The sequence below is a fragment of the Mirounga angustirostris genome, unplaced genomic scaffold (assembly GCF_029215605.1).
Source record: "Mirounga angustirostris isolate CCGP_5_RB_7025 unplaced genomic scaffold, mMirAng1.0.hap1 SCAF_16, whole genome shotgun sequence".
Lineage (NCBI taxonomy): Eukaryota > Metazoa > Chordata > Mammalia > Carnivora > Phocidae > Mirounga > Mirounga angustirostris.
In genome coordinates, this window is record NW_026991724.1 from 50,514,859 (window position 1) to 50,719,214 (window position 204,356).

The following is a 204,356-nucleotide window of genomic DNA, read 5'->3' on the forward strand; positions in this document are numbered from 1 at the left end:
CTCCTGAGCATTCCCCCACCCTCAGCCCTTTTGCCCAGAGATCAACCCTGGCTTCTCCTTCTCCCCTCCCTTCCACCTCCTTCACCTCCTGCTCCCCTCATCTAGGCCTGACACTCACAGTGGTCCTTTGGGTAGAAGGAAGGGGTGTTTAGGAAGAAGGGATGAGTCCTAATGGGTAGGAGTGGTGGGGCCTGAGGATTTGGGGGTACAGTGGAGGCTAAATCCTCTGGTCATCCTACCTGCTCCCACACCCAGCCCACAAGCCTACACCAAATCCCACCTCCCCCTAATCTGTCAGTCCCTCTGCCAGGGAGAAGGGGGAGGGTCCCAGAGGATTGAGGGGGGGAAGGGCAGAGTTCCAGACCTCCAGGCCTATCCTCTCCGACCCCAAGCTCCTGAAGGTTCTGCCCCATCCTCTTCATCCAGTCACTTCGGGAGAAGGGGAGAGTCGAGGCAAGTGGGGGACTGGGATCAGGGCTTTGGGGATCAGGGACCTTGCTCTGGGGTCAGGGTCCTCCGGGGGGGGGGCGGGGCAGAGAAGGGAGGATCTTCAGCAAGGGGCGAGGATGGGGACTTGGAAGGAGGAGGTTGGGGCAGGAGGAAATGGGTCCAGCCTGGGCGGAGTCAGGGTCGGAACTGAGGAGGGGTCTCACCGTTGCAGTATTGAAGCAACGAGGACGTGTCGTAGAGGCCGCAGAAGGCCGGGCCGCGCTCCGCCATCGCCCCGCCACAGCCACCGCCGGCCCCCCCGGCCCCAGCCTGGGCTCGGTCCCCCCCTCCAGGCCCTGCCTCCCGTTGCCATAGCAACGCCCTTCGTTCCAGCATCCCCGGCTCGGCCCGCCCGGCATCAGGCGGCCGGCGCCGGGCCTGGCACCGGGGTCATCCCCCAGGATGGCGAGAAAGGGGGTAGGGACACCCCCTGCCAGGCCCCCCAACGCAATCCTTGAACCGGGATTGGTTGAGCCTAGATCCCCCTAGGTACCGTCTGGTCCCGCCCACAACCGGCGCGAATTCTCCCTAGACCCCCTCCTCGCCAGTTCGGGACCAATAAGAGCCTGTCGCCCAGGCCCCTCAGCCAATAGGGATGCAGAAGGATTGGAAGGGGCCGGGCTTTCCCTGCTTTTCAGCCTGAAGCGTAGCCCGGGGCTCTGAGAGGAAGAGAGGGTAGAGGAAGACACTCCCCCAAACCCCCAAACCTTCTCCTCAATCTTTTACTGAATTTCCCAAAAGCCCCCTCGCAGGACCAGGGCCCGACCCTAGAGCCCCAAATCTGCCTAGATATCCACTAGCTCCGCCCTCGAACTCTAATTCTTAGAGTCCTTGTTTATTAGATGGCGGCCCGCCCCCAGGCCCTTAGCTCCACCTCCAGAATCCTGCTGGAGCTAAAGTTCTATTCCTGCCCGCAGAGCCTCTGACACCGCCCGCGAGGTATCCGAGAACTATGGTACTTCGCCCAGGGCCCTTGACCCTGCCTTCTTTTAGGGTTAACCCCACCCCCGGGTTTAAGTCTGATATCGCTCCCCAGCCTTTCCTTCCTCTTTTTTATCCGCGGTCCCTTGGTTCCTCTCCGACAGCCCTCATCTCCCGCAACTTCATTATCCAGTCCGGGTTTTGACATAGGCCCAGCTGTGACGCCGGGAAGGCTGGCAGTGTCAGTCGGAGCTGGCTCTGATGTTGGGGGAGGAGGGGAGGAGAGAAAACCTGACAATGGATTTAAAGAATAGTGGATCACCTCCCCCCAGTCCCCACTGAGGGTCAGCACCTAGTCTTGACCAGACCATGTTGTATAGGAAGGACAAGAGAGCCCAAAGCGGGAAGAGATTTACAGGACACACAAGTAGACCGTGAAAGCCCTGGGCTTTGGAAACGGATGGACCTGAGTTTAAATCTTGACTCCACCAGTTTCTGGTTGTGACCCTGAGCCTCAGTTTCCACGTTTGAAACGTGGGCGGTCATATTGTGCCTATGTCTCTCCTTCATTCAAAAATGTTTACTGGGGCGCCAGGGCGGCTCAGTTGTTAAGCACCTGCCTTCGGCTGAGGTCATGATTCCAGGGTCCTGGGATCGAGTCCTGTACATCGGGCTCCCTGCTCAGTGGGGAGCCTGCTTCTCCTTCTCCCTCCACCTGCCGGTCCCCCTGCTTGTGCTTTCCTGCTCTCTCTCTGTCCAATAAATAAGTAAAAGCTTTAAAAAAATGTTTACTGATTTAAAAAGGAGTAACAAAAATGTTTCCTGAACATCTAGAGTGTGTCAAGCTCTGTGCTAGGTGCTGGAGTTTCAGTAGTAACCAAGTCAGTGCCAGAGTTTGTTCTCATTGATCTTGCAGGGTGACGGAAGAGGTAAGCCACCATACACAAAACAATTAACTAATAATAACTAACATTTATTGAGCACCTACTACATGTCAAACACCCAGTTATCTTCACCACGAGCCCTATTTTCACCACGGTTTTACAGATGAAGAAACAGGCACGGAGCTGGTAAGGGAAGGCCTCTCTGAGGAGGTGACATTTGAGCAGAAATGTGAATGACAAGGAAGCAATCACGCATGAAGTTGGCGGGGGAAGCTTTCTAGGCAGAGAAATCAGTAGGTGCAAAGATCCTGAGATAGATATGAGTGTGGCATATTCCTGGGGCAACAAGAAGCCTGATGAGGCAGAGGAGAGCAGGAGGTAGATGAGGTCAGGGAGGTGACGGACCCACCAGATCCTGTAGGGCCTCGAAGATGTGGGGAGATGCTTGTAGTTTGTTACTGTATCCTCCGTGAGCCCCAGTGAGGCCACAGATGTAAATCACACATGAGTACAGTAGCAGGCACACATAGGCACCTGTAAATGCTAGCTCCCATCCATTTCTCAGGGAACACCTACTGTGAAAGGCACCAAGGTCAATAATGAGTTCAAAGTGATGGGCAAAGTAGATGTGGGCCATTATCATTCTTTGATCACAGCTGGCTGTGTTATTGATAGAAACAAAGAGTTCAGATCCTGCAAGGTCTGTGTGTTGGGGGAGGGGTGTGGAGCCACAGGGAGAGGAGGTCAGCCAGGTGAGTTGTGTGCTTGTGTGTGTGTATGTGTGTGTGTATTTGGGGGGTGGGAGGGGGTGACACACAAAGATGAGTCGGTCCTTGCCCTCCAGGGGTCAGGATCCATGTGAGATGGGTGACCTTGGCCCAACAGCTTGCTTCTCTGCAAAATGAGAGCCATTCCAGCACCCACTTCCCAGGGGAGAAGAGCAGGTTCAGTGAGCTCAGGCCTGTCAAGTGCTCAGCACAGTGGCTTTTGGGTACAGCTAATGGAGCTAGTTGTTTTTTTTTTTTAAGATTTTATTTATTTATTCATGAGAGACAGAGAGAGAGAGACAGAGGCAGAGGGAGAAGCAGGCTCCCCGCAGAACAGGGAGCCCGATGCGGGACTCGATCCCAGGACCCTGGGATCATGATCTGAGCCGAAGGCAGACGCTTAACCGACTGAGCCACCCAGGCGTCCCTGGAACTAGTTTTATTACAAGTGCTTTTGCAGGGAGATGTCAAAAGCCTGGAAGTGGGGCGGAGGGGAATGGGGAAGAGGGAGCTCTGCGCTGGGGGGACAGGGCAGGACTCCCAGTCTGGCTTCCTCTTTTCTCTCTGCCTCTAGGTTTCCTTCTCTGGGCCACTTCTCTCTCTTCTCTCTGTCTCCCTTTATGTCTCTGGAAATGGGTTACATCACTTATGAGCTATGTTGCCTTGAGCAAGTGACCTCCCTTCTCTGCTACTCCTACTTCTGATCCTACATTCTGTTTTTCCATCAGCTTTATTTCCCATCTTCCTGATTCTTTCTTCTTTCTTTGTGTTTCTCTTTCTCCCTCTCCTTCTGTTAGTCTGTCTCTCTATTTGGGTCTATGACTGGGCTGGGCAGGAGGGCTGGGGCCCTGGGACCCCCAGCATTGCTGAGTCCAGGGCCTGATACATAATAAGTGCCAGTAAAATGAATAGAACCCTGCTCTGGGCCGAACCCTGCTCTGGGCGATGCTGGGGTCCCACAAGCCACTGAGAGAGCCGGGATCCTGTCCTCACAGAGCTCAGAGTCCGGGAGAGGAAGTAGTTATTGGTTGAATGGATGAATGAGTGAGTGAGCTAACTTTGAGGCAGGTTTGGGAAACAAAACAAAAATTCGGTGGAGGCACTTGAGGCAGAGAATATTGCTAGAACAAAGGACGAGGGCCCAGGAAGGGTCTGAAGAGCTGGGACTTCTCAGAGAGAAGGCTGGGGAGCTCAGCAAGCACCTTGGAGGCCATGGAGGGGAGCCCAAGCTTTCTCCTGAGGGCACTGGGGAGCCATGGCAGGTTCTAAGCTAGAGAGGGATGGGGGCAGTTTGTGCTTTAGCATCATCACTCTGGCTGCCTAACTGTCCTATGGGAGGGGGGTTGCAGGTGGGAAAAAAAAGGGGGGTATGACTGGGGACAGAGGGGCCCTGGACCAGAGCAGGAGCTGTGGGGGAAGATTCTAGAAATCTGGAGGAAAATGCCCAGACCAGCCTACTCTTCTTGATGCTAGGAAAGGAGCTTCAGGGCTGGCCCGCCACCACCAGGGGGCAGCGAGGGCTGCAGTTTTGAAACTCTCAGCTCCTTTTCCCAGGGCTGTGAGGTTTACACCTTGCTTTGGGGAGGTGGGGGGGAAGTTGGAGCTATCTGCAGGGCCCTGGCTGAAAGCCCCTCTGCTCTCCTGCCCCCCAGCCCGGCCTCTTGGGCCCCTGGAGCCCCCACCCCACCAGCAGGAGATTATGTCAACACAGCCCCACTGCTTCTAGCCAGGACAATATTTGCCCTCAGGATCTGGGGAGGTCGCTATGGAAACGAGCTGCAGGGTGTGGGGGGAGCACCCCCTCCCTCCCGGAAGAGGGCGAGGGGGCTGGGCATCTCTGCCTCATCTCTGTGTCTTTGGGAGAGTTTACCCCCATCCCCATCTATCTGCATTCCAAATCTCTCTCTCTGGACCATCTCTTCATCCCTGTGTCTGTCTCTTTCTCTGGATACCTGTCTCTGGGTCTCTGTCTCTGTTCTTTCCTGTTTCCCGGCTCTATGCTTCTCCATGTCTCTGTCTCTCTCTGGGTTTCACGTCTTTACGTCTTGGTCTCTCTTTGGGTCTTTGTCTCTGTCTCTCGCTTGGATCCCATGTTTGTGTTTGTCTCTTGAGGCCCCTGTCTCCGGATCTCTGCCTCTTTTCTGTCTCTGGGTTCCTGCTTTCTCTGGATCCTATTTGTGTGTGCGCGCGAAGTGTATGTCTCTGTGGGTCTCTGTCTTTCAGGCCTCATCTATCTTCAGTCCTGAATCTCAGGGGGCCACCTCAGCCTTCCATTTCTGGCCTCGGTCCCCATGGGGTGCCCCCTCTCCCCATCTCTCTCTGCCTCATTTCTCCTGTACCATCTGCTGGCACTCCGGGCCCCCTGCCTGCTCCCCACAGGCTCGGCTTGGCCACAGCCCCAGTGGGGCAGGCACAGGCCTTCCAGCTCCTTCCCTTGGGGGGCACTGCCTGCTCCTTGCTGGGGGGTGGGGCGACAACAGCGTCCCGCAAAGATCCAGGACCCGAGGCAATGGAGAGAGAGAAACAGAGACAGACACCCTGAGCGCTGACAGATGACAAGGGGAAGAGAAAGGGGAAAGGTTAAAGATGGGAAAGAGAGGGGCGCCTGGGTGGCTCAGTCGTTAAGTGTCTGCCTTCAGCTCAGGTCATGATCCCAGGATCCTGGGATCGAGCGCCGCCACCCCCCTCCCCCCACCCCCTGCATCGGGCTCCCTGCTCGGCGGGAAGCCTGCTTCTCCCTCCCCCGCTCCCCCTGCTTGTGTTCCCTCTCTCGCTGTCTCTCTCTCTCTGTCAAATAAATAAATAAAAACTTTAAAAAAAATAAAAGATGGGAAAGAGAGAGAGAGACCCGGAGAACTGAGGTCTGGAATTCAGAGAGGGCTGTGTGCTTGTGTGTGTGTGTGTGTGTGTGCGCGCGCGCGCGCATGTGTCCCTGCTGCCCCCCTCCCCAGACCCTGGGAGACTGCAGAGGACCCAGGAGAGGGCTTCGGTGTGCAGAGGGCCATGAGGGACCCAGGCACCACCCTCCTGTGCACCTTGTGCTGGGTTCTGACCCGGGGGTCCCCCCGCAGGGATGGGTGAGGACCTCTGAGCCACAGCGGAGTCCTGGCTAGCTCGCCTCTCCTCAGCGCCCATCGTTCAGGCTTTCTCTCCCTCCATCCCCCCTGTCTTCCTCTCAACGTGGACTGTGCTCTGTCCCTACCCTCCTCCCCTATCTCTCTGTCTCTCTCTCATTGTCTCTGTGTCTCTCTCTCTGTCTTTCTCTGTCTCTCTGTGTATCTTTCTCTGTTTGTCTCTTTCGATCTCTTCCTCTCTCTGTCTCTGTCTGTGTGTGTGTTCTTCTTCTTCTTTTTTTTTTTTTAAAGATTTTATTTATTACTTACTTGACAGAGAGAGACACAGTGAGAGAGGGATCACAAGGAGGGGGAGTGGGAGAGGGAGAAGCAGGCTTCCCGCAGAGCAGGGAGCCCGATGCAGGGCTCGATCCCAGGACCCTGGGATCATGACCTGAGCCAAAGGCAGACACTTAACGACTGAGCCACCCAGGCGCCCCTCTGTGTGTGTACTTCTATGTCTCTGTCTCTTTTGGTCTCTTCCTCTCTGTCTGTCTCTCTTGGGCTCTCTCGTCTCCATCTCTTCCTGTCTGTCTCTGGTCTCTCTGGGCCCTTGGTTTCTCTTCCTGTCTCTCTCACCACCTCAATTCCTCTCCACCGCTTCCCCCTTCCCCAGTCTCTCCCTCCCCCTTCCCGGCCTCCCCCCACCTTCCCAGTCCTAGCTGAGTGGCCCCCCCCAGGCTCTCTTGAGGCCAAGGAGAGACTCCCTCCCAAGCCCAGCCTCTCCCCGAGGTGCTGGGCTATCTCAGACCCCTCTCCCTCTCCACTCCATGAACCGAGCCTTTCCCAGGACCCAGAGAGCGCCAGGAATTTGGGGCAGAGAGCAGGGAGGCCAGCTGGAGGCCAGGGAGCCAGGACCCCCCCCCGTTACCCCCCTCCCAGACTTGTCTCCTTCCAGCTCCTGGTGCTGGACCTTGCATCCCCCAGTCTCCCTGCCCCTGCTGGGGCCTCAGGGCCTCAGTTTCTCGTCTGCCAAGTGGGCACATTCACCTCTGCCCCACTTATCCCCTAGGTCCCAGGGGAGTATATGCTCCTGAGTGTTACAAGTTGACTAATGTGCATGAATCCGTGGTTTGGTTTGTATTACTGGGGATGTGAACATTGAGAACCGGGACTCGGTTGCTAAGGCTTCCCCCTCATGTACAGACGCTCCCCGTTCCCCATATTTTAGAGCAAAGAAAGAGACTAGAAGTGGAGACTGCGGGAAGGTGTGTGACTCAGTGGTGCCCGTGACCGCGAGACCCGGTGAGGCTGCGGGTTCGTGCGTGATTGCGGCATGATGGTGTGTGATCCTCTCTGCATCCGTGGGGCGTGCGGGACCCCATGGTGGTGGCACGGTGGCACGCAATGTGTGTGTGACTCTGTGGGACTTGTGAGTGTGGGTGAGGACGAGGAGCAGAGTCGTGTGTCCCTACCACCATGGCACTGGGTGTGACCGTGTAAGGGTGACGGCATGACGACATGACACCCTGAGAGCGTGTGCCTTATTGACAGTTGGGGAAGGTGTGCTGTCGGGGCGTGACTGTGGGCTCAGGCGACCGTGTGAACTGCGAGAGTGTGGATGGGTATGGTTGCGTGACCTTGTGTGTGGCCCCCCCGCAGGTGGTGGTGGGCCAAGGGTTACGTGACTGCGTGAGGGACTGCATATCGACGTGTGCATGTCATTGACGGTCATTCTTCCAGCCTCTGCTTGATGCCCAAGCTGGTGCTGAGTGATGCTGGGGACCCAGGGGTGACCGCAGGCCAGTGGGGAGACGAGACCTAGTGACTGGGCGGCTGACACGGCATCACGAGAACTGTGGGAAGCCGTGATTGTGTTGCTCTGTGAGTGGAGTTGCCTGAAGTCCGGGCCCACGGCTGTGTCACTGTGGATGACTGTGTGGGGAGTGTGACCACGGCTGGGTGCCACGGCTGGGTGGGATGGGTGGGACCGTGTGAGAGCCTGTGACCCCGGCTCCGTGACTGCTCTTCCACGTGACCCTGGGTGACTCTGATCCTTGCGCGCCACTGGCCGCCACCCCCCGCCGGGTCTCTGCCCCAGAGCTCCCCCTTCTGCTCCCTGGCCCCGCCCTCTCCCACCACCCCAGGCCGTCACCTCTTCCAGAGCTCAGGCGGAGGCTGTGGAGGCGACAGCCGCTGGAGTGAGTGATCGAGAGCAGATCTGGGGACAGGTGAGGGCTTTCCCAATCCCAGCCCATTCGCCCGCCCCCATGTCCCACTCAAGCCTCTGGGTCCCTCTTTCTCTGTTTCTTAGCTCATGCCTTTGTCTCTTTGTCTCTCTGTGCCCTCGCTCTCTATCTTCCTGTCCGCCTCTCTCTCTGTAGCTCTGTCTCCATGTCTCCCGATCTCTGTTTAGCCTCTGGATGGCTCTGTTTCTGTCCCTTTATCTCTCCTTGCCCCATTCTCTGTGTCTCTCTCCATGTCTCTGTCCCCTCTTTGTCTCCTAGCCCACATTTTTATCTGTCTTTTCCTCTCTGGTCTCTTGCTGTGTGTCTCATTCTGCTTAGTCTGTATGTCTCTCAGTCTCTATATTTCTGTTTCGCCCATTTCTGGGGCTCCATCTGAGATCTTCCCTGCTTCCCCCTTTCCCCACACGGAGCTGTGGGGGGGGGGGGAGGATTGGGGTTAGACCCATTTTCAGGCATCTGGGCCCCTGCAAACCTAAGCCCAGGATCTGACTCCTCTCTGGTCCCTAGGGAGAGGGTTGTTCCATTGACTCTGGGCTTCATCTACAGCGGGCAAGTTTTTTAAGGTCGGGATCCTATTTGCCATTTGAAGACCCTCTGGGCGGGTAAAGCGGGAACTCTGAGGGTCATTTCAAGCTCCATGCCCGACGCTTACCTCTCCAAGGCAGTCCCCAGATTCCCCAGAATCTCTAGGTCTAGACTCCGGGTGACATTAGCGCTTCCGCCCAAAGCAGCTCTAAGGGCAACCGCGCCCTCAGCAAACACCCCCCTTCCACCGCCGCTGCCCCAGCAACAGTTGGGGGCGGGCCTGGGAATCACGTGCTGGATCTCGGCCTCGCCCACTCTTCCCCCACCCCACAAGTCCTCACTGGTGGGGGCGGAGGGGGGCCACTGCCTACTAGTCCGCCTGTTTGAATCTCAGAGCGGGTGGCGCCGGGGGCCGGAGGCGGAGGGCCGAGGCTCCTGACTCTGCGCCCTGACCCTCCAGGCCGGACTGCCCCTACTAGACCAGACCCTTCGCCCCCCATGCCCCGCCGCCCTCACGATGCCGAACCGTCCGCCTTGGCGGCTGCTACTGCTACTCTCGTGGTGGGGGCCGCTGCTCCGGAGGGCGGAGGTGAGGACCCCAGGAGCCACAGGGGTTCAAGGCTAGGAGGGAGGTCTGGGGACAGTTTTAAGGCTTCCCCCGCTGCAGAGAGAGTTTTAAGACTGCCCCGCCTGTCCAGATTCGAGTTGTTTCCAGTCTCGCTTCTTTCCCTCTCAAATCCTCCTGATGATTTCCAGCCACTCCTTCCCCTAATTTTCCTGAAGGTTTTCAGCCCCACACAGCAACTCCCCTGGTCTAGGCACCCCTAGAGACCTAGAAGAGGTTTCTAAGTTACCCAAGACTCCCGGACAAAACAGGGCAGCCTCTTCAAGTCTCTGTAGGGTGTTTCTACACGAACCGTGCTGCCTGGGAGCGGGGATCGGTCGAGGTGTGTGTGTGTGGGGGGGGGTCCTCCCTCCTCTCTTTCCGTAGACAGGCTCTGTCGGGCAGACGGCGGAGGAGCTGTACCAGCGCTGGGAACGGTACCGCAGAGAGTGCCAAGAGACACTGGAAGCCTTGGACCCCCCGGCAGGTGTGACTGGGGAGCTGGGCCTGGGGGCACGGGAAGGACTAGGGTTGAGAGGGGTGTGCTTGAGGGGGGGCTCGGACTGACAGACGGGGCCTGAGGAAGTCTGGGGTAGAGGTGGGCTGGGTCGGGAGAGGCCTGGGTGATGCTTGGCCTCGGTGGGACGGACCTAGACCTGAGTGCGCGGGGCCGGGGGCGGGGGGGGGCGGTGGGAACTGGGACCTAACTTGGATTAGTGGGAGAGGCCCGGGCAGAAGCTCGAAAGGGCGGGGCTGCATCAGGTGGGTGGAGCCTGAAGTGGATGGCGGGTGGGGCGGGGCCTGGGGTCTGGTGGGAGGGGCTGTGGCAGAGCCAGGGACTGGACCACCCCCCGGTGGGCGGGGCCAGAGCAGCGCTTGCGGAGAAGCCTTGGGCTGTGTGCGGTCTGTCCACCCGACGTCTGGCCCCCACGCCCATCCCAGGCCTCGCCTGTAACGCGTCCTTCGATATGTACGTCTGCTGGGACTACGCTGCCCCCAACGACACTGCCCGTGCGTCCTGCCCCTGGTACCTGCCCTGGCACCGTCATGGTGAGGTGCCCCCTGGACCCCGGGCCCTCCCTTGACAAAAATAGCTCCTAGCCCTGCCCCAGACAACACTCCCAGAGTTCGCTTGATCTTGATCTCACACTTGATCTCCTGCTCCTCTCTGTCCGGCTGAGTGTCTCCTCCTGCCTGACCAACCCTGGTTCTGTCACTTAATGCCCCTTCTCTGTATCTGTATCTCTCTGAGGACCACAGGGTTCTTATTTCCTCCGGGCGTCTTGGTCTTCCTGTCCTAACTAGCTATTTGGCCTAGAGCAACTTATTTAACTTCTTTATGCCTCAGCTTCCTCTTCTGTAAGATGGGGTTGATAATAATACCATTTTTTTTTTAAGATTTTATTTATTTATTTGAGAGAGAGAGAATGAGAGACAGAGAGCATGAGAGGGAGGAAGGTCAGAGGGAGAAGCAGACTCCCTGCCGAGCAGGGAGCCCCACGCGGGACTCGATCCTGGGACTCCAGGATCATGACCTGAGCCGAAGGCAGTCGCCTAACCAACTGAGCCACCCAGGCGCCCAATAGTACCATTTTTATAGGCTTGTTATGAATATTAATTTAATTAATACACAAGGGTTTATTATCATCACATCACTTTGGCTATCTCTGCCTTTGTCTTATTTTTTTTTTTTAAGATTTCATTTATTGGGGCGCCTGGGTGGCTCAGTCGTTAAGCATCTGCCTTCGGCTCAGGTCATGATCCCAGGGTCCTGGGATCGAGTCCTGGATCGGGCTCCCTGCTCCTCGGGAAGCCTGCTTCTCCCTCTCCCGCTCCCCCTGCTTGTGTTCCCTCTTTCGCTGTGTCTGTCACATAAATAAATAAAATCTTTAAAAAAATTTTATTTATTTGACAGAGAAAGAGTTAGCGAGAGCAGGAACACAAGCAGGGGGAGTGGGAGAGGGAGAAGCAGGCTTCCCGCAGAGCAGGGAGCCCAATCCAGGACTTGATCCCAGGGCTCGATCCCAGGATTCTGGGATCATGACCTGGGCCGAAGGCAGACGCTTAACGACTGAGCCACCCAGGTGCCCCTGCCTTTGTCTTACTTTTGTCTTTCTGTTTTATTCTCTGTGCCTCTGACCCCCTCCTTTGTTTCCCCCACAGTGGCTACAGGCTTTGTCCTCCGCCAGTGTGGCAGTGATGGCCAATGGGGATCTTGGAGAGATCATTCGCAGTGTGAGAACCCAGAAAAGAATGGGGTCTTTCAGGTAAGAAGCAGTGAGGGATTCAGGTCAGGATGTGCAGGGAGAGATGAAAAGGCAGCCGCCTCAGGCTGAGCCTGAAACCCCTTGTACTATTCAAGACTCTAGGTTCCAAGTGATAAAACCCAACTTAAACTTGTTGGGTGGAGGAAAAAAGAGAAATGTATTGACTTCTGTGATTGAAAAGTATAAGGTAACAGCTTCAGGCACAGCTGGATCTAGGTGCTCAAATGATGTTGTTGGGAGTCTTTTTGTCTCTCACCACACCATGACTTTGTTTTTCTCTGTGCTGGGCTCATCTTTTCTGTGGGATGGAAAGTGTGGTCCTCATTAATTAGCACCAGGCTCACATCCTACCAACCAAGCAAGACTGTGGGGAGACTGAACTGTGTTCTTAATAGCTCTAATGTAATGTCCCAGGACTGATACCTTGGGCCATGCCTCCACCCTGCACTAATCACTGTGTATGTGTGTGTCTCTGTGTGTGTAGGGGGTTATATAGAATGCTCTGATTGGCTGGTTACATGCTCGGCCCTGGACTCAGGGGTGGAATCAGCCAGTCAGCCCCAGTCAAGCAAGGGTAGTTGGATCCCCAAGAGAAAACTGGGATGCTGGGCAGGAACAAAAAGCAGGGTCCCTTTCTGGTCCTGGGGGGGGGGAAAGCATTGAACTGTGTTCCTGTGTCCTCCTACCTTCCTGCACCCCCCTACCCCGACCTAGGATCAAAAGCTGATTTTGGAGCGGATGCAGGTCATGTACACCGTGGGCTACTCCCTGTCCCTGGCCACACTGCTGCTAGCCCTGCTCATCTTAAGTTTCTTCAGGTGAGACCTCCAGCCTTGAGTCACAGCTGCAGAGCCTGGGCCTCAGTTTGCCCAGTAAGATGGGGTGGTCAGGCTTCACTAGTGACAAGCATCTAATGGTGGTTCTGTGGGAAGGGCGGGGAGGTGACTTAAGGGGATCTGTGTGGCCAAGGACAGGTAGGTATCCAGGGGTCCCCAGACTGCATCCCCAATCCCCTAGGAGGCTGCGCTGCACTCGCAACTACATCCACATCAACCTGTTCACATCTTCCATGCTGCGGGCGGCGGCCATCCTCACCCGAGACCGTTTGCTACCTCCACCTGGCCCCTACCCTGGGGACCAGGCCCCTGTCCTGTGGAACCTGGTGAGCAGCATCCTTCTCTTTCTCAAATTGGGATTCTGCCTCCTCTGGTGGGGCCAAGAAGTTCCCAGTCCATTTACTACTTTCTACACTATCAACAGTTTATCTCTCTTGACCTCTCCAAACACATTTGGAGAGGGGCCCTCCCAACTCAGCCTCCTCCATCACCCACCCCATCACCTCCTATGTGAGATTTTCCCCTTGCTTAGCTCTCATTATCTCACCCGTCCCTGGACTTCTCCACCAATGAGAGAGTCCCCTACTGGAGGTGGGGCGTGGCAGGATGGGAGGGGATTTGGTAGATACCAATTTGTTGTTACTGCCAAACTAAGGTGGGGGAGGCTAGAGGCTGGGGGCCCAGGTGAGAAAAACTTTCAGGTAGCCAGTTGGGCCATGTCGATTGTGAAGAAGCTATGGGGTGGGGGAGTCCCTGTGCTGGCTGGACAAGGGTGACGGGGTGGGAGAAACTTTTTGACAGGTGAAGTAGTTGAGTTCAATTTTTAGAAGGCGATGGGGTGGGAGAGGCCATATTTGGGGGCCATGGGGTGGGGGAAACTGATAGCAAGATGGAAGATACCAATTGTTAAAGAGGTAAAAGCGGGACAGCTCACAAAGGGAAGAGAACAGAAGAGAGAAATCAATCACAGACACCATCCTCTAGTGATGCAGAGCGGGAAGTGAATAGTGGACGGCAGGAAATGGAGGTGGAAGGACGGCTTGGGGACACCCTGAAGGCCTTGACTGCCCCCTCCCCCTGTCCGGCCACCCCCTAGGACCTAGCTGCCTGCCGCATGGCCCAGATCGTGACCCAGTACTGTGTGGGTGCCAACTACACTTGGCTGCTGGTGGAGGGTGTCTACCTACACAGTCTCTTGGTGCTTGTGGGAGGTTCCGAGGGGGGCCACTTCCGCTGCTACCTGCTTCTCGGCTGGGGTGAGCCCCGACCCTGTCCCCTGCCCAATCCGGCGCGCCTCCACTCCCTCGACTCCCCAGCTGGTCTATCTCAGGGGGTCTCCTCCCCTCTCTGGGCTTCTGCCTCCCCACCCCGGCGGCGGGGGAAATTCCGCGGGTCTTGGGCCTGGCGGGGCCCGTGCGCGCGCTGACAGCTGCGGCGGGGTGGGGGGCGGGGTCGGGGTCTGCACAGGGGCCCCCGCGTTTTTCGTCATTCCCTGGGTGATCGTCAGGTACCTGTACGAGAACACGCAGTGAGTCTTGGGGTCTGGGGTGGGGCCTGGGAGGCGGGCGGAGCTTTGAGGGACTCGGGCGGGTTGTGATGGAAAGGTGGGGAGGTTCGGAGGGTACATAGGGACTGGAACGGGGTGGGTGGGATCTAAAGGAATGGGGAGCTAAGAAAGAGTGTGCTCTGGAAGGGGGCGAGATGGGGGCGGGGCCTGGATAGTAGCGGGGCGGGGCTTTAAAGGAACGTGAGTGTGGCATTAAGGAGAGTGGGCGGAGCTGGCGAGAGAGGGTGCGTGATCCTCTGAATCCAGGGGTTTTTCTCTTAGCTCTACTCCCCCTCTCCCCAGGTGCTGGGAGCGGAATGATGTCAAGGCCATTTGGTGGATCATACGCACCCCTATCCTCATGACCATCTTGGTACGGCCAACCCTGAGTCCTCCAGGCCACCCTCTGGAATTTCCCACCCTGGGAAACGGGGCGCCACCCTCTGTCCCCCAGGACAGGATGGGGCTGGCTCAGCCTCTATCTCTCCCTGCAGATTAATTTTCTCATCTTTATTCGCATTCTTGGCATCCTTGTGTCCAAGCTGAGGACGCGACAGCTGCGCTGCCCGGACTACCGCCTGAGGTGAGGGAGCCGGGCCGGGATGGAGGGAAAGGGGCAGGGTGCAAAATGGAGGACCTGGGGCTGCGGGACCACTGCCACCCTCTACCCTCAGGCTGGCTCGCTCCACGCTGACGCTGGTGCCCCTGCTGGGCGTCCACGAGGTGGTGTTTGCTCCGGTAACAGAGGAACAGGCCCGGGGTGCCCTGCGCTTCATCAAGCTCGGCTTTGAGATCTTCCTCAGCTCATTCCAGGTGCTAAGGCACTAAGGCGGGGTGTAAGGGCTACACCCTTCGTCCTGGGGCCGTCTTCCCCAGAGGGGCAGGGGGTCTGCAATTGTCCACTGATGCGGGCACTGAATGGGGTGTGAACATGTTCACATGTTCATTCGTACATTTCTGCGCAAAACACTGAGCTAGCTCTGTCCTGAGCTGGGGAGGCAGCAGGGAGCAAGGGAACAGACCAGGCAGCCTCAGCAGACTGCCACCTAGTGAAGATGGAGGGCTTTGCAGCCCGGGTAGGGCTAGGGCCAAGTTCAGGTTCTGCCACTTCGCAGCTCTGTGGCCTTCACCTAGGGTGAGGTAAATGAGGTGCTTACAGTGCAAAATGTAAGGGGGCACTCCAAAATTTAAGGCCAACCCTGCACTTGCCTGCCAGACCCTAGTCGCCATACTGCTTTTCCTTGTCGGGCCTCAGTTTCCTCATCTCTAAGTTGGAACAATACTAATCTCACCTCACAAGGCTGTTCATTCATTAAATTCAGCAGAAATGTACTGAGCTCTTACTGTGTACCAAGCACTATTCTGGGCCAAGAACCAAATGGTCCCTACTCTCTAGTGGGAGAGACAGATGCTAAACATGCTATGTAAATAAAATGAACAGAGTGTCAGATGGAGAGATGTGCCTAGAAGCTGGAGGTTGGGGGAAAGAGAGCAGACAAGATATAGAGCTGTAGACAGGGGGTAAAGGCCTCACTGAGAACACACTGGAGCAGAGACCTGGAGGTGAGGGAACAAGCCAGGCAGATAATTGGGGAAAATGTTCCAGGAAGAGAAATATCAAGTGCAAGATCCCTGATATCCAACATGCTTTAGGCGGTGGGAGCCAGAGGGAGCAAGGGGGAGATAGGACAGAGAGGTGAGGTACCTGGGCAGATCCTTGGGCCAAGTAAGTACCTTGGCTTTTCCCTGAGGGAGCTGGGAGCCACGGGAGCAGAGGGATGTGATCAGAGTTAGATTTTTTTTTAAAGATTTAATTTATTTATTTGACAGAGAGAGACACAGCGAGAGAGGGAACACAAGCAGGGGGAGTGGGAGAGGGAGAAGCAGGCTTCCCGCGGAGCAGGGAGCCCGATGCGGGGCTTGATCCCAGGACCCTGGGATCATGACCCGAGCCAAAGGCAGACGCTTAATGACTGAGCCACCCAGGCGCCCCCAGAGTTAGATTTTTAACAGGATCATGGAAATTAATAATAAGATTTGTAAGATTTTAACATAAATAACTGATCTGTATTATCAAGTAATTTATTAGTAATTATATTTTATAGAAGTTTATATGTAAAATGTATACTTAAAGATAATTCTTAAAATTAATTTATTAATAATATGTAATATATATAACAAACTTATAACAAGCTTAAGAATAAAGTTTAACGCGGGGCGCCTGGGTGGCTCAGTCGTTAAGTGTCTGCCTTCGGCTCAGGTCGTGATCCCAGGGTCCTGGGATCGAGCCCCACCTCGGGCTCCCTGCTCCTCGGGGAAGCCTGCTTCTCCCTCTCCCACTCCCCCTGCTTGTGTTACCTCTCTCGCTATGTCTCTCTCTGTCAAATAAATAAATAAAATCTTAAAAAAAAAAAAAAGAATAGTTTAACGCTACGTGCCAGGCATTCCAGCTTCTTGCATATTACCTCAATTCTCACAACCACCACTCTATTATGACCCCATTTTCCAGATGAAGAAACTGAGGCACAGAGGGGATAAGCCCTTGCCCAAGTGGGTCAGGAAGTGGGGAAGCGGTTCTCATATCTAGGCAGCCCACCTCCAGGGTTCCCTGTTAACTCTCTTATTGCTCAGCAAACCTGAGAGGGCAAAGGGGGGGCCAGGGAGAGGGTGATTGAAATGGTCTCGGACCAGGGTGGCGGCAGCCGAGGTGGTCTGGGACCTGCTAAGGGCCCAAGCTCACTCAGGGGGTGTCTGCGATCCTGCCCCCACTCTCGATTTAACCCTCGCGCCTCCTCCCGGCAGGGCTTCCTGGTCAGCGTCCTGTATTGCTTCATCAACAAGGAGGTAGGGACAGCGCCGGCTCGCCGCCCGCGCCCTCTGGCGGCCGCGCAGGGAACGGCCGGGAGCGCAGGGAACGTTCTGAGCCCCATCGCATTGCAGGTGCAGTCGGAGATCCGTCGCTGCTGGCACCGCCGTCGCCTGCGCCACAGCCTCGGGGAAGAGCAGCGCCAGCCGCCCGAGCGCGCCTCCGGGACCCTGCCCTCGAGCTCAGGCCCCTGCCGGGTCGCCCCTGACCGCGGCCTGTCCTTGGGGACCCTCCCAGGGCCTGGGGACGAGGCCAGCCGGGTCTCGGAAAGTTACTGCTAGGCAGCGGGGATCCTGTGTCCATTCGAGATCGCACGTATTTATTGAGAGCCTACTGTGTACCAGGCCCAGTGTGGAGGGCGCTGGAGAAACTGGGGTGCGGTGGGAGGGGGGAAACAAGGTCCCCGTTCTCCTAGAGTTCACAGTTCACAATTGGGGGGGGGGCAGCAAAGACAGAACATCACGTTAGACACACACTGTGGAATGGCTAATGAGGAAAAATTAGAAGGGAGCCTAGGGTGGTCCAGGAGGGCATCTCTGAGGAGGTGACACTTAAGCCCATGCCTGCAAGGGGTGAAGGAGACCGCTTTGGGAAGAAGATTCTAGGCAGAAGGAACAGCATCTGCAAGGGCAGAAAAGCTTGGTGCTGCCTGAGGAAAAGACAGGAACAGACGGTGCCGTGTGATGGAACAGATTACTGGGGGGGCAGGAGAGGCAGCTGCGGAGGGGTGTGAAGTGGTCGGACTCTGGCGCTGCTCTTCTAAAGGTAGAACTGAGGATTTGCCACCGTTTCGCACGAGGGAAGTGCAGCAAGAGAAGTCAAGGAAGACTCCTAGGTTTGGGATGATGGCAAGAGAGGGAGATGGGGTTCAGGGTGGGGAGAGCCAGGAGTGCTCTTGGGACATGTCAGGCTGGGGAAAAGGCCCTGGAGCTCACAGGAGAGGTGAGAGCTGGAAAGAGAAATATGGGGCAGCACTGCAGGGGGTGGGGGGGCAGAAAGGAGGACTTGGTGTGTAGACTAAACAGGAGCCATTCAGGGCAGGACTCAGAGGAACTGGGAGAATTGGGGAGAAGCTGACAGCCTGGATCTGGACCACCTGTACACACACAAGACTCTCACTCCTAAATCCATCCCTGACTCAGATCTACACTTAGATTCAGTTAGTACCTGGGTGTTGTTTTCCTTAGGGTCCCCAGCCCCCTGGACAGATGTGCCCCATAGCCCCTGAGGAGAGTCCTTCAAGCATGGGGTTGTGCTGGGCCCCCCTCATGGGTTTGGGGGGGTGCTCTAAGGCACGGGCCTTGTAAATCAAGCATGTATTTTTGTGTATGGGAGGTGGGTGGGAGGACCATCTTGGCCAGGCCATCAGGAGAAATGAGAGGTGGGCTGCCTGCCCGTGGTGGCCTTGCAATCTCTTCAGCCATGTGTTGCCACAAGAACACGGGACGCTATGCCGCCACTGTCCCCCATGCCTAAGAGAAACCCCTATTGGGATTGTTCATGTGATCTCCCGATACTTAACTATTTACAGTGTATGCAATTAAAATTATGTGTATGTGCCAAACATTTTCTGAGGGTTGCTTCTCTAAAAGGTAGTGTAGGAATAGTAAGACTGCAGACACCAGCCTGGTCCAAACTTAGTTTGGGTACTTATTAGCTGTGTGACTTGGGAGAAATTCCCAACTTCTCTGTGCCTCAGTTCCCACTTCTGGAAAAATGGGTATAATGATGGTGTCTACATCCTATGGTTGCAAGATTCCGGTGAGTTATTCTTAGGGTAGTTCCTGGTGCACGGTGCATGCTTTTCCTGCAATCTCTGCTTTCGCTTTCACGCAATGAAGGAAGAGGTGATTAGAAACCATTTAGGCAGGGGTGGGCGAAGACGGGAGGAAATTCAGACTGATGCCAAGCAAGGTCCCTGAGGCTGGAATTTCTGCTGCCAGCCCGCAGGGCAGGGAAAACCAATTCCCACTTCTTGGGGAGGCTAGGTCAACAAGAAGGGGGAGGCAGGGCAGGGATCTGAAGCCAGGACTGATTCCAGCGCTTGTGCTGTCCCAGCTCCTGCACAAGAACTGAATCCTTGCAGGGGCGGGGACCGGGGCAGGAGGGTCTCCTGCAGCGGCACCATTGCCCCCCACATTACAGATAACTTGGCTCCATTATTTCCTGAGTGACCCTGGGCAAGTCACTTACCCTCTCTGGGCCTCAGCTGTCTCATCTGTAAGATGGATGACTCTGGTATCTACCCACCAGATAACTGTTCCCATTAGATGTGGGCCACTCAGTAAACGTGCACCTTTATAACCTCACAGCTGTCGCCCTGTGTCAAGCCTTCTCCTCCTACAGGGTCCCTTGCTCTGTCACTAATGGACTCACGGAATAACTCAGGATGTGCCTTCCGCAACTCAGTGTATCAAACATCTCATTTTATCTTGATCTGAGGCCTGCAAACTCCTGCACCCACCTGGTGTTTGGTCTTATCTGGAGAACAGAGTAAGAGATCCAAGCAGAGATAGGACACAGAGACATGGGTGGGGGAGAGCACAATGTGTGGGCATCAGAGCAAGACCAGGATCTTCCTTATCCCCCCCCAATAAGCCAGCCTCCTCCTTTCCCACCTCTATCTCCCCACATTTGTCAGAGAATTTCTCCCAGGGGTAATGAAGCTGTAATTTGAGGCCAGTGGAGCTCAGGGTTAAGCCCCAGGCTCTGGCGCAGGGTGGAGTTGAATTATACCATCACCACTTCCTGGCTGGGTAGCCCCAGGGAAGTGCTTGCCCCTCTTTGTACCTCAGTTCCCTCCTCTGGAAATGGAGGTCATCATTAACAGTGTCTGCTCACGGTGGCTGAGAGGAAGTCTGATCAGCACAGAGGCTGGGGCCTGGCACCCTAACAGCTCGGCAGGTGTTAGCCACAATCGCTACCAGTATTTGGGTACTGGCCGCTCCAACTAGATCCTCCTCCTCCTCTCAGTGAGGGCTGGTCAGGGCTCTCCTGGGTGCTGCCGGGCCCCCAGCAACACTGCAACACAGACCTGGCAGAGAGGAGGCACTTGGGGGGCTGTTTCCTGACTGAACAAATGGAGAAAAAGACTGCAAGAAGTTCTGAGCTAGACCTCAACTTACTGAGAGAGGGACAGAGGGAGGGAAGAGAGAGAGATGCAAGAGAGAGACACAGTGATGAAGAGAAGATAGAAAAGATTAGGAAAGGAAAGGGAGCTCTCTGTATCCACCCCATTCGCTTCACAGATGGGGAAAGTGAGGCTTGGGAGGGGCAGAGAGGTCCTGACCCCAGCACCCGGCCCCACACCCAGTTGCCTCCCTTCCCCAAGTCTGCCCTGCTCGCAAGGCTCTGGGAACAGATGCGAGTAGAAAAAACACAGGACTTTATTATTCCCATTACAAAGGGCAGGTCTTCGCAGGATGAGGGCGGGAATTCTGATGGTGGAGAGGAGGCCCCTACTTGCCGGCGATGAGCGGGTTCCGCAGGACCACGATGACCGAGTCCCCGCGCAGGAACATCTTGGAGATGTAGCGGTCCTTGTTGACTGGCTTGGACTTCTTCTTGCCCTTGCCGCTCTTGGGGACCTCGGTCCACATCTCCTTCACATTCTCCAGCACCATGTTGCAGTGCCTGGGGCGGGGGGAGGCACCGGGAGTGAGGGGGGAGGCTTCCGTCCGCCCCTCTTCCAGCAGCACCCACAGACCCAGGACCAGGACAGTTGGGGCTCCCATAGCACCTCCGCCAGTCCTCAGGTTGAGGCTTGGGCAAAGAACTTCACCCCTCTGGGCCCCAATATCCTGCTCTCTAAAATGGAGCCATTCCCAGTGCCCCCATAGGGCTGCTGTGAAGCTCAATCAACACGGCATTCTTGTAAAGACTTAGAACAGGGCCCTGGTCCAAGGTAAAGGTAAGCAAAATGCGTCTGCTTGTGTTTCTTAATTCCAAGTACTTCTGAAGGCATCAGCAGGGGAGCTGCTTCTCTCTGCGGAACCAGAGGCCCCTGGGGCCTATGCGGGTACACGACGCCTCCACTACAGTCCTGCTTGGTCCCTGTCTCCTCAGGGTGCCAGGTGGACGCATGTGAGGACAGGATGGATTAACTCACTCCACAAGCACTTGCAATGAATACAGCAAAGAAGCAAACAGAGGATAACCCTGCCCTGATGGGGTCTGCATTCTAGTGAGGAGAGAAGAATGCTAAGCAAGTCAACAGACTGACCTGAAACATTTGTCAAATTACGTTACCTGCTATGAAGAAAAATTAAAGCCAGGAGAAAGGACAGAAGGATAGAAGGAAACGTTACCGAGTAGCAAGAAAAACAAAATAGTTAAGAGCAGGGAAGCTCTGTGCCTTGCTATGGAGTAATATCCACAAGAAGCTACTGAGTGACAAATGCCAAGTATTCGAGGAAAGTGATTCTCTTGAGGGGAAGAAGGCGGGTAGGAGAAGCATCGATACCCCCCACTTGCTTGTACAATACAGAATCCTGGAAGACATGCAGAGATAGGGGGCGGTGGGGTGACCTGGGTAGACTGGGGACAGGCTGGATGAAAGTTTTCATCAGACTGCTATTACTGTTTTTGGAATCCTGTGAATACATTAGCAATTCAGAGAAAAATAAGTTAAAAAAAAAAATAGCGTACCAGTATAGAAACATTTCCAAGATATACTGTTAAGTGAAAAAGCCGAGGTCTAAAACTGTGTGATGTGCCCTTAGCAGTGATTTAAAAATAAAGAAAAGCACCCTCCTCCGTCTGTTGGTCTGATGTCACGTAAGGAGACAGACCTAAGGAATTCGCCATGGAGGGATTCCTGGGGAGGGCCACTGGTGGGCAGGGAGCAAAGACTTGCTCTTCATTGGGTGCTTTTGTTTCTTTTGAATTTTGTCTCAATTGCATGCACTGCTCACCCAAGAAAGTAACATAATTAACACAGTAAGTAAGGGGGTTAAGAATGCTTTAGCGGACCTGCAGGGATGTTCTCAGACCACTGACACACTGTGAAAAACAAAATGCAGAAGAGCAGCACATGAAAGATTCAATCTTAAAAACAATTAAATTGGGGGTGCCTGGGTGGCTCAGTTGGTTAAGCGACTGCCTTCGGCTCAGGTCATGATCCTGGAGTCCCTGGATCGAGTCCCGCATCGGGCTCCCTGCTCGGCGGGGAGTCTGCTTCTCCTTCTGACCCTCCCCCCTCTCATGTGCTCTCTCTCATTCTCTCTCTCAAATAAATAAATAAAAAAATAAAAAATAAAAAAATAAATTAAAAAAAATTAAATTTATGATATGATGACATGTCAATTAGACCTCAAAAAAGCTGTTAGCTAACACCACAGAGGAGCCCCTGGATATGTGTGAGAGTCAAATGTGGCAGGATACATATTAGGGTGGGAGGCTGGGTAGGGTGGAGAGGTGGGAGGCTGATGTGGGGGCAAGAAGCAGCAGCTAGGGGAAAAGGAAAGAATCACCTTAAAAAAGAGTGTGTGTGTGTGTGTGGTGGGGGGGGGCACCTGGGTGGCGCAGTTGGTTGAGCGGCTGACTCTTGGTTTCAGCTTGGGTCATGATCTCAGATCATGAGATGGAGCCCCGCCTCCGGCTCCGTGCTCAGTGCAGAGTCGGCCTGAAGCTCTCTCCCTTTGCCCCTCCTCCCCAAATTAAATACAATAAATCTTACAAAAAATGTGTACACACACACACACACACACACGCGAATAAACCACCACTTAACTGTGCTCTTACTAAGTGCCCCTCTCCTAAGCACGAAGCCAGCAATCCTCACTGCATCTCACCCCCAGGAGGTAAACACTGGTGTCACCTCCAGCTTCCAGAGCAGGACACCGGGTACAGTGGGATGACATTTTGGAAGTGGCAAATCCCGTGTTCAAATCCAGGTCTATCTGCCTCCGTGGCTCAGCACTTTCTGTTCTCGTTCTCATTCTTGAGAAGAAACTGAGCCTCAGAGTGCAAAGACTTATTCCTGGTCACATAACAGCTTGTGGCAAAAACACTGTAGACTTACGCTTCGCCACACTATTTCCCAAATGCTAACTGAAGGCTGCAGGTTATATGTTTACTGAGCACTTATGATCTTAGCTACTGAGCCAAGTACTCTTCCTACAGAAATACTTAACCCTCACAACTGTCCTACGAAGGGTATTTTCTTTTTTTTTTTTTTAAGATTTTACTTATTTATTTGACAGATAGTGAGAGCAGGAACACAAGCAGGGTGAGTGGAAGAGGGAGAAGCGGGCTTCCGGCAGAGCAGGGAGCCCAATGTGGGACTCGATCCCAGGACCCTGGGATCATGACCTGAGCCAAAGGCAGAGGCTTAATGACTGAGCCACCCAGGCGCCCTACGAGGGGTATTTTCATGATGCCCGTTTTGCAGACAAGGAAACTGAGGCCCAGAGAGGAATAACCACTTGTTGTTCCCTCTGGCCAAAACACTTGGACCCTAGCTTGCTCCTTCATCGTATTTAGGTCTGTTCATCATTGCCTCTTCCTATGGGGCCTCTTGCATTCCAGTTTAGGACAGCATCTCCTTCCCAGCACTCCATACTCCTACTTGGCTTTTCTTTCCTTTTTTTTTTTAAAGATTTTATTCACTCAAGATAGAGAGCGAGCAAGAGAGAGCACGAACTGGGTCCGGGCAGAGGGAGAGGGAGAAGCAGACTCCCCACTGAGCAGAGAACGTGACATGGGGCTCAATCCCAGGACCCCAGGATCGAAAGCAGATGCCCACCAACTGAGTCACCCAGGCGCCCTTGGCTTTACATTTCTTATAACAAGTTATGTATGTTGCTTGCTGTCAGCTTCCCTACCTACGGCATAAGCTCTCTTAAGTATAGGACTTGTTTTAGTCACTGCTGTGTCTCTGGAGCCTAAAAAAAAGTACTGGGCATGGGTACTCTATGTTGTAACTGCAAAAAGTGATTAAGAGCTTCCTGTGTGCCAGATGCTGTACTTCTAATGACTTTATTACACGTCAAATGTATTAAGTCACTGAATCTCAGCAACCACCAGAACTAGTGCCACTGTATGGAAGAGATAAAGTTACCTGCTGAAGGTCGCCTGGCTGCTAAGAGGCAGAGCTGGAAAATGAATCCAGGAAGCCTGGCTCCCAAGTACATGCCCAGCACTACCAGCTGCACAGCTGGAGGGACCACAAGATACTGTCACACCTTGAGGTTTGAAGGCGCTTATGCCCCAGGACTCTGAAAACCTTGTATTCAGGCTCCTCACACTGGAGCTAGGACCTCATCTCCAGGCTTGGACAGAACACGTTCCAGGACCCAGGCACTCACCTGTCGAAGGCCTTCACGCGGCCCAGGAGCTTCTTGTTGTTGCGGCAGTTGATGAGCACCTGGGTGTTGTTCTTGACTGACTGCGTGAGCACAGAGAGCGGACCTGTGTTGAACTCTTCTTCTTCCCGCTTCTGCAGCTCCTCTGGGGTCATCTCACTCTTGGGCTTGTTGAGGAGGCTCCTGAGTGGGCAAGCATGGAACCCACAGGTGAGAGGGCCCAGCGCTGGAGCGTGTGTGGTCACATGGCCTTGCACTTGGGTGTCTCCCCAACCCTTCCCCAACACATCCACCCTCCTGCTCAGGCCCTCTCGCTTGGCATCACCACTTGGATGCTTAATACATGTTTCCAACCTTACACATCCTCAGTTGAGCTCCAGCTCTCCCAACCACCCCAACCTACTCCATCCACAGCCTTCCTCATCTCCATCCTTCTAGTTCCTTGAGCAAAAATTCTGATACCAACTTGACTCCTCTCTCTCACATCCTGCATTCCATCTGTCAGCAAATCCTGTCATCTGCCTCTAAAATATACCCAGAATCTCACCATTTATCATGGCCTAAACCTCCATCACCTCTCTCCTAAGAGGCTTATTTGTCTCCCTGCCTCTGCCCATGCTCTCCGACGGGTCTATTCTCCAGAGGAGTCCCAGAGGTTGTATCAAACCTAAGTCATATCTTCTCATGCTCTGAAACCCTCCCATGGCTCCCATCTCTGTGTAAAAAGTAAAATCCAAAGTTTTTACAATGCCCTGCATCTGTCCATCCCTCTGTTCCAGCCAGTGGCCTCCTAGGTGGTCCTTTAAGATATTAGGCAAACTTTCACCTTGGGCCTCTCCATTTGCTTTCCCTCTGTCTGGATACCTCCCCAGTCATCTTTGTGGTTCTCCCGCTCTTCAGGTCTTTGCTCAACTGTTGCCTTCTCAGTGTGTCCTGCACTGGTTATTAAGTTACTCTCTCTCAAAACTGGCATTCCCCATTATTTTTACCCTGCTCTATTGTTTCCTTACTCACAGCTCTGGTCACCTAACATTATGTTTTACATGTTTATTATCAGTGTATTCATTGCCTGCCTTTTCCCACCCCATAAGCTGCAGCAGGGGAGTTTTTTTTCTTATGGGGCGGGGGTGGTATTCACTGATGTATCCCACGTGTCTAAAGCAGTGCCCCATACGGGAGCGATAAATAAATACTTGCTGAGTGAATACATAAATCAGGAAAATCATTTCGATGACTCGTGAGCCGAAAAAGTCGCGAATGAGGTGGAAAGCCAACCGTCTCCAGCTCAAATGGTCCGGGTAAGTCCCGTACCTCAAACCGTTATTTCTAAAACTCCGCATTCCCCTTTCCCAGGTTCTTTCCTTCCCCTTAAAATCCATTTCAGTAAGACTATTTATCTGGGAAATCCCAGCCCATTAACTGGTAAAACTGCCTTCTCACTCGAACTCAGGACCCGTCAAAGGCCCCATGCCCGTCCTCAAACTCGTCAGGAGAAAGATGCGTACTTTACCCCTACAATCTCTGCCCTCGCCCCGCCTCTGCGCACCACCGGTAAACGGCCACATTTACGCCCTCAACCCCACTCCCGCAGCCAAAGCCTAGCCCGGCCTCACATGGTGATAGTGCCTGCGGTCCCAGATCAGCGCCGTCTCCTCCGCGTTGCTGCCGCCTCTGAAGACAGCGCGACAGGCGGGACTTCCGTTTCCTGCGGCCCACTTCCGTCGGCGCCTGCGCAAGCCCAACCTGTGGGGGGCGTGGCCTGTTACCATAGCGACCCGCCCAGCCCAGCGCAGAGGTGGGGTAGAAGCGTTGCGTAGTAGTTCAAGGTCTTTCAGGACCATACGGGGCAGATATTCACGATTATGGAGAGAAGAAGAAAACGGATTCGACTCAAATCACTTCGTTGTAGAGCGGCACAGGCTGAAAGAGGGAAAGGACACCCCATTCCAAATGCCCGCCGGCCCTGCCTTCGGGGGCGCGGCCTCCGCGAAGCCAATCGGCTCCTCGGTTCAGGGACGGACACCGCCCCTTTTCCTTCAGGGTCTGTTCTATTACGTGTCTATTGATCTTTCCGACTCCGAGTAACCAATCCTTTGCCTTTACACGGAGAGGCGTGGACCTGTGCCTAGGTCCAATGTTTTCCACGATCAAACATTTCTCACTGGCTTCCTTTCCTCCGCTGAGACGGAGCCTACCCTTTTCGCGCTCCCTTTTGGGGTTGTGCAACCCTCAGGGGAACCAACCCTAAAAGCCCTAGGGAGACAAGAAGGCGTGTTCTCGGAACGAGAGTCCCCATTGGCTTTACTGATCGAGGAAGGGTGGGATGGTGCAGCCTCTCTTATTGTTCATTGGTCCGGTGATTCCATGGGGTGGGATTTGGCTGGGCCTAAACTATCCGCGGTCCGGGACCGGTTTCTGGGCGAAGCTGCCATGCCTTCCGGGGGCCGCGGGCGGTCCCGGCTGCGGCTCGGGGAACGTGGCCTCTTAGAGCCACCCTCACCGCCCAAGCGCCGCCTGCTCCCGCGGGCGCACTTCTTGCCCCTGCTTCTGCTGTCCCTGGCCGTGGCCTCGGGGTTCTACACCATCTGGAGCGCCTGGCACCGCCAGACTGAGGAGCTGCCACGGGGCCGGGAGCTGCGGGTGAGGCCGGGCAGGGGCACGGGCACCGCGGGAGCCCTCATTCCCCGCCTCGCCGTCCCTGAGGTCTCAGGTTGACGTGGCTGTATCGTATGGCTCTAGCCGCAGGTGCTGCGGTCTCCATCGTTAGAGCGCATGCTCGTTGCTAACGAACTGAGGCTTCGGGCTTGTTCTGCAATAGGTGGTTCTCCCTAAGAGGAAGGGTCTGGAGTAGTAAGACTTGGGAGTTCTGGGTTCCAATCTGAAAGTCAGCTATTTGGAAGAGTCCTTCCTCTGTCTCGGCCTTGATTTCCCCATCAGGATTGGGGTGGGCTGGAGTTGATGGGCTTAGAGGGACTTTTCCTGAGTCCCTCGGCTGGAGGCTCGAATTAGGAAGAAGAACCGGGGTTTCTTAGGGGCGATGGCGTCTGGGTTAGGGTCGGAATGGGGGTTGCTCTCACACTCGGCTCTTCTCTTCCCTATCCTACCCCCTCCCAAGGGCCGGTTGATCGGAAGCCTCCCCGAAGCTCGGCTGCGGAGGGTGGTGGGGCAACTGGACCCACACCGTCTCTGGAACACTTATCTGCGCCCCCTGCTGGTTGTGCGGACCCCGGGCAGCCCTGGCAATCTCCAAGTCAGAAAGGTAAAGGGCCCCACCTCCAACCCCTGACCCGCAGCCTGCCAGGGAATAGGAAATAGGCATTCTGCCCAAGATACCCCAAGCAGCTAAAACGCAGAACTGGGGCTCTGACTGGAGCTAATCTGAATCTAGAATCCCACGCTGGTAACCACTAGGCTGTATTGCCCTTCATACTCCCCCCAAAAGCTTACTGTGTGCTAGGCAACAGCTCTATGAGGTGAGCACTGATGTAATCCTCACTATGCAGATGGAAATTGAGGACCGGAGCAGTTAGGCATTTTGCCTGAATCCCACAGCTAATAAATGGTATACCTAGGGTTTCAACCCAAATTTCAGATTGGTTCCAGAGCTGGCACAATGACATCTCTATATCGCTTCCCAGAAAGCATCCAGTCATTTGAAGACTTACCCCCTGAGTTCAGATCCCACCTCAGCCACTTGGAGTGTGACCCTGGATTAGTTTCTTAACCTCTCTGTGCCTCAGTTTCCTCATCTATGAAATGGAGCCATCGACAGTGCCTATTCCTACAGGGTTCCTAGAACAGGGCTTGGCACACAATGAGTGCTATCGATGAGTGAGCTGGGATTAGTCTTGGCATCGAGAGGCGGGGTCACGACACACCTGGCACTCAGTAGGCCCTCAGCAAAAGCGTGTCAAGGGAATGATTTAAACCAAAGTGGGGATTATGAGTCAGCCCAACTGCTCTGCATGGCTCAGGTCACATGGCCCTTCTCCCAACCTCCTCCCCAGTCCCCACCCACCCTCCCACCTCTCTCCTGCCACTAGTTTCTGGAGGCTACACTGCGGACCCTGACTGCAGGCTGGCATGTGGAACTGGACCCCTTCACGGCCTCGACACCCCTGGGGCCACTGGACTTTGGCAACGTGGTGGCCACGTTGGACCCAGGGGCTGCCCGTCACCTCACCCTTGCCTGCCATTATGACTCCAAGCTCTTCCCATCTGGTTCAACTCCCTTTGTGGGGGCCACAGATTCGGCTGTGCCTTGTGCCCTGCTCCTAGAGCTGGCCCAGGCCCTCGACAGGGAGTTGAGTAGAGCCAAAAAGCAGGTGAGGAGTGGGTAGAGGGGTGGGAGTCTGGGGCTGCCTCGACCCTAGTCTAAACCCCCCATCCTTCCCTGCCTGGACTTATCTTCCTGCCTCCGTTCCACACACTCAGTCACAGGGATCTTTCCCTCCTCCCCTGAATGTCCGATCCTGTCTCTCCTCCGCCCAAAGCCCTCCCAGAGCTCCTACCCCATTGCAGGCATAAGCTAGAGTCCTTATAGGGGCCTCTGAGTTGTGCCCTGTTACCTCTCAAGTCTCCTCTCCCACCCCTGTCCCTCCTCACTCCACTCTAGCCACCCACCTCCTCAGCGTTCCTCAGACTCACAAGGCTCACTCCCGCCTGAGAGCATTTGCACCTGCCGTTTGCTCTGGCTAGAATGTGCTTTTTGCAGATACCTTCCTAGCTGGCTCGCACCCTTCATTCAAGTGTCCACTCCGATGTCACCCCCTCAGAGATGGTTTCCCAGCCACCCTGGAAGAGCTCCCTGTCACTATCCCAGGCATTTCTGGTGCTTTATGTAGATGTGTTTGTCTGTCTCCCCAGCTAGAACAAGCTCCCTATAGGCAGGGATTTGGCTGCTTTTGTTTTCTGCTGTATTCCCTGGGCCCACAAGATTACCTGGTGTAAATTAGGATGTCAAGAGAAATGTGTGGAATGTATAAATGAAAGAAAGCACAAATCCCCTCCTGCTTCTCCCTTGCTCAGGCCCCTTCCGTGGCTCAAACCCTCTGTAACAAAGCCCAAGTCCCTGGTATCTGCTCATCCCTCGGGCCTCTTCACAAAGCTCTCTAGCTCTGGTGCCAACCCTTGGCCATATTGGTTCTTGCCTGGGAACATTCTCCCTGCTGCCCCATTTTGCCAGGCCAGCTCCCACTCACCTCCATGCAAACGTCCCTTCCCAGCAGACCCAACATGCTCTGCAGGCCAGGTTACCCCCAACTCCCTTCCCATGCTCTTTTAGAACCCCAGAGTTCTTGGAAGTATTCGTCCAAGTGCAGTTCACTGCATAATGATTCGTTTGTGGGTCTGTCCCTTCTGCTAAAGGAACCTAAAGAATAACAGTAATAATCAGAGCTGCCCCTTCTTAGTTACTGCATACCAGGTGCTATTCCAGGACCTGGATTCGCATCCTACCATATGATTAGAATTGTTATTAACCCCATTTTGTCATCTGATGCCTTGAGAAGTTAGTAACTTACCCGTAACTGCCCGGCTACAAAGTGGCTGAGCCAGGATTTGAACCCAGGCGGTCTGGCTTAGAGTCTGCACTTCTGGCCCCCACCCCCTACAAGTGAGGAGACCTAGTTTGTGCTATTCAGCAGTGCAGGCGGGCAGGAAATGTGGATGGGTTGAGGCCGAGGGCTGGAACCAAGCCGGCTCTGACCCCCGGCTCCCACAGGAAGCCCCAGTGACTCTGCAGCTGCTCTTCTTGGACGGTGAAGAGGCACTGAAGGAGTGGGGGCCCCAGGACTCCCTCTATGGCTCCCGGCACCTGGCCCAGCTCATGGAGTCTGCACCCCACAGCCCAGGCCCCACCAGGATCCAGGCTATCGTAAGACCAGGGCCCCACTGGGTTCCGGCGAGGGAGGGAGAGGGCAACGCAAGGTTGGCGAGATCCCACCTGGCCTCTCTCCCTAGGAGCTCTTCATGCTTCTTGATCTCCTGGGCGCCCCTAATCCGAACTTCTACAGTCATTTCCCTCACACGGCCCGCTGGTTCCATCGGCTGCGGACCATCGGTAAGGGTGAAGGTGGGGGCAGGCACCAGCCTGGGATGTAGGAGGGAAAGCCTGGTGGGTTGGGTCCCTGTTCTCTGAGGGGTCATCCAGCCTGCCCTCCACCTCCCTACTCTCTCTCTAAGGCATTAGGGCAGAAACACACAAAGATCCCACAGCAGTCAAGTGCAGTGATTCCACATAGTCTCTGGGGTCCAGTAGCCCTGGCTTTGAATTTGGGCTCTGCCTCTTCCCAGCTGGGTGAACCTGGGCAAGTGGTTTCATCTCTCTGAGCCTCCATTTCCTATCTGTAAAATGGGCACAATAGTAACAATAATAGGGGTATCTACCTCCTAGGCTCAGAGAGAATAGAGGAGACTGGGAACACAGTGAGCCTGTGGAAAGGGCTAGCTAATTACATCCTTGTGGGGATGTGAAGATTAGTTCTTTACCCCCAGGCCTCCTGCCCTGCCCTGATCTGTGTGCAGGAGAAACTTTGACCCTGAGGGGGCTGACCCTTGCTCTCTAATCCCCACCACCTCCAGAGAAGCGCCTGCACCGCATGAATCTGCTACAGTCTCATCCCCAGGAAGTGATGTACTTCCAGCCTGGGGAGCCCCCTGGCTCTGTGGAAGATGACCACATCCCCTTCCTCCACCGAGGTACTTCCTGGGCTGGGGGTGGGGAGGGGGGGCGGGGAGGGGGCTCACGGCGTCCAAGGGAGGACAGGTGGGACCTGGCCCTGGCCCCTTCCTAGGGTCGGGGACTGGTGGCAAGTTGCTGAACTTCTTTGTGCCTCAACTTTCTCATCTGTAGAATGGGAACACTAAGAGCCCCTATCTCAGAGTTGTTGAGGGGACTGAATGAGCTCTTATAGTAAAGACGTTACTTGCATAGTGCCTGGCACACAGTAAGCCTCCAGAGAACATTAGCTAGTACTGTTGGTGCCTCAGTGATCAGATTCCAGTACTTGTCTTTCAAGGCCCTGGGAGTCCCGCAGAATCACCAGAGGAGCTTCGAAAAATGCCCAGTTGCATTTCAGGTGTTTTTCATTTCACTGAACCACAATCTTGGGTGTCTGCATTATTTTTACAAAACTCCCAGATGAATCTGTCGCACAGCCAGGGCTGAAGACATCTGGTAGAGGGGTTCAGAACATAGGTTTTAGAATCGGACAGGCTGGGGCGCCTGCATAGCTCAGTCGGTTAAGCGTCTGCCTTCGGCTCAAGTCATGATCCCGGGGTCCTGGGATCGAGCCCCGCATCGGGCTCCCTGCTCAGTGGGGAGTCTGCTTCTCCCTCTGCCTCTCCCCTCCAGCTTGTGCTCCCTCTCCCTCTCTCTCTCAAATAAATAAATAAAATCTTAAAAAAAAAAAAAAGAAAGAATCGGACAGGCTTGGGTTCTAGTGTCTACCACTTACCATTGGTCAACCAAAGGCAGATTACTCAGGCTCTCTGAGCCTGTCTCCTGCATTTCTTCTGGAAAACAAAAAGACACATACATACATACGAACACACCTGTTTGTGTATATTCGTAATCACAGGGTTGGGAGGATTGAATGAGATTAGGTAAAATGCCTTCTCATGCAGTGCATGGCATATTATATTAAGTGCTAAAAACTGCTTTTAAAGTTTTTACTCTCTAATTTACTCACTCCATAAATATGCCATTCCTGACAGTGCCTTTAGTGATTCTTTCAGTGATTATTTCCCAACGCAGGTCCTGGGCTGTCCGGGATACTGTGATGGCCCATAACCTGCCTGGGTCCTGTCCAGTGGGGGGAGGGGACAGATATTTAGCGAATCTTGACAAACACAGAGGGAAGCGCTCGGAGGATGGGAACCCATCGTAATGCAGGGATTAGGAACACAGACTTGGAAGACAGGTGGCCCAGCTTCAAATTCTCACCGTGCTGTTTACTTGAGGCAGGACCTTAGGCAAATCACTCTGCCTGCCTCTGTGCCTCGGCGTCCTCCTCTATAAAATAGGGGTAAATATAGGATTATTGTAAAGGATTACCGTAAGGGTAAAATGGTGTGTGTGGCCTTAGCTGAGGGCCTGGACTAGAAGGGTGCCTGGCTGGCTTAGTTGGTAGAGCATCCGACTCTTGATCTTGGGGTAGTGGGTTTGAGCCCCACATTGGGCATAGAAATGACTTAAAAAAAATTTTTTTTTAAAGATGCAAGCTATGGGGCACCTTGGTGGCTCAGCTGGTGAAGTGTTTGCCTTCTGCTCGGGTCATGATCCCAGGATCCTGGCATGGAGCCCCACATGGAGCTCCTTGCTCAGTGGGGAGTCTGCTTCTCCCTCTGCCTCTGCTTCGCCCCCTGCTTGTGCACTCTCTCTCTCTCTGTCAAATAAATAAATAAAATCTTTGGGAAAAAAAAGTGCAAGCTATCAATAAAGAGAAAAAGAACCTAATAATAAACCTGGCAATATGAGGTCAGACATCTTTCCCTTCTTCTGGCCTTTGCATAATCCATTAGGTTTTGAGTTTCTCTAGTTTGTGTGTGAGAACAATAGATATTCTGTATATATATATTTAAACTAACATGTTGCCCTCACACGCTTAAAATCATCATTCAGAGTTCTTCAAGTGCTAGGACAGAGTATCTTCTGGGTGGGGTGAGGCAGGTTTCCCCAGGCCCAGGGCTGGGCTTCTGGGTCAGCCATCGGCCTGACCGAGCTTCCCCTCTCTCCTGCCAGGGGTCCCGGTGCTCCACCTCATCTCCATGCCCTTCCCCGACGTCTGGCACACACCCCATGACTCTGAGGCCAACCTGCACCCCCCCACGGTACACAACCTGAGCCGCATCCTCGCCGTGTTCCTGGCTGAATATCTGGGGCTCTAGCCTCCATGGCTGACTCTGAAGTGCCTGGCCAGGACATGCCAAGGACACATGGAACCAGCTCAGGCCAGGCTTCCCCGGGGTATGCTGGCTTATCCTTTTCTTTGGTATGGATTCTACTTGCGCTATGATTGGAAGACCCTCTTTCCTTTGACTATCTCAGGCTGCCACTCTTTAAAGACATGGAAGAGACGAGAAGACTGTGGGGGTGGCAGCCGAAGAAATAAGAGCTTGGACCCCGTCCTGGAGGAAGCACTTGGTCTGAAGATTTGCGGGGGCCAAAGGCTGTTCTCAGTTTTATAGTCGGCACACCTTGGACTGGCATCTGGACCAGCAACACCACCGCACCAAATGAATTCTCTGTGGCTTATGTTTTTAGGTCCATGGATTGCTGTGTGGGGTCCACAGGGGATGTGTTTAGAAGCAGGAACAGAGGAGGTGGAAGCCAGTATTTGGGAACTCGAGTCAGCCAGACCCAAGTGCAATGAACCAGTGTTTCTGTGAAACATATTCTACAGAATTAGCCTAACTAGATGTTGCATGAAAAAGGCGATCTAAGATGCGGGGTGAGAAATTAAGTGAGTTTCTTCATTGCACAATGTGAACTTTGAAGAGTAAGGCAGAATGCAGTGTTGTTTCCCCAAAGTATTTCAATGTGGAACCCCTTTATTGGGGAGCTCCTGAACTAGGGTACCTCAGAAGACACCTTGGGAAATGCTAGGTTTTGACAGTTGGAGTGTATTTGTGGGAGGAATGAGTAAGACGGAGTCACTGCTGATGAGTTCTACCAAACAATCCCTTCCCTTTCACTTGTGGGTAGAGGAGTGTGAGATGGTGGGTGTCACCGCAAGTCTAAGTGATGGCTTGAGGAAGTACTTCCCAACCCAGCTACGGTTCAGACTCAAGAAGGGGTGCTTATTAAAAAATGCAGACTCCCAGGTTCTACCCCAGACCTGCTGAATCAGTACTCCAGGGAGGGGCTGGGACTCTGTAATGAGCACCCGAGGGAGTCTCCTGATCAGCGAAGTTGGGGACCTGCTGTCCTTAAGGATACAGTGTGGTGCGTTCCCTGCAGCTTAGCAAACCTCAAAAAAACCCCACCAAACCCATAAAATAGGGGGCGTCTACAAAGGGAGACCTCTGCTGGACTCCGTGCCTGCCGGTTTTGTGACATCGATGGAGTCCTGGTAGGCAGGGGGGAGGCCAGGCGAGGATGGAGAGTGTGCAAAGGTGAGCACTGGCCTTCCAAGCCAGCTCGGGGCTGGAGAAGACTCTCTTGAGTCTTCACTCAGAGGCTGAAGCTCAGGATCTCAAACGAGGGAGGATAAACAGAAGGTCCTCGTTTGTAGTTTTCCATTGTAGCTGACATGTATTGGGCCCCTACTGTGTGCACTTGACACATATCAGCTCATAGTCTCCGACCAAGTCCTGAGGAGGGTACAATTTCCGTTCCCCTTTTGCAAAGGAGGAGGGCGAGGGCTGAGGGTTATGACCCGGGTGTTTACAGAGCCATGTGCTCCCCCCCAGCTGCAACTCCTAACCTAATGTCCCATCTCCCAGAGATCACCTGTGCTGGACCAACAGATGGTTGGCAGCGAGTAGCGCCTCCTGAGGCTTAAATGACTACAAGCTAGAGCGAGCAGCGTTGGTGGGGGAGGGGGGAGACTAATGACCTCTAAGAGGTGGAGGTGGCATGAGTCCCGCGTTCAGAACCGGAAATTGACAGACATCAACAGCCAGGGTGGCAAGGCTCCCCAACCACAGGGATGGCTCCTGTTTGTTCATTTCTTGTGTGGCAGGCACAGTGCCAGGCACGTGAGAGCACCCCATCTCCCCTTCAACTCACAGCCACCCCAAAAGTAGGTGACACCATCATTTCTGTGTTCAGAGACCAGGAGCCATGTGCTGTTACGCCCCAGGCTCTCCATGGGTCCCTGAAAGACCTCCCGCTTGAGTACTGCACACCAGGCACTGGGCAAGGGGGCCTGATGCCCACTTTCCCTCTGGAATCTGGGGCAGGGATCGTTAGCCCATCTCACAGATGAGGCTGCTGCTTGGCAGGATGCTTTCCCCAGCTCCCGTCTGTCCCCCAAACTTCACACTCTGATGGGCCCCCTAGGTTTATCTGACAAGCACAACGCTTGAGCACTCTAGGTGCTGATGTCTCACAAATCGATCTTTTTGGAGGACTGTCAGGATTCTCATTTTTCACCTGAAACAGCTTTGGAGAAATCAATAGCTGCAGATCATGTGTCTAGGTGCACTTTTCTTTAAAATTCATCCTGCTTTGGGGCACCTGGGTGGCTCAGTCGTTAAGTGTCTGCCTTCGGCTCAGGTCATGATCCCAGAGTCCTGGGATCGAGCCCCGCATTGGGCTCCCTGCTCAGCGGGAAGCCCGCTTCTCCCTCTCCCACTTCCCCTGCTTGTGTTCCCTCTCTCGCTGTCTGTCAAATAAATAAATAAAAATCTTAAAAAAACAAATTGCAAGAAAAAAAAAATAAAATTCATCCTGCTTACAATGCATTGGGCTTATCGGTGTCACTCATCAGTCTGGAATTCACAACCATCCTGTCTTAAAACATTATCTTTGCACCATTGTCTCTTCTGATTCTAGAAGGTCAACTGAATGTGTTATAGATATTCTCACTCTATCTTCCATTAACATTTTTTCTTTTTTTTTTTTTTGTTTCTGCCTCTGTGCTACTTTTTGGACCTAGCTCTAGTTCAATCAATCTTTTTTTTCACTTGTGCCTGATTTGCTGTTGAGCCCAGCCACTGAGTTTTTACTTTGGGTTCTTGTGTCCGAGGCTTTCCCCGTTCCCATCTGCTAGGCCATTACTTAGTTCTGGGCTGCCTGCAGAGATTTCCAAGCTCTTCTACACATTTGCCCTGCTTGCTGAAAGCAGAGTGATCCTGCAGAACCTTTCATAAGCCATAAGCGCAGAGTATCCCCCACTTTCCAAAAGTTTGTGTCCCGCCACTGCACCTTCACAAAAGACCTACCTTAGGTTGGTAAAGCGTCTGCCTTTAGTTCAGGTCATGATCCCAGGGTCCTGGGATCGAGTTCCACATCGTGCTCCTTGCTCAGCAAGGAGCCTGCTTCTCCCTCTGCCTGCCTCTCTCCCTGCTCGTGCTCTGTAACAAACAAAATCTTAAAAAAAAAAAAAAAAAAAAAAAAAAGACCTACCTTAGTACCTGTTATCGCTAACAGAAAGAGATCCAAAGAGGATTTTCACTTTTTTGAAAAAAGCCGTATCGTACTAAGGCAGATCTTTTGTAAAAAGCAAAGTGGTGTAATTTGAGCTTTCGGAAAGTGGGGGAGACCCGTATTCTAATCCGTGACTGGCGGGTTCACTGTCCAAAGCCCTTGTGAGTCTGCTTTTGCTCTGTTGTCTCTTCTGGTTCTTGTTCGTGGTGCTTTATTTCCACGCATGTTGGGTGACTTGACTGTGGGCTGCTCATTGTCTGGGGATTGCGGGGATTCTAGATGACAGTTCTTTACCCCGGAGGATTTATCTTTGTTCCTGCCAGACAGCTCAGCTCAGAAGTACCCTGAACACATGGATGATGCCACAAACCTGAGCTGAGGGCCAGCCTGTGTCTGCAGTCTCAGGGGCCACTTTCTTCTCTCCTTTGGTCTTGTGCCCCCCTCAGTATTTAGAACATCTCTGCAGTCTTCTGGGCCATCATCCTTACCTGAGCTTGTAGAGCTCCTATTAGATTGCCCACCTTGGTCTTGACTTCCGCCTGCTTGTCCCAATAAGACTACAAATTGGAAACCCAAGTTTGTCGCACAAGCAAATGCCCTCAGAGCAAAAGTGGCTTCAGGGTCCCATGTCCTTTCCCCTGAAATTCTTGGCGTGGTGTATCCTTTAACTGTATTATATTGGCTAGTTGATGCTTTTATGATTTTTTTACACCTCTCCCTCTTTTTCAGCAGGAGTCCAAATAATCTGGCCCCTCCCTCCAGATAAAACTGAAATCCCACAAAGCCAAGCCAAGGGTCAAACCCAGGTCTCTCTGATTCTGAAGTCTAAGTATTCAATAACTACTATGATACATCCTAGTCTCTATAGTCATTTTTTTTTAAGGTTTTATTTATTTGACAGAGAGAGGGAACACAAGCAGGGGGTGTGGGAGAGGGAGAAGCAGGCTTCCTGCTGAGCAGGGAGCCCGATGTGAGGCTCGATCCCAGGACCCTGGGATCATGACCTGAGCCCCGTCTCTGGTCATTTTTATTCCCTGATAACAATGTCAGAGACTGTGGGGGCGCCTGGGTGGCTCAGGTGGTTAAGCGTCCCACTCTTGATTTTGGCTCGGGTCATAGGATTGAGCCCTGTCTCCGGCTCCATGCTGTGTGTGGGGCCTGCTTGGGATTCTCTCTCTCCCTCTGCCCCTCTAATAAATCTTAAAAAAAAAAAGTCAGAGACTGTTAATTATCTCTCACTACCCATGCTTTCCTCTTCCTTTATACTTGAATTTTTTAAAATGACTTAATTCCCTTTTTATTTAGTAAATAATTGACTGTTTTGAAGCTTTAATTACAGGGATCTTTAGTAGTTTTTTTTGTTGGGCATATGTACCCAAGCTGAAAAACTCCATGTCCCAGTCTCCCTTGCAGCCCTTCCATATGGCTAAAGCTTGGACCAGTGAGATGTACATATAAGTATAGTGTAGTACTTCTTGGAGGAAGGAGCCTTCTCTTCCTGCAAATTGGTGATGGTCAGAGTTCTAGCAGATCCACGGCCAAAGGACAGTGAGTCAGAAGCAGCCTGGGTTCCTGATGACTTCAGAGCCACCATTATCTGCCCACTCGGGATTTCTGAAGAAATGAAAACTATCTTGTTTAAGCTACTACTATTTTGAGATTTTTGAATCCAAACCGACACAGATGAAGAGTCAAAAATAATCTCGAGCTAAGGGACTTGGCGAAGGATCCTTCTCCCAATCTTTCCCAGCTCACCATGCAGTGCTCCGTGGCTCCCTTCTCTCCCCAACCCCCCCCCTGAACAACACACAAACCAGTCTGGGCCCAGCCTTATAAATATTGATTTTATAGAAAGGACCAATTCAAAACTGGTCAGATGCCACACACCAGAAGCTTCCAGAACCACAAGGGTGAAAAAACAAAAAAAACAAAAAACCCCAAATGGAACAAACGAAAATACCCCAGACCAACCTGCTTGAAAATCAAGGTCTCTGTTGACCAAAGGATTCTAAAGAAACACATATGGCTGGGGCTAGACAGGCCCCAACGCCTGAACGATTACCCAGAGTGGAAGGAAAAACAATCCAGAAATTCAAAGCCACAGTCCCTGCCCACCGGCCCCCCACGCTGTCAAGAGCGAGGCAAAGGGCTTCACAGCTTTTTTTTTTTTTGGGGGGGGGGAGAAGTGATGGCAATAGCTTCAATAATGGGAGGAGGGGAATCTTTATACTTCAACTTTTTTTTTCTCTTCCCCTTTGGGGGAAGTGAAAAGACCGGTAGCTTTAGGTTACGGAGAAAACAGTGATTTTTATTGTTTTAATGGGGGAAAACGTCTAGAAATGGCAGGCTGCCACGAAAAGTGCCACATCTGATCTGTGATCTCACTGGCTGACAATTCCTTAAGAGGAGGTGAGCCCCGGTGTGGTAGGTCAGAAGAGGTACCAACCTTGTGCCCTGCAGCCTCTCAGGAGAACACAGCTCTAGAGACAAAAAACTGGGGGGGGGGGCGCCAGAATGGGGGAACCCTTGTGGAGTACCAAAATTAGCTGCCTTCTGCTCCCTGCTGGTGGGTCCCTGGGGTGTAGAGTGGCAGGGAGGGGGTTGGGACTGAACGGAGAAGTTGAGATGCTGATAAAAAACACCCTACTTGAGGGTCCACGGCCCTGGGTCTGAAGAGTAGAAAACCAATAGGTGTCAGTCGATCAGAGTGCTTTCTCAATCATCCCCCTGAGCCCCATCTCAGTTCTGGAGGGGGATCAACGCCGCCTGGACTGGGGGTACGGGCTGGTGACCCAGTCCTGGCCCTCGGCTCCCGGGGGGAGGGGGGAGGGGTGGGCATGGTGGGCTCTCCCCACCCCTCCCCCGGCTTCACCTCCCTTCCTCCCGGCCAGCCCGGCCCCCGCCGCCCCCGCCGCCGCCGCCGCCGCCGCCGCCGCCGCCCGGCCCATTGCAGGGCAGCACCCAGTTGTTATCGTGCAGACCCAGGCGGCAGCCGGGCGTCTCGCGGTCGGCCCGGCGGCAGCACATCCAGTAGGAACGTCCGTAAGGCAGGTCGTGGTGGTAGGGCTTGGGGTGCCAGCGGCAGAGCGACACGTCCCCCTTCTCGTACCTCTTGCGGCACTGCTTGCAAGGGTCATCGCGGTACAGCGGGTCGCGGCTCCAGCGCGAGTCCGTGGCCCGCACGCCGAACGCCTCGATGATGCCCTTGAAGTGGTGGCAGGTGCACTTGAGGGCCGCCAGGGCCCGCGTGGGCAGGAAGCTGAAGATCTTCACCAGCACGTGCTCGGGCAGCAGCAGCATGTACTGTCGCGGCTCCAGCAGCCGCTGGATCTTGAAGCGGATCTCCAGGAAGTCGTGGGACACGTGCCGGTAGAGGCGGCACAGGGACGTGTCCGCGGCGCCCTCGGCATCGTCCGGGCCTGGCGCGGCGGCCGGGGAGTCGGCCGGGGCTGGCTCGGGGGGCCCGTCTGGGCCGCGGGGCTGGAGGAAGAAGAGCTGGCCCGGTGGGGGCGGCTCCTCGGGGCTGACCGTCAGGCACACCGTCTCCTCTTTCACGTTCTTGGTGCCGTCCTTGCCGAAGAAGACGCACTCGTCCACCACCCCCGTCACCACCACATCCACGTGGAAGCCCGATGCTCCGCAGTCCCGGGCGGGGGGCGGAGGGGGGGCCGGGGGGGTGTCCTCAGGCCTGGCAGGGACCTGCGTCTCCCCCTCGCTGGCCTCATCCGCCCGAGCCAGAAGGAACTCCACGTTGCTGGGGAGGGCGTCCCGGGAGGGGCTGATGAGCTGGTACAGGTCGCAGGTGATCTTGTCCTTGGCCCGGGCCCCGGGGCCTGGGCTGCCCGGGTAGGCACAACCCAGCCGGCCCCCGCCCCCGTTGGGCAAGCTGCCGTCGGGGGCGCGGGGCTCTCGGCCATTGGAGATACGGAAGGCGATGCGTACCTCCCCGGGGCCTGGCCCTGGCCGCTCCTCTTTGCGGAGGCCTTTGGCTGGAGGGCTGTCCCGCTGGGCCTCGAAGTGGGCCACCGCCTCGGCTACCCGGCTGCAGTCGCCGCCACCGGACCGCCGTTCGGACCCCAGCCCCTTGGCAGGCCCGCCCTGCTCGGCTGACACGAAGACCACAGGCGCTGGGGTGCCGGGGCGTGGGTAGTTCTGCAGGGCCAGGGCGGCCCGCTGTTCCACCAGCGCCACCATCTCAGCCACAGAGAGCAGGTCTACGTCCTCACCAGCTGAGGATGGGGCCCCCTCAGAGGCAGGGGGCGCCTCTGGGCCTCCTGGGTCCGGGGGAGCCTTTGTAGGCTCAAGACAGCGCCTCCTCCGCTTGGCCTTGGAGCTGTCACTGCCCCAGTGCCCCTTGACCTTCATGGAGCTGGCCCGGCTGCCCCCACCACACTGGTGGGCCACAAAGAAGGCCACCTTCTCCTTTGTATTCCCGGGCTTGATGACGTACCACGTGTCCAACAGGACTCGCCCCTCATCACCAGCAGCTGCTGCTGAGAGGAGCGGGGCCGGCTGGGAGGCAGGGGCCTCCGTGGCCAAGGTGGGCGGGGTGTTCTCGGAGTGGGCAGGCCCGTGGTCTGGCTCAGCCCCGCTGCCGGGCTCTGGGCAGGCCGCCGGCTTGAGGGCTGCAGTAGGCGGGCGAGGCTGGTTCTGTGAGTAGGTGCCGAAGGGCCGGGGGCACCACAGCTGGAAGGGCAGGAGGCTGCCTCGGTCCATCCTGGGGAATGGTAGCAGACAGGCAGGGCTTCACCGCATTTCAGGACCTGGATGGTCAGGGGAGGTTCCAAGGGCCACCTGGAGACAGGGAAGAGGAGGTTGGGGAGCTGGGGGGGCGGATAGCCTGCCCTTCTCTGACCACCCCAACCTCAACTCCTGAGGGGACAGACCAAATTAGATCTCTATTCCTGCCCCACTGCACAGGTGAGCAAATGGAGGGTTGCAGAGGGAATGAGAGCTGGTCTTTAAACACCCAGAATGGGGGCGTCTGGGTGGCGCAGTCAGCTGATGGTCTGACTCTTGGTTTCCCCTCAGGTCATGATCTCAGGGTCGTGAGATTGAGCCCCAGCACGGAGTCCGCCTGAGGTTCTCTCCCTCTCCCTCTGCTTCTCCCCTGCTGGCTTGAGCCTAGGCTCACTCGCTCTCTCTTTCTAAATAAATAAAATCTTTAAATAAATAAATAAAACACCCAGAATGTAACTAAAGCTGGCAGCTTGTTCCAACCCCGCAGGTCATATTCCATGGCCCAACTGCTTTCACTCACAATCCAGAGGCCTCCTGCTGCCATAACCCTGAACTTAAGTGAAAGTACCCACTGACAGCTCCTCCTTCTTCCATTTGCTCACCCAGTAGCCAGTTCCTGAAAAGACAAGAAATTCCCAGCCCTGCCCACAGCTACAGTACTTGAGCCCATGGAGGAAGGAATGAGGCAGGCTGGGCAGGGGAAGAAAATTTGAGGTCAGAGCCAGCCAGGCCCTTAAGAAATAAGCTCTTTGGGGCGCCTGGGTGGCTCAGTCGGTTGAGCGTCTGACTCTTGGTTTTGGCTCAGGTCGTGATCTCAGGGTCGTGGGATCGAGCCCCGCGTTGGGCTCCACACTCAGCATGGAGTCTGCTTGTCCCTCTCCCTCTGCTCCTCTCCCCCACTCATGTGCTCTCTAAAATAAATAAATAAATAAAAATCTTAAAAAAAAAAAATCAGCTCTTCACTTTGTTCGAGTCCCCAGGATCCCTGAGAATCTCTCAAAGCTGTGTATCCTCACCCAGAAAAATGCACCCACTTGCACAAGACGGTGTAGGTAATGAATGCCCTTAAGCTCAGGCACAGACCTCTGGGATAAGGCCTGTTCTTGTCTAGTTTCCTCTTCAAGTTGCCCACAGGTAGACCGAGTGGGGAAGGGTTACTTATCATAAAACCAGGCCCTCAAACTTGGCTTCAGGACTTTTTAATTCAGGGCTCTCTTAACAATGACCATTTTAGGGGCACCTGGGTGGCTCAGTCATTGGGCATCTGCCTTCGGCTCAGGTCGTGGTCCCGGGATCCTGGGATCGAGCCCCGCATTGGGTTCCCTGCTCGGCGGGAGGCCTGCTTCTCCCTCTCCCACTCCCCCTGCTTGTGTTCCCTCTCTCTCTCTGTCAAATAAATAAATAAAATCTTAAAAAAAAAAAAAAAAGACCATTTTATTTTGCAACGACTTTGTGCATGACCTAATCTGGAAGCCATTCTGCTAATGAGTCTGACATGACCACTCTCCACTGTAGGCCCAACAGGTAGCATATTCTTCCGTCTCGATCATTCCCTGGGCCCATCTCCCTCCAGTCATCTTGAAACCAAAATACTCTCCAAACCTCAAATCTTCCACATGCCCATAGACCAGGGGTAAGCAAACCATGGCCCACGGCTTGTTTTTGCCAATAAAGCTTTATTAAAACATGCTCATCTATGTATGGCTGCTTTCACGCTACAATGGCAGAGTAGTTGCAACAAAGGACATATGGCCTTGCAAAGCCTAAAATACTCATTTTCTGGCCCTTTATAGTAAAAGTCTGCTGACCCCTGCAGTATAGACTGACCCCACCTATAGATGGCTAAGTTTACCATCCACCAATACATCTAAATGCCCAGGCACAGACACGAACACAGCAAAAGCCATTTTCTATAGATACTATCTCTCTACAACTTGGCTACCCCCTGAAATCCTCCAATCAGTTCCTACCCTTATCTCCAGAAGATAAATGCCCTCCTCCAAATATCCAGACCCTTTCAAATCCTAATTTAAACTTCCAAACCTATAAATATCCCCTCCAGCACAGAAGGACCCAATCTCAAGGAACGCCTCCCAAATCCCATGTCCACCAAGAACTCCAACATACACAGCAATCGCCCAAACTCACACATGCCCCAAAAGACCAGTTTCCTGAAATCCTATACTCCCCTTCAAACACTTTCTAAATCTCCACATGTATTTCCTAATTCCTAACAGAAGCCCCCCTAACTGCAAAAAAAAAAAAAAAAAAAAAAAAAAGGGCTATTTTTGTGAGGACAAAAACATAAAAGCTCCCTAACACATAAGACTAATCCCAAACCATATATTTCTCAAAGCCCAAAAAACTCCCAAACACTCCCAAAGAATCCTCACCAATGACACGTGCTTACTGCAGGGCTCACTGGAGTTTATTAGGTACTGTTCTAACCATTCCCGCTAATCCTTCCCAGTCCCTTTGAAGCAGGTAGTCTATTAGTCCCAGCGTCCAGATGAGGCACAGAAAGGTTTAACCCCACATCGCGGGTCAGACAGGTAGGAAGGACTCGAGAAAGGCGAAAGCCCAGGCATTCTGGCTCCAGACTTGGCACCCCTGGATTCTTTACTTTGCTTTTAAGTCTCCCCATGAGCTTCCCAAATCACATACCCACCAAACACCCCCAACCGCAAAGGAGACCCCTACAATACAACGGAAACTTCAACATTACATAAAAGAACCCAAACCCAAGCTCCAAGGCTCCCCCTAAGCTCAAGGGAACCCCAAGTATCCCCCACACCCACGCAAACACTTCAGGCCCCAAAATACCGCTTAACTGCAAAGGGAGCCCCCCAATTTTGTAACCGCCCCCCCAACCCGCCAACCCACTCAGACGACCCTCGAAACCTAGACACGCCCCTAAAGTACCCTCACCGGTGAGCCCCGCCCCCCCAGCGGCGGGAGAGGGTCGCAGCACACACGCATGCGCACAAGAGAAGAGGGCCCGCCCCCTCGCTCTTTCCCTCCAGACTTCGCGCGGACAGCCGCGCGACTAGTTTCTCTCCGCCCCTTTGTTGACAGACCCGCGCGTGACGCCCCCAGCCAATGAGCGGCTGCCGTTCGGGGCCGTGCCCATATAAGGAATGCCTTGGCGAAGGGGCCTAACTTCGAAAGAGGGAGGAGTAGGCGAGAGGTGAAGGGGGTGTGGAAACAGTGGAGTGTAAGAGAGCGAGGAACAATTCCCAACTCCTTGCTAAAACGGAGGAACAAGACCAGGAGAGAGGCCAAGGTATTCAAGGAGAGGTTTATTACACGACGTTCCCTCTAGACAGGAGCCCTGATTGACAGTTGAGATTTAAAGGACCAAGCAGCTCCGGGATTGAGACTCGAGGGCGGAAGGAAACCGGCAGAAAGATAAGCGCCCAGGTTTGGCTGGAAACCCTGAAGACCGAGATTCCCTGCGGGAGAAACTGGGCAGCAGAATCACTTCATCCTTGAAGAACAAATGGCCGAACCCTGCGACGACTCCCTGGGCACTGAGTTCAGCCTCGGGGCTTGGCATCAAGGATCAGGCTGTGTGGCCAAACGCACCTTTCCGTTCAACCTGTCCAACCAAGCGCCCCAAATCTGACTCAGACTTAGTACAAGAAAAGAATATCAAATACCCCGATAATGCTTTTTAAATATTAATTACCTGTTAAAATGATAATACTTAGGATATAATTTAGTTAAATAAAGTACTTAAAATTAACTTCATCTCTTGATTTAAGATTGGCTACTATAAAATTTTAAACTATACATACGGCTCGCATTATATTTCTATTGAACAGCGCTGGTCTAGATCCTTTCAATGCCAGGCCCATTCAAGAGACACCCAAAGGGGGCTCCACTGTAGGCGGTCACCTGTCCCCCCACCACCCTGCCCCAGCCTTGCCTGCTTCCAACCATCCTGCAAGTCACGGCCAGAAGGGTCTTCTTATAGCACAAACCTGACCCCGTCCCTACCCTGTTCAAAAACTACCATGACTCCCCAGTGCCCCTGGGAAAAAGCCCAGGTACCCAGCAGGACAGGTTGCCCACACAGAACTGGTGTGAGTTGGAGCAGGGATGTGAATCCAGGAATCTGATTCAAGACTGCTGTGCTCTATTATTGCTTTGCTATATTCTCTGGTGTCCTAGCTCAGCCATTCCCTCCAAGAAGCTGAAACCCCTAGGCTGGGTCAGACTCCACCTCTGGGCTCTCACCCACATTGGCCTCCTGGCTTTTTATTCCTCTAGAGTCACCAAGCTCTTCCCTTCTGTGGTCTTTGCATTTGCTGTTCCCACTAACTGGAATGCTTTCCCCCCAGATCTCCACATGGCTCAGTGCCTTATTTCATTTGCGTCTTTGCTCAAATGTAACTTTAACAGAAAGGGCTTGGCCAAGCTTCCTTCTTGGAAACCTGCCACCTGACCAGAGGAGGACCTCTGTCTGGGTTCCCAAGTCCCAGCCCTGCCCACTCCAGTTATCACTGTTCTAGGGATGGATCTGGTCTCCTCTATGGGACAGTGGACCCAGTAGGGCCAGAACAATCAGGGTCATCATGGTGCCCCCAGCCACACTGCCCAGCATGGGACTGAATGGATGAATCAAAGCTCCCTCCCCTGGAACAACAAGTCCTAAACTTTATGAGGCCTGGGTGTGAAACTCTGTTTCACACCCAGGTTCTGTCTGGGTCCTAGGTCACCGGGGCAGAATTTTCTAACTTCCCCCACACTGAGCCCTCCACGAGGCCCTCCATTAGGTCAGCTTTCAGAGAATGCTCCATGAAGATCCGTTTATTGTAAAACATCATGACCCAGAAAGACTGAAAATTTTTTTTAAAAATGGAAAAAGACCAGACAAATATGAACCAAAAGATAAATAGAAGAGAGACAATATCATTTAAAAAAACAATAAGGGGGGGTGCTTGGCTGGCTCAGTCGGTAGAGGATGCAACTCTTGACCTCGGGGTTGTCGGTTCAAGCCCCACGTTGGGTATGAAGATAACTCAAAATAAATTTTTTTTTTTAAGATTTTATTTATTTGTCAGGGGGAGAGAGAGAGAGAACAAGCACAAGTAGGGGGAGTGGCAGGCTTCCTGCTGGCAAGGAGCCCAATGTGGGGCTCGATCCCAGGATGCTGGGATCATGACCTGAGCCGAAGGCAGACGCTTAACCGACTGAGCCACCCAGGCGTCCCTTAAAAAATATTTTATTTATTCATTTGTCAGAGAGGGAGTGCGCACAAGCAGGGGGAGAGGCAGAGGGAGAAGCAGGCTACCTGCTGAGCAAGGAGCCTGACGTGGGACTCGATCCCAGGACCCTGGATCATGACTGGAGCCAAAGGCAGACTCTTAACTGACTGAGCCACCCAGGTATCCCTCAAAATAAAATCTTAAAAAAAAAAAGTAACAGCTGACAAAAGCAAAAGGTATTAGTAGGCACAAAGATGGTAACGAAATAAACTGACCCATTATATACAAAAGTTCTCAACATACGTGCTAACACAATGGCCTCAAAATGTATAAAGGAAAAAACAAGAGAATGGCAAGCACTTTGGCAAATCCACAACCGTGATGGGAAACTGCAATGTATCTCTCCGTAAGAGGTGGGCTGAACAGATAAAATTAGTAAGGAACTGAACCCCATGATCGACAATCGGTGGGATGCCCCCAACCATTCGAGAATCCAGTTTACACCCCTTATCTGACAGTCTGAGGTCCTCCTGCTTGCTGGCTCGGAGCTGGTCGCCTGGCACACAGAGATGACACTGAGCTCACCAGGAGGAGCTCGTGAGAAACGGGGCAGACATCCAAATAAACCATCATGACCCGCATGAATATATTAAGAGAGAAACTGATCACAAAGGCAGTTCACACCCGAGCATCATGGTTGGGAGCCAGGCTTTGCTCGAGGCATTTTACAAATATTAACTCACTGAATTGTCACATCATCTCGCTAATCTTAACCTCATTTCAAGGACGTGGAGGCATGGAATGGCGAAGCGATTGCCCTCAGACCCAGCTTTGTGGCAGGAGTTCCTGAAGTGGCTGGCAGCTTTAGTCACTGAGCGGCACTTTTGTGCAGATCATCTTACTCGGTCCTCAAACAGGAGCAGTCCCCCTCACCAAGAGCCACAGACAATGGCCTTTCTCTTCCCGATTTATTTTTTTCCTTAGCACATATCCCTATCTAATGTACTAGAAACTTTGTTGATAAAGTTTCTTGTCAGTTTCCCCTCCCAGGACCAGTATTTTTGCCTATTTCACTTCGCTGCAGGATCCCCAGCTTTTAGAACAGCACCAGGCACTTGGCTCCTGTAACTGAGCTGCCTGGAACAGGAGACCCCGGCAGTGTGTTAGGAATGAAGTCTCTTGTGCGGAACGGACACTTCCACAGCTCTCAAGGGGATTTGTATGCACATTTGAGAAGGAATGCCCTAACCCATCAGAGGTGTGCAACGCATGTTTATTTGAACAGACTCCTAAGACCGCCACGCCGTCCGTCTTTACATGTGCTACTGGGGACCTCTTGGGAAAAGCCGGCTGGTTCCAGCCAAGTCCATGTGTGGAAATCCTGCTCCCAGGACGGAGGCAGATTGGCACCCCTTCCAGGAGCTAGTCCAGCATCCTCCCAAGCTATTTGGGATCTCTTCCTCCTGAGGCCTCCTCTGGCTGCCCCTGTCACCTGTCATTGCCGAATGACAATGACCTGGGTGAGGGCCTCTCTCCCCTCCATGCTGTGGGTTTCTGGAAGGCTGGGACCTCTCCTCAAAGGCACAGCTGCTCCAGCCTCCGCACTTGGCTCACTGGCCTAGTTTAGCTCTTCCGGCTCCATCCTTTCCACGGTAGCTGGGGAGATTGCTCCAAACATAAATCAGACCATATCAACTCCCCTGCTTAAAACCTTTCTGTTGAGAGGCGCAAGTTTGCAAAAACAAAAATACATGTCCGGGAACCCTTCTCAGGAAGCTACCGGAGGATTTGCTTCACCAAAATAAAGCGGTGAACAAAGAGAAAGGGAGCTATCAGATCAAAGACAAAAGTCTAGCCCAGAAGAGAGGCAAAAGGGCATCCCCAGATGAAGGTAAAGGGAGAGCCTGGGAGCACAGCTTGCAGTAGGTCTAGGGAGAACTTGTTTCCACAAATGCACAAAGAAAAGAGAGAACAAGCTAAGCATGCACCCTAAGAAGTTGGAACCAAGGGGCGCCTGGGTGGCTCAGTCGGTTGAGCTTCTGACTCTTGATTTTGGCTCGGGATCTCAGGGTGGTGAGATCGAGCCTGCTTGGGATTCTCTCTCTCCCTCTGTCCCTCCCCCCGCTGCCGAACGTACTCTCTCTCAAATAAATCTTAAAAAAAAAAAAAAAAAAAGTTGGAAGTTGGAAACAATGTCAGCTATAGCAGAATAAAGCAAAGAAAGAAGATAGGAAATAAAAAGTGGATGCCTGGCTCCCCTCACTCTGACTCAGGTGAGGCCCGCCCCCAACGCTGGGGCACCTCCATCCCACAGTCAGGGTCATGCCAGCACAGGGCTGGGCACGGAGCAGGTGCTCAGGGAATGCACTGGTCCATGGTCATGGTCACAGGAATCGGTGGCAGGATACCAGGGCTCTGTTCCTGGCCCTGCTCCTTCTATCCCCCACCCACTTGACCCCCCCCCCATCCCCACTCAGTCCACAATCTTGATTCATCTCTCCCTTGGCTTTTTGGCCTCAGGGTCAGCCGCCCTCTCTCTCCCTCTCAAACCTTCCTTTCCAACAGCTCTTGCTGACAGCAGGAATCATCCAAATCCTCAGGATCTAGAGATCCAGGATGCAGACAGAATCCAGGCAGGGCCTGCAGACACCCCAGCTGTCCCACTTTTGGGGGTGTGTCTGTAGGTTAGGGTGCTTAACCCTTGGTGCCTCAGTTTCCTCCACTGTAAAATGCAGATAATAACAGTACCCCCACCCACAGGCTGCCTGATGATTCACGGAGATCAACCCAGCAGAGTGCTCAGTGTCAGCTAGGTACTAAGGAGAGGCTCAATATTCCGGCTCTGGGCTTATCAAGGGAAGGAGAGACTCGGTACCTAGGAGTTTGGAAATCACTGAGTAAATCAAAGACTTCGTCCCTCTTTACTTCATATTCTTTTTTTTTTTTGAGAGAGAGAGAGAATGAGAGACAGAGAGCATGAGAGGGAGGAGGGTCAGAGGGAGAAGCAGACTCCCCGCCGAGCAGGGAGCCCGATGTGGGACTCGATCCCGGGACTCCAGGATCATGACCTGAGCCGAAGGCAGTCGCCCAACCAACTGAGCCACCCAGGCGCCCTACTTCATATTCTGAAAGGAAACTGACCCTGGTTCCTCCAGGTAGTCAAAATATGGTCATTCCTTTGTTACTGTTGCGTATTGGGTCTCAACTATTAAACGGATATTTACAGAGCAGCTACTGTATGCCAGGAACCTGTTCTGGGCACGGGGGGTGAGGCGGGGAGGAGACAGAAATCCTCGCCTTCGCAGGGCTGACATACTAACTGGAGACAGGGACAGTAAAAATAGAGTAAGTTCTAAGGTGGCAAGTGCTATGGGGAAACAAATATAGCAAGTTAAGAGGACTGGGAGTGGAAGTGGGGGTTCTGATCTTAATCGAGGGGTCAGGATGGCATCATGGAGCAGGTGACGAGCCAAGCCTTTCAGAAAACTTGTAGTTTTAGGAATCATACGGCGTTGCCAGAGCTGCTAGAAATACCCCATTAGAAATGGTAAAAATATCATGTTGTATGAGTAAGCTTCGGACAAGCACAGGCTGAAAACACATTGAAGATTTTAAGAAGAGGCAAAATGACTTGGAAGCGGACACATTTTCTAAGACAGACAAATAAAGGAGAGGGGGGGGAAAAGTGTCACATGACCTCGGGGGCCCAGATGTGACATTCAGGCACAGGGATGAGTGAGAGGCTGGCCAACTTTCCCCCAAACCAAGAGGTTTTCAGAGGATTCGTGGAGAGCTGAAGACAAAGTGTTAAAGACCCCTGAAGTTAATGACACAATGACAAGCAGGCAAAGCTAGCATAAGGAGCTGCAAATGAATCAGGGAGAGAAAAACCCAAACCCGAAAAATGAGCCCGAGTGCCACCAACGTTGGGATAACAACGAACTCCCCAAGGGCAGGGTGTCAGTCTGCACACAATAGGTGCTCTATCAACACTGTGGCCCCACTCAGGGAATGAACCCCCATTTTCCAGAAGAGGAAACTGAGGTCCAGAGGGGTTGAGTGACTTGCCTAGAGTCACACGGCTAGTGTGTGATGGAGCCAGGATTCAAATCTGGGTGTTCTGGTTCCAAAGCGCATGAGCCAGGGTTTTTTCTTAAAAGAATAAAAACCATAAAGAGACCCCAGACTTACTGAGAGCTTCATATGAACTACACATTTTATACAAGTTACCTCATCAACTCTTTACAAAAGCCCCATGGCTGGAATGTGGCCCCATTTTGCCCGAGAAAACTCAAGGGCCAGAGTGGGAACGCAGTGTGGCCAAGGACACACAGCAGCAGAGGTAGAGAGCTGAACCTGGGCCTATCTGAGGCCAGTGCTTTTAACCACAAGCTTTCCTATCAGGGACAAAGAATTTATGTGATAAACTCAGGAAGCCTCACAACAAATGAACCAAACTGTTTCAAGATGAATTACACAGTTACCAAACTGCCCAGTGAGGCTGGAATAACCAAAAGGTTGGAGAGAGAAAACACAGTTGTCAGAAATAGTCCCTATTCACTAAAATACCTGGAGTTGGGCCAGGCTGGGCATTGGCAAGTGAATTATTTATATCTGGCTAGGAATCAGGATGGGAATGGGGACAGATTGAGTTTCTGAGCACCCCTTCGGGGGTCGCCCTTGGACTTGGAAGCCCAGGGGTGTAGAGGGTGGGAAACAAGAAGAGACAGATACGGGGGCAGCCTGCGGGAGAAGGAAAAGGAGGCAGCCTGGCTGATGTCTCCCTCACTGGTCCCTGTCTTCTGTGTTCTTTCTCAAGTCTGTTTCCCACTCTCTGTTCAAAAAATGACAACTCATGTGTATTGAGCACTTACTCCAAGAACTTTACGTGCTTACCTCCCTGAACCCTCTAACCTTCTTAAAGTTACTGATCCCAATTTATAGTTAAGGAGAGACCCAAAGACTTGCCCAAGGTCACACGACAAATGAATGGCAGGGCTAAAATTCGAATTGAGGACTGCTTCTGTTCTGGAGTCTCTGCCCTAACTCATAACACTGTATTTCAGTACAAGGAGAGGGGGCGAAATCACAGTGGTGAAAGCAGATTCTGAGCCAGTATGCCTAGTTTGGAATCCTGAGTCTACCGCTTAATGCTGGATGACCTTGGGAAAGTTGCTTAAGTTCTCTGTGCCTCTGCTTCCTTTGGGGAGAATGGAGATAACCCCACCTATAGACCTTAGGGGTGCTGTCAGAATTAAATTAGTTAATATGCACGAGGAGTTAAGAAAAGGGCCAGGCACTTCCTAAACTCTAAGTGTTAGCTGTAATCCACTGTGGAGAGCCCCTGCCTGCTTCTTAGCTGTGGTGTGCCCTGATCAGTGCCAGGTTTTGAGAAAAACGCCTCTAGGGTTGGACTGATAAGAAGGGAACCCATTAGCACCTGTGACCAGTCACATTCCTCGGGTGGGGAACTTCCCACCAACAGCTCCCAGACCGAGGAATTATTGCAAGGGAGGGTAACAATCTTAAGGAGTCTCCCCTCTTCTCAGTGGCAAGTTGTTCCCACAACACAGATAAGGGCACCGAGTTTCAGAGAGGGGAGACTTACCCAGGTCTCAAAGGAGTGACAGATTAAGAGATCAGAATGCTGGACTGCCAAAGCACAGAAGGCACTACACTTTTCGAGATCCCTCTGGAGAAATGAGAGTGCAAAAGGTTCTAAGGCTCCTTCTGGCCATCTTATCTACAGTTCTGTGACTGTCCAGTTTCTCGGGAGTCTCTGGCTGGTCTAGGCAAACTATCGTTGCATCCAGGCGCCTAAAGCCATGCTCCCCACCCCACCCCCACAGTACGGCAGCCTCACCAACACACCACTCTACCATTGATTTCTCTCTCCCACCACCTCAGCTTGCCCTCCTGCCCCCAATCTGATCTAGAGGCCCTAACCCACCGCATCCACGGCTGGTCTCTCCTTCGGAGTCTACAGTCCCCCTCATTCATCTAGCTCTGACCCCCATGCCTTTCCGCATCCCCCAGGCTACCCGCCTCGAAACTGCTCCCTTCAGGGCCTCTGCCGGGACGCCCAGCCCCTTCTCCAACTCGGGACTCCCTTCCCCAGCTCTGAGCTCCCTTACAATCAATCCCAAAGCTCGACTCCTTCCCCACCTCCAAGACCCCTCCCCAGCCCCCATTCTTCTACTACTCCCTCGGGCTCCCATTCCTCCCGCACCCCTCCCCAAAGCGATCTCTCGTCGTCCAGCCCCTTCTTTAGCCCCAGCTTCTTCCTTCTTGCCACCTGGCCCCGAACCCCCGCCCCAGCTTTCAAGAGCCCCCGGCCCCGACTCGGGGTTCTCACCATCTCCCCGCGCCGCAGCTCTCTCGGCTACGCGGGTTTCCCCCACTCGCTCCTCTCCAACCTCCCCTTCCGGGTTCCCGCCCCGAAGCCCGCTGGGAATTGGAGTCCGAGCGGCCACGGACTACACCTCCCAGAAGGCAGCGTGACCACGCTTGGAGGTGGGGAAAGGAAGCAAACTGGGCGGGCTGAGGACAAGAACGACTCTAACTCCCAGGAGGCAGAGAGGGCGCTTTGTAGCGCAGGCGCAGAGAGCGCCCCCGCCAGGAGGACTGGGAGATGGAGTCCAGTCTCCTCCATTTTGGCCCGGGGCCCCTGGAAAGAGATTGAGCAAATTTCAAAGAGACGTTTGTGAGGGGTGAAGAGTTGGGAAGGAGCAAGTTTATCGATTTCCTTATGCTTATTAACATAATAATTAACAGTGCCTTGTACTTTCTCAAACATTTTTCCATCTCTTCCCCCCCATTTTCTTACCATCACCTCCTCTAATTTACAAATGAGAAAATTAAGCCTTAGGAGGGAGGAAAGCCCCATGAACTAGGAACTATCCAATATCCTAGAAGCTTCACGAGGACAGGCACCTTTGTGTATCTCATTCAAGCACCCAGAACAGTGTAAATAAGTGTTGTGCAATATTTACTACATACCAACCATATGCCAGACACCCTGCAGACAACCCAAGTATTACCCCAAATTTGGAGAAGTTAAGGCAAAAAGAGATGAAACCTCTTCTCCATGGCAACTCAGCAAGAAAGTGATTTGAACTGAAGTGTGTTGGACATCAGGGCCTCTACTCTCCACTCGGTCTTTAGATCGCTTCCCCTTAAGCTATATTTCCCAGTCTATCCTCATCGGCCATGAGAAAGAGCTTTGGAAAATAGAGCATTTGCTCTGTCAAGGAACGTACATCTTCGTGAAAGGAACTGCTACTAAGGGCCAGTTCCCATGGCCCTCCTCTTTGAATCTTTTCTCAATTTATGGCTCTTTAATGCAGCCCGTGCTTCCCTAGGTTCTCAAGGTCTGTGAGCCTTCCCGATTGCACTGGGAACACCGCGGTGAAATTCCCAACTTCCGGCAGGATCCTTGGCACACGGTAGGCCCTTATTAAGATATTGCACTGAAGGGGAAAGGTGGAAAGGGGGCCAGAAAGGAAACTGACGAGATCTCTTTTCTCCTGAGAGATGGCAGTTGGGGAGACCCCGCCTCCTCATCAGGATCCCCAGGCTCTGGTCGGCAGGAGTCGGGTGGGGCGGGGGTGGGGCCAGGCGGGGGCGTGGCCGGCCGAAAAGGCGGGCAGCTGACTGAGCGCTGATTGGTCGGCACTTTGGCGCGCTCCAGCAAAGGCTTTGTCGCGAGGCGCGAGGCCAAGCTCGTGCTGAGCTAGAAGCCAGGGCCCTTCCCCAGGCGCGCCTGCGCACGGCCACTTGGACTCTGCCGTTTCCCCTCTCCAGTCTCGCGCCCAGCACACCTTGGCGGGAACTGGTGGGGGCGTGGCCTGGCCTCAGGAGCTCACTTTTGCTCCCTTCCACAGGCCTCCCGCAGGAGCCTCGTTCCAAGGGGATTCGCGCCCACCCCACGGCCGGGTGGGGAACGCAGTGGCCGGGGCCCGCCTGGGGCTCGCGCGCGTGGCCAGCCTCCCGGGACAGGCGCGAGACACTGTCTGATCAGGCTCCCGAGTGTGGGACTGGCGTGAAACCAGAAGGGGGGCCTCACGCCATTTTGCACGTCCTGAGGCGCGTGCTGGAGGCCGACGGGGAACGGGGCAGGGGACAGCCCGCTGGAGGGGAGCGTGAGGTCCGCTCAGGAGCAGCACTCTGTGGTCGTGGCCTTCCTCCGGGAGTTTCAGGGGGACAGGAAGGCGGGCGTGCCCAGGTGCTCGGAGTGAGGCAGGCCAGGCGCGGAGCTGGAGTTTGGGTTTGAGGCTGGGCCTAGGTTTTGGGATCCAGGCTCAAGTTTGAGACAGGGAAGGCTCTGTCTGAATAGTGTTGGGGCTTTGGGGTCACAAGCTAGGATCTGGGATCTCCGGCTTCATATCTGGCTGTGACTAGTATTGGAATCTGAAGGTGTTGGGTTTTGTGACTGGAAGTTTTCCTGTTGGAATCTGGAGAACCTAATTTTAGGATGTGGGTGTCTTAGTTTTGAATTCTGGAGTGTCATTTGGGAGTCTGGGGTCTGATTTGGGAGGTTTGAAGCTTCAGTATAGATTCAGGGTCTAGAATCTCAGTGTAGAGTATGAGGTATGAGATTTAGGGTCTGGAATCACGGTTTGGGATTTTGAGGATTAAATTTGGGGGCCTGGAGTCCCCACGTTGAGTATGGGGCTTCAATTTTGGGACTCACATGTGAGATCTCAGCTTTAGGGTTGGGGGTCACAATTTGAAGGTCTGAAGTGACAGTTTGGGGGTCTAGAGGTCTTTATTTTTGGATCCGAGGTCAATTTGGGAGACTGTTGTTTGCTATGGGGCTTGGGTTTCTTACTTGAGGGTTTGGGTTCTCTATTAAGGTTTGTGGTCTGTGATCTTAATGGGATTGGGTTGTCTTTGGAGATCAGAAATGGACAGTTTGGGGGTCTAGAGTATCTCAGTATTAGAGTTTAGGGTTTTGGGGTTTGGGAGGGCACCTTTTTGGTTTTTGTTTTTTTTTTTTAAAGATTTTATTTATTTATTTGACAGAGAGAGACAGAGTGAGAGAGGAACACAAGCAGGAGGAGGGGAGAGGGAGAAGCAGGCTTCCCGCAGAGCAGGGAGCCCGATGCGGGGCTCGATCCCAGGACACCGGGATCATGACCTGAGCCCAAGGCAAACGCTTAACGACTGAGCCACCCAGGCGCTCCCCTTTTTGGGTTTTAGATCCTCACTTTGGGAGTTTAAAATCCTAGTTTTGGTGTCCTAACATTGCAGTTTAGAGATCTCAAACCACAGTTTTCAGGCCTGGTGGTAGGACATCTCACTATTAAGACCAAAGCTCTGAAGTTAAAGTTTGGGAATTTGCTGCTTTTAGTTTTAGGTGTTGATCACGACTTGGCCCAAATTTACAACTTGGGATTCATGGACTTCAGTTTAGAGTTTGGGGGTTTGAATTTGGTCTCTGGGCCCATATTTGTGGGGGGTCGGGGACTCTTGGGATCTCTGAGTGCTCAAAGGAACAACATGGGGAAAATGAAGGTTGCCCACCATGTGGCCCATTCCTCTTGGAATCCCAGAGGTCACTTAATAATTCTTTCTTTTTCCCTCTTTGCAGATGTGGGGCTCCAGCAGACACCTGTGTTCCCTTGGATGGCCCAGAGCCTGTTCCCTGGGTTCCAGTGACAGGTAAGGGCTCTCCCCTGTCTATCTCTGTTCCAGCTTTGGCCACTCTGGTTGAATAATAACAATAATGTTTACTGAGCATTTACTGTTTGTCAGACTCTTTGCTAAGCCCTTTTGTTTGTATGATATGCTTTAATCCTTACACCTCCACAAGGAAATAGATGCGAATATTACCGCCATTTTCAAGATGAGAGAACTCTGAGGTGGTTGCCAAAGATCATCTCAGAGGCCCTGCAGGCTTTGACATTTGGAGTTTTGTAAATGCCCTGCCTTCCTCTTTTATGCATGTATACATTCATCCATCAAGCACCTACCAAGTGTCAGGAATCTCATAAGAAGGGATGTTCACAGGATATTGAGGGTTGTATCGGATTCCCCTCCCCCAGCCTGGATAAAGAAAAGGGAGCCAGAGTTCATCTTATCTTCACTATCTCCCCAAATGACTTACTGTCCATCCATCTCTTCATTCATTAATTAACTCCAAAATTAAGCATCTGCTTTGTTCAGGTTCTCTACTTAAGTACTGTGCTCAGAAGGAGCACCATGAAGAAAATGAAGAATGCCCATCCCACTGCCCATTCCTCCTGGAATCCCAGAGGTCCCCAACAATGTTGGGGGGCAGTCTTTTCCCCCTTTATAGATGTGGGGTGGGGGGGGTCATTGTATTAATAAAGACTCTTAGTTGCCATGAACAGAAACCTAGCTAAAACCAGCTTAGGCATAAAAGGAGATTCATTGGGTCCTTTAAGCCAAAAATTCAGGGGCATCAGTGTTGGCTGGTTCCATGTGAGGATTAAATGATGTTGCCAGGAACCTGCCTCTCTGGGCTCTGCTGTTGCCCTGTGTTGGCTTCCTTCTCAAGCAGACTCTCCCTTTGTGAGGGCAAGATGGCTCCCAGCAGCTCCAGGGCCACATCCTGCCAGCCTGACAACCCCAGCCGAGAGCCTCTGTCTGGGAGCCATTGATTCTGATTGGCCAAACCTGGGTTATGACCCCAATCCTGAGCCAATCACTGTGACTCTTCTTAGCTGGACCTTAGTTCTTTTTTTTTTTTTTTTTTAAGATTTTATTTATTTATTTGACAGAGAGAGAGACAGCGAGAGAGGAAACACAAGCAGGGGGAGAGGGAGAGGGAGAAGCAGGCGTCCCGCCGAGCAGGGAGCCCGATGTGGGGCTCGATTCCAGGACCCTGGGATCATGACCTGAGCCAAAGGCAGATGCTTAACTACTGAGCCACCCAGGCACCCCGCTGGACCTTAGTTCTGTGCTGCTAGTGGAAGGGGTGGTTGGGGCCCACCTCTCTGAACCACATAGAGCCAGTGGGGGAGAGGGGTGGTCCCAAAGGAAAGTATTACCAGGCAAGGGGGGTTAAATGTCAGTCCAAAGACAACAGCCTTATCAACTGTAGTTATCCAATACAATACTTCCACCCCATTCTTCAACATCCCTTATCCCTAAAAAATTCTGACAAATGACTGTCCACTTTCTGTCTGTAACATTTTTTGAGCACTCTCAATGTGCCAGGTGTTATGCTCAAGATCTTTCCAGACAAGATCAGACTTTCTAGCCACTTCCATTTTATCAATGAGTTAAAAACAGCATCAGAAAGAGGAAAACGTGTCCAAAGTCACACAGCAAATGGCAGAGCTGGGATTCCGATCTAGGTCTGTCCTATTCAAAAGCTGGAACTTATAACCAACTATGAGGCTGCCTGTTGGGATTGCCCCCCGCTTTGTCCTACTTTGGGGCAGCTCTTATTCTTAAATCTCTGCACATGTTAAAGCAAATTAGGGTCTGGGCCTTGGTTTTCCTGTATCTAATATGAGAAATTTGGACCAGCTCTTCTAGCTCCTGTAAAATAAAAGAACTAGGGAGGGTTTAGGCTGATTGGCTCAGGGAAGAGGAAACCCAGGAATTAGGTCATTTGCCATTTCAAAGGCTGAGACGATCAGAAGACCGGAGCATTCATAAAGTCAACAATTTTTTGTTGAACACTTACTAAGTGCTGGTCATTATTCTAGGAGCTAGGGATATAACTAGGGCCACATAAGACTTGCTTGGGCCCTAGGCAATTTTGCCTTCTCGGGCTGTTCCTCCATTTTTTAAAAAGCTTTCTTTCTTTCTTCCTTTTTTTTTTTTTTAAGATTTTATTTATTTATTTGACAGAGAGAGACACAGCGAGAGAGGGAACACAAGCAGGGGGAGTGGGAGAGGGAGGAGCAGGCTTCCCACTGAGCAGGGAGCCCAATGCAGGGCTCGATCCCAAGACCCTGAGCCGAAGGCAGACGCTTAACGACTGAGCCACCCAGGCGCCCCCTTTCTTCCTTTCTTTTTTAAGGTTTTATTTATTTGAGAGACAGAGCATAAGCGGGGAGGAGGGGCAGAGGAAGAGGGAGAAGCAGGCTCCCGGCTGAGCAGGGAGCCTGAGCAGGGCTCAATCCCAGGACCCAGAGATCATCACCTGAGCTGAAGGCAGACACTTAACCGACTGAGTCACCCAGGCGCCCAGGCCCCTTCCTCCATTAAAAACGTATTTAAAGGGGCGCCTGGGTGGCTCAGTTGGTTAAGCGTCTGCCTTCGGCTCAGGTCGTGATCCCAGGGTCCTGGGATCGAGTCCCACATCGGGCTCCCTGCTCCACGGGAAGCCTGCTTCTCCCTCTCCCACTCCCCCTGCTTGTGTTCCCTCTCTCGCTGTCTCTCTCACTGTCAAATAAATACAATCTTTAAAAAAAAAAAAAAAGTATTTAAAATTATAGTTTACAACAACACTGGCATAGAATTTAAAAGAAATTAAAACATTTTTAGGGCACCTGGCTAGCTCAGGTGGTGGAGCACGTGACTCTTGATCTCTGGATTGTGAGTTCAAGCCCCACGCTGGGTGTAGAGATGACTTAAAAATAAAATCTTAAAAAAAAAGAAATTAAGACGTTTTCATGAGCCCTTAAAAGTGGCACCAGATTTCGACTCTGTGCTTACTGGGCCTAATGAGTAAGTCAGTCCGGGATATAAACATTAATAAAATAGACAAAAATCCCTGCCCTTTGGTGTTGATAATAAAGAAAGAAGATTTCAGATTCTGATAAATGATACGGGGATGTGACCAAGAATGTGCTTAGCTAGATTGGTTGGTCAGGAAAGGTCTCTCTGAGGTTACATTTAAGCTCCGTGCTGAATGGCAAAGTAAAACCAGCCATACAACAATCAGGGCAAAAGAACATTCCAGGTGGAGGGGGGCGCCTGAGTGGCTCAGTCGTTAACCGTCTGCCTTCGGCTCAGGTCATGATCCCAGGGTCCTGGGATCGAGTCCCACATTGGGCTTCCTGCTCAGCGGGAAGCCAGCTTCTCCCTCTCCCACTCCCCCTGTTCGTGTTCCCTCTCTCGCTGTGTCTCTCTCTGTCAAATAAATAAATAAAATCTTAAAAAAAAAAAAATTCTAGGTGGAGGGAATAGGAAAGGCCCTAAGGCAGAAAGAAACTTGTTTAGAGAAACGGAAAAAGGACCTGTGTGGCTGGAGCTGGCCTGTTCCCTGAAGACCCAGAGGGCAGAGCTGGGATTAGTGGGTGAAAATTACAGAGAAGAACTTGTCTGAAACCAGAACCATCCAGCAAGGAAAGGGGCAGACTTGGGAGGAAGTGCCTGGCTTGCAGAGGCCCCCAGGGAGCACACCCCAAGTCACACCTATTCAGGACTCCTGCCCAGGAGATGTCAAGATTTTGTGATGCCTCATCGTCACCCTTTTCCTCCCGCCAAATTTTTTCCCAGGAACTGCTGTGTTTGCACATAGAAGGCTCTCAGTGCTTTGCAAAACCCAGAGTAAACACCCAGGGACTATAGTTGATACGAAATTCTTTTTCTCAGCCTTGGTCAGGTCACACCTTGAACTTAAATAGGCCTGGACACTTTTTTTCTTCCTTGCTTTCTATGTTGTTTCTCGCTGGGGCTTCCAGGAGGTCCTTCTAGAACAGAAGGAAAGTGATATGCAAAAAGTAAATATCAGGGCTAAACAGGACTTTAGAGGTCAGCCTACCCAGTTTTCCTCCAAAGATAGAACCCCAACGCCCTTGCCCCTCAAAGTTATGGTTTCTAGCAGGAGGTAACTAAAGACGAGAGATTTTTTTTTTCTTTCATTCCTTCATTCAGCTGACATATATGTGTGTCTTCTGTATTCATAGCGGTTTTGAGAGGGTGCACTAATGATATCCTCCCCTGCGTAAAGTCCTTTTATGGCTTCCTGTTGGTCTTCAGATAAAGGCAAAACTCTTCTGTACTACGAGCCTTTGAGACCCTGCCTCATCTGGCCCCTATCTTCTTCTCCAGCCTTGTCTCACCCCACAAGACTCCTTGCCTTCTGTGCACCAGACAGGGCAGCTTTGGTTCCTTTGAGTTCTCCCTGCTTCCTTGTGCCACAGGGCCTTTGCGCATGTCCCCTCTATCTGAAATGTGCTTGTTCCCTCTTCGCCTATACATCTCCACTCATCCTTCAGAACCAGTTCTGACCAGGTTTACTTCCTCAGGGAAAACGTTGTAGATTAGATCAAAGCCACCTGTTTCAAGCAGCCTTCTTCTTTGTCCCCATCAGGGCCAACTCCCTGGGTGTGCAAACTCATATGCAGTTACAGAGCCCGGTGTTTAGAAGAGCCTGACGTTTGGTTTAATGCCCTGCTCTCGCCACCTTGAAAACCTTAATTTTTAAAAAGGGGGCCCCACGTTTTCATTTGTAAGGCTCCCCTCCCCAGCAAGTTATATAGCTGGTTCTGGTCCTAATTGGAATTTTATGCTTGTCTGTGTGTGACAATCTGATTAATGACTTTATCCCTGATGGTCCTGTGGGCTCTAGAAGGGGCTGTATTTTGGGTTTTATACTTTTATCCCTATCACCTAACACCATTCCTGGCCCATCGTAGGTGCTCAATAAGTAATTGCTGAATGAGTGAGGGAGGATGATTCTTTTAGGACTTCAGGGTTTGGTTAGGGAGGTAAGTGCGTCTCCCACCCTGCTCCCCCATCTCCTCGAGAGCAGTGACAGTGTCTTCCCTCTCCTTCTGTGGTGTCCAGCGCAGGGTCAGTGTGTGGGTTTGAGTAGGAACTGAACACCCATCTGTAATCAAGGGAGTGTTTGGGGGCCTGGCCAGGCTGCAGGTGACAAAGTATTGTGGACATTCAGAGCAGGGGAGGAAGGCAAGGGAGGTTTCCGGAGGCTTTCTGGGCAGGTGGCAATGGTACTGAGCCCTGAGGGGAGGCAAGAAAGGATTGGGTGGAGACAGGGTGGTGTCCGGGCATTCCCAAAGGAGTTGTGTGTGAGTCTGGCAACAGCACATAATTTGGGAGAGACACTCCAATGTCTTTGTGTCCCCATCTGTCGAGAGAGAGAGATGGAGGTGTGTGTGTGCAGGGTTATATTATGAATTATGAATGCAGGGATTAGATCCTGGAAGTTCTGCATCCCCAGGAGTCAGCTTCTGTCATGCCCTCATTTATTTATTTAGCAAATATGCAGTGAGTTCCCACGGTGTGCCAGACCCTCTTCTGGATGCTAGAGATACAGTGCCCGCCCCCTCCCCCCCAGCTCTCAGCTCAGAGCAGGGCTCAGAGAAATGCATGAGCACGGGGTTGAGGGCCCTTAGCAGGGGTACCTCACCTGTCCTGTAAGAGATGAGACCAGAATGGTCAGCCGGGCCAGGTCTTGAGGGCCATTATAAGCCGGATTAAGGCTTTCAACTGGGTCCTTAATAATGGATGGCATCGAGAGTTCTGAAGCACTTACTAGACAACTAGAGTATCAGGCTCCGTTCTGGACGATTTCACACACACAGGTGAATCTCCTCAGTGAATCTCCTCAGTGAATATCCTCATTCCCATTGCCCAGATAAGAAAACCATGGCCAGATCTGTGTTGCAGAAAGCTCACCCTGATGCTAGTAGACAGGATGAACTGGAGGAGGCCGGGGGGAGGCTGGGAGGGCTAGGGGGACAGCCACACGTGGACTAGGGCAGGGCCTGGGGCTGGAGAGAAAGGATTGGAAGGGGAATGGGTGAGATTTGATGAGACCTACGATGCCTAGGATTCTGTCTGGGGGTGCTGGGGTGGACAGCCTCTCTGAGATGGGGAGCACGGAGACAGGTGGTTTGGGGGGGTCAGGTGCCAATGTCCTAACCAATACCAGCTCTCGGCCCCAAACAGGAGGCAGAGGAAGAACCACACCAGCAAACTTCATGAGTTGGCGCTGCTGTTGCCTGTGGCCCTGAAGACAGGCACCAAGAAGCTCACCAAGGTATGGGGGTGGAGGGAGAGGAGGCGGATGTGGGGGGCAGGTCTGAAAATCTCAGTAACCGGGTTACTGTCTCTCGTCCTGGGGCCCCAACACAGACCCTCTCGGCGACAGCACCAAGATGGGCATGGTCCCGCCCTGAGTGGGCCTTTCTGTGATCCCATCACTAGAAGCCTGGGGGATCCTTTCTTGCAAAGGGGCAGGGGCAGCTGGGAGGGAAAGATCGGCAAGGAGCCAGATAAAAGTCATCACTTTGGGGAGTCAAACAGCCATGGGTTCGAGCCTGTCAGCCCTGAAGCGGCAGGACTCTGGGCAGGGCCCTCAGCTTCTCAGCCTCTCAAGCATCCTGTTTCCCAGCCATAAAACGAGGGAACATAATGTCTACTACCCAGAGATATTGTGAGGCCCAAACGGCACACTAGCCGTGACCGTCCTCGAAGAAATGTCACTTCCCTCTCTGAGTCCCTTGTCCTGGGTCCTGGGGGCGGCATCTCCATCTCCCGAGGTAGCAGGACTTAAAGCTGCTCTGCGCGTCCCCCAAGTGGCTACTCGATAAATACATACGGGGCTGAGCTGCCTCCTCACTCCGCCAGTGGCGACAACTTACTAAGGGTCTCAGAGATCTTGAAGGCGTGGTGGGATGTTTTCTTGCTATAGTTCCTCTCATTCCATCACGTATCCACTTATTCATCAGCCAGTTATGGAAAGACTGTTGGATGGCAGAAGCTGTTCTGGTCGCAACGAGGGGAGGCAAAGGAACTTGAGACCCGCCCCTCATCTGCTGGGAACTCAGAATGTGGTCAAGACAATAAAGATTCCAACCCAGGAATCACCGATCCCCAGCTAGAACGTGCTTCTTGCCTTCTGAGAGGCTCAGAAGAGTGGGCGTTTGGGGCAAGATCCAGATCTTTGGGTGCCAGATCCTAACCCTCACCTCCTGGGTGCCTACCACCTTCCATCGATCACCGGTTCATGTGGACTCTCCCTCCTAAGCCTCTTGCAGCCGTTGGCACTGTGTCCTAGCTTCCTGTGGCCGCTCTAGCTTCCTGTGGCCTCACAACTCTGTGTCTGCAAACAATGCGGATTTTTTCTCGAACAGTGTAGAGGGCTGAGGTCCAAAATCGGCCTCGCGGGTCTAAGAGTCGGTTCTTCTCCAAGGCTCCCGGGGAGAATCTGTTTCCTTTCCCTTTGCCAACTTCTAGAAGCCGCCTGTGTTCTTTGGCTCATGGCCCCTTCAAAGCCAGCAGTGTAGCATCTCCCAGTGTCTCTCTTTCTCTTCCTCTGCTCCCATCCTCACCTCGCCTTCTCTGCCTTCGACCCTCCTGCCTCCCTCCCACTTGTAAGGACCCCTGGGACCACAGTGGGCCCACTCAGTTAATCCAGAACAATCTCTGCATCTCAGGATCCTCCACTCAGTCACATCTGCTGAGTCCCCTTTGTCATATTAGGCAACATATTCACAGGCTCCGAGGACTAGGACATGGACGTCCTTAGGGAGAGGCATTAAGCAGACCACCACGGTGCTCAGAAATACCTGAGGAATTTTGCCCTCTGTCCTCAAGCATCTGTGTATGCAATGTGCACAGGTATTGCGATCAACTCTTGGGAGGTGGGGGGGGGGGCAGAGACGACTGGGGGACAGTCCTGGCCCCGAAGGAATGACAGTCAAGTCAGGCGACAGGCAACATTTCATCACTGACCGCATGACCACATCTCATGGAATTCTCCCCAGGCCTCAGCCTGCTTTCGTGACCATTGATCCTCTAATGTCTTTTTTTTTTTTTTTTTAAGATTTTATTTATTTATTTGACAGAGAGAACGAGAGAGCACAAGCAGGGGGAGCAGTAGAAGAAGAGGGAGAAGCGCAGGCTTCCCGCTGAGCAAGGAGCCCGATGCGGGGCCCCATCCCAGGACCCTGGGATCATGCACTGAGCCGAAGGCAGACGCTTAACCATCTGAGCCACCCAGGCACCCTGATCCTCTGATGTCTTAAGGATCCCTCTTCCTCCCCACCTTCATCCTTCCTTGGGTTCAGTCCTGGGTCTCCTGCTCCATGGACAACCTGCGTCCCTGCCAGTCCCCAGCCTCCCCCTCGACTTGTGTGCCTGGAGGGTGTCACCACGACTTGTGACAGGGCTGTGCTGTGACAGACGCGCTCAGTCTGATGCTCAATGAATGAACTGAGCTGTTATGTGTTGCCTTTCCTGTGTCTGAGATTTGGGGTGTGGCTTAGGTTCGCGGCATCCTTCCTCACCATCCTGACTCATGATGTGCCCCCAGCCCTGTATGGTCCTGTGGCTTCTCTCTCTGACCATCAAAGCCCTGGGCATATTCCTGGGACTGTTTCTTTATCTCTGACCCCTTTAGATGAGGGGTTTTGTGAGGGTTAAGGACCATAATGGAAGCATTTCTATCCCTAGCACCCGCAGGGCCAGCAGACAACAACCACAGCTACTCCCAATTTACTGAGGGTTCTAGGTGTCAGACCCCGAGTGACAAGCATTTTGGATACGTTTTCTCATTTAATCCTCCCCCAAGGCTTGAGAGGTGCATCTGGTGTGCTCATTCTCCACTGTGAGGAGAGGGGTCATGTTGCCCAGAAGGACACAGCTAGTTAATGGCAGAGAGAAAGAGTCAGATGTGTCTCATTCCAAAGGCCCACATCCTCAACTGCTTGGTCACTCAGTGCTCAATAGGTGTTTGTTGAATGAATGGGTGAATGAGTGAGTGAATGAATGAATCCCCTCAGCTAAGACAGTTATAGGACCTGTCGATCTTGTCTTCAGAAGGTCTCTGGGATCGGAACCTCTGGCGTAGCCCCCAAGCTAACCTTCCTGAACCATCAATTCCTGAACCTTCGGTCTTGGAATCTGAAATGATGCCCAATGGCCTTCTGCATAAAACCTTTATACTGCTACTAATCACATTTCATATAACTTGACAGTTTACAGACACAGCGTAGTGAGTGCCAATCATGTGCCAAGCCGGGGGTTGGAGATAAAATATCTGCTCTTGAGAACCCCATGGTCCGGTTCTCAAAGTTAGAAAAGGTCCTCATTTAATCCTTTGAGAACCTGATGAAAGCATTCTCATTCAATCATCGATGAAGTATTTATTAGGCAACTGGTATATCAGGCTCTGTGTTGGGTGATTTCACACACACTAATTTATTCAGTCCTAATGATAATCCTCTGAGCCTCACTGACTATCCTCATTCCCATTGCACAGATGAGAAAACTGAGGCTCAAAAAGGTAAAACGGTCTGTTCCCGATACACAGCCAGGAAGTGGCAGATTGGATCCGGGTCCTTCCAAAGTAACAGTCTCCTGCCTGTGTTACATGTATTCCTTAGTTAGATTATAGCTTCCTTCCATGGATCAGGTCACATCATTTCAGTGACCGTCGCTTTCTAGCTTATGGAACAGTTTCACACAAGTCCCTTTGTGGGACCGTGTTTCCTGATCTAGGGTTTGGAAGATTACTGCTAACGGTTTTATTGGTATTCTAGGGACCCAGTTCAATCCAAGAAATACTTACTGGTGTTCTTCCCTCACCTCTTCACCAGGCTAACTCCGGTCATTCTTCAGGTCTCCACTTAAATGCTGGAGGCCTGGGGCGCCTGGGTGGCGTAGTCGGTTAAGCGTCCAACTCTTGGTCTTGGCTCAAGTTGTGATCTCAGGGTCCTGGGATCAAGCCAAATGTTGGGCTCCATGCTCAGGGGAGGGGCTGCTTGGATTCTCTCTCTCTCTCCCTCTGCCCCTTCCCCATCTCTAAAATAAATAAATAAATCTTTAAAAATAATAAATGCTGGAGGTCTTTCCAGACACTCAAGTCCAATTTTAGAATCTCTTGTTACACTCTTATTCATAATGCTTATCACACCGTTGATAATTCTGTATGACTTATGAGTTTATTGAGGGCCGCTGTCCTCACTAGATTATAAATTCCATGAAGGTAAACAAAAGCATGTCTGCTTCACCCCTATGTACCTGGCCCTCAGTGGGTAGTAGTCTTTTTTAGCTTTGTGTCTTTGACACTGACTTAGTACTTGGTGGCTGGCTGGGTGATGCCTGCTGGGCAGAAGGCATCATGCTCTGTGCTACGGAGATCATCCTTCAGCGATCAGTGGCTAAGCTACCTCTTGATTCTGTGAGCAAAGGATACAGAAATCACTTAGCTACAGCCTCTACCCTCAACTAGTTCAAGGTCAATGAGAGAGAATAACGCATGAACAGGTAATTAGGCCAGGGCATTGCAAGAGTGCTGAGGAGGGACATCCGACCCAGCCTGAGCGAGAAGGTTCAGGGAGGTGGGAAAGCTTCCGGAAGGGGAGACCACTGTGCTAAGGCTCAGAGGAGGAGAAGCCAATGCGGGAGCCTGTGGGGAGAAGAGGAGGGCTTTGCAGATAGAGAATACAGCATGTGCAAGGGGCCATGGGTGAGAAGCCAAACAGTGTGCGTTGAAAAACTGGGCCAGGAGGCAGGCAGACCTGAGTTCAGATCTCAGCTCTGCCCCTTCCTCTCTAACCTTAGCAAGTCGTGCTAGCACTCCGAGCCTTGGTTTCCTTAGCTGCAACAGACCTCTCCCTGAGCTGCAGCAAGGTCTAAACAGAATAGGAATATCTCCGCCACCAGAGGAATTGTCGGGCTGGGGAACGGGCTCCTGCAGCCTGTCTCTGGTCCCCTGCAGCCTCACATTGTCTTGGGCCCCCATTCCTGTGCTCAACCCTGTCTTTCTTTTGGGGGCAGAAGGAGATTCTGCTGCATGTCCTGCATTACATTCAGTACCTCCAGAAAAGCATCGATGTGGCCAAGGCCTTGCTCAAATTCCACACCACCAATGGGGAAGGCGGACTCGGGGGTAAGTAAGTTCAGTCACCATTTCCCAGGGCCTGCTCTCCATCAAGTCCGGTCCTGGCTGTCAGGGATACCAAGTGACTTCGATGAGCCCCAGTCCCCGGGGATCTCAAAGCCTGGCAGAGCTGACAGAGTCAGAGAGATGGGCCCGATGCCGTGAACTCAGAGCGGGTGTCTGGGGCCTCGCGACCGGGCCTGCGCGGACAGTAGCCTGGGGGAGCCCCGGCAGGCAGGAGAAGCCGTGAGCAGGAGCACGCAACCACAGGAAGACGTGTGTGGAATGTCTGGGACAGGCCAGCAGCTGGTGTGCTTGGAGGGACCGTGTAGCATCAGGACGACGTGCGCAGGCTCGCGAACCAGACCCTGACGCAGACACATGTCTTATGACCTTAACCTCCCTGTGCCTCAGTTTGCTCATCTGCAAAATGAAACCAATACTAGTACACTTGACCCTTGAAGAACACGGGTTTGAGCTGCATGAGCCCAGTTATACGCAGATTTTCTTAGATATATCCTGTGCAGTCCTGTAAATGTCTTTTCTCTTCCTTATGCTTTTAACACTTTTCTCTAGCTTTCTTTACTGTAAGAATACAGTATACAACACAGGATATACAAAATATAGACTAATCACCCGTTTGTGTTATTGGTAAGGACTCTGGTCAATAGTAGCCTAGTAGTAGTTACATTTTTGGAGGGCCAGAATTAGACATGGATTTTCCACAGCGCGGGGCTCGGGCTAAGGAGAAAGACGAAGATGAGAATTATGGCGGAGGACTTTAAAAAGCCAGGAAAAGCCATGATCAGATTTTTTTTTTAAGCAAGAGGTGCCTGACATCTAGTGAGCAGGACTAGTTGGTTACTAAGGGAGAAACTCGAGTCAGGGAGGTCAGCAAAGAGGGCTTTAGGAGGGATCTGGACCGGAGACAGGCCAATCTCGCACTGAGGGTAAGGCTGGGGACAGAAGTCGTACCTTTGGGCGATGTTGAGGAGGAAGAATTGAGAGGCCTGACAGAGAGGCAGGGAAGCCTTTGGGAAGCGTTGAGTCTGTCTTCCTTCTTGGAGGACCCCGAATGGCTTTGGGGGGAATCTGAGTTTACGCCCTGGAACCTCTGTCGCCTGGCCGTGCAACCTCAGACCAGTCCAGGCTCCTCCTGGGAGCTCAGTTTCCACATCTATAAAGTCAGCTTGGGGACTGTGGCTGCCCCGCAGCCCCCTGCCCAGGATTGGGAAGCACGTCTGGAAGGAGGAGGCAGGACGGCATGAGGTTGGGGGGCATCTGACCTCTTTCTCCACCCTGTGCAGGGCTGGGTTGGAACTGGGCCTCGGGCCCTGCCCGGCGGAGACACTCCACCCCTTCGAGCTCCCCGCACTCTCTTAAGTCCCGTCTTCAGGGAGCCTGCCGGAAACCCAGGAAGAAGAAACCCACTGGATTGTCAGGTACAAGGGAGACCAGATAGGAAGCCAGGTCACATGGGAGCAAAGCTCCTTCTCCAGAGCCTTCCTCATTCCAGGGAGGCCCGATCAGCTACCCAGAGCCCCTGGCACTGCTTTACAGCGAGATCTATCTGGTTCAACGCCCTGGCCCCTGGGCTCACTGTCTCCGAGGCCTGGCATGGTTGCTTTCCTTCTCTGAACCTCAGCATCCTGGGGGTGGACCACAGGGTGGTCTTAAGGACCAGGAGCCTGGGTACATACCCTTGGAGCAATGCTGAGTGGAGAGGCTCATGGTCAGCACTCGGTGAACGGAAGCTGCTGTTACCATTTATTGTCCTTACAGCCAGTCACCCGTCCTGGGCGAGGGCATCAGGGAGCACAGGCTGATGGAAAGACCCAAGTGTGGAAAGCAAGCATCCCCGGGCCAGCTTCAGCCTTGCTGCTAACTCTCCACGTGTCCCTTGGCCTCTTGAAGGCCTCAGTTGGCCTGTCTTTAAAATGGGAGTTGTACCTAACCAATGATTTCTAGTCTTGGCCGCACATCTACTGAATCATCCAGGGAACCATAAAAAATGCCTGTGCCTGAGCCTCACACCCAGAAAGTCAGGTTCCAGTGGCCTGGGGTGGAACCTGGGCATCAGTATTTTTTCCAGAGCTCACCAGGTGATTCGAATGTGTGGGTAGGGGCAGGGAGCCTCGGCTGAGGTGACTGCTTGCTGAGGATCCAGACTGACCTGGGAAGGGCTGGTGAGCGACCAGGCCCGGCAAAGCTTGGAATAGGCTGGGGGGCCCAGGGCAGAGACGCCCTCCACCGGAGCCCCCTCTGATGCTCGTCTCTCTGCTCCCCCAGAACGCCAGACCTGGGCCCAGAACCCTCGCCGCTGTCTGGCCCTGGACAAGCCCGGGAAGTGGGCGACCCCATCCCCAGAACAGCAAGGAAGAAACATGGGGGGGACCACCACCCCTTCAAGATGTGCCAGCCCCGGCTGTCACCCCAAAGTTGCGTCATCCCTGCCTCAAGGTGACAGGAAGGGAGGCAGGTCCCGGCTGACGTTGCTGGACATGGCCGAGAACAGCATCCACTGTGACTTCTCAGGTTGCTGTCTGCCCTCACCGTTAACTTAGTCCCTTCCACACTCCTGGGCAGGCACCCGCAGCATCCCAAGTCGGGGCCCAGTAGCGGGGCCTCCGCGGTGGCCAAGAAGGACTCTGTCTTGGGCCTCCTTCCCCACGTCTCCTTCCCTCTAGGCCCCGTTGTGGACGGAAGGGTGGGGCGGCGTCAGCGAGCCTCTTGGTGGGGCTGTGGGTCACAGAGCCAGGGGAAGACGGGCAATGGCTCCCGTGGCTCCCATCCCTGGGCCACCTGGAAAAGGTGTGGTGACGCGCCCAGCAGGGCACCAGATGAGACGGGGGCGCCTGGCGGGCTGGGGCGGTCCTGAGCCGTCCTGCCCCCCCCCATCCGTTCATCCGGCCCCTGCTCCCCGAACATCTCGGGGCCAGGCTGCGTGCGAGTGCTAGTGCCACAGCCCAGTGAAGGGGCACAGAGGGACCCCGACTTCCCGCGGTCACCCAGGAGGCCATGGGGGCCCAGAGGAGGCACCCGACCCACCTGGGGAGGGAGGGCTCTTCGGCTCTTCCGCTAGTTGTGTGACCTCGGGCAAGTTACCTGGTATCTCAGGGTCTCAGTTTGCTTAACTGCAAAACGGGCATAATCATGGTACCCTCTGGCAAAGGGCCACTGACTCGTATTAAAATGCCCCAAACCGTGCCGGCAGGGCGAGCGCCTCGTATGCGTTGGCTCTCATCGTCTTCCTCGACAGTATTCCACTTCAGGAATTTAGTTCTCTTACACCTCTGAGAGGGATGTGGGTTTCCAGAAACCGAGGGGTCATTCGGGGCATCCCACAGGTTCACGCAGAGGCCCCACAGCCCGAGGTCTTACGAGGATGTGGGAGGGAGAGGCCGTGGCAGACCGTGGCACTTCTCCATCCAGGTATCTGTGACTCCTGGGATTTGTTCCAGTCCCAGCAGTAAGCATTCCCGCTTGCCTCCCATTCCCCCCAGGCTGCTATGGCCGAGTCAGCGGCCAGGGTGATGGGCTCTACCGTGCCTTCAAGGCCCAGCAAGGGGCTGAGCAGATCCACTTTCTCAACAGGACCCAGCCCTGTCCCAGGTAAAGGAACCCCAAGGGCGCCGAGTGGGGGAGGCTGAGGTGTCTGGTCCGGCACGGCTGAGGGGTGGTGAGAAATGAGGTCGCTTGCCATCCTCACTGGTGTCTGTGGAGAGAACACCGCAGGCCCAGCTTCGTGCGGGCGGCGGACGCTCAAAGCAGAGCCTGGCTTTGGGGCTGCCGGACCAGGGCTGCGGCCTCTCGCCAGCCTCCCTGCCTCGTGTCTCACCCCTCCAGCCCGTCCTCCCCAGGGGCCGCAGTGGCTTTTCTAACCCCGGACCTCGGTCACGTCAGCTCATGGCTTTCAGGCCTCCCTCAGTGCCCGTGGGGCAGAGCCCCAGTATCTTAGTCGGTATCTGAGAGCTTCCCTGGCCCCAGCTCATCTTGCTAGCCCCCTCCCCTGCCCCAACCCCATGACCCTGACCCAAAACACCACCACATATTCGCCACTCCATGGGAGCCGTGGCCTTGGCCTGCTCTGGACTTTTCACCCTCCTGATCCCTGTTCCTGACAAGCCTGTCGCCCTAGACCACCGAGAAGACCACCACCCTTCAGGCTGAGCTCAGTGTGGTCCTCCCTCTGAGTCCTGCTGGAACACGGCCCATCACAGCCCTTCGCCCTGGGCATCAGCACGCGGGGACGGCCGCCTCTCCTCACCAGCCTGAAGCCCCTTGAGGGCAGGCGCCTCAGCTGACTAAGCTTCCCGCCCCCCCCAGCAGCCAGCACAGACTGATCCCTGTCTTTCGTCACAGTGGGCGACACCAAGACACCCCAGGGGGAAACGGCTGGGCCCAGGGCTCCGGGTCTGCCTCTCGAATTCCCACCTCTTGCAGGCAGAAGCTGGTGTTCTACGATTCCAGCGAGGAGCTGGACAAGGAGTCCCCAGATGCTGACCCTTGGCTTCCTGCCTGGACCCTGGAGGGCAGCCCCCCTGGTGACTGAAACTCCATCTCTCCTCCTTGTAGGCTTGTGTGGGGCCTTTCCCGCTCACTTCCTTCTGAGCAGCACTGAGGTGGGAGGAAAGAGGACGGGGACCCAGGTCTGCCCGGCACAGGGCTGTGTGCGGCCACCGTGGCAGACGTTGCTAGCCAATCATCCCTCTTTCTGTGAAGCGCACACGTTGCCTCAGAATCTTTCTTAACCCAGAGCCCCAGGTGGCTACAGTCAGTCTCTCAGAGGTGGCACACCAGACACTGATTCTGTTTTTGGTTATCCATGACCTGATGCCAGGCATGGCGTCTCCTAATTTCCTCTACAAAGCACTCAAAATGAGCACTTGACCGAGTCACCCTTCCCCCATGTCTCACACCATCTCCTCAGCTCCAGCCACCGCACTGGGGGAGAAGGTCATCCTCAAGCCCGATGCTTCCTTTTCAGGGAGCCCGCTGGCCTTGGGGCCTCCCCAGATTAACAACTGGAGTGTGACAGGCCACCCGAGCGAGATCCTAGGGCTCAGCCCCTCCCTCTTCAGCTCCCCAGGAAGGCTGCCACGAGATCAGATCCGGGGGGATGGCACTGAGTTCCTGACCCAAGGTGAGCTCCCGGGCCCAGACCCAACGCTTGGTCCATTCAGAAAACATACGGCGATAACCCACCAAGTGCGCCGCCCTGGGCTCGGCCGTGCTGGGTGCCCCGGGGTGGATCGCACCCGGGCTCTGGCTCGAGAAGCCCGCAGCTCCGTGGGGAAGCGGCCCCGGACCGGCCCAGTGAGGGGAAGGCCCAGGAGCCAGCGTCAGGGGCCCACGCCCTCTGCTCAGCTTGGAACTGCCCCAGGGGAGCTGGCCTGTGAGCCAGATTTGGTCCTGGGACAGGAGATTCCTGAAGCAGAGACCCGGAGAAGGGCACCGGGGCGATCTGCTCCAGCCCCTGGCCGCTCTCCCTCCCCGACAGCTCTCTTCAAAGAAGTGTTCCTAGATCCCGAGTCTTCACCTTCTGACGACATGCTTGAGGCGCTCCAGGACAAGGTAGGCAGCCGTCCACAGACACGGCCGACCGTCCGTCCTTCCCACACGCATCACTCTCCTGCTTCACGGACTCACCCGTGCCCGCGACCAGGCGGCCGCCTCCCCCCACCGGCTCACTGTCCATCTGCTCGAGCTTCTCCCTGTCCTTCCAGAGACTCGTCTACCGTCTGTGTCCTCATCTGGCCACCGGGCGCCCCACTCTGTGCTGGGCATTTGGAATGAACTAGACCCCAAGGACAAGAGCTAAAAGCTGCCGGGTGCCCAGAAAAGACCCCACGTAATTTTAACAGCTGCGGGGTCTCTGGTGACCCCAGTTGACAGATGAGGAAACTGAAACCAACAGAATGAGCTCAGGAATCCTCAGTTGGAAAGAGCCTCCCTCCCGGGCCCCAGGGCTCACCTCTGGCCACAGTCCTCTCTGGGGTCTCACCGCCCAGCTGACAGAAGGGCAGCCCCAGCTCGGGTCCCCAGATGAGTCTGCCTCCACCTCTACTCTTTCCTCCAACGAGGAGCTGAACCTGTGGCAGAAACAAAAGTAGGCACTCCTAGCAGAGCTCTTAGGAAGCGCCAGGCACGGGCGAGGTGCTTCTCAGCCCTGCAGGGCATGTGACGTGACCTCATTCTGTAGGTGAACTTGATGCTCAGAGAAGTTACCACTTGCCCAGGGCATCACGGCTGCCGACCCGATGGCATTAAGAGCTACTGGCCCAGAACGGGGGGCGGGGGGCGAGCCCCCTGAGCCCAGCCAGTCCCCCCGACCCGCTGTGGGAACCTGGGAACACTTGCTTGGACGTCCAGGGGCTGTTTGGACGAGGTTGTCTTAAATTCGAGCTGGTTCTGATGCTCCCGTGACGTTAGGAAAGCCGTGAGTGGGGACATGAAGGGACACCGTGGTCTCCCCTCACATCGCCCGTCTTTCTCCTTCACCCTCCAGGAGATGCGCTCGGAGGCTCCCGAAGACCCCCCTGACTCCCACAGCTTGTGCCAGTCGTCTGTCTCGCTGGACCACTGCTACCTGTCGCTGAGCGAGAACAGCAAGGCGCCGTCCAGCTCCAGCTCCAGCTCCAGCTCCAGCTCCAGCTCCAGCTCCAGCTCCGAGGACTCAGACACTGAGTCGGTGTGGAGGCAGCAGGAGGTGACGGGGGGACAGCCATCGGCGAGGTCGCTCCCCCGTCTCCTGCCGGTGCTCACCTCCCCGTCCCCCACCCAGGACGCTCAGGCCGACCCCGAGGGCCTGCCGTCCTCCAATGACGAGGATGGGGACTACACGTGGACCCCCACCCGACGGGCCGCCACCCTGCCCGCGGCCGGGCGGAAGGCCAGGAAGGGCCGGGCGGGCCGGGGCCCGACGAAGCCCAAGGAAAACAAGAAAGCCCCCTGCCCAACCCAGATGAAGAAAAAGTGCGTCAATGGCTTCATCATGTTCTGCAGGATGAACCGGAAGCAGTACATCCGGTGGGTGGGGGTCCTCTTGGGCCCTGGGTGGGGCCCGAGCTGCACGGTCTCCCCCCACCACCACCCGGAGCATGTTGCCCCTGCTGACACAGTTGCCCCTTCTGGCCATGATCCCCTGACCCTTCCTCAGTCACCACCCCCACCCAGCATCTAACCTGGTCCCCTTGCACTGGTCAAGGCCTGCAAATTGTACGCAGTGAAACCTAACTCAGACTTAAGAAAAAAGGAACGTGGCTCACATAGCCTGAAAGAGAGAAGGTAGATGGCCTTCAGGTGTGGCTGGGCCCAGGGCTCAGGCGATGCCGTCTGGGCGTTTTGTCCCTCTCTCCGCTCCGCTCTTCTGGGTTGGCTTTGTTCTCAAGCACATGGGGTGCGCTTGGTAGAGGGTCCCCCCAAGGCTCAGGTCCAGCGACCCACGGGGAGGAGAGCTCCTTGTTTCTAATGTTTCCCGCAAAAGTTCTTGGGGCTGACTTGATAGGTCAGGCGCCCAGCCCTGAAGGTGGGGGGAGGCCCCCCAATCCACAGCGAAAAGCTGGTGCCCTGACAGGAAGATGCGGGTCCCCTCCAGGTCCCAAGACTCGGTGTCCCCTTCCCGACAACCCATCAGTCCCCCTCCTTCTTTGACACCTGGGCTCCAGAGGGTGTGTCCTGAGGCCCTTCAGGCCAAAGTGGGTAGAAAAGATCCGAGTTCTAAGAGGGGAGCCTCCTGTGGTCAGACCGTTGGCCTTCGCCCCGAACAGCCTGCCCTGTGGGCCTCTCCTCACCTCTTCCCTCCTGTCCCAGAGCCTGTCCTGGGACTGCGTCCACGGCTGCCACCAAGGAGCTGGCCCAACTCTGGCGGGTGATGACCCAGCAGGAGCGAAGACCGTACTGGTGAGGAGCCCGGGCCCCGGGGGCGTTGGGGGGGCGGAGCGGAGGGGCCTCCTGGGCCCCCGGACACCTGCTCTGATTTTTAGAGCCTTGGGCTTCATGATATTGGGAACAGGTTGGAGTTTATTACTGGGGTGGAAGATTTGGGTGTTGCCAACTCTTATGAGATCGTTGGGGGGTGACGGAGGTCGGGAGGTGCTCGACCTTGGAGCTTAGACGGGCAAATAGCCCAGTTCGGGCTTTGGACCCCCTTTGCCCTTCCTGCCACAGGGAGTTTCTCAGAGCAGGAGGCTGGGTCTTTAGTTCCCTGTTACTAGCCCTCCTCCCTCCCTCCCCTCCTCCTGTCCACCTGGTCAGAGCAGCCGCCTGCCCCCCTCTCATCGGCCCCTGAACACACAGCCCTAGGTGCGCACTTCGTAACAGATCTCACAGGAGTGTGGGGCTCTGGCGGCCCAGCCCCGTTGTACAGATGAGGACCTGGAGGCCTGGGCTCTGGCGGGGGGCGGTGAGACAGACGCCCCCCAGGGCAGGGAAGGCGTGACCACCGATCGGCCCCCCTCTCCCCCAGCATCAAAGCTCGTAGGTTCAGCCTCCAGCACAACCGGATCGTGAAGCAGGACAGCTCAAGCAGCGAGGACGAGGACTGGGGGACCCCCAAGCCCTTCTACCAGCTGCTGGCCGAGAAGGCCTACCGTTCCCCAGAGCTGGGCCCTCTGCTGCCCCCTCAACACAACTGAAAGGGTAACCCTGCCGCGCCCCCTCCTCTGCTTTGCAACCGGGAGCCGGTGAAGAGGTTGTCCCCTCCTGGGCCTCACCCCTCCTGGAGCAGGCTGGGAGGGGGCGTACTTAGGGCCCCTGATGCTGTGTGCGTTTGCCTGGTGCTGGGGCCTCCTGAACTTGGCCTGCCCGCCGTCCCCTGCCCTGCCCTCCATCCCCCGCCCTGCCCGCAGCCCCTCCCTCGCTTAGGTGCCTCCGGGGGCACCGCCGGGCCGAGGAGGGGAGTCCTGAGTGAAAGGCAGTAAGGTGAAGTTTACGAGAAGGGGCCCGCTCTGCTCTTCCGCTGCCCACCCCAGGGTCCAGTGGTTTCAGCCCTGTTCATTCTTACCTCGCCCCACTGCTCCCTCCCCCTGTTCTATTTATAGATTATTTATTGTTTGCAACAAAATAAAGTGGAAGCCTTGTTACCAGCAAGGACAAGGCAGGCTCCTTTGGTCCCCTGCTTCCTCCACCCTGGGTGGGGGCTCCTCCTGCAGGATCTGGAGGGCCCGGGGCCTGCAGTTGGAGAGAACCCACACCTTCCCACAGAGCTGCCCTCCAGCCCCCCGGCCCTGTCAGGCAGCGGCGGCCAGAAAGCCAGAATCTCGGGTGGGGATTTTTTATGGTCCAGTGTTTCCTTCGGACAAGTAATTTAGAAGGTAGCCCACACCCCTGGAGATTCTAGTTGTCTGTTAACTTTATTTTAATTGAAATGGAGGCATAACATGTCCTAGAAAAATAAAGATTTATGATACAAACTAGACACAGGGGTCAGGGTTGCCCCAGGGGTGAGGGGATCTTTGGTCTGGGGCCGGAGGTGAGAAAGAAGGCTCTAGTCCAGGGGGAGCCTCACGCAGGCCTCCCCGCACCTGCCTCCCTTTTCAGCAGGGAGGGCCCAGCCGGGAGGGTCCCGGGGGTCTGGGGCACAGGACTGCCTGTCCTCCACCCTCCGACTCCAAGTGGTTCTGAGAACACTGGATGTCAGTGGACCTATTAGTGTTTTAGGGAGCGACGGGGGCGGGCCCAGGGGCTCGGAAATCCAGCCACGTGGCAGGGCTTGCAGCTCACAGCTAGTACCAGGTTGAGGGGGGCAGAGCCCCCGAGTCAGGATCCCCAAACCTCCCCGTGTATTTGGGGCACAGAGCAAGGGCTGTAACAGAGGACGCCGCTGAGCCCAAGGTCAGTGTCCCTGGGCGGGAGTGGACAGGGGCCAGCCCCCCCCCCCCGCCCCGGCACCTCCAGGGCTTGGAGAGTTTCCGCGGCCCGGCTTGGGGGCAGCGCACGTAGTGTGTGGCATCTTGGGCTCAAAGCGACCGTGTCTGGGCAGCCCCCTCGTTCGGCCCCAAGGGAGGTCTGCGCGGCCCCAGATCTTGAGCACCATTGGCAGCAGAGGCGCGAGGCCCGGCGCGGGGGGCGGTCACAGTTCCAGGGGCTCTTCCACAGGCACCGACTGTAGCTGGGTCAGAACCTTGGGCTCGGCTTCCAGCCCCTCGTCAACCTCGCCGCCGGCCGTGGACCCCAGGAGCAGCCCCTCGGGGTCGGGGTCCGGCAGCCTCAGCACGGCGTGGGGGGCCTGCGTCCCCAACCCCTTTTCTGCTTCCAGCAGCCCCTCCGGGCCCGCGCTCAGTTCCAGGCCCGCGGGCCAGACGGGCATGGCTGCAGGCGACAGAAGGAGCCCTTCGGGCGGGGGCGCCGGGAAGCCGGGTAGGAGACCCGAGGAATCCGGGGAGAAGGGCAGGCTGGCGGCGGCGGCGGCGGCGGGGACGGGGACGGGCGGCGGCGGCGGCGCAGACAGCGGGCCCAGGGCGTGCACGTCCGGGAGAGCGGGGCTGGGGGCCACCGGGAGGGCTCCTTCGGGCACGGAGATGGCCGGGTCTGGCTTCAGGGGCAGGGCCAGGCCGGGGGCAGGCGGCAGGACCTGGGAGACCAGCATGCTGGTGGGGAAGGTGGCCGTGAGGATGATCTTGCCCTGCTGCACGGCCACGCCTGTCACGATGGGGCTGCCCGACACGGGGTTGGCCAGGAGAAAGTTTCCTGTGGGGACGAGACACGGGCCAGGCGCCGGGGTGAAGATGGCGCTCAGCAGGGCAGGCAGGGAGATCAGCAGGAGGCAAAGCGAGCCTCTTCGAGCCCCTTCGAGGCCGGGGCTGCGTCTGTGGGGCCTGAGCCTCAGGCCGCCGCCGGCTTCTGGAGGGTTCTGGGCCGTGCCAGGGGTGGGCTGCCCAACCTCCCCAGAGCCCACTGCCGGCGCCGCCCCCCAACCCCCCACCTCAGGCCCCAGCAAGGCAGGAGGTACCTGGGGCGGTGGCCGAAGGCAGCTGCAGGGCAGTCACGCCCACCCCGGAGTTTATCAGGTGCACGTTGGCGGGGCCCGCGGCCGCCACCTTCACGGGGCTGCCCGGCCCGGCCGCCAACAGCTGCAGCGGCCCCACCGCCTGGGGCAGGGTCACCACCTGTGAGGTGGGCACCACCTGCGGCAGGTTCAACAGTGGGGACGCGGGGCCCAGGCCTGCAGGGTACCCAGGGGGCGGGGAAAGCGGCACCACCTGGGGAGCAGCCACGGACGGCACTGGCCCCGGGGGCAGAGGGAAGGGGGCAGCCGGCGGGGGGCCGGGCACCACCTGGGGCAGGGGCCCCGCAGCCTCCTCTCCCGCCGGCCCCGAAGCAGCCACCTGGGCCTCCTTGGTGTCGGCGGCCTCGGGCTGAGCCTCTTCTAGCCGAACCTCCCCGGTCTGAGGGTCCAGGACCAGGGAGGTCTTGCCCTCGCTGGCCCCCTGGGGCCCGGGCTGCGGTGCAGGAGGGCCGCTGCCACCCGTGAGCAGCAGGGGGCCCAGGCCGGAGGCCTCCCCGAGGGCCAGGCTGTTGATGATGACGGGGCTCCCGTTGAGGAGCACGGCGGGAGAGCTGCCCGCAGCCAGGAAGCTGCCGTTCACCAGGATGGAGGAGGAGGCGGCGCAGGGGGCAGGAGGGGCGGCCCCGGCCAGGAATATAGAGCCCTGGGCGGGGGCCTCCGCCGCCACCGGGGCCACCGCCCTGTCCAGGTCCTCGGGACTGCGGCTGCACTCGTCCTCGGTGGCGGGGTTCCCGTCAGACTCGCTGGCCAGAGAAAGGATTGTGAGTTGTGGTCCCCAACGCCCTGCGTCCCCACTGGCCGCCCCGCCGGAGCGCGGGGCTCACCGCTGCCTCCCCACCTTGCCGCGGCCCAAACTTCTGCAGCCGAAGGCCTGGGCCGGGCGGGTTATAAAACCTCCTCCTGAGACCACCCAAGGACCCCCCAAGACGAGCCTCTGCAAGTCCAGCATTGATACCTCTCCGTAAAAGCTAAAGCTGGCCCCACCGGAGGGAGGAGGCCCTCCTCTCCCAATCCCTCGGCCTCCGGGCCCCAGAGGCTGAGCACTGGGCTGCCCTGGGGTCCCCCGGGTCGGGCCGCAAGCTGCCCGGCGTCTTCCCGGAGAGTGAGGAGGCAGCCGCCGCCGCCCGCTCAGCTCCCGGTGCCTCCCCCCGCCGGCGTCAGCAAAGGGAGTGAGAGGCCGGTGCGCAGGGTGGGAGGGGAAGGGCTTGGGTTACAGGGAAACCGGAGCTGGGGAAGGTTCACGTTTCACAACAAAGACAGACGACGGACCACGCTGTTTGGGCCCCGAGGGGGGGTGAGTGGGGGGGTGGGGAAGAGCCACGGCCAGGGAAAGGCCCGGCAGCCCGGGGGCGTGAAAGACGCCTCCACGCGCGGTGGGTGGACAAGGCCCCGTCCCCCTTTCCGCAGCCCCCCTTTTCCTCACTGCCTCCCCCCAGCCACGGACACGGATGGGATTGGGGACGGCGCTCTGAGCGCAGCAGAGGGGAAGAGGTCTCCCGGCCTCCGCGACAGGAGCTGCCGGGTCGGGAGAGGGCCCGGGCCGTGTGCCTGTTCCGTCCACACGTAGTCCCTGCGCCCTGGGGGGCGCCTGAAGGCGTGAGCAGGAGGCGTCCCCAGAGCTCGGCGCGCTGACCCCAGCCGTGGGCATGGGGGAGAGGGGGGTGGCTGGTGGGTGGCACGTCCCCGGGAAAACGGGACTTGCGCCGCCTGGGTCCCCTCACCTCTTGCAAGGCGCGCCGCCGCCGCCCCCGGTCCGATCGCGCTGTCGCCGGTTCTTGAACCAGTTGCTGACCTGCGTGAGCGAGAGGCCGGTGAGCGTGGCCAGGCGGCGCTTCTCGTCCGGCGTTGGGTAGCGGTTGCCGCGATAGCAGGCCTTGAGCGCGGCGCGGGAGCGCTCCTTGAAGCAGTAGACGGTCTCCTCGCCGTCCCATATGGTCTTGGGCAGCGGGAACTTCTTGCGCAGACGGTACTTGTCCACTGCGCCCAGCGCGCGGCCGCGGGCCCGCTCGGCCTCGTGGTAGCGCGCGCGCAGGTAGAGGTCCTGCAGAAAGGCGTGGTGGGCGGCGGGGAAGGGGCGGCTCTCGAGCAGCCGGTAGAGCTCGGCGTACTCGCCCCGCTGGAAGGCCACCAGGGCCCGAGCGCGCAGCACCGGATCGCTGCCACGTAGGCGCTCGGCCGGGGGCAGCGCGCCCAGGAAGCGGCTCAAGCGGCCGGCGTGGCCGGCTTGTAGCAGCGCCTCGCAAACGCACGCCACCTGCTCGGGCGAGAAGCGGAGGCCCGTGGGCGGCTCGGCAGCGGCCTCGGGGGGCGACCCGGGGACGCCCGGGGATCCCGGGCCCTCCGCTCCCGACGCCGCTTCGCCCGCCCCGGCCCCGGCCGCGGCCGCTGCCTCACCCTCGGCCGCCTGCAAAGTCTGCAGGAGCTGGCGCGCTTCCTCCTCCTCTTCTTCGGTCGCCGCCGCCGCCGCCACCGCCTCCCCCCCAGCCGCCGGCCCCGCGCTCGGCTCCGCAGGCAAGGTAGCCATGTTTTGCAACTTTGGGAAGTTCCTCCCTCCTTCTCCTCCTCCCTCGGGCTTTCCCCAGCCCCCTCCCCCGCCCGTCCCCCCTCTCCGCCCTCCTCTTCGCGCTTCCCGATCTTCTCCCCCCGCGCCGACCCCGCGTCTCCCCCAGCAATGCCAGGCCCGGCTCTCCACTTGGGTCTCGGTCCCAGTGTCTGTGTGAGTGCCCGCCCCCCTCCCCGTCTGTCCGTGATTCTCCTTTTGTTTTCCCTCCGCCTCAGGCCGCGCTTTTTTGCCTCCCCCCGCGTGTGCCTCAGGCTCAGGGCCTCAGTTTCCCCATCGGGACAACGGAGAAGGTAACGGGCCGTCCGGGAGCGCTAAGGGCGCGAAGCCACCTCCGCCCCGAGACTAAGCTTCTGCACGCCTCCGTCTCCAGAGTCCTCTGAAGGCCCCCCCACTCCCCCATCTCCGCCTGCGCTCCGCCCCTCGGAATTCCCGGCGCCGCAGGGGGGCGGGCCTGGCAGGGAGAAGGGGCGGAGGAAACGGGTTAGAAAGTTTGCAGCAACTTTTCTTGAGCAAGTCTCTGGAACGGAGGCGCGTGGCCCGCGCAGGCGCAGTGGTAGGAGGATGGCCGCGCGCGCAGCCGGCCCAGCCCCCTTCTTCCCGGGGAGCGGGTGGCACAGCTGGGCCACAGCTGGACAGGGGGCGGTGCCTCCTGGTGGCTCGCTAGCCATCTCCTATTGGCCGGATGCTGAGGCCACGCCCCTCAGCGTCCCCATCCCCACCCCCGTCCCTGATTCGTCAGCTCTGCGGCCCGCTAGCCTCCCGCCAGGCCATTGGCTGCCTCCACTCGCCTTCCGATTGGCCCCCTGAGCAGGCTCCTTCCCGCAACGAAAAGAGAGCGGACACCCGGGACTTCAGAGGTTTGGGCAGACGGGGGGGCCTTTTATTCGCGAGGATCGGGGGTGGGGTCCTAGGTGGGGAGAGACAATAAATACTGAGGAATGTCGGGGTCTCAGTGCATCCAAAACGTGGATTAGGGCGCTGGGGTCCTGGAGCCTGTCAGCGGGTCGGAGGACAGGTCAATAAATACCCAAACTGCCGAGGCGGGCGGAGCCTGCGGTGGCTCCGAGAGCCGCTTACGTGAGGAGGGCGCGGGAGTCCCCGAAAAAGCGGGGCTGGCAAAAGCACAAGGTTTCCGAGAGAGCGGGCGGAGCTCGCACTAGACGTTCGCCGCGGGGGGAGAACGTTCCCGGGATAGCAGGGCCTCATGCACAAGGATTTGTGGTCTGCGAGCCGATGGGGGCGGAGGGGGGGAGGGGGGAGGCGGGGAGGGTGAAAAATTGATGGCCGAGCCCTGGCCCTGCTGCCTTCTCTAGATCGCAGTTTGCCCATACATGTCGGGGCCTCAGCCAGGCCGCAGGAAGGAAGTGGTCTGCCATCCCCACCCCCCCACCCCCCGGCAGCAGCTGCAGCATTGCCGGTTACAAGCCTTCCAGGAGCCCCATGCTCCGACCGCGGGCCCGGCTCCTCCCTCTCCGGCCGCCAGGGGGCGGGCCCGGATCACAGGGCTGGAGCTGGGGCGGACACCCACGCTTGGAGCGGTGTGAACGCGGAGGCGGTGGGAGCGGCTTCTGGGCGGTGCCCAGGTCACCCAACCCTCCGGCTTGGGGTTCTAGGGTTCAGGGGGCGAAGGCGGGTCCTGGGTGGCGCCAGACCGGGGCGAGATGGTCGGCGCAGGCCACCAACCCAGTGCAGCCCAAGGCGGCGGCAGCAGCCAGAGCAACGGCGAACAGGAGCAGGGAACGCGCCTCCGATAGGTCAGGCTTAGGGACCTGCGGACAAGAGGGCGGGATCAGGTCCCCGCGGCACGGCCCACCGATTGGCTCCTGAGACTCGCCACGCCTACGCCCATAGGTGGGTCCACAATCCTTTCTGCACTGCGCCCCGCCCCCGCGGGCAGCTGCGGTTGGTCCGCTGGCAAGCCTCAAGTCTTGTCGGAACTCGCCACTGGCTGCTTCCGAGCGGCCTGTGCTGATTGGCTGCCCGGGCATCCTCCCTCCCCGCGGCGGGCCGGGCCCGACAAAGGCGCAGCTAAGCAGAGGCAGCTTGGGGTAAGTGGAGCGAGGAGGGGGCGCGGCGGCGGCGGGCGGGCGTGAGAAGCCGGACGTACCCTGGCAGGGAGCAGCAGGTGGCGGCGGTGCATGGGGCCTGGCCCCACCAGCGGGCATTGGCCCAGAGCCACGGCCGGGGGGCCATCTAGCTGGAGAGAGAAGGGACAGGTGACCCGATCGGAGCCCAGCCCGGCCCGGCCGCCCTCGGCAGGGGGCAAGAGACAGCAGAGGGAGTCGGGGAAGGAATCGAGGGAGCTCCTAGACGGGATCTGGTGGGGCTATCTGGTGGGGGAGGGGGGCCTGAATGGAGGGTGTCTGCCGTCTGGAACTCCCAAGAGATAGGGTGATCCCTAAATCTGGACGAGAAGACAGGGGCGGGGTCTGCAGAGGGGCCAGCAGGCTTGATACAGGGGAAAAAGAGGGGTCTTACATGGGAAGGTGGATCCGTGGCCCCGGGACTGGGGACCCCCGTGACAGCTGGAAGGAGAAGAGAGACGCATAGGGCGCGTGGAGGGGCGGAGGAGGGCGGTGGCGCGGCGTGCCCCAGCCTGGGCCCCTCGCCCTCCCCCAGGTGTCCACACACGCCGGGGGCCCACCTCCCTGGCCTCCCCCCCCCCGCCCCGTCGCCCTCGGGAAAGGGGACGCCTGAGGGACTCGCCTGCGTCTCCCCCAGCCTGCAGCAGCTCCATCCGCTCCTGCAGCTGCTGGACGTGCGCCTCCAGGTCTCGGTTCCGGGCCTCGGCCTCACGGAGCTGACTGCGGGGAGGAAAAGACCGTGAGCCCGCCCGGACCCGAGCGAGACAGGCTGCTGGCGGTAGAGAGGCCCCGGCGCCCCGACCCCGACCTGGCAAAGCTCTGGTTAGCTGTGCGGATGGCCTCCAGCTCCCGGCTCAGGCTCTGCCGTGTAAGCACCTCCTCCTCCAGGGCCTCCTGGAGCTCCCGCAGCGTCATCTGGGCCTCCCGGGCCTCCGCCGAGGCTGGAATGGCCTCCGGAACCGCCGCTTCAGCCTGCGGGCGGGACGCGCTTAGGGCGGCCTTTGGCTCCTGCGGCACCCAAGACCTGGGCACAGGTTCTAGGCTGGGACCCCGACCCCCACCCCGCCCTGTCCTCTAGATCTCTGGGAATCCTCACAGCTCCTGCAGTGACCCAAGTCTCCTCCTTCCCTAACCAACCCCAGCCCCTGGTCTGGGCCTTTCCCACCCACCTTGCACACACAGGAACCAAAGGACTGGTCCTAAAACTCTAACCCAACTTGACCACGGCCCTCTCTTTCTCTCCAGCCCCTCAGCGCCCTCAGGGGAAGGCCTGCCTCACCAAAAGGCCCTGTTTGGTTTGTTTCCTGATGGCCTCAGTCTCGGCTCCCCTCAGCCTCCTCCAGCCTCCTCCTGGAACAAGTCAGCCTTACCACCCTCCTTTCCTGTTCGAGAATAAGCCTTTGCCTTGAAGTTCTGTCAGCTGACCAGTGAGTGGGTCCTTTTCTTCCCATGGATGGTCCTCCTCCTCCTTCTCTTCGGTGTTGTCCCTTCCCAGAGTCCCCTCCTCCCACACACAATGGCCGGTTTTAATGTCTTCATAGGGATTGTTTCTGACTGAAGTAACTTTGTCTCTACTGTGTTTTCTGTCCCTTTCTGTCAAGTGAGCTCCCAGAGGGCTTACTTAGCACTCCACAGCATGCAAGACCCCAGAAGCCCTTGCCTTTCTTGCCCATTCGTCCCTGACTGACCTCCTCCTCCAAAGACTCAGTTTCCTCCAGTGGGGGCACTGTGGCCTCTGGGCTGGGTGCTTGCACAGTTGGCTCAGGCAATGGCTCGGCCTCCAGTTCCATGGCCGTGGGGCCTGGGGCCTCCTCGTCCCTGGGGAGAGGAACAGGGCAAGGGGAGGGAGAGCTGGGCCCCCTCGAGAGGTTGCCCTGCCCCTGGATTTAGAGCCAGGACTCCCTCTCCTGTGGCCATGGGAGAGCCAGACCCTGAAGAACCCCTAGTGTGAGGAGGGGGAGGGACAGAGAGAAGGGAACTGATTGCCAGGTTGGTGTGACAGGTCCCCTTCTTGTTAGTAAAGGCCTGCCCTTCGCATGGCCTCATGGGCCTGGGAGCTGGCCTCTCTGCACCTTCTGGCAGATCCTGGGCTCCAGATACCCATGCTCTGGGGTCTGCTCATCTCCTCCCTCTCCATGTGACCTTTGCAGACCCCTCTCCTTTAGACGTCAGGACAGTGAGGGGGGACCCCACCCATCTCTAAGCTACCTCCCAAGATACGGTCTTTTTCTGGTCATCAGCCCCCTGCCCCCACCATCCCCAGCTGCTGGGAAGAGGTAACGCTCTCCCTGGGAATATGAAATTGCAATAAAAGTGGATGTTGCCTCCAACCCAATGCTCCCTCTCGTGGAAACAGGTCTCAAGGGCCTGATGAGCCTGGTGAGCATGGAGACCAAGCCGCAGCTATTCATCCAGCTTGGGTTATAACAGAGATGGACTGATTGAGTCCCGACCTGCCCAGTGAGAATACTGCACAATGGCTCGTGCTGTTGTTCATTCATGGTAAGAAATGGCATTTGTGGGGTGCCTGGGTGGCTCAGTTGGTTAAGCATCTGCCTTGGGCTCAGGTCATGATCCCAGGGTCCTGGGTTCGAGTCCTGCATCTGGCTCCCTGCTCAGTGGGGAGCTTGCTTCTCCCTCTGCTTGCAGCTCCCCCTGCTTGTGCTCGCTCTCTACTCTCTCTGACAAATAAATAAATAAAATCTGGGGGGAAAAAAAAGGCTTTGGGGCGCCTGGGTGGCTCAGTCGTTAAGCATCTGCATTCAGCTCAGGTCATGATTCCAGAGTCCTGGGATCGAGCCCCGTGTTGGGCTCCCTGCTCAGCGGGAAGCCTGCTTCTCCCCCTCCCCCTGCTTGTGTTCCCCCTCTCGCTGTGTCTCTCTCTCTCTGTCAAATAAATAAATAAATAAATAAATCTTAAAAAAAAAAAAAAAGGCTTTATGGTTATGAGTGATTCAATGAGTTTGTATTCTTTTAAGATCAATTTAGAAATTCTAAACTTATTTTCTAAGATTCTGAGGTCCTATGACTGTACTAGAAATCTGAAAGTGGAAGGTTGGAAGATTCTGGAAGGCCGAGTCTTTGGCTCTGAGGTTTTACAACTGAATCTAAAATTTCACAGTACTTATGGTCTGAGATTTTAAGGTCCTACATCTCTGGACTCCTAATAGTCCGTGGTCCCAAGGCAGGAAAGTTCCAAGATTGATCCTGCAATTCTACTGGGTGCCCCTGGACAGCATCCCGGGACCTGTGGAGGCTGGCACCACTGGCCCGCTCCTCACAGGCTGCCCAGGGGCACTGCCTACCTGAGGGCCATGCACGAGTAGGAGTAGCCCACAAACGGCAGGTGGACCCCCAGTGGCATGCCTTCCCGCATGTCCGTCAGCGTCTCCTATACAAGAGAAACAGATGTGGAGTGACCTGTGCTTGTCAGAGCTGGTCCTTCGCCCCTTCCCAGTCTGGCTTTAAATACCCGCTCCCACTATCTTAAGTGGCCCCTCCCTCGTTTTCTTTCATTGTGTTCTGCGGCTCCCCTCGGGGTACTCTCCATGCTGTAATTATATACTTCTCCGGGCTGTAAGTGGATGAGGGCAGGGGCTAGGGCTGGCTTGGTCCCTCTGTGTCCCTAGCAGCACCTGGCACAAGGGCACCCAGGCTGAAAATGCGCTCACTCAGGATAGTTTGTTGAGAGAGAGATGGCCTAAGAGAGATTCCTCCGCACTGTGGTGCTTTCCTGCCTCTCACTTCTCATCCCTCAAATAGTGCCTCCTCCAGGAAGCCCTCCAGGACTTTCCATGCTGGGTCAGGAGCCCCACCCCCTGGCCCTCCCCTGTTCACCCCCCCCCACTCTCTGTGGCATCGTTGTCTGGGGACCAGTCTATGTTCCCCACTGGACTGGGAATCCAGGTCACCGCTGGGTTCACAGCACTGGGCGGGCACAGAGCAGGTGCTCTGGGGGAGGGATGATTTCAAGACCCCAAGAGATGGGTACTATTCTAAGCCCAACTTTCCGGGTAAGGGATTGGGCGGGGGGGGGGGGGGGGGGGGGGGGCAGGAATACCCTCTGCCCAGCAGGGGTCGCAGGTACCTACCCCGCCCCCGCTCACCATGGCAGTGAGCCCGTCTTCCACCACATCGAAGTTGCACGTGTCAGTGGCACCCTCAAAATCCGGCGTAAAAGGGGGCACGCTGTCTCGAAGACCGTCCCAGTCAAGGCCAAAGAAAAAAGGATGATTCTGGAAATCACCTGCTCCGTCCCGGCCCAGCCGCATCTCAGGGGGACATAGCAGCTGCTGGATGAGGTCTCGAGCCTCCTCAGGGACCCCTGCATCGGTCAGGGGTAGAGACAGGTGCTCCTGCCAGAGGGAGAGGGAAAGCGGGGGACGTTAGCCTGTCAGTATGCGTGGAGGGAGATCAGGGGTTCCTCTGGCCGTGCTCACCTTGTAGTGCACGATCTTGCCGTAGGTCTCAGCCGTGGAGTCGGCGTAGAAGGGTGTCTGCCCGTAGAACATTTCATAGGCGAACACTCCCAGCGCCCACCAGTCACACTCGGGCCCATAGCTGCCCATCCCGGGCCCGCCACCCACGGCCTGCAGGATCTCGGGGGACAAGTAGTCCGGGGTGCCCACAGCCACCAGCGACCGCACCTGAGCCAAAAGGTGCAGAGCTGGGCTCGGTCCCGCCCCTCCGAGCTCTGGCCCCGCCCCTCCCAACCACGCCCCGAGGGCTTAGTCCCTCCCCTTGCCTGCTCTAACCCGGAGCCGCTCACGCACTTAGGCGTTGGTGCCCTCCTTCTCTTTCCCACTCCAAATCTGGTTGTGCCCCCACCCTAACTCTACCTGTGCGCCTCAGCCCCGCCCCCACACTCTGCACTTCCGGTCCCCCCACCTGACCCCACTCCTCTTTGGTGGTCCGAGCTGCTCGAAGCAGCGCCCCGCTCAAAGCAGCGCCCCGCACGGCTCACCGTTCCGTCTGCCCGCAACTTGAGGCAGGAGCCAAAGTCGGCCAAACGGATGTGGCCGCAGCGGTCCAGTAGGATGTTGTCGGGTTTGATGTCCCTGCGCAAACGGAAGGAGAGGGTGGGGAGATAAGTGAGCCTCCCTCCATCCATCTCACCAGGCTCCACCCCTCCAGACAGCACGGCCTCGGGTCCCCACCCTCTTAGGGACCATGCTCTCCGATTGCGGTCCCCCCCTTAGGGGATTCTGCAATTCTGAACCCCACTCCTCTGTCCCTGTCCCCAGTGGTCCCAACCAATGAGGTCCCTCTCCAGGCCCCGCCCCCTCTGGCTCCAACCTTGGCGGTACCCTGCCCCCTACCCGGGTGCAACTTTTGCTTTCCCTCTCTGGGCCCCGCCCTCAGCCCCCGCCCCTCAGCCCCTGCTGCGCCCACCTGTGTACATAGCCCAGCCGGTGCACTGAGTCTATGGCCATGACAATCTCGGCCAGATAGAAGCGCGCCATTTCGGCCGGGATCCGCTCCCCAAACTTGCTCAGCAGCGTTAGCAGGTCCCCGCCCACGTAGTACTCCATGACCAGGTACTGGCAGGGGACGTGTCATGGGGGGGGTCAGTCGCACCCCTCGGCGCTGACAATAGCCCGGGACAAAGACTCCCGCAGATGCCCCATCCCTGGGCAGAGACCCCGTAGCCCCAGCCCCAAGAGAGGCCAAGAGATCTCCCAGGCCAAATCAGAGACACTCCCCCCGCCAAAACCTAATTCTCCCAGGATGTCACTGGACAGAAAGAGAGAGGGGGAAAGAGAGCCCAGAGAGCTCCCAGTGCCCAAAGTACAGAGCCTAAATACCCTGCCCAGGGGCCCCCACATAGATTGTACAGAGCTATCCCAGTCCAGGTAAGAGATCCGCCCCCCGCACCCCGACGGTGGCATCTTTACAGGGTCCTCTGGAATCAGCCCGTGAAAAGAGCTATAAGGGGCATCTCCCAATCCCGGGAAAGGAAGACCAATTCCTCCCACACCCAGAGACACCGCTGCCATTTCGAGACAGCCTAGAATTTCTCCCTGACCCCGCCTCGTTCACTGACGGCCTCGGGATCGGGATCCGTCTCCCTAGTCCCCCCGGGTCTGGGGCTCACCAAGTAGTTCTCATCCTGGAAGGCGAAGTGCAGCTCCGTGATCCAGCGCCGGTCCCCGTTCACCAACACATCCCTCTCCTCCCGGAAGCACGACACCTGCGGGGCACCCGGAGGCACTGAAGCGGCCCGGAGCCGGAGCGGGGTGGGTAATTCTAGCGCCCTGCACATCCGGCCCCCGCCCTCACCTCGCCTCTCTTCAGCACGTCCCATTTATTCATGATCTTCATGGCATACACCTGGCCCGTCTGCTTCATCTTCACCACCGCCACCTGAAGGCCGAAACAGGGTGACTGGGGGCGGAGGTGGCGGGGGAAACACGCGGGCTCGCCAAGGCTGGACTCCACCCATAACACAACCTACTCGTGGCTCCGCCCCACGATTAACGCCACGCCCAGCGACCTCAGGCCCCGCCCCCGCCCGGCTCGTGTAGGCTTTCTCAGCTCAAGTCATTCATCAATTTCTAAGGTCCCGCCCCAAACCCCTGGGTCCCTCCCACTGCACGAAAAGTCGCGTCCCCTGCTCCGCGGAGCTGCAGCCGCCGCTCAAGGCTCACCTCACTGAACGCCCCGCGTCCGATCACCTTCAGAATCTCGAAGTCATCCCTCTGCAGTCGGGCCTCCTTAAGCCTCGCCGCGATGGGCTCCACTGGGGGGCGGGGTAGGTGAGAACCGAGGGTAACTGGGATTGACACTGGAGACGGGAGGAAGTCCCACCCTCTGTCCCTCAGTCTCCCCCTATCCCTCCTCGGTCTCCTCTGTCCCTTGTTCTCTCCTCTCTCTGTCTCTCTTCTAGGACTGTCAGCCTCCCAAAGGCTTCCCCGCAAAAACACTGTGTGAAGTTTTGGGGACCCCAAACTGCCCTCCTACAGAAAAAAAGGTGGGATGCCTGAGGAACCCCTTTTGGGAAGGGCATTGGGCCAGAGGGGCTCTAGTGGGTGCAGGTGGAGAGGGCGGGCTCTGGGAAAGGGAGGCTCTGAAGAACAGAAGATGTGAGTTCCCAGGCCTTAGGGTCTCCTGAGCTTCAGTCCCCACCCCTACTCTGGCTGGGAGTGGGAGTGCCTGCCAGGCCCACACCTGGGTTCTCAGTCTGTCTCAGGTCCTGTCCTGGAACATTCAGTTTAGTCCAGCACCTCCAGGTTTAGAGGCTGGTGGCTTTGGACTACACTTTGGGAAACACTGGATTTGGGGATGGGGCCCTGAGAGGGAACAGGAGAGGGAAGACAAAGCCAGCATGGACCCAAATTCCAAGCTCTAGTGTATTCGCTCTGTCCTCAACTCCAGGAAGAGGGCTTCTTTCGTCACCCCTCATTTACGGGAGGCCCATCATTTACTGGAGGCCCCTCGTTTACGGGAGGCCTTTACTTGGCTCAGATGGGTGAAGAGGTTGGCCCGAGGTCCTACAGCAGGTAGGGAGGGAAGGCCCAGGTGGAGGGAATGCAAGGGCACAGGGAGAGGGAGGACGCTGGGGACTTGGGAGGCAGGACAGAGAGAGGGACGGATTCAAGTGAAAGTAAGGGGAGATAGAGTGGGCTATGGCAGGGAGAGACAAGCCCCCATGAGTTTCGAGGTTCGGGAGAGTGGGCCGGCAGGGAAGAACCAGCCAGGGCCCAGGACGGGGGAGGGAGGAGAGAGCCAAGATGTTGAGCCCTTTTAAGGCAGCAGGAACCCAGGCCCCCTCCCCCGCCCCGGGCAGCCTAGCAGGGGAGGGGCCGCAGGATGCTGCTCAGGCCACAAAAGGAATGCTCCTTACGGGAGAGCCCAGACCCCTGCCCCCAGCTCCGGGCTCAGTTTACCCTGCTAGCTCAACTTCACGCTCTGCAAAATCAGGGCTGAGAGAGTTACTAAGGACTGGGGGAGGCGGGGAGAAAGTTCTTCCAGGGGCTGAGTGGCCCGGCCTTTGGTCTCCACCTTCCTATCTGCGAAATGGGAGGGACAGGAACAAGGCCTGGGTCAAAAAGAGATGAACACAAGAAACGAGGGAGAGCGGAGAGGCAGAGAGACAGAGACATACAGAGCCCCAGGACCGAGTGCAAGCCACTGAGGGACAAACCAGTGCAAGGACAGAGTGGCAGGGTGTCAGAGAGACGGAAAACCAAGTGAGCCTGAGTCCTGGGGTGGAGGAGGGCCGGAGGCAGACAAGGCCAGAGGGGGAAGCATCTTCCCTTCAGACCTGTCTCCAGGGAAAGACCTGGCCAGAAGGGACTGTGGGAGAGCTGGAAGGTCAGAAGTCATGAATACCAGGGACTTGGGGAGCTGCCCCATGCAAACTCGACAGACCAGGGCTGGTGGAGGGGGGGTGGCCAGACCCTAGAAAGTGGGCACACCCAGAAGAAACTGAAATTGTCCCTCCTCCATCCAGGGGGTGGGGGGTGCTGGGTGCCGCCTGTCTGCGGAGCCAGTTCTCCCCCAGGGCCTGAGTGGCCGCACCCTCCCAGTGCCTGGGCACCTGTTGGGGCAGCGGGAGACGCTGGCGCCGAACACCTGCCCACTGGCCGCACCCCTGGCAGCTGCCCCATGCTGTCCCTTCCGCCTGCCTCTGTGCTCTGGGAGGTCAGGGTGGAGAGCCACGGGGCCCATCTTGGTGGTGGTGGGGGCGATCCTAGGATCCAGGGCTCCCAGCATGTCCCTAGGCCTAGACCTTGGGGAGGGGGTACAGAAGGACCACGGAAGGCCATGCCCAGTCCAGCCTACCATGGCTCCCAGGTCAAGGTTCGGAGTCACGGCTGCCCTAGCCTCTGCTGACCCCAGCCTGCCCTGCCAGGGTGGCACAGGGGTAGGGACATGCCACCCTAGGACCCAGGACCAAGTTCCGGGCTCCTGAGTCAGAGGCTCTCCCACGTCCATCTTGACCCCAACTATCAGCCCCGATGCCCAGCCCCATCTCCTACCTCTGCCCTGCCCCTACCGCCCCCCAATCTGTGGCACCCACGACGGCAGGCACTCACCCCACTGCAAGAAGTCGGCCACATACTTGTCCTGGGCCAGGTCGGAGGCACCCAGCTCCTGGTGGACGCCCAGGAGAAGGTCGAGCAGGGGCTCCAGCCCCAGGAAGCCAGGGTCCAGCACCAGCTGCTGGAGCCGCCTCAGCCGCACCTCGGCTGACATGTCGGGCAGGCAGCACCATGGCCCCCTCCCCGGGCCAGGGGCTCGGGGTCCTCCAGTCACGGGGCCTGGCAGCCCCTGTCCAGGCCTCGGGGCTCTGGCTGCATGTCTGCCTGTCCCTGGCTGTCCCCTGGGCCTCTCTGGCCACTTCTCTCTGCTGCTGAGGCCTCCTCCCCTTCTCCCCACCCCTCGGGACGGCCCCCTCCCGCCTCCCAGCCTTAACCCCTTACGAGCCAGGCCCCCCAACTCCCTCCTGCCAGGGCCCCTCAGAACGCGTCAGTGTGAAATGGGGGGGTGGAGAACCTCAACTCTCCCACGATGCCTGCCCCCCAAAAACGGAGGAGCACATTAGTAGCTACAGGTGTGGCAGATGCCAAAGATGAGCCCTCCCATTCTGAGGGGGCCAATTAAGGTTCAGAACGATCGGGTAACACCCTTCTCAAGCCCTGGAATTGGGGTGGGGGAGAAAGGGGTGAGGCCTGGGAAGGGGGGGCAGGAGGCCAGGGAAGCTTCACGGGTGACTCAGCCACGGATTCAGACTTTGGGACGGTTTATATTTAGCCCTCAGGCCCTCTGCTTTCCACTGACTTTTTTTTGGCAGGAGGTGGGGAAGGGGTGGTGAGAGAATGGGGAAGGGAGGCCCTCAGGAGCCAGGACCAGGGGTGACCCACTGGCCAAAGCCTGGGGGAGGCAAAGGAGCCCCCAAAATAGCTCCTTGGACCCTGGCCGCACAGCCACATTCCTGCCCAGGCTAGGATTAGAAACAGAAACATTTCGGGGGGTGGAGGGCAGAGGGGGAAGACACCCCTCCCTGCAGCTCCAGAGAGCCAGCCAGGAGGGATTTTCGTTGTTCTCGGCAGGGGTGGACAGAGCTCCGGGAGGAATCCATGGTCTCCAGCTGGCTCTGGACGCCTGCGCCCTGTGAGCCTAGAGGCCTGAGGCAGCGGGAGGCCAAGCCTTAGGGTGCATTTTGGGCACCTCAGGAGCTCCCTGGGGGACCCATCTGGGCAGCCCCCCACCCCCCGCCGGTATCTGACCTGGACAGTTCGGGCACTTTCAAACTGGGAAGGAGGCCCCGGTGGCACTCTTTCCTCCGGAGTTGGGGGGTCTGGGGGCTCAGGGCTGGAGGGCTGGCGGCTTAGTGACCCATCAGCTGTGTGCCCTGAGTGAGTCCCTCCTCCAGCCTTCAGCTTTTCCGGCTATGAGAACGGAGCAGGGAGGGCACCGGGTTGGGGACAGGCAGGGCCTCTCTTCGTTCGGTGTTAGTAGCTGGGTTCTAGGACTGCTGCTAAAGCACGCGCTCCCTCCCTCCACACCTCCCGGAAGGGACCAGAGACGCTGTGAAAACAGGGAACTTTAGTATAAATAAGAGGTCCTGGGGGACAGGGAGGGCCCCGAGGGGCTTCCATAATTTAACACTCTTCAAAAGCACAAACAACAGCAAGGGCAGGGTAGGGGCCAGGGGAGGGGTGGGCCGCCCCAGCCCTGCCCACAAGAGGAGGGGCACACTGCAGAGCTTGTGGGCGGGGAGTCTCTCCCCCAGGAGTGACCAGTCACATGCTGGGGACAGGGATGAGGTGAACACTGATGTTTCAGAGGAAGGGGTCATTGTACTTGGCAGTGGGTGGGGACAAGGCTGAGGCCACATGGGCCACTACATCCCCCCGAGTGTCTGGGCCGGTCTAGGGGACCCTCTGACCCCCAAATTTGTGCAGGGCAAGGGACTGGAGCAGTCCATCCGTCATGGTTAGTCTTGTTAATACGTTGATCCGTGAGGTCAGCGGGAGGGTTATGGCTAGGAGGCGGGGAACACTGTGGGGGAACCCCGACATCCATGGCTTCACACCACTGTGCCGCTCGGGGAGTTGCCTGGTTGGGAGGAGATGCCCTGGGGAAGACGAGAGGGGAGACAGGAAGGTTAGAGACCGCCTGGGGCTCCCACCAGTCCCGTGGGGAGGGAGCCAGCCCGGAGTCCCTAAGGCGGCTGCCACCCTGGCCTTGCCCTTCAGTCCACCCCAGAGCCCCCCAGACAGAGGCCGCTGCTCTAGGTCGGGAACTCCCAGCTCCGCTAGCTTCCCTGGCCCCGCAGGCAGCACTCTTGGACAATAATTAGAGCACTTGGGTGGTCCTGAGCAGAGAATGGGGGTAGGGGTGGAGAGGATAGGGGGGAACTCGGGGCCCCGACTGGGGGGGTGAGGGGGAGAGAACTCAGGGACAAGCCTACCTCTACCACTGACTTGCTGGGTGACCTGGGCCAACTTCCTTCCCCTGTCTGGGCCTCGGCCTCCTCGTCTGTGAACTAGGGAGATAGAGGGGTCTCTTTCAGGACTCCCCAGACTCCCCAAATCCCAACGACCCTGCATCTGGGACTGTGTCATAGAGTTCTAAGGATTCAAGACCCTACAATTCTAAAACCACTCTTTGAGGGAACCAAGCCACGGGCCTCAGGCCTAGCAACCCAGGCACACAAGCCCAAACCCTGTGGAGCTGAGCCCTCTGAGACAAGAGCTCCAAAGATGGAAGGCGCCAGGCCTGTGCTCCCCCCTAATGGGGTCTTCCTGAAACCCCAGCGCTCCCCCAGGAGGTGGACACGTCCATCTACCACCCACCTTCAAGGCTCCCTAAGAGGTGACAGAGGTCAGCAAGGAGCGGTGACTTGCCCAAGGTCGCACAGGGAGCAGCCCCGGAACCCAAGCTGGGATTCCATGAGCTGGGGTTCCAGAGTCTGAGATCCAGGCCGGAAGGCAGGCCCACAGGCTCAGTGTTGCCCCCAGAATTTGACCCACATTATTCAAACAGTTTCACAATTCACAAATTGTATGTCCCGTAGAAACACAGACTTGGCTTCGAGTGACAAGTGATAAGGCCCGGCTGTGCTGGGCCCACTGGCCACCCTTCAGATAGCTGGCCACAGCCCTCACCACTCCTGGCTGTCTCTTCTACCCAACCCTCTCTCTGCTGCCACGGAGAGTTCTAGAAGCCTGGTACCCTAAGATCTGAGAAGTCTTGCTCTGGGATGCTAAGATTTCCCTGGCTTCCCCTCATCCCACAGGGCCAAAGGCTATGACTGTGACAAACCCTCCTCCCCACACCCGCCTCCTCCTGGGCCCTGGGTCGGCCGGCATGGGGCCACTCACCGCCTTGCCCGGCCGGGCCCAGGTACAGATGAGGCCCTCCTGGCAGGCGGTGATGATACAGTCCTCCAGGAAGAGGAGGACCGTGAGCCGCTCCTGGGCGATCTTCTTGCACACCAGGGGCTCGAGCAGGGGCACCTCGTGGATGCGCGGGCACAGCGCGGTGCCCAGCACCTTGGCTGGGTCCAGCCGGCTGCGGGGGGCGGGGCCGCTGGGCTTGTCCCCGCCGCCGCCGCCCCCGCCGCCCCCGCCCCGGCTGATGTTGCCGAGGCTGTGGTAGCGCTTGTGCTCTTTCTCTGACCCCCGGTCCCGCCGCTCCTGCAGCGTGAGCGTGGCAAAGCGGCCGATGCTGAACGGTGTGCCCGGCTCAGTCGTGGCGCCCGCGCCGCCCGCCTTGCCACTGCCTGCCGGGTGCGGAAGGCTGTTGGAGCGGGACAGTGAGCGGGGCAGGGGGCCGGGGCCGGGCTCGCCCCCGCGAGAGCTGCTGGCGGCGGGTGGCGTGGTGCCAGGCGTGCCGGGGAGGGTGCGGGTGCGGGCCAGGGGCGGGTGGGGGTACAGCACGTCTTCAGTGAGGTCCCACAGGCAGAACTGCGTGTCCTGGCCGGCCGAGCCGAAGCGGTAGGTGATGGGGCCGGCTTTGGGCAGCGGGGAGAGGGGGGCTCCCCCGCCCGAGCCTGTGCCCCCTGCCTCAGGCTCCTCCTCCTCTTCCTCCTCCTCCTCCTCCTCGCCGCTCCGCTCGCCGTCACCGCTGGCCGCTGCCGCCTCCTCGGCCCTCGTGGTGTAGGGGTCAAAGGCCACAGCGTTGACCCAGGACTTGTGGCCGTGACCTCGGGCCACCACACGGCCCTCGGTGAAGGACCACACGGTGACCAGGTCATCTTCGCCCCCCGTCACGACATAGCGCCCGTCAGGGCTCCAGCACACACACAGCAGGCCCCCAAAGTAGCTCTTCATGAGCCCCCGCAGGAGCATGGAGTCGAAGTGGAAGACGCGCAGGCAGCCGTCCTGGCTGACGCAGGCCAGGTGCCGGCCGTCGGGCGAGAAGGCAAACTCGTTGAGGGGCCCCTCGCCCACCGCCCACTTGGCCAGCGGGTTGCGGGGCGCCTTGCTCTTGGCCGCGTAGACGGCGAAGCCCTCGCCCTGCTTCAGCAGGCTGTACTGGGGCGGGGCCGAGGCGCACGGGTGGCTGACGTTGTACAGGTACAGGTGGCCGCTGGCGTGCGAGGCCAGGAACAGGCTCTCGGACTCAGGCAGCCACTTCAGATAGGTCACCTTGGTCTTGTCGATCAGCCGCTGCCGGGAGAGACGGCGGGGGTTGGGGAAGGCGGTCGGCTCCTAGCGACGTCCCCTCAGACCTCCTCGGAGAGCCCCCCCACCCCCGAGGGTAAGGGCTGGACCCCGGACCCCGGGCCACAGGAACGCAAAGGAAGAAGGGCGGCCTGTGAGGCAGCCACAGAGAGCTCCACGGAGCCTTGGTGTCCCCGTCTTTGGGAAGGGGGACAAGTCCTGCTTTTCAGAGAACTCTCATATGTCTAACCCTGTCCTCTGTCTTTACCGCGTCGGGCTTCAGGCAAGAGGTCGAGTCACAGAACATCAGCTCCCCCAGGGAAGGGATCCTTATCTGTGTGGTTCACCGGCCTAGCCCCAAGGCACAGACCTGCGCACGCAGGAGGCGCCCGGCCCACGAAGGACCGCCCCGTCCCGCCAGCTGCGCATGCGCCTCTGCTCCTTTCCCCCCAGCAGCTCACGTCCAACCCTTTGCTGATACCCCGAACCTGCACTCGTCTCCCCCATGAACCCCACGGCAGCCTTTCTCAAGCAGGGCTCCAGAGAGAACTGAGCCCTGAAGCTCCCGAGCTCCCGAGCACCCGACGTACACAATGAATCAACTTCCCCAGGCATCTAAGTTGCTTCTATTTCTTGGGAGAAGTTAAAAAAGAATCCCATCATCTCTGTGTTCTCTGGCTGAGACGAACCCTGGTCGAGAAAGGCTCTGAAAGCCAAAGTCTTTACCATGACCCTCCAGACCCTCCAGGGACCAGCGTCTCCCAGTTGTTTCTCAGGACCCATCTTCCACCCTCCCCTCAGGAACCGTTCTGGCCACAGAACCCTTCTGCTGTCCTGCTTCCAGGCTTTTGTCCTAGTTGTTCCCTTTCCTCAGAATGTCCTCCTCCCCTGGTAACTTTCTTGCCTCCTTCAGGTCTTTATTTCAATGTCACCCCCCTCAGTGAGGCCTTTCCTGACCCAGCCTACTTAATTTAAGCCTCACCAGGCACTCCACATCCCCCATCCCCCTTCCCTGCTGGATTCTTCTCTGTGGCGCTCACCACCTTCTGCCATACAGCATCCTTAACTTATTTGATAACTGTCTGCTCCCCGAGCTAGATGAAGGCTCCACAAAGGCAGGGCCCTCTGTTTTGCTCACTAATATGTGAAATCCCTGGTGCTTAGAACAACGCCTGGCACAGACCAAATGCTCAATAAATATTTTGTGAATGGATGAGCCGGTGCATTTTTAATCCATTCACTGTTGTTACCCTCACTCCCTTCTGCCATTCATACATTCTGTATATTTGGAACACCTCCTCTGAACAGAGAAAAAGCCAGAGGACAAGAGCAGCCCCCGCCCATGGATAATGTCGTTCCTTGGCATGTTCCTTTGGCACCAAGTCTAGCCAGGACTGAGCCATCTCCACATACGATTTCGTAATAATGGTCCCATGAGGCAGGGATGAGAATCCCATTTTTCAGAGAAGTAAAACTGAGGCTCAGGAGGGACAGTCACCTCCCCAAAACCATACAGTGAGTCAACGGTGCAGCAATGACTTGAATCCAATGCTCACGGGCCCAGAATTTGAAGATCAAGGGCTCTGGCTTCCAACAAGTCCCAACTAGAGACTAGCCTTGGTTGTCTTACGGGCACCACAACCCCTAACCCATGGAGGAAAACTCAAGGAGTAAAGTGTTCAGCACAGGGCTAACAGCCCAGAGGCCCCAAGCATGGCAGGTGCAGCTGTCATTATTAGCTGATGTCCCACTAGCTGCTGTCCGTGACCCCATGCCATATATCTGTCAGCCCATCCCCTCTCTCTCCTGTATCCTGCCCCTCTCAGGCCTCCACTGCTCCCCAGGCAGCTGCAGTCTCATGGCAACGCTGTGTGGGTGGTGAATGGGAGGGGGGAGCCGTTCTAGGCCCCGGGGGCCCATAATCACCTCTTCATTGAATAGCTTGCTGGTGTCCTTCTTGATGAGATCCAGGTACTGCACCTGGCCAGCTGAGAATCCCACCAGCAGGGAGATGGTCTCTGTGGCAGCAGTGAACTGGTTGAAGTCATGGCAGGTGGGCTGGGTGCCCTTATAGATCCGCTTGTCAATTGGCTTGTTGAGGTCAATGGACTTGAGCAGTGGGAGAAAAGGAGTTAAAAGCTTCTACCACTGAGAGGAAGGAAGAGGGTGTTGAGGTTGGGGGAAACCACTAAAGGAAGCAGGGTTAAATCCCTAAGGGAAGTGGGTAGGTGGATGAGTGAGTGGGCAACCACAGACAGGAAGGGGGACCCAAATCACAGACCCAGTAAAGGAAAAAACAGGAAGGTGCCCCCCCTCCACCCCACATGAGACCACAGTGCCTCCCCCCAAAGTTGACACCTCTAACTTTAGGGACACCCTTGCCCACAGTATAAAGGCTTGGGGTCCCCACAGTCCCTGAGCTCCAATTCCTTTCCAGTCCTGGCCCACAGACTCAACAACTCCCCCTGGATCTTGGCACCTCAATATTCCAAGCTCCCCAAAACGCAGAGTCACCCAAATCCCCAGGACTCTAACACCCAACATCCCAGGATTCTCTTTACTTTGGAGTCCCTAAATCTCAGGACCCCCATCACAGCTCATGGACGCATTAAACCTCAGGGTCCCCCACATTTTTGGTCCTTCACCACCTCTGGGCTCTCAGGATCTCCATCAGTTTTGGGAACCATCATAACCTCCAAGGGTCTCATCCCCTCTGGGACCTACATCTCTCTAGAAATAGCCATCACACCTGAGGATGTCCCCTTTGGGCTCTTATCACCTCCAGCTCCCCATCAGCTCAGAGATTCTCATTCCCTCCAGGAATGATCTCATTCCCTCATGAGATCCAGAACCCCAGTGTTCCTTAAGACTTCATATACCTGCAGGATCTCTATCACCTCTAAGTGCCTCATCAATTCCACAATCATCCTCACCTCTGGGCTCCCAAAGTCTCAAGATCCCCCCAGCCCCTCGCAACACCTCCGGATTTGCAACACCCCTGGGTTCTCCATCACTTTCAAGCCTGCATCACTTCAGGATTCTCCATCACAGGCAGATTCCCTATCACCCAGAACCACGGAGGGTCCCACAGCATCTCAGAATCTCTCCAAAATACCACTCCAGAACCCCCACGCGTAACTTGGGGATCCCGCATGACCTCAAGATTCTCCATCACCTCTACGATGGCCAGCACCCCGGAGGGCCTCCCCGGCTCCCCACCACCTTTTAGGATTCTGCATTACCTCTGGGTACCCTTCCCCCTGGGATGGCCGTCACATCGAGGATGCCCATCTCAGAACCCCACATCCATTCGGGGACCCTTCTATCACTTCTGGATCACCTCAGGGGGCCCTATCCTCTCTGCCAGCACCGAGGCCACCACGATGCAGGCCGCTCACCCGTTGGCTTCCGCTGCGGCAGCAGCCGGGGTAGAAATAGAGCTCGCGGCCCAGGTTGAAGCAGACGCGGTCTCCTCCGGCACCCAACCCCGCGGGCGTGGCGGGCGGTTCCCCGGCCCCGGCGCCGTCGGGCTCCCCGAGGCGAACGAGGCTGAGGCGCACGGCGGGCAGTGCGGGCCCTGGACCCGGGCCTGCGGGCGGCGGGGACGGAGCGGAGCCCGCGGCGCCGGGGCCGGAGGAGGAGGCAGGGCCGGGCGGGGGCTGCGGCGGCTGGGGCGGCGCCGGGGTCTGGGCGGAAGCCGGCCCCGACCTGCGAGCGGCGCCATCGCCAGGGAGCAGCTTGTAGAAGCCCTCGCGGGTGCGGAACTGCGACTTGATTTCCGCGCAGTCCCCCATGGCGGCGCCGGGGCCCGAGCCGCCCTCCGCGCCGCCCGCCGCCATCTTGGGCGCCCCCCCGCCCAGCCCGGGCCCCGCCGCTGCCGGACCGCCGCCCGCCACCGGGCCCCCTGCCGGAAGCCTTGGGCCCGCGCCGGAAGGGGTGGGGTGGTCACCCGGGCGACGCCTCTTCGATTGGCAACAGGATCGGGAGGCGGGATGAGCTCCGGCCGTCGCTCGGGTAACGGTTCTGGGGCTGGGGGCGGGGCGAAAGGTGGGCGTGGCCTTGTGTGCCCGCGACCGACGTGTGGTTGGCTGCGGGGCGCGGCCCAGGGGGAGATGGGCGGGGTCATGGAAAAGCACAAATCCCTAGCAACGGCGCCCTGGGAACCGTTTGCCTAGCAACGGAGGGACCCTCAAAAGAAGGCCTGGTTCATAACCTGGCCTTCCCATCACGTCACAGATGACCCCAGTGATTCCAGTGCCGCCTTAGACTTCCAACATACACCTTCCTAACCTCCAGTGTTTCCCACTGACGTCTTAAAATCCCTGACTGGCGACAGCATCTCCAGACCCTCCTCCCCGACCCTTGATGATCCCGCAGATCCCGCTGATCTCCAGCGTCTCCATAGAATTCCAAGGACTTCATCCGACCCACTACCGATTAACGTTAACCCTAAACATTTCCACATTTCCCACCAACCTCCAATATGTATCTCCATGACTTCACTATCTTCAACAACCTCACTTCGTCCTCCAACACCCTCCTCTGGTTCCAAAATTTCGTTGATCCCCACAATGCCCCTCGGTGTCCCAGTGATCCACTAGTAATCCAAAAGCGCTTGCTGATCCATGAGCCCCCGCTGATAGCCAGTGCCCTCACTTCCGCTGAAGCCACCCTGCCCCCATCACAGACCTTCTTAGACCCATTCTCAGTGGTCTCTCAGATTTCTCACCGGAATGTCCCAGAGGCATCTTACACTCGACAAGTCCTACAATGAAACTGACATCTTCCTCCAAATGCTGCTCCTCTCCTGTGTCCCCATCTTAGAGCTCGCACTGCCATCCCCCCCCAGTCACTCAGGCTGCAGACCTCAGGGTCTCCCTAGATCTGCATGGTCTCCCTTCACACCCTGCTTCCAGTTCCCACGTTTTTTGCATTCTGTCATGTGAAGTCCTCTTTTCCAGTCCCTCTCTCTGCATAGCGCTGGTCCAAAGTCCTCCTCTCTTGCTCGGGCCCTCTCAGCATCAGCTTTGTCTCTGCTCCCCTGGACCCTACTGCTCTCGTGGCAAAGTAAAGCCCTGAGTGCTCTGCTCCTGCCAGTCTCTCTTTCCAGCCTCATCTCTCACCACTCACTCCTCACACCATGTCCCTAACACGGGGTTTCAGGAAACTACCTCAACACAACGCTCTCTTGCCTTTGGGTCTTTGCACTCCTCTGCTTGGAATGCTCTTCCCCACTCTGTTCTTGACCCTTTAAGAGTCAGTTCAGGAGCTCTGTCCGTCCTCTGGGCTCCCCCATCTGGGTTGTCACTGTCTGTCTCTCCTGTAGAGTGTGAGCCCCGGGAAAGCAGAGCTGGGCTGACAGAAGGCACTTCAATAGTTGTTTGCTGAAGGAATAAATGACACAGATAGGAGAGACTATGCCGGCCAATGTCTGTTCCCAGCAGAACCCAACAGCCCTGACTTGGAGGCCGTGTCAACAATCGAATGAGGAGCTAGGCCATGATGCCGTGGGGAAATTTTATTTAGAGCAGTTACCTTCTTCTTCTACCCCTGCCCTCCAGGCAAACCAACTGTGAACAAAACAACCCATCCCTCACTATGCATGAGGGAAAAGCTGCTATCTACCTGCTTGGGAGAGGGGGCTAGGGGGCCCCTTCAGTCCTCCAGGTCCTCATCCTCATCTTCCTCCTCATCTTCCTCCTCTTCCTCCGAGGCTGCCAGGGCCTGCTCCTGGGCTGCCTTGAGGGCCTGCTCCTCCTCCACCGTGGGGTCAGTCATTTCCATGACATCTGGGCTGCTGGGGTACTCGTGCTGAATGGGGGCTGGCAGGGGTGGGTTGAAGTTCTCAGGACTGTACTTGTGGCCCCAGCCAATGTAGATGTTCTCAAACTTCCTGGAAAGGCGGAGAGATACTGGGAAATCCTCCCCGAAGGCTCCAGCCTGGGTTTTCACTGAAGGTGGGACCCAGCTTGGGCCCAGCACGACTGCAGAGTGGGAGTGGTGGGTGTTGGGGTGATATGTGCCCAGGGGGTTTCTCTGCGTGTTCTTCAGTCGTTATGGGGCATCTGTCTCCTAAGTGCCAGGCGTGTCTAGAGCTGCAACAGCACGTGGAACCACTGAGCACTTGACACGTGGCCAGTGAGTGTGACCAAACAGCTGAGTTTCTAATTGTATTTGATTTTCTAATTTCACCTGCAATTTCTTCTTCAGCCCCTTGGTTATTTAGGAGTGTGGTAATTTCTACATATCTGTGAAATTCTCCCAAATTCCTTCTGGTTTTTTTTATTATTATTATTATTTCTAATTTCTTTTTTTTTTAAGGTTTTATTTATTAATTTATTTGTCAGAGAAAGAGAGAGCACAAGCAGGGGGAGCGGCAGGCAGAGGGAGAAGCAGGCTCCCCACAGGGGGCCTGAAATAGGACTTGATCCCAGGACCCTGGGATCATAACCTGAGCCAAAGACAGATGCTTAACCAACTGAGCCATGCAGGCATCCCTGATCTCTAATTTCATTCCAGTATGGCCAGAGAACATATTTTATACCATCAATATCTGGGTACATTTATTGAGACTTGTTTCATGGCCTAGCATATGGTCTGGTTCTGGAGGCTGTTCCATGCACACTTGAGGAGAATGTGTGTTCTGCTGTTGTCTGAATGGATTTTATTTCATTGTAATGAATTTAAATTTAAGCAATAAAACTGATACTCAGTTCGGTTACTAGAAAATGTCTAAGCATGTCTGGGACAACTGGGGTCCATGAATCTACTTTCTCAACTGTAAATGTTGTGAAATCTGAGTACAGGTCAAGTACTTCTGATGACAAGGTAGCTTCCACATGGAATGTGTGCTTTAAGTGTCAACTTCACACCAGATTCTGAAGAACATGGTATGAAAATAAAAGAATGTAAAATAGCTTGTTAATTTTTACATTATTGCTTTCATATTGCAATGATAACATTTAGGATATTTAGGGTGAAGTAAAATATATTATTAAAATGAATTTTGCCTGTTTTTACTCTTGGACATGGCCATTACTAGAAAATTAAAAAAAAAAAATAAAAAGTTAAATAAAGTTTAAAAAAAGTTTAAAAAAAGTTTAAAATGACACAGGTGGCTTGTATTTTATTTGTGTTGGACAGCGTCTAGATGTGGGGACCCAGCAGTGAACCCCTTAAGCAAGAATCCCTGTGGTGATGCCTACATTCTAGAAGGAGGACACTGATAATAAACAAGAATGTAACTGGTTGGAGCCAAGCCCTGTCAGTCCACCTGTTCCCAGAATTTTAACTAGAGGAGGAAATGGGAGCAAAGGAGGGGGACTGGGAGACAAGGAGAGAGGCAGAGAGGAGTGGGGGTGAGGGAGAGAGATGGATGGAGAATTTGCCATGGGGACTCTGTGGCTTTGCCCTTTATCACAGCCTTGCTGTTCCTAGGACAATTGTTTTCCACCAGGTCTTCCTTGGAGCCTTCGAATATATTGCCTCCTTGGAAGCCTCGCCCGGGAGGTTGAGCTTGCTGGGAAGACAGACTCTCAGGCCCCAACCCCACTCCCGTGCCACCAGAACCTGCCCTTCAACCAGATCCCTGGGGTCGTGTGCACTCATGGTCTAGGTAGGAGGCTCTGGTCTAGAATGTCCTCTACCTGCTTTTCCACGTTACTTCTCTCTTTCCCCAAATATTTCACGTCAAGTTTGCTCTCCCCAGGGATCCTACTTTGATCCCCTTACGACGAGACTTTGGAGCTGTAATTGGTCCCTGCACTGTCTGTCCCTAGTGGTACTTAGTTTGTAACAGGGTATTTATTTGGCTGGGGGGCGGGGTGCTATACCATTAACCTCTGTGCTTCCTCTGCCTGCTCTCAGGGGCAGGAGCCACATCGCCTTTTCAATAAAGGGCCTGGGACCTAGCATACAGCTGGCAAAGAAAAAAAATGGAAAAAACATGGATGATTGGAGGGATGGACGATTGAGTGGTGGATGGATGGATGAGCGGAGCTCCAAATTTGGATCTTTTGCTTTCAGAAAGATGTTGGCAGGGCACCTGGCTGGCTCAGTTGAGGAGCGTGTGACTTCCGGTTATGAGTTTGAGCCCTGTGTTGGGTGTTGAGATCACTTAAAAATAAAATCTTGGGGCGCCTGGGTGGCTCAGTCACTGGGCGTCTGCCTTTGGCTCAGGTCATGGTCGCAGGGCCCTGGGATCGAGCTGCACATCGGGCTCCCTGCTCAGCGGGAAGCCCGCTTCTCCCTCTCTCACTCCCCCTGCTTGTGTTCCCTCTCTCTGTCAAAAAAAAAAAAACAAACTTAGGGTCACCTGGGTGGCTCAGTCAGTTAAGCGTCTGCCTCCAGCTCAGGTCATGATCCCAGAGTCCTGGGATCGAGCCCCGCATCGGGCTCCCTGCTCCACAGGGAGTCTGTTTCTCCCTCTCCTCCTGCCCCTGTTCCTGCTCTCTCCCTTTCTCTCTCTGTCATGCTCAAGCTCTCTCTCTCTAATAAATAAATAAAATCTTTTAAAAAAGAGTCTTAAAAAAAAAAAAAGAAAAGAAAGATGTTGGCAAATTAGAGTGTGGCCAGAGGAAGGGGGTTGGCAAAAGCAAGCAAGTGAGACTCTTCTGTTTCTGGAGGGGAAAAAAATTGCCAAGAATGTAGTTAAGGGGGGCGCCTGGGTGGCTCAGTCATTAAGCGTCTGCCTTCGGCTCAGGTCATGATCCTAGGGTCCTGGGATCGAGTCCCGGATCGGGCTCCCTGCTCCGCGGGAAGCCTGCTTCTCCCTCTCCCACTCCCCCTGCTTGTGTTCCCTTTCTCGCTGTGTCTCTCTCTGTCAAATAAATAAAAAATCTTAAAAAACAAAAGAATGTAGTTAAGGTATCAAGATTACATGAAATCTCATCACGGGATCCAACACAGTATATAGGTTTATCATGGAGATGGAAAGGAAAAATCTATGAAAACTTATCATGCCATCTAGTGGACAGAGTGGTAGAGGAGGGCACTCCGTAAGTGGCTAAGCAGAAAGGCTGGGATGCGCCTGGTGGGAGAGACTAAGGGACTCTCAGTGTGCAGTGAGTGTGTAGTGAGCATCTCAGTGAATGTGTAGCTGTGGGTGGGAAGATGCAGGAGTGACTTCAGCCTGCAGATCTTTTGGAGCAACTGGTGGGGGATCCTGATGGGGAAGACTTCTGCCCTGTAGCGAGAACTGTCCAGGGGCCCTGCGGAAGGAGTTACATCCCCCAGACACAAGGCTCTGCCCCTGTCAGGGTCACCTCAAGGTGGACTCCTCAGTCCTGTCTGGCTCTGTGACCCATATAGACGAGAGGCCTGGGCCAGGAGGCCAGAGATCCAAGTTGAATCCTGCATATGCTGTGTGACCCTGAGTCAGTTCCTTCCCCTCTCTGATCCTCCATTCTTTTATCTGAGGGGCTCACGCTCTTTGTCCGGGATTTCTCATTTTAGCCCTAGTCCTGGAACTGAGTGTGGAGGTCAGCCCTAGCGGCTTCCAGAAGGGGGTCCTTCCGATCTCCATCCTGCCCCCTGCCCTCAGCACTGAAGAAGTTGTAGGGGCTTTCTCTGTTGGAAGGGACTAGACCTACTTGCCACTGGCGTAGGCATAGGCCCCTGGCCAAAGATTGGAACGCACGACGGCCACGGAGTACTGCGGGCAGAGGCTGCAGGACAGGCGGGCTGTCCACGGTGACATGTGCATGATTTCTGCAGGGAAGTGGAGAGCACCAGGGAAGTCAGAGCTCCCCGCAGCCCTGCACAGCCCCCTGGAGGGGAGACAGAAAGAGGGGAGAGAGCAAAGGGGGAGGACAGGAAGGGGCATGAAGGGAACTGTGGCTGGCTCCAGATCACTTTCTTGCTGTGTGGCCCCAGGAAGCCACCGCATCTGTCTGAGCCTCAGTGACCACACCCAAGAAGTGGGTATCCTTATCACACCTGCCTTGCAGGAGCTGCTGTGGGCTCCCTTCCAGGTGGTCATTGGTTTGGACCAGGGTGCAGAGCTCACGGGTCAGGCCCTGGGCTCCTGGAAATCTGGGTTCAAATTTGGGCTCTGTCCACTCACCCACTCTCACCCTCTCCTTTCCCCTTCCTCCAGGTGCCTGAGGCTCTGACCTCAGGACATTCCTATCCAGGCTTCCAAAAATCCAGCTCAGGTCCTGCCTCCTTTGTGGAAAGGCTTAACTCTCTCTCTCTCCCCAAACCCACATGGGACTCGAAAGATCATACCCCCCATAAGTCGGGACATTGCCAGGTGCCTGACACAGCTCACAAGATGGACGTGTCCCCATAACCCCACGAGGGAGGTGCTGTCACCAGGCCCATGGAATAGAGGAGAGAACAACTGAGGCTCAGAGAGATGCCCCCCCACAGTCTTGCTGTCCCTCCCACTTTCTCCCCAGGCCCCACCTGCTCCAGTGGGCTGGTGTGTGTGAGGTTAAGAGGGTGAAGAGGATGGTTACCTGCATCTTCTGAGAGCGGGGTCAGCAGCGGGGGCCCGACCTCCTGCTCCACCTCCTCTATCCCCTCATCTGCTTTCTCTTCCTCCTCCCCCAGCTCCTCTTCCTCTTCCATCTTCTGCAAAGGGTTCACCCAAGTGCAGCGGCCCTGGGGGTGGGGGGATGGTCAGTCGGCACGCCTGGTGGACAGAGCCTGGCCTGCACTCTGGGAGGAGGTGAAGGGCCAGGAAGGACACTGGGCACTGGCCGTATCCTCAGGGAGCCAGGGATGGGCCAGAGGACAGGGTTAGTCACACAGGTCAGGGAAGGGAGGGCGGCTCAGAGAGCTGTAGTGGTGAGGTGGAGACTCCTGCCACCCCCTAGCTGTGTGGCTCCCATCTGTGCATTCATTCATTCATTCATCTTATACTTAATGAGCGCCTACTATATACAGGTAGGTGCTGGGGATAAATCCTTGAGAAAAGAGGCCCCCCCAAATCTCTGCCCTGTGGAGCTGACATTCAGCAGCCCATATGATCCTCTGTTTGCTCATCTATGGAATGGGGGTGTCATGTGGTCTCTCTCATTGGACTGCTGTTGTGTTCCACGAGGCACTGGAGGGCTGATACGTATTTGTTGAATGAATGAACCAAAGCACGCAGCATAGAGCCGACTTCAGTTGCCTCAACTATGAAACGGGAATGACAGTTGTAACGATCTCAAAAGGAGTTATTTGGATTCAATAACGTTGCCAGGGTCAATAAAAGTTTGTTGAATGAATGAACGAATGAATGAATGAGTACAAAGTTCCTAGCATACAGCAGGTGTTAACTTGAATGAGTGAATGAATGAATATAAAGCCCAACACATCGGGCATTCAAGAAAGGCAGGTCCTCAGTCTCTTATCCACAATTCCCAAACCTGAAAAGCTGTGAAAACCAAAAGTTGCTTTTTTGTGCCCGACCTGAACTAATGAGAGGTTATTCAGTTTTGCAACAGAAATAAAGTCTTGGAGGATGGCTGCAGCCCCAGCCCCCTGGCTTGAGGTGCTGCATGATATCTGGTATGTGCGCTCTGTCACCTTTTTAAAATCTGAAAAACGCAGGCCACCGGGATGCATCTGGCCCTGGAAGGTTTCTGTCAGGGGCACCAGCAGCCGACATCGGCCCAGTGAATGAAACAACGGAGGAGTGCACATTAGTGAGCACCCCATCTGGCAGAGAGCAGTGCGCCAAAGCCCCCTGGTTCTGTCACAGCGGGGGTGGGGGGTGTGCGGGGACGGGGAGGCTGGAGTCCCCGGACCTCACCTGAGGCAGGATGTGCTGCGTATGATGCACCCAGTTGGCCATCGAGTCCACCAGCTCGAGCACCGGGATGCCCTCAAAGTCGGGGTTCTCCTCGTAGGAGTCGCGCCCTGCACCGCCCTCCTCCTCCTCATCACCCTCCTCTTCGCCGAACTGGTAGAAGCCAAGCGGGCTGATGTGCGTGGCGGCCGAGATGCGGGCGATCTGGGCCCGCAGGTAATTGGCTTCGTTGCCCGGGAAGGGCGGGAAGCTGATGACCGGCGCGTCCAGGTAGCCCGTAAAGAACTTCTTGATCTTGCGGGCCTGCACGATCTGGATGGGCGTGACGTGCGGCAGCCGTGTCCACGGCCGGCCCGGCTCGTTGCACACGAAATACAGGTACTTGTTGGTGCCCGAGCGGCTCTCCTCCTTGGGGATGACGGGTGGTGGCTTCCACGTGGGCTTGGGGATAACGTCGGTGACCTTCTCCTCGTCCTCCTCGCCTTCCTCCTCAGCGTGTGTGTCCAGACCCTCGCCGCCCTCCATCATCTCCTCCACCTCCTCCTCCTCCCCTTCCTCCTCGCCCTCCCGGAACTCCACCTCAGCCACCAGGTAGCTGCGGCTCAGCCCCAGGATCTTGCCCCAGAAGCGGCAGGTGTGGATGGGCTGTTGCTCCACCAGCTGCTTCAGGGCCATGAAGATGCGGAAACTCTCGTCTGAGCTCAGGCCCACGCCAGCCTGTTCGAAGTAGAAGGCCGTCTCCATGATGTTGGGTACTGCTGTCTCAGCCTGCAGAGGGTGGGGTGGAGGGCAGAGGGAAGAAGGCTGAAGCCCTGCTCCCAAGCCTGACTCTTCTAAAATCCAGAGACGTGAACTACTCTGTAACCCAGCTGCTCATGAGACCACTGCTGATCAGTGAGATGTAGGGGCAAGTCCTTGGGGAGGATGTCCCTTATAGGAAAAGAAAAGGCAAAACAACAACAACAACAACAACAACAACAAACCACTAGGAGAAAATCCGTTGCTCCTTCATCCTTCCCTCTTCTTTCTGCCTGGAATGGGGTGTGAGATCTGGAGGCACAGCAGCTATTTTGGGACCATGAGGCAATGCACGGGAAACAAAGTCCCATACCCTAATGATGGTAGAGCTAAAAGATAGAAACTGCCTGTCCCCAGTGGCATCACTGAGCTGCCTTGCCGCCCCAGCCTTCTTGTTCTATGGGATAAAGAGGCCACTTTTAGTCATGGTTTCTGTTGCTTGCAGCCAAATGCACCCCTAACAGATACCCCAAATCATATAGCAAATTAAGGGAAGAGGTAGGTCTTTAAAAAAAAAAAAAGGTATTATTTATTTATTTTGAGAGAGAGAGAGAACAAGCGGCGGGAGGGGCAGAGGGAGAGGGAGAGGGAGAGAGAGAAATGCAAGCAGATTCCACGCTGAGCGCACCCCAAGTTAGTCTGGAATTATAAATGCAAGAATAATCGGCCTCTGTTATGAAACAGAGGCCCAGTGCCGGGGAGCCTTATGCTATCAAATAGCCAAACCTGCTATGCAGCGGCTGTACACAGCAGGCAGGAGAGTTCTAAAGCAGAAAGCCAGCCACAGAGCGAACGTGAAGAATAGAGAACCCACAAACAGGTCGAGTCCATATAGGTGTAAATAATTCATAGAGATGGCATTTCAAAGGAGGGCGTAAGGAAAGCATGCATTTTTCCACAAATGCTGCTGGGGACTAGAAAAAGGGAAATGAGAGCCCCATCTCCTGTCAGAAAAATAAATACAAAAAGCTGAATCACGGATTTCTTTAAGTCTCCTCCTAGAGACATGCACAGGCCACAAACGCCCACAATTTTGCCCGTTTGCTGACCTCCCATTAAGAATCCCAGCTCCAGGGGCGCCTGGGTGGCTCAGTCCTTAAGCTCTGCCTTCCCATCGGGTCGTGGTCCCGGGGTCCTGGGATCGAGCCCCCACATCGGGCTCCCTACGGGGAGCCTGCTTCTCCCTCTCCCACTCCCCCTGCTTGTGTTCCCTCTCTCTCTGTCAAAAACAAAAACAAAAACAAAAACAAAAACAAAAACAAAAACAAAAACCCCAGCTCCAAGTACTTAAGGGGGTGGGGCCTTCAGGGACCAGGCGTCTGGAGGGGCGGAGCCTCCCCGCAGACTGATTTCCAAGGGGGCGGAGCCTCAGGTGCAGCGGTGTTCTAAGGGGCGGGGCCTCTAGGAGCAAAGCGTTCTAAGGAGGCGGGGCCTTCGGGGACTTGAGTTAGATGTGGGTAAGACCTGGGGGTAGGGAAGGAAGGGTGCAGTTCTAAGTGGGTAGGGCCTCCTGAGGAGAAACTGGATCTGAAATTCAAAACCCTATTCCCGGGTAGAACTTCGTGCCCAAGACTTGGGATTTCCACCTGCGCTTTGCTCACCCAAGGGTTCATTCTTTTGTCTGATTGTCCTTCTCCCATTCTCTCACCATCCCACCCCGCTATCGCCAGAATCCTGGAGTCTCAGAAGCATAGATAGAAGTGAGCACAGAGCAAAAGCGTCTGCAGATAGGTCAAAGGTTGTATATAGCACAGGCTTTGGAGATCATGGCCCTACTTTCTTAGTCCAGTCCCTGGTACTTCCCACCTTCCTGCCCTCCGAGCCTGCGTCTTTCCTCTATAAATAGGAATAAGTAGCACTCGACTTGCAGGGTTGTTTTAGGGATGAAACGAGAGCTCTCCAAGCTCTTAGCAGGGGCCTAGGAGGTGTCAGAATGATCATAAAGAGTCCTCAACAAATGTTTCTTGGACGAGTGAAAGAACACTTTACCTGAATTTTCCGCCGTCGTCCAATTCTGGAAACAATTGTGGAATTAAATATTCTAAGGATAGTGAAATGTTAAGGGGCCAAGAGTGAAAGAGTTCTTAGAGGGTCTCAACTTAATAAAAGGGGAGACTGAGTCCGGGAATTAGTGGGCACTTCAGCGTGGAGAGACTCCAGGAGGCAATGGGCTTCACAGAGAACGTCTGCAAAGCAGAATTATTTTCGGGAGGAAGGAGTCAAGGATGGTAAGAGGGACCAGTCTCCACCTCCACAGGAGTTCTGCTTTCTTAAAAGGCAGAGCCCACTAGCCCTTCTTCTGCTTCAAACATTCAGGGCGTTCCAGGCGCCTCAGGAGAAAGCCCAAGCCCCTTGGCCGGGCATTCAAAGCCCTCTGTGACCTGGTCCTGGCCCCCTCTGCCCGGTGCGCACACGAAACTGAAATCGTTTGTGTTTCTGGGTCACACCGTGCGTTCCCTCACTTCGGGGCAGAAGCACAGGCGGTGCCGATTGCCGGCCCCGCCTCGCGCCCCTCCCACCGGCTCACTCACCACCTCCTCCTCCATCTCCTGCTCGCCCTCGCCTGCGGCGCCGCTCCGAAGGAATAGCGCCTTCTGCCTGTCCGCCGTCTCATAGGTGGGCTCCATCTCAGGGTCGTCCCGCATGGTGTCCAGCCTGGGGTGGAACCACTCCCATTGTGTGGTGCGGTTCAGCGACTCCAGGATGGGCAAAGGGTCCTCGGGCCGCTGGTTCAGGATCTTGGTCAGCAGGTTCACCAGGTGCTCATACCTGCCTCCCGCGGGAGGGAGTGGGAGGTGGGAGACATCACTCGCTCAGCTCAGTGAGCTCACTGTTGTGTGCCCGGCCCTGTACCTGGCGCTGGGCACCCCGTAGGGAAGAGAAAATGTCCCTGCCCTGGTGGAGCGCACATTATGATGATGGAGACAGACATCAACCAAATAGGCAAAAATATATAGTGTGTCTTTCTATGAACACAAAGCAGGGAATGGGGACTGGGAATGCCAGGGATAGGAGATGGCTTCCGATTTTAAATAGGGAGGCCAGGGAAGGTCACACCAAGGGGCACATTTAAGCTGAGATCTGAATGACGTGAGGCAAACCATACAGATATTGGGGGTGTTTCAGTCAGAGGGAACAACTGGTGGGTAGGCTCTGAGACATTTCATGAGTCTAACAGAATGTTAACAAAGCTCAAGGAAACTAGGAGACAGGAACATTCCATGCCAATCTTAGAAATAGATTAGCAGGATTAGATTAGAGGATGCCTGCTTAGAAATATAGATGCTGCAGGGGCGCCTGGGTGGCTCAGCCAGTTAAGCATCTGCCTTCAGCCTAGGTCATGATCCCAGGGTCTTGGGTTCAAGCCCCATGTCAGGCTCCCTGCTGAACAGGGAGCCTGCTTCTCCCTCTCCCTCTGCTGCTCCCCCTGCTTGTGCTCTCTCTCTGGCTCTCCCTCAAATAAATAAATAAAAATCTTAAAAATATATATAGATGCTGAAATTCTAAGCTAAATATTAGCAAATGGCACCCAGCAAAAAGTTACTCTCAAAAAGATGACACACCATGATTAAACTGGGCTAATAACAGGACTGGGCTTGACATTAGAAAAATAGAAAAAATATAACTCATGTTAATATGTTAAAAAATATATATGTAAGTTGGGGCCCAGGGTGGCTCAGTCAGTTAAGTGTCTGACTCATGATTTCAGCCCAGGTCATGATCTCAAGGGTCATGAGATCGAGCCCTGCATCAGCGGGGAGTCTGGGATTCTCTCCCTTAACCCCCCCACCCCCACTTGTGCATGCTCTCTAAAATAAATAAATCTTAAATAAATATATATATGTATATATACATATATATGTAAGATAATCTCAACCAGTGCAAAGAAATTTTTGATAACATTCAACAGCCATTTATGACTTAAAAAAAACCACAACAACAACAACCCCAGCAAACTAGGAATAGAAGGTAAATTTTTATAATCATATAAAGGGGATCCACAAGTAACCTACAGCATACATGATGGTGAAAGACTGAAAATTTTTCCCTATGAGACTGGTAACGAGGATGCCTGCTTTCACAGCTTGTATTTAACACTGCACTGGAGGTCCCAGCCAATGCAATCTGACATGAAAAAGAAAGGAAAGGTAAAAAGGATTGGAAAGGAAGGAGGGAAACTGCCATGGTGTGCAGGTGATGTGATTGGGAATGATGTGCAGAGGCCTTGAGCTGAGGGTGCACCTGGCATGTTGGAGGAACACTGAAGAAGTCAGAGTGGCTGGGGTGGAAGAGGGGAGAGGGGTTGTGGGGAGAGAGGAGGCAGGGTGATGACAGTGTTGTAATGGCTTCTTTGCAACTAAGCCTGGGACTATGCTGGGCACTTGGGAGCAGTGCTGGATTCTCAACCACAATCACACATCTGAGGAACAATGATGATCCCTACTCTCCAGATGAGGAAACGGAGGCTTAGAAGAGTTGAGGGCATGAGGTCACACAGTGGTTGCACAGCTAGGATTTGAAACCAGATTGGTCTAATTTCAAAGCCATTTGGTGGCAGTCTGGGGTGTGCTGGAGAGCCATCACTGAATTGGGAAGGGTAAGGAGAGTTCAGACTTTGGTCTCGGTTTTTCAATAGCCTTGAAGTTCCTGAGGGTGGGAAGAGCTAGAGGTGAATTTTGACTAGACTCTAGGATCCTGGATCAGGAGCTGACTAGAGATGAAGTTTGGAGAGCCAGTAGGGGCTGAACTGCTGTTGTGAGAAGCATGAACTGACTCCTGAGGGCACTGGGGAGCCATGGCAAGCTCTGCACATGGGAGGGATAGGGTTAGTTTTGTACTTTAACAAGATCTGTTACTTCTCCAGCCTTGTCTCCTCCTGCTCCCCCTTTCACCCTTGGTTCCAGTCATATCAGCCTCCTTGCTGTTCCTCAGACACAGCAAGCCTTAAAGCCTTTAAACGTGCTGTGTCCTATACCTGAACCACTGTTCCTCCAGTTATCTCCAAGGTGCTCTCCCTCATCTCCTTCAGGTCCCTAATCAAATGTTACCTCCTCTGAGGCTTTCCTTCACCTCATGCTATTTAACATGTACTCCCTAACCTCACTTACCCTGCTTTACTTTTTCCACTTTAGCTCTTATCATCACCTATCACTTGTTATCTTGTCCATTCTCCCAATTAGAATGTAAATTTCACTAAGATGTAATGGAGACTGAGAAGTGTATTGACTACAGCTAACCAGCCTTGGCAAGTGCCTTCCCCAGGCAGAAAAGTTTAGTGGAGAATGGGGCCTCAGGAGCCAAATCACACGCATCTGCCACATCCTAGCTGTTATCATCTTGGATTCGGGACCTAATTTCTCTGTCTCAGTTTCATCCTCTGTAAAACAGGGACAGTAGGTGTGCTAATCTCAGCTGTGAGAACTAGATGTTAACGTGTGAATGGTGGCATGACGTTTGGAAACTAAATATTAGCTATTATTAGTTTCATCCCCTGACTCCTAGACTGAGTCAGATGCCCCTGGAGCAGGCACTGATTACCCACGAGGGATGATCCCGTCTGACAGAAGAGACCCCAGAGCCTGAGGCAGTCTTGGCTGGATGGGGCCTTTCCCTGCCTGGGTCCCATCCCTTCCCCTCCCCTCCCCTCCCCTCCCCTCCCCTCCCCTCCCCTCCCCACTCATGAGCCCCATCTCACAGGCTGAGGCTGCAACTGACGCTGGTCTGCAGCAGGTAGGCCTTGGCATTCTGTACGGCCAGCTCCCGAGGCTCTGGCTCAGGCACCTCCATATTGAAGGGCATGAAGCCCAGCTCGGAGGGCGAGTACTGGAGGGCGGGGTCATCCCTCATGTAGGGCCCATGCGGGGCACCCTGGTTGAACTGTAGGTCTTCTCCCTGGTACATGTTGAACTGGCCCAAGAAGTTGGGCTGGGTCTCCAGGTAGGCAGAGTCCAGTTGCTGGAAGAGGCTGCCCTGGCCCTGCTGTAGTTGCTGCAGCATTAGGCTGGCGTTTCGGGCGGCCTGGATCCCGCCTTCTTCCAGATAAGGTTGGGGCTGAAAGCCCATATTCAGGGACGGGTACTCTACACCACCCAACTGGGCTTCCTCAGCCTGGAACACCTCCTGTTGGGTCAGGGGGGGCCCTGATGACCAGTCCTGGAGGTTGGTCTGGCTCGCCAGGATCCCTTGACCGCTCTGCGGGACCCGGCCGTCAAAGGCTATCGGCGGCACCTCCTCGGAGATGGTGGGCGGGGGCTGACTGAGTTCCCGACTGCGCCGCTGGGAGACCTGGGAACTCCTCCGACTTGAGGGCTGCTGGGGACGGGGCTCAGGGTCGGGCGGTGGGTCCCCCATAGTTCAAAGGAGGTCGCAGACTTCCAGGAGGAAGGCTTGCAGACAGGCAGGCCAGACCTGTCGCCCGCCTGCCAGCACACGCCCTGTAGCCTCTACGCCAGCCGCGCCCGTTTCTAAGGAGGGAGGGGGCGGGCCGTTACCAGGGGAGGGCGCGCGCGGACGCCGGGGCCGAGGAGCTGGTCTCTGCGCAGGCGCGGCCCCACGACCGAGGGCCTGCCAGTCTTCCAGCCAGCACCTGGGGGCGTTCACTCCACACCGTGCAGTCGCACAGCGGACACGCAGGGAGAGACGAGAGACTGCATCCACGCCCCAGACTCGCGATCTTTTTAATTTTAAAGGCAAAGCCCCGCCGGCTAGGCCCCGCCCCGCCCTTCCCGAGCTCCCTGCCCCACTCCCCTTCCCCACCAAGCCCCGTCAGCTGTTCCCCTTGCTCTCGGGTTCCCCGGATTCCTCGGCGGCGGGGCTGGGGGTCTTCATGGTGTCTTCTCCGGCAGGGGTGAGGGTCTGGGGACTGCGCTCCTCCTTTGAGGTCAACCCGCCCGCTGCCTCCTGGTGACAGGAGAAGGGGGAGCGGGTCAAGGATAGCTTAGCGTGGCCCTAACTCCACGCTTCCTTCGGGCTGTACCCTCCCCGCCTCCGCCCGACCCTGGGCACTTGGCATATACCCTTCACCCGGGGGCCCTGACTGTTTTCTTCCTTTGCTGCTTGGAGGTTGTCATCCCTACCTTAGGTAGGGGCCCCTCAAGACTAGAGTCCAGGAGTGCGGCCTCGGTCAGCCCCGAGTCGTCATCCATGCTGATGAAGATGGCCGGGGTCTCACACTCAGGCCCCTCCTCCCGGAAATCTATGGTTTCTTCGGGCTGGGGAGGGCCTGGCCGGGTGGAGGAAGAGGACGACGACGAGGGGGCTCCCACTCCTCCTGGCTTCAGCTTCTGTTCCTCCTCTAGCTGACGCTTTAAGGCTTTCTCCTGGGCCAGCCGCAGGCCGATGAGGTCCTGAGGGGGCCGGGGGGCTGGGGCTGGGGCCGGGGCCAGGGCCAAGGGCTCCAGGTCGTCCTGGGGGTGGGGAAAGGCACACAGAAACTCAGAGCGGGGGTATGGGGGCCAGGTCATAGGCTGCTGTCAGAGGATGGTGACAAAGAGCCAGAAAGCACCCTGGGGGAGACAGCAGGGTGGGCAAAGGGAGTTCATAAGGGGCAACTGTTCCCCCACCTCCCATCCCTTTCAGCAGGAGCCTCCACCAGACAGGTGGCTGAGGTGGGGAGGAGGACAGGGTGGGCCTTGCTGGCTTGGGGGTTGGGGAGCTGTGGGCCCTCACCTCTTCCAGGGGCCCGGCAGGTACTTCCTTGGCCTCTGGCTCCTGCTTGCCACTGGCCTCCAGGATGGTCATGATGGAGTTGGGGATGTGTGCTTGCTAGGGGAAGAGCAGATTGGGGGCTCTATGGAGTGCCCAGACCCAAGACCCCTAGTGGACGCCTCTGAGCTTCTGCAGCAGTGCAGGGCTCCCCTCTGCCCACCCCCATCCAGTCCTCCAGGGCTGAACCCATGGGGCCACCCATCCCACACCCTGGGGTACCTGGTGGGGGGTGAAGGATCGGACGTGGGCCAGCAGGGGCTCCCGGAGCTCTGGGCACTTGTCAAAGACGGCACCCAGCTGCTGGGGTGGCAACTGCAGGATGACCTGGAAACTCTGGGGCTTGGTGCGTTGACAGCACTTGATGAAGCCCTCCCACACCTTGGGATACTTCCACACCTGGACGGGGCAGGGAGGGAGCGGTCCTGAGGGGGTGCACAGGAAGCCACCCCAGAAACTGAAAGAAATTCAAACCTTACCAAGATGGGGCCCAAATCCCTACCATCCAACAGAGTCCTCTGGGCTACCCACAGTCCTGACCTCCAGCCCTCCAGAGGACTTTCTCTTCCTGATCCCAAGCAGCTGAGGCATGAGGGCAGCCCAGGGAAAGGGGAGAAGAAAACGGAACACCCTTTCACGTGAGCAGTCTCCACTCACTCTTGCGGCAGCCTCAAGGGGTGACTCAGCCCTGCTAAACAGACGAGACCTGGGAAGGTGCGGGGGCTCATCCGCGGTCAGGTGGGTGCCATGGGGCAGAACTGAGGTTTGAACCCAGGGCTGTCTGAATCTGCATCGCACCTCTAAGCCGGATGTTGCAAAGTGGCAACCTGTGGGCTGAATCCAGTCTGAGCGCTTGAGAATTTTTTTTCTAATTTCATCACGGTATTTTTAGAAACCCAGATTTCTAGCTTCTCTTGAGAAATGGGCCCATCTTTCAGCTCTAGTATGCATCCTGGCTGGGTGCAGAGGTGGCGGCAAGGGGCACTAGGCCTCTCCTGGGACGCCCACCCGGTGAAGCCTACCACCACCTGTTCCTGCCCTCACGCATCACACTGCCATCTGGAGCCCTGGAGCCGAGTCAGTGACCCCTGTTGGGCTGTACTGTCTTGGCCCCGGGCAGGGCAAGGGGCTGGCCGGTCTCCTAGAGTGTGCTCTCCTCCTCCTGGCTCCCTCTGCAGGGTGGGAGGCAAGCAGGCTGGAAAAGCCCGGGGTCCTGCCTCCCCTCTATCTTCAGTGTGTCCTGCCGCAGCCCACTGCCTGCAGGACTGGGGCGGCCGGGGGCGGGTTACCTGCTTCATGATGAGGCGGGACAGGATGTTCATGACGAAACCCCCCAAGCGGGGGTACATGGTCAGAGACTGGATGACGGTCCTCATGAGCAGCATGGGCAGGGGGCTCTGCTCCATCAGCTGCTGCATCACCACGGCCAGCACCTCCGATGTGTACACGTTCCGCTCCGCAAAGCACAGGTTGGTGGCTGCGAGGAGGCGGAGAGTGGGCCTGTCCTCTTTGCCCAGCTCCCCTGGGAAGGTGGGAGCCCCACCACCCTTAGAGAGCCTCAGCCCCATTAATGTGCCCACGTGAGTGGAGACCTGGCCCTCATTCCTGAAGCTCTGGACGAGAGAGACTTCCCCACCCAGCAGGTCCCTGAGGGGATACTGTGGCCTGGGGTGTTGGTCGAAGGGAAAAGACATGTCCAGTTGCTGGAAGCCCCACGGTGGGCAGACCTTGGCCCTTTTTCTTTGGGGGCAACCCACGGAAAGGCCGAGGCAGGAGAGACAGGTTGCCAATGCCTGGGGGCCCATGCTGGCTTGCCCTTCCCACCCCTACCAGAGAGGGAAGGCAGTTTTGACTTCCGTAAGACCCCCTGTAGGAGACCAGAGATGCCCTCCACCAGCAGGCTGGTCAAGGGGCTGCCCACTCCCAATCCTGACCAGAGCATAAGGATTTGTGCTGGTGCTGGAGGGATACCAGATGTGGACGCATGTGGGAGGCACAGCACACAAAATAACAAGGGAGGAAGGAGCAAGAGGAGGAAGCCTGGGCAGATGAAGCGCTCCCCAGCTCAACACCCAGTGCCAGGAAGGGCCCAGGGAGGGCCAGCACAATAGGGGCATCCACGAAGGCAGGCAGGCCAGGGCAGGCCTTGGGGTCTGTTCCCTCAGGAATGGGTAGTGGTACCCCAAAATCAGTGGGATCGGCGGTGCTCCAATCCATTGTGTAATGGGGAGACCCCAGGTACTGCCTCTGAACCCCTTCTTCCCCAAACACCACTTGCCATGTGAGTCTGTCAACCAGGAAGTCTTTATTGAGCCAAAAGAGAGGCCCCCAATCCTTGAGAGGCTAATGGAGAACAGGTGTGGGTGCCTATAAGGAATGAGGGGGGCTCCTATAAGGAACAGGGGAAGGATGGAGGCATTGCAGGAACACAGGCAGGAAGGAGACTAGAGCGGGTTAGGGCAGGTATCTAGGCCAAAGGAGCAGAGGAGAGTGTAGAAGGTAAGGACAGTGTAGAAGCCAGAGTGAACCTACCAGAAACCAAGAAAGCTCCTCCTCCTCCTCCCTTCCAGTTAGTGGCTGGCTCCTGCCTGCTCTGCCTAAAAGGGTCCACAACCAACCCCCCTTTCCCCGCCCCACCCAAGTCTCCCCCTGGGCCTTCCACCCAGCCCTCTAATCCACCCTCCATAGCAGGCTAAGGAGGGGTCCTTTCGAAAGCTCAGCCTGACCCCATACACCTCCCAGGGGCCCTCAAGGTATCAAGTCCAATCTACTGTGGCCTAGGAGACCCTGTGTGGGTGGGGCCCAGGCATGGTATTCTTAATGCTTTTAATCTGACCTCTCCTGACCAGGCCCCTTCCCCTAAACCTCAAGATCTAGTCAGCCTCACCTCTGCAGTTCCAGAACCAGGCCATGCCAGCACATCTCTTGGCCTCTGCAAATATTCTTCCTTTCTCTGGGATCAGTGTCTCCCCTGCTACCTCACCCCTACTCATCTCCCTGTGGTTTCAGCTCAGGTGTCCTCTTGGGGCTCCCCTGTCCCAGCTCTGCTCACTGTGGGCTCTTATCATCTGGGGATGGACCGTGAGCCCCAGAGGGCAGGACCAGGGCTATCTCCATCGCTGCTGGGTCCCTAGCACTGCCTGGCACAGGGCTGAGCAGAGGCGCTCACTGAGTTTTCTTTAATTGCTGCACCAGACCACTGGGGCAGGTCCCATTATAGAAAAGCTCACCAGAGAGAGGGTGGCTTTTAAAGGAGTGAATGCCACGAATGAATGCTTATACTATCAGGCATGGGGGATCCAACGGTGCAGAAAACGGGACTGGATTTTGGATCCAGAGCTTATAGTTGAATGGGGTTCCTAGTGCAACCAGGAAAACCACTGGGGCCCAAACAGAGAAACGTACTCTGGGAACTGGCTAGCTTGGGTGCTGGGGCCAAACAGCAGGTAGGGAGAGCGGCTGGAAGGCTGCTAGGCGCTCAGCAGCATGGAGGCTGTGTGTAGACCTGGGCTTGTAGAAAGAAACAGGTGGGCTTCTAAAGGCCAGGCCTTGATGACGTCTCCAGGAACCTGGCCGCTGGCCACCTGAGTGACCTGTGGCAAGGCTCTTTTTCTTCCTGGGACTTAATCTGGGTCTGTGGATGGACTTAGTGGGATGGTGGGGTCTGTGAATCCCCTCAAATTGTGCGCAAGACTGTGTGAGCCTGTCATCCTCGGGAATGGGCCCACAGCTTCCCTGACATCATCAAAGGGGCTACAGCCTGTAAAAGGGCCACTTCTGGGGGCGCCTGGCTGGCTCAGTCGGAGGAGCATGTGACTCTTGATCTCGGGGTCATGAGTTCGAGCCCTATGCTGGATGTAGAGATTGCTTAAATAAATAAACAAACAAATGTAAAAAAATAAAAAATAAAAAGGTCACTTCTGGATGCTCAGCTTCGAGACGCTTTTCACTTTACTGTTCTTTCACTAGAGGCCTTAGTCCCTCCTCCGTTGTAGTGTGAGTTTTAGACTTCCACAAGCTCCTCTCTCGACCTAAAAGATTCTGAGAGAACTTGCTGAGGAAGGCCAGGAAGTTAGTCATCACGGGAGGAGCTATTTTAGGCTAGACAAGCAGCTAAGTGGTGGTGGTTGGGGGGACCCCTCCCTGCTCTTAAAGAAGAGGACGAATCAAAGGACAGGGGTCTTCTGAGTAGAGGGGGCAACAGTGAGGGCTCCCACCTTGGTGGGAAAGCACGACTTCTGGACCAGAAACCTCCCTTGGGGAGGTGTGGGGGGCAGTGCTGAGGAGAGTTGATGGAGAGAAGTCCTCCTATGGGAGGTGGTGGCCCTGGGACCCAGGGTGCCATGGGCAGGCAGAACTGGCAGAGCTGGATTCCAACTGGGGTCTAGTGGGCTTCAGATTCTGTGTGGTTCCACTACACCACTCAGCTTGTGTGCGGCCCTGAGCAAGTTCCTCAACCTCTCTGGAACCTCCACTTCCTTGTCTGTAAGATGGAAGTCCGCATACTCACCAGGTAATGGGTGGTGTGTGTCGGCAAGCAGGCCTGTAGGGCACTCAGGAGAGTGTGGCTCAGTGTAAGTGCTCGGTAAGTGGTGGCGGCAGCTATTAGGAAACTGCTGGTTGAGGGGAGCTGGCCAGTTTGTCCCCCACCCCCTACCCTGGAGGCACCTTCTCCTGCCTCAACTGGAGCCCGGACCAGACTTAGCATCTACTCCTGGTCCGACAACGGCCCTGGCGTGCTCCATCTGCTCTGCTGCCCCTCTGCCCCCTGCTGGGCCGAGGGCTCTGCTTCCTTCATTCCTCAAGCCAGGGCTGGGGAGGGAGGGGCTCCCCACCTTTCTTGAGGACTACTCTGTGCCAGCGCATAGCAGATGCACCAGTCCCTTGGACGGAGGGAGGGAGGAAAGAAAGGAGGGAGGGAAGGCAAAGGAATGAGGGCAGGTGTCCAGAGCTGAGATGGGGTTGCAGGTGGCACATCTCCAACTCGGCAGATTCCAGCAGGGACATGTGGGTGCCTGAGGTTCTTCCCTGGGTCCGCAGCAGCCAGGCCACTTGGGGGGGGGGGGGGAGCGCCTCACCTTTGATGATGGACTTCATGTCACACTTCACCGAATCGATGTTGTGCAGTGCGATCAGAAGCTCTCCAGGGTTCAGCGGGGACAAGGCTGAGTTCCCTTCACCTGCAGGGAGGGAGTGGGAAGGGGAAAGAGACAATACGGCGTCTAAGCGAAGAGATATGTCTGGGTCCCGCAGATTAGGGGCGTGGTGACTGAAGATGAGGTGCCCTCTGCTTCAATGGGACTAGGAGGACAGAGGGCTAGAGCAGGGGAAGAAAAGAGGGGACTGAACGCTACCCCCTCTGGGAAGCCTTCACCTTGCTCTCCCCCTCCCCCACACTGGGTTCCTACCCTTCTAGGGCAACATCGGATGTGGTCCAGCAGTTCCTCGCCCTCCTCCCTGGGCTGTGCCCCCAGAAGGCCGGACCCCCCGCCACCCTCCCCCCAGCACAGACATGGGCATTTGCTGGACAGGACAGGCTAGGCCGGGCAACGTGCTTGATGACAGTGCTTAGAGGCATTTCTAGCGGAGGCGGCCAGGGGAGATGGAGCTCTGCTGGTACGGTTTGGAGGGTCCCAAACACTCTTGTGTGGGGGTTTTAAATCACGTGTTATAGGTGCAACAGCCAGCCTCACTCCCACCCTAGCACCAGCCCCTGGGGTGAGGGGGAGGAGTTCATCCTAGGTCACTGGGTCGTTTTTCTATGTTGAAAGTTCTACTTTGCTTCTTTCAACCATGGAAGATGCCACCTACCGTGCTGGGTGCCCAGCAGGCGGTTGAAGACCTCTTTCACCACAATGGGGTTGAGTTTGATGAGCTTTGGCAGGGCCTGGATCACTTCTTTCTGCAGGGGGAGGGCAGGGGAGGCCGGTCAGAGGGCACCCCTATCCCAAATGCTCGCCCTGAGGAGGCGAGGAGAAGCTGTGGCCTTGCCACACCCTTGGATACTTCCCTCCTCGAGCTCCCTCTGGTCCCTCGGGGTTGAGCCTTCTCCCTGAGTCACTGGGCCTGACTCAGCCCCAGCCTCATCACTCCCCATCTGAGCCTTCCTGGTGCCACACGCCCCCTGATGGCCCCTGCAGGGGGAGGGTGTCATCATCATTCCCACTTTACACGGGAGAAGACAGGCTCACCAAGGCCCCACAGCCTGTTAGGAATAAGACCTGGGCAGGGGAAACACATTTAGGCCTTGGAATAGGCCTGTGTGTGTGGGTCACGGTGATCCTCACTTGACAGAGAAGAAAACCAAGGCGCAGAGAAGGGGGTGGCCTGCCTGAGGTCACAGAGGATGAAGCAGAGGTGAGACTGCTCTGTAGTCTGATGAGCCCTGGGATGGGCTCAAAAGCGTCTGACATGGATACCTGGGCACCCATCCCTGCCCTGCCCGTCTTCATCAGTGGGGACATCCGGACATCCAGCTCTGTACCTTCTCCAGTCCATTGAGCACAGGGATGAGAAAGCGGACATCTGGCAATCGCTTGTGGTAGAGATCCCGGACCCGCTTCACCAGCTCTGGGGAGGGCGGGACTGCAGGCAGAAGAGTAAGCAGGGGGCACAGGTGGGGTGAGGGGGGAGCACCGAGAGGAAGGAAAAATGCTGGTGGCTGTGTGTGAGGGAAGGGGAGGGCCAACTCCATCCCAGAGCAGGAATCTCTGGCCCCTGGTTTCTCAAATGCATTTAGCAATATACCCAGCAGCTCCGAGGGCCAGGTCTTGGAAAGGGCCCGTGAGGAAGTTCTGGGACATGGAGGAAAAGGCTGAAAGGTGGGGGTCCTGGGAGCACCTTTGTCCGTGAGGCTGTGCAGACATCGTGTGACCAGTGTCTCTGCCCCCTTGGGACAGTTTTCTACCAGCAGGAGCAGCTCTGGTGAGTTCATGCCCATTCCTCGGATCTAGAAGGAGAGAGAGGGATAGCAGGCTGGGGAAGGGGCTGGGTGATGTGCTGAGGACTAGGGGGCCCTAGGGGAGAACTCAGGGAGGCCCAGGTGTCAGAGGCAGGGTGGCTGGGGGGGGATGATGGGACTCTGGGGCAAGAACTGGAGACAGAAAGAGTAGATCTCGGGGCGCCTGGGTGGCTCAGTTGGTTAAGCGACTGCCTTCGGCTCAGGTCATGATCCTGGAGTCCCTGGATCGAGTCCCGCATCGGGCTCCCTGCTCGGCAGGGAGCCTGCTTCTGCCTCTGACCCTCCTCCCTCTCATGCTGTCTCTCATTCTCTCTGTCTCAAATAAATAAATAAAATCTTTAAAAAAAAAAAAAGAAAGAGTAGATCTCATCACTAGAGAAAAAACAAATGACGTGAGGTGATGGACGTTAACTAATCTTCTGCAATATATATATGTCCCCAAACATGTTTTACGCCTCACACGAACACAAGGCTGTGTGTCAATCATACCTCAGTGAACCTGGGGGAAAACAGAACTGGTGGCGGGGTTCAGGGACCTGGGGGAAACGTGGGGAAGGTGGGAAGAGGCAGGGCGGCAGCATCTGACCTTCCTCTACCCCACCTCACAGGGTATAGACTCGCTGTAGCTCCCAAGCCCTCACCAGCACTGGCTGCCTACTTAGCAGGAGGGGCCCTTTCTGTCACTTCTGACCTAACCCGACCTCTGATGCCCAACCTGCCCTCCAATTCCTCGGTGAAGACTTTTCAGGTTTCTAAAGGCATCAGTGACAGCCAGAGCCCCGCGTGGCGGCCTGCTCAGATCGGGGCTCGACCTGCGTCTGCAGCCTTCCCCACTCCATGGGCAACAAGTGCAGGGAGCACCGGGCCAGGCTGTGAGGGCTCATGCCTTCCTCTGCCAACAAACATTTATAATGGTCCGTGGAACTGGCAGTCTGTGCCCTCCAGGAGCTCACTGAAAACAGGGGGAAGACACTGCTGAATCCGGGTGGCGGGTATTTGGGGGTGAGCCTACCAGACTCTCTCCTTTTGTTTATGTTGGAAATTTTCCGTAATAAAAAAAGCAGGGACAGAGAAATATTAAAAAAGTGGTTTCCAATCCAGCTGCAGATTGGAAGGGCAGAGAGTCTGAATTTCAGGTGCCAGCTGCTTTTCATGTGGGTGACCTTGGGGCTCTGGAGAGAGCGGCAGGCGGGACTTGTGTAATGACAACTAAAGACTCCCACTGGCCAGGCAAGGGAAGGCCAGCTCCTAGATGGTGAGAGCGACACAGATGTTTACATGTACGAGCTCATGGAGCTCCTGCAGCAAGCCTGGGGGACAGAATCAGCCTCCCCATTTTTACTGAAGAGGGGCCAGTTTGCACAGCGAGAAAGTGAGAGGCAGAACGTGGACCCGGGTCTGCCCAACTCCAGCCTAGTAATTGCAGGGTGACCCTGCTGTCCTTTCATTGGCAGATGCGGCAGGTGGACCACCCACAAGCCCCAGCGCCACAGGACCCAGGGTGGCACCCATTGGTGCTGAGCCCATGCCAAGGTGGAGATACTAGGGGAAGGGCTAGAGTTGGGGCCTTAGCCCTGCCCACGGATGGGCAGAGCCTGGTGGGCTCAGGGGCCTCACCGGCTGTTCGATGACCCTCAGCACCGTCCGCTTGATGTCGGCGATGGCCTCCGTGTACACGGCTGCCAGTTCGTGGATGAGCTTGTGGTTCTGAGGCAGGAGAGCCAGGTAGAGGTACAGACACTGCTTTACGGTCTCCTCGGTCCAGGGCGCCGCCACCTCTGATAGGGCAGGGAGCGGAGATCAGGGACCACTCTCCTCCCCACCGTCTCCCACCCTCAGTGTCTGTCCCTTCTTTGGGAGGCAGCACAGAAGGGAGGCAGGCCCAGGAAGCAAACTGTTCCAGGGCAGGAAGCCAAGCATCAGAGAAATGGGGTGGGACCAGGACTGCTCCCCTTTTAGAAGCCTGTGCACTGAAGTCCCACCTCGTCTCTGCCCATCAATCCACAGGGCAGCCAGATGGATCTTTCCGAAGGGAAGTTCTGACCCTGTCCTTCTCCTGCTCCGTGCTCCCACAATTACCCTATGCTCACGATAAATCCCCTCTAGGAGCGCACCCCCCCCCCAGGGACTCCCTGCTCTGGCCACATCCTCCTCTGACAGCACCCCCTGAGCCTGCACAGGTCCCTTCGCACACGTCACTCCTTTGCCTGCAATGCTCTTGCCTAACTCCCCTCTCTGTATCTCCTCATCCTCTGGGTCTCACGCAACCAGTGTCTCTCCTGGGAGGTCTTCCGGGCACCTGGGCTGTGCCAGGGCTCCTGTTCTCCCAGAAGGCCATGTGCTTTCCGTCACAGCCTGAACCTTGCAGGTTTCTTTAATTTTTTTTTTTTTTTAAAGGAAGCTCCATGCCCAACATGGGGCTTGAGCTCACGACCCCCAGATCAAGAGCTGCATGTTCCACTGACTGAGCCAGCCAGGCACCCCTGAACCTTCCAGTTTAATGGTCCGTTTCCTGGGGCTTGGGTCTCCCCACCTGTAATTCTGAGGGACCTGGGGCTTTGTTGAAGGAATGGGCCTATGCCTGGCCCCTCCTGGAACCCCATCGCTGGCTAGCTCTCCTTGTCCTCTGGCTCTCAGCCCTCCATCTCCAGGATGCTCTCCCTGACCCCTGGGGCTGAGGTGAGAGGCCCCTCTGGACTCTTGCAGGCCCTAGGCCTCTTGGTCTGGTCATCATTGCCTGGCTGTCTTCCCTAGTAGGCTGAGCAGGGCTCAGCTTCAATCCAGCTCCATTCCCCCAGGGCCTGGCCCAGAGCCTGGGATCCAGCAAGTGCTCAATATGCATCTGATGAAGCTGCACCAAACCTGTATCCTTGTCGGCTCCAAACAGCACGGATGGCGGGTTGGGGTGGACCAGGAGTTGGAGGTAGTTGAGGGCAAATTTCTCCACATACTCTCGCAGCTGCTCCTTCTCATACATGCGCTTGATGAACAGTAGGGCCTGGGAACGCACCTGAAGAGAGAGTGCGGGCAAGACGGTGGAGGGGGAGACCGCTGTTCTGAGCTTGGCAGGACCAGTGGGAAAACAAGCCCAAGACTGAAAAAGGCCTGGTCTACCTGAGTCATCTGTGCCCAACGCTGATCACTGGCTTGGGGGGGTGGTTTCCTGGCCCAAGTCAGGGCCTGCATCACCTCTCCATCTACCTGCTCAGCCCCATCCCTTACTGTCTCTTGCCTTGCTTGCTACGTTCCAACCAGAATGAACTTTCCTTAGTTCCTCAAAAGTGACAGCATTCTCCTTGGCTTTGAGACTTGGCACAAAAGGTTCCCACTGCCCAGAATGCCCGTCACTGGCTCTATCCCATTTTACTCAGACATCACCGGCTGGGAGCCCTGAGAACAGGGACTGTTCCTGGGCACTGCTTTGGCCCCAACAGCACCAAAGGCCCAAGCCAGAGCCAGAGTCCGCAGTGAGGGTCTGCTGAATGAATGGACACATGACACCAGGAGAGGAGGTGGCAAAACAGTTGGGCAGGGGTGGGTCTAGGGCCCTTGCAATCACACATGCACACACCTTGCTCCCTCTGTTCAGTCACACCCATCTACTCCTATTTCAGGTCTTGGCTCACCTGCACTCTCCCCCAGAAGTCTTCCTTAAGCCCCGCCCATCCCCCCGGGGGGGCCATGTAGGTCAGGCCCCTCCCCAGGGCCCCCACACTAAGTGCGCCACTCTGGTGCTGCCCCACTCCCTGGGCGGGCTGTGTCCCCACTGCTCGCTGACAGGCCACACGGCTCCTCTCCTGTTAGCTCCCCCGCCAGGCCCCAGCACAGCACCAGGCCATACGGGGCTCCCCAACATGGGTGGAGTAGGAGAGAGAATGGGACTGCCCTTCCTGGGAGGATGAGTGTATCCATGTGTATATTCTAGGCAGCTTCATGCCACCACAGATGAAAAGGCATCCACCACCAAAACACTACAGCAGGAAGGGCATTAGGCCCAGAGAGGACATTCAGGGGCATGTGGAAGAGGCTGGGCTAGGCGCTCGGCACAGAGGAAGGGCGGTCAGCCCAGTGCAGGGTGGCAAGGGGTCACCTTGTCCTTCTCGTGGGAGCTGAGGTCTAGCAGAACATGCAGATACTGGAACTGGCGGGACGGGCGTTTGAAGATCAGGTCTCGAAGAGTGGACATGCCCAGGTAAGTGCGACTCTGTGGCAGAAGGGAGGGACACCAGAGCTCAGCCCACCTGCAGTGTGCCCCTGGGATGTCTTCCTTGCCTCCCTCAGATCCGGTCCTGGACAAAAGGACTGGGTCCCTCACAGAGTCCCCTGCCACCAGGTCTAGGCTGTGTGCCCCTCAGACCCCCGACACAGGCCCCTATCTCCCTGCAGGGCTCCTGCATGCATCACGGTGCTAGGGACAGAGAGAGATGGGCTGACTGTCCTTACCTCATCCTCGCAGTACTTGCGAATCACCTCCAGGGCACTCTCGGTGATCAGTGGCGCCTCCAGCACCACCTTAGTGAAGATCCTGCCAGAGACGAAGGGGGAGGGAATGGCTATGGCGGAGAAGCTTCCCAGTCCTGCTGGAGCTTGGAGCCGGCAGGCTGCCCCTCACATATGGCCTGCTCAACTCCCAGGGAACAGGGCTTTGGAGGTAGATGGAGCTGGGTTCAAACGCTGACAGCTGGGTGACTTAGGCAGAGACTCTACCTCTCTGAAGCTCGGTTCTCCCCTTCGTCAAAGGGGATTCCTAACCTTACTCATTTACTACAGTAATGGAAGGGAATGATGGGGAATGGGGAACGGTACTGCTTTTCAGATGTGGTGGCCAAAAATGGCTGCTCTGAGGTAACACTGAGTTGACACTGGGGGATGAGAAAGAGCCAGCCATGCGAAGAGTTGGGGGAAGAGCATTCCAGGTACAGAAATAGGAACTGCCAAGTTGGCATGTTCAAGGGTCAGAAGACAGAAGGCCAATGTGGCTAAAGTCTGGGGACAGAGGAGTAGGGGGGCAGAATAAGAAGGTAAAGAGGTTGGTAGGAATTGGGTTACGCAGGTCTCATAGGGCACAGAAGGAAGGCTGCATTTTATCCCAAGAGCGATGGAGAACCATGGAAGGTTTTTAGTGGGTAACAACAAGACCGTATTTACATTCTAAAATGTCACCCAGGCTGCTGTGTGGAGAATGGATCAGTAGGAGGTCGAGAACAAGGAGGAAGCTACAGGAGCAATTCAGGTGAGAGATGAGGCTGGAGAGAAGTCAACCTCGGAAACAAGCCTATGAGGCTAGGCACTGTAACCTACAAGAACGGAGGCTCAGAGGGCACGCAGCAGAGTGGAGAATAAGCCCAGGGAGTGGGCCCCAGAGCACACCCGGAACCTGCCTTGCACGTGCCTCCAGAGAGCAGGGAGAGCAGGGAGTCTCGGGGGATGGGAATGAGGCCTTCGGTGGTGAGGAGGGAGGTGATAAGAAACCACAAAAGAAAGGCAGGACACAGGAGAGTGCAGGGCGGTCCCCCTCACCCATCCTTCTGGTCTGGCTTCTCCTGCAGGCCGGAGAGCAGGCGGATGAGGCAGTCCTCGTACTTGTCCAGGGTGCCCGAGGCACCAGCCGCCAGGTAGGTGTTGTACTCCTGGTACAGCCAGGCGAAGGCCAAGTCCAGGCGGGCCCGCACATCCTCCAGGATGAAGGACAGGACCTCAGCCTTCAGGCCCGAGTCAAACTGCGTCACCAGGCTGGCCAGGATCTTTATGCGCACCTGACAGGAGAGTGGGTGTACATATGGGTGTGGGAATGGGAGACAATCCCAGGCACCTCGTGATCATGCCTTACAAGTCTTCCTGCCCAGGTTCAGGGACCCCCACTAAAGACCTGGTGTTAAGTGAGGAAGGCAAGCTGAGGAAGTTTATACCCCACAGGAATCATTTGTGTGGAAGGGAAAAAAAAAGCGGGGGGGGGGAGTCAATCATCATAGAACAAAACTGAGTTTGTAAAAGTAGTATCTACATACTTAGGTACACAGAGAAAGCTCCTGAAGGCTTCCTCTAATTTGTACATTGGTCATCTTGGAGGAGGGGGATGGGATGCGGGTGGGGGCCAAGGAGGACTTATGGTACCTCTATGGCCTAGAAATATCTTTTTAACAGAAAGAGTACTTTTATATACTTCTTGGTTAATTAAAATTAAACTTCAAAAAAAATGGGGAAAAAGTCGCTTGGCTGAGGTTACGATGCCAGTGCATGGCAGAATCGGGATTTAGACCTGGCCATCTAAATCTCAACAATAATAAGAAAAGCACTATTAAGCACCAGAAAGAAAGAACCCAGCAGCAGCCCTCACTTGCAGGGCTTTCCCGGGCAGCCAGCTCTGTGCTGAGCGAGAGCCGTGCGTGTCCATGCATTTCCTCCTCATCACCATGTGGAGCTGCTGCTGCCACCTCCGTTTCAAGGACAGAAGAGAGGCATGGAGGGCTGGTGGGCAGCCCAGCTGGGACCCCTAGCCAGGGAGCTTTGAGCCCGGGGCCGTATCTTTCCTGGGCTGTGAGGCAGGCTCGTGGGGAGAGGGTCTGGAAGCATGGGCCAGGGAGACAGGGGCACACCTGGGCTGCCCCGCTGCAGGCCACAGCCTTCTCCGCCCGAAGGATCCGCTTCACGGCGCCCAGCTTCATAGCCTCCACCTGGGTGTCCGTCAGGGGCTTCAGCACATCGCTCAGGCGGAAGATTTTCTTGCGCCCACCAGCGCCCGCTAGCCTATGTGAAAGAGTAGGGACAGGGACACGGTGACTCAAAACGTCCTTTCTGGAGCCCAGGTCCACCCCAGGCCATACACCGCCACCGCCACCGCCACCATACTGCCTTTCTAACTCTCCTGTGACTCAGGCATGGCAAGGTGCAGGGTAATGAGAAAGAGGATGCCATTTTGTTTTTGTAAAGCGTGTCTCAGGGAATGCTTCTCTGAGGAGGCTGTGTGGGAGTGCAGATCTGAATGAAGCAAGAGGACGAGACACACAGATATCTGGGAGATGAGCTTTCCAGGTAGAGAGAACAGGAAGTGCAAAGGCCTTCCAGTGGGGACCTGCCTGGCTGTTCAAGGAGAACCAAGGGGCCCGTGTGACTGGAACGAGGGGAATGGAGAGCTTGGAGGGCAGATCAGGCACAGCCCAGGTCTTGGAGGGGGGCAGGGACTGGCTAGATTTTTTGGTCTGTAAGGGGGATAATAATGAAGAGGAGGATGATAACAACCAGTAGCACTTACGACATGTTAGGAATCATGCTAAATACTTTATATCAAATTCACTTCCAATCTCAAGAGTTATCTAATTTAATGATCTGTCACTGTAAACTCATTTAACTCTCCCTTGATCCTTAGAGGGAGATACTATCATCCCAACTTTAGACGTAAGTAAGGAAGGGGGCATTTTTATGTAAAAGAAAACAACAATTAAGGCTTGGTGGTTATGGCACTGACTCTGGAATCAGGCAGATCCTCATCCAGCCCTAGCTGTTTATCTGTCTTTGTCGGTCTGTCTTTAACACACGCACACACATGTGCATGCACACACCAAAAACCAGGCCTTCAGTCCTTCACCTGCACCTACCCGGGGACTCACCGGGGCTGCGTGACAGGGATGATGGGCTCTGGCCTCCTCTTGGCCTGGGGCGCCTCCTCCTCCAGAGTAGACATGGAGCTCAGGGAGCCCACCACTGAGATGGCCTGGCCCTGGGCTGACAGGCGTCGCTTGATCAGGACACTCTCTGGCTTCACCACCTTCTCCTCCTTGGGCTCCTCCTTGCACTGTTTGGTCTGCTCCACACCTGAGGGGGAGGTAGCAAATGGGCTCCAGGAACGTCACACCCCCTTGCTCCCATCCAGGGACCTCCTGTGTGCTGGGCTCTATTCTAAGCCTTGTACACACAAAGCTCATCTAAATCTGCAAAACTCCATTCTGAAACAGGCACACTTTTTATCGCCACTTTGCATATAACCAAGGCTCAAACTAGATAAGCCATTTCCTGCGGGTGGGGGCACCAAATGGCACAGCCACGTTGGAACACTGATGAGCAGCTTCTAATAGCACTGAAAATACCCTAACCTATGACCCAACAACTCCACTCATCGGTATATACCCAAGATAAACAAGGACATGTGTACACCGAAACACTTGTACACACCAACTACACTCAAAAAAACCAACCAAACAAAAACAAAACCAAAACCAACAACCCTGCCCCCAAACCCAAACAAACCCCAAAAAACACTTGTACAGCTTCATTCACAACAGTCAAAAACTGGACATAAGCCACAGGTCAATCAACAGAAGAGTGTATAAGCAAACAATGGCCTATTTGCATAAAGAAATACTACTGAGCAATACAAAGTAAACCACTGGTTCACACAACGTGAATGCATCTCAAAAATTTATGCTGAGTGGGCGCCTGGGTGGCTCAGTTGGTTAAGCGACTGCCTTCGGCTCAGGTCATGATCCTGGAGTCCCGGGATCGAGTCCCACATCGGGCTCCCTGCTCGGCAGGGAGTCTGCTTCTCCCTCTGACCCTCCTCCCTCTCATGCTCTCTGTCTCTCATTCTCTCTCTCGCAAATAAATAAAATCTTAAAAAAAAAAAAAAATTTGTGCTGAGCAAAAGAAGCCAGACTCTCTATGATCCTGTTTATATGAAGTTCAGGATTAGGAAAAATTAATCTATGGAGACAGAAATCAGAAAAGCGATTCTCTCAGGAGGTGGGGTGCTATCAGTGCTGATTGGATAGGAGCAAGAAGGAATGTTCTGGAGTGGTGGAAATGGTCTATATCTCCATCTGGGTGGTGGCTACATGGGTGTGTTCACTTTGTGAAAATTCACTAAGATATACAGTTAAGAGTTGTGTTTCTCTGTACATAATTTATATCTCACTAGTATTGTTAATGTAGGAAAACACCCAAGTCAGAGAGGTTCAGTAACTTGACCAAAGTCACACTGCTATTGCGTGGCTGAGGTAGTCTGGTTCAACTGAGACTTCAAATCCAGGTCCGCCGGATTCAAAGCCCAGGGCCTGAAAATATTAAGCACTCAGTGTATCTATGGGACCTATAATTGTTTATACCTAACATCTCATGTGAGTTTCATTTGTACCGCCCTGAGGAGGTGCTCTTCCAGGAAGGAGAACCCAGCAGCCACAGTGCCAATCCCCGGTCAGGGCCAGCGCCGAAGGACACTCACCTGGCCCCAGTCCTGCAGCCGTCATCTGTGTGGCCATGAGCCGAGCCAGGTGCTTGATCTGGGCTTCAGTGCCTGCTGACTCCACTGGGGTATAGATGGCTTGGAAGGAGGCGGGCATGGCCTCAGGCAGATACACCATGCTGATGAGGACCTGCAGGATGCCCGGGGAGAGGAGCCCTTCCTTACTCACTGACTCAACAAGGCTCTCTTCCATGCCGGGCCAAGGCTGGGGACATGGAAGTGACTAAGACAGTCCTGGGCCTGCTCCTGTGGGGCTCAGACTCCTGGGGAAGTCAGAGAGAACAGGCAATGGTGCATTGTGGCACACGAGAGCGGGAAATAAAGGGGGCCATGAGAAACGTCAGGAGCGGCTTTGGCTTCCGGGGGAAGTGGCAGCTAGGCTTAGAACTGAGAGGAAGGCCAGTTTCAGGCTGGCCCAGGGGGATGCTTCGCAGTGGGAGCAGCGTACAGATTCCAGGCAGAGCAGCAGCATGGGGGAAGGCTGAGCAGCAGGAGAACCCTGCCCAGAGACTGCAAGTTCAGTGAAGAGTGTCCTATGAACCAGAAATGGACTTTAAAAAAAAAAAAAAAAATCGGTATCCTAACAAGAGCTCATCCAGTTTTGTCAGGAATTGGTAACAAAAGGTCATTTCCAATGCCCTACACGCTTAGAAGTTTAAATATATACCTGAAATAAGAAAATAATTAGAACAGAGAGAGAATGAAATCACTACAAATCAAAATGTGTGGGATGCAGCTAAATGGTTCTTTCACGGAAAATCAGATCCTTAAATGCTTACATTGGAAAAGATGGTTGAAAACTCTTGAGCCAAGCATTCAACTTAAAACGCTGGGATAAAATATTCAAAAGCAGCAGGGAAGAATAAGGACAACAGAAATAAAACAGAAAAGGTTACAAAAGGGTATCAGTGAAACTTCAGAGCCGGTTCTTTCAAATGACTGAAAACAAACAAATTGATGGTGAGACTGAACAACAAAAAAAGGAGTTAAGAACCCAATACTTGGGACAAAAAAGCTGCACATTACTACACAGACAGCAGGTATTATAAAAATAAAAGAGAATCCTGTGAAGAACTTTAGGCCAATAATTCGAAAAGAGCGTGAAGAGGACAGACCAGGTACCACGAGTTAACGGAAGCATCACCAGACAGGGCTTAAGGCAGGCTGCATTCAAATTTGATCTGGAAGGAAACAGAGAGCCCTGGCAGGGCTGGAGCAGGGGAGCTTCACAATCTGTACTTCTGGCTGCTGCAGGGGGAGTGGAAGCCAGAGCCAGGGCGCAGGCAGGTGGAGCCTGGGCCAGGTAGGGGCCAGGGGAGATGGAGAAGACGGGAAGATCTGGCGGGAGGCAAAAAGCTTAACTCCCAGGTTTGTGGGTCGGGAACTGGGAGGCTGGCGTGCCAAGAACACAGAGAGCGCCGAGGGCCTGCAGAAGAGCACAGGGAGAGATTCCACAGGTTTATTCTGACATAATGAGTCTGCGGTGCCTGTGGAACTTCCAAGGGGAGAACGATGCAAGAGGCAGACGCCTTTCCAGGCCTGGAGCTCACCAAAGAGATCTGAGCGGGACAGAAAACTCCTTTTTGCTACCCTGGTGACAAAAATTCCACTTCATTCACCCAACAACTAAGCCTCGTGGAGTCTCTAGGCAGAGGGAAGGGAAGGCTGAGGGAGACTGATGAAGAGGCATTGTCCATGAGCACCCAATGAAAAGGTCTGGGTGCTGCTACAGCCCGAGGACTGATGTGAGACACCCCCCCACACACACCACCAACTCAACCCAGCTGTTCTTTCACTGTAGAGCAGGGTATCTTCGACAATCTAAGGAAAACATTGCCATTCCACCCCACCAATGCCAATCCCCCACCACCTAGCCAACAAGTCATGGGGTTTGCTCTCCAGTTAATCTACCCTCCCTTCAAAGGAGAGGTGTGGGGGGGTTCAGATGGGGACTCAAGACTATCCAAAGAAGGACTGTTGGGGGGTGGTGACAAGGGATCTCCTAAAGGAGTAAAGATCAGAGAAAAGGTCCATCCAAGATTGAGAGGGCCCACTGGACCACACCCCCCCAACAGAGGGACAGAGAGGTGTGCTGGGACTAATGCCATCTGGAAGAGGTGGGCAGTGTGCAGTGAAGGATAGGAAAAGGAGTAGAAACCCTTCCTCCTTGCCCTGTAGGAAATGGCCCACACCCATGCTCACCAGATTGGCCACATTGTCAGGTGTCAGCAAGGGCTGCAGGAACTCGGCTGTGATGTCTGTGTCTGACTGGCCTGAGATCTGGGCTGAGGCCTTGGAGGTTCCCGACGGGCCTGGCTCCAAGTCCTTGTCCTCATCATCTTCCCCCAGGTTGGGCTCTGGTAGAGGGAAGGAGACAAGATGCTGGTGTCCGAGAGAGCAACAGGCCCTCTCCCCTCCTAGGGAGCCCAGGGGGTCCCTGCCTCCAGGCAGCCTTAGCAAGCAGCAGAGTGCAGTGGGCGAAGACCTGGGCTGTAGCCGTGCTCTGTCATCAAAGCACCGCGTGACTTTGGGGAAACAACCTGCTTCTGTCTGTGCCCTGTTCTCCTCATCTGAGAAATGGGAATAAGCCACACCAGCCTGGCTGATCACACTAAACTCCAAGAAGGTGAAAAGGTTAACTAGTAATTTCACTGAGCTTTATTGTTTCAAAACCTCTATCTTTGAAATACTGCTCAACCTCACCAGGAATCAGGAAAATGTAAAGACAACCTAGTAAGATAGCCTTTTTGCCTACGTGATTGACAAAAAAATAAAAAGGCCAGTAGCGACAGCTGTTAGTACCGTGCAAATTAGGACTGTGCAAAGGTACACCGGTATGGCCTTTTGGAAGGGCAATTGAACCGTAGTGCCAACTTCTAAATGTGCGCACCTTTTGACCCAGCAAATCGACTTCTAGATATTGACCCTTAACTCGTATAAATATATACTGAAGGTACAATGTATGGAGAAAAAGCTTTATGTATAAAGATGTTCCCTGAAGCTGGAATGTTTAATAGGATGATGATTTAAGTAGATTATGGCAAAAATACGATGCAATGTTATACGGTACTTTTTTTTTTTTTTAAAGTAGGCTCCATGCCCAGCATGGGGCTTGAACTCACGACCCCACGATCAAGAGTCTCATGCTCTACTGACTGAGCCAGTCAGGTGCCCCTGTTACTCAGTCTCTTAAAAAAGTTTGCAATGCACGTAACAGAAAGCTGATACCCTGCATTAACCAAGAAGAGCAAGGGCACATATAATTTAGTTACAAAAGGCTGAACAGAATGGGCACTTCAAAGACATGCAAATGGCTAATAAATGTAAAACAACACACAGCCTGACTCCAACATGTGCAAGAAAGCGAATCTAAACCAGGGATACCGTTTATACCTAGCGGGTTTATGGAACATCCAGGGCTGGGAAGAGTGGGGTCATGGGCATTCACACACCAGTGGGGGTGTGTATGGTCGTGCAGTTTTTTTGGAAAACAGTTTGGCAACGGCAATCAAGAATGTCCGTGCACCCAGTAGCAACGGGCACATCCAGTGCTCAGATCTCGGTTTCTGAAACTACTCCCTGCTTAAAAGAAACCAGGGCTCCTTACGGAAAAGGCTGATTCCCAGGCTGGGGTAAGGAAAGTACAAGAAGAGTCCAGAACATCTTGTTGTGCCAGAAAATAAGAAATGCTCAAAAAAACTAACAGGACACATCAAAGGGTCATCGGAGCCAGCTCAAAGGCTCCCCTTGGCTCAGTATGAGGCAATGTGAGCCACAAAATGAGTACCGAGAGTAATGGATTACAATCCAGAGAGTAAGAATCCACAACTGCAACTGATAATAAAGTAGGGAGAAGAAAGCTCTTCCTTACAGAATGCCAACTAACAAATGTAGAAGGAAAGCTCATTAGAGCAATAACAGATGTTAAAACCACCGGGTCAAAGTCAAGGGAAACAGGTAGTTTTACAGAGTACAAGTATCTCCCTCAACTTCGTATTTACAATGGGGAAAAGTGCACCTGATACTAGAGAAAACTGGGAGACACTATTTCAACGAAGTGATCAACACTCCCATCACCAATAAGGTGACAAATTGGTATCATGTGCCTCCTGACACCACACAGAGGCGGTCAGGGCATCAACTCTGCAGCGTCCCTGCCCCAAGTGCAGAACCTGGATGCAGTCAAGAAGCCAGAGCAGACGAGCCCAAACAGGGGGACATTTCACCCAACAGTAGTCCTGGACTCTTCACAATGGCAAGGTCATGAAGCAGAGGAATGCTGCAGAACGGATTAGGGAGGCCAAAGGGGTGCGACAACTGAATGAAACATGTGAGCCTCGCCTCATCAGGGGTATGCAGGAGCTTTCAGGACTATTCTTGTGACTTGTCCGCACGTCCAAAATGACTTCAAAATAAAACATTTGAGGAAACAGAACAATAAAAAAGGTGGGCAAAAAAACAGCTTTAAATGCACCAACCCCACTACTAGGAATCCGTCCTGTAACTGGACATGCACTCAAGACTCTTATACTATAGCAATCTTTACAGAGATTATTTAAAAAAAAAAAAAAAAAGACACAAATGTCCATCAACAGGAGGACTGGTTAAAGCAATCTACGTGCACTATAGACTATTATTCCACCATTAAAAGGATGTAGTAGGTATCTATGTGCAGATATGGAAGGAGCTCTAAGATGACTACTAAACATATTAAGGTATAGAAACTCTGCTTTGCATGCTCAATTATGGAAGAAGGTAGTAGATCTCTACCTCACTCCTTGTATCAAAATAAATTCCTTGGGGCGCCTGGGTGGCTCAGATGGTTAAACGTCTGCCTTCGGCTCAGGTCATGATCCCAGGGTCCTGGGATCGAGCCCCACATCGGGCTCCTGACTCAGCGGGGAGCTTGCTTCTCCCTCTCCCTTTGCCTCTCCCCCTGCTCATGCTCTCTCTCTATCTCTGTGTCTCAGATGAATAAATAAAATCTTTTAAAAAAATAAAATTAAAAAAAAATCCCTTATTTTTAAAAATAATAATTAAAAAATCCAATTCTCTCATAAACATTCTGGAAACAAACATCAGTGATTCAGAAAAAAAAAGTTGTGGATTAAGGAGGGCTGCCGTGGTTGACACTATTGACAAAATAATACAACCATCAAGAAATTACTTCAGGGCGCCTGGGTGGCTCAGTCGGTGAAGTACCCAGCTCTTGGTTTTGATTCAGGTCGTGAGATCAGGCCTCGCAAGTGGCTCTGCGCTTAGTGGGCATCTGCTTGAGGATTCTTTCTTTCTCTCTCTCTCTTCCTGCCCCTCCTCCCGCCCCACCCTGGGGCTCTCTCTCTAAAATCAATCAATCAATCTTAAAAAAAAAAAGAAATTACTTCAGAAAGAAAATCCAATTATAAAGGAAACAAAGGAAAGGAGAACTCAGGTATTTCTGAAAGAAAACATAAGTGTTACTATAGGGGAGTGGTTACTTTTGGGGAGAGGAGTAAGAGGGAGACTTTTCATTCCATTCCTTTCTGCAAGATTTAAGTAATTCATCATTACTTTTATGTATATTGCACACTTCATTAATTCTATTTTGATATCACCTTCTTTGTCATATCTATATACTGTAATTTACAATATAATATTAACTAATACAAATCAAACTCATAATTTAATGTAAGTAACTGAATACTGTAAACATGGTCAGTCCCTGCCACCACCTCTGGCCAGGCCTGGCTCAGCTCCTCAGCTCACCTAGCTTCATCTTCTTGAGCGTGGAATCCGAGTCATCTCGGGGCCGCTTGCGGGCATCCTTGCCACTGGGCATATTGCGGGCGATCTCGGCCTGGGGTGTGCCCAGGTCCACCAGCAGCGTGGTGATCTGGGCCTGAAACTCCAAGGAGGCTGGGTGCTTCAGGACACTCAGCAGGTGCAGCTTGAGGTTCTTGCGCACACTGCTCACCTGAGATTTGGCCAGCGTCGGGGGCAGATTGGCTGTGAGGAAAGAAGCAGGAGCTTTGTTCTGTGGACACAGCCCGCGTGTCCCTGCTCGTCTCACAGCCCAAGCCCCAGCTTGGGCGGTGGTGGCAAGAACCTCCTAGAAAAGTTCCTTTGTTCTCGGATCTACTGTGTATGTAGCCTTCCCCCTGTACAAGCTGATGCTTAAAACCCTCAAAAGGTCTCCATCAGGATTAGTCAACCTTAAAACAAAGGAAGCTCACCCTTCCTTTGATTAAATGTAAAGGCTCATCTCCCCACATCTCTGGTCTGGAAATTCCAGTGTGCCTCCCCTGGGGAAGGCTATCATCACTACCTTCACCTCCACAATGTCCCAACTGAACGGCCCCAACAGTGCGCCTCGCTGGTCCTGCCACCAGAATGATTGTCCAGTGTCTAACAGTCACCTTGATGAACAAGCCTTCCCTGTTCCACAGAGAAAGAGGATGCCTGTAATTTTGCCTGCCCAGCATCCTTCCCTCCTTCCTCAGCCAACAATGCTCCTATTTTCCTTTGAGGGAACCACCCCGGCTCCATTCTCAGTCCAAGTGGGCAAGAGACTCAGGGCCACTCAGAACAATGCAATCCCTTGGCCATTGTGATTGGTTCGGAGATAAGCTACCAATGTCTGCTCAGCCAATCAGGAACAATGGGCATCAGCCTTTGGACTTTTGCTAGAATGATGGGGAAGGAAACACTCTGTCCCCTGGGGTTGCCAAGTGGATAGAATGGAAGCCTGGAGCTATCGGGGGCCATCTTTGTTACCCCAAGGAAAGAGACACAGAACAGAACAAAGCCAACAAGGAGAAAATAAGAGCCAAGAAATGGGAGACAGATCCACGATCTGTTCATATTCACACTTCGAGCCTGGACATTTCAGTTTTCACACATGCATGAAAGTAGAGAAAAGACTATAACAAATCACCAGGTACCCATCAACACTTTCCCTTCTGCTTTCTTTTTTGGTTGTTGGGGTGCAGGAAAGTATTTCGCAGACATCATGTCATTTCACCCACACATACCTTAATATTAAAGACAGCTTTGAACCAGCTTTCTGTCACATGCAACCGAAAGATTCCTGTCTAATCTAGAGCATGCTTCCTATGTCCAGACCTACTAGACTGATGAATCCCTCAGGGATCTGCTACCTAGCTCACATTTTCTCTGGACAGAGCAGACTGGCCAGCGGAGAGTGGGAAGGGAGAGGACCAACCTACCATGCAGGGTTTCATAGGCCTGGATCACCTCTGACATGAACATGGGTCTCTGGCGGGCGATGTTGGCAAGGGAGCCCAGCGCCGTGGTCAGGTTGATGGAGGAGATGGCGGGGTGCACCATGAACTTGAGCAGCTGCTCCAAGGCTGCCTTGCCTTCTTCCCACAGCACATCTAATGAGGGAGAGAAGAGTACCAGTTAGCAGGGGCCTTTCTCCCTGGCCTCTGGAGAGAGCAGACTTTAGGGCCAAAAGGAGAAAGATTCTTACACGATGGCTCGGAAGGGCTGAAAAAACAGAAAATCTAGTGGTTGAGGAGTCCTATGAGATAGACGATTAATGAATATAAAAATTTAGGGGTGGCTGGCTGGCTCAGTCGGTAGAGCATGCAACTCTTAATCTCAGAGTCATGAGTTCAAGCCCCACATTGGGTATGGAGCTTAATTAAGAAAAAAAAAAAAAAAGAAAAGAAAAATTAAGAGATGATGCTCAAAGCATGGGGTTCCAACAGTGAAAGACTAGAAATGATTTTAAATATCCAACTATAGGAATCTGATGATATGAGTGATGTTGAGATAAAACTTTAAATATGTAGATATGCATACGTACACATAGACAAAGCACTGAAAGTAGTTTGTACCACCACTTTCCTTGATCTGGTCGCCAAAAGTTAACCCTTAACAACTTTGGTGGATACCTTCCTTGGCATTTTCTATGCAAAAACATACTGGAGGAGCACCTGGGTGGCTCAGTCGGATAAGCGTCTGCCTTTGGTCAGGTCATGATCCCAGGGTCCTGGGATTGAGCCCAGCATCGGGCTCCTTGCTCAGCAGCTCCTGCTTCTACCTCTGCCTGCCACTTCCCCTGCTTGTGCTCTCGCTCTCTCTGTGACAAATAAATAAATAAAATCTTCATAAAAGGGCGCCTGGGTGGCTCAGTTGGTTAAGCGACTGCCTTCGGCTCGGGTCACGATCCTGGAGTCCCGGGATGGAGTCCCGCATCGGGCTCCCTGCTCAGCGGGGAGTCTGCTTCTCCCTGTGACCCTCCCCCCTCTCGTGCTATCTCATTCTCTCTCTCAAATAAATAAATAAAATCTTTAAAAAAAAAAAAAGTCTTCATAAAAAAGAAAAGCCAACAATCGCAGGCTCTATGAACATACATATATACAAAATGTCCATTCCTGCCTAAGAAAGGTCTGGAAAGAAACATACTCTTAGTACTGTTTATCTCTGGAAAGTAGGACTGGGGGGTGGTATTTTCCCTTTACACCCCTCTGTATGCTTTGCTTGATACTTCAGTAGTGTACATGTACTATGCTTATAATTTGCAATTAAGAAAACCATTAACGGGTGCCTAGGTGACTCTTGATTTCGGTTTGAGTCATGATCTCGGGGTCGTGAGACTGAGCCCTGCCTTGGGCTCCGTGCTGGGTGTGGAGCCTGCTTAAGATTCTCTTTCTCCCTCTCCCTCTGCCTACCCCCACTTGCACATACACACACTCTGTCTCCCTAAAAATAAATAAATAAATGAAAATTTTAAAAAATGGGGCACCTGGGTGGCTCAGTTGGTTAAGTGTCCAACTCTTGGTTTTGGCTGGGGTCTTGATCTCATGGGTCATGAGAATGAGCCCTGCTTTGGGCTCTGCTCAGTGAGGAGTCGGCTTGAAGATTCTCTCCTCTGCCCCTCCCCCCACTCATGCTCATGCTCTCTCTCAAAGAAATAAATCTTAAAAATCAGTTAAAACTAGCTACCACTTACTAAGTGCTCACATCCTCATGGAACCTCATGACAAACTCATGAAAGGGGTAATACTATCACCTACTTTACAAAAAAGGAAATGAAGGTCAGAGAGAAGTAACCTGCCCAAGTTCACATAATAAGCGGTGAAGCTGGGATGAGAACCTAGCATCAGGGCTCTTAACCAATGTCGGTCGATCGATTATTTATTTATTTATTTATTTATTTATTTTTATTTGTTTGTTTATTTATTTATTTCAGAGAGAGTGAGTGTGCGTGTGCGCACCTGGGGCAGGAGTAGGGGAGGACGGGAAAGAATCTCAAGCAGACTCTGTGCTGAGCATGGAGCCCGATGGGCTCAATCCCATGACCCTGAGATCATGGCCTGAGCCAAAACCGAGTCATGCTCAACTGACTGAGCCATCCAGGCGCCCCTCTTAATCAATGTCTTCTACTATCTCCAGAAATGAAAAACCAAGAAAGAGAAGGGGGAGGGAAAGAGGGAGGAAGGGAGTCAGAGTAGTTAGTGACTGACCAATGGGATGGGCTGATGGGTGGCACTCACTGTACTGGATATAGGGGTGGTCACGAGGGATGCGGTCTAGGCTAATGTCATGCTCCTGGCGTCGGGGCACCTCCGAGTCAGCCATGCGGGGCGACAAGGTGACGATGAGGCCCTCCACAAACTTGATGGCGTGGGTGCGGATCCCGTCATTGTCAGAATCCAGCAACAGAATGATGTCCGCAGCCATGGCAGACACCATGTCCCAGCAGGCCTCCTGGAGCTCACTGATGACTCGTGACTTTACCAACCACTGCGAGGGGGCCAGGGAAGAACGGAGACAGAGAGATGGGGACAAGACATCAACTGCCAACTCTATCACTACCCAGAGACCCATAATGACGATGAATACATTCCTTTGAGAAACATGTACTGAGCTACAACTCTGCCCCAGGCCCCGTGCTAGATGACACTGGGGACAAGACCCAGGGGTGACCACGACCAAGTCTGATTCTGCCCTCATGAGGTTCACAGACAGTGACAACCCAGAGTGAAGAGGCTCAAATCTTAAGACACAGGAATAACAATACTGCCCTCACAACGTGGTGGCCGAGAGTAAACGGATTCATTTATTTCATTAATGCTAATGAAACCACAGTGGGTGCTTTTCCTTACAGCACTTACCTCGGTACAAAATTAAGATTTCTGTGATTCTTTGATAAGCATCTACCTCCCTCACTGGGCCGTGAGCACCATGAAGGCAGGACCCAACCCATCTGAGTCACAGAGGAAGTACTCAGGGAATGTTTGTTAAGCGCATGAATGGATGGATGGATGGAAGGATGGATTAATGGCGATTCCCTGACCATTAGGACATTAGATCCCTTTGTTGTCTGTTCCCAGAGATCAACAGCACATCTTGCCTGTAAAGAATTTGATCTGTCCCTGGTTTAACAGACCTGCCCCTGTGTCCCAACAAAAGCTATAAATGAGACCTGTCAGATCAGGATGCTCCCAGGTGGGAAGGAGCACTCACCTGCAGGGCCACCTTGTAGAGCTGGGTCATAGTGAGGATGGCCTTCTTCACCACATTCACATTCTCATCCCTCAAGAGCATGTTGAGGTTTGCGATCAGTTTTAGCAGTAACTCAATGTCTCGCTTGCTGGGGGATAGAGAAAAAAGGTCAAGGTCAAAGTGGTCTTGGGGTATGTGATGGGAGCCGGTCAGGTGTTGTCAGGAGACTGGAGTTGGGTGGGGGGGAAGTCAGGGACTGCATCTGTCTCGTTTGTCAGCACGTCCAGAAACTGAGAACAATGTCTGGCATCTTCGGACATAGCCACCCATAAACCCTCACTCTGGGTTAGTCCTGCAAATGCCCACTCTTTTACTCTAGTAGGGCCCTGCTGTTCACATGAGGGGCAGCACAGCCAGACAAATGGACAAGCCAACTGTCTCATTTAGGATAGTACTTCCCTTGTAGTAGCTTGTTGTGAACACTGCAACAATACTTGTAAAGTACTTAGAACAGTATAGGAAGCATTCGGAAATATTAGCTGTCATTACCTTTAAGCACTTTGTTTTATGTAACCCCTAGTTTTGTTCACTAATTTGTTTACCTCAGTCCCGAGGGCTCTGAAGGTGGGGGACCCTTTCTAGTCATACAAGCAGAGTCTCATTTTTGTTGAAGAATGAAATACCTATTTGTTTGATGAATTAAAAAAATTCAAGAAGGCCACACCTAGAGCTCAGATCATGAATATAATTTTTACAACATTCTATAATCTGAAGTTAAATATTAAGCTAATCAGTCAAAAAATATGAAACTCGGGGCACCTGGGTGGTTCAGTCCGTTAAGCGGCCAACTCTTGATTTCGGCTCAGATCATGATCTCAGGGTCATGGGATTGAGCCCTGAGGCAGGGCTTGAGATTCTCTCTTTCCCTCTGCCCCTCCCCACCACCTCCCCCCCGCTCACATGCTCTAATAAATAAATCTTAAAAAAAAAAAAAAAAGAAAAAAGAAAAAAGAAACTCAACTGCCAGCTACGTGAAGTCAGAAACAGTATCTGTATTTACTCACTGTTGTATTCCTACAGCCTGAGACACAAATGCCTGGCACATACCTGTTGAACATATATTGAAATTTACCACAAATTCTCCCAGTAAAAGGTGGAGATTACGAATTTGGGCAATAGCATTACAGAAATGGGTTAAAATCCCAGCCCTGACACACACTGGCTTTTTGGCCTTAAGAAACTCACTTCGCCTCTATGAGTCACAGTTTTGTCTTGTGATAAATGGGCCACATAACTTATCCATGGTGTTATTTTTGAAGATCTAAGTACATAACAAACTAGGTAAAGCATTTAATATAATGCCCGACAAAGAGAAAACAGTCACTATTTAGGGGCTATTTTATTTCCTGAGTCACAAAGCATCTGATGAATGTTGAATGAACAAATAACTCAGCTTGAATGAATCACTTTATCATTCTGAGCCTCAGTTTCCCTTTCCTTAAAAGGAGGATAACAAAGCCTCCCTTTCCAAGGCTGCTGTGAAAGTTTCAGGTGAAAACAGAGGAGGGGACCTAACATAGCGCATGGCAGAGTAAGCTTCCCATGTGGTCACCACTACAGTGAAATCCTTGTTCAACAAATACGTATTCAGTGCCTCCCATGTGCCAACACCGTCCTAGGCATGGGCATACAGCGGTCCACAATACAGAGAAGGCTTGCCCTCGGGGGGCTGACATTTTTGTGGGGAAGACAAGCATCAAGGTCATTCCGGCTAGTGAGGACACCATAAAGAACAGTGCAGATAGTATGCCAGAGGTGGGGGGCTGCACTGGCAGAGCCAGGAAAGGCTGGCTGAGGAAGACCAGAGTCAAGTGAAGGAGTGAGCTGGGGGCTCCCTGGGGGTGAGCATCCCTTGCGGGTACAGTAAGCTGAGAGAACAGTGTGTTTTGAGGAACAGGGAGGCCAGAGGATGTGGGTGAAGATCAGGGAGGGCACCAGAAGATGAGGTGAGGGGGAGAAGTCTGGGTTTCGATCTAAGTGAGCCAGTGGGCCAGTGGAGCTCTGAGAGCTGGGGAGAGCCGAGAGGATCACTCTGGCTACTGTGAGAGAGGAAGCAGAGCACAGGTCTGGTATTTCCTTTGGGGAGGATAAAAATGCATTGGAACTAGATGGGTAAACGTGCTAAACGTCACTGAATTGTTCATTTAAAAATAGTTAATTTTATGGTATGTGAATTTACTTCAATTAAACAGAAGAGAGAGAGGGGAAACCGGGTAACCAGACAGAAGGCCACTGGAGCCACCTAGGTGGGAGGTAACGGTGGCCTGGAGCAGCCTAACAGCCAAGGAAGTGGTTGAAAGATGGTCAGATGCTGTTTAAATTTTGAAGGTAGAGCCAACAGTCCTTACTGATGACACAGATATGAAGTGTGGGAGAAGCAGAGCAATCATGAATGACTCTAAGACTTCAACCTTATTAAATATTTGCTGAGGAATCAGTGTGCATGGGAGGGAAAATGGGTCCAAGAAGCAGAGGGCAGGGCCAGGCGGGGAGCTGAAGAGGCTATCTCCACCAGGGGTGCTCCCAGGGGCTCCCTGCGTCACCCCATACCATGCCTCCTCGATGAAGCCAATGACAAATTTGCGCACTTCGATCGACTTGTCCGCTTGGAAAGCGATGATCTCCTGCCAACATCAGGAAGGCGGGTCAGGGCTGTACCAGGATCCATCCCCTTACCCCTATACCCACACCCTTTCTCTCCCATTGGTCACTCACATCCAGGAAGTTGTCTAGTAGTGTAGGATCTTTGTTGATGATCAATTCCTGGACCTGGAAGGACACTGGGGATGAGGAGGAGGGCCACACATATAAAACCAGGCTCCAATCAGTACAGACAGGAGCGTGTAGGAGAAAACAGCATGGAGGCAGGCAGCAGATAAACTCAGTTCAAATCTGGCTCTGCCACTCCCAACCACGGCCTGGGCAAGTGGCTTCCTCCGACTTTGTCTGCTCTTCTACGAAATGGGGATCTTAAACACCAACTCAGGGCTCTTGTGAAGCTTTAGTAAGAAGATCCTATAAGGCGTAAGGTCCTGGTCGGTAGTGAGCACGTGACACACAAGGAGGGCTAAAGAAGAGGGGAGTGCTGCAGGAATTCCTTCCTGAGGCTCATCCATCAACTCTCCACTCTCCTCCTGTTTCTACTCCCCAGTCACTGCCACAATTCAGCAGGCATTTCATGACAGTGAGAACCCGTCTCTGATGCCCTTAGACTTGCCCGGCTCTTTGGAATAAGCCCTTCCCACAGACTTTCTCATAAAAGCCCGGTGCCAGCACAGGCCCGGCTCCCACTGCTAAGAGGTTGAGTCAGCTACCCAAGGCTACAGGCTGTACACGCTGAGCAAGCAGCAGAACTAGGGCTCTCACCCAGGCGACCTGACCCCCCTGACCCCTGAACTTCACCTGCCTCCCGGTCTGAACTGCACGTGGCCCCTTCCCTCCAATTCTTCCTGTTTTCTTTTGCCTTTGCATAATCTATTGTGCCCTCCACTCCACTCGAGACACTCTCCCTCTCTCACTTAGCCTGCTTCTCTCCTCGTCCTCCAGGTCTCAGCTCCGATGTCCCCTCTTCCGGAAAGCCCTCTGACTCCCCACCCCCAGGCGGGGGCAGCAGCCCCCTCGAGGCTCCCACAGCAAGCTGGGTTCCTCCATCCCAGGCCTGCCCACTCTGTTCCCACTGTCTGGTGACCTGCATGTCTTCCCCACTAGACGGAAACCAGGCAGAGAGGAAATACAAGGATGAAGAGCATAGGATTTGAAGCTGGAATCCAGCATTCAAGTCCTAGTTCAGCCAGCTCCTAGCAGACTGACCTGAGGCTCATTATTTTAAGTTCTGAGACTCTGCTTCTTTCTATAGAAACTGGGGACCAAATTACCCTGCTTCACAGAGCTTTTGTGAGAATTAAATGAGAGCATGTCTGTACAGCATTGGGCACCACAGCAAGCATATCCTAAATGCTTAAAGGTGGACACTAGCGTTATACCAGTGTCTTCTTTTTCACATGTTCCCAGCCTCTCCCCTTGGGCTGCTCAGCCCAGCATCACCCCAGACCCTCACCTGCTTGAGTACTGTGATCTTTGAATCATTGGTGATCAGTGCTGCCTGGTTCAGGAGATCCACCACCTGGAAGGAGGGGGAGAGGCAGGGGATGGCGCTAGCTTCACCCGCCCAGCCCCTCTGGCACCCCTGGGCTCTGCACCCGGGGGTGGACTGCCCTAAAGACACGGGCTGTGCCTCCCCATTCCATGCCCTTCTCTCCAGGCTCACTCTCTCTGAGGTGGTCATGCCATCGATGCCCGGGCCCTCCTCTTGTGTGAAGAACTGTGACGCCACGCTCCGCCGAGTGACACTATCCCCACTGCTGCCTGCCATGGCTGCTGTCCGGTACTTCCTGGAAGAAAAGAGGACCCATCAAGCCCTGGGGCCCCGTGGATAGGGTGGACCTTCACCCTACTTTGCGTCCACAAAGGGCGCGACCCTCCTTTCCATTCTGTCCTGCCCCTGTTGGGTCTTCTGAAGCCCCTCTCCCATCCAGGCTCTGTCTCAGACTATGCATGTATATAGGGGTTATAATCTGGGAGAGACGAATGTCTCCCAGGCCGGAGGCAGTCCCTTGTGGAGTGCTAGGCCCCACCTCCAGGACTTTGCACATAGCAGGCTGGCCACAAACATCTGCCGAATGACTGAATAAATGAACACACAGCAGACACCTTGCTGGTTTCAGGGCCTCGTCTTGCCATCTGGGCTGTACTCGGGACCAGACATGACAGCAGGCTTTCTACAACACAGCTCTGAGGAACGCCAGTCAGAGTCCTACATGCTAAGTATTCAACACATCAGAAAAGGCCTAGTTAAAATAAATGGAATACTATGGAGTTGTTTTTTTAAAAAGGGGAGAGGGGAAGGGAAGACTTTTGGGCATCTGTCCCAGAGTCACACTTGGCAAAACTATTTAATAAGGATCAACTACAGCATTATTCCTAACAGCAAAAGACTATTAGCAACCCAAGTGTTCTCAAACAGGAAGACTGGCTGAAAAAACATGATAAATCCACATAATAAAATACTATGCAACTGTAAAAAGGATGGGGGTGCCTGGGTGGCTCAGTGGGTTAAACGTCTGCTTTTGGCTCAGGTTATGATCCCAGGGTCCTGGGATCGAGTCCCACATTGGGTTCCTTGCTCAGCAGGAGCCTGCTTCTCCTGCTCCTCCCCGCTCATACTCTCTCTCGCTCTCTCTGTTGCTACCTCTGTCTCTCTCTCTCAAATAAATAAATAAATAAAATCTTAAAAAAAAAATGAGGGATGAGAAAATGAAAATCTCTATACATTGATAAACAGTGGATTCCAACATATATTCACTGAAAACATGCGAAGGGGAAGACAATGTTTGCTGCATGCTCCCTTTTTACAAAACACACACACACATATATATACATATATATATATGTATATATATATATATACCTACATACACATATATATTTAAAAAAATGAAAAGATAAACCAAAAACCAGAAGAGGAGGGAAAACAGTAAAATAAATCTGGTAGGTCTCAGGGGCGCCTGGGTGGCTCAGTTGGTTAAGCAACTGCCTTCGGCTCAGGTCATGATCCTGGAGTCCCGGGATCGAGTCCCGCGTCGGGCTCCCTGCTCGGCGGGGAGCCTGCGTCTCCCTCTAATCCTCCCCCTTCTCATGTACTCTCTCTCTCTCATTCTCTCTCTCTCAAATTAAAAAAAAAAAAAATCTGGTAGGTCTCAATGTTTTATTATAAAAAGCTGTCTGCAACAGCCTATGGCATCAAAGAAAATAGCAATTCAATCCATTTTTGTAAGATTTGTGTATGAAGACACAGAATGAACTGGGTCTGTTTCCTTTTCTATAAAAGAGGGATGGGGCACCTGAGTGGCTGAGTCTGCCTTTGGCTCAGGTCATGATCCCAGAGTCCCAGGATTGAGTCCCACATCGGGCTCCCTGCTCAGTGGAGAGCCTACTTCTCCCTCTGACCCTTCCCCCTCTCATGCTCTCGCTCTCAAATAAATAAATCTTAAAAAAAAAAAAAAACGAAACAAAAAACAGGGATGGCAACAGTGTTTACCTCCCAGGACTATTCTGAGGAGTAGATGAGTTAGTATACAAAATAAACATAAGATAAGTACAGCTACTATTTTTATGTTCCCCTGAAAAGATCTGAAGGATGTTGCATAAACTGTTAACAACCATTTGAGGAGGGCAAAAAAGATGCACCTTTTAAAAGGAATGTAATATACTGCAATACAGTAGTTATTCACCAGATGTCTGCTGACTGAATGAGTATCCAACAGCCTCCTTCCTGGTCTTCCTGCCACCTGTCACAGCCACATCTTGCTTAGTGTCCATGCCATCACCCTCACCAAGGCCTAGAACACCTTGTATGAAAGGCCCCTTCTACCTCTGCCCTCACTTTCCTCTAGGGTCTCTGGGCTCCAGCTCTTCCGTCACTACCCTATTTCAAGTGTCAATTCCTTCTCCCTCTCCATCTGTGTTACTCTATTTTTCTACACAGCCTTTATTACCATCAACATACTACAAATTTACAAGCTCCATGAAGGCCAGGATTTGTGTGCGTCTGTTCACTTTTTAGATCTCCAGCGTGGAACAGTGCTTGGCACCTAGTAAGTGCTCCGTAAATATCTGAGTGAGTGCCAAAGGGCTCCCCCAATCCCTAGACTTAGTATCCCCACCCTTTGGCTCTAGAATGCTTGAAAAATAGTAACTAATATTTAAGCATATGTGCCGGGCACAATTCTAACACACATGTTAACTTATTTAAAGCTCCCAACACCAACTCTTGGAGGCAGGTACTATTTTTAATCTCCATTTTACAGATGAGGAAATCTGAAGGCAAGGGAGGTAAAGTCACTTGACTGAAGGCTCACAGCTTCTAAGATGCGGACCCAGCAGTATGACTGCAGAATCTATCCTCCTCACCACCATGCAGTCCTGCCTCTCTGAAAGCCATTCCTTCTCCACCCCAGGTCTGTTCAAGCAAGCCAAGGGGCACGGTCACCTGACAACCAGCATTCTCCAGTCCCTTATCAGAACATAATGAACCTTTTCCTGATGAACCTTTCCAACTTTTCCACTCTCTCCATGACAATAATAGATTGAGATCTAGCTTTTTTTTTTTTTTTTCTTTTAACCCTGTGTTCTTCCTCTTCTACTTCTTGGTTTATCCTTAAAAAACAAAACAAAACAAAACAAAAAAACAAGGTCTATACACATTTCCCTTTCTTTTGTAAAAAGGGAGCATATAATTAGCATGGCCTTCTCTTTTGTTTGTTTTCACTTAATATATCCTGGAGCCCACTCTCTATATCAATGTAGAGACATTTTCTTCATTCCCTTCCCCCAACCCCCCACTCCCTTTAATAGTTGCATAGTATTTTATAATGTGGATGTTATCAGCTTTTTTTCTGCCAGTCTCCCTACTGAAGAACACCTGGGGTGCTTGCAGTCTTTTTGCTATTACCAACAACCCCTGTTTCCCCTTCCCTCCCCGTGTACTCCTTATGGAGTACCACTGCCCCACTCCCACTTGGGGCTATGACGCCACCCCTCATGTACGGAGTAACCCCAGGAGTATCTTTCATTCATTCAACGAACATTAACCAGGCGTCTTCAGTGCGACCAGCGCTGTGCTAGGAACACAGCGATGACCAACACATACTCTTGTCCCCGTGGGGTTCACGGTCAAGGACCTAATCGAAAAACCGCACAAATAAAGGTCCAATGATAAATCAGACCACATGTGACATGAAGGAAAGGGACAAGGACCTATGAGAGCGTTTAACAGGCGGATTTCGGGACGGAGGGCGGGAAAGGAGGCCTTCGCAGAGGAAGTGACGTTGATGCCGAGACCCGAAAGATGAATGGGAGTTAGCCAGGCAGAATGGGTAAAAGGATGTTGCGGGCAAAGGGGACGGCATGTGCAAAAATCCTGAGGCGGAAAGGCGCATGGCGAGTTTGAGGAACCGGAAGGCTAGTGCAACTGTGCGAAGTGAGGAACGAGCAGAGAGGCCGAGCCGGGGCCGGCGGGGCGGACGCGCCTTGAGGGCCACGTTGGAACTTTGCCCTGAGGGCACTGGGAAGCCACGGGAGGGTCCTGAGCTGGGGAAGAAACTGGGGTCCCGAACGTCACTGCTCCCCTTTCCTCGCAGCGCCCCAACCCGCCGGCCAGCGCCCCTGCCGCTTCAGAGTCCCTCCCCCCTTCGTTCCCGGGCCCCCACGCCGCCCCCCGCTCACCGCGGCGCCGGCCTCCGTCCCCCTCGCGCCCCCTCAGCAGCGCCTCTTCACAGACGCCGCCGCCGCCATCTTCCGTTCGCCGCCGGGACACTGCGCACGCGCCGCGCACACAGGGCCGCCGGGAAATGGAGTCCACACGGCGGCCCGACCCCGCCCCTACCTCCTGCGGCGCGAGAGGCCTTCCGCCCTCCGCCCGACGACGCCGGGATGCCTTTCATTTCCGGCCTTTGAACGCCATGCCTTAAGGGAAATGTAGTCCCTTAGCAGAGGCACTGGACGGAAAGGGAGGTAGAGGCTTCTGGGAAATGGAGTTCACGGTTGTTCTGAGTCCCTGGACGGCTGGTGTTAGAGAGGGTGGAGAGTCCGGGTGACTAAGCTCCTAGGTCCTGGAGGTGGTCTGTTGCCCCAGTGGAGTCTAAGCAGAGTCCCCGATCCCGTCCACCTTAGGTCCTGACCATTTACGCAGTCTGGAGCATTTCCAGTTGTCGGAAGCTTCAGTCTTCCTGTCCGTCCAATGGGAATGGGGGTTCGAGGGTCTCTTACGGTCCTTATGGTAGCATATACTGACCTCTGGAGTCCACTGCGCTCTGAGGCCCCTCTCCTCCGCCGCGGTCATGCTGGGCTCTGGCTATTCGCCTTCTCCTGTCGAGGTGATGAAACCCGCTGGCGTAGAAGAGCCCCAGAACTCTGCCCTTGGGGCCTTTAGCATCGGCAGTGTCTCCCACCCGTAGCTCCCTCTCTCCAGCCACCTCCAGCTCTCGTGGCCCCGGGCTGCGGCTCCCGGCGCCTGAGGTCTGTCTCCGCGCAATCCCGCAGGGGGCGCCCCAGTCCGAGCGCGCCGCCCTCGGGGAGGCGGGAGGGGAGCCCGGGGCGGGAGAGGGCGGGGGGCGGGGGTGTCCCAGCTATAAAGCGTGGCCGCCTCCCGCGGCGCCCAGGACGGCTGGGACCCCGGGCGGTCGGACGGGCGGGCACCGGTCGGAACTCGGGCCGTGCCGGCTGAGAGATCTGAAGCGCTCGGTTCCCCCCGGGCCGGAGCGGGGGCGGGAGGGGGCGCAGGCCCGGGGGATGCTGGGCTCGGTGAAGATGGAGGCCCATGACCTGGCCGAGTGGAGCTACTACCCGGAGGCGGGCGAGGTGTGTCCACGGGGATGGCGGAGCGGGAAGTGGGGGGCAGGAATCAGGGTGCGAGCGTGAATGGGGGGCAAGGATGGGGTGTGGGATCAAAAGGGGGCCCCAACTACAGTTGAGGAGCGGAGGAACTAGAGACACGCAGACCAGGTGTAGGAGTCAGGGATGGGGGACGAGGCGTGGGAGTGCGGTTTAGGCTGGTTGGAGCGAGGGCTCAAACGGAAAAATTTAGGCAAGGGGCAGGTCATAGTTTAAACGTGAAGACTGGGTGTTGGGGACCCAAAATCCAAGGGATTAAAATGAAAAAACCAAAACCAAAAAACAAAGATAGGAACCCGAGTTCCAGGATAGGGGACAGAGCTGGGGGATTAGGAAATGGGGTTCCAAAGACCGGAGCTAAGAGATGGGAGAAAAAGGTCACCATTAAGGAAAGTCTGAGGTGGGAGCTCAGGGATAGAATATAGTTAAAGATGGGGGTTCTGGGGTAGAAATCAGAATTGGGATTGGGGGATAAGCATCTTTGGGGTGGCGACCTAAGAGTCAGAAATAGGGATTGGGGCTCAAAGTTAAGAGATGGAGGTGCTCAGAGATGAAACATGGTTTGGGAACCTGTAATAACAGGTGGGTGAGAGTTGGGGCTCAGAGAGATGGGGGCCCAGATGGGGTCAGAGTTGGAGCCTGAGATCAGATGTGAGCAACGGCATTGTCAGGAGAGGGGTCAATATCCACCCCCATCTCTATTCATGATCCTTACCCCTCCCGACTGAACTTCAGTGGTTTAATTGTTTTTAGAGACCCTCAGCAGGGATACTGCTTGTTGGAGGCTGGAGGGTTTCAGATTTCACACACACCCCTCCTTCCAGTAATCTCCAGTAATTGCTAATGTCCTCACTTGTCCCATCTCTGACAAGGCCACCCTTAGAGTAGGGGGCAGGGTGTATCGTAATTCCCTCACCTCTGCAGAAGGAAAGTCCTTCCCCAAGTCTAACTCCCCTTCCCATTGCTGCAAGGGCTCCTCCTTAGCTTGTTCTTTCTATAGTCAAGATTGTGAAATGGCAGGGGAGGGGGTCCTAGTAGGAGGGTTATGGGGGTCCGGACATTTGGTTTCTTAACCTGGAAGGAGACTTTGGGCTTCAGGTCAGAGGGGGACTGGAATGTTTGAGATCCCCAAGGATTTAGAGATCTGGGGGCTTACAAGGGGCCCCACCGTGCCTGAGTCCTGGGTCTGGGGTTTGAACCTCGGGGTGGGACTCCTGGTTTCCCAGGCCTGCGGGGATTGGCAAAGTGCCCAGGAGGGGCCAGTCCTGGGACTATGGAGGTGTGAGGTGCACGTGGGGTGGGGCAGGCCGACCAGGGAAGGGATTGGGAGGGCTGAGAGCTGAAGGTGAATTTGTACGGTGGGGAAGGCAGAGAGAGACCAGGTTGGAAGTGGAGGCTCCCAGGTAGTGGTGGGGGGAGGAGGGTGGGTTGCTGAACCCCTAGAGAGTTCAGAGCCTGGGGACATGATTGAAGAAGACCCAACTACAGATCTATGTTTGGGTGGGGGGCACATCTTTAAGAAGTAAGTTGTGTGGGTCTAAGGATGGAGGAGTCGCTATTGGGGCACAGTCTGAAGTGTAAGAATTTGCGTTTGCACATTGAAATTGTGTCAGAAATTGAGGGACAGTCTAGAAATGATTCACATTTGAGAGCATATTTTGGAAGAGTTAACATATGGGGGGCCGGAAATGGAAATATGGTGTCCCCAGCCTTCCCATCCGCTGAGCCACCTCCTCCCCCTGGGTCAGAACAAGAGGGAGAGAAACATCTGCACTCACTCAGCAACTAAGAACTAAGAGGGTCCCCAAACTGCTTCTTGCTCACAGCACCCTCCTGCTGGGGTGATTGACACCCCCGGTCAGGCTCCCTGTCAGGAAGGAAATTGGAAAGTTAGCACCCTGGGGTGTCCCGACTGGCCTCCAGTTCTCACAGATCAGCTGGTCCAAGTGCTCCCCCCTTTTAGAGATGGGAACTCTGAAGCCTCTCCAAGTGTTGGGGGCTGCTGGAGGATCTGGACTGGGACTGGGACTAGAAACCAGGCTTCTGGCTTCACGCGGCCTTCCTCTGCTCCTTGTCACACCCTCCCCCAGAGACAATAAGGAAATGAAAGGAGAGAAATTCCAGCCTCCTGGGATGGGGGTGCAGGTCCCCTGAGGGCTTCCCCCCAATCTCAGCCCCGCCCTGGCAGGGGAGATCCGGCTCACACCCGGACACTGGGGGTTCATCCCAGCCCTGGGGCGTGGGAAAGCCAAGGGTGGATTAGGGCAGCTGGAGTGCTTGAGGTCAGACCTCAAGGAGGACTTCCGGGTGGGTGGGGACCCAGAAAAGGAGGGCTCTGGGGTCCCAGTCATTCTTCCTCTGTGATACAGAGGACGCTCATGGAATTGGAGAATTGGAGTGAGGGTCACAGAGGGATTTAGGAACTCTCTGTGGATGCCCCTGAGTCCATTGCCTCCCCTCAGCTCTGAAGGACCCGCTTCCCTTATCCTGAGGAGAGGGCAGAATCAGCCAAGGTGGTGGTGGGGACACCAGTGCGTGGAGGAGGGGTAGCTGTGATTCCAGTTTCAATGGGAGGCTTCTGGGGGGATGGTGATGCTGAGGTGAAGAGACAAGAGAGGTCCAGAGATGTGCTGGAGGGAAAGAGACATGGCAGGAGAGGGGGGCAGAGAGAGACAGGGAGAGATAGGGTGGGGGGAGAGGGATAGGGTTGGAGAGAGTCACGAGGAGGGACAGGCAGGGGGGTTGGGGAGAGATGAGAGAGAGACAGGAGAAGGAGGTGAAGACAGAGGGGCGAGAAAGAGATGGGGAGAGACAGGGCTGGAGGAGAGGAAGCTTGGATGGAGACTGGGGAGTAGAGGGGAGGGGGAGAGGGCAAGAGCAGGGAGGTACTGAGTTGGGGGGGGGGAGAGATGGACAGATACACATGGAGCCAGCTGGGAGACTCAGAGACCAGAGACAAAAGAACTGCCTGGAAGTGTCTGAGAGAGAAGAGAATTTCTCTGCCTGGACTCAGACTAGAGTTGGTTGTCACCTGTCCCCGGCTCTCTGAGTGACCCCGGCCATTCCCTTCTCTCTCAGGACCTTAGGACCTGCAGACCCTTACAGTGACAGGGGACAAGACAGGACCCACTGACTCACAGCAAAGGCGGCTCCTGCTGGAAAGATAGCAGCACCCCCAGGGCCACGAGACCCCCGCGTGGGGAGGGAGCAGGGTGGACAGGGGGCCATTAGCGGACTGAGGGAGAGAGGATGGTGGACAGTGGATGGAAGGGGTAAATACACACAGCGAGGGAGAAATCACCACCCACCATATTTTCTGTTTTCCATGTTTATCTGGTTCCTTTCCTGCTAGACTGTCAGGTCTGTGAAGGCAGGCGTTTCTGCTTGTCTTGGTCACTTGCTTTTGTAGCGTGATCCAGAGCACTGGTCTGGAGCCGGACTGCCTGAATTCAGAACCCCAGCTCTGCCCCTTCCTTACTGTCTGACCCTGGACAACCCCTCTGGGCCTCAGCTTGCTCAGCTATACAATGGGTGTTATCGTAGCGCGGTTGTAAAAGTTGAACAGAGACCTTTCCTGTGAAGTGCTTGGAGCAGTGCCTGGCACAAAGTAGGTGGCCAGATAGATATTTGTTTAATGGATGGAAGAATAGAGGGTTATTTAGAGAGACCTAGTGATGTCTACTGTTTTTCATTGAGCTGAGATGCATGTTTTTCATTTGAACATTTCTGAAAATGGGATGGGTTTTATAGTCAATGGTGTCTAGGGACTGACAGTGTTTTTTTCCCCCTTATTGGTATTATTCTTATTGGTACTTAAAATAACACGGCAGCTTACAAATAGCGATGTCTTAGATTTAATGATATATGGTAAAGAGGCAATATAGATTAGGTTGAAACGTGATTTCTGATACTGAAACATTTAAACAATTTTTTTAAGTTGTATTTATTTAAGTAATCTTTACACCCAACGTGGGACTCGAACTCACAACCCCGAGATCAACACTTGCGTGCTCTTACGACTGAGCCAGCCAGGGCGCCTGGGTGGCTCAGTCGGTTAAGCGACTGCCTTCGGCTCAGGTCATGATCCTGGAGTCCCGGGATCGAGTCCCGCATCGGGCTCCCTGCTCGGCAGGGAGTCTGCTTCTCCCTCTGACCCTCCTCCCTCTCGTGCTCTCTGTCTGTCATTCTCTCTCACAAGTAAATAAATAAAAAAAAAAACGACTGAGCCAGCCAGGTGCCCCTCCCCCACCCCTCCGCAATCCTGAAACATTTTTGGCCTCTAACAACTGTAATTCTATAACCCAAAAGAGTGATAGAGAGTACCCATATTTATAGATGGGATGGAGATAAGTCAGGAGTTCTCGATTTTTTCGGTTTCAGGACCTCTTTACATGCTTAAAAATTATTGAGGACCCCAAACAGGTTTCATTCGTGTAAATTATGTCTATCAATAGTTACTGCATTAAAAAAAGAAGAGTTACTGTATTAGAAATTAAAACTGAGAAATTTTTATAATATGGATTAATTAATTGTAAGATTTTACTTATTTGAGACAGAGACAGAGCGAGTGAGAGGATGAGCGGGGTGGGGGGCAGAGGGAGAGGGAGAAGCAGACTCCCCACTGAGAAGGGAGCCCGACGCAGGGGCTCAATCCCAGGACCCTGGGATCATGACCTGAGCCGAAGGCAGACGCTTAACTGACTGAGCCACCCAGGCACCCCTGAATTAATTTATTTTATTTTATTTTTGGATTAATTAATTTTAAACCAACAATTTTTTAGCATAAATACTGTGTTTTTATTAATAACTATATTTCGGGGCACCTGGCTGGCTCAGTCGGTAGAGCGTGCAACTCTTGATCTCAGGGTCATGAGTTCAAGCCCCACGCTGGGCGTGGAGCCTACTTAAAAAAATAAAAATAGGGGCGCCTGGGTGGCTCAGTCATTAAGTGCCTGCCTTTGGCTCAGGTCATGACCTCAGGGTCCTGGGATCAAGCCCCACATCGGGCTCCCTGCTCAGCGGGAAGCCTGCTTCTCCCTCTCCCACTCCCCCTGCTTGTGTTCCCTCTCTCGCTTGTCCCTCTCTGTCAAATAAATAAATAAAATCTTTAAAAATAAAAATAAAAATAAAATAAAATAACTATATTTCAAAACATTTAGTGAGAGGAGTGGCACTGTTATATTTTTGGCAAATCTCTTCAGTGTCTGGTTCAATAGGAGACAGCTGCTTGTGGCTGCTTCTACATTTGGTCTGTTGCAATGTCACATGTCCGGTGGCCTCTGGAAAACTCCACTGTAACTCCTGAGAGAGACAGAGAGTGAAAAAGGCTAGTAATTTCTTAGTATTATATGCAAATAGTTTTGACCTCCTGGACATCCTGAAAGGGTCTTGGAGACTCCCCAGGGTGTCCTGGACCACACTTTGAGAACCACTTAAAGCATGAGCTCCAGTATAGGGATCCCTTGGGGGATGGAGGATGAGGTCAGGGATGGGGCGCATGAGGATGGGGAAGAGAGAGAGACTTCCAGAGACAGCCATCTGCAGACAGAGGTAAGGATGGGAGGGACTTGTAGAAGAGGCAAGACAGACAGACAGATGGACACATAGTGGGGGCCAGTGACCCTTTGCCGACCAGGAGAGTGGCAACTCACTGCCCTCCCCCCATCTCTCTTTCTCTCCTTGCAGGTCTACTCGCCGGTGACCCCAGTGCCCACCATGGCCCCCCTCAACTCCTACATGAGCCTGAACCCTCTGAGTGCTCCCTACCCCCCTGGGGGGCTCCCTGCCTCTCCGCTGCCCTCAGGACCCCTGGCGCCCCCAGCCCCCGCAGCACCCCTGGGGCCCACCTTCCCAGGCCTGGGTGCCAGTGGTGGCGGAGGCAGCGGCTCAGGGTATGGGGGCCCGGGCCCGGGGCTGGTGCACGGGAAGGAGATGCCGAAAGGGTACCGGCGGCCACTGGCCCATGCCAAGCCGCCATATTCCTACATCTCGCTCATCACCATGGCCATCCAGCAGGCGCCGGGCAAGATGCTGACCCTGAGCGAGATCTACCAGTGGATCATGGACCTCTTCCCCTACTACCGGGAGAACCAGCAACGCTGGCAGAACTCCATCCGCCACTCACTGTCTTTCAACGACTGCTTTGTCAAGGTGGCGCGCTCCCCAGACAAGCCGGGCAAGGGCTCCTACTGGGCCCTGCACCCCAGCTCAGGGAACATGTTTGAGAACGGCTGTTACCTGCGCCGCCAGAAGCGCTTCAAGCTAGAGGAGAAGGTGAAGAAAGGGGCTGGCGGGACCTCCACCTCCAGGAACAGTGCAGGGGCGGCTGCCTCGGCCGCCGCCCCTGCCGCCACGATCACCTCTCCCCCACAGCCCCAGCCTCCACCCCCTGAGCCGGAGGCCCAGGGCGGGGAAGACGTGGGGGCTCTGGACTGTGGCTCACCCCCTTCCTCCACGCCCTATTTCACTGGCCTGGAGCTCCCCGGGGAGCTGAAGCTGGATGCCCCCTACAACTTCAACCACCCTTTCTCCATCAACAACCTGATGTCGGAACAGACACCAGCACCTCCTAAACTGGACGTGGGGTTTGGGGGCTATGGGGCAGAGGTGGGGGAGCCTGGGGTCTACTACCAGGGTGTCTATTCCCGCTCTCTGCTTAACGCGTCCTAGCAGGGGTGTGGGAGTGCGGTGGGCGGGGTATGACTGTAGCTCACACCATCAGGCGCTTGGGGCCTGATCCTCCTGGTGACACTTGGCTCGTCCCGTCAGTTACCATCTTGGTTGGTCTATTACTGCGGTGACTGCTGTCTCTGGAGGCTCGGGCCAATCCTTTGGGTACTGTGATAACTGCTGTTGACATCTTGGCGGGCCCACTGGGTACTACAAAGACTGCCATGTCCATTGATGTTATTCGTCCATCTCTTGGGTGCTCTGATGGCCACCACCCGGGATGACATCTTAGTTGGCCCTTTGGACATGGTGATGGACATCCTCTTGACTAATCCTTTGGATGTGATGGTAATACCATTCCAATGACATCTTCTTTGGCCCGTTGGGTGCTGTGCTCACTTCTTTTTTGGGGGGCTTCTTGGCATGGTAGATGCCGAGTTGGCCACCATCCTGCACAACATCTCTTTCTTGGGCACGTTGGGTGCTATGATGAACACCATCTTGGTGGGCTGACATAACCGGTGTACCGTTGTCCACTGTGATAGCTACCATAGCCCCTGGGTTGGCCATTGTCATCCCCGTCTCTTTGGTGTGAGTTGAGTGAGGGATGGAAGTGTGAATACTCCTTGTTTTTTTCTGGAGCCCATTCCCCTCTCTGGTCCAGGAGAAACCAGAAAGGACTGGCTAGGGTATGGGGAATTTCTACTGAAGTCTGGTTCTTGCCTGGGAAGCGGGATACTGGCTGTGTTTGACCATTAAAGGCACTGTTTTTGCCTCTCCCTGAACGTCTCTTTTCCTTGGAGGGTGGGCCCTGCGGGGCTTGAACACCTGAATTGCAGTGTCCCTGTCCCCTCTCCCGCCTGACCCCAAGAGCTAGCTGCCTCTGGGGGAGGGGTTGGGGGAGGCATCGACCTGACCTTTGGCTCTTCGCTGTCCCTGACCCCAAGGACAGTTTGCTCACAGATAGCAGCCCCTGCAGCAGTGGGGCCAGGGCGGCTGGGAGAGGAGACTCTGCAGTGACCAAGGCCATCTCCCCACCCCCACTCCCCAGACACACACCTCTAACTCTGAGGCCCAAGGAGCCAGGGACTGCTCAACTTTTGGTTAAGCTGGGGAGGAGGGGAAGGCACAAACCAGGTGTTAATTGAAGGAGATGGGGTGTGTGTGTGTGTGTGTGTGTTGGGGGGGTAGGCCTCCATTGGTCATAGGATATCACTGTGCCCACTGGGGTCTCTGTGGCCTGCCCCTTATTCCCTCCGGTTTGTATCCCTCCATTGTGTGGGTCTGCATGTCTGTTCACACTCTGAGTGCTACCTGTGGGTCCTGGGATCTCTTATTGTTTAGTGTGTGTGGTTCTCTTTGTCCGCCTACCCGTGGGTCCTTGTGGGTCTCCCACTATTAGGCGCAGGTCTCTGTGTCCATTTGTCTGCATACCCATCGCCTCAAGGAGTCTGTGTGGGGCTCAATCCGCATCGAAGGCCTGCCTGTCGCTGTTCTGTGAGTCAGCATCCGCCCATATGTTTCAAATGTTTCAAAGAGTCTGCCTGCGCTTGACAATGCCTGTCACCGTTGCGTGGAGGGTTGGTTGTCACTTCTGCAGGCAGGTGTGTGGGGAAGGAGTTCGGTCCTCCTTGGGCGGCTTTGGGCCTCTGGGGTTACTGTCTGAGTGTCTCTGTTCCTCCGGGGCTCTCCCTAGGCTCTGAGTCTGGAGTCAGGTGCTCAGATGTTCTGAGCGCATGGCTTTTGGGGTGGGCGGTGGGGGGGGAGACAGTGAGCAGAAGCTGAGGCTCAGGAGGGAAAGGGACTGGGCCAGGGTCATTTGGCCAGGTGAGGGCAGGTGGACGGGTTTGGTCTTATTTTGTCTTTTCCTTATTTGGGGTTTGCCTTTCTTGGTCCTTGGTTCTCCAGAGGCTCATTCATTTGTTCATCAGACCAAGGGCTGCCTGTTTACGTGTGTGCGTGTGCGTGTGTGTGTGTGTGAGTTGTCTACCCCAGTTTCTGTGTGTCCATCTTTCTGTCTCTTTAGTGTCATCTCTCTGTGGCACTCTGTCCTTAGCTCTCTCTCTGGGTCTTTGTCTCCTGGCTTTTTTGAAAACCTTTGCTCATCCTCTGTAGTCTATCTCTTATGCCGTCCGCCTTGTGCTTTCTCTCTCTTTCACTCTGTTGCTTTGACTCTGTCCCTCCTTCCCTCTCTCTGGGCTCTGGATGTCTCTGTCCTCCTCTTGGGGACTGTGACTCCTTTCTGGGGTCTTCCTCCCTGCCCCCCCCAACAGCTTTGGATCTCTGGCCTCACTCCTCCTTCTCTGGTCTTCAGCTCCCTGAGTTTCTGCCTCTACCTGCCACCTCGCCGGCCAGGCCCTCTATTTCTGTCGCGGTGCCCGCCCTGCCGGCTGCGTGTCACCCCCCGCCCCCTGCCGTGCTGGCTCCCCGTCAGCCGTCCCACCGGCCTCGCTGTCCTGGGCAGGCCGGGGAATTCCTCCTGGTTCCTGGAAAAAACAACTGGGGCCGAGAGAAAGGCCCTCAGTCTCCCCGGGCGCCTGCCCCCCTCCCTCGGGCCTGGGGGTCTCTCCCGGAGTCGGCCGGCCCGAGGCAGGAAGCCCTGCGGTTTCTGGCTTCTCCCAGGCGGCCTCCGGATCTGGCCCCCGCCCCCCGGCCAACAGCCCAAATATTATTCCGCAGGAGGAGTCGGTGGTGGCGGGAGGAGGCCCAGGCTGAAAGAGGCTTTCAGGGCGGCCAGGCCTGGGGCTTCCTGTCCCCAGGCTTGGGCCTCAGGCCGCCCCAGTAGGGACCTCAGGTGGCCGGAGGGGCGGGTGTTGTTGTAGGGTCCTGGGGGGAGGGTGGGGCTATCCGTCAGGGTGTCTGGTGGCCACCGGCTCGGCTGGCGTGGGCAGGTGTGACCCCCACCCCAGGGACAGCCGGCTGATGTCCAGCGTGGAAAAGTACCACGGTCAGACGTGGGACGCGTGGACAGACATGAGGATGCCAGGGATCGGGGGATGGAGGGATAGCCATGGGGACAAAAGGAAGCCGGGGCTGGGACAGGTGAAGTTGGACAGAGCCTGCGGGCCTGAGGTGACATGGTCCAAGGGAGGGGCCCATGGGTGGGGAAACAGAGGGCCAGGGCAGGGTCCCAGCTGTGGGCAGAGGTCCCATTACATCAGAAGGCATGGGATAATAATGCTGGAAAGAGTAATCATAATAATAGCTACTAGGGCTTATCATCGGTCCCGCAGTGTGCGAGCATCTTACAGAACAGATTGACCCAATCCTTCCCACCCCCCCAAATTATTAGTGGTGAAACTGAGGCAGGATGAGGTGAGGCCACTTGCCCAAGGTCACACGGAGAGTGTGTGGGCGGCAGGAGCTAGGACTTGAACCCAGGCAGTCTGGCCCAGAGTCAGTGCCCTTAACCACCATGTTGTTGTGGAGCCTGAGAGGGGTGACTGCACCGTGGGGCTCTGGGGTCCCAAGGCCTCCCTCGGAGTCAGCCCCATTCCCTGCCACGACCTGCCCCAGGAGGAGGAAAGCACCCCAGAAGCCAGCAGTCTGGCGGGGGTTACAAGTGTGTCTGTGTGTGTGTCCTCCCGTCACTGTTGGTGTTTTGTCCTTGTATCTCCGTGCCTCGCCCCCTGTTGGCCTGTCCTCGCAGCCTGATGTCTATTACGGTGTGTCTGTCACTGGGTCTGTTCCAGTGAGTCTCTGTCACCAGGTTCGGTGGGTCTGTTTATGTCTCTCTTACTCTGGGTCTGCCTATATCTGTCCCTGTTTGTCACCATGTCTGTTCCCCTATGTGTCACCATCCACCCAGGTGTCACCGCGTGTGTTACTCACCGCCCAGGCCACAGGTGGGCGTGTCGGGCCCACTGGTGCCAGGGCGAGGGCCCGGCCCAGCCCACCCTCGCCTGCCGTGGGCCAGGCTGGACGCCTGTTTGCAATGCCTGCCACAGGTAAACACCGAGATCCGGAACCCAAGGGCCGCCTCCCTCCCCTCCGCTCCCTGCCCCTCGGCCTGCCCTGGACTGGGCTGCAGCAGAGCCCCCACAGGTGCTGCCCCCAAACCGGAGATGTGCCCTGACCCACCCCTCACCCACGGTCACGAGCCTCCCTGAGCCCCCAGCCGTGGCCCGGCCCTGCCTGTCTGTCTGTCCGTCTGCTTCTGTCTCTCTCTTTCTGGGTGGCTCCTGGCCTCTCTCTGTTCCTCTCTGTCCTTACTTCCTCTCACCTGAGTTACTCTGCGGCTTTGCCTTTCCCTGGAATGGCCCTTGTCTGCATTCTGTCGCTGTCCCTCTACCTCCCTCTTGTTCTGTTCTCGCTCAGTGAAGTGTGATTTCCCTGTCTTCCTGATCTGTCCCCGTTTGAGTCAGCCACTCAGGTCTGTGACTCTGAGTCTCTGTCGGCCAGGCTTTCTGTTGCTCTTTTGTGCTTTGTACGTTTCTCCCTCTCTCTCCTTCTGTCCCTGCATCCCTCTCAGCCCGTGTCTGTCAGTCTTGGCCACTCTCTGGTGTGTCTCTGAGCCCCCCCAGCCCCCACGGGAGCAGACCTCTGCCATTCCCGGGCCCTTAGGGAAGCGTGTGGCCCCCGGCCTCCCGCCCCCAGCCTGCTGGTATATATGTATATATATATATATAAAGGTATATGTACATATTATTTATATCTGTACCCGGGGGCAGGAGGGGCAGACACTGGGGCCTTTGTGTAGCCATTGCCCGCTGCCTGCCCGCCCGCCACTCCTCTCCCTTCGTCCCTGCCACCCGCCCGCCTCCACCCCCCCCCAAGAAAGGTTCCTGTGGGGCCTGCCAGCTTCCTCTGCCTGAGGTGTGAGTGGGCACGCCACGGGCAAGGCGGGCAGGGGGGCCTGGGGACTTTTCCAGCTCCAAGGAAGCTTTCCGGGTGGGGAAGAAACGGGACTTCTCAGCCGGCTGCTCTCTGTCTGTCTGCGTCTGTTGTCCCTGGGCGTCCCCGGGTCCTCACCTGGCTTCTCCCTGGGAGTCTGTCCATCCATCTAATGTCATTCTGACTTCTTCTCTGTTGGCTTGGGGCTTATTCACTTGTGCACACACCACACACTGCTGTTGGGCATGTGTGCGGGGCCATCTGTGAAGCCCCAGACACAGAGCAGTGAGATGCTGTCCATCCCGGCTCATTTCGTGGCCGCTTCTGTCTCATTTCCTCCATCTCTTCACCCAGTGCTTGAAACCCTCCACCTGTTCCCATTAAAATAGAAGCCAAAGTCCTTATCATGGCCTACGGGGCCCTCGAGGTTGCCCTACTATCCCTCTGACCTCATTCTTTTTTTTTTAATTTTATTTTTAAGTCATCTCTACACCCAACGTGGGGCATGAACCCACCACCCCGAGATCAAGACTCTCATGCTCTACCAGCTGAGCCAGCCAGGTGCCCCCACTCTGACCTCATTCTTATACCCTTCCCCTTTGCCGCAGTGGCACTGGCCACCTGGCTGTTTCTGGAACAAACCAAGCAGGCTCCCGCCCCAGGGCCTTTGCATGTGCTACCCCCCCCCCCAAATTTCCCCTGGCTTGCTCCCTTGCTTCTTTTAGTTTCCTGTCCGCTCCTCAGCGAGCCCTTCTCTGCCTCCTTTACAGCAGCAACCTCCATCAGTCTCTATTCCCTTCCCCTGATTTGCTTTTTCTTCTTAGGACTTACCGCTCCATGGCTGTCACATTTTATGGATCTGTCTGTATCTCCTACCCGAATGTCAGCTCCACGAGAGGAGGGGCTGCATTCTGCATATTGTATCCATAGCACCTACCACAGTGCTTGCCGCACAGAGGATGCTGAATAAATATTTCTTAAAGGAAAGGAGCACATTAATCTATCCACCCTTTAAACTAACTCTGTGCTAGGTAATGCTGGGTTCATAGTAGTGACTGAGACAGCCCTGGCGCTGCCCTCGTGGGGCTGACAGTCCATTCCCCAATGATGATCCAGAATGTGCAGGGCTGGGATAGGGGAGTGCGGGGGCTGTGAGAGCCTGGGAATGGCACTTGACGCAGCCTGGGGGTCAAGGAGGGCTTCCTGGAGGAGGTGTCAGCTGAGCTGAGACCTGGAGGACGAGTGGGAGTGAGCCAGGCCTTGTTGTGGGGACCAAGTGATCAAGACAGACCCAGCCTTGCCCTTCTTCACGGACCTCCATTCTCTCCCTTTGTCTCATAGAACTTGAGTCTGAAGATGTCTTAACTCTCTAGTTCAAACCTGTACCTTTCCCTGATTTCATAGCCTCTCCTTCTTTCTCCCACTCTCAATTCCTCTCTCTCTGAATCTCCATCTCTCCTCTCTCGCTCTCCTTCCAGGTCCCTATTCTTGGCCTCTCGTCTGTGTATCTCAGTCTCTCTGAACCCATCTGGGTATTTCTCTACTTAGCTCTCTTTCCTGAACGTCTGTCTCTCTCTGTCTCCCCCACCTCCCCCATCTCAGAGGGTCTCCTGAGCTCTCTTGTCCCTCTCTGGGTCTCTGTCTTCTTCCAGTGAGCTGGTCTCTCTTTATAGCTCCCTCTACCTCTGTTGTCTCCCACCTTTCCCTGGGTCTCCCTGTCCGTTTCTCCTTTCTGGAAGCCTCTTCACCTACTCACTGATCCCCCAATAAATCCAGAACCCCTCCACTCTGGCCCCACCCTGGCACGGGGGGAAGGGGGACTGATCCAGCCCCTCACACCCACACAGGTCAGGCTGTCTGCTCTGTTAATGGTTAACTCAACCTCTATCTAGAATACACACCAGCCAGGCTGGGGGTGACTCCCCTGCCCACCCCCCATACCAGCTGTTCTTAAAGGACCAGGTGTCCTCCGCAGCTCTTCAGCCCTCACCGGGGGACCCTGGTGTCTGGCGACCTCTTGCCCTGGGGATGGAGGAGGGGGAAGGGAGGACTACCCCATGCCTGGGGCTGCAGAGCTGGGACAGGGGAGGCCACAAGATTGCCAGGGATGGGTGGCCAGGCCTGGAGCTCCATCCAGCGTCTCCCTTGCCCCAGGCTTATCGCCTGGTGTATTTAATCAGGGGTGGTTTTCCCAGCCCTGCCCAGGGCCCAGGCTGGCAGTACCAGGGGTGACAGAACACCTGAGACCTGATATCTGGGGGAGGGGATGGGACCCCTCCACCCCAGCCCAAGAACTGGGGGGTTTAAGAGTCGAGGGTCCTCCAAATGTTGAGGACAAAGTCCCGGGGTCCCTAATATTTGGGATTTGGGACACCTGGGTCTGCAAGATACGCGAGGCACGCTACGTGGATAACTAAGAGGATGGGTCAAGACTTTAGGGTCTTCCAGATTTAGGAGCTGGAACACCTGTGTTTCTGAGATCTGGGGCAATCTGGGGTCTCAGGACCGTGACAGTGCCGCAGTGACAGGACACACTAACATTCCCCATTTTTCCATCCATCCATTGCCCTTGACGCCCCGCATTCCCCCTTCCCCCAACCTCCACTTTAGGGCCGCAGAGGGAGGCTGCAGGGGTGGGGGCTGGGCTATTAGGGCAGCCCCCTCCCCTTAACCCCTGCTTTGCCGCAGCCTGTTCAGGTCCCGCCCCTTGACGCCAGACAGCAGGAAGTCCTGGTTAATGATCAGCCCATCGGGACAGGTGCGGGACAAGGCCGCGCACATCAGAGGCAGCCCGCGGGGGCTGTGCCTTTTACCCTGCCAGTCCCGGTGTCCTAGGATGGCCACCGTTGAGACTGGTCTCCCAAGATGGGCGCGAGGAGCGCAGTTCAGGGCACCACCAGAGGTGGGAAGCACTTTGTTTCCAGGGATCCTGTTAGTGTACCCCATGGAGGTAAACTTCCTCTCTGGTAGGGCAGTCCCTCTAAGCAACGTAGCCTTGATGCTCTCTGCCTCCTGAGCAAGAACTCACTGCCCATCCCTTCTAGGAAGCTCCTGATGCCTCCTTCCCCTCCCCTCGAGGGCGCGGAGTCCCCCACATCCTGGGTAGATACAGGGGCTGGATCAGAAGGGAAACCTCATTCCCAAGCTTGGCTCTGGTTCCCATGCAAGGAGCCTCACATGCTGAGCCTCAGTTCTATCATCTGGAAAACGGGCAGACGGCTAGAACGCTTGAGGAATGGCCAGCATGTCTAAACCAGCCAACGGGGCCGCCTGAGTGAAGGGCGCCACCTGGAGGCTACAACGCAACGTCCTTCCCCTGCAGGGTCGGTTCGGTGCCAGAGGGGGCGCAGCTTCTCACACAACTGAGGGACCAAGAAGGAAAAAAAAAAAAAAACCCATCTTTCGGTTTATTGAAGGAGGAAAAGGGGGCGGGAGGGGGGGGCAATAAAATGCTTTTGCTTTGTTTATAAAGAGCGAGATTTCAGGAGGCCCCTTCTCAAGGAGGAGGGGGGCACCTCTCCCCCAACTACAAGCAGCAGCAAAGCCAAGCCAAAGAGGGGAGAGGGAAACCGGAGGGGCCAAGGGACCCCAGACACCCCCTCCAACAGAAGCCACAAGCTTTCTCCCCCCACCCTCAACGCATCTACCCCAGGGGACCCATCTGGGATGAGGAAGGGGGTATGTACACAGGTGGGGGTAGCACTGGGCTGGGTGGGGGAGAGAATAATTTATCCGCAGCAGCGGTGGGTAGCAAGGGGGTGGGAGGCAGTAGACTGGCGGCAGTGGCGGCCTAGGGGTCCCGTTCTTTCTTAACCTTGATGTCTCCAGCAAGGATAGTGGCGATCTCGCCCTGCATGAAGGCCCAGGGGACAGAGGAGCCCACCAGGGGGCACTTGTCTCCACTGGGGCAGTACACCTCCCCAGCAGGGCCCTGTGCCTTAATGAATTCCCGTGAGCAGGGGAAGCAGAACTTGTGTCCGGGCACTGAGGGGCACTGGACGAAGTGGGTGTCTTCCAGCCGCTCCCGGCACAGGGTACAGCACAGGGGTGCCCCAGGGGTCGCCCCGGTGCCGCCACCACCCCCGCTAACAGCTTCTGCCCCTGCTGTGGGGCTGACTTCTGCCTCACCGTTGCGGGCCACTAGACGATGCTGGGCAGGAGGCTGGGCTGCGGAGGAGGCGGCGGGGCTGGCACCCCCAGCGCGCACGGGGCCCCCACCCCCGCCAGGGTCCTTGGGGGAGTGGCCCAGGGCCTCGGCCACATTCTTCAGGGCGGCGATGGGGGAGGGCACCCCAGGCGTGTCCGCGGAGTACGGGCCACCGGGTGCTACCCAGTGCCGCTGCTGCTGTTCCTCGGTGGTCATCTTCCCAGCCGCCTCACCCTCGGGCTCAGGGGACGCCTTGCGACGGCGTGGCGTGGGCGCCAGGTTCCGGGATGGGGCTCGCGGGGGGGGGCCACAGAGAGCTGCAGGGGCTGGCTCTGGGTACTGCTGGGGCAGGGCCTCAGCCGGAGCTGGCTCTCGGAAGCTGCGGACACCGTCGGTTAGCAGCTCCCCCAGCTGGCGCCATTCCCCGGAGCCGTGCCTCCGCTCATACTCGAGGTACTTGAAGCCCGAGGAGGCCAGAGCCTTGCCCGGCTCCCGCAGAGCATCATGAAACATCTGGCGAGCCACGGCCAGGACTCCTGCGTACACGTTGCCAGAACCACAGGGGTATTCGGTAAAAAGCTTCAGCTCGAACTCGTAGCCCGGCGGGCGGGCAGCGGCATCAAAAGCGAACACCCGCCCCACCAGCCCGTGATCCTTCTTGAAGCGGACATTGAAGGGGGCGCAGGCAGACAGCGCCAGGAGCTGCTCCCGCACAGCTTTGGGGCGCCCGTGCCACTCCTCCGCCCGGCCACGCATGGCCTCGTTCAGTTCTGCCAGACAGTCCGCATTCCTCTGCTGCTTCTCTTTCTCGAAATCGGAGCCAAACGCCGGACGGGCAGGACTCAAGCCGGGTGCCAGCGTCAGGCCTCGGCTTCCCAGGCCAGACACCGCAGCCGCCAGCAGCCCGGGGGGCACCAAGCTGGGCATGGAGCCAAGCAGGGCCCTCCGCGCCCCCTCCGCCACGGCCTCCTCGCGGCCCAGCCCATTAGCCAGGCGGGACCCCAGGGTGTACTCCAGGGCGGGCGAGGGCAGGGGGAGGCGGCCCGACGATGTGGCCCTGTCATAGCGGTCCTGGCCAGAGATGCCACCGCCTGTTCCCGACGGCTGGGGCTGGGCCTGCGGAGGCGGTAACTGAGGCCCCTGTGCAGCGGCCGCAGCCAGGTCCTTAGTGGTCGGGTGCTTGAGGGCGGGGGGCCCGGGAGAGCGGCCCTCGGGGAGCACGTGGCTGCGCTTGAGTTGGCGGGCCGCGTCGATGAGCAGCTCGATGCGATCCGCACCCTCGAAGTTCACGCAGCCGCGGCACACCGCCTCGCTGAAGTCCCACACCATGGCCCACGGCATCTTGGGCAGGTCGCAGAGGTAACACCACTGGCGGCGGGACGCCTGCACCGACGCCATGACCCCCGCGCGCGCGCCGCTGCGCCCCGGCGTTCCACCCGCCGCCGCCTCCGATCCGCGCCGCCGCCGTTCGATTCGTGTCCCCGGGACGGCGCGAGCCCACAGTCAGGCCTCCGGCGCGGCCTCCCCGCCGATCCAGGCCCGGCCCCCCTTCCCCGCCCCCTGGGCCCTAAGCCTTTTTCCTCACTCCCGCCTCCTTGAAAAGCCTGTTAGAGGCACGTCGGCGCCCCCGCCCGATCCGGGCTCCGGGCCGAGGCGCACAGCTCGGGCCCCGGGATGGGCCGCTCCCGCCGCCGCCGCCGCCTCGGGCTCCCGCCGCTCCCGCCGCCGCCGCCGCCGTCGCCGCCACTGCAACGGCCGCCGCCGCCTCCACCTCCTTCTGCCCCAGAGGCCGCTTCGCAGGGAAAGTTACATAACGCGCCGGCAAAGCCTTCTGGGAAACGTAGTCCCGCCGGGGCCGATTCTTAAAGGGGACGGCTGGCGGCGGAGGGGCGGGCTTGCAGCCTCTCCGACGCGCAAACACTACTACTCATCTCGGCCGGGCAGAGAGTTTCACGCGCTCGGAGGAGCTCGGGCACAGGGCTTGGGGGCGGGGATGAGATAGGAATGGTCAGAGCTATCACGGATTCAGAAATGGTAGGAAGTGGACAGGCTTCGGGCGTCTAGTTTCTGTTCCGACTTGCTGTGCCCCTTTAGGCAAAAGTCTTGCCCTTTCTGAGGCTCAATTCCCCGCCCATCAAAGGTGGGCCAAAGCCTAGTTAGGGAGGTAGCAGCTCCTGGGGCAGGGCGGAGGGGCTCTGATTGGATGGTTTCGGGGTAGGGGGACGGGAAGCTGTCAACTGGGGGAGACAGGTTTCGGCTTGGCACCTCATTTGCCTCTAATCTTGTATATCATTCTCTGAATGGGGCCGGAAACAGCCGGAGAAAGGGGAAGAACGAAGGTCTCTGCCAGTTGCCTCATCTACTAAAGAGAGTGGTCGAACGCCCTCGAACTTGTTCCAGCTCTGCCGGCGCGCTCTGGTCTACAAAGGGTTACACTGTGTTTCTGCCCCCCCCACCCCCCACGCTCCCCATTTCCACTTCACTACAATTCCCAAAATGCTCTGCCGGGAGGACAAATTGACGCACTTCCGCTGTCTGGGAGGTTGGGGGAGGCCTTCCCGATTCCCGCTGTCTTTCACCCCCCGCTCAATTTCTGGGGGCTTTACTTTTTGGGGGAGCACCGCTTTGAGGGAATCCTCACCCTCTACTGCTCGCTAATTTGGGGGAAGAGAAGGAGGCCAGAGATGGCCAGCAAGAGTTGCGGGGGGGGGGTAGTTTTTCTCCAACCTTGAGTGCTTACTACCTGATCGAACCAACCAGGCTTTGCGGACACCCCCACCCCACCCCGCCCCCGGAGAGGGATTTCTTCCCAGCATCGGGAACAGTGCGAGTCAGGCTGGAAGAGTAGGGATGGGGAGGAGAGACAAGTCTCCAGGTTCTAAGCCCCATCACCCTCTTACTCTAAGCCTGGGTCCGTGATAAGCGCTCAAAAATATTTGAATGACTTGTCAGACTTGCATTCATTAGTGACTTTCAAACTAATCGGACTGTCTGCTTCCTCTCCCACATCCTGCTGCAATTCTAGCAGCTCTGATTTTGTTATACAAACATCAGTGTCAGCTTCACAATTTCACTGAACACCTGTATTATTTTCTGGAAATTGACTCCCCTGGGGGGGGTGGCGGGGAAGACTATCTACTTTTGCCTCATCCTAAGCAATACAGACATACCTCGGAAATATTGCAGGCTCCTTCCAGACTACCACAATACAGCAAACCTAGCAATAAAGCAAATATGGCAATACAGCGAGTCAAATGAACTTTTTGGTTTTTCCAATGCATCTAAAAGTTTACACTATGCTACAGTTTATTAAATGTGCACCAGCATCATGTCCAAAGAAACAATGTATATACCTTTAAAAATATTTTATTGCTAAAAAAATGTTAACCATCATCTGAGCTCTCAGAGGTCAGTGATCACAGAGCACCATAACAAATGTAATAATAATGCAAAAGTTGGAAATATTGCACGAATCACCAAAATGTGACACACACATGAAGTGAGCAACTGTTGGAAAAATGACATCAACAGACTTGCTTGACCCAGGGTTGCCACAAACCTTCAACTTGTGAAAAAAAAAATAAAATGCAGTATCTGTGAAGCGCAACAAAGCAAAGCACAATAAAACGAGGTATGTCTGTATTATGTGCAGAAGTGCAGGTTTTTTATGTCCTGGCTACATTTTTTTGGTACTAGCTACATTTTAATCAAGTTTAACACGAGGTAAGCACCATTAGAAAGGTCATCCATAGGGATGCCTGAGTGGCTCAGTCAGTTAAGCATCTGCCTTCGGCTCAGGTCATGATCTTGGGGTTCTGGGATGGAGCCCCACATCGGGCTCCCTGCCAGCGGGGCATCTGCTTCTCCATCAGCCCCTCACCCCGCTTGTGCTCCTGCTCGCGCTCTCTCAAATAAATACATAAAATCTTAAAAAAAAAAAAAAAAGCGGCCATCCATGTATCCCCTAAAATTGCCTTTAAGCCATTCTTCAGTAAACACTAGTGGGGGTCAAGAGTTCTGGCTGGAGTCCAGCTTCAGGTGCGCTGAGTTGGGATTGGCCCCTGACAAGTCTAGGGCAAGTCTCTAAAATCAAGAAAAAACAGAGACCCCCCCCCCCATAGAGTCTGCTTTTCATAAGGCAGCCTCAAGTTAAAATGAAAACATGCACATAAATGTTTAGCATGGTGCCTGGCCCAGAAAAGGAGCACCATACATGGAAACTGTTTTTAAGCTGCTCATTAACTCAAAGATGCAACCCTCTGTGTTGGGTGATGCTGAGGACATACCATTGACTGAGCTAGGCTCAGGCCTTCCCCTGACATGGCTCATCCTGGTGATGGAGGCAGACATTCAACTTAAATGTACTCAAATGATTATTTAACTACATTTTTTCCCCAACTGCTGGGGGAGAGGGAGTGCCAGGAAAGACTTTTCTGAGGAGGTGATATTTGAGCTGAGACCTGAAGGATGAAAACAGAATGGAGCTGTGGACTCCTACATTTTTTTATGCCCATTTTACAGATGAGGAAAAGGAAGGCCCACACAGCTGGCCCGGGCAGTGCCAGGCCTGACTGAATCCAGGGTGGTGGTTATCAGCTACTTTGCTACTATGCTTTCAGTAGGTTTAGGAGTAAAAAAGAGAACCAGCTCTTGCCTTCATGAAACGGGTGGGGGGGTTGGGGGGGTGGGTAGGTGGGTGGGTGAACCAGCTTTAAACAGATAAAGGCATGTGTTCTTTGAGGGACCACAGGACACTAGAAAAAAATCTAATCAGGCCCATCCTAGCCTGGAGGAGGAAATCCAGAAAGTTCTCCTGGAGGAGATGACACTTAGGCTGGTATCTGAAGGATGGGTAAGTAGGAATAAGATTTGAACACAGGATTTGATGACTTTAAGGAAAGAAAGGAAAAAAGGGGGGGGGGGCTGGAAAACAGCCAGCCTCCAACTTCAAGGGAATGCCACCTGTCCATGGAGGGGTGGGGGCAGGTATAAGTGCTGAAACCCCAGGCCTGTCTCAGAGCCCAAAGTAATCGTATTAAAAATAAGTTTATTCATATCTTGTCACCACTGGGGAGAAACGAGGAGGTTGAGCTCTGGAGGTCAGAGACAGCAATGGGAGGCAGAGGACCCAACCTGTACCTCCCCAGTGAGAACTCCACCCCCCTCTCCCTAGGGTACAGACTGCTGTATCCTTTGTCATCCATATTCTGATTTGTCTCGAGCCTCCCACCCCCTCCAAAGTCTGGATCCGGGAAGCGAGGAGGCCCCTGCAGGTCAATTCTCTTCAAGTCAAGACCAGGAGTTGTTAGGGAAGGGGGTATGTGCAGACCCGAGGGGTTCCAACCTCCACAACCCACAAAGGGCGATAATAAATAACGTAAAATCGATGGCTTAGAAGTTAGGGTTCAGGGAAGCAGCCAGGCAGACAGCGCTGTACTGGAGAAAGGGCCGGGGCACCCATCAACGAGGTCCCCTGAGAATCAGGCACTAACTAGTGTAGGGAGTGGGGTGCTGGTGCCCCTTCAGCAGGGGAGCCAGGGGGCAGCTGAGATGGGGAAGGTGCATTGCCCTCCTCCCCTGGGCTAAGCTGGGGGGAGGAGGTGCAGGCAGAAGGAGCGGAGAGAGACGAGCTCAAACCCAAGAGCAGATTTCACGGAGATTTCCATCGCCCCCGCCTCTTCCGCGTAGGGAAGCCTTTCCTCCTCTTGTGTGGGGGTGAGTCGTGCGGAGGAAGCGGGGCTGGGGGTGGCCGGGGGGTCCCCTCCTCACTCCTAGGGGCGATGATCACCCCCCTGGCTGCGACCACCGCTCTGTCCACCACAGCGGCTACCACGGACACCGGCTCTGGGGTGATCTCGGCTTTGGGGGTAGGCGGGGGCAGGAGGGGCCTGGGGGGTGGGGGCGGGGGCGGGGGCAGAGGCGGGGGCAGCCTGTCGACGGCCGTTCCGGGCAGAAGGGGCAGTAGGGCGCTGAGGGCCTCACTCAGTTTGGCCAGTCCCTGCTGTAGGGTACCAGCCAGCTCCCGGATGGCGTTGGCAGTCTCCTGCTGAGCCCGCAGGAAGTCCAGGGAGGGGTCTGAGGCCGAGGGCGTGGGTGGTGGCAGCGGAGGAGGTGGTGGGCTGGGGGACGAGGGTGCCACATGCACCTGCTGAGGTGGCTGGGGTGGCGGCTGCGGCGGAGGGGCTGGGGGCGGTGGAGACAAGGCCAGGCGGGGCAGCTGGACCGTCTGCAGGGCTGGAGGGGGCGGGGACTCACGCTCCTTGGGTGGCGGGCAGCCCCCTTCCTGGGGACTGCAGGAGGGCCGGGCCCACTGCTCGGGGCTGCTGGAGCCCCCCTTGCTGTGGGCTGGTGTATCTGTGGAGAGAGAGATGTAGGTAAGGTGACAGCGACCCCCAATGCTGTCTTGATTTCCCCTTTCCGCTTCCCACCGACCCTGGCCCCAGAGCCATCTTTTCAGAACCCGAATCAGATCATGCCCTGGAGGAGAACACAGCAGGGAGAGTCAATATATTTATTTAACAACCAACCACCTGAGGGCCGATGGGGGCCTTAGTGGAAACGGGGTCCTGGAGGTCCCCTGCTGAGCCAGGCAGGACCAACATTCTAGAAGGCTCTGAACTCTCTGGACACTCCCCCCCACCACACACCTCTCAGGCTGCATTGCTGGGCTCTGTCCTATCAGGTGGTAGGAGTTCTGTCTCAGCTGTGGTCTGTACCCCGTTCAACCCCAAGCCTGCTGCGCTTCCCCGGCCCCTTTCACCTGAGATTTCATTCATGCTCGTGAACTTGAACAGAGTGTGCAAACAGACTCCCAGGTTTCCGGGCCCAGCCCGAAACCTCTCCTCCAGTTGTGTTGTTGGCATACCCGCTCCATCATCTAGCAATGGCTCACACTCTGGCCCAGAGCTGAGCTCCTGGTCCTCCCCCACCCCCTTCCGCCCCTCCCTCAGCCATCCCAGTCTTGGCTGATTCCCGCCATGCAGGCCAAAAACTTTCACTCCTTTTCTCCCCCAAGACACCGTCCATGTGCAAATGTCACTGGCTCTGCCTTTCCAACTATTTCCAACATCCAACCTGTTTGTTCTGTCCACCTCCATAGCCCCTCCTAGTCCAACCACCGGCATCTCCCACTTGGACTGTGGCGGTCCCTCCAAAATAACATGTCAATTCTGCCCCCCCGCAGAGGACCACCTAGCCTCTGATCCATTTATATGACATGTCCAAAATAGGCAAATCTAGAGGAGACAGAGAGTAGATGAGCAGTCGCCTGGGGCTGGCCAGAGCTGGGGGTGGCGGCTAAGAGGTGCGGGAGGGGTTTCTTCTCTGAGCGATGAAAATGTTCTAAAATTGATGGTAGGGATGGTTGTACAACTCCATGAATATACTAATAGCTCCTGCATTGTCCCTCTTTAACGGGTGGCTGTACGGTATGGGAATTGTAGCTCACTCAAGGTGTGTAAAAAACACAAGTCAGATGTGGTCTTTTTCTGCTCAAAAGCTGCCTGGGGCTCTTCGCTCTCAGAGTAAAAGCAAAGCCCTTGGGGCCCCCAAGGCTCTGCATACTTTGTTCCATTGCCTCCCTGACCTCATCTGCACCCCCTCCCCTTTGTATCTCTCTCATTCAGGAGGCTCCAGCCACAGTGGCCTTCTTGTTGGTCCACAAACACAACAGGTCTGCCCCTGTCACAGGGCCTTTGCACTTGCTGTTCCTCGGCCTGGAAAGCTCTTTCCCCAGACACCTGCCTGGCTCCCTCCCTCAGCTCCTCTGCTCAAATGTGGCCTCCATGGGAAGACCTTCCATGACCTGCTATCTACAGTAGCTCCTGTCTCTGTCCTTTTCTCTCTCCTAACCCTACCTGATTTCTTTTATATCACTTATCTCCACCCGGCATGGGGTCGCTCTGTGTTTGTTGTCTGTCTCCTCCTCCTGATGTCAGCTCCATCAGGCAGGGCTTTGTTTTGTTCACCGCTGTTTACCCAGCGCCTAGAACAATGTCCAGCACAAAATTTTTTCTTTAATGAAAAAAGAACTGTGGCTTCCAGGGAGTCAGCCCTGATCGGGGCCCCGGGCCCCAGGTCCTTGCCACAACCCTCCCATGGCTCCCCAGCACCCACAGGGGAACACAGGCCAGCCCCTCCCGAAGGCTGCAAGGCCTCAGCTCTTACCCCTTTCTGTCCCTCTTCCTTGGCTCAGGGCCAGCGTACATGCAGTTCCCTCCACCAGGAATATTCCCCCTTGCACGGCCCCTTGGCCAGCTCAGAGACTCCTTCCTCGGGGAAGCCTGCCTCCTACTCTGAGGCCAAATCTGATCTCCCTGCTCTCCTTTCACAGCAACAGCCAGCTACCTCCAGCCATAAATGCTGGGGGGCCAGCCTCCCTGGGCCAGCCGGGCAGGGGAAGGCAGGGGAGGCGGCAAGAGAGGTGATAACCAGAGCTAACACTTGTTCGGCTCTCTCCTGGCCCGGCCCTGGGGCGAAGCAGCTAAACTTTCCTGCTATGTTCTTTCAATGCGTCCTCTCAGCCATTCTCTGGGGGTAGGTGCTGTCATTATTCACCCATTTTACAGATGAGGAGACCTGAGGCCCAGAGAGATGTCACAGTGCTGGTGAATGGGAGAGGAGGGATTTGAACCCCAGGCAGTCTCCAGAACCCATGCTTTTAACCAGTCCTTGGACAGGGCTCTGGGCCCAAGGGCGGTGAGTCTCCCTTCCCTCATAAGGGGTGTGGGGACTGCTCCCGCCACTCTGAAATACCGCTTTTCTAGCCTACTGAACAACAGAAAGTGGCCCAACCGTCATGCCCACCGGGTCATGGAAGGGCCACGACACGATTTAAAATCATTTATCTGCAACCTTTGGGCTTCAATTTCCCCACCCGTAAATAGGTGTGTGTGTGAGCAAAGGACCAAGTGACCCAATAACAGATCTCCCTGAGGGCCATCACAGGGATTAACTGAATCACCCTAGGCACAGGGTTAAGGCCAGTGCCTGGCACACAATAAATCTTCAATGCCATTACTGTTGTGTGTGTGTATGTTTTTTTGTTTTTTTTTTCAAATATTAGGTCAGAGAGAAATTATCCTTAGGTCTCCCTCTAGTGTCAACAGAGACGCCTCAGGCTGCCCCAAACCCCGTTCCAGTCCTACAATCAGAACAGTTCCTCTTTTATGAGTTTACACAGTGGGGAATCTCCATGTGAGGTTCCAATCAAGGATGCTTTAAACACATTCCTGCCCCAGGGCCTTTGCATGTGTGGCTTCCTCTAGCTGTGAAGTGCTATTCTCCCAGACATCTACTTGGCTCACTTTCTCTATTCAGGTCTCTGCTCGGATTCCACTTTCTCAGAGATGATCTCCCTGACTATCCTACCTATAAGCGGCCCCCTTCCATCACTCACTATGCTCCTAACGTGCTCTGTTTTTCTTCTTAGTTCTTACCACCTCCTGGTATACGATCGGTTTTGGGGCTCCTTGTTTGTGGTCTGTCTCCAATAACTGGAATGCCAGCTCCATTGTCTTTTTCTCCATAGTATTTCCAGCATCTACCATTGTGCCTGCCTTGGAAGAGGTGCTCAATAAATATTTGTTGAATGAATGAATGAATAAAATAGTTGTACAACTCTTGAAAAAATAAGTTTGCCATCTCTGCTCTGGTTCAACGTGGCCACTTCACGGATAGAAACAATGAGGTTTGAGATTCATATTGAGAACAAGGGTCCCAAGCGATTGTGTGTCTCTCTCTCCTGCCGAAGATGCTTTCAGGCCTCCCCAGTGCCCTGAAGATAAAGTCCAAAGTAATGACCTTCACTTAACACACTGTGTGTGATCTAATTCTGGCATACCCATTAACTCTCAGTCAATATTAATTGTTGCTGTTATTGCCAGGCAATCTAGCCCAGTGGTTAAGTGCATGCACTGTGAGTTGGACACAACCTGTAATTGAGTCCCAATTCTACTACTTACTTGCTGTGTGACCTTGGGTAAGTGAATAAACCTCTCTGAATCACATGACCCTGAACTTGTTTGATCACTTCCACGTTCTTCCCTTCCTCAAAACCCTTCAGTGACTCCTTATAGCACTTCAGATAAAATTCCTCACCTCAGCCTAAAAGGCACTGCATGGTCTGGCCTTTGCTGACCTCCCTGACTTCATCTCAAAACATTTCCTTTCTTCAGTCTTTTTACTTTCCCCTTCTCCTAACTTGAAAACTTCTCAGTTCCTAAACTGGCTAAACCTTCTTGTGTCAAAGTCACTGTACATGCTGTTCCTTCTACCAGGAACACTTCCTCAGCTCCTCACTCTGTCTCTGATGTTTCCTCCTCCAGGAAGCCTTCCTTGACCTCCCAGCCTGGGTCAGGTGCCCCCTCCGCACTCCCACAGCTCAGCCCCAGGAGGGCAAGGCTGGGGATGTCTCAGTCACCACTGTGTCCCCAACACTGCCCAGCACAGGGCAGCTGCTCAGGAAATAGCTGTAGAAGAAAGAATAATCCAGAGTCAAGGCTAAGTCTTTGTACTCTGCTCTCCACACTTGCCCTACTCATGGCATGACCTTGGGAAAGTTACCAAACCTCTGTGAGTCTCTGACTTATGAAACGGTAAAACAGTTCATACCTCCCAGCGTTGGTAATCCTATCAAGAGCTAACTGACCGTTCCGGAGGTGCTGTACTAAGCAATTCACACATATTAACTCATTTAATCTTCGCAGCAAGCTTTTGAGGTGGGGACTGTGTTTTTCATCCCCATTTTACAGAGGCGGAAACTGACCCGCAGTAACTTACCCAGAATGACACCGCTGAGTGGCAGACTTGTGACGGGAGCCCACACACTCTGCCACCATTCTCACTACCTTACATTGCGTTTAATGAAATCCCGTGTGTGCTGATTATCCCAGGTGTGGACTCTGGAGCCAGGCCTCCTAGGTCTGGGTTCCGTTCATGACTCGGGCAGCCATGAGCTGTGGGACTTTGGGCAAGTCATTTCACCTTTCTGAGCCTCAGTTTCCCCAGATTTAAAATGGGCGTAATTACAGCACCCACCTCACCGGGTTGTAAGTGAGGATGTGATGAGCCACGGAAAGGGCTCGGAACGGTGCCGAGCACACCGCTGACTTGGTGACCGTCCGCTCTGGCTAAGGTGATGCTGAAGAAACTCACCTGCCCGTCGGTCCTCCCTGCGGTCCTCGGACAACACGTAGCGTTGGGTGCCCGCACTCGGGGCCGGCGGCTGTGAGGAAGCCGCCCCGGAGGGAGGCTCGGCCCCTGCACCAGCTCCTGGCCCCGCCACGCCCGGCCCCAGGATGGCAAAAATGGTCTCCTCCTCCGCGGTGAAGGCGTCCTCGGCGGCAGGCCCGGCGCCCTGCGTGGAGTGCGGCACGCGGGCCAGCTTCTCCTTGGTGCGGCGCTTGAAGTCATTCCAGCGCTTCTGCACCTCTTGGCCGGTGCGCTTCCAGCTGGTGATGCCGTTGATCTTGGCGGCGATGCCGTCCCACACACGCCGCCGCTCTGCCACGCTCACCCGACGGCTCTGCGCGCCGTAGAGCTGCGGGTAGTGGGCGCGCACCTCACGGATCAAGATCTGGTTCTCCTCGAACGAGAAGCGCGGCTTGCGCAGCCGGGTGGTCTCTTCCGCTTCGCCCGCCGCCGCCGAGGCCATGGCGCCCCCCGACGCCGCCGTCCGGCCGCCTGGCGCATGGGGGGGCGCCGGCGCTGCGGGCACAGGGCGCACAGCGCTGGCGGGGGCTCGGCGTCCGCGCGCCGCCCGCCCCACCCCGGCCGCCCCGACACCGCCTCCTATGTCCCCGGGGCCACGGGCTGGAGCGGAGAGTGGCTGGGGGCGACGGGCCACGCGGGACATTCAGAGTGCCTAATAATAGCTGACACCGGCTGAGCGCTCCTCTTGTGCCTCGCGCAGCGCAAAGTGCCACGGCGAGGAGTTGATGGAAATTGGGGGAGGGTCTGGAGGGGTGGAGGGAAATGAGGAAAAGCGAAAGAAGAGGGGGTGTCTGCAGGAGTTAGAGGAGAATGAGGGCATAGGAGAATGCGAAATGGAGGGAGAATGGGGGTGTCTCGGGGGTCGAAGAAGCATGGGGGTGATGGGGGTAAGGAGATGCTGAAGGAGAGATGCAGCAAGAAGGGGGGATCTGGAGCAGAGGAGCGCCCTGGGGGTGCCGGGGCAATAAGACGTCTGTAAGAACGGTATGAGAAGGGGTCCTCAGAAGGGATGCCCGGGAATAACGGTGAGTTGGGGGCTTCGAGGACAGTGGAGGAGCTGGGACTATAAAATACGAGGGATTAGGGTCTGCGGGGATTGTGGGGGCTCTGGGGATTGCCAGGAATTAAGAGGAGCTCTGGGGGTAATGGGGTCCGGGAGTAAGAGGGGACAACGGAGGCGATGGGGGACTCCAGGAAGAGTGAGGGTCGTGGAGGGTGGGGACCGAGTCGGGCCGCGGGTCACTCACCGGCGCCGCCGCAGCCCCCGCCTGCCCGTCGGTCAAGGCTCGGGCTTCTGCGGGCCTCTTCCCTCCCCCCTCCTCTCTCTTCCCCCTCTGGGCCCCGCCCCCGGCCGCCCCAAGAGCCATGGCGCAGGCGCACCTAGCGCCAGTCAGCCCCCAACGCCCTTACCGCTAGAGTTTCACGCCCCTCCCACGGCGCAAGCGCAGAATTACCTTCCACGGGCCTCCTTGAGCGGGGCTTAGCTGCGCAGGCGCAACATTAGCGCTGCGTTAGGTCCCTTAGCTTCTTGATGCCTCGGCAGCGTACGCGGAAAACTCTGTCCACGCATGCGCGCCCCTGGCTCGCTCTCGCTCTCTCGCTCTCTCTCTCTCTCGCTCTCTTCCCCCCCCCCCCAGCTTTGGTACCCGGGGCTCCGTCCCGGCGCAGCCGTAGCAATCCTTGGAGGAGGTGGGAGAAATGATGGAGAGATCGCTGAGAACGAGCGGCGTCCTTGCCTTTCTGACAGTCTTCCCGCCTAACCCAGCGTTCTTACTCTGCTTGGGTCTCATTTTCTAGGAGAGAGGGGAGGGAGACGGCGCTGGAGGGAAGCGCTCCGTTTCCATGACAACTGTGTGGGTGAGGTGGGGGCGTACGAAAACACGATTGCCGCCCGCTCTGATCTGCCCCAGCGCGGGGCTGCTCTGGATCCGCCAAACAACTATTACCCACTGGAGCGGGGCACCCTGGGGATATTCCACCTCAGGCGGGTGCAGTAACCATGGCAACCCGTCAACCTTCCAACCGTGCCTGGGGGGGGCCCCCTGTCCACACGCTGACGTCATGGCGCGGGGAGGGAGAATTTAGAGGGAGAGTTTGTCGAGTGGGGAGGGTGATCCTGGTGCAGGTATGACTTTAAGCAAATGTGCGGAGGCAGGAATGAATCTAGAACACGGGTTGGGTGAGCTGGAAGAAAGGATGATGGAGTTAAGTCGGGCTGAGAAATTTGTTTTGCATCCTGCAGGAATCCTCAAGGTCATTCAACAAACGGTGCTTCATTCATCTAGTCAACAAATAGTTATTAAGCACCTACTTGGTTCCAAGTGCAGTGAATACAAAAGACAAAAATCTATACCATCACGGAGCTCATATTTTAGTTGGGAGTAACAGACAATATGCAAAATAAGATACCTAAGTGAGGAGGTGTTGAGTACTATGGAAAAATGGAAGTAGGAAATGGGGTTGGGGAACATGGTGCTCGTTTGTGTGTCTATAATTTTAAAATAAGGTGGCTAGGGGAGACCTCCCTGAGAAGGTGACATTTGAGTAGACACGTGAAGGAGGTGAGAGAGCAAGTGCTTCCTGTGTTCCAGGACTGCAGAGGAGGCCAATGGGGAGGGGAGGGCAGGGAGATAAATGGCACAGATTTCCTGGATCCTTGTCAGGACCCCGGCCCTTACGCTGAGTGGGAGTCACAGGAGGCCCCTGAGCAGAGGAAGGGCATGATCTGACAACTTCGGTTTTCGTAGGATTTCTCTGGGGAACTGCGTTTAGGAGGTTTTCGTAGGATTTCTCTGGGGAACTGCGTTTAGGAAGCGAGAGTGGAAGCTGGGTGCCCAGTGAGTTGAGGAGAGAGGTGGTTCAGGAGAGGGGTGGTGGTGGTTCCAGCCAGGGTGGTAGCTGTGGAGGTGAAGCGAAGCGTAATGGGGTACAGGAACTGCAAGAAAGAAAGGAGACGAGGATGACTCCAATGTCTTTGTCCTTAAGCAGCAGGAAACTTGGAGCTACCAGAAGCAAGAAGGACAGGGCTGCAAGAGGATCAAGAGTTCAAGTTTGGGGCGCCTGGGTGGCTCAGTTGGTTAAGCGACTGCCTTCGGCTCAGGTCATGATCCTGGAGTTCCGGGATCGAGTCCCGCATCGGGCTCCCGGCTCAGCAGGGAGTCTGCTTCTCCCTCTGACCCTCCTCCCTCTCATGCTCTCTGTCTCTCATTCTCTCTCTCTCGAATAAATAAAAATAAAATCTTAAAAAAAAAAAAGAGTTCAAGTTTGCCCAAACTTGAGATGCCCTTTACTCCACCAAGTGCCAATGTCAGATAGACAGTTGGATATTTGAGACTGGACTTCAGGGGAGAGGTTCAGGTTTGAGATATAACTTTAGGAGTTGTCAGTGATTAAATGACATAAAAATCCTTAGGAATAGGAGAGGTTAGAGAGGGAGCAACTATAGGTAAAAGTCCATGGCCTGAGGCTGGGGCATTCCAGAATAGACTGCTGGCATCAGCAAAGGAGGTTGAGCAGGTGCATTCAGTGAAATGAGAGGAGAACCAGGGCTGTCTGCTGTCCTGGAGTCCAAGTGAAGGGTGCAAATCAAGGACAAAGGAAGAATCAAGGAAGCCAAGTGCTACCTAGAGGCCAAGTCCAGTGAACCTGAGAACTGACCCCTAGGACCAGCAGTATGGAAGTCATTAGTAATCTTGAAGAGGGCAATTTGGGTGATGTGGTGGGGGCAGTAGTCTGATTGGATGGGTTCAAGAGAGGGTTCATTGGGGCACCTGGGTGGCTCAGTCGGTTAAGCATCTGCCTTCTGCTCAGGTCATGATCCTGGGCTCCTGGAATCAAGGAGCCCCACATCTGTCTGTCGGGCTCCCTGCTCATTGGGGTGTCTGCTTCTTCCTCTCCCTCTGCCCCTCTCCCTGCTCGTGCTCTCTCTCTCTCTCTCAGATAAATAAAATCTTTTAAAAAAAGAGAGGGTTGATTGATTGATTGATGATTGAGAGGGTTTGGAGAGAGTCAGTGTATATGGTCAAAGGGGTATATCTGGAAGAGGGCTTGGGGTCTTGAGAGGTTTATTTAAGATAGGAGTTGTAATAGTATGTTGTGCGCCAATTCAGGATGATTCAGAAGAGGGGAGATTGATGGTGCAGATGAGGGATGGGAGAGTGTCTGGAGCAATGTCCTCGAATAGGCATGGTGAGTGGGACCGAGGGCAGGAGTGGAGGGTGGTCTAAGGGGCAAGAGCTGTTCAGACACAGAAAACAGTGGGAGGGGGAGGACACAGAGGCAGGCAGGAGGCAAGATGTGATGTCAGGAACATGTGAATGAATGTTCTCTTCTGTTCCTTAGGTTGTCTCAGGCGAGTAGGAAGCAGGGTCTGAGGTGAGAGAGAGATCCTGAGGTTAGGGAAGACACAGGAGAAAGCACTGAGATAGTGAATGAGTGGCCAGGCCAGTAGACAAATAGACCCAATCATTCAAGGTCATTGGCTTTGAAGTTGAAGTGAGTTGGGTTTTTCTCTGATCACATTACTCTCAGTGTATGCAGGTGCACAGTGGGTAACAAGGTGACTTTCACCGGGGCTAGATTTATATGAGGTCCCACCATGTGCCCCATGAGCGGTCAGGGTCCAGTGGTCACGGGCAGCCCATGCTGGGCCTTACTGAATGCAATCCTACAGGCAGTGAGTTCTGAGAAAGGAAGGACAGGGTCTGATTTGTGCTTTAGAAAGACAACCCCCCCCCCCGCCCCCGCTGTTGAATAGAGAGTAGATGGGAAGAGGAAAGATTATTGGCTAGACTCAAAGGAAAAATCTGGGGTAGGGGCAGGAGGGGGAGAGGAAGAGGGATGGAGGAGACTAGGCAGGGATGGTGGGAAGGGTAGAAATGAATTGGAAGACATTTGAGAGGTAGTATGTACAGGGCATGTGACAGTCTGAGGAGGGGAGGGGAGCCCTAACAGGGTGACAGCAAGTATTCTGGTCCAGGTTCTAGTTGGAGGTATGGAGTCAGGACATGGTGAGTATAAGGTGGTCAATGAGTATTATGGGTTGAATTTTTCCCCCAAAAGAGATATGCTGAAGTCCTAACCCCTAATACTTCAGAATGTGACTTTTTTTGGACATAGGGTCGTTGGAGATGTAGATCATATAAGATGAGGTCATACTGGAGTAGGGGGCGCTCTTAATCCAACATGACTGTTGTCCTTATAAGAGGAGGAAAGAGATACATAGAAGGAAGACTGACAGAGATTGGAGTGATCCTGCCACAAGCCAAGGAAGGCCCAGGGCAGCCAGAGGCTGCAAGAGGCAAGGAAGGATCCTCCCCTAGAGCCTTCAGAGGGAGTACAATACTGCCAACACCTTGATTTTGGATTTCTAGCCTCCAGAACTGGGAGAGTACCTTTGTGTTTTAAATCACTGGTTTGTAATACTTGGTTATGACAACCCCGGGGAAAACTCATATGCTGGGCATCTAAAGGAGGCATCCAGGATGCTGGTGGCCCCAGAGAAGAGTGGGTTGGGGGGAGTTGGATCTAAATCAGGTCTGGAGCTCATGGGAAGGCTGAGACAGGGAGCCATGGGCAGAGGTTAGGCGTGTGGAGCTCTGCAGTTGTGGGTATGGGAGGTCAGAGAGCAAGGGCCCTGGGATGGGAGTAGATCAGGGAAGCCTTTCTAAGGCTTGTTTTCCAAACTGTGGGTCCTGAAAAATACTTAATGGGTTGTAACAAGCATTAAAGAAACAAAATAAAGCAGAATCGGAAAAAAATCAGACTGTGCTGTATGGAGTAAGGTACATGTTGCTTTGAGGAACTTTAGTTTCTTTTTTAAAGATTTTATTTATTTATTTATTTATTTATTTATTTATTTATTTATTTATTTATTTATTTAAAGATTTTATTTATTTATATGACAGAGAGAGACCGCGAGAACAGGAACACAAGCAGGGGGAGTGGGAGAGGGAGAAGCAGGCTTCCCGCTGAGCAGGGAGAGCCCGATGTGGGACTCCATCCCAGGACCCTGGGATCATGACCTGAGCCGAAGGTGGACGCTTAACGACTGAGCCACCCAGGCACCCGGAACTTTAGTTTCTTATATATTTTCAGAGGTTCTTGAGACACATTTCAGGATAGTGGAAATTGCTCAACTCCGGAGCCAGCCTATCAGGGCCCAAATTCTCCCACTTACTTGTTATGTAATGTTGGACAGGTTAGTTAACCTCTCCGGGCCTTACTTTTCCTCTCCGGAAAGGGGGGATTAACCCCAGAATCTACCTTGTTAGGCTGTGATGGGTCAATATGTATTAAGTATCTGAGCAGCTCCTGGTATGTAATAATTGTCCCGCTAATATTACTAAGATTATTATTTTGTGAAACTTTTGTTCTGGGTGTGTGTGTGTTGAATCAAGATGTGAAATGAATTTCTCATTGTGGTTTGCAGTAAAAAGTGAAAGGAACAGAATTTAGGAGAGGAAGTCTCAGCTCTGTTCTTTAAACCTGTCAACTAATTGGATCAGGCCCACCCCGATTATCCAGGATAATCTTCCTTACTTAAAGTGAACTAAATATAGACTTTAATCGCATCCACAAAATACCTTCGTGGCAATACCAGGATTAGTGTTTCAATAGCTGTAGCTTTGCCAAGCTGACACATCGAACTGACCACCATAACCACAGACCTAATCAATAAATAAGCAGTAAAGCATGCTAGATGGTGGGAGGTGTTAAGGAGGAAAGAGAAGGAGAACAGGGTAAGAAAGATCAAGAGTGTGAGGATGGGAAGGGCCTCACAGAGAAGGTGACATATAAGCAAAGGACTATAGGAGGCAAGGAAGGAAGCCATGTGGCTATCTGGGGCAAGGGCAATCCAAGGAGGGGGAAGGGTAAGTGCAAAGGCCCTGAGGCAGGAATGTTCCTAGAGCATTCAAGGAACAGCTAGGAAAGAGTGGGTGGGAGAAGAGGTCAGAGAGAGAGGCCAGGACTTGGGCTTTTACTTAGTGAGACAGGGACCATGGGAGGGCTCTGAGCTGAGGAGGAGCATGAGCAGACTTGTGTTTTAACGGGATCACTTTTGTTGGGGTTTGAAGTACGCTCTAGGAGGTCAAGAGCAGAAGCAGGGACACCAGCGAGGAGGTGACTGCCTCAGTCCTGGTGAGAAGTTGTGGTGGGGATCAGGTAGGTAGTAGTGGGCTGGGGGAGATGGTTAGATTCTGGGTGTATTCTGAGGGTAGAGCGGACAGGATTTCTGTTTTGGATGTAAAGAGACATTTGAGCAGGTATTTCATTGACAGTGGTAAGTGATGAGAGTGGAATCTGGTGACTGATGGAGGAGAGGGAAGGAAGGGTGGGAGGAAGAGGGGAGAAGGAAGAAAGGAAAGATAAGGAGAAGAAGGGAGGGAGGAGACCAAAAGGACAGACTGAAAGACATAAAGGAACAGGAAGAGAAACCTAAAAAGTGATCTCTCAGCATGCTCAATACAGATTAAAGTTAAAAAAAGGTTAATGGAGTTACCTTTTCTTCTCCTTCATAGGAAATCCGCCAGAATGGGGACGTCTGGGTGGCTCAGTCGGTTAAGCATCTGCCTTTTGGCTCAGGTCATGATCCCAGGGTCCTGGAATCGAGTCCTGCATCAAGCTCCTTGCTCAGTGGGGAGTCTGCCTCTCCCTCTGCAGCTTCCCCTGCTTGTGCTCTCTCTCTCTCTCTCTGACAAATAAATAAATAAAACCTTAAAAAAGAAAAGAAAAGAAATCCTCCAGAATGGCCCCAATTCTGGTCAACAGTGGAAATTAGCTTTAACTTCTACGCACGCTTCACCAGGACACCTAGACCTCCGTGGGTGCACGAATTCATTTTCCAAGCCCCACAAAATGGTAGGCACCCATGCGCACAGTGGGAACCTGAGGTTCAGGGATTGGACCTTAGGCTCGCATGCCTCAGGGCACAATGGGAATTCTGTGGGGTTCTAGGTCAATCTTTAGTGGATCTGATTTTCCTTCTCCAGCGCTAAGTGGGTGCAGAACTGCACCTCCTAAGCCCAAAGTGGATCTGGAAGTCACTTCCAAGTGTTCGCTTCTCTGCATGGAGTACAGCCTCAGTCTCCTCCTCTGTCCTGCTCGAGAAGGGGCAAAGTGACCGCACAAAGCCCCTGAGCAGACGTTTCTGGTTGCCCTTCCAGCCTACCCTGCCCCTTGTCTGCCTGCTCTGAGCCCAGGAGGCTGCCTTGTGAGCTGTCCATCTGCCTAGCTGCCTTGTCTCTGTGTTCAGGGGGGCCGGGGGAGGTGCTGGAGGATGCCAGCCTGCTTGCATCCTGCCTCAACTTACCCACACCTGCAGAGCTCCAGACGCCTCACTTCTGCCCCCGGCTCGCTGTCTCCAGCCTTCTCATGAGCTGATTTAGACCAGCTCCCCTCTCAACCCAGACTCCCCCTGGTGTGAAGAGCATTCTGGATGCCTCCCCTGAGTGCCCCGTGTATTAGTTTCTCAAGGATGCCTCAGTTTCCAAGGGCAGCCGTAACAATACCACAAAGTGGCGTAAAACAACACAAATATACTCCCCCATTTCTGGAGGCTAGAAATCCTGAAACCAAGCTGTTGGCAGTATCGTACTCCCTCTGAAGGCTCTAGGGGAGGATCCTTCCTTGCCTCCTGCAGCCTCTGGCTGCCCTGGGCCTTTTTTTGTTTTGAAGATTTTATTTATTTGTTTATTTGAGAGAGAGAGAGAGAGCACATGAGCGGTGGGAGGGGCAGAGGCAGAGGGAGAAGCAGACTCCCCACTGAGCAGGGAGCCCCACGACTCTGGGCTCTACCCCAGGACCCCGGGATCATGACCTGAGCCGCTTAACCGACTGAGCCACCCAGGCATCCGCTTTCCTCTTCTTATAAGGACACCAGTCATGTTGGATTAAGAGCACCCCCTACTCTAGTATGACCTCATTTAACTGATTACAACTCCGATGACCCTATGTCCAAAGAAGGTCACATTCTGAAGTACTGGGGGTTAGGACTTCAACATACCTTCTTTTTTGGAGGGGGACAAAATTCAACTCATAGCACCCATTGAGCGCCTTATGCTCACCATGTCCTAACTGACCCCATTCCCCCAACCGGAACCTGCACAAGACACCCGCATGTCACCCAGACGTCTCCCTTCCCCTGGGCATCCAGGGGAGGCAGCCAGGACGCTGTGACTCGTGGAGAGTCTGGGCAGAGTGGGGAGTTGGGTCTCAGCCTGGTGTGGAGGTCATGGGAAGCCTGATGTCAGGGAGCCATTGGAACAGGTTCACGGAGCTCTGCAGGTGTGAGGTGTTGGAGGAGATGGAGCTCAGGGTCCATTGCTCCCTTGGCTTCTTTAGTGTCCTCACCTTCTGTCAGCTACCCTGCCACTTAATTACCAGTTGAATAAATGACTTAACTCGTTAAAAAAACAAACCCCGCCAACTTGACAACCACTAACTACTTGTCTCCAGCCCTCTCCTCTGAGCCCCATCGCAGGTGTCTAGAAGCTTCCAGGATGCGTCACCCTGTGAAGTGCTTGTGGATGTCCCCAGGAGCCTCCCATCCTCCACACTCCAGACCCACCTCAGCATCTTCCCCTCCCTCACTACTCCGGGTCTAAAGTGCACCCCGTTGTAATGCCCCCAAGTACGGCGCACAAGACCCCTTGTCCCTTTCCATACCTGCGGCCCACGCTTTGTCAGACACGGTCCCTTTATTAAACTATGAAGCTCTCCTCCATCGCCCCATTTGAAAGGTCATCACCTTCCTGCCCGATGCAGCTCCCTTTTCCTCTGGGGCTCACCCTGCTGCCCGGGGCCCACCACAGCTCTGGGGTTGGGGGGTCCTCTTTTTATCTATCGTTTGACTTAACTTGGGGGTCTCTGTTGTGCACAGAGCTGTGTTTTTGGAAAAGCTGTGTTTTGTGAGGTCCTGAACTGGGCTCTTTGGTTCCCTGTGTGACCAGCGTATACACATAGGGGCCCACGGTGCAATTTGCAGTCTGGAGATGCACCATAAAGGTCAAGTTCTCACCAGGGTCTGCAAGATTCTCGACTGCCCTCCCCACGTGACTCTCTGATCTTCACTCTTAATTACTCAGCTGGCCTCCCACCACCGCAGGGCCTTTGAATCTGCCGTCCCCTCTGCCTGGAATGCTGTTCCTCCAGATAGTCTCTGCTTGCCTCATTTCGTTTGGATTTTGCTCACATGTCACCTCCACAGAAAGGCCTGCCCTGACTGCCCCGTAGAAAACAGTCTCTCCTTTCTTTCTGCACCCCTTTACCATATCTGCTTTTCCTGCAGAGCACTTCTCACCCACCTGTCATGTTACTATATATTTGCTGATTGATGGTCAATGCGCCCCCTGCCCCTTGAGAAAGTCAGCTCCGTGAGGGCAGGAGCCCAACCCACCAGTGCCTTGAAAGGCCTGGCACAAAGTAAGTGATCAATAAGTATTTGTGGCCTGGTGGAAAGAAAGAAACCCTGATATGATTTGTGCATGTGTGCATTTCCAAGGGGCCAGGGACCATATTTTCCGTTGCCTCTCCAAAGCGGGTCTGGGAGCCCAAAGTTTAAGAACTATCATCAAGTTGGTCCTGGCAGATCTGTGGTCTAGCGGGCCGGGAGGGGGACCCCTGGACAGAGCCCCAAGAAGGACATGGAAAAGGAATCTGGGGTTAAGGTGGAGGCTGGGACATGGGGACCAGTCCCTAGGTGACCTGTGTTGGAGGACGTGGTGGGGGCACATCGTGAGAGGAACCCAGACCCATTCTTGTTCTGTCTCCTGTTTCCCCCGCATTGGGACAAACGTGGTTCCCTCCCCCAGCCTCCAGGGGAGAAGACAGAACCAGAGTGATTTCAAAGACAACCAGAAATGCTCTTTATTCACCAGAGCTGAACACCAGGGTCCCAGCCCTGAGCCCCAAACTGAGCAACTTAAAATCTGAAGGGAGCTCTTTCTTTTCGTTGCCCCTAAAAGAAAATCTAGGCAGTTGCCTTTCCCATCTGGGCACTAAAACCCCTTTTCTTGTTGGAGCTTCGTTGATTAAGTGTTGGAGGATGAAAAAAAAAAAAAAATGGGAGGGGAAAAAAACACAAAGACCTTTAGCAAACCAGGAGGATTTGAAAGGTGGGTGGGAGTCAGTGGAGAGCTGCCGTCCTGCAGGGGGAAACGCCCATCGGTGATTTGCAGGTTGGGGGCGGGAGTGCAGTGAAACAATCAACAAGAAGGTCGACGAGGGGAGCTGAAGAGTGTCGCAAGCACCCCAAGGCTCTCCACTCCCAGATAAGCCTTGGAAGACCAGGTGCCCCCCTCCCCCTGCAGCGTGTCTCCTCCCATCCCCAGCTCCTGATGGAATGGGCTGCTGGGGCAGGGAAGGAACAGTCCCGGGAGGTTTGTGATGAAACCGTGGGTCTACAGGTGACTGAAGAAGGTGGACAAGGCTGGTCTCAAGTCAGAATCCCATCTTGGAAGTTCTTGGGCTAGAGTGTCCAAGCCAGTCTTGTTCACTCTCTCCAGATTCTAAGGGCGGGCCTGGGAGAGCACGCTGGGTCCTGTAGGTCCAACGGTCCAAGAATTCCAGAAGGAATGGAACCATGGAGCTGAGAAGTCAAGGGGGCAGGGCTCATGTCACCAGCAGCCCCAGAAAGACGAAAGATCCATGAACTGGGGGCCCAGAAGGAGCCACAAGGCCGTGCGGTCCAGGGGCAGCGGTCCTGCCGCATCCAGAATCCACAGACACCCTCAGTTCAGAACCCCAAGGCCTGAGAGGTCCCCGGGGGCGGGGGCAGAGCTGGCCTGGCTCCCCAGTAGCCTGCATTGTTTCAGGATCCAGCAGGGAGTAGCTCTGGGAGCCGGAGGCTCCCAAAGGCTGGGTGAGTCAGAGGGAGGGTCCGGGGACTTAGCAGGGACCGAACCAGGAGGGTTGGGGGGCGCGGGGCGGGCATCTCGCGCTCCTCAGCGCTTGACCTTGCGGCCGGCCGAGTTGCGCCCGCCGCGCCGGTAGAGAGACTGCTGGCCGCCGTTGAGCGGGCAGTACTTGAGCGTGTGGGCTTGGCCCCCGGTGGCCCCGCACAGGGGACACACATAGTGCCGCAGGATGGGGCACACCACCACGCCCTCTGAGGTCTTCAGCTGGTGTGAGGAGTAGACATGGCGCGATTCCCCGTTGTGCTTGCAGAAATTGCACAGGGTGGCCAGGCCTGTGCTGGCCCCCGGCCCTCCCAGACCCTGCTCCTGCCCCAGCTGGGGCCCAGGCTTCTCCTCCCCATTCCCCTGGGCCTCTGGCCTTTGCCCCCCACTCTGGATCAGGGCCAACACCACCTGGTTCAGGTTGAAGTAGTCCTTCCACATGTCAAAGGGCGGCAGCTGCATGGCTCCCAGGCAGAGGTGCGGGGCGGGGGCGGGGGCGGGGGGCGACTAGAGGCAGGCCAGGGCTTCGGGGGCGGGTGGTCAGGAGCAACAGGTGCTTTTCTGCAGTAGGGAGGAACTGCACCCCCTTTTATACTCCCCCAAACACCCTTCTAAGCAAAGGTGGAGCTTAGGATTTAAAGGGCCCACTCCCTGCCCACGATCCCCATCGGACCGTAATCCCCCACGGAGATGGGGAAGGAGGCCCTTCCCCTTGTCTCTGGTCCTTGCTCAGCCTCCAGGGCGCCCCGCGACTTCTGGAAAGGCCTTTCCTCTCCCTGGACCTCAGTTTCCCTACCCATTCCATTAAGATCCATGTGTTCAAATGCCCCCTCGCCCCCATCCTCCCTTACTCCAAGGCTAGGGGCCTCCAGATACTCCAGAACCATTCCTGATAATAATAACAGGTCCTTACCACGAGCCAGACGCTGTGCTGCATAGTAGATATCCGCGCGATCTGATCTCATTCTCACAACGTCTATGTGGGAAACACAGTTATGAGCCGCACATGATAGACGAGTTACCTAAAGCTCAGAGAGGGATACTCCCTGGCCTGGAGTCACAGAGCATGCAAGTGCCGGAGCTGGGACTCTAACCCAGGTCCTGAACTGGGAGCCATATGTTCAACAAATTTTTTTTTTTTTTTAAAGATTTTATTTATTTATTTTAGAGACAGAGCACAAGAGGGGGGAGGGTCAGAGGGAGAAGCAGACCCCCGCTGAGCAGGGAGCCCGATGCGGGACTTGATCCTGGGACTCCAGGATCATGACCTGAGCCGAAGGCAGTTGCTTAACCAACTGAGCCACCCAGGCGCCCCAACAAATATTTTTTTAGTGCACACTATGATGTTCAATGTTGTATAAATGAGATCTATGTTCTAGAAATGAGATCTGTGAGATCTATGAGATCCACATGATTTGAGCCTCATAACTACTCAGGGAAGTGGGCATTATCACTTGCATTTTATAAAGAAGGATATGAGGCTCAGAGAGGTTAAGGAATGTACTTTAGGTTGCTCAGCAGGGAAAAGGCACAGTTGGAATTCACTCCCAGTCTGACTCTAGAAATACTGGGAATTGATCTTAGAGGAAGCAGAGGACTGTGGCTTGGCACAGTCTCACTTAGAATGCCCCACCGTGGCCCTGTGCATTGTCCCACATCCTACCTGACCTTGGGGGCCAAGAAAAGCCTTGCTTCCTGCCCACACCCCCTCCAGCAATTCTTCCTCCACTAACCTCCATCTGTCCCCTTGACCACTCCACGGGATACTGGAAACTCGGCAGTGACCATGCCGAATCTGGTGCCTGTTTCACGAGCTGCCAGCCCACTGGGGGAACAGCCAGCAAATGAGAAAACAATAGACCAAAAACACCCGATTGCATACAGACAGGGTGCTCCGAGGGAGACTGGGCTGCGGGGAAGTGGTCTAGAAGCTGAGACCACAAAGAAGAATCTTCCAGAAAGAGGGAAACAAGATATGGAGGTCTGAAGTTTGGGGACAGCAAAGCGATTGGGGTGGATGGAACAGAGCGAGGATCCTAAGATCCCAGACCGTGGATTGCTTTTAGGGGCTGTTTTGGCAATGGCTGGGGCCCATTGGGTTTGTCACGGTGATCGGCAGTGTGACTGGATTTAGTGGGCAGGGAACCAGGGATGCCGGATATCTCAACAATCCACATGACCAAGATCTGTCTTGGGCCCTATTTAACCATCCAGTGTCCCCACTGGACACCGATATATGTAAAAAAACACATTTGTGATGATCTGCATCTAGAACCTCGCTGTTGCACATAAACACTAGCGCTCTCATGATATTTTCGGATACACTGACTTTTCCTGGGATACAACCACTGTGTACATTGTTATTCAGAGCTGTCCATTATTTCTAGAAGCCCCACCACCCCAGGCAATGCTGATTGTGGCAACTGTCCAAACAACACACAGTTTGTCCCTGTCTCACTCGTGGGAGTCTACACAGAGATGCTAGTATCTGCCGAAGGAGATGTGTTTTAGATTGGCCTTTTCTGAGCATCCGTACATGAAAACGGATTATTATTTTTATTATAAATGGCTGTCTTTTATTTCCCCTTTGTAGCTCAGTTAAGACAGGATATTAATTTTTGAAAATACAACCTGTGCGTTGGTGGGCTATATTACCTATGAGTTTAATTTCAGAATATTATTATTATTATTTTTTTAAGATTTTACTTATTTATTTGAGAAAGAGAGAGAGAGAGCACATGAGAGGGGGGAGGGTCAGAGGGAGAAGCAGACTCCCTGCTGAGCAGGGAGCCCGATGTGGGACTCGATCCTGGGACTCCAGGATCATGACCTGAGCTGAAGGCAGTCGCCTCACCAACTGAGCCACCCAGGCGCCCCAGAATATTATTATTTTATTGTTATTTTATTTTTAAAAATATTTTATTTATTTATTTATTTGGCAGAGAGAGAGACACAGTGAGAGAGGGAGCACAAGCAGGGAGAGCGGGAGAGGAGGAAGCAGGCCTCCCTCTGACCAGGGAGCCCGATGTGGGGCTCCATCCCAGGGCCCTGGGATCATGACCTGAGCCGAAGGCAGACGCTTAACGGCTGAGCCACCCAGGCACCCCTATTTTTATTTTTTTAAAGATTTTATTTATTTATTTGTCAGAGAGAGAGAGAGAGAGAGAGAGAGTGATCACAGAGGGAGAGGGAGAAGCAGACTCCCCGCTGAGTAGGGAGCCCGTCTCAGGGCTCAATCCCAGGACCCCGAGATCATGACCTGAGCCCAAGGCAGACGCTTACCCAACTGAGCCACCCAGGTGCCCCTAATTTCAGAATATTAAAGAAGCATTTCAAAATGTTAGATAAAGCAAGTGTTGGGTCTTACAGAGTAAGAACCAGTGATATAGGCCAAAGTCAGCCCATTGGTCTTTGCCTTCCGAGGAATAGGGAGCCACTGAAGGCTATAAGCAGGGGAAGGACATAAGAGAAATATGTTTCAGGACACTCCTCTGGTTGCTGTTGACTGGATAGGGGCAGTGGAGCTGTCCCCATCAGCTCACATTGTCTCAGTTTGGTCAGGAAGCAAAGTCTGAACAAAGTCTGTTAAAAATCCCCAATGGTAAACACCACGTTATGCTTTCAGAAAGAGCTTAATAAATGCTTATTGAGTTAATGTATTTTTTCTGTGGATGGGCTCATGGTTGGGAGGCAACAAAGGGAGGAATTCATGAATGTCACAGGAAAGGTTTTCTTGTCGTATGATTTCCCAGCTTTCTGTAATTTCCTTTTGAAGTAATGATTTGGGTAATGACTTGTTCGATATCTGAGGACATATCTGTCCTCAGATATCGAACCCATGAGCCCTGGGAGGTCAGGCCAGGGCTGTCTCAGGCGCTGATGTGTCCCCAGCGTTGCCCAGCTCAGGGCTGGGCATTGAGCAGAGCAGGAGATATTAACAAGATGAAAGAATGGGGGCACCTGGCTGGCTTAGTCGGTGGGGCGTGTGACTCTTGATCTTGGGGTTGTGAGTTCAAGCCCCATGTTGGGTGCAGAGATTCCTTAAAAAAAAAAAAAAATCTTAAAAAAAAAAAAAAGATGAATGAATGGATGGAGGTGATCTGACTCTCCAGACCACGTTCTATTTCCTTGCTCTAAATATCCACAGACCAATTATAAGTTTGCACATTGGTGACTCCTGTATCTTGAGTGCTTACGATGGCTGTCACTGTTCAGTTCTAATGTCTCCTCCTCCAGGAAGCCCTCTTGACCTTCAGGCTGAACCCCTGGGTCAACTTCTCTAGGTGACCACATCCCAGTCCTGCCCACTCTGAGTTACCACTGACTGGGGATGGGTCTGTCTCTTCCTCCGGACTGTGGGCCCCTGAGACCAGGGCTGAGGCTGTTCCCACAAGGCCCTGTACACATCTCAAGTCACTTAACCCTCATCCCTTTCTTCAGTCAAGTTCTATTATTAGTCATGATTTGCAAAGGTGGCAACAGATGCTCAGAGAGGTTAGGTGACTTGTCTATGGTCACACAGCTGACAAGCAGCAGAGCTGGGATTCCAACCTGGGTGTGCCAGAGTCCAAAGTCTTTGCCTTTAACCACTGCCCTCGATAAATACTTGTCAGCACAATGAATGAATAAATGAATGCATCCGAGCTTTCCATAGAGTCTTCCAGACCACCTGGTCTAGCTTGCCCCACTTTCTTATTTTGCAGATGTTGAAACAGGCCTCTGGATAGGAAGGATTCAAGAACTCAGTTCAAGCTACGGTTCCTGGCCAAGGTCCCTGGATTCATGTGCACACTAAGCACTTTCTGGAAACCTATAAATAAAAGTATAACCCTGGTTATATAGTGAGCTGCTGGTTCACCTCCCCGAAGAAGTGAGTCAGACCTCTCTGTTCTAGAGTGTTGGGGTCCTTGGGTCAGACAGTGGGGTGACTTGAGCACAAAACACCCCAGGTTAGTTGGTGGACAGCATCATGGATAAATGCTCAGTAATCAGCCCCGGGTTCTAGCCTGGCTCTACCACTTGCTTGCTGAGTGGGCTTATTACTTAACTTCTCCTAGCCTCAGTTTCCCATCTGTCAAGAGGGAATGACATCAGCACCTGCCCCAGAGCACAGAGCCTGGTTCATTGGATGTGTTTATTAAATATTAGCTAGGATAATTAAGATACAGTTAAGGCGATAATTTTAAGGGCCCTTATTTACTAAGCATCTCCTTTGGGTCAGCATCATGCTCTACCCAGACCCTGTAAAGTAGGGTGTATTAAGAGCCCCATGTTACAGATGACCAATGGGAGGCTCAGAGGAGTGGAGGGGCTTGTCCAAGGTTATACGGACAGTGCGGGTAGGCTGGAGCTGAACTCAGGACATCCTCCCATTCCTGTGAAAGTCTGCAAAAGTGGTTAGCAGAGAGCAGGGCTGGGGCGCCCCGGTGGCTCAGTCAGTTAAGTGTCTGACTGTTGATTTTGGCTCAGATCACGATCTCAGGGTCGTGGGATCAAACCCCGTGTAGGGCTTTGTGCTGGGCGTGGAGCCTGCCTAAGATTCTCTCTCTCTCTCTACTCCCCTCCCCCAAAAAAGCAGGGGAGCAGGGTGGGATTTGCCCGGTGTAGGGACTGTAGGATGAGGTGGGAAACTGGGAAAGATGGGGGTAGCTGAGCCACATAGATTTTCACTGGTAGAACACATGAGACCTACTCGCCAAGGATGGACCTTCTTCTTTTTTTTTTTTTTTTAAAGATTTTATTTTTATTTATTTGACAGAGAGAGACACAGCGAGAGAGGGAACACAAACGGGGAGTGGGAGAGGGAGAAGCAAACTCCCTGCCGAGCAGGGAGCCCGATGTGGGACTCGATCCCGGGACTCCAGGATCATGACCTGAGCCGAAGGCAGTCGCTTAACCAACTGAGCCATCCAGGCGCCCCAAAGATGGACCTTCTTGAAGGCAGAAGAGACCGGAATCTACCGTGTGGAAGAACAAAGCTCCTGGAGGGAGGGACCAGAACGAGTATGGGGGTCTCTGGGCTAAGTGCGCTCCACAAAGTCACAGTCAGGACCTTTCACTCAGCAGGTGTGAGTCCTTGCATGTGGACAGGGACGGGGGACCGAGTGCTGGTCACGGCAGCTGTCGCATCGGCTGCAAGCGTGAGGGTGACTACGGACAAATGGGGGTTTAGAGGTTCCATGACTCCCCTTAATAATGGCACCTACTGTCTGGAGACTCAGATTCTGTTGCTTGCAAGTCTGTTTTTCTTTTTTCCTTTATTACTTATCCCGCGCCCCACCCCCACCCCCACCCCCCACCCGCACTCGCTTTTTTCGAGGACTCTGTTATTGGGGCCATGGCTACCCTTCCTCCCCCTCCTTGTGGTATTTTACTGGATCAGTAACTGCAGGACATCCCTCCTCAGACAAACTTTCTTCCCTGGAGCGGCTGGGGCTGTGTACCGAGGAAAAGGCAGAGATGATACTGATGAGAAATTCATCAGCCACGGTGTTTACTCCCTCACATCCCCCACCCCCACCATGGCCGTCTTGTCTCCAGACTCCAAGGCGGCCTGTTTACTCGTGAGTTTCCCTCTCAGCCTGGTGCCTGGAAGTCCGGAGAGGGGCGGGGCGGGACAAGGGTGAGTCAGGAGCAGGGGTCCCAGAGAAAGTGGGGGAGACACAGATAGAGAGGCGGTCAGGATTCCTAGAGGGACCGAGGGGCATGCTTGTGTAGAGACCAAGATGGGGAGGGGAGGGGGCACCTGGGTGGCTCAGTGGGTTAAGCGGTTAAGCGTCTAACCCTCATGATCTTGGGGTCCTGGCATTGAGCCTGGAGTCGAGCCCCCACAGGGAGCTCCGCACTGGCTCCTCACTCAGCAGGGAGTCTGCTTGCCCCTTTCCCCTGCCCCTCTTCCCCTGTCCCTCCCCCTGCTCATGCTCTCTCTCTCTGTCTCAAATAAATAAATAAAATCTTTAAAAAAAAAGAGAGAAAGAAAGACGGGGAGGTGAGAGACTCCCCCAGGACTAAGGAAGTCACGGCCATTGTCCTCATGATCTCTATCGAGTACTGGCCAGTTGGAGCTCATGGAAGCCACCCAACAGCTCTGACAAGTAGTCTTCTAATATCCCCATTTTACAGAGCAGAAAACTGAGGCTCAGAGGGGCAACATCTCTCATCGATGTCCAGTGAACCTGGATTTCAAAGGCAGGTCTGCAGAGAGAGAAGAAGGACACCCTCACATTCAGGGCGATTGCAGGAGAGAGGCTCCAGCAGAGGAAGTTGGAAACAAGAGACAGAAAATAAGAATAATAGGATACGGGGCGCCTGGGTGGCTCAGTTGGTTAAGCGACTGCCTTCGGCTCAGGTCATGATCCTGGAGTCCCGGGATCGAGTCCCGCATCGGGCTCCCTGCTCGGCAGGGAGTCTGCTTCTCCCTCTGACCCTCCTCCCTCTCATGCTCTCTGTCTCTCATTCTCTCTCTCTCAAATAAATAAATTAAAAAAAAAAAAGAGAGAATAATAGGATATGTAGTCTGGTGGTTGGCATAGAAAGATGGGGAGAGTATTTGCTCATTCATTCAACAAATATTTATTGATTACACAATGTGTGTCTGGCACTGTTCTAGGTGCTAAAGATACAGAAATAAGCAAAACCTACAGAAATGCCTGCCTTCATGGAGCTGGAACTTTATAAAGATAACAAATAAGACAAACAAATGATAGATAATATATTGGGTAAGGCTATGTACTATAGAGGAAAAAAATAAGGGGGGTAGGGAGATAGAGAGTGGTCAGGGAAGGTCTCTTGGAGGAGGTAAGCGAGGGAGTCTTATAGACACGTGGGGAAAGAGTATCTCAGGCAGAGGGAACAGCCCGTGCAAAGGCCCTGAGGTCAGAGCATGACTTAAGTATTCAAGGAACATCATGGTTGGGTAGATTGAGAAGGGGAGCAGGGGGAGGTGAGAGACGATGCAGGACCCTGTGGGCTACTGTAAGAAATTTGGCTTGTGCTCTTGAGTGAGGTGGGAGCCGTGGAGGGTGGGTTTTCTGAGCAGAGAAGGGACATGATTAGATTCAAGATCTAAGGGGTCTGTCTGGCTGCTGGGTGAGGGAAAAGACTATGGGAGTTGAGGGTAGAAGCCAGGATCCCAGTTCAGCCTGCGGGAGGGGTGATGGTGGCTGGGGCAGGTGTGGGCAGAGAAGGGGAGGGAAGCCGTTGGATGTTGAATATCACGTAGCAGCAGAATAAGGTTTCTAAAATGCAAATCAAATTGTGTCGCTCCTGCTTCAAACCTCTCATTCTCTGTGAACCTCAGAATACAGTCCCAAAACTTAGCCATGGCCTACAGGTCCCTAAATGCCATGTCCACACTCCCCTCTGGCGCCCATGGCCTCCACTGTGATCTCTCTGACCTCATCTCCTATCTCTCTCCTGCATCCAAGCCTCCTTTCTGACCCTCAGATGTGCCACGGAGCTTTTGTATTTGCTGTTTTCCCCTTCCCTGAATCATTCTTCCTCCCCTCGCCTTTTTTTTTTTTTTTTTTTGTAAATCCAGCTCCTTAGCTCCGTCCAAATCTTGGCCCGAGCCCAAATCAGCCTTCCCTGGCCATGCTCTCGGCAGCTCACCCTCTCACCCCCAGGTCCTCTGTCTTGCCCTCATTTATTTCCTTACTCTCTCATTACCCTGTTGATCATCTAGTTTAACATTAGCTAGTTTCCTAGAGCATGAGCCTCACAGGGCAGTGTCTGGGTAATATTGTCTACAGTATTCCCAGGCTTGGTACATCCTGGACAGTAGGGATGCGTGAATGAATGAAATGGGTCTCCATAATTCCCCACAGTCCACGCCTTTGTTGAGTCAAAGCAGAGATAGCATGAGGTCTGGAGTCACAGGTTTGAATCCCAGCTCTCTTACTTCCTGTGATCGTGGGCACAAGTTCTTCAATCTGGCTGTGCCTTGAACAGGAGAAACATCTTAAGGATCTCTGTGAGGAGTTAACACATGCTAATCAGTCAATAGGTGCTTCAGACAATGTCTGACCCCCCGCAGCTATTTCAACAAATATTAGCAATTACTTTGATCTTTACAACCATCAGAGAGCACTGAGTAGGTAAATGTTTGTTGAAGGAATGTATGAACGCCAAGCTAAGGAATTTGAACTATGTGTTAACAAGGGCCCTGGGGAGCCTAGGAAGCTTTGTGAGCAGGAGAAGGTCATGGTCCTATCTGAACTTTAGAAGACATTCAAGGCTTTCTCTCTGTTCTGGGCCATCATGGCATATGCTAGTCCCTCTGCTTGAAACATTCCTATCCACTAACTTCTACTGCTCCTTCAGATCTTAGCTTGGGTGCTCCCTTTTCCAGGAAGTCCTCCCAGACCACCAGGCTGGGTCAGGGGCCTCCTCTGGGCTCCTGCAGCCCCCTGTGTTCACTCAATCCCAGCCCTGCTTACTCGAGGTTGTTACTGTCTGGGGGATGGGTCTGTCTCCCCCGCAGGACTGGAAGCCACATCATTTCAAGGCCAGGAATGTTCTGATAACAGCTGTGTCCCTAGCACCTGGGTGGCTCAGTCGGTTAAGTGTCTGCCATCAGCTTAGGTCATGATCTCAGGGGTCCTGGGATCGAGCCCGGCATTGGGTTCCTGCTCAGCGGGAAGCCTGCTTCTCCCTCTCCCTCTCCCTCTGCCTCTTCCTCTGCTTGTGCCTGCTCTCTCTCTTTCTCTCAAATAAACAAATAAAATCTTCAAAAAAAAAAAGAATAAACAAATAAATGTTAAAAAAAAAAAGAGGTGATTAAGTTAAAATAAGGCAGTTAAGATGGGCCTAATCCAATCTGACTGGTGTCCTTATTAGACGAGATTAGGACACACAAAGAGGCACCATGGTTCCCAGAGGAGAGACGACGTGAGGACACCATGTTCTCGCATGTGGCCATCTGCAAGCCACAGAGACCTCAGAAGAAACCAGACCTCCTGACACCATAATCTTGGACATGTGGCCTCCGAAATAAGTTTCTGTTGAGCCACTCAAGCAGTATTTTGTTATGATGGCCTTACTAAATGAATAAAACCTACACTCCTTTTTAATAAAAGTTTTTATTTATTCATTTAAGCAATCTCTCTACCCAACGTGGGGCTCAAACTCACCACTCCGAGATCAAGAGTTGCATGCCCTTCTGATGGAGCCAGCCAGGTGCCCTAAACCTACATTCTTCTTCTTCTCCTTCTCCTCTTCTTCTTTTTTTTTTTTTTTTTAACATTTTATTTTATTTATTTGGCAGAGATAGAGTGAGAGAGAGAGAGAGAGCACAAGCAGAAGGAGCAGCAGAGGCAGAAGCAGACCCCCCGATGAGCAAGGAGCCCATCATGGGACTTGATCCCAGGACCCTGGATCTTTTTTTTTTTTAAAGATTTTATTTATTTATTTGACAGAGAGAGACACAGAGAGAGAGGGAACAGAAGCAGGGGGAGTGGGGGAGGGAGAAGCAGGCTTCCCGCGGAGCAGGGAGACGGATGCGGGGCTCGATCCCAGGACCCCGGAATCATGATCTGAGCCGAAGGCAGACGCTTAACCGACTGAGCCACCCAGGTGCCCCCAGGACCCTGGATCTTGACCTGAGCGGAAGGCAGATGTTTTACCAACTGAGCCACCCGGGCGACCCCCAAACCTACATTCTTAAAAGTTATTTTTGCGGGGTATACAATTTTACATTTGAAGTTATATTCTTTCATCACACTGGAGATTTCATTTCATGTTCTCTTGACTTCCACTGGTGCTATTGGGAACTCACCTCCATTTTTTTTTTTTTTTAGTTTTATTTATTTAAGTACTCTCTACACCCAACATGGGGCTTGAACTCACCATGCTAAGATCAAGAGTTGCACGCTCTTCTGACTGAGCCAGCCAGGTGCCCCAAAGTCACCTCCAGTTTAACATCCTTCTGCCGAAAGTAATCTATTTCCTTCCTGGCTGCTTTTAACTGTTTTACTATTGAGTTCTCAATGTGTGCATTCCTTTTTGTCTTGTGTTGGATTTGCTGGCTTCTTCAAGTTGTAGTCTGATGTCTTTTATCGGTTCTGGAAATTTTTCAACCATTCTGCAGATACTACCTCTGCCCCATTCTCTCTCTCCTTTCCTTCTAGGATTGGAATTAAGTATATGTGTTAGACCTTTTCCCTAGATTATCTATTAGCTTCTCCGTCTGTGTTTTCAATTTTCCCTTTCTTGGTGCTGTCTCCTGGATAATTTCTTCTGCCTTCTCTTCTGTGGGGTCCACCCAGCAGTTAAACACATCTGTGGAGTTTTAAATTTTGGTGCTTGTCTTTTTCATTTCTAGTTGTTTGGTTATCTTTTGAAAGACAGTGTCACTTTTTATGGTTTCCTAATTCCCAGCAGATGTTCTCAAGTGTGCATGTCCTTAGTTCAACGCGGTAAGCAGAATTTTTAAAACCAGTGTCTAATCATTCCAGCACCAGAATTCTGAGCACAACCTGTTCTGTGCTCTCAGCTCTGGTTGGTGTTGCAGTATTTCCTTGTGACCCTATTATTTCTGAGTGATGATCACTGATGTTTACGTTCGATTGTGGGATTTCCCCTAGTCCTGATAGGGATGCCCCACTGCCACCTCCACCACCACCAGAGGCTGTGTTTGCTTTGGCCCGAGCTCTGGGGCAACGCTTGCAATTAGAGCCACCTCAGACCCAGTTCTGCCTTAATGTCCCTTGACTCACCCAGTTATCTGTCCCAGGGGTGGCAATCTGCTCCTGAGTCATTCTGAGGCCACAACTTCTCAGGGAGTTTTGAAAATTTCCTTCTCCTGTTCTGCTTAGTGTCAAGGCTGTTGCTCCTGGCTTTGGGAGAGGGGCAGCTTTAGATCTGACTTGCCCTAACTCGGAAAGACGCTTTGGGGTCCCAGTTTAATGTGGGAGGGTCTTCCGTCCTACTTCCTGTCTTGGCCAGGCCCTGGGCCTTTGACCCTGGGGGCCACAGTATGAAACCCATTTGTGTACGCCCAGAAAACACTCTTAGGAGACAGCACCTTCTGTGTATTCTTGCATCTCTGTTTATGCCATAAATTCTGCAGGTTTTTATCCCGTCTGTGTTTACAGCTCATCAGTGCTTTTTTGAAAATTAAACTATTTTTTTAAAGATTTTATTTATTTGAGAGAGAGATAGAGCCTGGGTGGAGGGAGGGGCAGAAGGAGAGGGGGAAGCAGGCTCCCCGCTGAGCAGGGAGCCCCACGTGGGGCTCGATCCCGGGACCCTGGAATTATGACCTGAGTCAAAGGCAGATGCTTAACCGAATGAACCACCCAGGTGCCCCTGAAAATTACACTTTTTATTTTAAGATAAACTGTAGAGTCCACATCCGGTCATAAGAAATAATAGAGATCCTGTGTACTCTTAACTCAGTTTGCCTAAATGATAATATTTTACAAAACAATAATATAATACCACATCCAGGATGTAGACATTGACACAATCCACAGATCATGTCCAGATTTTGCATTTAATTGAACCCATCAGTGTGTGTGTATGTTTAGTTCTATGCAGTTTCATAACATGTAGATTTGCATATCTACCCATTATCAAGATACAGAACATTTCCATCACCCCAAGGATCACTGGCTGCCCTTTTATAAGCACGCTCACTTCTCTCCTGGCTCCTACTCTCTTCTTAATCCCTGGCAACATAGTCTAGTCTCCATTTCTATGATTTTTGTCATTTCAAGAATGTTACAGAAATAGAATAATACAGTATGCAACCTTTTGGGATTGGCTTTTTTTTTTTTTTCCACACAGCATAA

General features: G+C 54.6%; 14 protein-coding genes across 52 annotated transcripts; 4 read left to right on the forward strand and 10 right to left on the reverse strand.

Annotated features, from left to right (window-relative positions):
* The first annotated feature begins 7,194 nt into the window (after positions 1-7,194).
* GIPR (gastric inhibitory polypeptide receptor) lies at positions 7,195-18,529 on the forward strand. Of its 12 annotated transcripts, none has more exons than XM_064581642.1 (14): positions 7,201-7,419; positions 7,858-8,345; positions 9,349-9,477; positions 9,884-9,979; positions 10,435-10,542; positions 11,656-11,759; positions 12,474-12,577; positions 12,777-12,921; positions 13,692-13,851; positions 14,063-14,123; positions 14,445-14,514; positions 14,636-14,724; positions 14,816-14,954; positions 16,944-17,431. In XM_064581642.1, exons 3-14 carry the CDS (start codon positions 9,387-9,389, stop codon positions 17,286-17,288), a joined length of 1,512 nt encoding a protein of 503 aa, XP_064437712.1. In that variant the 5' UTR covers positions 7,201-7,419; positions 7,858-8,345; positions 9,349-9,386; the 3' UTR covers positions 17,289-17,431. The 12 variants fall into 12 exon arrangements, with proteins under 12 accessions (XP_064437719.1, XP_064437717.1, XP_064437720.1 ...); XM_064581644.1 differs by having other exon boundaries at positions 8,262-8,345; XM_064581643.1 differs by having other exon boundaries at positions 7,201-7,382.
* A 1,846-nt stretch (positions 18,530-20,375) lies between these two features.
* Positions 20,376-26,077, reverse strand: SNRPD2 (small nuclear ribonucleoprotein D2 polypeptide). 2 transcript variants are annotated; one of them, XM_045891766.2, is made up of 3 exons: positions 25,925-26,077; positions 24,315-24,494; positions 20,376-20,640 (listed from the first exon to the last, which is right to left on the reverse strand). In XM_045891766.2, coding segments are annotated over exons 1-3 (357 nt in total). In that variant the 5' UTR covers positions 25,927-26,077; the 3' UTR covers positions 20,376-20,465. The 2 variants fall into 2 exon arrangements, with proteins under 2 accessions (XP_045747722.1, XP_064437724.1); XM_064581654.1 differs by lacking the exon at positions 25,925-26,077 and adding an exon at positions 25,822-25,838.
* A 480-nt stretch (positions 26,078-26,557) lies between these two features.
* Positions 26,558-35,678, forward strand: QPCTL (glutaminyl-peptide cyclotransferase like). Of its 3 annotated transcripts, XM_045891767.3 has the most exons (7): positions 26,572-26,951; positions 27,427-27,570; positions 28,355-28,636; positions 30,034-30,186; positions 30,273-30,372; positions 30,894-31,010; positions 33,055-35,678. In XM_045891767.3, the coding sequence occupies exons 1-7, from the start codon at positions 26,676-26,678 to the stop codon at positions 33,198-33,200; spliced, it is 1,218 nt and encodes a 405-aa protein (XP_045747723.1). In that variant the 5' UTR covers positions 26,572-26,675; the 3' UTR covers positions 33,201-35,678. The 3 variants fall into 3 exon arrangements, with proteins under 3 accessions (XP_064437722.1, XP_064437723.1, XP_045747723.1); XM_064581652.1 differs by lacking the exon at positions 33,055-35,678 and having other exon boundaries at positions 26,558-26,951; positions 30,837-30,963; XM_064581653.1 differs by lacking the exon at positions 28,355-28,636 and having other exon boundaries at positions 26,560-26,951.
* On the reverse strand, positions 31,787-73,659 carry FBXO46 (F-box protein 46). Of its 7 annotated transcripts, XR_010408273.1 has the most exons (4): positions 52,711-52,807; positions 39,515-41,199; positions 36,201-36,348; positions 31,787-31,826 (listed from the first exon to the last, which is right to left on the reverse strand). XR_010408273.1 is itself a non-coding variant. In XM_064581639.1 (3 exons), the coding sequence occupies exons 2-3, from the start codon at positions 41,119-41,121 to the stop codon at positions 36,282-36,284; spliced, it is 1,674 nt and encodes a 557-aa protein (XP_064437709.1). In that variant the 5' UTR covers positions 41,122-41,199; positions 52,711-52,807; the 3' UTR covers positions 35,803-36,281. The 7 variants fall into 7 exon arrangements, 6 of the variants coding, with proteins under 6 accessions (XP_064437709.1, XP_064437710.1, XP_064437707.1 ...); XM_064581639.1 differs by lacking the exon at positions 31,787-31,826 and having other exon boundaries at positions 35,803-36,348; XM_064581640.1 differs by lacking the exons at positions 31,787-31,826; positions 36,201-36,348 and adding an exon at positions 36,405-38,019.
* Positions 62,116-75,924, forward strand: MEIOSIN (meiosis initiator; the record flags this gene model as incomplete). The annotated part of the gene is made up of 12 exons (XM_045890440.2): positions 62,116-62,286; positions 67,032-67,143; positions 68,442-68,576; positions 69,424-69,675; positions 70,638-70,746; positions 71,578-71,678; positions 72,122-72,277; positions 72,635-72,708; positions 73,643-73,843; positions 73,919-74,163; positions 74,947-75,036; positions 75,602-75,924. Coding segments are annotated over 12 exons (1,815 nt in total), but the record flags the coding sequence as incomplete, so codon positions are not given.
* A 334-nt stretch (positions 75,925-76,258) lies between these two features.
* SIX5 (SIX homeobox 5) lies at positions 76,259-80,764 on the reverse strand. Its single transcript, XM_045891768.3, has 3 exons — positions 79,864-80,764; positions 78,086-78,885; positions 76,259-77,823 (listed from the first exon to the last, which is right to left on the reverse strand). Exons 1-3 carry the CDS (start codon positions 80,664-80,666, stop codon positions 77,207-77,209), a joined length of 2,220 nt encoding a protein of 739 aa, XP_045747724.1. The 5' UTR covers positions 80,667-80,764; the 3' UTR covers positions 76,259-77,206.
* Positions 80,765-81,555: 791 nt separating this feature from the next.
* Positions 81,556-93,172, reverse strand: DMPK (DM1 protein kinase). 7 transcript variants are annotated; one of them, XM_045891774.3, is made up of 15 exons: positions 91,828-93,172; positions 89,437-89,528; positions 89,069-89,152; positions 88,884-88,979; positions 88,181-88,329; positions 87,753-87,846; positions 87,229-87,435; positions 86,896-87,144; positions 86,095-86,180; positions 84,478-84,607; positions 83,598-83,761; positions 83,412-83,509; positions 83,184-83,230; positions 82,813-82,898; positions 81,556-82,474 (listed from the first exon to the last, which is right to left on the reverse strand). In XM_045891774.3, exons 1-15 carry the CDS (start codon positions 91,985-91,987, stop codon positions 82,315-82,317), a joined length of 1,902 nt encoding a protein of 633 aa, XP_045747730.1. In that variant the 5' UTR covers positions 91,988-93,172; the 3' UTR covers positions 81,556-82,314. The 7 variants fall into 7 exon arrangements, with proteins under 7 accessions (XP_045747730.1, XP_045747732.1, XP_045747728.1 ...); XM_045891776.3 differs by having other exon boundaries at positions 82,813-82,902; XM_045891772.3 differs by having other exon boundaries at positions 86,881-87,144.
* A 193-nt stretch (positions 93,173-93,365) lies between these two features.
* Positions 93,366-100,244, reverse strand: DMWD (DM1 locus, WD repeat containing). Of its 2 annotated transcripts, XM_045891769.3 has the most exons (5): positions 99,804-100,244; positions 98,332-98,514; positions 95,122-96,411; positions 94,209-94,283; positions 93,366-93,872 (listed from the first exon to the last, which is right to left on the reverse strand). In XM_045891769.3, exons 1-5 carry the CDS (start codon positions 100,242-100,244, stop codon positions 93,825-93,827), a joined length of 2,037 nt encoding a protein of 678 aa, XP_045747725.1. In that variant the 3' UTR covers positions 93,366-93,824. The 2 variants fall into 2 exon arrangements, with proteins under 2 accessions (XP_045747725.1, XP_045747727.1); XM_045891771.3 differs by lacking the exon at positions 94,209-94,283.
* RSPH6A (radial spoke head 6 homolog A) lies at positions 98,379-115,297 on the reverse strand. 5 transcript variants are annotated; one of them, XM_045891780.3, is made up of 7 exons: positions 114,639-115,297; positions 111,475-111,712; positions 108,149-108,913; positions 106,866-107,010; positions 105,996-106,113; positions 102,031-102,298; positions 98,379-98,514 (listed from the first exon to the last, which is right to left on the reverse strand). In XM_045891780.3, the coding sequence occupies exons 1-6, from the start codon at positions 115,292-115,294 to the stop codon at positions 102,061-102,063; spliced, it is 2,160 nt and encodes a 719-aa protein (XP_045747736.1). In that variant the 5' UTR covers positions 115,295-115,297; the 3' UTR covers positions 98,379-98,514; positions 102,031-102,060. The 5 variants fall into 5 exon arrangements, with proteins under 5 accessions (XP_045747736.1, XP_064437700.1, XP_064437701.1 ...); XM_064581630.1 differs by lacking the exon at positions 98,379-98,514 and adding an exon at positions 100,214-101,789; XM_064581631.1 differs by lacking the exons at positions 98,379-98,514; positions 105,996-106,113 and having other exon boundaries at positions 102,041-102,298.
* A 400-nt stretch (positions 115,298-115,697) lies between these two features.
* On the reverse strand, positions 115,698-151,799 carry SYMPK (symplekin scaffold protein). Of its 5 annotated transcripts, XM_064581627.1 has the most exons (28): positions 151,642-151,738; positions 147,626-147,749; positions 147,416-147,481; positions 146,074-146,127; positions 145,909-145,982; positions 144,363-144,405; positions 143,320-143,446; positions 142,317-142,596; positions 140,049-140,219; positions 138,589-138,828; positions 135,046-135,200; positions 132,823-132,973; positions 131,216-131,420; positions 130,205-130,355; positions 129,129-129,364; positions 128,052-128,133; positions 127,699-127,812; positions 126,471-126,618; positions 125,226-125,386; positions 123,488-123,596; positions 123,132-123,232; positions 122,459-122,549; positions 121,726-121,827; positions 117,937-118,124; positions 116,870-117,046; positions 116,612-116,707; positions 116,020-116,349; positions 115,698-115,843 (listed from the first exon to the last, which is right to left on the reverse strand). In XM_064581627.1, coding segments are annotated over exons 4-28 (3,669 nt in total). In that variant the 5' UTR covers positions 146,076-146,127; positions 147,416-147,481; positions 147,626-147,749; positions 151,642-151,738; the 3' UTR covers positions 115,698-115,708. The 5 variants fall into 5 exon arrangements, 4 of the variants coding, with proteins under 4 accessions (XP_064437697.1, XP_045747733.1, XP_064437699.1 ...); XM_045891777.3 differs by lacking the exon at positions 144,363-144,405 and having other exon boundaries at positions 142,347-142,596; positions 151,642-151,799; XM_064581629.1 differs by lacking the exon at positions 144,363-144,405 and having other exon boundaries at positions 151,642-151,676.
* A 501-nt stretch (positions 151,800-152,300) lies between these two features.
* On the forward strand, positions 152,301-161,810 carry FOXA3 (forkhead box A3). The gene is made up of 2 exons (XM_045890405.2): positions 152,301-152,775; positions 158,494-161,810. The coding sequence occupies exons 1-2, from the start codon at positions 152,707-152,709 to the stop codon at positions 159,475-159,477; spliced, it is 1,053 nt and encodes a 350-aa protein (XP_045746361.1). The 5' UTR covers positions 152,301-152,706; the 3' UTR covers positions 159,478-161,810.
* Positions 161,811-167,685: 5,875 nt separating this feature from the next.
* IRF2BP1 (interferon regulatory factor 2 binding protein 1) lies at positions 167,686-170,257 on the reverse strand. The gene has a single exon (XM_045891781.3). The coding sequence runs from the start codon at positions 169,853-169,855 to the stop codon at positions 168,101-168,103; it is 1,755 nt and encodes a 584-aa protein (XP_045747737.1). The 5' UTR covers positions 169,856-170,257; the 3' UTR covers positions 167,686-168,100.
* A 1,562-nt stretch (positions 170,258-171,819) lies between these two features.
* MYPOP (Myb related transcription factor, partner of profilin) lies at positions 171,820-180,985 on the reverse strand. 4 transcript variants are annotated; one of them, XM_054511463.2, is made up of 4 exons: positions 180,916-180,984; positions 179,612-180,163; positions 177,895-178,014; positions 171,820-174,811 (listed from the first exon to the last, which is right to left on the reverse strand). In XM_054511463.2, exons 2-4 carry the CDS (start codon positions 180,108-180,110, stop codon positions 174,108-174,110), a joined length of 1,323 nt encoding a protein of 440 aa, XP_054367438.1. In that variant the 5' UTR covers positions 180,111-180,163; positions 180,916-180,984; the 3' UTR covers positions 171,820-174,107. The 4 variants fall into 4 exon arrangements, with proteins under 4 accessions (XP_054367438.1, XP_064437792.1, XP_045747738.1 ...); XM_064581722.1 differs by having other exon boundaries at positions 177,898-178,014; positions 179,612-180,985; XM_045891782.3 differs by having other exon boundaries at positions 179,612-180,985.
* Positions 180,986-191,610: 10,625 nt separating this feature from the next.
* NANOS2 (nanos C2HC-type zinc finger 2) lies at positions 191,611-192,027 on the reverse strand. Its single transcript, XM_045890408.1, has one exon. The coding sequence runs from the start codon at positions 192,025-192,027 to the stop codon at positions 191,611-191,613; it is 417 nt and encodes a 138-aa protein (XP_045746364.1).
* Between the last annotated feature and the right edge of the window lie 12,329 nt (positions 192,028-204,356).

Bases quoted from the DNA above. Each gene is read 5' to 3' on its own strand.
- RSPH6A (XM_045891780.3), bottom strand. From the start codon at position 115,294: ATGGGGGACCCACCGCCCGACCCTGAGCCCCGTCCCCAGCAGCCCTCA. The intron at 108,914-111,474 runs GTGAGTGAGCCG...CACCCTCTGCAG, and splicing joins AGGAGATGGAGGAGGAGGTG to GCTGAGACAGCAGTACCCAA. The intron at 107,011-108,148 runs GTGAGGTCCGGG...CCCCACCCCCAG, and splicing joins CGCAGCACATCCTGCCTCAG to GGCCGCTGCACTTGGGTGAA.
- MYPOP (XM_045891782.3), bottom strand. From the start codon at position 180,311: ATGTCCCGCGTGGCCCGTCGCCCCCAGCCACTCTCCGCTCCAGCCCGT. The intron at 178,015-179,611 runs GTGAGTTTCTTC...ACCTCTTCCAAG, and splicing joins CAGGGAGGACCGACGGGCAG to GCAGGCACAATGGTAGATGC. The intron at 174,812-177,894 runs GTAAGAACTAAG...CTCTCTCCACAG, and splicing joins CGATCGTATACCAGGAGGTG to ATACACCAGCCCACAGCAAG.
- SIX5 (XM_045891768.3), bottom strand. From the start codon at position 80,666: ATGGCTACCTTGCCTGCGGAGCCGAGCGCGGGGCCGGCGGCTGGGGGG. The intron at 78,886-79,863 runs GTGAGGGGACCC...TTCTCTGGCCAG, and splicing joins GGCGGCGCGCCTTGCAAGAG to CGAGTCTGACGGGAACCCCG. The intron at 77,824-78,085 runs GTACCTCCTGCC...TCGTCCCCACAG, and splicing joins GCCTTCGGCCACCGCCCCAG to GAAACTTTCTCCTGGCCAAC.
- NANOS2 (XM_045890408.1), bottom strand. From the start codon at position 192,027: ATGCAGCTGCCGCCCTTTGACATGTGGAAGGACTACTTCAACCTGAAC.
- SYMPK (XM_064581629.1), bottom strand. From the start codon at position 147,730: ATGGCAGGCAGCAGTGGGGATAGTGTCACTCGGCGGAGCGTGGCGTCA. The intron at 145,983-146,073 runs GTGAGTGACCAA...TGATGTTGGCAG, and splicing joins TACTAGACAACTTCCTGGAT to GAGATCATCGCTTTCCAAGC. The intron at 115,844-116,019 runs GTAGGGATGACA...TCCTGTCACCAG, and splicing joins TTGAGGGGCCCCTACCTAAG to GAGGCAGCGGGCGGGTTGAC.
- FOXA3 (XM_045890405.2), top strand. From the start codon at position 152,707: ATGCTGGGCTCGGTGAAGATGGAGGCCCATGACCTGGCCGAGTGGAGC. The intron at 152,776-158,493 runs GTGTGTCCACGG...CTCTCCTTGCAG, and splicing joins ACTACCCGGAGGCGGGCGAG to GTCTACTCGCCGGTGACCCC.
- GIPR (XM_064581641.1), top strand. From the start codon at position 9,387: ATGCCCCGCCGCCCTCACGATGCCGAACCGTCCGCCTTGGCGGCTGCT. The intron at 10,543-11,655 runs GTGAGGTGCCCC...TTTCCCCCACAG, and splicing joins CCTGCCCTGGCACCGTCATG to TGGCTACAGGCTTTGTCCTC. The intron at 12,578-12,776 runs GTGAGACCTCCA...CCAATCCCCTAG, and splicing joins CTCATCTTAAGTTTCTTCAG to GAGGCTGCGCTGCACTCGCA.
- SNRPD2 (XM_045891766.2), bottom strand. The intron at 20,641-24,314 runs GTGAGTGCCTGG...CCCCCGCCCCAG, and splicing joins CGCGTGAAGGCCTTCGACAG to GCACTGCAACATGGTGCTGG.
- QPCTL (XM_045891767.3), top strand. From the start codon at position 26,676: ATGGGGTGGGATTTGGCTGGGCCTAAACTATCCGCGGTCCGGGACCGG. The intron at 28,637-30,033 runs GTGAGGAGTGGG...CGGCTCCCACAG, and splicing joins TGAGTAGAGCCAAAAAGCAG to GAAGCCCCAGTGACTCTGCA. The intron at 30,373-30,893 runs GTAAGGGTGAAG...CACCACCTCCAG, and splicing joins CCATCGGCTGCGGACCATCG to AGAAGCGCCTGCACCGCATG.
- IRF2BP1 (XM_045891781.3), bottom strand. From the start codon at position 169,855: ATGGCGTCGGTGCAGGCGTCCCGCCGCCAGTGGTGTTACCTCTGCGAC.
- FBXO46 (XM_064581637.1), bottom strand. From the start codon at position 41,121: ATGGACCGAGGCAGCCTCCTGCCCTTCCAGCTGTGGTGCCCCCGGCCC.
- DMWD (XM_045891769.3), bottom strand. From the start codon at position 100,244: ATGGCGGCGGGCGGCGCGGAGGGCGGCTCGGGCCCCGGCGCCGCCATG. The intron at 96,412-98,331 runs GTGATTATGGGC...CTCTCCCGGCAG, and splicing joins GCAAGCTATTCAATGAAGAG to CGGCTGATCGACAAGACCAA. The intron at 93,873-94,208 runs GTAGGCTTGTCC...CGTCTTCCCCAG, and splicing joins CCAGCAAGTCAGTGGTAGAG to GGCATCTCCTCCCAACCAGG.
- DMPK (XM_045891772.3), bottom strand. From the start codon at position 91,987: ATGTCAGCCGAGGTGCGGCTGAGGCGGCTCCAGCAGCTGGTGCTGGAC. The intron at 87,847-88,180 runs GTGGGCGCAGCA...CCGTTTGCGCAG, and splicing joins CGGCTGGGCTATGTACACAG to GGACATCAAACCCGACAACA. The intron at 82,899-83,183 runs GTAAGACCCCTC...CTCTCCAGCTAG, and splicing joins CCACGGATCCACCTTCCCAT to ATGGCCCCCCGGCCGTGGCT.